Below are 288,358 nucleotides of genomic sequence, written 5' to 3'. Positions count from 1 at the left end.
CCTGCACTTCGCTGCAATTTTCTAATGCTGCAGCTTCTCTGTATACTACATCATCATCCGCGAAAAGCCGCATGGAACTTCCGACAATATCTACTAGGTCATTTATACATAATGTGAAAAGCAATGGTCCGATAACACTCCCCTGTGGCACGCCAGAGGTTACTTTAACGTCTGTAGACGTCTCTCCATTGATAACAACATGCTGTGTTCTGTTTGCTAAAAACTCTTCAATCCAGCCACACAGCTGGTCTGATATTCCGTAGGCTCTTACTTTGCTTATCAGGCGACAGTGCGGAACTGTATCGAACGCCTTCCGGAAGTCAAGGAAAATGGCATCTACCTGGGAGCATGTATCTAATATTTTCTGGGTCTCATGGACACACAAAGCGAGTTGGGTCTCACACGATCGCTGTTTCCGGAATCCATGTTGATTCCTACTGAGTAGATTCTGGGTTTCCGGAAATGACATGATACGGGAGCAAGAAACATGTTCTAAAATTCTACAACAGATCGATGTCAGAGATATAGGCCTATAGTTTTGCGAATCTGATCGACGACCCTTCTTGAAAACTGAGACTACCTGTGCTCTTTTCCAATCATTTGGAACCTTCGGTTCCTCTAGAGACTTGCGGTACACGGCTGTTGGAAGGGGAGCAAGTTCTTTCGCGTACTCTGTGTAGCGCCCCCGGGTTTCCGGGTACGATTCCCGGCGGGATCAGGGATTTTCTCTGCCTCGTGATGACTGGGTGGTGTGTGTTGTCCTTAGGTTAGTTAGGTTTAAGTAGTTATGAGTTCTGGGAGACTGAAGACCATAGATGTTAAGTCCCATAGTGCTCAGAGCCATTTGAACCAACTCTGTGTAGAATCGAATTGGTATCCCGTCAGGTCCAGTGGACTTTCCTCTGTTGAGTGATTTTAGTTGCTTTTCTATTCCTTGGACACTTATTTCGATGTCAGCCAAACGGGGGTTTGTACCGTCATAACCACTAGGAGCCATGGTATAAAGCGCTGTCGCGTTCGGAGCGTGTGTCGGGGCAGAACAGACGGAGCATCGGTGCGACGTCGTGTCGCGTGGAGCGCTGCCGCCGCTTTGTTGTGCGGGGGCGGCAGATAGCGAGGGAGAGCGGGTGGGGGCGGGCCAGGTGCCCAGCCTCCGCGCCATCTGGCGGCCGACACCTCGCCCCACTCCGCCCCGCTCCAGGGCTCTGGCGTGCGATACTCTCCAACTCTCCGGACAGCCGGCACCACGCCGGACGTCCGCAGGCAAATGAGCCCGCCGCTCGTCCCCGTAATGCCGCAAATTATCCGTCGGCTCCTCTGCTGATTGCCGGTGCCGGACACGTCCGTTGCCAGCATCAGGCGCCCCCCGCAGGATGCGGAGGACAGTTCGGCCCCGCCTGCTGTCCACCTCCCATATGCCGTTTCCTACTAGGCCAGCCACCCGCTGAACTGGCTGTCTTACTTTCTATTTAGCGCGAAAACTGCCCGACCTGGCCACGTTCTTCTTGTGGTATTCAGTACGAAGACTGGTTCGATGCTGCTCTCCACACTACTCCACCTTGTTCATTAAATTACGCTACTGGCCAATAAAATTGCTACACCAAGAAGAAATGCAGATGATAAACGAGTATTCAACATGTGATTACACTTTCACGCAATTTGGGTGCTTAGATCCTGAGAAATCAGTACCCAGAACAACTACCTCTGGCCGTAATAACGGCCTTGATACGCCTGGGAATTGGGTCAAAAAGAGCTTGGATGACGTGTACAGGTACAGCTGCCCATACACCTTCTACACGATACCACAGTTCATCAACAGTAGTGACTGGCGTATTGTGACGAGCCAGTTGATCGGCCACCATTGACCAGACGTTCTCGATTGGTGAGAGATCTCGAGAATGTGCTGGCCAGGGCACCAGTCGAACATATTCTGTGTCCAGAAAGGCCAGTGCAGGACCTGCAACATGCGGTCGAGCATTATCCTGCTGAAAGGTAGGGTTTCGCAGGGATCGAATGAAGGGTAGAGCCACGGGTCGTAACACATCTGAAATGTAACGTCCACTGTTCAAAGTGCCGTCAATGCGAACAACAGGTGACCGAGATGTGTAACCAATGGCACCCCATACCACCACGCCGGGTCATACGCCAGTATGGCGATGACGAATACACATTTCCACTGTGCGTTCAACGCGATGTCGCCAAACACGGATGCGACCATCATGATGCTGTAAACAGAACCTGGATTCATCCGAAAAAACGTAGTTTTGCCATTCGTGAACCCAGGTTCGTCGTTGAGTACACCATCGCAGGTGCCCCTGTCCGTGACGCAGCGTGAAGGGTAACCGCAGCCATGGTCTCCGAAATGATAGTCCATGCTGCTACAAACGTCGTCGAACTGTTCGTGCAGATGGTTGTTGTCTTGCAAACGTCCCCATCTGTTGACTCAGGGATCGAGACGTGGCTGTACGATCCGTTACATCCATGCGGATAAGATGCCTGTCATCTCGACTGCTAGTGATACGAGGCCGTTGTGATCCAGCACGGCGTTCCTTATTACCCTCCTGAACCCACCGATTCCATACTCTGCTAACAGTCATTGGATCCCTACCAACCCGAGAACCAATGTCGCGATACTATAAACCGCAATCGCGATAGGCTACAATCCGACCTTTATCAAAGTCGGAAACGTGATGGCACGCATTTATCCTCATTACACGAGGCATCACAACAACGTTTCACCAGGCAACGCCGGTCAACTTCTGCTTGTGTATGAGAAATCGGTTGGAAGCTTTCCTCATGTCAGCTCGTTGTAGGTGTCGCCACCAGCACCAACCTTGTGTGAATGCTTTGAAAAGCTAATCATTTGCATATCACAGCATCTTTCTCCTGTCTGTTAAATTTCGCGTATGTAGCACGTCATCTTCGTGGTGTAGCAATTTTAATGGCCAGTACTGTACATTACTTTAATATTTGCTCCATAGATCATGAAGAGAACATTTCGTAAGGACGTGAAACGTGTCAGTTTAACATATGGTTTCTTTAGACGACGTAATTAATTTTGAAACTTGCTGGCAGATTAAAACTGTGTGCCCGACCGACACTCGAACTCGGGACCTTTGCCTTTCGCGGGCAAGTGCTCTACCATCTGAGCTACTGAAGCACGACTCACGCCCGGTACTCACAGCTTTACTTCTGTCAGTATCTCGTCTCCTACCTTCCAAACTTTACAGAAGCTCTCCTGCGAACCTTGCAGAACTAGCACTCCTGAAAGAAAGGATACTGCGGAGACATGGCTTAGTCACAGCCTGAGGGATGTTTCCAGAATGAGATTTTCACTCTGCTGCGGAGTGTGCGCTGATATGAAACTTGCTGGCAGATTAAAACTGTGTGCCCGACGGAGACTCGAACTCGGGACCTTTGCCTTTCGCGGGCAAGTGCTCTACCATCTGAGCCACCGAAGCACGACTCACGCCCGGTACTCACAGCTTTACTTCTGCCAGTATCTCGTCTCCTACCTTCCAAATTTTACAGAAGCTCTCCCGCGAACCTTGCAGAACTGTTCTACAAGCCTTATCGGACAGCAGCGGCAAGGCGAGGAAACTTACACCGCCGTTACATACACTAACCTCCAGGGCAGGTCACTGGGGCGTTAGCGACCACCAGGCAGGAAAAATATCGCTGGCTGAACTTAACAAAGAGTAACACACAGAATGCAGCAGTTAGTAACGAGAAGTCGAGGAGAGCTAATTAGATCCGCCTTCCCCAAGCACTCCGCTCGCTGCTCTTCGTCTCGGCGACACAGCGAGCAGCAACACGAACCCAAGTCACTGGAGAATCGCGGGACCTCACAATGGTGGAGTTTCACTGCCAGGATTAAAATCTAGTTGACGACTAGGTCGTGTACCCTCGCGACCACAGCCCTTCCATCCAGCATCGCATTCGTGCCGCCAGCGGTCCCGGCGTGTTCTGGCACTGCCTTGGACTTAGCTCCTCCTGCGCCCCCAACTTAACCGCTCACTCACACGACCCAGAAGAACAACGACGTCACCGCAAAGATAGGGGCACAGTTACTACATACCAATAACGCCGCTGCTGCCACTAGCGGTCAGGCAACACTTGTGAAACCAAGTGGCGCCAATCAACACAAGAAGAATACAAACAACCACGACCATGTCAACTAAACAATACAGTCTGGCCTCCAACAGAGGACGGAAACCTACAACAGCACAGACACGAGGCGCACCATGGTTCAATGATACCTTATGAAAGCAGTGAATGAAAACAGGCAGGCGAATGAAAACATGCATAGCATAATTTATTGATACGTTTATCACCAAAATTTGCATTAATCCTAATAGCGTAAGTAACTGAACTCAAATGTTTCAGCAAATCATCGATGTGTTTCTTCAAATTCAATTTCTCGTCAGTGCACACACCCAGAAATTTTGAACATTCTACCCTAGCAACAGACTTCTGTTCAAAGTCTATATTTATCAATGGTGTCATGCCTTTTGCTGTACAGAACTGTAATACTGTCTCTTCTCAAAAGTTGCTGAGAGTTCATTTGTGGAGAACCACTTAATAATTTTCTGAAAGAAATTTTTTACAATTTCCCCAGCTACTTCTTGTTTGTGGAATGTGAGTACTATAACTGTATCATCAGCATAAAGAACTAGCTTTGCATCTTCATAAATGTAGAGTGTCAAGTTATTAATATATGTTAAGAACAATAAAGGGCCTAAGTCTGAGCCCTGTGGCACTCTGTTCTTGATACCTCCCCACTTAGAGAACTCTGCTGATTTTTGCAGATTATCTGCGATCTTAATTTATACCTTCTGCATCCTTCCACTTAAATATGAATTTTGTAGACTGTCCCAATCATACCACAATACTTAACCTAATGTAGAAGTATTTCATGATTCACACAGTCAAAAACGTTTGAGGGATCATACAAAATCCCAATGGATGATATTCGGTTATTCAGAGCATTTAATATTTGATCAGTGAAAACATGTACAGTATATTCTGTTGAAAAGTCTTTCTGAAAACGAAATTGCCATTTTGTTGGTACTTCACTTTTAAAGATTTGTGAAGCTATTCTTGAATATATTACTTTTTCAAGAATTTTGCATAAATCTGACAGAAGTGAGATTGTGCAGTAGCTGTTAGCATCAAACCTATCCCATTTTTCATGCAATGGATTCACGTTTTCATATTTCAGTCTATCCAGAAATATGCCTTGTTTCCATGAGCTACTAGGTAGTCTATGTAGCTGCAAATCCTACTATCCTCTTCACCTCCCAACAACAAAAAAATGGTTCAAATGGCTCTGAGCACTATGGGACTCAACATCTTAGGTCATAAGTCCCCTAGAACTTAGAACTACTTAAACCTAACTAACCTAAGGACATCACACACACCCATGCCCGAGGCAGGATTCGAACCTGCGACCGTAGCAGTCCCGCGGTTCCGGACTGCAGCGCCAGAACCGCTAGACCACCGCGGCCGGCTCCCAACAACAACTGCAATCTACATCCTTCTGAATCTGCTTACCGTAACCGTGTTTTGGTCTCCCTCTACGATTTTTAACCCCCCCCCCCCTCTCCCACACTTCCTTTCAGTACTATATTGGTGATTCATTGATATCTTAGAATGCATCCTATCGACTGGTTCCGTGTCTCAGTCCAGTTGTGCCACAAATTTCTTTTCTCCCCAATTCTGTTCAGTATCTCATTATTAGTTACCCATTCAATCTTCAGTATTCTGTTGCACTTCATTTAAAAAGCTTCTATTCTGTTCTTGTCCAAACTGTTTATCATCATTCTCATACAAGGCTACGCTCCAAACAAATACTTTCAGAAAAGACCTTCTGGTGCTCAAATCTACACTGACGAGCCAAAACATTACTACCACCCGTTTAATAACTTGTTGGTCCATCTTTTGACAGCAATACGTCATCGACTGTGCGTATCATGGATTAGGCAGTTTTTTGGTATGTTTGTGGAGGTATGTCGCACTAGATGTCCACTCACAAGTCGCGTAATTTCCTTAAACAGCGGGCCGCTGATCTGTGTAAGCGATGATGGCGCCTGACAGCGACCCAAATGGTAACCATTGGATACACGTCAAGCGAATTTCGTAGCTAAGACATTAACGTGAGTACTCTATCGTGCTCGTCAAACGACTGTAGCGCGGTTCAGGCTTTGAGACATGGACAGTTATCCTGTTGGAAGATGACATCCCCGTCGGGGAAGACATCAAGTATGAAGGTTCGCAGGTGGTGCACAGCTGTCAGCGTGTCTTCAGTTAATCTGGCAGGTCCCATGCGAGCGCAGCAGAGTGTCCCCGCAGCGTAATACTGCTCCCACCAGCCTGAGCCTTTCGCGAACCGCAGGTCGCGTGGAGAACGCCGTTTATGGAGACAACCTTCGACCTGGTGTAGCAAAAACGTGAGTAATCCGACGAGGCGTCACGTTTGTATTGAGTCGCGGGCAAATCTCAACAACTCCGTAATAGACGATATTGTTGGGCCGACTGGTGAACACGTAGGGGTCGTCTGTTGCGGGAGCTCCGGTTCAACAATGTAATGTGACGGTGAGCTCCAAAACACTTAGGCATACACCAGCATTGTGCTCTTTCGACAGTGATGTCACAGACCGCCACCCATCCTGGCCTCCAAATCCCAAGTTCTATGAAGAGTCGTGGACGTCCATCCACTTATCGCCCAGAGGTAATTTCACTGTCGTTCTATCACTCTCCATAGACGCTGACTACGGTACCATGTGAATATTCCACCAGCTACGCCCTTTCGAGACATTAGTTCACAGTCTCTAGGGAATAATAATATCAAATTCGTTAGAGACGCTTATGTCAGTAGATTTCCCCATTTGTGGCCCATACCGTAGCTACAATGATTCCCCATCCGTCTTTGATCCACTTACTTACTTTCCGTACCGTGTCACGTTTCCGCAACGCCGCCAGGCGTCATCCAAAAAAAAAAAAAAAAAAAAAAAAAGTGTGCGAAATCGTATTGGACTTAACTGCTAAGGTCATCAGTCCCTAAGCTTACACACTACTTAACCGAAATTATCCTAAGGACAAACACACACACCCATGCCCGAGGGAGAACTCGAACCCCCGCCGGGACCAGGCGCAAAGGCGTCATCCAACCGCGTAGTGGGCAATGGTCATAATGTTTTGGGCAATCACTGTATATTTCTCTTCAGAAACACTTTTCTTGCCGTTGCTAGTCTACATCTTATATCCCCTCTACTTCCACCATCATCAGTAATATTGCTCCCCAAATCAAATATTTTCAGTGTCTCGTTTTGTAATCTAATTCCCTCAGCATAACGTGATTTCATTCGACTACATTCCATTATCCTTTTTGATGTTCATCTAACGTCTTCCTTTCAAGACACTGTCCAATCCATTCAGCTGCTCTTCCAAGTCATTTGCTTTCTCTGACAGAATTACAAGATTGGGCTGTAGCTGTTAGAATCAGACATATCCCCTTTTTTATGCAATGGTTTAACATTAGCATATTTCATTCTATCGAGAAAAATGCCTTGTTTCCGTGAGCAATTACTTATATGCCTGAGAATCCTACTATCCTCTTCATCTCTCGGTAACTACTGCAACCTACATCCATCTGAACCTGCTTACCGTATCCAGATCTTCGTCTGCCTCTACAATTTTTATCCCCCACACTTTCCTTCAGTTTTAAATTATACTTAGTAATACTAATCAATATTACATTTTCGTGTCCCTTAACTATCTGATAATTTCTTTATCTCGTCATTAATTGTTTTAAATCTCTTCATCATTTCGTATTACTGTGAAATCTGTGTCTATCTTCCCTACGACAACGTGTTCACTACACCGTTCATAACACCTTACCCGCACTCCTATTTTCTTATTCATTATTAAACCTACTCCTGCATTACCCCTATCTGATTTTTTATTTATAGCCCTATATTTGCCTGAAAGAAGTGCTGTTCCTTCTGCCAACAGACTTCGCTAATTCTCACTGTATCTAACTTTAACCTATCCGTTTCCCGTTTTAAATTTTTTAATCTACTTGCCCGATTAAGGGATCTAACGTTCCACGCTCCGGTTCGTGTAACGCCAGTTTTGTTTCTCTTGCTGACGTCATCCTCCTGAGCAATCCCCTCCCGTAGATCGGAATCTGGGACTATTTTACCTCCGGAGTATCTACATCTACATCCATACTCCGCAAGCCACCTGACGGTGTGGGGCGGAGGGTACCTTGAGTACCTCTATCGGTTCTCCCTTCTATTCCAGTCTCGTATTGTTCGTGGAAAGAAGGAATGTCGGTATGCCTCTGTGTGGGCTCTAATCTCTCTGATTTTATCCTCATGGTCTCTTCGCGAGATATACGTAGGAGGGAGAAATATACTGCTTGACTCTTCGGTGAAGGTATGTTCTCGAAACTTCAACAAAAGCCCGTACCGAGCTACGGTGCGTCTCTCCTGCAGAGTCTTCCACTGGAGTTTATCTATTATCTCCGTAACACTTTCGCGATTACTAAATGAGCCTGTAACGAAACGCGCTGCTCTCCGTTGGATCTTCTCTATCTCTTCTATCAACCCTATCTGGTACGGATCCGACACTGCTGAGCAGTATTCAAGCAGCGGGCTAACAAGCGTACTGTAACCTACTTCCTTTGTTTTCGGATTGCATATCCCCAGGATTCTTCCAATGAATCTCAGTCTGGCATCTGCTTTACCGACGATCAACTGTATATGATCATTCCATTTTAAATCACTCCTAATGTGTAATCCCAGATAATTTATGGCATTAACTGCTTCCAGTTGCTGACCTGCTATATTGTAGTTAAATGACAAGGGATCTTTTTTTCTATGTATTCGCAGCACATTACACTTGTCTACATTGAGATTCAATTGGCATTCCCTGCACCATTCGTCAATTCGCTGCAGAACCTCCTGCATTTCAGTACAATTTTCCATTGTTACAACCTCTCGATATACCACAGCATCATCCGCAAAAAGCCTCAGTGAACTTCCGATGTCATCCAGGTCATTTATGTATATTGTGAATAGCAACGGTCCTGCGACACTCCCCTGCGGCACACCTGATATCACTCTTACTTGGGAAGACTTTTCTCCATTGAGAATGACATGCTGCATTCTGTTATCTAGGAACTCTTCAATCCAATCACACAATCGGTCTGATAGTCCATATGCTCTTACTTTGTTCATTAAACGACTGTGGGGAACTTTATCGAACGCCTTGCGGAAGTCAAGAGACAAGGCATCTGCCTGTGAACCCCTGTCTATGGCCCTCTGAGTCTTGTGGACGAATAGCGCGAGCTGGGTTTCACACGACCGTCTTTTTCGAAACCCATGCTGATTCCTACAGAGTAGAATTCTAGTCCCCAGAAAAGTCATTATACTCGAACATAATACGTGTTCCAAGATTCTACAACTGATCGACGTTAGAGATACAGGTATATAGTTCTGCACATCTGTTCGACGTCCCTTCTTGAAAAGTGGGATGACCTGTGCCCTTTTCCAATCCTTCGGAACGCTACGCTCATCTAGAGACCTACGGTACACCGCTGCAAGAAGGGGGGCACGTTCCTTCGCTTACTCTGTGTAAAATCGAACTGGTATCCCTTCAGGTCCAGCGGCCTTTCCTCTTTTGAGTGGTTTTTATTGATTCTCTATCCCTCTGTCGTCTATTTCGATATCTACCATTTTGTCATCTGTGCGACAATCTAGAGAAGGATTTACAGTGCAGTCTTCCTCTGTGAAACAGCTTTGGAAAAAGACATTTAGTATTTCGGCCTTTAGTCTGTTATCCTCTGTTTCAGTACCATTTTGGTCACAGAGTGTCTGGACATTTTGTTTTGATCCACATACCGCTTTGACATAAGACCAAAATTTCTTAGGATTTTCTGCCAAGTCAGTACATAGGACTTCACTCTCCAATTCTTTGTCCCTGCCACCCGTTATGAACGTTTGAGTCCCCCAGTCTATATCCGGCAAATTAAAATATCCACCCAGAACTATAACATGGTGGGGAAATCTACTCGAAGTATTTTCCAAATTGTCCTTCAGGTGCTCAGCCACAACAGCTGCTGAGCCAGGGGGCCTATAGAGACATCCAATTACCATGTCTGAGCCTGGTTTAACCATGACCTTCACCCAAACTGTTTCACATTTCGGATCTCTGTCAATTTCCTTCGATACTATTGCACTTCTTATCGCTATAAACACGCCTCCCCCTTCACTGTTCAGCCTGTCTCTGCGGTATACATTCCAATCTGAGTTTAGGATTTCATTACTGTTTACGTCTTCTTTCAGCCAACTTTCTGTCCCTGGTACTATGTGGGCATTGTGACCGTTTATTAATGTGAGCATTTCTGGGACCTTTCTATAGACGCTCCTGCAGTTTACTGGTAGCACATTAATGTTGTTATTCCCTGTTGCATTTTGCCTACTCCTACCTTGCCGCGTCTCAGAAGGGGTCTTGTCGGGCCTAGGGAGGGAATTCTCTAACCTAAAAAACCCACATGTGCACTCCACACGTACTTCGCTACCCTTGTAGCCGCTTCCTGCGTGTAGTGCACGTCTGACCTATTCAGGGAGACCCTACATTTCTCCATCCGATAGCCGAGGTCGAGAAATTTGCACCCCAGATCTCCGCAGAATCATCTGAGCCTCTGCTTTAAGCCTTCTACTCAGCTCCAAATCAGAGGACCGCGATCGATTCTGGGAACGATACTACAAATAGTTAGCTCAGATTCCACCCCGCGAGCGAGGCTTTCCGCCTCCACCAACTCCGCCAACCGCCTGTATGAACTGAGGATGACCTCTGAACCCAGACGGCAGGAGTCACTGATGCCGACATGAGCAAAAATTTGCAGTCGGGTGCTCTCTATCGCCGCCGGCAGGGCCTCATCCACATCTCGGATGAGACCCCCCGGCAAGCAGACAGAGTGAACACTGGCCTTCTTCCCCGACCTCTAGTCGGCCGGAGTGGCCGTGCGGTTCTAGGCGCTACAGTCTGAAGCCGCGTGACGGCTACGGTCGCAGGTTCGAGTTCTGCCTCGGGCATGGATGTTTGTGTTGTCCTTAGGTTAGTTAGGTTTAATTAGTTCTAAGTTGTAGGGGACTGATGACCACAGCAGTTAAGTCCCATAGTGCTCAGAGCCATTTGAATCCCGACCTCTCCGCTATTTCCCTAAGGGGCTCCATCACCCGCCTAACGTTGGAGCTCCCAATAACTAAGAAACCCCTCCCCCCGTGTGCCTGCTCGGACCTATGTCCACTCACAGGCAGAGCGGGCGATGCCACACGGCCAGCCTCCACATTGACCCTCCGCCTCGTGCGCCGCGAACGCCGCTGAACCCGCCACTCCCCTTGGGGAGAGGGTGACCCAATCGCGCCCGGTACCCGCGAAGATGTCTCGACAGCAGGGACAGTGGGTGAAGCATGTAACACCTGGGGTGTACCATGCGACGCACCAGACTCCCCACTGCCGCTACACTCCGAGGCAGCAGCCTGAAGACGGCTGACCGCGGCCATCAACACGCTCAGCTGTTCGCGAACAGTGGCCAGCTCCTCCTGCGTCCGTACACAGCAGTCACACATCCTATCCATCCTAAGGAATCAATTTACCGAACAGAGTTAATCAACTTTTAACTAGACTGCTAATTCACTAAAGGCGGCTGTTTATTGACTAAACTGCGGTTGCTAGCCACTTCTTGTAGAAAACAATGAAAATAGCACTACCTGTCTCTGGACTGTATTGAAAACAAACACTAGCACTACTGGCACTATGGTTGACTAAATGGACTCTCTCTGACTGTATTCAAAACAAACACGAAATCTGTGGAACACTATTACTAGCACTCGACAATTAAAGCTTCCTAAAAACTAAAACACACGGAAGGAGAAGTGACAAGTAAGAAAAATACAGTTAATACTTAAATTAACGTAGCTCGCTGCACAGCGTATTTTACCCGAGGGGATGCCATCATCACGTAACCATACAATAGAACTGCAACCCATCGGGAAGAATTATAGCAGTGGTTTCCCCTTGCTTTCAGCTATTCGCAGTACCAGCACAGCAAGGCTGATTTGGTTGACGTTACAACAAGGCCAAATCAGTCGATCATCCAGATTGATGCAACTACTTCGGGAACCATATCTTTGTATGGCCTCTCAACAGGTATCCTTCCGTTGTGGTTGCACCTACGGTACAGCAGTCTATATCACTGAGCTACCACCAACGACAAGGTCCATGGTTCATGGGGAGAGGGAGTATTAGCCATATACAAGTTCAATAAATGAACTATTAATTATCATTTTAAAAAAATCAACATGTGACCATGAAGCTTGGTAATGGCTTAATCCTTTTGTGCAAGTTTACCCATCAATGCGACATGATATTCTCAACAACGGGTGACTTACTTGCTACCTCAGTTATAGTTGTCTGAATTTTGGATGTTGAGGGAACGTTACAGCTCGAAAATCACCTCCTCATCATTCTACAAATCTTTCAGTTTTGTTTATAGATAACTCATCTGCTACCGGTCACGAATTTCTTTATTTTATTTTTCGCATGGCGCGTTTCAGGAAATAATTGCCATTTTCAAGTGCGTTTTTTTGTCTTTCTTATGCCATTTGTATGTGATGTTGTCGATGTGCAACTGTTTTGTTTATGTAAAATGTTTTCGATGTTTAAAAGTGTACAACAAGTTGTGTTTGATGTTTAATGTGTATGAGACTCTTCACAAATGGATTATAATAAAACTTAAAGTTAACGAAATGAAGCAGACCTATTGTTTTCACAGTCGTAGGCTTTCAGAACCATTTATAATGCATCAAATCAGATTAGAAATGTTTATTACCTCGCTGGGTACCACGTAAAGACAGCAATGGAGGATGAGGCAAAAATTAATAACCCAGACAAGTAATACTTCATAATCTTGTGTGCTGAATGAGCTGCGTTATAGTCGCGGAGCAGAAACACTTCCAAAAAAATGGTTCAAATGGCTCTGAGCACTATGGGACTTAACATCTGTGGTCATCAGTCCCCTAGAACTTAGAAATACTTAAACCTAACTAACCTAAGGACATCACACACATCCATGCCCGAGGCAGGATTCGAACCTGCGACCGTAGCAGTCGCGCGGTTCCGGACTGAGCGCCTAGAACCGCTAGACCACCGCGGCCGGCAGAAACACTTCCCCTCTTTCCCGCGTACCTTCGTCAGGAGATTTCCGTAGAACGCTTCTGAGATGCTTTCTTTCTTTCGAGCGTTGTACACGGTCTAGTCCCCTTAATGTGACCTCCTGTGAAATGCCTGAACAACCCTTTCTGCAGCGCGGACCACTGCGAGACGTAAAGGAAGAGAGTCAGTGAAGTTCTGAAAGGAAGTGACAGCGATCTGGAGCCATGTCGACTCCAATGCTGTGACCAGCTGCGATAGATTGCTCGGTTGGGGAGCCACGGTGCCAATAACCTGATCTCTTTCGATTCGGGGAGTTTGGTAAACTCATCCTGGTGCTCTTTGAACCACGTACACACACTACGAGCCATCTGACACGTTGTACTGTCCTGCTGGTGGCTGCCATCGTGCTGAGGAAAAACAAATTGCATGTAAGGATGGACTTTACCCCCAAGGAAAGATGCATACTCGCATTGACCCATTGTACCGTCCAGAATGACGAGATTACCCATGGAATAGCAAGGAAACATTCTCCAGACCATAACGATCCCTCCTCCGGCCTAAAAATTTCCGATGTTAGTTGCAAGAGTACTCACTTTCATACTTTTCATGACGTACATGCCAACGGCCAACTGTCCGCTGCGGTGTTGTTGTTGTTGTTGTTGTGGTCTTCAGTCCTGAGACTGGTTTGATGCAGCTCTCCATGCTACTCTATCCTATGCAAGCTTCTTAATCTCCTCGTACTTACTGCAACCTACATCCTTCTGAATCTGCTTAGTGTATCATCTCTTGGTCTCCCTCTACGATTTTTACCCTCCACGCTGCCCTCCAATGTTAAATTTGTGATCCCTTGATGCCTCAGAACATGTCCTACCAACGGGTCCCTTCTTCTTGCCACAAACTCCTCTTCTCCCCAATTCTGTTCAATACCTCCTCATTAGTTATGTGATCTACCCATCTAACATTCAGCGTTCTTCTGTAGCACCACATTTCGAAAGCTTCTATTCTCTTCTTGTCCAAACTATTTATCGTCCATGTTTTCGCTTCCATACATGGCTACACTCCATACAAATACTTTCAGAAACGACTTCCTGACAAATCTATACTCGATGTTAACAAATTTCTCTTCTTCAGAAACGCTTTCCTTGCCATTGCCAGTCTACATTTTATATCCTCTCTTCCTCGACCATCACCAGTTATTTTGCTCGCCAAATAGCAAAACTCCTTTACTACTTCAAGTGTCTCATTTCCTAATCTAATACCCTCAGCATCACCCGATTTAATTCGACTACATTCCATTATCCTCGTTTTGCTTTTGTTGATGTTAATCTTATATCCTCCTTTCAAGACACTGTCCATTCCGTTCAACTGCTCTTCCAAGTCCTTCGCTGTCTCTGACAGAATTACAATGTCATCGGCGAACCTCAAAGTTTTTATTTCTTCTCCCTGGATTTTAATACCTACTCCGAATTTTTCTTTTGTTTCCTTTACTGCTTGCTCAGTATACAGATTGAATAACATCGGGGAGAGGCTACAACCCTGTCTCAATCCCTTTCCAACCACTGCTTCTCTTTCGTGTCCCTCGACTCTTATAACTGCCATCTGGTTTCTGTACAAATTGTAAATAGCGTTTCGCTCTCTGTATTTTACCCCTGCCACCTTTAGAATTCGAAAGAGAGTTTTCCAGTCAACATTGTCAAAAGCTTTCTCTAAGTCTACAAATGCTAGAAACGTAGGTTTGCTTTCCCTTAAGCTATTTTCTAAGATAAGTCGTAGGGTCATTATTGCTTCACGTGTTCCAACATTTCTACGGAATCCAAACTGATCTTTCCCGCGGTCCGCTTCTGCCAGTTTTTCCATTCGTCTGTAAAGAATTCGCGTTAGTATTTTGCAGCCGTGGCTTATTAAACTGATTATTCGGTAATTTTCACATCTGTCAACACCTGCTTTCTTTGGGATTGGAATTATTATATTCTTCTTGAATTCTGAGGGTATTTCGCCTGTCTCATACATCTTGCTCACCAGATGGTAGAGTTTTGTCTGGACTGGCTCTCCCAAGGCCGTCAGCAGTTCTAATGGAATGTTGTCTACTCCCGGGGCTTTGTTTCGACTCAGGTCTTTCAGTGCTCTGTTGAACTCTTTACGCAGTATCATATCTCCCATTTCATCTTCATCTACATCCCCTTCCATTTCCATAATATTGTCCTCAAGTACATCGCCCTTGTATAGACCCTCTATATACTCCTTCCACCTTTGTGCTTTCCCTTCTTTGCTTAGAACTGGGTTTCCATCTGAGCTCTTGATATCCATAGAAGTGGTTCTCTTTTCTCCAAAGGTCTCTTTAATTTTCCTGTAGGCAGTATCCATCTTACCCGTAGTGAGATAAGCCTCTACATCCTTACATTTGTCCTCTAGCCATCCCTGCTTAGCCATTTTGCACTTCCTGTCGATCTCATTTTTGAGACGTTTGTATTCCTTTTTGCCTCCTTCATTTACTGCATTTTTTTATATTTTCTCCTTTCATCAATCAAATTCAATATTTCTTCTATTACCCAAGGATTTCTACTAGCCCTCGTCTTTTTACCTACTTGATCCTGTGCTACCTTCACTACTTCATCCCTCAAAGCTACCCATTCTTCTTTTACAGTACTTCTTTCCCCCATTCCTGTCAACTGTTCCTTTATGCTTTCCCTGAAACTGTGTACGACCTCTGGTTCTTTCAGTTTATTCAGGTCCCATCTCCTTAAATTCCCACCTTTTTTTAGTTTCTTCAGTTTTAATCTACAGTTCATAACCAATAGATTGTGGTGAGTCTACATCTGCCCCTGGAAATGTCTTACAATTTAAAACCTGGTTCCTAAATCTCTGTCTTAGCATTATATAATCTATATGATACCTTCTAGTATGTCCAGCATTCTTCCATGTATACAACCTTCTTTTATGGTTTTTGAACGCTGCGGTATTGTGTGCAAATTCCAGGCTTCATCGCCAATGAACAGCACTCAACATGTGTGCCTGGACCAAGCGCTTGCTGCGGAGGCCCATAGCAGTAACTGTTGGCAGCCCTTTGGTCCACCTGGACGGTCTGTTCCACCTCTCCGCGGCCGTCGTTGGCCCGTGGTGCATCACAGCCGCCTCGGCGCCGATTTTGGACAAGGCTGTTTTGCCATGCACGATATGCTTCAACAACGGTGACTCGTGAACAGTCTACGAACTTAGCCACCCTTGGCCCGACAGCTAATGATCATGCCCCTTTGAACGTCTGATAAATCGCTCCGTTGCCGCATTACTACAATGACAGTACTGTGTCCTTTTTTCACCCGACACGCTTCGTATACCCTCCACTGCTAGTGCCGCTACCTGCTGTCTGTCAGTGGTTATTGCACATTGACGTCGAACATAGGGGGTGGTCCCATTAATGCGACTGCACCGTGTATCTTAGCACTGGACCATGACAGTCCCAAAAACCATTCGGATGCATCTTGGCCAATGACGATTCGATCTTCGTCTCAAAAAATGGCTCTGAGCACTATGGGACTAAACTTCTGAGGTCATCAGTCCCCTACAACTTAGAACTACTTAAACCTAACTAACCTAAGGACATCACACACATCCATGCCCGAGGCAGGATTCGAACCTGCGACCCTAGCGGTCGCGCGGTTCCAGACTGTAGCGCCTAGAACCGCTCGGCCAGATCTTCGTCTCAATCTGCAGTGATAAATCCACACGTTTCCATTGCTTGCTTTGGTCCTCGGTCTCGGGTTCATAGTGATAGGGCCACTAGCACTCGTCCGAGGTCACTTTGTAACTACATATGTCATCTGGAGCGACCTGAGACTGCTGCAACATTGACGCTCCAGCGGTCCGTGCCTTTTGAATGGGTATGAGCTGTCGCATGTAACGGAACCTATTAAAGGCTTTATTATAACGAAGTATGCGATACCCTCCTGCATGGAACGGAGACCTGAACGATTAACATGAACCACATTTAAAAAAATTACAAGCTCTAGAGGTGGACTTTTGGAGCAGATCGGCAAGAATCTCCAGGAAATATAAGATAAGAAACACCGAAATAATAAGGAGAATGGAAATAAAAGAAAGAATTTATGACGTAATGGACAGGAAGAAATTACAGTGGTACAAGCATGTACGACGAATGGAGAAAACCAGAATACCAAAATTGATATTGGAGTGGGAACCGGAGGGGCGAAGAAGAAGAAGAGGACGACCTATGACCACCTGGTTCCAAGATGTTCAGCACACAATGAGGAGAATGGGCGCAGAGGAAGAGGACACACAAGATCGAAACATCTGGAGGAATATTTTGAAAATATAGTTTAAGAACGTTTATTGTTTGTATTGTATTTTCCAAGTAAATTAAGTTGGAGATAAGCCTCTGTAATGAGAAAAAGCTCAAAATAATAATAATAATAATAATAATAATGCGATACCCTGCTAATGCAGCCAGTTTAACTAGCAATTATGATAATAGAAAAGTAATTGTGTATGTTAGCAATGATTGCATAACATGTCTACCTAAACAGTCAACCCATTAAAATATAATTAATAGCTGACCCACACGAAAGTTAACATCACTTGAACACTGATGCAGCAGATGTCATTATGTAAAAACAGTATATTCAACTGAAATAATTAATATGAAATTCGAATAATATTGGTCGACTTACGTATTTTGGATCTCCTTAAATAAGAACTACCCAGTGAAACCTATTTATTCACTAGGACTGTTTTCACTCACCATTCACGTAAACACATCTATTTTAAACGAGAACCACTGTAATTTTTAATAATCCACGTTATTTACTTATGTATGCAAATGAGAGAAGTCAATAGATATACCTTCGAAAAACGGCCTTTTTGCAACAAAAATTGTTCTGACAAGTTGACAAATCTGTCTGTCATTTTAATGACCTGTTAAATTATGTCAGTTGATGTAAATTAATAACTTTTTTGCACAAATTACGATAACAGATGGATACCTGACTTATAAACCCACATCTCTTCTTAGCAGTTCTTTGACGAGGTTATAAATACAAACAGCAAGAAGCCTCGTCAGCTCAGTCTTGATAGAACTTTTGTAAAGTGTGTATGTTATTGTCTTATGTGGAAAAACAATGCAAAGATTTTGTAAAAGAAGTGTTAATCTGTACAGTGACAACGTCTTTGGGTGGTCAGCGGAATTAAGATGGCTACCATGCCAATAAATAGTTGAAGTTCAGTTATGCTGTCGTTCATTATTTATCAAAAAGCACATCAACAACACGGGACCTCATATTTTTACCCCTAGACGAATAAATATAGAGCCAGCATTAACATCAAGATACAGCGGTGAACCAGCCAGCAGCAGCAGCAGCAACTACAATACAATTTAATGGCGCCAACCCAATTCTCTACATCAAGTGCTAGCAAGCTTCGTATATTGGAGTGATATAGTGCGAATATAGGAATATCAACGATTGGGCGACCATTATACGCGGAACTTAACTGCTGGTGACGTTTGTCACGTTCAAAATCTCGTGCAAGACGGTGAAAACTGTTCCATGACTGATTCTCGCTTTTTGCACTATCGCCACAACTGCGATACTCCGATCTTCAACTGCCAGGGCGTCCACTTTTCTTGCGATTCCCGAGTTATTCGAGGAGGGGTGCTCTGCTACTTCGTTCTTCGTCATTCCAATCGATTTGTTGAGACTGGAAGTGCCTTCGCCACTTGACCGCTGTTTCGTGCGGTAGTGCACTATTGCCGTTGACTTTCATCAACTCAGCATGGATTTTTGCAACGTTATTCCCTTTCAAACGAGAAGAACGAATTATTGCACGATACTTCGCTTGATCAACGGGCTAAGTCACTTTCGTTTGCTCCGTCAAGTTGAATTCTATGATACTGTGGCGGGGGAATTCAGCGTGTACCAACACTGCAACTATGTACACGGAAACAAACAAAAAATTAATTACGTGATGTTATTTTTTCAAAATGATGATTTAAACTTAATGACTATCCCTGGTACTGTCATTTTGATCTGCCATCGAGGACGATGTTCACAGACGAACAACGTCTTTTTCATTTCGGAAATAGTGGAGACTATATTTGTTTTGTATTTCAAGACCCAGTATTGTCGCCTGGAATCTTAGTAGTAGCCGACGAAACCGCCGATTCACGCGAAGCTGTTCATTAGTAGTGTGGGAGAAAAACGCCAGAATTGGCTTGTCTGTCGTTGATGGGTTGAACCCGAAGGGGTTTTCGCAGCAGTCACCAACCACCCACTTTTGGCCTATTTACTATTTAATTAAGCTTTTCCCGAAGAAAGCGCATCATTTCAGACATTTTAAATTACTCTTCGGCAATTTCCAATAAATATTGAAATACTTCTGTGTTGTAAGTCAGCTCAGAAATGGCTAGAAAAACGTGACCGAAGAGACAGATCAGATCGTTCGCAGCGCGCTCCCCTCCCCACGTCCTGACAACTGGAGATGGACACTTTATTTGCACACAACGCAGATGAGAAGTGTTGCTCTGATTACTAAAGTGTGCCGCGCGGGGTAGCCGTGTGGTCTTAGGGCGCTTTGCCACGGTGCCACGGTTAGCGCGGCTCCCCCCATTGGTGTGTGTGTTGTCCTTAGCGTAAGTTAGTTTAAGTTAGATTAAGTCGTGTGTAAGCCTAGGGACCGATGACCTCAGCAGTATCGTCCCATAGAAATTTACCTCAAATTTCCAAATTTTCCAAATTAGTAAAGTGGGTAGGTCCGCGGTTAGCAGTGTTCTGTGACATCTTCAAACAATTGGGTTTTGCTGGATTCAGGCGAGAGGAGAGGACGTTCTACAATACGAGGGCGTGGCGGAAAGACTTTTGGACTATAGTGAACAAATACAATTGTGTTGATAGGACAATACTTCATACTAAAGTCGTATTCATCTCTTCGCAATTACATCTCAAACGTCTCGTTTGAAGATCCATGTTTAACTGAAATGTTTGCGCTTGTATTACCGCATAGCTTCACACGCGTCAGTTATCGCTGTTAATTCTGATGCTCCATGAATACTTTGGAAGTTACCCTTATGCTCAGTACATGTTTTCTGAGAATCCATGCGTACGAAACAAAATTTTGCGGGAGCCTGTGACTAAAATATAACTTTTGTGCTGTCTCCAGGTTTTGTGGCCTATCGTGTTATTCTTCAGCTCATTGTATTCACATCTGTTAATAACGGACTGCCCAGGGTCTGAATGTTCTTCTGTTCTCGCTTGGTCTTCCCCTGCAAGTGTCCTTCCAAAACGGTTTTTAGAATTACTTCTGCTTTCGGAGAACATGCTCAGTCTAGTTTATTTTTCTACTTTCAGGTACAACCCGTTATGTTTTTCTCCTCTCACTCTCCTCAGCAATCCGGCTTTCCTCACATTGTCTACCCAGTTTATTATTTCCACTCTCCGTCATGTTCACATTTTAAAGCCTGTAAATACTTGTTGTCGTTGCTCTTCCTTGGTCAGGTTTCACTGCCATACAGTAGAAACTCCAGACAGAATACGTCAGCAACCGTTTCCCAAATTCTGATTCCTTGCCACTACACAGAATTCTTATCGTATTTAACAATGCTGCACGAAATACATAGACTGTGTTCTTGCATGCCGTCTGCTAATTATTACTTTTGTGCATGGCCCTGAACATAGGTTAAAACCCAAGATGGTTATGAATAACGACATTTCCACAAAAATTAAAATTTGAATACTCCCACAGACTTGGTGCATCTACGTGATTACTCTGCAGTTCACACTGAAGTGTTGGGAGAGGGTTTCACAGAGCCACTTTCAGCCTATTTCTCTATCGTCGCCCTCCAGAATAGCACGTGCTGAAAATGAACACCTGCACGTTTGCTAAGAGCTCTGACGGATATTCCCCCTTTGTAAGTAGAAATCAACAACTAGTTTCACATTCTGAGGAGGAAAATGGTGGCTAAAATTTCGGAAACAGATCGCGGGGTAACGAAAAACGATATTACGGCCCTTCTTTGGACTTTTTAGATATGCTTCGTCAATTCTACCTGGTAAGGATCCCATACCGCGCAGCAGTACCCCCAGACAGAATGGGCAAACGTAGTGTAGGCAGCCTCTTTAGTAAATCTTTCATACCTTCTAAATGTACTACCAATAAAACGCAGTCTTTGGATCACCTTCTGCTCAACATTTTCTATGTGATCGCTCCAGTTTAGATTGCTCGTAACTATTTTCCTTTGGAATTCAGCCGAGTCGACAATCAAACGTCCAAAATTCATCGTGGACCCGAATTTTGACGGAAGTTTTTTATTACTAATACTGGGGAACTAAAACTTTTTATTGTTCGAAGTCAATTACCATTTCGCGCACCATGCAGATACGTTGTTTAAATAATTTGCAATCCTTTTAGATGTTCTGGTGGTCTTACTGCGTGGTGAACGATAGCGTCAACTGCAAACAACCGAAGAGGACTAGTCAGATTGTCCCCCAAATCATTTACATACATTCAGGATCAAACGTCCCCTTTAAACAATTATATAAGACTGTGCTTAACCTGACACACAATATTTTCAGCGCAACGCAATCTGACTTTCAAAAATCCCTACAAAAGAATGGCCCTGACTAACATTAACCTATACGTTTCACAAATCACTTACCTCACCAAAAATCTTCGTTACTCGAACTACTGCAAAACAGCGAGCGCCACTACTGCCAGCTAAATAAAAGATTCAAACCACGGAAGGCAGTAACTACTGATAAGCATAGTTAGGAAATGAAAGATTTTAGTAGAGAACAAACAATGTATTTACCTTAATAGTGTTGAAAAATCATAATATACATAACAGATCATGACATCCAGTCTTACAAATTTCCAAACTCCGCCATCTCACTCCCCACATCCACCAACTGCGCAACGCTACGCGCTGTTCACATCCAGCTGCCGCTGCCCAACACTACAATGGCAGACAACAATGCAAACTAGCCACAGATTGCACACAGCACAGCCAGTGATCTTCACACCCAGTGATTTTCACACCCAGTGATTTTCATAAAGAACGCTATGTAACGTTGCCAATAAGAAAACATAAACAGCCTACTTATATAGCCCCCATGCTCCTCACAAAAAATTTTACAAATTGTTTTGGCCCACACTTATTGATACAATGTTGGTCAAAAGCTAAAATTTTCTCACGGTCCATAAAGACAGACCTGATCATTCATCACAGTAACATTGCAGTGTTTTTCTCAAAGTCTGAGCAGTAAAAGAAAATGAACACGGAAGTAATGGATTTCCATGCAGCCTTGAAGTAGAAGTGTTGTCCTTCCAACGAAAAGACAGAGCTGACTCTTGACATGCTGACAGATAATGGGCCACAACAGAGCAAACCCACAGCAGAGTCATTCGACGTTTTGAAGAATATTGGTAGGTAGGTCATCAAAGAGCAGACCCACTGTAGTCCTGGTAGAGAGTATGGTATTGGTGAGTCATCAAAGGTGCAGACCCAGTGCAGTCCTTGTAGAGATTGTGGTGTTGGTGGGCCACCAGAGGTGCAGACCCACTGTAGTCCTTGTAGAAATAATGGTATTGGTGAGTCAGCAAAGGTGCAGACCCACTGTAGTCCTTGTAGAAATAATGGCATTGGTGAGTCAGCAAAGGTGTAGACCCATTGTAGTCCTTGTAGAAATAATGGTATTGGTGGGTCATCAAAGATGCAGACCCACTGTGGTCCTTGTAGAGACAGCCAGCAGCCATCTGTTGCGACTGTGCAGGTGCACAATCACCATCGAAGAGTCTTGCGGTCAATATAGCAAGTCCATAAATCACCACTTGTGTACTCACAAAGTTCTTTTCTAATTGTCCTTAGAACCAGCAATGCTGTTAACCAGTCCCTTGCTGAAGTAGTAACACATGTGCAAACATTATCAGTCCCTACTTCTCACTTATTGTCCATATACTATGACCAACAGAAACGTGTGCAGTGAAATGGAACTTACAAGTTAACAATATGATGAACTGGTGTCAATCACAATTTCATAACATAAGAATACAATAACAAAGGTACAAAATACATCAATAAAGAACATAACAATACAGATAACATTTGTAGTAACACAGGCTTTACAAAAGAATAGAAATAGACATATACATCAGTGTTACAGGAATTATGACATAAGTAAATATATGAAAGATCAGAATAACTTTTGAAACATCAACTTCACACATGAACATTAAAACAGTACAGAATAAATAATGTCTAAACATCTTTACAAAGTAAATAACATATTATCAGAAAAATTCTACAACATAACTCTTATTAGCTTATCACATAAAGACAGGAAAAAGACAAATACACAAGGATACATAAACACATAGCGGAATAATACAAAAGGAAAGACAGGGTTCATTTTCAGGGCAACATTTGGTACTGCAGTCCAACCCAAAACTTCATTCCATAGATCTTTCGTCTTATTTCAACATTTGTTTCCACCAAAAAAATCCTATCCAAGCATGCTTTCTGTATTTATATGTTCACATATTTCTTACCTCATTATTTATTTTCCATTATCTTACCTCATCATTTATTTCCAAGAAAATCCTACCTAAACCTGTTGCCCCTAAACCCTACTTTTTTGTTCATATCCTCTTTCAAAATCCTTTTTGGCCAAACCATTTTCTTATAGCTTCTCAATGCGTTTCTTCCAATTCATCACAACTCGTTCTCTTATATAGCCTACCCCATCTTAAGCTAACTTAAATCTACTGAGCTCAGATGCTAAACTAAGGGACGAGGCAATGCAGCAGCACAAAACAATTTATACAAACAGCAATGACAAAAAAATGCAAATTGGCAAAGCAAGCAGCAGTAAATGTAATAACTTATATCTAAACATGACAAAACTCAAGCAGAAAAAATATTACACCAAAAACAACAATGCAGATAAGGGAAATGTATAATCACATCTTAATGTCTATCTAATTAAAGTGGTGCACCACAACTATTTCTACAAAAGAAATTACCAAGTACTTGAAAACAAAATTATGTACACAGTTACTGTTATTAGTCCCTTCTTATTGTTCTTTCCATCCCAAGAGCTCCTTTTTCGAAGAATGTGGATCATAAAATAATTATTTAATAGATCTGTTGACAGAAAGTGTTCACATTAGCAAATGCATGTAATTTTATTTTATAAAACCAATGCTGCAATACAGCTGGAAACCAGATATCAAATGAAATAAGCAATTACGCAAACCAAAGCATAAAAATATCATTCAATAGTAATGTGACATTTCATAAGTTAGTAGAAATTCTTTCGACTCTCGTAGAAAGACGCTTGTCATAATCAAGTGTGCAGATGTAAGTATCTTTCCAAGTAATGACCGTGTCGTATTTGCGATGCTTTCTACAAAGGAATGTCAATAGCGAGGATAATGGCCCTTTTTTTTCTCTCCACCTAATGGCTTTCTTTTGTCAGACGGCTACCTCTCAGCTGGGCGCCCAAAACCATTACGTCAAGGTCACTTACCTTTCTTACTGAAATATTTACGACAGCAGTTTTCGCTACAGTGGCAGTCTCATATAAAAAATTTCACAGGTCGAAAATTTGCATTACAAATGTGTAGAAACAAAATCATGTAAATATAACAGTGTCCAAAAAATTTTCGCCAGCATTGTGATACATTAATGCATATACACACATTTCATAACTCTTAAAGTACGATTCTTGGTTTCCAACATCCTTTTCATAAATCAGAGTCCCTAATCATTACTCATTATTCCTTGCTTTATTACACACATACATATTCGTAGACACTTCTTCAATATTTCATCATAATAACTACATAGCAGAATCAGATTCCTCATATAGCATCAGCTTATTGATCATAAACATACCGCAACAGCATAATGCACATAATCATCGCAATAATAACATCATAACACCTCAGTCAATTCTCAAAATCGTCGTAGCTTTCTCCAATAATTTCAAAACCTAAAAAAAATTCTCTGCTCATGTCAAAAGTGTCATCTGCCTCAAACGTACTTTAAAAATCATGATCGCATACCAAATACATCATTCAAAGCTCTCATAGTATCACAATGGTTCCGAAAAAATATGAACAGTTCACAAAGTACAGACAAAATACAATTTCGTAAGTGTGAAGTTATCCAACTGTGTAATTGCGTAAACATGAGTCACTGATGTAGTAAAATAAATGTTTGTCTCTCTGTCAAATAATCAGATAGCTGTGTAATTCTGTGTTAGAGAAATATGGTACTGATGTGTAAAGTTGTATAAGCAAATACCATATTAGCTAGGGCTCCTTGTGCTTGCCAAACACATGGTACACAAAGTAAGCATGTACCCCACTGAGGATTAATGTAATTATACCCTCAGGTGTTACAGATTACAGCAGTGGAATGAAATGTATCACGGAAAACCTTTGTATCATTGTATTTCAAATTTCTTTAAAAATAAATGATTTAAGTGCAAAATTAATCACTCAAATACGTGTCCTGTAGCGCTAAATGTGCGTCTTGTTGCAACATAATCTCTGTGGAAGTGTCGTAGTTATCGTCCTCCGAAAGCTAAGTTCTGCAGAAGTCAATGTACTTACCTCATGATAAACCAAAGTGAAATGCTTTGCGTATAGATATCTTAGTTATTACGCTTATTGCCGTGATGAAGAAAGTACTGTGCTGTAACGTATTGCCGGCCGCGGTGGTCTAGCGGTTCTAGGCGCTCAGTCCGGAACCGCGGGACTGCTACGGTCGCAGGTTCAAATCCTGTCTCGGGCATGGATGTGTGTGATGTCCTTAGGTTAGTTAGGTTTAAGTAGTTCTAAGTTCTAGGGGACTGATGACCACAGATGTTAAGTCCCATAGTGCTCAGAGCCGTTTTGTAACGTATTGTTGTGGTACGGAAAATGCTGTCTCATTGTAGCTATACCACAAAAGTTACTACTAAAACATGTTTTACTTTCCAGAATAATTCAGAAAAACTGTGCAGATATAAAGCAGAAACACCGCAAAAGCAACATTGTAAATTGTCACTCATTAGTAGCGTCGTGATAAAATCGTGTAGCTGTCAAAGAAACCAAATACTAAGCCATCTTTAATCTCACAAAGTACTTTAAATCCAGAATGTATTTTCAAGTAAACCAAAATGTTGCATTAAAATCTCATTAGCAGTGCTGGTAAATGTTCTAAGTGTGTGAGCCTTATAGTCGTTACGTAATCGTGTAACTAACAAGCAAGAATGTACAAATAACAACATTGTCTCGTCTGTTCACTATAACAATGCATTCATAATTTCTGTTGAAATAAGTTCTCTTGGTTCTTGACTGGATATTTAACTTCAAACATTGTTGCATATTAACAGATTCTAAGTCTGACAAAGCCTACTAGCAATGTAAAGTGAAACGTTATATGGCAAAGACAAAGTTAAAAAGCAGATTATCTTTCAATAAACGGTTTTACATGTGAAATGTGGTGTAAACCTTTACTCTTCCTAGTACGCAGAGTTTCAACTTCAACGCAATTATCATGTGGTATACGTTGGATTCTGTAAGGTCCATTGTAAACTAGAAAGAATTTGTGACTCAAGTGTTTCTTCTTATGTGACAATGAATGAGCTTTAATGAGAACTTTCTGACCAATATATAATTTATTTGCATTTGCTTTACCGTGTAGTTTTCTCCTTTTGTCTGCTGCAGATTTTATATTTTTAATAGCCAAATCAATTATGTCTTTGTGTCGAAGTTTACGTGTATTCGGGAAAGGTACAAGCTCTCTGATTCTGCTCGGTGGTTCTTCATTCTTCAGTACAAGAGTAGGTGGTAAAGCAGTGGAGTCATGAGGCATTTCATTCAGCACGTTTTGAAATAACTCTAAATATCTGTCCCAATGCTGATGCCTTCTGTGACAATAAAGTCTGCAAAGCTTATTGATTTCTTTCATAATCCGTTCAGACGGGTTACAATGTGGTGAGTACAATGAAATAAAAACAGGTTTGATTTTATGATTCCGAAGCATCCGTGACCAAACAGCAGATCTGAATTGCGGTCCGTTATCTGAAATGACTTTACTAACGTGTCCAACTTCACGTAAGAAATTTTTAACAAAGGCGTTGGATACAGACCGTCAAGTGGCTTTACGTAACGGTGTGAAAGAAACAAATTTTGAAGTAAGTTCAACAGCGACTAGAACGTACGAAAATCCATTAGATGTTCTGACAAGCGGTCCCAAGAGATCAACAGCAGCAAATTCTTTTAATTTAGAAGGAATGATAGGAAACAGCGGAGCACGATGGGAGATAGTAGATGGTTTCGCCTTTTGACAAAGTTTACAAATAGACAAGACGCTTCGAATTCTCTTTTCCATATTGTTAAAATAACAAGTCGTTCGAAGAATATGATAACATTTTCGTGGGCCAAAATGTGCATAGCTGAAATGAATGTACCAAATGAGTTTATTAACAAAATCGTCAGGAATGCAAAGTACCCATAGCTTGTCATCAACAGTGCAGCGTTTGAACAGTATGTTGTTTCTAACCAGATAATAATGCCGAATCTGTGTGTGTGTCTTTTCATGCCATTTGCTCTTGATCTCTTTCCAAATCGGATCTTTATCTTGTTCATGAGCAATGTCCTTTAAAGATGTGGTGATGAAGTTTTCAAAGGCGACTTTCTTAATGTAAAGAATACTGAAATTTTTTTCGAGGTTGCCTTCTGTGTTACTTTTCTCAAGCCCAGCCGGTGCGCGTGACAGTGCGTCCGCAACAATGTTCTTCTTGCCGGGAATGTAGACTACTGTGAAGTGGAATTCTTGCAGAAACAATGCCCAACGTTTTAACCTGTCATGATTTAATTTTGAAGACATAAGAAATTGTAATGCACGATGATCACTGTATACTTTTACGTGCTTACCAGAAAGAAAGAAACGGAATTTGTTAAATGCCCAAACGATAGCTAAAGCTTCTAATTCAGTAACGGAATAATTTTTTTCAGATTTTGTTAGCACTCGGCTAGCAAAAGCAATGGTTTTCTGAATGGTAGTGTCATTTTCTATGGCTTCTTGAAATAAATGGGCACCAAGACCGACTTTAGAAGAATCCGTGCTAAGGCAGAAATCTTGTGACAGATCTGGATGAGCTAGTATTGGCGCGTTAAGTAGCGATTCTTTCAAAGAATTGAATTCCAACTGTGCTTGTTCGTCCCAGTTCCAAATAGTATTTTTTCCAGTGAGAGAACAAAGTCTTGGTGTAACAAGAATTCGCATATTCAGAAAACGACGGTAAAAATTTACGAGACCTAGAAAACTGCGGACTTTTTTTTTGTGGATGGAACTGGAATGGCTCTGATTGCTTCTAACTTTTCAGGATCCGGCTGAATGTCTTCAGAAGAAATAATATGTCCCATAAACCTCACCTTTGACCTACCGAATTCAGACTTTTCCAAGTTAACTGTAATTCCAGATTCTGCAAAAATACGTAACACACTGTTAAGGATGCGATTATGTTGTTCCCATGAAGCTTCTGCTATTAGAATATCGTCCACGTATAAGGTGATGTGACGTTTTAAGAACTCGGGTAATATGGAATTTAGCCCACGAATGAATGCTGCTGAAGAAATGTTAAAACCAAAAGGAAGTTTCCGAAACTGATAACAAACGCCGAAACAAAGGAAAGCTGTGTATTTTCTACATTCTGGATGAAGTTCGATCTGATAAAAGCTGGATCTGAGATCAATGGAAGACAACACTTTTACACCATTAAAATTTTGAAGAAGTTCTTCCAACGTTTGCGGCCTGTCTGTTTCAGGAATAATGATAGTATTGATTTGTCTCGAATCTAAGACAAGCCTGATCGATCCATTTTTCTTCTCAACCACATGTAATGGATTGTTGTATGAGCTTACTGCAGGCTCAATAATGCCCTCGTCAAGCATAGATTGTATTTCTGTTCTAATACGGTCCCTATAATGTGCTGGAATTACGTATGGTCTAACACAAAATTTAGTATGCTCACGAACACGAAATTGGTATTGAAATCCCTTGATTGTTCCTGTTTTGTGAGTAAAAACTGTGGAATGTGCTTGTAAAATCTCAAAAAGATCCTGCCTATCAGTGTCATTACAATTCTCAATTGTTTGAATTTTATTCTGAATTAACTCATTAATTTCAAATATGCCGTCGATATCAGCCCTGTCAGTACTTGCAGAGTGATTGTTAGTGTCTAGTTCCGTTGAAAATTCCGAACAGTTGTCTAACAGGAGTTAAAGCCGATTAATTTCCTCGTCATGGTTTGAGAGCCAATCTTCAAATCTCAAAGCTATTGACTTACCTTCCTTCTCTAAACTTATTTCAACATCGTGAAAGTTTAAGATTGCTTTGTATTCATTCAAAAAGTCTACTCCCAATATAATTTCCGTCGACAATAATGGAACAATAAGAAAATTCATAGAGAAACTGTGGCTTTGGCAAAAGAATTCTAAATTGGTTTGTTGGCGTACATCTACACTTTATCCAAAGATTGCACCTTGTAATTTAATCTTACGTAACGGAAGTGTGGGGCAATCGTTCGATATGTTGCATTTTCTAAAAGCTGTTTCACTAATTACTGAAATGGGACTGCCAGAGTCAAGTACTGCCGTAAATTTTACGTCATTTACAGTAATGTGAATCACAGGATATGCAATGTTGTTATTTTTTACGTCGTGTTCCTGGAGTAAGATGTCCCTAATGTCTTCCATTTTTGCGTAATTACTAGCTACGGCAGCTGCGTCATCCGTTTCATAAGTACGTTTTTTGGCTGCCAGCGGTATGAGTCATTGCCTATTGTGTCTTTGTTGGCGCGCGTCGTTATTGGGATTTGGAGACCTAACTTCTACAAATTCACCTTGTCGAGAGGGCTCTGCTCTGTTTGAATCCCGCCAGTTCTGATGCAGTTCAGGTCTGTCGTTACGATCATATCGTCTGTCGTCATGTCGGTAGATTCCATAGTTTCTTTCTTGTCGGTCACGTGGTGGAGAATTTCTCCCTGAATCGTAACTGCGCGCTGGACCGTTGCATCTGAAGTTATTCTGTCTCCCTTGATAATAATTATTTTGGTTCCCATATTGCCTGTTTCTCTGATTGTCTCTGTGATAGTCATTACTGGGGAGAGGTGATCTTTCCCTGTAATTATTACTACTCTGCCAACGGTTGTCATACGGGTGGTGTCTGTTTCGGTCACGATTTACGTTGAAAGAATAGCCTTGTCGTATATTATTTCTGTCATCGCGGAATTGTGACGGATGTGATCTGTAATTGTTGTGCTCCTGTTTTCGCGTTCCCCGATTGTCAGTGTCAATTTCCAGTTCTTGTAACAGTCCCTGAAAAGCTTCAATGTCTTCTTTGCAACGTCCTGCTAAAATAATATGTCGTAAATGTTCAGGCAGTTTGATTAAGCAAATGCTGATGAGTTCTGAGGGGCTGTATGGGTTTGACAGGTACTGATTCTTGTGCAACATGTCTTCAAAATATTTCACAAGACTGGAAAATTCAGATTGTTCGAAATGTTTCATCATTATGATGCTATGTTTTACTCGGTCTTGTGTAGCTTGAGACCAATATGCTGAAAGGAAGGCATGATAAAAATCTCCTTCATTGTGGCAATCGTGAATGACCGATTGCATTCTTACAGCTGGTTCATTCTCCAAGTAGCCACACATAAATTCTAACCTGTGCTCCAACGACCAGTTGGGAGGAAAACAATGAGAGAATTGATGGAGCCACGCTTGTGGATGAATGTCGTTGGCAAGAATTCTTAAACGTTTTGAATTTACGTGTAGTAATGAACAGCTTATAGTCAAAATCATCGTGTCGGCGAGTAGCATATCGGTCACTGTTACGTCGTGTCGGCGGTTCCACCTCAAAATTCGGTGCACCTTGCCAATTTCTTTCATAATTTCCGAAATGCCCTGTGTTATTATTTTGCGGCTTTTCCGTATTTCTAAGTTGCTCTTCCCGTGTTGGAACGCGAGTGTCCTCTGAAATATGAAATTTTTGTATTACTTGTGCCAACTGATCTTGTACTTCCCGGATTTCTCTTTTGTGTTGCGTATTAATTTGATTCTGATTTTGTTTGAATTTCTTAATTTGTTCATACTCTTCTGTGTCAGTGATGGCTACAGGCCTTGTGTTATTCAGATCATCATATACCTTTGCAGATAAGTTAGTGAACTGATCCGAAAGTTCGGCTACTTTCTCCGATAGTGTACTTATTTCCTCAGTGTGTTTTTCTGAACCAAGTTTCAGAGTGTCCATTTGTGTTGAAATCGTATCTACTGTGTCCTTTAAGTTTTCTTGAGTTTTTGCAAGTTGCGTAACCAAATCGATAGATGCAACTGAGTCAATTTTAGCTTGCAAGGTGTCGTGATTTTCATGAACAATAGTTTGCAGTTCTTTTATGGCTGCTTCGTGATTCTGTAATGCATTTTCATGACGCGAAAAAATAGGTTGGAAGTGCTCACAAATTTGTGATTTTACTTCATTAAGGACTTTTTGTCATTTCGATTCGATGTTATGTAACTCAGTAGTTAAATCTTCACGTGTTTGTTCAAGCGTGATGTCTAACTTTTGAAGATTTTGTTCCATTGTGTCTAACTTTTGAAGATTTTGTTCCATTGTGTCTAACTTTTTAAGATTTTGTTCCACTGTGTCTAACTTTTGAAGATTTTGTTCCATTGTCTCTAACTGTTGCTGTGTTTGTCTCTGGTGTTGTTCCATTGTGTCTAACTGTTGCTGTGTTTGTCTGTGGTGTTGTTGCATTGTGTCTAACTTTTGAAGCCTTTGTCCCATTTGTCTCTGATTTTGTTCCATTTGTTGCATTAATTGCAATAATAATGTATTAGTGTCTGGAATCTGTTTCTCTGTGCTTTTTTGCAGTGCATTTTCACCGGCAACATTCACATTTTGACAAGCAGAAAATGTGTCTTGACTCATTTGAGAAAACGGTGAGGACCCAAAACATGAGTCTACAGTATTTGCAATATTGTGTTCCGTCATTCCTGATTCCTGAGGCGAGCTGTTGCCGACCGATCGATCGATAATGCTTCCCTGTTCACTACCTGTTTCACTGTCTACACCATTATTTGACGCCCGCTCCTTTTCCCTGTGCACAGTTACCAAATTACTACTTTGAATGTCTGTTAATTCATTACACAGCGGTGCTGGTAAGCTATGCTCGTCGTCACTATTATTTCTCAGTTTACTTTGAAACCTAGTGTTACGTTTTTCACACGCCATTATTGTCACAATATTTCACACGATAACACAGAAAAGCACAATTTGAAGAGCAAAAATAAGAGAACACATTAACATAGCACTGAAAATAATATGTAGTTAATTGCAAGCGCAGCTGAGAAATACTTGGTGCAAATCTACATGCATGCCACAACTGTTTTACTGTACAACAGTGAAAGACTGCAACTACAAAAGAGATTCTCTCTACAATTACGCGCTAGCAATAAACAAAAGCTACACTAATTACACAAACTACAAGAAAAAAATCAGAAGATTCCAGTGAGGTATCCTCGGTTAAGGGTCGACATATGTAACGTCCCCTTTGAACAATTATATAAGACTGTGCTTAACCTGACACACAATATTTTCAGCGCAACGCAATCTGACTTTCAAAAATCCCTACAAAAGAATGGCCCTGACTAACATTAACCTATACCTTTCACAAAACACTTACCTCACCAAAAATCTTCGTTACTCGAACTACTGCAAAACAGTGAGCGCCACTACTGCCAGCTAAATAAAAGGTTCAAACTATGGAAGGCACTAACTACTGATAGGCATAGTTAGGAAATGAAAGATTTTAGTAGAGAACAAACAATGTATTTACCTTAATAGTGTTGAAAAATCATTATATACATAACAGATCATGACATCCAGTCTTACAAATTTCCAAACTCCGCCATCTCTCTCCCCACATCCACCAACTGCGCAACGCTACGCGCTGTTCACATCCAGCTGCCGCTGCCCAACACTACAATGGCAGACAACAATGCAAACTAGCCACAGACTGCACACAGCACAGCCAGTGATTTTCACACCCAGTGATTTTCACACCCAGTGATTTTCACACCCAGTGATTTTCATACAGAGCGCTATGTAACGTTGCCAATAAGAAAACATAAACAGCCTACTTACAAGGACAGCAGACAGATTATAGTGCTTTCTTGGGAAACCTCAGATACTGTAGAACTTTGCTTTCTAAATGAATGTGGATTGTTTCTGGGGCAACACAAAGGTACTGAAAAGCAGTACTCGAGACATAATGCGACAAACCAAATCCAGTTATTGTATCAAGTCGTCATTCTGTCAGTTAATGTTTTCCTACGTTTATTCCTAGAAGATGAAGAAGAAGGAGGAGGAGGATCAGAGTTTAACGTCCCGTCGACAGCGAGGTCGATAGTGACGGAGCACAATTTCGGATTGCGAAAGGGTGAGGTAGGAAACCGGCCGTGCCCTTTCTTCAAAGAAACCGAACCTCGCGCTATTACAGTCTTTGTCCGCCCCTACCATTTTCCCCCTCCACTAGTCCTTCAGCCGCCACCGTGCCCGAAGCCGCTAAGGCACGGCTATGCCGTGGCACTCGACTGGGAGACAAGCCGTTTCGAATCGTGGTGGTTTTCACTGCCAGTATTTCGCCGACAAGAGGAAGAGAGGTGGTGTCGTAAATTTCACGATCACCAGTCTTTGCGTTAATCTTCTGTATTCAATTCCAAACCTCTCCGCCGGCCAGAGTGTCAGAGCGGTTATAGGCCCTTCAGTCTGGAACCGCGCGGCTGTTACGGTCGCTGCTTCGAATCCGGCCTCGGGCATGGATGTGTTTGATGTCCTTAGGTTAGTTAGGTTTAAGTAGTTCTAAGTTCTAGGGGACTGATGACCTCAGATGTTAAGTGCCATAGTGCTCAGAGCCATTTGAACCATTTTGAAGCAAACCTCTCCGCAGTGTTTCGTGAAGCGAGGGCATGTGACACTGTCGATGATGGCCGACCGTCAGATGGTGCCATTAGGTTCGGCTGCTCCGTTGATGATATTCAGGAGTAGTTCCCTTCATCCAGAACAACACAAATGCAACAGTACACCGAACAAACGCCCATCACAACCGTCCACTCGGCACCTATACACTCTGACACTTCGTGGCAGGCCGAGGGAAGGCAATGCCTTGCATCTGCCCGCTGAGTAGGGGCTACTTTAATTTTGACTAATCCTTCGGGTGCAAAGTGAAATATTCCTAACAGATGTCTCTTTGACCTGTCCCTTCTTCTACTAAGTATCTTCCTTAGACATCCTTCCCCAAGTGTTCTTGTTAATATTTAATCTGTCCACTCAATTTTCAACCTTCTTCGATAGCACCACGTATCATATGCTTCCATTTCTTAGTTCCGTATAGTGTTGTGTTGCAAACGTACATTTTTAGTTTCTTCTTCCTCAATTTACCACCCTTATTTGATTCCATTCGAGTTGTTTTATTAAAGAAAATTCTTTTCACCTGTGTCCACCTATTTCTGATAGTTTCGTTGCTTCGGCCATTTTATGTAATTTTTCTTCCCATATAGCAGAATTCTTGCACTACTGTCTGCTCCCCAGTTTTGTTATAAAGCAAGTCGATGTTCTCCTTGCACTACGCGCAATCACTTTCATATTTGGTTCGTTTATTGTTAATCCATATTCTGCATTATGTATGCTGTTCATTCCTCTCGTTATTTCTCTCTCGTTCTCACTTTCGGCCGGAGGGACGATGTTGTCTGCAGACCTTACCAGAGATATCTGTCCCCTTGCAATGTTTATTCCTTTTCCGATGTCTGCTTTCACTTACTTCAATTCTTCTTTAACGTTCAGGTAGAACAACAGCGGTGGTAAGCTGCAAGACTGACTTACGACCTTAATACTAACTTCTCCTTTTTGGTCTTATTGCTGAAATGTCTTAAATTATTCATCTCTCTTTGTACTTCAGCCTCACTCTTCTAAGGAAAGTGAGCACCTCCTCAGACTGTCGATGACGTTCTCTAGCTCTACAATTGCTAAGGAGATATCCTCCTATATCTTTGTTCATCCTTCCAATACTAAGGGCAATGTCGGAATTGCTTCTCTTATACGTCCACTGTACCTGAAACCAAGTCTGGCCTTGCGCTTCCTTATAACAAAATATTGACTTGTGTGAAACTGTTTTGCTTTCCTTTATTTTATAATTTTGACGCAGTAAATGGATATGCAAATAGTGGGATCAAACAAGGCATCCAGCACAGAATGAACACAAAACCTTCAGAAAGCGTACAAACTCACACGTTCGCACTACAAGAAAAGAAACATATTAAGGCAGGCCAAACTCAGGCGCTACAATACAGTTATATTACCATGGCACTCTACGCATCAGAAACAACCTCACTCGGAGCATTAATTATCACAGAGACAGGAAAAACACAACGTAAAATCCTCGGAAAAATGTTTGGAGCAATACACAGAGAAACAGAGATGTTACATGGGTGAAGGGACCAACCAAAAAATTATACGAACATACAAAGAAACATACAGACAGGGCCAGAAAATGACGACTACAATTCTGTGGACACATACATAGAATGAATAGCAACAAACTCACAGGTTTTTTGATGTAGTGCTGCATTTATTTTAAAAAAGAAAGAAAAAATCTGTAGACAAAGAAATAGACATAAACCAAACAGGAATCAATAAGGGAATAATATATGAAAAGTTCAGGAACAGACTTACGAACACAAAATTTGAAGTGAGGAAGAAAAGAGGGGAAATACGTAGAAAAGAAAGGAAAGACGATCACAGTCAAATACTGAAGAGATTCTGAGAAGAGAAAAAAAGGTTAAGGAAACGAGAAAAAATTGAATAATCATGTAACACTCAAGTTCAAACCTGTCTTAAGGCAAAAACTTGTAATAATAAGAATAATAATAATAAATGGATAACGGTGGTTAAATGGAAACTTCCAGTTTATGCTTTACCATGACTGTTACTAATGTCAATAGAAATTAAAAGTTTACTGTTGATAGTCACGATTTATTTTATCAAGTACCATCAACTACCATCGTTTAAGTTGATGACAATCAATTTCTTATTTTCTTCTGCTACAAGACATTGTTACCAGTAATTCCAAAGTAGTTCGCTCAGAAACTCGTAGTGGAAATAAAATAAATTATGACTAGTGACAGTAAACCTGTAGTTTCAACCGAGAGCTCTGATTTCGATAGAAATTACGGTCTTTAGACAAATGACCTGTGATTAATAGCATTCCTGATGCTTTAGGATGGCCTGTTGTTTGAATGAAAATAGTAGTGTTTAAATAAGGAAGTCACATACAGATATTGTGCAGAATCATAACTCAGGAATAGGGGAGAAGCTTTATTTACTGTTATAGCGTGGTTCAAATGCAGATGTGAGCATAATTAGTTAGTTCATGTACTTATATAACACATTCTTTGTGGCATTCTTTCCGGGTCATTTTCTGTGTTATCGCAAATCCCACTGCCTGTCTCCCCATTTCCTTTACGATATAACTGGTGGAAATTAAACAGAAATGTTATCTCCGATGCCACGGCGCCCATTAGCGTCCTTGTAATTACAGAGATCATTTCTAGTCGCCTGTAGCGCCTGCTGGAAAGTCCGCCCCTTGCAGGTTGGTTGTTGCTCAGAATCCGGACGTGAATTGTCGCCGTCGTTTCGGCCGCACTTTCTTCGCCCTCCTCAGAGTCCTTAATTGCGGGGCAGCGGGCCGCATCTGCCGGCCGAGACATCTGGCTCGCCAACTCGATCGCGTTCCCTCTTTGTGCGACCTCCATACCAGAGACGTTAATTATCCTCACTGGGCGGCTGACCCGATAGTCGCATCTTTGCAGCTCTCTCATCTCTTCCGAATCACAATTAGGGCACGTTCCACTTCTTTTCGCAATTAAGCCGGTAATTAATTATAACATTTACCAGTTTTATGTAGCTGCGTATCGCGCCTCCTCCCGTTTTTTTCATAGGCAGGTGAGCTGTCTGTCCCGTTAATGATAGCTCCCGCTAATGAACTGTTTCAGACGGAGAGCCTTGTTTGAGGGGTAACAAATATGGCCGCTATATCTTCCGCCGGAACCGGTCGAGATGAGATGACGTTATTTATTGGTGTTTATAGCTGCGAGCCACGTTGAATTCCCTCCCAACTCCGGCCGCTTTTAGCAACCTGTCCTTTATGGTAATTCCTGTAACAACTGCCACGTTTTTATGACCTCTACCGAAATGCGAGCAGTGTTATGGCATCCCTATCTTCCTAAACTAACCATTAATTTAATGTCTTGTTCTGCAGAAGCAATTAGCTAGCCGTAATGAGCACAAAACTGTCCGTAAAACCAACGCTTGTCACCTCGGTGCTGATGCAATCTCAGCTCTCCTTGACAGGGGTAGTCGCCTGCGAAGTTGAAGAGGACTGACAACTACAGCTCATAATTTCATATCCTTTCCAACTCATCGACTGGAAATACTTCCTTTCTTATGGTTTTGCATTGATGGGTATATTTCTGGAGCATGAATATGAAAATTGTAATAAAGAATCGAAGATACAGCTTTGATCGTACTGAGCAACAGGTAAAGCTAACCACTGGTTAAAGTTTTAGAAAATAGTAAACTTCGTCGTTTAGCGTTGTTGCATGTGCATCAGGTGGCTGTACGACACATATGTGTCCTACTCAGGCTTGCAAAGCTCTGCCGATTACCATCAGGACATAAGCATAAATTCTAAAGTATAGTAGAAAGTAACAGTAAATTATAAACATTTCATATTGAAAACTATGGGGTGATTTACCTTTATTTGAATTACTTCTTTATTAAGGTTCTGCAGTGTGGTATAGTCCAATGACTGGACTGCCGTGCCACCCCAAAGTCGGCAAAGCACGTTAGTACCGTTTACATTAGCGGTCTCGCTCCCATCCACAAAGGTGAATGGGAGAGGGTGAAGAACACATGCCTCTCTCTCAGCACGCCAGCACACTCGCACGGACGTCAATATAGAGCCAAGCATGGAAGCGCTCATCCCAGGTCGTGACCTCAGCTGAAATGCCTCTGAGCACTATGGGACTTAACATCTATCGTCATCAGTCCCCTAGAACTTAGAACTACTTAAACCTAACTAACCTAAGGACATCACACAACACCCAGTCATCACGAGGCAGAGAAAATCCCTGACCCCGCCGGGAATCGAACCCGGGAACCCGGGCGTGGGAAGCGAGAACGCTACCGCACGACCACGAGCTGCGGACACCTCAGCTGAAACAGTCAACATCATCGAGTAGGACTAAAAAGTTGTTCAAGTCCAAGATGGAAATGTACTTTTGTAAACGTCGAACATTGTAATTCAAGAGAACAGTTCATTAATTAGTGCATCAAGTGACGCTCTAATAGTCAGTGAAAGCTGTAAATTACCTAGTATTCTTGTGACAAAACACTGTACCAATTTAAGCAAAACTACTTGCCACGCATGCTATAAAGCGAACTAATATTTAACATGTTATAGATCAACTGAGCCATCTCCCGAAGCAACCAAAGAACCCACAGTTATGGCCGGACAATTGTAGTTTCGTCTGGTCGTAACATGTAACTGTTTCCCTTATGGATGCTCCGAGAATTGTAAATTTGAGCAAGTACTTCAGGTGACAAAAACTTGTTTTTACTACATTTAACGAGAAGATGATTCTGCCTTGCACATACATCCTAAAAATATATACGAACCGAAGATAAGGAAAACGAAGGACAAAATGTGAAGCTACACGACACTGAGAACTTCGTTCCCCTGCATAGACTGTATCTGATAGATGCTGTGACGCAGCAGCTACACAAATAAACAACGTGCGTCTGATACAGAACAAATGCGACAACTCAGTTCAAGGTGCAGAATGTCAGAAGTACTAAGACAGAAGATGCGATCATTCCTATCTTTAGTACTAAGACTACCTCGAATTGCCGGCCGCGGTGGTCTAGCGGTTCTAGGCGCTCAGTCCGGAACCGCGAGACTGCTACGGTCGCAGGTTCGCATCCTGCCTCGGGCATGGATGTGTGTGATGTCCTTAGGTTAGTTAGGTTTAAGTAGTTCTAAGTTCTAGGGGACTGATGACCACAGATGTTAAGTCCCATAGTGCTCAGAGCCATTTGAACCATTTGAACTACCTCGAATTATGGCAGACGCAGCCCGCTAGTTCAAGTACTGCCAGCATTAACTTTATTAGATCATAGTCAGTATCATTTACTCAAATTGGCACTTCACTCACTCAAATCATTTTAACACTACTTTTCGTATTAAAGTAATTATTTCTTAGGAAACTATGATGCAAAAAAGATACTGTATGTGCGATACTCTGGTCCGTTGTAAGAGAGGGCCTTTTGGCCCGCCGGCCGCTGTGGCCGAGCAGTTCTAGGCGCTTCAGTCCGGAACCGCTCTGCTGCTACGGTCGCAGGTTCGAATCCTGTCTCGGTCTTGAATGTGTATGATGTCTCTAGGTTAGATAGGTTTAAGTAGTTCTAAGTCTTGGGGATTGATGACCTCAGATGTTCAGTCCCACAGTGCTTAGAGCCATTTGATCCATTTTGAACCTTATGGCCCTAATAATATCAGGCTGAATAGATAAATAAATAAATTACCTTCACAAGTTAACGATGGGTTGCATTGCCTTTCTTTGCTTATATTTCCTGACTCTATTCCCTCATATAGAGACACAAGTAAGTTTTGGTACAGGATATGATGTACCTGATGTCCATAAAGCCCCGCCATGATTTGAAAAATCAATAACTTGGAAATTATTAGAGGCACTGGTTTGTTGTAAAACTTCTAGCAGCTCTCAAAACTTTTTTACCTTTGTTCTTTGCTGCAGATCTGACTTGGATAGCATCAAAATTGCGACAGAACAGGAGAAGGCACAATGTGTCGTCCGGTATGCAGAACCCAAATCTGTGACAACCTGTCTGCGGAATGATCGACGCTTGTATAGGAGGTAATAGCCAGCAAAAACGAGAATAAAGACCTTTCTCGCAGTAGACGTCCCTCGGTGTTTCAAGCACGTGTTGATAGTGCGCAAACTGCATTTTACTGCAGCCTTCCGAAGTCAATATGTCGAGTATCGCACGAATTGCGGGAAGCAAGATCAACGCTGTACATAAGCGGCTACGCCTTTTTTCGTACAAACATTGCAGCCAAGCGATCGTCCTCTGAGGTACGTATTCGCACGTGCCACGCTGGCTTCCACAGACGAACACAGACAATGACTATCTGAAAGAATGCCTATTTTCAGATGAAGCAACGGTCCACATTTCTCGATATGCGAATATGCACATCATTAGGATTTGGGGCTCCGAAAACAAAAGTTCGATTTTACTTCGCAGAGAAAACCATAAAGGGAAATTATATAAAACAACAAGTTTACTGTTACCAGTTACTGTTTATTTATGTCGACGACCCGTTTCAAAGCTTTAAACATCCATCATCAGGTGGATTTATATTGTTAGTATGACATGTGTTTGTGTGAGTGTATTGGTTACGATTTTTTGGAGGAACTTGTGGCACTGTCTAGTGGAGAAACAAAACACTATTGCAGAACGTGGTTTTGGGTTTCTTACGACAAAAAACTAAACGTATATCTAACGGAAAAAATAAAATAAGTAAAATAGAGTACCTTCAGTGGTCAAATGTTCCTTTCACTGTCGTAACACGTCGCATGTATACTGTCTTACTTTGTAAACAAATACGGCGTCTGGAAACTATTGCGTGCAATGATCATATGCCAGAAGAGAAACATTACCACAAAGTACAAAGAATATGCATCATAACAACATTAAGTTTCAAAGGATTTTGGAGATTTTTGTTTTGAAGTGTTGAGTATATGCGTTGGATAAATATTTCAGGTGGTATACAAATCCGATTTTGTCAGATTTTTGTAGCTTAAACTTAATATAATCAGGTGACATGTTGCAAACTTTAAATATAATAATTATGTTGGCTGCAATGATAAAACTATATAAAAATGACAATTTTGGTTGGGGTTCACAGATAGGAATGAAAGGCGGGAGGCAGAGGGAGAGAAAAGGAAAGAGAATGTGAGAGGGAGGGAGAGGTTGGAAGGAGAGATTGGATGAGAGCAAACTTTCCAAAGTAGGAGGTTCTTAAGATTATATCTGTTACATGTAATAACTACCTAAAGGTTAATGCTTTAAAGTATGCAGACAGATGTACAATTTTTGCCGTTACTAGATGTACATGGTTTCAACCTGACAGGGGGTACAAGCTGTTGGTGTGGTCGTCTATTTGTAAATGATGCCAATCCCTCGTACATTTGGGGCATATCATGGCAACATGACTAAATATTTACGGTAAATATTAAGGTGTGTGTCCACGCGCGCGCGCGTATGTGTGTGTATATGTATGGGTATGTGTAAGTGTATGTGTGTGTGTGTGTGTGTGTGTGTGTGTGTGTGTGTGTGTACACATTGCAAATTTAATAACATAGGCAGCTGCTGAAAACAGATATGATACTACTGTAAATAGTTCCTGCCACTACAGATCAAAGAGCTACAGCCGTCTATCATCTTCCAGCATGATGGTGCACACCACATTGGAGTTTGAACATGCTGAGTATGCTCAATGGCATATTTCCTGAGGGGTGGATGGGTCGTAATAGTACCATCTCATCGCCTCCGTGCTCACCGTATCACACCATTAAACATATTTTTTGTGGGGTTACGTTAAGGATCACATGTACACAACACCAATCAGTGACACTGCTACGCTTCGGTCACGAATCAAGGAAGCAACAGCAACAGTTCCCAAGTTATTTTTTGAAAAGGTAGGGGGGGGGGGGGCTTTAGGGACACATTGTAACTCTTAAGTCATGTGCTCACTTTTTAAGTGACTGTAACTGAGTTTTATATAACCCTAATCCTCGATACCACAACCTTCGTTCATGTTGCAGGACGGTAACACAAAGACATTGGTATACAAAATGTTTGTATAGTACTACCTATATAAAGCACTGCTTGTTATTAGTGTTGTTGTGGTCTTCAGTCCGAAGACTGCTTTGATGCAGCACTTCATGCTACTCTAACAGTGCAAGCCTCTTCATCTTCGAATAGCTACTGCAATCTACATCTTTCTGAATCTGTTTACTTTACTCACCTCTTGGTCTTGGTCTCTCTGTACGATTTTTACTCCCCCACACTTCCCTCCAGTACTGAATTGGTGATCGCTTGACGTATCAGAGTCTTTCCTATCAGTCGATTCCTTCATTGTGTGAAGTTGTGCCTCAAATTTCTTGGTCCCCTATTCTATTCACTACCTCCTCATTAGTTACGTGATCTACGCCTCTAATCTTCAACAGTATTCTGTAGCATCACATTCAAGAGCTTCTATTCTATAATTGTCCAAACTTTTTACCGTCCACGTTTCACTTCCATACATGGCTACACTCGAGACAAATACCTTCAGGAAAGACTTCCTAACACTTGAGTCTATATTGGACGTTAACAGATTTCTCTTCTTCAGGTATGTTTTGGTTGCCGTTGGCAGTCTACATTTTATAGGCTCTCTACTTTGGCCATCATCAGTTACTTTGCTTGAATGGATAAGAACGTTGAACTGAAGACTCTCCACATGGCGGCAACGCACGTGCTCCAACCAACCAAAGAAACACGAACTCACGAAATGAATTTAAACTGAAACACGGAAAAAGTAATCTACGTCTACATCCACACCTACATACATACTCAGCAAGCCACTGTAAGGTGCGTGGCGGAGGGCACCGTTTACCACTAGCAAACAGAGTGAGGGAAAAACGACTGTGTGTATGCCTCCGTATGAGCCCTAATTTCTCGTTTCTTGTCTTCGTGGTCCTAACGCGCAATGTGGACTACTGGCCATTAAAATTGCTACACCAAGAAGAAATGCAGATGATAAACGGGTATTTATTGGACAAATATATTATTCTAGAACTGACATGTGATTACATTTTCACGCTATTTGGGTGCATAGATCCTGAGAAACCAGTACCCAGAACAGCCACATCTGACCGTAATGACGGCCTTGATACGCCTGGGCATTGAGTCAAACAGAGCTTGGATGGCGTGTACAGGTACAGCTGCCCATGCAGCTTCGACACGATACCACAGTTCATCAAGAGTAGTCACTGGCGTATTGTGACGAGCTAGTGGTTCGGCCACCATTGACCAGACGTTTTCAATTGATGAGAGATCTGTAGAATGTGCTGGCCAGGGCAACAGTCGAACATTTTCTGTATCCAGAAAGACCCGTACAGGACCTACAACATGCGGTCGTGCATTATCCTGCTGAAATGTAGGGTTTCGCAGGGATCGAATGAAGGGTAGAATCACGGGTCGTAACACATCGGAAATGTAACGTCCACTGTTCAAAGTGCCGTCAATGCGAACAAGAGGTGACCGAGACGTGTCACCCTATACCATCACGCCGAGTGATAAGCCAGTATGCCGATGACGAATACACGCTTCCAATGTGCGTTCACCGCGATGTCGCCAAACACGGATGCGACCATCATGAAGCTGTAAACAGAAACTGGATTCATCCGAAAAATGACTTTTGCCATTCGTGCACCCAGGTTCGTCGTTGAGTACACCATCGCAGGCGCTCCTGTCTGTGATGCAGCGTCAAGGGTAGCTGCAGCCATGGTCTCCGAGTTAATAGTCCATGCTGCTGCAAAAGTCGTCGAACTGCTCGTGCAGATGGTTGTTGTCTTGCAAACGTGTCCATCTGTTGACTCAGGGGTTGATACGTGGCTGCACGATCGGTTACAGCCACGCGGATAAGATGCCTACCATCTCGACTGCTAGTGATACAAGGAAGTTGGGATCCAGCACGGCGTTCCGTATTACCCTCCTGAACCCACCGATTCCATATTCTGCTATCAGTCATTGGATCTCGACCAACGCGAGCAGCAATGTCGCGATACGATAAACCGCAATCGCGATAGGCTTTTATCAAAGTCGGAAACGTGATGGTACGAATTTCTCCTCCTTACACGAGGCATCACAACAACGTTTCACCAGGCAACGCCGGTCAACTGCTGTTTGTGTATGAGAAACCGGTTGGAAACTTTCCTCATGTCAGCACGTTGTAGGTGTCGCCACCGACGCCAACCTTATGTGAATGCTCTGAAAAGCTAATACTTTGCATATCACAGCATCTTCTTCCTATCGGTTAAATGTCGCGTCTGTAGCACGTCATCTTCGTGTTGTAGCAATTTTAATGGCCAGTAGTGTATGTTAGCAGCAGCAGAATCGTTGGCACTCAGCTTCAAATGCCGGTTCTGTAAATTTTCACAGCAGTGTTTCTCGAAAAGAACGTCGTCTACCCTCTAGGGACTCCCATTTGAGTTCCTGAAGCATCGCCGTAACACTGACGTGTTGCTCGAACCTACCATTAACAAATATATCAGCCCGTCTCAGAATTGCTTCGATGTCTTTCTTCAGTCCGACATGGTGCGGATCCCAAACACTCGAGCAGTACTCAAGAATAGGACGCACCAGCATCCTATATGTTGTTGTTGTTGTTGTGGTCTTCAGTCCTGAGACTGGTTTGATGCAGCTTTCCTTGCTACTCTATCCAGTGCAAGCTTCTTCATCTCCCAGTACCTACTGCAACCTACATCCTTCTTAATCTGCTTAGTGTATTCGTCTCTTGGTCTCCCTCTACGATTTTTACCCTCCACACTGCCCTCCAATACTAAACTGGTGATCCCTTGATGCCTCAGAACACTTTTCCATCAACCGATCCCTTCTTCTAGTCAAGTTGTGCCACAAACTTCTCCTCTCCCCAATCCTATTCAACACTTCCTCATTAGTTATGTGATCTACCCATCTAATCTTCAGCATTCTTCTGTAGCACCACATTTCGAAAGATTCTACTCTCTTCTTGTCCAAATTATTTATCGTCCATGTTTCATTTCCATACATGGCTACACTCCATACAAATACTTTCAGAAACGACTTCCTCACACTTAAATCTACACTCGATGTTAACAAATTTCTCTTCTTCAGAAATGCTTTCCTTGCCTTTGCCAGTTTACATTTTATATCCTCTCTACTTCGACCTTCATCAGTTATTTTGCTCCCCAAATAGCAAAACTCCTTTACTACTTTAAGTGTCTCATTTCCTAATCTAATTCCGTCAGCATCACCTGACTTAATTCGACTACATTCCATTATACTCGTTTTGCTTTTGTTGATATTCATCTTGTATCCTCCTTTCAAGACACTATCCATTCCGTTCAACTGCTCTTCCAAGTCCTTTGCTGTCTCTGACAGAACTACAATGTCAACAGCGAACCTCAAAGTTTTTATTTCTTCTCCATGGATTTTAATACCTACTCCAAATTTTTCTATTGTTTCCTTCACTGCTTGCTCAATATACAGATTGAATAACATTGGGGAGAGGCTACATCCCTGTCTCACTCCCTTCCCAACCACTGCTTCCCTTTCATGTCCCTCCACTCTTATAACTGCCATCTGGTTTCTGTACAAATTGCAAATAGCTTTTCGATCCCTGTATTTTACCCCTGCCACCTTCAGAAATTGAAAGAGCGTATTCCAGTCAACAATGTCAAAAGCTTTCTCTAAGTCTACAACTGCTAGAAACGTAGGTTTGCCATCCCTTAATCTAGCTTTCAAGATAAGTCTTAGGGTCAGTATTGTCTCACGTGTTCCAACATTTCTACGGAATCCAAACTGATCTTCCCCGAGGTCGGCTACTAAAAGTTTTTCCATTCGTCTGTAAAGAATTCGCGTTAGTATTTTGCATCCGTGACTTATTAAACTGATAGTTCGGTAATTTTCACATCCGTCAGCACCTGCTTTCTTTGGGATTGGAATAATTATATTCTTCTTGAAGTCTGAGGGTATTTAGCCTGTCTCATACATCTTGCTCACCAGATGGTAGAGTTTTGTCATGCCTGGCTCTCCCAAGGCCATCAGTAGTTCTAATGGAATGTTGTCTACTCCCGGGGCCTTGTTTCGACTCAGGTCTTTCAGTGCTCTGTTGAACTCTTCACGCTGTATCATATCTCCCATTTCATCTTCATCTACATCCCCTTTCGTTTCCAAAATGTTGTCCTCAAGTACATCGCCCTTGTATAGACCCTCTATATACTCCTTCCATCTTTCTGCTTTCCTTTCTTTGCTTAGAACTGGGTTTCCATCTGAGCTCTTGATATTCATACAAGTGGTTCTCTTCTCTCCAAAGGTCTCTTTAATTTTCCTGTAGGCTGTATCTATCTGACCCCTTGTGAAATATGCCTCTACATCCTTACATTTGTCCTCTAGTCATCCCTGCTTAGCCATTTTGCACTTCCTGTCGATCTCATTTTTGAGACGTTTGTATTCCTTTCTGCCTGCTTCATTTATTGCATTTTTATATTTTCTCCTTTCATCAGTTAAATTCAATATTTCTTCTGTTACCCAAGGATTTCTACTAGCCCTCGTATTTTTACCTACTTGATTCTCTGCTGCCTTCAATATTTCATCCCTCAAAGCTGCTCATTCTTCTTCTACTGTATTTCTTTCCCTCATTTCTGTCAATTGTGCCCTTATGCTCTCCCTGAAACTCTGTACAACCTCTGGTTCTTTCAGTTTATGCAGGTCCCATCTTCTTAAATTTCCACGTTTTTGCATTTTCTTCAGTTTTAATCTACAGCTCATAACCAAAAGATTGTGGTCAGAGTCCACATCTGCCCCTGGAAATGTCTTACAATTTAAATCCTGGTTCCTAAATCTCTGTCTTACCATTATATAATCTATCCGAAACCTGTCAGTATCTCCAGGTTTCTTCCATGTATACAGTCTTCTTTTATCATTCTTGAACCAAGTGTTAGCTATGATTAAGTTGTGCTCTGCGCAGAATTCTGCCAGGCGGCTTCCTCTTTCGTTTCTTACCCCCAATCCACATTCACCTACTGCGTTTCCTTCTCTCCCTTTTCCTACTGACGAATTCCAATCACCCATGACTATTAAATTATCGTCTCCCTTCACTATTTGAATAATTTCTTTTATTTCATCATACATTTCTTCAATTTCTTCGTCATCTGCAGAGCCAGTTGGCATATAAACTTGTACTACTGTGGTAGGCGTGGGCTTCGTATCTATCATAATGCGTTCACTATGCTGTTTGTAGTAGCTTACCCGCATTCCTGTTTTCCTCTTCATTATTAAACCTACTCCTGCATTACCCCTGTTTGATTTTCTGTTTATAACTCTGTAGTCACCTGACCAGAAGTCTTGTTCCTCCTGCCACCGAACTTCACTAATTCCCACTATATCTGACTTTAACCTATCCATTTCCCTTTTTAAATTTTCTAACCTACCTGCCCGATTAAGGGATCTGACATTCCACGCTCCGATCCGTAGAACGCCAGTTTTCTTTCTTCTGATAACGACATCCGCTTGAGTAGTCCCCGCCCTGAGATCCGAATGGGGGACTATTTTACCTCCGGAATATTTTACCCAAGAGGACGCCATCATCATTTAACCATACAGTAAAGCTAGATGCGGTCTCCTTTACAGGTGGTCCACTCTTTCCTTAAATTTTTCCAATACACTGAAGGCGACCACAGTTCTCAAATGCTCGTTCCATCTCATATCGCTTTGGAACGTTACGCCCAGATACTTGAAAGACTTGACTGTGTCAAGCAGACACTAGTAACACAGTACCCGAACAGGCTTGATCTTCCTACTCATTAACATCACCTTACATAGTTTCCACAGCTACCATGTTAGGGCTAGCTACCATTCGTCGCACCAACTGGAAATTTTGTCTATGTCGTCTTGTACCTTCCTACAGTAACTCAACTTTGGCACCATGCCGTGCACCACGGCTTCATCAGCAAACAACCGAAGACTGCTGCCCACAATGGCCGCCAAATTATTTGTGTATACAGAAAACAAGAGCCGTCCTATCACACTTCCCTGGGGCACTCCTGACGGCACACACACAAAACCCACTCACACATATAATGACTGAAGTTGACTGAGACATAGGTTTGTCAAACCACACTCCCACCGACGAATAGCGGTAGGATAAAAAAAGAGCATTAAAAAACTTTAGTATTAATAACCATAGCCATACTCCATAACTGAAGTAGATACTGCAGTATGTATATACTTCCAAGAAACGTATTAGCATCTCAAACTCAATCAGATCCTTATACTTTCCAACGACGTATCTTACATTATAAGAGATGACCAGAGCAGACAACTTCATCTTCCGACGACCCAGCGAACAGTGACGTTCCACACTGAGGGACGCAAGTCCTCACGTATTAGCGGAAATGGACAGAGAGAATAGGTTCCGGCTACCTGTATCAGCTCTACGATAGTTGCTGAGCACTGTCCTCTAATATATCTTTGGCACAGCAGAAGCTACTTAATCTCTAAACGGAAGTTGGCTAAACTGCCACTGCCACTCAAAGAATTATTGTACAGGAAGTGCAGTACATGGAAGTGTCACACACAGACATTCACACACACGCTCTAGCAGACGAGACAAGGAAAGAGGAAGGGAAACAAAGAAATATAGCAAATGTTCAAATGTGTGTGAATTCCTAAGGGACCAAACTGTGGAGGTCATCGGTCCCTAGGCTTACACACTAGTTAAACTAACTTATGCTACGAACAACACACACACCCATGCTCGAGGGAGGACTCCAACCTCTGGCGGGAGGGACCGCACAATCCGTGACACGGCGGCTCAAACCGCACGGTCACTCCGCGTGGCAGGAAATACGAGGGCAGTTCAATAAGTAATGCAACACATTTTTTTTCTCGGCCAATTTTGGTTGAAAAAACCAGAAATTTCTTGTGGAATATTTTCAAACATTCCCGCTTCGTCTCGTATAGTTTCATTGACTTCCGACAGGTGGCAGCGCTGTACGGAGCTGTTAAAATGGCGTCTGTAACGGATGTGCGTTGCAAACAATGGGCAGTGATCGAGTTTCTTTTGGCGGAAAACCAGGGCATCTCAGATATTCATAGGCGCTTGCAGAGTGTCTACGGTGATCTGGCAGTGGACAAAAGCATGGTGAGTCGTTGGGCAAAGCGTGTGTCATCATCGCCGCAAGGTCAAGCAAGACTGTCTGATCTCCCGCGTGCGGGCCGGCCGTGCACAGCTGTGACTCCTGCAATGGCGGAGCGTGCGAACACACTCGTTCGAGATGATCGACGGATCACCATCAAACAACTCAGTGCTCAACTTGACATCTCTGTTGGTAGTGCTGTCACAATTGTTCACCAGTTGGGATATTCAAAGGTTTGTTCCCGCTGGGTCCCTCGTTGTCTAACCGAACACCATAAAGAGCAAAGGAGAACCATCTGTGCGGAATTGCTTGCTCGTCATGTGGCTGAGGGTGACAATTTCTTGTCAAAGATTGTTACAGGCGATGAAACATGGGTTCATCACTTCGAACCTGAAACAAAACGGCAATCAATGGAGTGGCGCCACACCCACTCCCCTACCAAGAAAAAGTTTAAAGCCATACCCTCAGCCGGTAAAGTCATGGTTACAGTCTTCTGGGACGCTGAAGGGGTTATTCTGTCCGATGTCATTCCCCATGGTCAAACGATCAACTCTGAAGTGTATTGTGCTACTCTTCAGAAATTGAAGAAACGACTTCAGCGTGCTCGTAGGCACAAAAATCTGAACGAACTTCTCCTTCTTCATGACAACGCAAGACCTCACACAAGTCTTCGCACCCGAGAGGAGCTCACAAAACTTCAGTGGACTGTTCTTCCTCATGCATCCTACAGCCCCGATCTCGCACCGTCGGATTTCCATATGTTTGGCCCAATGAAGGACGCAATCCGTGGGAGGCACTACGCGGATGATGAAGAAGTTATTGATGCAGTACGACGTTGGCTCCGACATCGACCAGTGGAATGGTACCGTGCAGGCATACAGGCCCTCATTTCAAGGTGGCGTAAGGCCGTAGCATTGAATGGAGATTACGTTGAAAAATAGTGTTGTGTAGCTAAAAGATTGGGGAATAACCTGGTGTATTTCAATGCTAAATAAAACAACCCCTGTTTCAGAAAAAAATGTGTTGCATTACTTATTGAACTACCCTCGTATAACACGAAATCGTAATAAACAAAATAGAAAGCAAAGACTGGATTATATATACAGTAAGTCTACCTATAGATGTATGACGCTTAAATTGCGAAATGACGATATTTGCCCATTAAAATGTCGCTGTGGCTGTCTCATGAAAACTATGCTTCTCCCCTGAATCGAAAGCACAGGTGTACCGACAAAAGAGGTGCAAATAAGTGTAGAAACAAACGCTGAAGGCACAAGTGAATATAGGAACACAAACTATTTAACATTTATTCACGAATCAAATCATATAGGAACATTAATTGCGAACAGTAATGATCATTAACGGTATGTTGATACTGTTTCTGAAGGCCGAAGGCTGCTCAATGGGGCCATCACACACTGAGAGGTTTCAACATTACACCCACCAGATATTGCCACGATATAAACTCCCAGCTACTATTCAGCAAACCGATCGAAATGGCGTAGTGTTTAAGACAGGTGTTTGACATTCAAGAGGACACCCGTTCAAATCCCTGCCAGGTCGTCCAATTATTCGCGCTTTCCATGATTCCCCTACATCAGTTAAGGCAAATGCTGGAACCGTTTCGTAGAAAAGGACACGGCGGAAGTCCTTCCCCTATATCAGGTTGTGTTCCGTCCCGTACGACCTCATCGTTGACGGGAACTTAAATCCTAGTCCTGTCTTCGTTTCCAGCACTAGGGAGATGAGGCTCTTAATAGCCAGGTCCATAGGCTTTTGCAGCTCCATGTTAGAGGGATTTTCATTTCTTTTTTTAAAGTTATTTGTGGTCCCTCGACAAGTTCTACAAAGCCAGCTTCCAGTACGTGATATGTTACAAGTTGAAAGTGTATCCAATAAAACACACACGCTACAGTTCATAGTGTATTTGTCAGTTATGTTATTTTTAATCTTGCCTACTCATAGTGTCACGGACGTATATAAAAGGGGGGGGGGGGTCCAGGGGGTCCGGACCCCTCCCCACCCTTCCTTAGTTTACACAAAAAACGCCAATATTTGAAGACTACCCGCTTTTGAAACCCCGTGCCACAAAGTAGTCGCGCACTGCGCTTGGTTGACGTAGTGACAAGCCATGGAGGAATGAGGCTTCAAAAAATAGCAGTGCCCTGCGGCGGGGTGTCTACCTCCACCCTCACTATGTGTGCAACGGAAGTGAGTGCAATCTTGCCAACCGTAGCGGAATTCCACTACGCCTATTGGAGTTTTCTGGCCTTCGTGGCGTAGCGGCGGAATTCTGAAATTGTTAAAAATGTAGCGGAATTCAACTTTCTTTGGAGAAATGTAAAACCCTCGTAAATTTTCACTGCCAAGTACAAAACATGTAATATATGCACGGGAATGCAGATACCGAACAGTCTTTCTCCATGATGACAGACATTAAAACTAAAAGACTACTCGCAGAAACGTTAAGAGACTTGTTGAAAGTGTGACTAGACATCCAAAACAAGAACCGTTATTGATCATTATTATATTTCGTACACAATTACGGAGGAACATTCCGTAAGTTTGAAAAACATATCAATTATTATCTGAGAACTGAAGGTGATCAAAATATTGCTGCATCAACAAATTCATGCCTTTCACTGTGGTTTTAATAAACGTTGAAACGTTTCACACATACAAAGCTAAAAAAAAAAAAACCTTGTAAATTAAGTCCTTACGCCTTAGCCAGTTCAGATTCCATATAAAGAGGAAAATTACCTGTCGCATCAAACTACAATTACTATATTAACAGCAACTATTTGTATGAAGCACGATATTCAGGTCCATCTCTGGACGCTGTCGTCCTAGCTGTCGCTGATCATTAAATGCCCCACTTGGAAAGATTTGGAATATATTTGTTTATAGCTTAAATTATTTATTTAGCCTGTATATCGTCAGGAATTATGTAGACTATATCATAAATTACATTTGAAACTGTAGTGGAATTTGGATGTGCTCGTAGCGGAATTAACTTATTTTTGGCACTGAACGGAACCAATCCAGTGTGTTCTGTCGCTTTCCCTTGGGCAGTCACAATTAGAGTGACAAAGTTTCGGGCGTCGTGTATTAATCCAGTTTAAACTGTGCGTGCGTGTGTTTAGTTGTTAAAAGAGTAGTGTTTGGAAAAAAAGGCTGTGAAACGGACAAGACAGAAATCCCTTCTGTTTTTTTTTTCTAAAAAAGAGACACAGAATTCTGATGCACTTGTTTCGAAAGAGAGTGGCATGTCACCACGTGATGCGGAATCCCAGCATGAAGAAGCGGCACCATCCCGGAAAACTGAGGATGAAGCAAAGAAGGGTGAGTCTCCTATTTACCATTATAAGAAGGGTTATATGATTTTGAGTCGCAGTTTTGTAAAAAATAAAGAAGAACCTTCTAGTTTAACATTTAATTACAAGTGAACAAATGGGCCTATCGCAACATACGTTACACCAATTTTTTCTAGTTTAATTCTGCGGGAGGCTATTATATGAGACAATTTGGTTATAATGTTTAATAACTATTTTCTATTTCTATTTATAGTAACAATTGCCTGGGTTATGGGCGTTTTCCCTAGGAACTACTCTCTTCAAAACTCTTGAAACGTGTTAGTCTGATGTTAATGAAATTTCATGTGGTTACAGGCACATGTATTGGCAGTGTAAATCTCAACTTACAGAATTATTCAATCACTTATTGAACGTTTCTTATAATTTTTCTAAAATAAGTTTTCCATGGACAATATAAACATAGAAAGCATGTGATTGTTTTGGAGCTCTCTTTTTGTGGTACCTGATCTTGAAACTACGATCACTGAGACTGTACAGTGTGATATAATTTTATGAAGTTTAATACTGAATAATGGTCGTAAGTTTGTCCATGTTAAAGCAGCTTTTTTTTGGCAGCAAAAGTGGTGATTGTTCATTGGCTGAAAAGTAAATGTGACAAACAGTGGCGGATAAAAAAATTTTGCACCCCTGGCGGTGCAACTAGATTGTGAAGAAATTATTAGTAAGTTAGCAGCAAGACGTAAAATGCTAAATATAATACTTTAAATTAAAGTAATTAATGTTTATTTTTAAATTAAGTTACAGCAAAATGCCAAAGTGTCACAATTTAAATACAGACTAATATAATAATATTATTACTTAATATAAATAATTAATAGTGATATTCAAAAATATATAATTACCTCCAATGTTAGCTTACAATTAGTTGCTTTTTCATTAATAAATACCTCAACAGCTACAATACATATTTTTTATATAAGACGCTTGGATCAATTAGTGTTTCTCTACAGTTTTACCCACATGTAATTAGGATGCTAACGTATTTGTGTTTTTTTTAATTTCTGCTTGATTGACTCTATTGGCGTTAACAGCAAAACCTTTTTATGTGGTCGGCGAAGGCAGGTTTACCTTCCCAAATGATAGTGTTGGACCCTCCCCCCCCCCTCCCCCCATGCAAAAGCTGTAGGTACGTTACTGCGTCTGTGTAGAGACGGTGCAAGTCACAGGGCTTGCCGACGTCGCCGGCTTGATTGGGCTGTCGATGTCAGCGTGGGAGCAGATGACGCGGCCGTGGCTGCAGCTGCAGCTGCCGCTGTCTGCTGGCTGCTGGGCTGATTGCAGGCGCCGGGGCAGATGTTGCGCCGCAGCTGCGGCTGCGGACACACTTCCCAGTCATCCCGTCTCACACCCACCGCTGCTCTGCCGCAACGGACCACCCGCTCGCTGCAAACTTCCGCTTCCTCCAGCCCTTTTCGCCAACGCTGCGTGACAGGGAAGACTGCACGGTTTCAGCGCTATTCCTTCTCGGGCAGAAACTGTACCGTTATGTTGAGACAGTGTTCATCACAAACGATCAGCTGATGGTCAGCGGACGAGCAGCTTACTAGGGACACATTCTTTTTCTCCAGAGACACATGTCTTATACGCACGACGTCTGACACAAATCGAACAAGAGTGATACCACATTTTTTTTTTTTTTTTTTTTTTATTTTTTATTTTATTTTTTTTTTTTTTTTTGAGTCGTCAGTCCTTTGTTTGGATGCTGCCCGCCACGAATTCCTCTCTTGTCTTCTTCTCAGAGTAGCACTTGCAACCTACGTCATCAATTATTTGACGGATTTATTTCAACCACTGTCTTTCTCTACAGTGTTTACCGTCTACAGCTTCCTTTAGTACCGTGGAAGTCATTCCATGGTCTCTTTAAAAGGTGCCCTACCATCCTTTCCTTTTTTCTTGTCAGTGTTTTCCATATATTCCTCTCCTCGCCGATTCTGCCAGAACCGTCTCATACCTTATTCTACCAGTGCATCTAATTTTTCAAATTCTTCTCTAGCACCACATCTCAAATCCTTCTATTCTTTTCTGTTCCGGTTTTCCCACGGTCCATGTTTCGCTACCATAAAATGCTGTGCTCCAAGCGCATATTCTCAGAAATTTCTTCCACAATTTAAAAGCACTCCGTCTTCAGGCCACAAGTCACCCATCGCGACCATCCGACCGCCGTGTCATCCTCACTAAGGATGTGGTTAGAAGGGGCGTGTGGTCAGCACACCGCTCTCCCGGTCGTTATGATTGTTTTCTTTGAGCGGAACCGCCACTATTCGATCGAGTAGCTCCTCAATTGGCATCACGAGGCTGAGTGCACCCCGAGAAATGGCAACAGCGCATGGCGGCCTGGGTGACCCATCCACGTGCCGGACACGCCCGACAGCGCTTAACTTCGGTGATCTCACGGGAACCGGTGTATCCACTGCGGCAAGGCCGTTACCTTTCCACAAATTAAGGACTACCTTTAATATTAGTAGATTTCTCTTGGCCAGGAATGCCCTTTTTCCAGCTCTAGTCTGCTTCTTATGTTCTCTTTGCCCCATTCGTCATGGGTTATTCTCCTGCCTAGGTGACAGAATTCATTAACTTCATCTACTTCGTGACCCCCAGTTATGATGATAAGTTTCTCGCTGTTCTCATTTCTGCTACTTCTCATTACTTTCGCCTTTCTTCGATTTACTCTTAATCCATATTCTGAACTCATTACACTATTCATGCCATTCAAGACATCCTGCAGTTCTTCTTCAGTTTCACTGAGGATAGCAATTACCATTGATATCTTTTCACCTTGAATTTTAATTCCCCTCTTCAACCTTTCTTTCATTTCCGTCATTGCTTCTTCGAAGTATAGTTTGAACACTAGCGACGGAAGACTACATCTCTGTCTTACATTCTCGTTAATCCGAGCACTTCGTTCTTGGTCTTCCACTCTTATTGTTCCCTCCTGGTTATTGTATATATTGTATATTATCCTTCTTTCCCTACAGATTACCACTGATTTTCTCAGAATCTCGAACTTCTTGCGCCATTTGTCATTGTCGAACGCTTTCTCTAAGTCGACAAATCCTGTGAAATTGTCTTGCTTCCATTATCAACCCCAATGTCAGAAATGTCTCTTTGGTGCTTGTACTTTTCCTAAAGCCAAATTGTTAGTCACCTAACAGATGCTCAAACTTATTTTCCATTCTTCTGTATATTATTCTGGTCATCAACTTGAACGCATGGGATGTAAAGGCCGGTAATCGATAATTCGAGCACTTGTCGGTTATTGCAATCTTTCGAATTGTGTGGATGATGTTGCTGCTGTAGTCAGATGGTACACCGATAGTCTCATATATTCCATACACCAACGTGAATAGTCGTTTTGTTGCCACTTCCCCAATGATTTAAAAATTCTGATGGAATGTTATCTATCCCTCCTGCCCTATTTGATCTTAAGTCTTCCAAAGACCCCTGTTTCTACTTCTGTCACGTCATCAGACGAGACCTCGCTCCCTTTACGTCTGCTGCGTAGTGGTTACTATTTGCAAATATTCAGGAGTTCTTCTAGACGTGAAAAGGAAGATCATAGAACATGTAAAACCTGTTATTCAGACAGCGGCTAAAATTATGCATAAGACTGCCCGTGTTGGCACTGCTGAGTATAAATTGCAGTTGTAAGTGATGCAGTCGTACCACGAAGCCTTCTTAAACGCCTTTGTGGGCTTCGCTGCCACCGTGTAGGAGCATCGCTTTCGACTAGGCAGCTACAAAACAATATTGCGACGAATTCAGCGGAACATACTTCTGAGGCTCACCGGTGCTTCCTCGCCGGCCGGCGTGCCCAAGCGGTTCTAGGCGCTTTAGTCTGGAACCGCGAGACTGCTACGGCTGCAGGTTCGAGTCCTGCCTCGGGCATGGATGTGTGTGATGTCCTTAGGTTAGTTAGGCTTAAGTACACTAGTGGTCATTAAAATTGCTATACCAAGAAGAAATGCAAATGATAAACGGGAATTCATTGGACAAATATATTATAGCAGAACTGACATGTGATTACATTTTCACGCAATTTGGGTGAATAGATTCTGAGAAATCAGTACCCAGAACAACACATCTGGCCGTAATAACGGCCTTGATACGCCTGGGCATTGAGTCAAACAGAGCTTGGATGGCGTGTACAGGTACAGCTACGCATGCAGCTTCCACACGATACCACAGTTCATCAAGAGTAGTGACTGGCGTATTGTGATGAGCCAGTTGCTCGGCCACCATTGACCAGACGTTTTCAATTGGTGAGAGATCTGGAGAACGTGCTGACCAGGGCAGCAGTCGAACATTTTCTGTATCCAGAAAGGCCCGTACAGGACCTGCAACATGCGGTCGTGCATTATCCGCTGAAATGTAGGGTTTCACAGTGATCGAATGAAGGGTAGAGCCACGGGTCGTAACACATCTGAAATGTAACGTCCACTGTTCAAAGTGCCGTCAATGCGAACAAGAGGTGACCGAGACGTGTAACCAATGGCACCCCATACCATCACACCGGGTGATACGCCAGTATGGCGATGACGAATACACGCTTCCAATGTGCGTTCACCGCGATGTCGCCAAACACGGATGCGACCATCATGATGCTGTAAACAGAACCTGGATTCATCCGAGAAAATGACGTTTTGCCATTCGTGCACCTAGGTTCGTCGTTGAGTGCACCATCGCAGGTGCTCCTGTCTGTGATGCAGCGTCAAGAGTAACCGCAGCCATGGTCTCCGAGCTGATAGCCCATGCTGCTGCAAACGTCATCGAACTGTTCGTGCAGATGGTTGTTGTATTGCAAACGTCGGCATCAGTTGACTCAGGGATCGAGATGTGGCTGCACGATCCGTTACTGTCATTTCGACTGCTAGTGATACGAGGCCTTTGGGATCCAGCACGGCGTTCCTTATTACCCTCCTGAACCCACCGATTCCATACTCTGCTAACAGTCATTGGACCTCTACCAACCCGAGAACCAATGTCGCGATACTATAAACCGCAATCGCGATAGGCTACAATCCGACCTTTATCAAAGTCGGAAACGTGATAGTACGCATTTCTGCTCCTTACACGAGGCATCACAACAACGTTTCACCAGGCAACGCCGGTCAACTGCTGGTTGTGTATGAGAAATCGGTTGGAAACTTTCCTCATGTCAGCACGTTGTAGGTGTCGCCACCGGTGCCAACCTTGTGCAAACGCTCTAAAAAGCTAATCATTTGCATATCACACCATCTTCTTCCTGTCGGTTAAATTTCGCATCTGTAGCACGTCATTTCCGTGGTGTAGCAATTTTAATGGCCAGTAGTATACATTCTCAGGCATTTCTCTCTGAAATTAAGCCCTGTGTTTGAGACTACTAGGCTTCTCTTGAGCAGGAATGCCCTTTTTGCCACTGCTAGTCTGATTTTGATGTCATCCTTGCTCGTCTGTCATTGGTTATGTTGCTGTATAGGTAGTAGAATTGCTCAACTTCATCTACTTCGTGATCATCAATCCTGATGTTCAGTTTGTCACTGTTCTCATTCCGATAATTCGCATTACTTTCGTGTTTCGTCAATTTACTGTCACTCCATATTCTGAACTCATTAGACTGTTCATTTTATTCAGCAGACCATGTAATTTTTCTTCACTTGCACTCAAGATAGCAACATCAGCGAGTCGTAACATTGGTATCCCTTCACTTTGAATTTTAATTCCACAACTGAACCTCTCTTTTATTTCCATCATTGGTTCTTAGATGTACAGATTGAATAGTAGGGGCGAAATACTACATCCCTGTCTACACCCTTTTTAATCTGAGCACTTCGTTCTTGATCGTCCACTTTTATTACTCCCTCTTGTCACTTGTTCATCTTGTATATTACCCATCTCTCCCTATAGTGGGTACGTGGGCATCAGACCAAAAACCAAAGTCAGGGTGTCCAGCTCACTGACCTTCGTCGCTAATTCGCCAGGGGGGATTAGATGCAGAACCGCTGCGTCGGATTTTGAGGTGCTTTCGTATGCTTCTTGAAACAGGACAACGTATTACTAAAGAAAATGCCTCCTCTAGATCTCGACAGATACAAATGTTAATAGAATTAGTCAAGTAATAAAATTAAGTGCGCGCTTACGTACTATCGTATCCCGACAAATTTGTTTCGATATCTTGAATCGTTCGAAAATAAAAGGAATGTTACGTTTAGGCGAATTACCCTGTTAATTTGCTGCTTGGCTATTCTAGATGACTGCTGGAAAGTCTGAGGAGCTGTGGTTTATGGTAGTTAACGTCACTGAACTTATATTAGGAACCAGTGGTAGGTAGTAGCGTTCTGCACAAATGAGGTCTAAATACTTCTCCAGTGAGGGGTAGACTTCACTGTCGACAAACAGTGCTCGGAAGTTGTAAGAAATTTACGCTGTTTGCTGAGTACCGGACGGCGACGACAGAAAGTTTTCGTTTACGTCAGCGTTCTGGCAGGCGTTTGTGAATAGACCAGAAGAGCGCTGTTTGTTTGAGGACTTCACTGTCGACTGCATTACTCTTACCACCTTAACAGTCAGTGACGGCAAACGGAATTTGTAAACTGGCGACATCCTAGGACTGCAGAAAGAAATTACCTTTAGTAGTACACCAAAGGAGTAGACCAGAAAGTTACCCGTAACGGCTTACTCACCTCGACGGTGTATTTCCGCACGAGCAATGCGAGCAGTTTAAGAGGGTCTTAGTTGCCAACAGAAATTTTATTTGCTGCGCAGCTGCAGATCTGGATATTGTGTATTCACCTGCAAACGTTTCTCGAAAGACGTGGCGTAGTGATGAAAGTATTGAGTGGACAAATTCTAAGCGCTGTGTGGAATTTTTGCTCTGCGCTTGCCACGATATTCCTAAATTACGTCAGGCGAAGGCTAGAGAAAGTCCACGGATAATTTTTTGTCCCCCGTCCTTAATTATCTGTGGTTAGAAAACGTCTGACCAAGTTGCATTTGTCGGAACTTCAGATTCCTACTTTCTTTTCTTGAAAGCGGTTTTCATTACTTAAAAGATATCACGAATAAAATACTAAATCAGACACAAGTTGATTACTTATGTGTATACAATTATGTTTATCTTGGAATGTGACTGTGACCTGAATGCCTTTTTTGTGTGTGGCTCCACACTAGGCAATGTCCGACATCGAGTTGATTAGATTTGCTGTGCGTGATCTGGGTAATGCTGGGGAAGCAAGTAGTTGGGAGATGTCTGTTTTTCGTTTGTATTTGTTTGTCCCTAGGATTAATATATGTTTTATTACCAGTGGTCTAGGGTACCGATGTTCACCAAAGCTCTTATTCTGCCGGCAGAAGATGTTGCTCAAAAGTTGTCGATTTCAATGTTCTTACCTTTCACTCTCGCATCGTAGATGCTTGCTATCACCTCTTCGCGTACGGTAAGTATGAAATTCTCGTTACGAATTCAGGATGTGTCCGTCTACTGGCCAGGTGGATTTTAAATATTTTTACAGACTGATAAACAGAGGTAGGAGACGAGATGCTGGCAGAAGTAAAGCTGTGAGTACCGGGCGTGAGTCGTGCTTCGGTAGCTCAGATGGTAGAGCACTTGCCCGCGAAAGGCAAAGGTCCCGAGTTCGAGTCTCGGTCGGGCACACAGTTTTAATCTGCCAGGAAGTTTCGAGGTAAAGGAGGATGATCGTTATTAACACCAACAATCAATTCATTCTTCCTTTCTTGCCGTAACACTTGTACTCTCCCTAGAATTAAAGTCTGATGTTAGTTCGCCACCTGTCTTGCTTTACCAATTTGCCAAGCCTACGACGTCCGAAATTTGTAATGAGGGGTGGCTGCCAAACCCCAAGGCGTCTAGACGTGTTTTGTCACCACAGCACTTCTCGAACACACTACAAGTCGTGCAGTTCTGGAAATGCTCGTGCCGAGCCTCCGGGCCGTCACAATCTGCCATCGTTCAAACTCAGATACATTGCCCACCTCCCTCAGCCTACACGCGGAAAGCACGCTCACTGGTATTACATGTACTATGCGTGTGTCTGAATAGCAGTCATTCCTCGCCATGTGACGCTGCTGTCGCCTGGCCAGGTTTATATCGATAGTAGGTCGGTGGTCATAATGTTCTGTTCTGGTTGATCAGAGCATTTCACATAGATCTGAACATGTTCTATGTTACAGTTTTCTGGTTATTTTGAGATAAAAACAACTTTTTGGCTTCCAACCTTCTTTCTGTTTTAACAGTTTTCGGTTGCACTCACAATTCCTTCACAAACGGTGGAGTGTGTATTTTTTACTTTTTCTAGATATTTACCGGCAGCTATTGAACGCACTGGGTGTGACCGGCTGCAGATAGTAGCACATGTCGGAACGAATGACGCCTGCCGCTTGGGTTCTGAGGCCATCCTTGGTTCCTTCCGGCGGCTGGCTGATTTAGTGAAGACAACCAGCATCGCACGCGGAGTGCAAGCTGAGCTTAATATCTGCAGCATAGTGCCCAGAGTCGATCGCGGTCCTCTGGTTTGGAGCCGTGTGGAGGGTCTAAACCAGAGACTCAGACAACTCTGCGACTATAATGGTTGCAAATTCATCGACCTCCGTTATTGGGTGGAGAACTGTAGGGCCCCCCTAGACAGGTCAGGCGTGCACTACACACCGGAAGCAGCTACTAGGGTAGCAGAGTACGTGTGGCGTGCACACGGGGGTTTTTTAGGTTAGAGGGACCCCCCCCCCCCCTTGGGCGAAACGATAAAATACCTGACGGCTTACCAGAGAGGACATTATCATCGTTGATAAAGAACGTCCGTCCTCAGAGACCAAAAACAGGAAAAGTTAACGTAATATTGGTAAACTGCAGGAGTGTCCAGGGCAAGGTTCCTGAATTAGTATCTCTTATTGAAGGAAATAGTGCGCATATAGTATTAGGAACGGAAAGTTGGTTAAAACCGGAAGTGAACAGTAACGAAATCCTAGACACAGAATGGAATATATACCGCAAGGATAGGATAAACGCCAATGGTGGAGGAGTAGTTATAGCAGTAAAGAATTCAATAATATCCAGTGAAGTTATTAGCGAATGCGAATGTGAAATAATCTGGGTTAAGTTAAGTATCAATGGTGGGTCAGATATGATAGTCGGATGCTTCTATAGACCACCTGCATCAGCAACCGTAGTAGTTGAGCGCCTCAGAGAGAACCTGCAGAACGTCGTGAAGAAGTTTCGTGATCATACTATTGTAATAGGGGGAGACTTCAATCTACCAGGTATAGAATGGGATAGTCACACAATCAGAACTGGAGCCAGGGACAGAGACTCTTGTGACATTATCCTGACTGCCTTGTCCGAGAATTACTTCGAGCAGATAGTTAGAGAACCAACTCGTGAAGCTAACGTTTTAGACCTCATAGCAACAAATAGACCGGAACTTTTCGACTCCGTGAATGTAGGAGAGGGTATCAGTGATCATAAGTCAGGGGTTGCATCAATGACTACAAGTGTAATAAGAAATGCCAAGAAAGGAAGGAAAATATATTTGCTTAACAAGAGTGGTAGGGCACAAATCGCAGAATATCTGAGTGACCACCATCAAACGTTCATTTCTGAGGAAGAGGATGTGGAACAAAAATGGAAAAAATTCAGAAACATCGTCCAGTACGCCTTAGATAAGTTCGTACCGACTAAGGTCCAAAGCGAGGGGAAAGATCCACTGTGGTATAACAATCATGTACGAAAGGTACTACGGAAACAAAGAAAGCTTCATCATAGGTTTAAGAGTAGTCGAATCATAGCTGGTAAGGAAAAGCTGAACGAAGCGAAAAAGAGCGTAAAGAGAGCAATGAGAGAAGCATTCAACGAATTCGAACATAAAACATTGGCAAACAATCTAAACAAGAACCCTAAAAAGTTTTGGTCATATGTAAAATCGGTAAGCGGATCTAAATCCCCTATTCAGTCACTCGTTGACCACGATGGCACCGAAACAGAGGACGACCGAAGAAAGGCAGAAATACTGAATTCAGTGTTCCGAAACTGTTTCACTGCGGAAAATCGTAACACGGTCCCTGACTTCAGCCGTCGCACGGACGCCAAAATGGAAAATATTGAAATAAACGATATCGGAATTGAAAAACAACTGCTATCACTTAGTAGCGGAAAAGCATCCGGACCAGACGAGATACCCTTAAGATTCTACAGTGATTATGCTAAAGAACTTGCCCCCTTTCTATCAGCAATTTATCGTAGATCGCTGGAAGAACGTAAAGTACCTAGCGACTGGAAGAAAGCGCAGGTCGTTCCCATTTTCAAGAAGGGTCATAAATCAGATGCGAATAATTATAGGCCTATTTCGCTTACGTCAATCTGTTGTAGAATAATGGAACATGTTTTGTGTTCTCGTATTATGACGTTCTTAGATAATACAAATCTCCTTCATCATAACCAACATGGATTCCGCAGACAGAGATCATGTGAAACTCAGCTCGCCCTATTTGCCCAAGAAATTCACAGTGCCGTAGACACTGGCGAGCAGATTGATGCCGTATTCCTGGACTTCAGGAAGGCATTTGATACGGTTCCGCACTTACGTTTAGTGAAAAAAATACGAGCTTACGGAATATCGGACCAGGTTTGTGATTGGATTCAGGATTTCCTAGAAGAAAGAACACAACATGTCATTCTTAACGGTTCAAAATCTGCAGATGTAGAGGTAATTTCGGGAGTACCGCAGGGAAGCGTGATAGGACCTTTATTGTTTACAATATACATAAATGACTTAGTTGACAACATCGGTAGCTCCGTGAGGCTATTTGCAGATGACACGGTTGTCTACAAGAAAGTAGCAACATCAGAAGACTCGTACGTACTCCAGGAGGACCTGCAGAGGATTAATGCATGGTGCGACAGCTGGCAGCTTTCCCTAAACGTAGATAAATGTAATATAATGCGCATACATAGGGGCAGAAATCCATTCCAGTACGATTATGCCATAGGTGGTAAATCATTGGAAGCGGTAACGACCGTAAAATACTTAGGAGTTACTATCCGGAGCGATCTGAAGTGGAATGATCACATAAAACAAATAGTGGGAAAAGCAGGCGCCAGGTTGAGATTCATAGGAAGAATTCTAAGAAAATGTGACTCATCGACGAAAGAAGTAGCTTACAAAACGCTTGTTCGTCCGATTCTTGAGTATTGCTCATCAGTATGGGACCCTTACCAGGTTGGATTAATAGAAGAGATAGACATGATCCAGCGAAAAGCAGCGCGATTCGTCATGGGGACATTTAGTCAGCGCGAGAGCGTTACGGAGATGCTGAACAAGCTCCAGTGGCGGACACTTCAAGAAAGGCGTTACGCAATACGGAGAGGTTTATTATCGAAATTACGAGAGAGCACATTCCGGGAAGAGATGGGCAACATATTACTACCGCCCACATATATCTCGCGTAATGATCACAACGAAAAGATCCGAGAAATTAGAGCAAATACGGAGACTTACAAGCAGTCGTTCTTCCCACGCACAATTCGTGAATGGAACAGGGAAGGGGGGATCAGATAGTGGTACAATAAGTACCCTCCGTCACACACCGGAAGGTGGCTCGCGGAGTATAGATGTAGATGTATATTCCAATACATATGTGTCCTGTTTTCACCACTGAATATTTCAAAACGTCTGTGTTTTTGGGTGTTTGCTGTGGTAATGTTGCCAACTACTTTAGAGCGTTCCTCTGTTGCCTTCGAATGTGTAATGGTGCCTGTATGCAGCTCAAGTTAATGTGTGTTTTTATGTTATTGTTATTGCTAGCGTGTGCGCTCCTTGTGTGTGTGTGTGTGTGTGTGTGTGTGTGTGTGTGCGCGCGCGCGCGTTTTGATTAGTGCGGGGGGGGGGGGGGGGGAGAAGCTTTTTCATCTACATCGTGACCCGTATTTTGTAGAGTCTGTATGATGAATTCGCTCCGAATAATGCCCAATTCATATTTTTCTCTCCTTGGGTCAGTTTCTGCCGGCAGGGCTCACCAATTCTGTACTTTCGGCCTTCAGAATGAAGAGCATCGGCCGCTGTCGCTTGTGGTCGACTATCTGTCACGCACCGCGAAGACTTGTCGTTAATAACTTGACAGTTTGCCAAATCTACATTTACACTATACGGACTCCACCAAAGACATACGTTTTTCATATTAGGTGCATTGTGCTGCCATCGACTGCCAGGTATTCCATATCAGCGACATCAGTGATAGACATCGTGATAGAGCAGAATGGGGCGCTCCGCGGAATTCACGGACTTCGAACGTGGTCAGGTGACTGGGTGTCACTTGTGTCACACATCTGTACGCGAGATTTCGATACCCCTAAACATCCCTAGGCCCACTGTTTCTGATGTTATAGTGAAGTGGAAACGTGAAAGGACACATACAGCACAAAAACGTACACGCCGACTTCGTCTGTTGACTAACAGAGACCGCCGACAGTTGAAGAGGGTCGTAATGTGTAATAGGCAGACATCTATCCAGACCATCACATAGGAACTCCAAACTGCATTAGGTTCCACTGCAAGTACTATGACAGTCAGACGGGAGGTGAGAAAACTTGGATTTCATGCTCGAGATGTTGCTCGTACGCCACACATCGGGCCGGTAAATGCCAACCGATGCCTCGCTTGGGGTAAGGAGCGTAAACAGTGGACGAAAGAACAGTGTGAAAACGTTGCGTGGAGTGACGAATCACGGTACACAATGTGGCGTTCCGATGGCAGGGTGTGGGTATGGCGAATGCCCCGTGAACGTTATCTGCCAGCGTGTGTAATGATGTTTTAAGCACCTTTCTGCTTTTCACTGTTCAAGAACAATCCGGGGATGGCGACTGCATCTTTCAAAACGATCGAGCACCTGTTAATAATGCACGGTATGTGGCGGAGTGGTTAAACGACATTAACATCCCTGTAATGGACTGGCCTGCACAGTCCTGACCTGAATCCTACAGAACACCTTTGGGAAGTTTTGGAACGCCGACTTCGTGCCAGGCCGCACCGACCGACATCGATACCTCTCCTCAGTGCAGCACTCCGTGAAGAATGGGCTGCCATTCCCCAAGAAACCTTCCAGCAACTCATTGAACGTATACCTTGAAAGGTCTCTGTTGGATTCCTTTCATGTTTAATTTCTTAAATCTGTTGTCATTTACAGCATAAATTCCTCTTCTAAATTTACTGTGGCGTTTCTGACTATCTGGGAGGAGACCGAGTAGTGGAACGTGTTACTTTTACACATAAACAAGAACGATCTGTCACACTACTACACTTTAAAACACAGTTTATATGTAATTCATGTCACATAGTCTCATACGGAAGCTACATCCGCTTTCTTTTATATACTGTATATGATAAGATACTGTCATCCCCCTTCCCTTCTGTGTGAGAGGATGAATGAGCAAATGTATTTCTAGTTGCATGCTTGAGGGTAGCAGACAAGCCTCTCTGCTAGAGAACAGTAGGACCAACGTCGGAACAGGTAGCTATGCTTTCTAAAAGCAAAGAGGTTTCTATCCTTAGTATAGTCCTGTCCGTCCGTTGTCATGTTGGTATAGGAAGCTGCCCCTCTGGCCACTTCCGTTTGTATTTGTGTGCCACCCCTCAGGAAGGGACCAGGCAGTCGGTCCGTGGCGAGCGTCTGAAGTGGTAAGATCTCCGGCTAAGCGCGTGTCTGCTGAGTCCGTAGGACAATGGATTTCTTAAGTTCAGCCTAACTGAAAATTTAATCACCTTTATTTCAGGGTTAGCTCTAAAATATCTAATGTTATCTTAAATTGCAGCGCAGTGTAATTCTCGTGTGAAGTTCAGAATATATTCCGGTAGTTGCTTTGTCACTACTTTGAGAGTAAAGTGGAACCACGTGTTGATCAGTAACTCTAACTAAGTTCATCAATCTTAAATGCGAATGTGCGTGAGATTATAACGTCTCGTCTTGACAATATTTTTCAATATAGCAACTTTTCTTTATGTTCAACCCACGTGGGGTGTACTTTGTGAGACCACTACCACGTGCTTATATAATTGTTTGACCCATCAGGTTAATAGTAAGACGTTAGTAACCAGTTCGAGGTTTTTCTTTTGTAAATTGCTTTTCGATCTAATTTATTTCAATTATCAAAATTATTGTGGAGTTATACGCTTTGTGTAAACCAAGTTGACCACGTGAAGCATGTAGTGTAATCATCAAAGTAGCCCTCAGCTATTCTTTTTGGGAAGATTTCACAGAGAGTTTGTATGAATTTAGTATACCAGTGTGTGGTAATTACATGACGGACAGGATTGTGCTACGAAGGTAATTTCTTTGGGTGAAAATTGAATCCGTTGGTTGTGGTTAATTTCCTCTTGCCTATGTTTCAACGTTCTTTGTGTGTTGCATGCAGTCTCCCAATCTTGGCTCCATATTTGATGTGTTCCGTAAGATTACAATCTCACATTTTCTCAATCCTAAATAAGACACCAGTTTAGTTAGGAATCAAGTTTAATATACTGAAATTTCAATGACGAATGTTAAAACAAATTTCCAAATATAAACTGATTTATTTCTTTTTTTTTAAATTCTCTTTTTTATATATATATCACCGGTTGTCGTATGACTATTAAAAGATTATAATTAATGTTAGTCTGGTTGGGAATTTGGTAAGCTAGACTAGATACCTGGTGAAACAGTTGCTCAGTAATGCAAGGTTAACTTCCCCAGACAGCTCACAGTTTTTTAAGCTGCTCTTATTGACTATCAGTACCGCTTTCATAGAAAAATAAAGTAACAACGTTACAACCTGCGAGAATGGAAGCTGTCATCAAGGCTAACATCCCAGGTAGAAATGAAATTTGTCCCCTCCTGAAAGTAAATGTTCGTCATTAGATTCCCTCCCGCTGCCGTTGTGATATCTATAGTTACTATGTGGCTCTGAGCACTATGGGACTCAACTGCTGCGGTCATAAGTCCCCTAGAACTTAGAACTACTTAAACCTAACTAACCTAAGGACATCACACACATCCATGCCCGAGGCAGGATTCGAACCCGCGACCGTAGCGGTCGTGCGGTTCCAGACTGTAGCGCCTTTAACCGCTCGGTCACTCCGGCCGGCTGGTTACTATGTGCTCATCGTATTGTTGCATATTTGCTCCTGCAAAGTCCTAGCGTAATATAACTATGGCTGCCATCGGCTTCTTCACTGTTAATATTGCCTGAGCTATAGATGACGCCTGTAGTATTTTCCCGATCTTTGTCTATGGTTCCTGTGTGCACAATATATATATCCCTAAATTTTCATCTATCTTCCAGATCTCAGTCATCATAAGGGAGAACCTAATGGCATTAATTTGTCCGACATTCATCTCTGGAGTTCTACAGCCTGTTACGGATGTCTAACACGAATGTCATTCCGCGGAAATCACTGGGCATTGTTAAAACTACTCTTCTACGGAGTTTTTCCTCACCAATACTACACCAGAAGAGCACTCTCAAATTGTTCATATGTTTGACTGTACAGATACTGTGATAAATCGTATAAGGTTATACTACGTTTTGGGTAACACATCTTTGGAAGACTGAATAAAAATGACCGCGTTTACACTTTTCTTTACTGGAATAAACGTCTGGAACTGTCTGTGTTTTTTAAGAGATTCTCTTTCTAACAAAATGGTGGAAGAGATTACTACTATATTCTCCGTCAGCATACATGTTTTCGAAGTAATATGGACTGCAGACATCATTAGTCCTAACTGCATTAGCTGTACCATTTCATACTTGTTCCTTAACATCATTCCATACTCCTTCCATAGTACCTAGACGAGTACTAAGGTAAGACTGTACACTGTCTTGCCACTGAGGCAGTTCTTGTGTCAGTGTCTGCTGTATTTGTCCGAATTCGTTCTTGATTGAGGGTACTGAAGTGTGTTGCTCTGTACATACTTCAGAATTGGATTACTGTATCGCCTTTTTTTAACTCTGATTCTCTAGTCGAGTCAATGAGATTTTAGATTTGTGATTCATGCTTTACACGTTACTGTTAGTAGAAGACCCGGTGGAAGTTAATGCCAATGTTGAAGACGCTAGGTACATGATTCAGAAGTTTCAGAAAATGATATAAAGGCGAGGAGCTTGAAATAAATTTAGCAAAGATGGAGTAATTGAAGGTAGTGTCTGATGTAAGAGACTTCAGTATTAACGAAGCATTGTTCAGACTTGAGAAAAATTGATACCTTTTTGGATATGCATCGGGTTGTGGAAAGGATGTAGAACACCGAACGAACCAGGGGCAGAGGATCCAACAATTAAAAGATATTTAGTGGAGCAAATTCATGAGATATGTATTAATTAAATGACTCCATACCTCCTGCAATTGTTTGTGTTATAATTTAACTTTGTTGTTGTCGAAGGCATCCCCCAGTTGCGTTCCCGTAAGTAATTTCAACGATTTTAGTTTATTTTCGCACTGTTGCACAATTTCAATGCACATCTTCAAGTATCCTATTAACAAGTGTTTTACAGAAAAGAAGGTTGTATACATGGAAGAATCCTGGAGATACTAAAAGGTGACAGATAGATTATATAATGGTAAGACAGAGATTTAGGAACCAGGATTTAAATTGTAGGACATTTCCAGGGGCAGATGTGGACTCTGACCACAATCTATTGGTTATGAACTGTAGATTAAAACTGAAGAAATTGCAAAAAGGTGGGAATTTAAGGAGATGGGACCTAGATAAACTGACTAAACCAGAGTTTGTACAGAGTTTCAGAGAGAACATATGGGAACAATTGACAGGAATGGGGGAAATAAATACAGTAGAAGACGAATGGGTAGCTCTGAGGGATGAAGTAGTGAAGGCAGCAGAGGATCAAGTAGGTAAAAAGACGAGGGCTAGTAGAAATCCTTGGGTAACAGAAGAAATATTGAATTTAATTGATGAAAGGAGAAAATATAAAAATGCAGTAAATGAAGCAGGCAAAAAGGAATACAAACGTCTCAAAAATGAGATCGACAGGAAGTGCAAAATGGCTAAGCAGGCATGGCTAGAGGACAAATGTATGGATGTGGAGGCTTATCTCACTAGGGGTAAGATAGATACAGCCTAAAGGAAAATTAAAGAGACCTTTGGAGACCTTTGGTGAGAGCCACTTGTATGAATATCAAGAGCTCAGGTGGAAACCCAGTTCTAAGCAAAGAGGGGAAAGCAGAAAGGTGGAAGGAGTATATAGAGCGTCTACACAAGGGCGATGTACTTGAGGACAATATTATGGAAATGGAAGAGGATGTAGATGAAGATGAAATGGGAGATATGATACTGCGTGAAGAGTTTGACAGAGCACTGAAAGACCTGAGTCGCAACAAGGCCCCGGGAGTAGACAACATTCCATTAGAACTACTGACGGCCTTGGGAGAGCCAGTCCTGACAAAACTCTACCATCTGGTAAGCAAGATGTACGAGACAGGCGAAATACCCTCAGACTTCAAGAAGAATATAATAATTCCAATCCCAAAGAAAGCACGTGTTGACAGATGTGAAAATTACCGAACTATCAGTTTAATAAGTCACAGCTGCAAATTACTAACACGAATTATTTACAGACGAATGGAAAAACTGGTAGAAGCCGACCTCGGGGAAGATCAGTTTGGATTCCGTAGAAATGTTGGAACACGTGAGGCAATACTAACCTTACGACTTATCTTAGAAGAAAGATTAAGGAAAGGCAAACCTACGTTTCTAGCATTTGTAGACTTAGAGAAAGCTTTTGACAATGTTGACTGGAATACTCTCTTTCAAATTCTGAAGGTGGCAGGGGTAAAATACAGGGAGCGAAAGGTTATTTACAATTTGTACAGAAACCAGATGGCAGTTATAAGAGTCGAGGGGCATGAAAGGGAAGCAGTGGTTGGGAAGGGAGTGAGACAGGGATGTAGCCTCTCCCCGATGTTATTCAATCTGTATATTGAGCAAGGAGTAAAGGAAACAAAAGAAAAATTTGGAGTAGGTCTTAAAATCCATGGAGAAGAAATAAAAACTTTGAGGTTCGCTGTTGACATTGTAATTCTGTCAGAGACAGCGAAGGACTTGGAAGAGCAGTTGAATGGAATGGACAGTGTCTTGAAAGGAGGATATAAGATGAACATCAACAAAAGCGAAACGAGTATAATGGAATGTAGTCGAATTAAGTCGGGTGATGCTGAGGGAATTAGATTAGGAAATGAGACACTTAAAGTAGTAAAGGAGTTTTGCTATTTGGGGAGCAAAATAACTGATGATAGTCGAAGTAGAGAGGATATAAAATGTAGACTGGCAATGGGAAGGAAAGCGTTTCTGAAGAAGAGAAATTTGTTAACATCGAGTATAGATTTAAGCGTCAGGAAGCCGTTTCTGAAAGTATTTGTATGGAGTGTAGCCATGTATGGAAGTGAAACATGGACGATAAATAGTTTGGACAAGAAGAGAATAGAAGCTTTCGAAATGTAGTGCTACAGAAGAACGTTGAAGATTAGGTGGTTAGATCACGTAACTAATGAGGAGGTATTGAATAGGATTGGGGAGAAGAGAAGTTTGTGGCACAACTTGACTAGAAGAAGGGATCGGTTGGTAGGACATGTCCTGAGGCATCAGAGGATCACAAATTTAGAATTGGAGGGCAGCGTGGAGGGTAAAAATTGTAGAGGGAGACCAAGCGATGAATACACTAAGCAGATTCAGAAGGATGTAGGTTGCAGTAGGTACTGGGAGATGAAGGAGCTTGCACAGGATAGACTAGCATGGAGAGCTGCATCAAACCAGTCTCAGGACTGAAGACCACAACAACAACAACAACATGTCTGATGTTCGCTGGATAGTTTTTAGCTTAAGTTGAAAACAGTGACTAAACTGTATATAAATAACGTTATGTGGAATAACGTCTTACATAAGTTCGTTGGCTTTTTGGTGATCTGTAATCAGAGACGGCAAATATTGCTATGGTTCTGTGTTGTATATGAAGCACGGTACTTTGCGTAGTACTTCTAAGAGTATGATGGAAACGTTACAGATAAGACCACTGGAATGGTAGCATGTCATAAGGTTCAATTAAAATCGTGTCAAATAATAGCACAACACATAATCACACTCAAGGGAATTAGACTGCGTGTACCAGAAGTATGAGACTTAACCAAAAAACAAGAAAGATAATTACAAAATCTGAAGATGAATGTGGTGAAGAGGCTGCAGAGTCTGATGGATGGAAGAGGCGCCAAATACAAAGAAAGAATGAAGATGACGTCCATTATAGGCAAGATAGAGCAACATCGGCTAATATGGTGTAGACGTTTTAATTGGACCCCTTGTCTAAGACAAAGACGAGGAAGATCCTTCCCATTCATCCATTTTCGTGTATTTATTAACTTCTTTTCGTTTAATTTGATGTGGTTGTCTATGTTCTTCATATATTCTTTGTTATAATTGTTATTTCTTTTATTCGGTTTCTGTATCACTTTCCATGTGTAATACCTCTTCAGGTAGTCTTGTCAAGTAGTAAATTTATTTTATTGGGATCATTAATTTAATGTAAACTGCCATATAGGTACCGTTTTTTGAGTTAAACGTTTTTCCTGGTTTGCTCCTTTTCTATTTATTTATTATTCCACTTTTTACCTTATAAACTGCATCGCCTCCGCACTGTCAAAGTCGGCATTTACTGCACGTTTGTCCTTCATTCTATATGAGTAACATCTCTTCCAGCGTTTACAAATATTTTACCTTATTTGATAGCAATAGCCAGTTAAAGGCTTATGATGCCCGTGTAAACTGAAAACCGGTTAATCGGATAAATTAGTAATTTTGATCATACGCAATGTAGTGCTTTTCATTTATGATTACCATGTGCATGATGTATATGAGACACCTTCTGGTAGAAATATGGTCAGCTTAGGAGATCCCCGCAGAATGGAAAAAGGCAACTGTATGCCCGATTTTTGAAAAGGAGATGTCAAGAATTTGTATAATTTCCGAGGGATCTCGGTGCTGGAGATAGGATATAAGGATGACACCATTCTGATACCGATGCGACTAAAATCATTGCTAGGATGAATTGTAGGCACGTATCAGTGTGGATTTACCCTGAGGCGCTCAACCACCGACCATGTCTTCACATTGAGACAAATGATGGAGAAGCTTTATGAATTCGATAAAGATCTACAACTTACATTCATTGACTTCCGGCAGGCATACAACATAATCGGTCTCTTTATGAAATAGACAGGTCAAAAAACGTATTGGTAATAGTGGAAATGACCCTTGTGGATTCATGTATTTCATACTGTGACGTGAAATGGACACTTGAATTGATTGATTTCAAACGTCGAACAGCACTTGGTCCAGTAACACTGGGAAAGCAAATGTCCAAAAATCGGGGAAGGTCCAAAAACGACCAAGATTCTCCTCTTTCAACTCCAACAGAGAAGAAAGGCAGAATTTTCGGTGCCAAACGGCTTATGTTTCCACAATACAGGATCTCAATGGCCAACAATTGTCAGCTCAAGAGGCAGATGTGAACTTTGCTCATCTACAAAGGTGAAATCTAGACCCCGCTCAAAGTGTTCAGAGAGTAATATTTTGTTGTGTGTTAAGAAATAAAGAAATGTTTTTATAAGAATCGCCAGAAGCAGTAATCCAAGCTGTATGATCCTCTTGGGACTTCTCAGTCTGTAATGGACTTGGCCTGTATAGTGCTGTCAGGACTTACAGGTTCTCTGAATACTGTATTCATTTTAATGACTTTGTATCATTTTTGAAATAAAATAATTTGTTGTTATTCCAATAATAGTTTATTAAGTATTAAAGTAAAAAAAAATTGATCCCTGATTTTATACTTTTTAAAATTACGGTATATAGAGGTGTTAAGAAGGCAAATACTGAGAGAATGATTGCAAGGAGAAGACTACAATGGGCGGGACATGTTCTCAGAGCAGAGGATATTCTCCCTAAGAAAGTATTAGAACGTCAGCCAAATGGTAGACATTCAAGAGGTCACCTGCGAGCAAGATGGAAAGACAGTTAACTTTAGTGGCCCTGGAAGAAGCAAATACAACAGCCACCATTAAGTATGTAATCAATTGTTGTGATGTTACAGTTATTCTACTTGGTCATGACTGGTGATGTGGATGTTTTGATCATTTCGATATGTTTCATGTTTATGTATTTGTATGTTTTGTCTGCAGGATGTGTAAGACAGGCGAAATACCTTTAGGCTTCAAGAAGAATATAATAATTCCAATCCCAAAGAAAGCAGGTGTTGACAGGTGTGAAAATTATCGACCTATCAGTTTAATAAGTCATGGCTGCAAAATACTAACACAAATCCTTTACAGGTGAATGGAAAGACTGCTAGAAGCCAACCTCGGGGAAGATCAGTTTGGATTCCACAGAAATGTTGGAACACATGAGGCAGTACTGGCACTACAACCCATCTTAGAAGATAGATTAAGAAAAGTCAAAGTTATGTTTCTTGCATTTGTAGACTTAAAGAAAGATTTTGAGAATGTGTATGGTGGATTGGTCTCCTGACCTGTAGTTCTTGCATCTTCAATCCTCACAATCGTATTCTGCACATCAAGACGCTTCATTCGAACCCAAACTCGATAAGGTAGAGTAAATTTTGTATGAATTAATGTAAGCAATATGCAAATCTAATAAGTAAATTACAAGTGCTCACCGAGGTTGAAAAAGTCGAGGCTGGCGTACACAACATGACGGCCGCAGGAATTTTCATTCTAAATAGGCAACCAGCCTTCAGAGGGGTGAGTCGACACACGTACTTCGGCTGGAGCGACCGCCCAGAGAGAGGACAGCTTTTGCCAGAGCGAAGAGATAACGACCACCATGTTCGACTTAAAAGCAAATTCCGCTACATTGTGTGGGAGCGCCCAGAAGACGCATTTTTTGATGGACAGACTGCGTAGTTACGGAATTCTCAGAGGATAGTATACGCCTAATGGACATGCTACATATTTCCGCATTGGTCGACTGAAACGAAACGTCATTATCCCGTTTAAAAGAGCAATGCTGATTGGCGGAATATTTCTGACGCAAGGAGCCAGAGGAGTGAGAGAAGACAGCTCTTGGAGCGGGAACACGTAACGAGAGTGGGTGTGCTCGTACGTGTACGCTAAGAGCGTCTGTCCTCAGTACTTCACTGGGAGAGCACCTCTGTCGTTAGCGAATCGGAGCGATACTGTATATTGAGTTGCTCGCGATTAAGCGTTGTTCACTTTGTTGGCCGCCAATCTTATTGTGCGGTGTGAACACGGACAGAGTACTAGTTAAACGCCGGCAAGAGAATATTGAGTTGCATCGTGGTGGACTGGTTATCTGACCAGTGTACAACGCCAATAGTTAGACTAGGGGTGGATAGGAGTCATTGACTTCATCAGGGCGTAGGGAGAGTTTGATTGGCGAAGGTCAATCCAGATAGATAGAGACAGTTGTGTTCTTTGTCAGCAGCGAGCGATGCAGGCAGCAGTCGCCGCAGCTCACGGTATTGTGCGCTACAGTGCACGTGAGCCCCATCTTTCCTCCCTAACAGTACACTCCATTACATATCTCAAGCGACAGCCTTGACCATAACTAAGTTATTCAAGTTGTGTAGGTGCGGCTTTCAGCCAGTCTGCCGAGTAAATAACATTCTTAAAGAAAAGAGAGAAAAGAACCTTTCCATACTTTGTAAAATAATAGCATTCCTATCCATAAGAGGCAATCTACTGTTCTGAAAAGAACCTGGAAATTTATTAATTTATAAGAAAAAGTTTCTCTTGATTTCTCAGAATTTTTTTGTAATAAATAATATTTTTCGTTCGTTTAATGTTTTTCTTACACTAACTAAGAATACTCCAGTACCCAAGTATTCCACTAGTTACGAAAGAATATAGAATATTTTTGGATCTTTTCCTTACAGCAGGCGACTCCGGAAGATATTTGTTGCTGAATGTTTTTCAAGCAGTTCTTGTTGGTACATTAGGAGTGTCTGTCTGACTTCTGTAATAGTGTGAGGTGGAAATTGTTTCTGGCAGGAGCCAAAGGGTACTTTTTGAATCAATCCATTGCACAATTTGACAAAATAAAACCCACACACTCACAGATGTTGACTGGAATACTCTCTTTCAAATTCTGAAGGTGGCAGGGGTAAAATACAGGGAGTGAAAGGCTACTTACAATTTGTACACAAACCAGATAGCAGTTATGAGTCGAGGGGTATGAAAGGGAAGCAGTGGTTGGGAAGGGAGTGAGACAGGATTGTAGCCCATCACCAATGTTATTCAATCTGTATATTGAGCAAGCAGTAAACGAAACAAAAGAAAAATTTGGAGGAGGAATTAAAATCCATGGTGAAGAAATAAAAACTTTAAGGTTGGCCGATGACATTGTAATTCTGTCAGAGACAGCAAAGGACCTGAAAGAGTAGTTGAACGGAATGGACAGTATGTTGAAAGGAGAATATAAGATGAACATTAACAAAAGCACAACGAGGATAATGGCATGTAGTAGAAATAACTCAGGTGATGTTGAAGGGATTAGGTTAGGAAATGAGACACTTAAAGTAGTAGATGAGTTTTGCTATTTGGGGAGCAAAATAACATGATGGGCGAAGTAGAGCGGATACAAAATGTAGACTGGCGATGGTAAGGAAACCATTTCCGAAGAAGTGAAATTTGTTAACATCGAATGTAGATTTAAATATCAGGAAGCCTTTTCTGGAAGTATTTGTATGGAGTGTAGCCATGTATGGAAGTGGACAATAAATAGTTTAGACAAGAAGAGAATAGAAGCCTTCGAAATGTGGTGCTACAGAAGAACGCTGAAGATTAGATGAGTAGACCACGTAACTAATGAAGAGGTACTGAATCGAACTGGGGGGGGGGGGGGGGGGGGGAAGAGGAATTTGTGGCACAACTTGAGCAGAAGAAGGGACTGGTTGATAGAAGGTGTTCTGGGACATCAACGGATTGCCAATTTAGTATTGGAGGGCAGTGTGGAGGATAAAAATCGTAGAGGGAGACCAAGAGATGAGTACACTAAGCAGATTCAGAAGGATGCAGGTTGCCATAGTTACTTGGAAATGGAGAAGCTTGTACAGGGTAGCATGGAGGGTTGCATCAAACCAGTCTCTGGAATGAAGACTAGAACAACCTGTCATGGGCCTAAATGACCTGTTCAAGTGGTATAAATGGTGATGTTGATGATTATGATGATGGTGTACATGATGCTGAATACGGAAAACACCCGAAAATATCTTTATGCCTAATGTGAAATATTTTATTATGCATGATTGAAAACTGACTGTGACTAGAGGCGTAATTTACGAGTGGTTTTGTCTGGTGAGACAGAAGGTAGGAATGAGGTGATAAGGCAGCGAGTGGTTGGTGGGTCAGCACCGCGCCAGCTGAGACAGCAGACGGCTCGCGCCGCAGACAGGACAGGAAGACAGCATTTGCCCCACTCCACGGCTGCCCCATCTGTCCAGCGGCCTTCTCTCACTCCCTGCTACTCTGACGCTCACACTTCAACCGCTGCCTACTTCATCAAACTGGGTATATCTGCAATTGGTGGGGAGGGGTGGGGGTGGGAGACGCTCAAAAGAATGGAAAATATGACACAGGAAGTGGTCAGAGTGTCCACAATGGGAAGCATTTCATGTGATGCAACTGTGACAGGGTGGTCTGTCAAAAACTGCCCACGACACCTAGTTCCTGTCAGATTGCCTTCCACTAATCCCCTCTATTCATATACAGTTAAGTAACCACAACATCTACTATAAACGATCTTTAGTTTTAATGGAGTTCTTATGAAGTACGAGGTGCATTCAAGTTCTAAGGCCTCCGATTTTTTTTCTAATTAACTACTCACCCGAAATCGATGAAACTGGCGTTACTTCTCGACGTAATCGCCCTGCAGACGTACATATTTTTCACAACGCTGACGCCATGATTCCATGGCAGCGGCGAGGGCTTCTTTAGGAGTCTGTTTTGACCACTGGAAAATCGCTGAGGCAATAGCAGCACAGCTGGTGAATGTGCGGCCACGGAGAGTGTCTTTCATTGTTGGAAAAAGCCAAAAGTCACTAGGAGCCAGGTCAGGTGAGTAGGGAGCATGAGGAATCACTTCAAAGTTGTTATCACGAAGAAACTGTTGCGTAACGTTAGCTCGATGTGCGGGTACGTTGTCTTGGTGAAGCAGCACACGCGCAGCCCTTCCCGGAGTTTTTGTTGCAGTGCAAGAAGGAATTTGTTCTTCAAAACGTTTTCGTAGGATGCACCTGTTACCATAGTGCCCTTTGGAACGCAATGGGTAGGATTACGCCCTCGCTGTCCCACAACATGGACATCATCATTTTTTCAGCACTGTCGGTTACCCGAAATTTTTTTGGTGGTGGTGAATCTGTGTGCTTCCATTGAGCTGACTGGCGCTTTGTTTCTGGATTGAAAAATAGCATCCACGTCTCATCCATTGTCATAACCGACGAAAAGAAAGTCCCATTCATGCTGTCGTTGCGCGTCAACATTGCTTGGCAACATGCCACACGGGCAGCCATGTGGTCGTCTGTCAGCATTCGTGGCACCCACCTGGATGACACTTTTCGCATTTTCAGGTCGTCATGTAGGATTGTGTGCACAGAACCCACAGAAATGCCAACTCTGGAGGCGATCTGTTCAACAATAATTCAGCGATCCCCCAAAACAATTCTCTCCACTTTCTCGATCATGTCGTCAGACCGGCTTGTGCGAGCCCGAGGTTGTTTCGGTTTGTTGTCACACGATGTTCTGCCTTCATTAAACTGTCGCACCCACGAACGCACTTTCGACACATCCGTAACTCCATCACCACATGTCTCCTTCAACTGTCGATGAGTTTCAATTGGTTTCACACCACACAAATTCAGAAAACGAATGATTGCACGCTGTTCAAGTAAGGAAAACGTCGCCATTTTAAGTATTTAAAACAGTTCTCATTCTCGCCGCTGGCGGTAAAATTCCATCTGCCGTACGGTGCTGCCATCTCTGGGACGTATTGACAATGAACGCGGCCTCATTTTAAAACAATGCGCATGTTTCTATCTCTTTCCAGTCTGGAGAAAAAAAATCTGAGGCCTTAGAACTTGAATGCACCTCGTATTGAACCTGCTAATGGCAACAGTTGTTATAACATGGGAACTGGGAACCATATTTGGTCTAATGGTCCAGCGACGTCACAGTAAACATTCAGCAATTGTGCGTTGTACGGGGGAGGATACATCTGTCACCAGAGCATGCCACATTTCCTTATCACCATCACGTTGTAAGTAGGCTGTTCAGGTTTTTATGCTGGTAACGCCACGTAGCGCTCTGTATGAAAATCACTGACTGTGCTGTGTGCAGTCTGTGGCTGCTGGACTCATTGTTGGAATATTCGCTTGTGTAGTGTTGGGCAGTTGGATGTGAACAGCGCGTAGCATTGTGCACTTGGAGGTGAGCCGCCAGTAGTGGTGGATGTGGAGAGAGAGATGCCAGAGTTCTGAACGTCCGATCTGGACGTGTGTCCGTCAGAAAAATGAAATTTGTTTAATTGGATGTCGCAGAAGACTTTTGAACGCTGTTAAGGTAAATGCATTGTTTGTCCTCTATCAAAATCTTTCATTTGCTGATTATGCCTATCAGTAGTTAGTGCCTTCAGTAGTTAGAATCTTTTAATCTTTTATTTAGCTGGCAGTATTGGTGCTCGCTGTATTGCAGTAGTTCGAGTAACGAAGATTTTTGTGAGGTAAGTGATTCATGAAAGTTATAGGTTATTGTTAGTCAGGGCCATTCTTTTGTAGGGATTATTGAAAGTCAGATTGCGTTGCGCTAAAAATATTGTGTGTCAGTTTAGTGATGATCAGAATAAGAAAAGAGAAAACTCTTTGAGTACGTTGAGTTTTACTCAGCTGTCTTTGTATCAAATAACGTAGAAGTTTACCAGCACAGTAATTTATAATTTTTCTAAGGGGACGTTTCAACTTTCCACTCGCGAATTGTACGATGTGGAAGAATGAGTGTTGCAAGCTCGAATTTCTATGGTATTGCAGTGTCATCGAATTTTCGTGACGTATCCGTGAGAGAACGCGATTGTTGATTAGCGTTTCTTCCTATGTGCGTTCTCGTAGTTTTATTAATAAGCATCATACTCATGCATATCGTCTCTCTTGCAGTGTGTATCATGTAGTCGGTCAAGCCTCTAAAGGTAAATAATCCAAAAAACATACGAGGAAACGCACACATCTACAACTACGTAACTGCTCTGTATTCACACATAAGATGTTGGCAGAGGAGTTCATCGAATCACTTTCACTTCATTTCTCTGCCGTTCCACTCTCGAACAGCGCTCGGGAAAAACGAACACTTAAATCTTGCCGTGCGAGCTCCGATTTCTGTTATTTTATTGCAATGATTGATACGTGGGACTTAGGGAAGGCAGGAAAAGGTGTGGATGGGGCCTAATGAGATACCATTGGCTGCAAAGTAAACACGTACACTTTGTTTAATAATTTAATTTTTTAAAAACAATCATTTAAAAAAATTGACTGTACCACAAGCTACACTGATGGTTGAAGGCCTTATTAAGAAAGAATTCAAATTATATGTCGGCTGAAGGCCACCAACAATACTTCAGAACAATTAACCGCTGAAGGCCTGAATTACAAATGAGGAAGACAATTACACGTTGAAAATACCAAAATCATTTTTTTAAACAATTATTAAAAAAAATTGATTGCAACACAAGCTACACTGACGGCTGAAGGCTTTATTAACAAGAATTTCTAATTATTTCTCGGCTGAAGGCCACAAGCAATACGAATAATTTAAACAAAACATTATTTTTAAACAACTGACAGAATCAAACCAAATAAAGAAGGGAGTGATCCACAGACAGTGCTCGAAGGATCAACCTGGGAAAGTCTCTCAAACGTAAGTAAGGTGAGACAGGCAGCCCAGTGTTATACTCACTTAGGGATGGTAACTCAAACCAGTCACAGTTTAAACGCAAGACAATCTCGCAAAATCTACCTAACGTCCGATGCCCAATAGAACGATGGAATAACCCAAGCTAGGCAGACGGGCGGACTACACTCTTCACATCGTTAAACGACAAACATTATACAAGAGAACATGTGCAAACGCAAGAGTAATCACAAAAAGGTGCCTCCACGAATACAGTACGCAGACAGCGTTAAAATGACTGCTCATTCAAAACCACACTACAAACACACGGATCGGCGAAAACAATACCACAAACAACCCAAACAATATTAAACCAGTCACTGTGGAGCAACAGGACGAATTACAAGTGGACACAAACACAGAGGAGCCAGAAACGGCCGGTAAACCAAATACGCATCGTCCGCTGAGACGACCGACCGAACGACCAACCAACGGTCGTTCCTGCTCAAGTCAAGAAATCATCCACTGACAACTTATTGCCATGAGGTCACTTCACGGACGGAGACACGCACACAAGAGAAGGTTGCATTACTGGAATATAACGATCCATTCAACTTAAAGCTCGCTGATTCCGGTCCTTGACGTGGTCGTGCATTCTCAGGACCACATCCTTCCGTCGGGCAGTGCATGTATGTCGCCAGCGGTCGGGCGAGTAATGGCTGCGCGGACCGCACTGCTGCTCCGTCCCCCAACAGAACTATCGAGACACCCGAACCGGAAAACACTTCACGTCCTTCCAAAGATAGTATGGTACTAGATATCGATAAACGCTGCTGCTGCCACTCGCGGACAGACAACGCTAGCAAACGTAGTGCCGCCAGAAAACACAACCTGCCAACGGCACCAACGCGAGCCTCACACGGCTCAATGATCATTTCTTCCTTTGTAGGTAGGTGTCAATAAAATATTATCGCATTCCGAGCAGAATGTTAGAGACTGATATTTCGAGAAAAGATCTCGCCGCCTCGGAAAACGTCTTTGCTTTATTGACTGTCACCTCAGTCCACGTATCATATCCGTGACACTTTCTCCTCTATTTCACGATAATACAAAACGAGTTGACCTTAGAACTTTTTCGATGTCCTCGGTCAACCCTGTCTGGTAAGGATCCCTTCCTACACAGCAATACTATAGTAGACGGCGGAGAAGCGTAGGACAGGCGTGGTATATCTGTAGCATCGACTAAAGTGTTCTTGCCAATAAAGCTTAGTATTTGGTTCGCCTTCCCCACAACATTATCTGCATTATTTGTGTCACAGTTCCAATTTAAGTTGTTCGTAATTGTAATTCTTATATATTTAGCTGAATTGACAGCCTTTAGATTCGTGTGATTTATCGTGTAACAGAAATTTAACGGATTCCTTTCAGTATTCATGTGCATGACTCCACACTTTTCATTATTTAGGGTCAATTGCCACTTTGCAATTGGTTTTCATCTTCCGGTAACTTTACTAGGCGGTAACTGACAGTATCATCCGCAATAAATCTAAGATTGCTGCTCAGATTGTCTCCCAAATTATTTATGAAGGTGAGGAACAGCAGACGGCCTATAATACTTCTTTTATCCTCTTTGAATCTCTTCTCTCCAGTTTCACAATTGCAACTGGTTTGTGATCCTCAGAGCCGAACAATACTCATCACTAGACCGAACTTGTGTTTTGTGAGCCACGTCAATTGTGGATGAACTCCATTTCCCTAGAACTCTTCTTGTGAATCAGTCTGGCCTCAGGTATTCCTATAACTTATTTTATTTCGTTGTATCGGGCGCCATACGATGGGTTTACACACAGTGATAAGAATTGTAGTAGAAGCTGTTTGATTTTGTGAGTGAACTACAACTATACAACACCATACATGACTGAGGTCGTTATTAAATTGTTTCATTACAGAACGAGATTTCAAAATAGTACGGCACTGTGCACAACCAATAATTATTTTTAATCTGTACATAGCGGAGGGACTGAAAACAGTGAGAGAACGATTGGAGACGGTTGTAATAACACATGGCAATAGAATAGATATGTTGATGATATAGCAGTTTCAGCTGAAAATGAAGAAGACGCCGAAGCCGTGCTAAATAGAACAGATAAAATTACGGGAAAAGAATATAACAGGAAAATGTACGAATGTAAAAAAAAAAAAAAATAATAATAATATGTAGTGGTTTGTGGCAAAGGACATCAATCAAAAGCTCGTGTGCGTGACGTGCTACTGCAACAAGTTGACTCATGTAGTCATTGGGGAAGATAGATCACTAGAGATGGAAGAAGAAAAGGAGTAGTATGAAGCAGAACAGCCTTCAGTATAAAAAAAATGTGCCTTCAACAAAATCAAGATATTAAGCTCAAAAATTAACAGCCTACATTACAGGTCAGGGAAATATTTCTGGAAACATGTGTTTGGATTGGGCATTCTATGGTTATGAAAGCTAGATTCTGGTTACAGAAGAAAGGAAAAAATTGAATTCTTTCGAGATTTCGTGTTAAAGGCGCAACCTAAGAAATGAATTAGACTGGTAAGATCACGAATGATGAAGTCTTCAAAAAGTGGGAAAGAACAGTAGAAGAGTAGTTTATGGGACATTATTGTAAAAAAGATATATAGAGAGAGATCACATTATTGGTCACCCACGACGGGCTCCTAAAAACAATAATAGGGCATAAATTAATGGAAAAAGAACTAGAGGAAGACTGAAGTACATAGCTCAAATTATGAAAACTTTCGGTTGTAACTTGTACACAGTAATAAATAAGGCAGAAAGACGTGAGAAGCTTAGATCTGCTGCGACCAGATTCCTGCTAACTAACCCTCAGATTAAGAACTGAAGAAGGAGACCTAGAAATCACCAACAAATAAAATAGGCTAGATTTTAAGGTGTTTGGAATAATGGGAACATCAAAGGAAAACTTATGCTTTATAGGTTACGTTAGGCATCTCTTGACACTACTGATTCAAGCAATTTGGTGGGATCACTAACATATCATATAAACCCGTCTTTGATTATTATCAAAACGTCTTCGGTCCTGGGTTCGATCCCCGCCACTGCCTAAATTTTGATACATAATCAGTATTGGTGGCCGAAGACTTCCGGCATAAGAAGTCAGCCTCATTCTGCCAACGGCCTTGTCAAAGAGGGCGGAGAAGCGGATAGAGGTTCAGGGCACTCTCTTGTCCTAGGGGTGGGAAAATTGCCCCTAAAGGCGAAAGAATCAGCAATGATCAACGACATGAGGATGCAGAAGGCAATGGAAACCACTGCATTAAAGACACGTAACGTGTATCCAAAGGACATGTGGCCTGTAATTGAAGAAGTGTCATGATGATCTCTCCATTGGCAAAAGATTCCGGAATAGTCCCCCATTCGGATCTACGGGAGGGGACTGCCAAGGGGGAGGTTACCATGAGAAAAAGATTGAATAATCAACGAAAGGATAACGTTCTATGAGTCGGGGCGTGGAATGTCAGAAGCCTGAACGTAGTAGGGAAACTAGAAAATCTGAAAAGGGAAATGCAAAGGCTCAATATAGATATAGTAGGGGTCAGTGAAGTGAAGTGGAAGGAAGACAAGGATTTCTGGTCAGATGAGTATCGGGTAATATCAACAGCAGCAGAAAATGGTATAACAGGTGTAGGGTTCGTTATGAATAGGAAGGTAGGGTAGAGGGTGTGTTACTGTGAACAGTTCAGTGACCAGGTTGTTCTAATCAGAATCGACAGCAGACCAACACCGACAGCGATAGTTCAGGTATACATGCCGACGTCGCAAGCTGAAAATGAACAGATAGAGAAAGTGTATGAGGATATTGAAAGGGTAATGCACTATGTAAAGGGGGACGAAAACCTAATAGTCATGGGCGACTGGAATGCAGTTGTAGGGGAAGGAGTAGAAGAAAAGGTTATAGGAGAATATGGGCTTGGGACAAGGAATGAAAGAGGAGAAAGACTAATTGAGTACTGTAACAAGTATCAGCTAGTAATAGCGAATACCCTGTTCAAGAATCACAAGAGGAGGAGGTATACTTGCAAAAGGCCGGGAGATACGGGAAGATTTCAATTAGATTACATCATGGTCAGACAGAGATTCCGAAATCAGATTCTGGATTGTAAGGCGTACCCAGGAGCAGATATAGACTCAGATCACAATATAGTAGTGATGAAGAGTAGGCTGAAGTTCAAGACATTAGTCAGGAAGAATCAATACGCAAAGAAGTGGAATACGGAAGTACTATGGAATGACGAGATACGTTTGAAGTTCTCTAACGCTACAGATACAGAAATAGCGCAGTAGGCAGTACAGTTGAAGAGGAATGGACATCTCTAAAAAGGGCCATCACAGAAGTTGGGAAGGAAAACATAGGTACAAAGAAGGTAGCTGCGAAGAAACCATGGGTAACAGAAGAAATACTTCAGTTGATTGATGAAAGGAGGAAGTACAAACATGTTCCGGGAAAATCAGGAATGCAGAAATACAAGTCGCTGAGAAATGAAATAAATAGGAAGTGCAGGGAAGCTAAGACGAAATGGCTGCAGGAAAAATGTGAAGACATCGAAAAAGATATGATTGTCGGAAGGACAGACTCTGCATACAGGAAAGTCAAAACAACCTTTGGTGACATTAAAAGCAACGGTAGTAACATTAAGAGTGCAACGGGAATTCCACTGTTAAATGTAGAGGAGAGACCAGATAGGTGGAAAGAATACATTGAAAGCCTCTATGAGGGTGAAGATTTGTCTGATGTGATAGAAGAAGAAACAGGAGTCGATTTAGAAGAGATAGGGGATCCAATATTAGAATCGGAATTTAAAAGAGCTTTGGAGGACTTACGGTCATATAAAGCAAAAGGGATAGATAACATTCCATCAGAATTTCTAAAATCATTGGGGGAAGTGGCAACAAAACGACTATTCACGTTGGTGTGTAGAATATATGAGTCTGGCGATATACCATCTGACTTTCGGAAAAGCATCATCCACACAATTCCGCAGACGGCAAGAGCTGACAAGTGCGAGAATTATCGCACAATCAGCTTAACAGCTTATGCATCGAAGCTGCTTACAATAATAATATACAGAAGAATGGAAAAGAAAATTGAGAATGCGCTAGGTGACGATCAGTTTGGCTTTAGGAAGAGTAAAGGGACGAGAGAGGCAATTCTGACGTTACGGCTAATAATGGAAGCAAGGCTAAAGAAAAATCAAGACACTTTCATAGGATTTGTCGACCTGGAAAAAGCGTTCGACAATATAAAATGGTGCAAGCTGTTCCAGATTCTTAAAAAAGTAGGGGTAAGCTATAGGGAGAGACGGGTCATATACAATATGTACGACAACCAAGAGGGAATAATAAGAGTGGACGATCAAGAACGAAGTGCTCGTATTAAGAAGGGTGTAAGAATGGCTGTATCCTTTCGCCACTACTCTTCAAACTGTACATCGAGGAAGCAATGATGGAAATAAAAGAAAGGTTCAGGAGTGGAATTAAAATACAAGGTGAAAGGATATCAATGATACGATTCGCTGATGACATTGCTATCCTGAGTGAAAGCGAAGAGGAATTAAATGATCTGCTGAACGGAATGAACAGTCTAATGAGGACAAAGTATGGTTTGAGAGTAAATCGGAGAAAAACGAAGGTAATGCGAAGTAGTAGAAATGAGAACAGCGCGAAACTTAACATCAGGGTTGATGGTCTCGAAGTCAATGAAGTTAAGGAATTCTGCTACCTAGGCAGTAAAATAACCAATGACGGACGGAGCAAGGAGGACATCAAAAGCAGACTCGCTATGGCAAAAAAGGCATTTCTGGCCAAGAGAAGTCTACTAATATCAAATACCGGCCTTAATTTGAGGATGAAATTTCTGAGGATGTACGTCTGGAGTACAGCATTGTATGGTAGTGAAACATGGAGTGTGGGAAAACCGGAACAGAAGAGACTCGAAGCATTTGAGATGTGGTGCTACAGACGAATGTGGAAAATTAGGTGGACTGATAAGGTATGGAATGAGGAGGTTCTACGCAGAATGGGAGAGGAAAGGAATATGTGGAGAACACTGATAAGGAGAAGGGACAGGATGATAGGACATCTGCTAAGACATGAGGGAATGACTTCCATGGTACTAGATGGAGCTGTAGAGGGCAAAAACTGTAGAGGATGACAGATTGGAATACGTCAAGCAAATAATTGAGGACGTAGGTTGCAAGTGCTACCCTGAGATGAATAGGTTAGCACAGGAAAGGAATTCGTGGCGGGCCGCATCAAACCAGTCAGTAGACTGATGACGTAAAAAAAAAAAAAATACCAAATATTTAATTTTTTAATTATGTGCAACACTAATTATGTTGCATCATTTGGCGTACACTTATGAAGTTCATTTGTTGCCTGACTGAGGTCTCTGTTTACAAATGAACACATGCAGATATCCCTTTTTGCCGAATGAAACAAGTTTACTGTTACCAGATACTGTTAATTTATTTACGCGCCGCGCGGAATTAGCCGAGCGGTCAGGCGCTGTAGTCAAAGACTGTGCGGCTGGTCCCGGCGGAGGTTCAAGTCCTCCCTCGGGCATGGGGGTGTGTGTTGGTCCTTAGGATAATTTAGGTTAAGTAGTGTGTAAGCTTAGAGACTGATGACCTCAGCAGTTATGTCCCATAAGATTTCACACACATTTGAACATTTTTTTTTTATTTACGCAATCCCTTTAGAAGGTTTAAATCTCCACCATCAGTGGATTTTATGTGAATTAATACGTCACACATGTGTTGTGTTACGACTTTGGAATAACCTGTGGCACTGAACAGTGCAGAAAAAGGTCTTTGTGCAAAAGATGAACGAAAATATAAAGGTGAAAGCGAATCAAATAAAACAAAAACACTTCAGCGATCTCAGGCTACTTTTCTTGTCGTGCATCACATTACATACGGCATTATACTTTGTAAACACTGAGAGAAGAGAAGGTGGCGTCTAGAAACTAAGAAGTGTAGAAAACGAACACTGTTTCGAAGTGGAGGACGAGGAGGAAATTAGTGTTTAACGTCCCGTCGACAACGAGGTCGGAGCACAAGCTCGGATTAGGGAAGGATAGGGAAGGAAGTCGGTCGTGCCCTATCGAAGGAACCATCCCGGCATTTGCCTGAAGCGATTTAGGGAAATCACGGAAAACCTAAATCAGGGTGGCCGGACGCGGGTTTGAACCGTCGTCCTCCCGAATACGAGTCCAGTGTGCTAACCAATGCGCCACCTCGCTCGGTTCCGAAGTGGAAAAAGCATTTAGCAAAAACAAAAACACTGTTCCAGAAACAGTCTCAAACAATGGGTAGATCTTTGATTGCTTAGATGTATAGAAATGTAAGTGTAAATATCTGTAGTGGCCCCGGATTCTTTCTTGTAAATTTGTAACTTATTACTTAGTGTACATTTAAGTAATCGGAGTGACGTTGATTTGTGATTTTCATCTTTGCATAATTTTTACTACTCTGCCACAATTTAGTTCCACTTGTGTCTTTGGCCGTTCCACTTGTTTCTTTAGCCGTTGAGTCGGTGGCGGAGAGAGGTGGTGAAACGGGGGGGGGGGGGGGGGGGCGAAATGGGGAGATTGAGTAGTCTCGTGTGATGGGACGTTTTCGTGACACTGCAATGATAAATGAATATCCTGAAGGCCTTTCCTGGAGGATACGCTGGCAGTTCACGAATTCCTCGCGGAACTTCTGTGAAACCTGAGTGCTTTCCTCTCACAGGTATGAGAGAGACTCAGTTTCGCTATCAGCCTCTTGCCTGTACTGCGTGCACGGTTTTTCCCAATATCCATTCTGCCTAACTGCTCTGTGACCGTTGCGTGACCGGCAAACCGAGCAGCGCCAAGCCACCAGGGGGAATGACTCTTAAAGGAAGCGGCGGAAAGACAGCAGAAGTGAGAGGTGCCGTTTAGACGAGAATGAGGGGAGATGGTAACTTGGAGAGGAGGCAGCCGGTCCCAGGATCGGGGAAGCAACCAGCTGAGAGAGGAAAGCGCATTAGTCTCGTCTGGCAGTCGCGTGCCAGCCGTCTGCGAGAAGGATGGGTGGAGAGGGGTAATGTAACAGCAGCAGCCGCGGCGGATGGTGTGGAGGGGAGAGGGGAAGATGGAAAAAATGAGAGAGAGCGAGAAGGAGGAGTGGTGAGGAGAGGAAGAGGGGGGGGGGGGGGGACGCTCGTTTATCTGGCGCGTGCGGGACGCAACATCTGCGGCCCACACCTGCCGGCCGGCGGCCAGCCTCCCCCTCGAAATTGATAGGAATTTAAACAGCAGATGCTGCGCTTTTTTATCGCTGCCGGCCAGGCAATCATCAAGCTATTCGGTAAAAAAAAGCGAAAGGAACACAGAGGTGGAGAGGAGAGAAGCGGACTGGGAAGAAGGTACGGGAGAAGGTGTAGTGCGGTCGTACGTACAAGACGGCAGGGCGCCTCGGAGGTGTCGGTTGGCGAAGATGGGGAACGGTGGGGCCACCCGCTGATGGCCAAGTGTCTGCGACCCTCAACGTGGGCCTCGTCAGCGACGATGGATGGCAGCCGGGAGGGACCCTGAGACCAGTGGATTCTCTGACTCGTTGCCCTACAGTTTCAGTTCAAAAGCTTGTAATATTTCTGGCTCATTCAGCCATCATATTAGGCTCCAGGAAGCTATTTCCAGGGCAATGGAGATGCAAGAAGCATAGAGATGACGCAATGTGGGATGAGGTACCGGTGACAGATGTTAGATTCGGTACCATTCCCGTGAGAAGACCGCCTGCATAATGCTGCTGCTCTGTGATTGGCTGCTGTGTTCGGCGGTAGGGCGCCAAAACGTTAAACTTTAGTTGCTATTTGTGGTGTGCATACTGTAAGACCTTCCGTACACACACGATCAGATTATTTGACTTGTCGCTCTAATGAAGTAGGCGAGTGTCAGCAATATGTCTCGTGGTCTTATCGTGGCTTGTTTATCTTCTGCTGTTAGGTCAGACGATAGAAATGCCACTTGCACGCTTAGAGTAGCAGATTGACGGTGACCAACTTTAAACAGAACTTGATTAATTTTCAAACACATTTATTAAAATAATAACAAGCATAAAAATAACTTAACTTGCTTCTGGATGCTATTTACAATTGACAATCTGAAGTTCCTTTGGTCTTGGTACGTTATCTTATTCTCTTATCTTATTCTTATTCTCACATATCTCTGATACTTGACAAAGTGTCTATTCATTTCTCTTCATGGCTATGTACTGGAGTATATAATCTTATTAGGCGCAGACTGAAACTTGACTATAGACTGGTACAGACAAATGCAGACTGGCGCAAACTAATGCAGACTAATGCAGACTGATGCAGACTGATCGGAGGTCTGTACACTCGTTATAATACCTCGCACATTCAGGTATCACTGCGCGAGTGTGACCCGCGAGGAGAAAAGGTTCTACGTTAGCAGCAATCTCATTGGCTGCGTTACATATTAATACGCGGATCGGCGGAAGCAGAATTAGGTCCGTCTCTAAGACAGCGCCATCTCGTAGTGCGGAGACGGAAGAGCGCTGCGCCTGCGCTGTTGTGCTTAGAGGGGCGCGCTCTATTGGGAAAGTTGTGTACGCGCTGACTACGCGGAACTATGTACACAACACTATTATTAATTAAAACTGTCATCCAAATTACTTCATTTTTTAAATAAACATCTCTCAACAGCCAGTTCTCAATCAGTCATTTCAAAATTATTAAAATCAAAGTATTACTAAGACTGACGATATTACTGCCGATGCACTTTGGTGGCGTTCGGGTCACGCCTTGCTGGCTTGGCGCGCGAAGTGTCTTGGGCAGTCCGGCTCTCCAATTCTGACTGTTCCAGTAGACAGACATGTTATCTGTTATAGCAGTATTTGTTTCATGCAATTTTATTTACTACAGTTCCGACCGTCGCTAGGTACAGACATGTTGTCTGTAATAGTAGTATTTGATTCATGTAATTTTATTGTCCAGTTCTGACGGTTCCTGTAGACAGTTACGTTGTCTGTGGCACGATGTATTTCATGTTATTTTAGCCAGATACAATGACTGTGGAATGATATGTTCAATACGTTGTGATCAAGAATAGTTTCTCGTGTCTATATCAATAAAAACGCGAGTGGCATCCCAAATGAGTTATAGTTTATTCGTAGCAGCAGTTCCTTGCGAAGTTAATTTCAGCCTCAAGAAAAAGAATCCACGACCTGCGTGCTGTTTTCTGCGCTGGGGACACCATCATCATCATCATCATCATGAAGACAGCAGGTTAGTGAAGCGTACAAGAACTTATGTATTCCACACAGGGCAGTGGAAACAACTAGGCACCTCACGCGTACTGCATGCACAGTACAAATGTGCTCAGTGACACGTCATCTGCAGTAATGCAGAGGAGGTAAAGAAGGATGAAAGTATTAATACTATCTGACTTTTATTCCTTTTTTCTTGCCGTAAGCTGACAAGGGAAATTTCCTATCACACCCCTCAGATTCGGTGGTAAGATGGCCCAGTGGATAGCCTATTAAAAACTGAAGACAGATCAAGCATGAAAACAGGAAGAAAGTGTACTGAACTGTAAAAAAAAAGAAAAAAATAGTAAACGATCCAAGAATAAGAAGAGCAATATAGGGCAGGCTGAAACAGTAACAGCGTCGTGGTTACGTGGTCACGATGTTGTACATGTTGTACAAACTCTCCCTCCCTTTTTTCCACAACATTCTGAACTGTTCGTCCAGTCTTTGAAATGTTTGTACTCTTTTTGTAGTCTTGGCAGTTGTCACACCATACATTGGTTATACACTGAAAGCCAAACAAACTGGTACAGGCATGCCTACTCAAACACAGGAAAACGGGCAAAATACGGCGCTGCGGTCGACAACGCCTACATAAAACAACAAGCGTCTGGCGCAGTTGTTAGATCGGTTACTACAGCTACAATCGCAAGTTATCAAGATTTAATTCTGTTTCAACGTGGTGTTATTTTCGGCGCACGAGCGATGGGACACAGCATCATCGAGGCAGCGACGAAGTGGGGATTTCCCCGTACGACCATTTCACGAGTCTACCGCGGATATCAGGAATCCGGTAAAGCATCAAATCTCCGACTTTGCTGCGGCCGGAAAAAAGATCCTGCACGAACAGGACCAACGACGACTGAAGAGAATTGTTCAACGTGACAGAAGAGAAACACTTCCGCAAACTGCTGCAGATTTCGATTCTGGGCCATCAATAAGTGTCAGCGTGCAGATCATTCAACAAAACATCATCGATATGGGCTTCGGGAGGCGAAGCCCCACTCGTGCATCCTTGACGATTGCACGATACAAAGCATTACGTCTCGCCTGGGCCCCTCGACACCGACATTGGACTATCGATGACTGGAAACATGTTGCCTGACCTAACGAGCCTCGTTTCAAATTGTATGGAGAGGATGGACGTGTACGGGCATGGAGACAACATCATGAATCTAGACTGTTCAAGCTGGGGAAAGCTCTGTTATGGTGTGGAACGTGTGTTGTTGGAGTGGTATGGGACCCCCGATACGTCTCGATTCGACTCTGACAGGTCACACGTACGTAAGCATCCTGTCTGATCACTTACATCCGTTCATGTCCATTGTGCATTCCGATGGACTTTGGCAATTCCAGCAGGCCAATGTGACACCCCTAACGTCCAGAATTGCTACAAAGTGGCTCTTCTGAGTTTAAACACTTCCGCTGGCCACCAAACTTCCCAGACATGAACATTATTGATCATATCTGGGATGCCTTGCAACGTGCTGTTCAGAAGAGTACTCCACCCCCTGTACTCTTACGGATTTATGGACATCCATGCAGGATTCATTGTGCCAATTCCCTCTAGCACTACTTCAGACATTAGTCGAGTCCATACCACATCGTGCTGCGGCATTTCTGTGTGCTCGCGGGGGCCCTACATGGTATTAGCCAGGTGTACCTGTTTCTTCAGTGTAGAATATGAGTGACGTGGTATGTAAATGTGATTAATAGTGACAGCAGGCGAGATACCACATAGACGTCTCACAGAAATGAAAACAACAAGTGAACGGGTGTGAAGTATGTTACAACAAAGGAATCCAAGAGTCAAAATTTCCAAAACGGAACGCAACTTTAAAAACGTCAAGAACTTGTATTTTGACAGAACACAGAAAACTGCGTGATTGTGCAGCTGTTGCGTCCATTTGCTGCAGTTTGTGTGGCAAATTATTATATTTTCATCTCTTCCTCGGCAGTGAACACGTTCACTTTCTTACGAACACTTAAATCGGGCAAGGAGACATATCTCACTCACTTACCAGGCGTACAAATTAGGTGCGTCGATATGAGATTCCAATGGTATGACACACGTACTGTCAGTAATGCCGCATATGACACACCAGACGTGTTTTCCGGTGGAGGATTCGGTTGACTTGTCGCCTTGTCATCAAACGTAGGCGGTTCCCGTTCGAAAGCGACTTCCTTTCGGCTGCTAATAGAGTAGTTGTGCAGAATCAACTGTCATTGTAGATCCCTACCTTACGCCTCGCTGTTGCAAACGGACGTTACACCACAACACGGACACAAATTTGAATACAGCGAGAAAAAAAAAAAAAAGAAATTTGGCTCGAAGGAGGTGTGAGCACGGCTCGCCTGATAGGCAATCCAACACCACGACCACTTAACCGCCACTCCATTACTACTCCAAACTCCTCTATATTACAATTCATATTCTTGAACCGTTCACTATTTCTATTTTGCTCTTTCTTTACAGTTCAGTACACCTTCTTCCTGTTTTCAAATAATGGTTGAAATGGCTCTGAGCACTATGGGAAATAACTTCTGAGGTCATCAGTCCCCTAGAACTACTTAAACCTAACCAACCTAAGGACATCACACACATCCATGCCCGAGGCAGGATTCGAACCTGTGACCGTAGCGGTCGCGCGGTTCCAGACTGTAGCGCCTAGAACTGCTCTGCCACCCCGGCCGGCTCCTGTTTTCATGCTTGATCTGTGTTCAGTTCTTGACGGACTCCATTGCGCCCTCTCACCGCTAAATCTGAGGGGGCTGAGATCAAAGAAATATAGTGAAGCCTCCTGGTAAAAAGTCTTTTTGATTACACGTCTTTACTTTATAACACAGTAACCAGTCACGTGGACAGGTGCTCTGAACGGAGGACTTGTTTAGTGAACATGTCAACACTAAAAAGAAACTACATTTTCACATAAAGCCTGCAGAAACCGTACTGTACGTGGTGGAGGGTACCTCATTAGTCGACCGTACGATTACTTTTACGAGGAGAGGGGGAGTAAGCCTTAATGCGTTGAAGGTTGTAATGTACATAAGCCAGAAATTTATATATAAAACAAGTAATGGCAACTGCTGACAGTTAGTAATAGGTAGTGCCGTATTTTATAATTTTTAGATGACATCAAAGTCTAACATTTCCGTTGTACACCATGCGTTTTTTTTTAGAAAACTTATCTATGGCTATGTTGTGACTGCCATAACGGTTCTATTACACTTTCTTGGGAACACCTGATGGGTCTCTAGTTTCTATTGAAAAATTTTTGTGAACTTCCTAATTTTTTTCTGTGTTCTGACTGTTGCTGTATATGCCTCGTTGATAGCGTGTTCTATAAAATTTCTATAAAACAATGCCAGTTCTAACTACGCTATAGGATCAAAAATATCCTTGCAACCCTGCATAAGGCAGAATTGACCACTAAATGTCACGACAAGCAGACCCACCAACGTAGAGGAGACGGGAAGTATGGTGCTCCCAGTACAGAAGCGGTAACAGTGACTTCGAATGTGGACTAGTCACTGGACGTTATCTTAATAACAAACACGTCAGGGCCGACTACTGGCGACTGTGAAGTGGAAACGCGAAGGAACAACCACAGCTTAACTAAAAACCAGGCATATATTACGTGCTGACGGGCAGGATCCTTCGAGCATTGCGGAGGCTAGTTGTAAAAAATCACATCGCGGAAGGAATCACTTGTTAGTTACAGATTGCTACTACAAGTCCAGCCACCACAATTACCGTGTGTAGCGATTTAAAAAGAATGGGTCGGGCCCCTAATCATAACCCACACATTTCTGTAGTCAGTACTAAGCAACATTTTCGGTTGTCCAAAAAGTGACGCCATTGGACAATGGGTGACTGGAAACAAGTGATTTGGAGTGGTGAAACACACTATACCCTGCCGCAATTCGATGGAAGGGTTTCAGTTTGTCGAATGGTTAAAGAACGTTACTTGCCATAACGTGTACTGCCAACAGTGGACTTCGTAGAAGGTGGTGTTATACTTTTAAATGTTAAGTCATCAGTCTTCTGAGGAGCTGATGCAGCCTGCACGAAGTCCCCTCCTGTGCCAATCTTTTCGTCTCATACTAAGATATCCATCCTACGTCCTCAATTATTTGCTGGATGTATTCCGATATTTGTCTTCCTCTACGGTTTTTGCCATAAACAGCTCCCTCTAGTGCTATGAAAATTATTCCGTGATGTCTTAACGGATGTCCTACCAACCTATTCTTTCTTGTTGTCTCTGTTTTCGATACACTTCTTTCCTCGCCGGTTCTCCGGAAAACCTCCATATTCCTTACCTTATCAATCAATCTAATTTTAGATATTCTTCTGTAGCACCACATCTCAATGCTTGTTCTTTTCCAGTTTTCCCACAGTCGTGTTTCACTACGATACAATGCTCCACTCCAAAGGTGCATAAAGGCCTATGTTTGATACTATTAGTCTGATTTTTATGTCCTCCTTAGTCCAGCCATCATGGGTTATTTTGCTGCCTAGCTAGCAGAATTCCGTAATATGAAGACAGTAACTGTTCTCGAAAGAACAGAAACCATTGATGACCATGCAGCTCCTCTAGAATAAATGATAATTAATCGAAACCCCCAGCTGCAGACAGGTGTTGTTGACATACCTCAATGGGGACAACTGAAAGTGTGTGCCCCGACCGGGTCTCGAACCAGGGATTTCCTGCTTACATGGCAGACCCTCTGTCCATCTGAGCCACCGAGGACACAAATGAACAGCGCGACTTCAGGGACTTATCACTTGCAAGCTTTCCCTGCGACCTCGGTGGCTCAGATGGATAGAGCGTCTGCCATGTAAGTAGGAGATCCCGGGTTCGAGTCCCGGTCAGGGCACACATTTTCAGCTGTCCCTATTGAGGTATATCAACAACACCAGTCTACAGCTGAGGGTTTAGAGTAATTATCATTTAGAATTCCTTAACTCTGCCTACTTCGTGATCCCTAATTATGATCTTAAGTGTCTTGCTGTTCTCATTTCAGCTACTTCTCGTTGCTTTCGTTTTCTTCGATTTACCCTCAGTCCATATTCTGTACTCGTTAAACTTTTCATTTCATTCATTAAATCCTGTAACTCTCCTTGACTTTCACCTAGGATAGCAATGTCATCATTGATATCCTTAATCCTTTCATCTTAACTTTTAATCCAACTATACTATGGGATTTTTTTTTCATGATTAGGCTGTGGTATCCTGATTGCGCTCAGGAAAACGTTATATGCATAAGGACATGAAGACATTTTACACCATTGCGTATTGCGTACGGTGGGGGAAAAGTTCGGACACGATGACTGCATCAGCGTGGCAGTGCACCTCGTCATCTTTGAGACAATGATTTGTGGACAATTATATTCCTGAAATGGACTGGCCTGCCCAGAGTTCCGACCTCAACACAATGGAATAACTCTGGGATGAGTTAGAGCATCGACTTCGCTCCAGACATCAGCATCCAGCATCACTAGCTTCTGTGATTTCGGCTCCTGAGGAGAAAATTTGGAAATTTGTGGTGAGGTCTTATGGGACCAAACTGCTGAGGTAATCGGTTCCTAAGCTTATGCACTACTTAATCTAACTTAAACTAACTTACGCTATGGACAAAACACACACTAATGCCTGAGGGAGGACTCAAACTCCGACGGAGGGAGCCGCACGGACCGTGACAAGGCGTCCTAGACCGCGCGGTTACCCCGCGCGGATTCCTGAGGAGAGCTGCCATTCCTCCACAGACATTAAGACACTACCTTGATTGTCTCCAGCAGATTTAAAGCCGTTATAAAGGGTGGACACACCCAAAACTGACGTCCAATAATAGGTGTCGGGAGACTGTTAATGAGATAGTATATCCAGAATGAGATTTTCACTCTGCAGGAGAGTGTGCGCTGATATGAAACTTCCTGGCAGATAGTATATGTTATATAGAAATGATACTTCATTACTAATGCAAACAATAAAAATGTGATTTGAAGGACGCTATAGGACGTAGAAGAGTAGACAAAATAAGGAGTGAACACGTCTGCCACGTAATGAGTATTTATCCTATCAGTGACTAAATTATTAACAATCGTGAACAGTGGGGTCGGCATCATAGTTGAATGGAGTATTATCGATTATCAAAGGTAGTGGCTTTGTGCAAACCTTAGGAAAGGAGGAAGTCCGAATGAGAGAGAAAGGCTGGGACGAATCAAAGGCTTAGTTTTCGAAAGAACAAGAAGATTATTAATTGAACTTTTATTTTACCATAGGTCCAGAGTATGTATGTCAGCTCTGAAATGACAAACCAAATAAAAAAGGTCAGCTCTGAATTGGCAAGCCAAATAAAAAGGGGGAGTGATGAAGTACGCACTGAAATGGGACGTAAAATTCAAAACCTTAGTGTCGAGATTCAGTCGATAAAACATGAAATGAAGGAAGTGAAAAATGAGGTACTGATGCTCCGAACAAAACTAGAACGAGAGATTGTGGAGGTCAGAAGAACCGCAAACCAGGCACTGTTACTAGCAAGGGGGGCAAAGCGGATTGCTCTTGCAACATTAGAGAAGACAGAAAACACGACAAAGATAGGTAGAGGTGCATTAATGAAGTTGTAGATGTTCATGAAACAAGTAGAAATAACGCAGCTGCAAAAGACAAAAATTGCACCAAATAAGGTACTGACCGTGGGGCTCTCCCAATTTAAACAAAACACAGAAAGTGAAATTAAGCGATTATCTCAAGAAGTCAGGTCGCAACCTAGTCAAAAATCACATCTCAGAAAAGAAATAGAAGGCGACTGGGAAACAACAGAAACCGAAAGAACCAGTTCAAACTTAGACGATATTAGAATGTTCTCGAATGTAAGAGTTGCTAGTCAACTGAAAGGGTAACTGCAGAGCAACGAAATATCGCTAGAGATATGGCCCCCGCGTCTACACAGGGCACAACTGGGGCGCAAATTGCGAATATGGAGGACAGCAATGAGATATTTCACATGCATAATTGTTACCCAATAATGCGCAACACGGAACATTTTTCCGGTGATGAAAACGTGACAGGGAGTAGAAGAGAGTATGCCCAAGGTAGCGGTAGTGAGAAAGTGGTACGCCGAGCGGGAAGAATCTTTAATGAAATTTTCGATTTTAAGCATTTTATCTCTGTACGAAAATTCCAGTGTTACAAAGATGAGGGTAATGGAGGCACTAAGTAATGGCGCATCATGGGGCGACAATACAGGAACTCGTCAATGGTCTGACCAAGGATGGAGTGGAATGAATAACAACAGGAATCGGGAACAATCAATTGAGATTAGACCACCTAACCCTGGGAGAGAAAAGAAAAACGACATACACTCCTGGAAATTGAAATAAGATCACCGTGAATTCATTGTCCCAGGAAGGGGAAACTTTATTGACACATTCCTGGGGTCAGATACATCACATGATCACACTGACACAACCACAGGCACATAGACACAGGCAACAGATCATGCACAATGTCGGCACTAGTACAGTGTATATCCACCTTTCGCAGCAATGCAGGCTGCTATTCTCCCATGGAGACGATCGTAGAGATGCTGGATGTAGTCCTGTGGAACGGCTTGCCATGCCATTTCCACCTGGCGCCTCAGTTGGACCAGCGTTCGTGCTGGACGTGCAGACTGCGTGAGACGACGCTTCATCCAGTCCCAAACATGCTCAATGGGGGACAGATCCGGAGATCTTGCTGGCCAGGGTAGTTGACTTACACCTTCTAGAGCACGTTGGGTGGCACGGGATACATGCGGACGTGCATTGTCCTGTTGGAACAGCAAGTTCCCTTGCCGGTCTAGGAATGGTAGAACGATGGGTTCGATGACGGTTTGGATGTACCGTGCACTATTCAGTGTCCCCTCGACGATCACCAGTGGTGTACGGCCAGTGTAGGAGATCGCTCCCCACACCATGATGCCGGGTGTTGGCCCTGTGTGCCCCGGTCGTATGCAGTCCTGATTGTGGCGCTCACCTGCACGGCGCCAAACACGCATACGACCATCATTGGCACCAAGGCAGAAGCGACTCTCATCGCTGAAGACGACACGTCTCCATTCGTCCCTCCATTCACGCCTGTCGCGACACCACTGGAGGCGGGCTGCACGATGTTGGGGCGTGAGCGGAAGACGGCCTAACGGTGTGCGGGACCGTAGCCCAGCTTCATGGAGACGGTTGCGAATGGTCCTCGCCGATACCCCAGGAGCAACAGTGTCCCTAGTTTGCTGGGAAGTGGCGGTGCGGTCCCCTACGGCACTGCGTAGGATCCTACGGTCTTGGCGTGCATCGGTGCGTCGCTGCGGTCCGGTCCCAGGTCGACGGGCACGTGCACCTTCCGCCGACCACTGGCGACAACATCGATGTACTGTGGAGACCTCACGCCCCACGTGTTGAGCAATTCGGCGGTACGTCCACCCGGCCTCCCGCATGCCCACTATACGCCCTCGCTCAAAGTCCGTCAACTGCACATACGGTTCACGTCCACGCTGTCGCGGCATGCTACCAGTGTTAAAGACTGCGATGGAGCTCCGTATGCCACGGCAAACTGGCTGACACTGACGGCGGCGGTGCACAAATGCTGCGCAGCTAGCGCCATTCGACGGCCAACACCGCGGTTCCTGGTGTGTCCGCGGTGCCGTGCGTGTGATCATTGCTTGTACAGCCCTCTCGCAGTGTCCGGAGCAAGTATGGTGGGTCTGACACACCGGTGTCAATGTGTTCCTTTTTCCATTTCCAGGAGTGTAGAAAAAGTAGGAAGAATTAAAATGAGCTTATATGGCGAAAATAAGCATATTGTGTATAGTTAGCAATTAAGTTAAGTTATTGCAATGAAGGGATATGTAGATTTATCAATATTTTCTGTGCTATTATCATGTTAAAAGATGTGCTAAAGTGCATAAAAGGGGCAGGAGGTTGAGGGTGAGAAAATTAGGGTATCTTCCTTTGTGTAGGCTATAACTATGTGCACAGCAAGCTGAGCATACAATTTGAATGTTTTGGAGTTTAAGATGTGCTATCTGTCCATGAAGGAATAAAGAAAAAATGAGAAACGTGTGGTACTGCAAAAAATGTTGTTAAGGTATGTGAATAGGTAAGTTAGTTATCCAATTGATGTGGAATGTATTCGCAGAGAACGTCAGCATTTTGAAAAAAATTTAGAACTACTTCATGAAATGAGTGTCTATTTTCTATGTTCAGCAATGGGATCACGAATGAGTGACTTGCTAGTAGTGGTTTGTGGTGATATACAGGTGTGTCGTCCAAGTATGATTTGTCTCCATTCTGAGAAACAAGGGTTACTAGGTGGCCTGCTCCACGTGGCTGTGCGAGAGTGCACTGTTATTTGTATATGGAAGTGTTGTATTTATGTGTGTTCAGAGAAATGGAAAAATTGTGTACAGGGTGGCCAGTTCTGTGTAAAACCGTATGATCTCACCGAAATATTGTTTGAGTATTATAGCGACATGAAATGGAAGTAATAAGGGGATATAGATGCGTAAAAATTAATAAAGGAAGTAAGAAATGCCATATGTTCAAAGCACATGACACCGATGATAATACATAAGGGCATGGCAGTAATGTTGATGAGCAGTGATTTTATAAAAGGCACTAAAATCTGTATATTTGCAGGTACCTCTACTAAAATAAAATATAACTTTATTAACATAAAAGGAAGAGTTAACGACAAAAAAAGGTAATAGTAGCAGCTCCGGAACAAGGACAGTGACAGAGAAGGTATTACTGAGTAAAAACATGAAAGAAGATACGTGACAGTTGATTAAAGAAGCTATCAGTAATTTTGTACTAAACTTGCTATGTAGTTTATAATTATCCACAGGAAGCAAGCCAAAGCATGAAATGAAGAAGAGGCCCGTCTAATCATTCATTTGTGTATGTTTGTGCAGACGTGCGCTTTCTAGCTCACAGATATTCACGATGACATCCATGATGAAACAAAGACCCATGAGATCAGACCATCTTGTGATACTAAAGAACAGTGTAGTACTTGGAATTGGGTTGTAGTTAGACTAGTATAAACATCCTACTGGCCAGTAGTTTAACAAGTAGTTCAACAACAAGTATTTGCAATTATTGACATTGGGATCTGGTGATGATCATAATTCTACTGTTATGTGTATTTTTTTCATAGGTATACAGGTGCTGACAGATATTTAACAATTAACTTACATAGGTTGATGGGTATGTTCTTTTATAATAAACTTAAACTTTGTACATGAAATTTTGATCAGAATAATAAGAGTAAATAAGTGAGCATCTTCGCTGATTGTACAACTAGAACAATAATAAATGTAAAGAAAAATGACCTCACTGGTGAGTGCATCTTATATATATATATATATATATATATATATATATATATATATATATATATATATATCAGAAACATCTCAATAACTTCATGTTATGTATTGTATAGTATTTGTGTAAAGCGGAAACTAATTGTATGTAGTAGTGGATACAGGTTTCACAAAAAGAAATTTTTGTGAGACACACTGGAAGCAACAACGGGATGCGATTGGAAGGGGAGGCTAACGGCACAGCTGCAGAGAAAAGTGGATGCAAGGGATGCTGTCGCAGATGTGGGCAAACAGAAGGCTTATTCAAATCCTGGTTCCAGGAGACCTCAGGAGGCCGGCGATGACAGAGCAGGTAGCGTGGCAATCTGCAGCAGCCCTGCTGGGTAGAGCCTAGATGGGTGTTTAAACAGCCACAAATGACTTGTCTTCACTGTTGTACTATGCGGTGGAGACGAGATAAACAAATTGCACACATTATACAGTCATTTTGTCCTACAGCACAACTGCTAATAGCTGTACGGAACTGTTAACTCTATTTGCTTTTCCTTCTGCTGTTATCTGCCAGACAGGATGATAAACATCATAATCTGTAGCAGTCACTCACCTGGCACTGACTTCTGAGGAATCTGGGTCACACATAACGACTCAAGTTCCATGTATAATGTCATCAAACAGGTAAGCTAGCTGTTTACAATTAGCTATATCCTTATCCAAAATAAAATATTTATATCAAGAGGAAGAAGCGACATGTAGAACAGAAGAGTAGGAACACAAACATAGTAAAAAGAAGAAACACAAAGAACTGAAGACTAGATACCATTAACCTTCTCTTAGCCAACGCAGAAGAATTTTTGGTGACCTATATAGATCCTACCTGACTGTACCTCTCTCATAGTGTGTGCAAATTCTTTGAAAACTTAGCTGTTTCAAAACATACACCCACTTATGTTGTTGTATATTCTGAGGATCCTTCTACATAATCAACTCTGTGAGAGACTTGTAACCTGATGAGATCAACAATCGGCTGAGGGTCCAAAGACTGACTTGCAAAGCCACCATGACCAATCTCAGACAAGTTGTTGAACCGCTCTTCACTTCCTAAACTTCACAAAAACTGTAGCTTCCATCCCCGTACACAAATGAACATGAAAGTGTGTTGCAAAATCCGAAACAGTGTGTGACTCTTGATTTAAAAGAGTGTATAATTTGATGAATACTGAACAGTTACACCCACAAACTAACAGTTTTCAATATATTTATCATTTTTTTAAACATCTTGTACTTAATTTTCAGGGTAATCTTAAAAAAATATTTGTGTATATATTCATATAAATTATTATTTGTCATTCTCTTTGATAATGATGCTATGTGCTACAAAGTTTTTAAATATTTGCATATTTATTTACGTAAACTTATTGCTTGTCACTTAATTTGATAATAATGATATGGGTTTTAATGTGTTTCATATATTACATTTTATACACTATGAGCAAGAACATTAGCTAAAATTGGTGGTCGATCTATACTCTTATTACAAATATTAGTTGTCACAGTAAATGTAAATGCAATTTGTCAAATAACGCTTTATAACATAAGATTTTTGAAACATTTAAAGAGTATACACATTACGGAAAGACTAGACTTGGACAATCAGTTTGTGGAATGATGCTTTTTTTTTTTAATGCAAGCCAAGAGCAAAAATATGACCACGTAAAATATATGCAGGATGTTTCACAGAATTTTGTATAATTGTATAATGATCAATAGATAACCTCTAGATTGATTAATGTATCTGATTGTTTTGTATATTAATGGCTACTTGAAGCACATGTAATTTATTGGACAACTACCTTGAAAAGATTAGGATACATTAATATTTCTTGCCTCAACCTATGTCTTAGGGATGGATGAATGACAGAGAGCATGGGCCTCAAGTCTAAAGAAGGATGGGGACTGCCATTTTTGAAAGGGCATATAAAAGAATTTTGTAATATTAGTTAAATTCCTTTTGATAACATGGATTATTATATGTGTTATTGTGTATGGCGTCCGTATTTTATGAACCTTACATAAGCCTGATCCATAATGAGAGTACAATACATTATGAGATACTCAGAAAATAATAACTATATTCTATCAACAAAAAGGCAATTGCAGTTAATCTCAGGTACCGAAAACTGACAATACAATATCTACCAATATATGGACTGGCATGGACAAACAAGTTAACGTGAAATGCATTTTGGAGACGAACCGAGCAGGTGGTTAATGATATCATGAAACTCCCATTTAGCAAGAGAAAAGCGAGCTTCAGCACAGAAAGGGATAAGGCCAGAACAAAACATTATTCCTTTTAACGTAAATAAGGCTGGGAATGAGGGTAAATGGCTGCACGTCATTGACAGGGCTACGCTGCGACCCAGTAAGAAAAATAAAAATGTATTCACCTCTAACGGGACTGTGTTTGGCTTAAGCCATACTTGGCGACACAGACGCGACACGGTCGGAAGATCCCCTTTATATAAAAGCTTTTTGAGACCTAAAATTTCTACCTCCCTCGTCTCGCGGCGGACTGCACAAGTGTGCGGAAGTAAGTGGAGGCATTGAGAGTTTGCTTTCTGAGAAGCGAGGACTATACACTTAGCGTATCGTGGCGACAGATAACAAAGCGGTAGTTAATTATTCCTGCGGGAATTTCTGTTGGCAAAGAAATTGTGCACGTCGCTCCAACCTATGACGAGTGTGCAATAGCCATTATTTCTACTAGGGAAAGATTAACGTTCTACGGAACGCAGGAAAGTTGCGACTGAGTGAATTCAGTCAAGGCCAGAGTAGGGAATTAGCGTTCCAGATCCAGCACAGAGACAACGCCGTTGGTAAAGCACTATCGCGCATTAGGCCACAGTAAATGTTGAGTCCAGATTTTGCTCACTCCAACTAGCGTACGCTTTGACCATTGAATATTAAAAGCTAGGATGCTAACCTACCCTCACATTGAGTGCATGAGACTTTTTTCATTGGTTCAAAAAGTAAATTTACTCTCCGCCAACACAGCGCATTGACCAGCTAAAACAACGTAGGTTTAAATGAGCTGATGAGGATTTTTAATAATCATTCTTTCCTGTGATAAAAATTTTTCATGTGTAGAGATAACGATTTTAATAATCGTCATTTCAATATGTCCAAAAGTTAAATATTTTGTTATTGAGTGTCAAAAGTAATTGAATATGATTATTGTTTATCAAAGTTGATAAATTATATGTAGAATAAAAAAGGGAATAGCTGTTTTTGCCTTTCTGGAATAGACTCCAAACTTTCACTTTATTAATTCAAGCATTCTAGGTACGTGACAGCAGCATTTCTAGTGATTATTGTTAGTATCTGCACCCGATATTAGCTGCCTTACAAGGCCAGCGTCATATTTATTTAGAATGTCTGTCTGATACGCTTAGCTTGAGAACAGTTCAAATGTTTTGTCCATTTGCGCGCTAAGTGGTAAGGTAAGTTTACACACATTAGTACACTCAACGTGCAGACACAAAGGCCGGACGTACGACAATTGTATATTCCAACTGTTATATCTCGAAAAATTGTTCCAAACATAAGGAGCAGACAGATTTATGGACAGTCAAGCAGGATTCGTTGTGTCAGTTCCCTCCAGCACTACTTCATACCACGTCGTGTTGCGGCATTTCTACGTGCTCGCGGGGGCCCTACATGGTATTAGCCAGGTGTACCTGTTTCTTTGGCTCTTCAGTGTAGTAGCAGTGGTGTAGCATCTTGGACAATTATTAAAGAGACAAAGTTAAAGAAATTCTTTTCATTTATTTTAATAATACGCAGCTGTTTGTACCATTGTTTCTTTCTGTGTAAAATCTGATTAATTTGATGGGAAAAGAAATCATTTCATGCTGTTTATTATCGCTGAGTTAGTTGCAGGTTACGTTATGTTGTCATTCATTGAAAGAGAGTGTAACATTTCCATTGATAATAAATAAATTTTTGCCTGCACATTGAAATTAAGTCACGGTATGTATATTTATGACGCATTTAGTCGCGCTCAGAATATATGTGGCGTTCCCAAAAACAATAAGCAAAATTTGAACTTCTACGTTACATTACCATCGCTGTAGGTTGCGACTGACACTCACCATAAAAGAGAAATAACTAATGTCGGAATATTATTAACAGTGTAACATGTTGTTTAATTTAGCCCGACGTGTATAAGCAATCAGTAAACTAACTCAGTTCTCAGGGTAGTTACGTAATCGTCTATAATTAATTGTCCTTTTCTTATTTATCCAACACTAGCCACTAGGCTCGTGAGAAGTCGTGTGCTTATTGCACCAGAGAATATTTGCCAAGTCTGTACGATGTAAACTGCTGTAGTACGTAACTTAATGTCGTGGTTTCGTCTCGATTCCCGAATATAAGATAACAAGAGTACCATCTACAAATAAAATCCTATAATGGAAATGGAATTCTATAACCAGAACTTTTCTGCCTGGATTGTTATCTCGTTATATAAAGAAAACCTGTAAGTAAAATTGTTAAATTGTTAGTAGCTGCCTCCGGTCTCGTGGGATCTGAAACAAAGTTAGTTGTCCTAACCGACGGCACGTCTCGTAGATGAGCTAAAAGAAAGATGTTAAAGATTTTTCTAAGATGGCGCTTCACAAATAAAATTCTTTGTTAAGGCCCATATCTACTTAAAGCAGTCTAGGTATCAGATTAACAATAGATTGACCACATACAAAAATACTTTTGACAAAATAACCATTGTATTTTTCGGGTTTTAAGTACAACTTAGATTACACTGGGCAACAACCAAAAAAACGTCATAGGTTTCTCAGCTGATTTAGACTAATTTTGGTGTTCTGAGTCCGAATATCACATTGATTTTGCTCTATCAGGTCAACTTTTTGAGATACAGCCATAGGCCTACATGACCATTTTTCCCTGAAATGTAAGCCTTTTTATAGGCTTCAATATGCTAATATTAGGGGTTTTAAGGGGATTCTTCAGGACATATGAAAACAAAAGAAGCCTTTAAGATTGTAACAGTTAATCATTCCAATAGATGCCTTTTTTTCTTACTATAGTATAAAATTTATTCTAATTTTTATTGTCTGACAGTCAACTGCATATTTCTATTACTATTTCAGATTGATATGGCTTCTGCGCGACGTTCATGCATGAATAATCCAGACGTTTTCTGCTACATCTGCGGAGAATACACGCTTTCAGTGGACAGGAAGAACATCACTGGATTTGTGAAGAAGGCCTACCAGGCTTACTTTCAAGTCAAGGTGGGTGACCAAGATAAGCCCTGGGCACCGCACACGGTCTGCAAGAAGTGCGTGGAATACCTCCGGCGGTGGACGAAGGGCACGAAAACTTCACTGAAGTTTGGGATTCCGATGGTTTGGAGAGAGTCCTTTGACCATGCATCGGATTGTTACTTCTGCGCCATCAATACTACTGGCATCAACCGGAAGAATCGGCACAGCCTCCAGTACCCCGACCTTCCATCTGCCCGCCGTCCAGTTGCTCACTGCGAAGAAATTCCTGTACCAGCGTTCACAGAGCTTCCTAACATCGACGACGAGGCCACCACTGCAGACGAGGGAGGATATATAGCAGACGAGGAGTATGAAGCACAAGATGGTCGGCAGCTCTTTTCACAATGTGAGCTTAATGATCTTGTTCGGGATCTCAGCTTGTTGAAGACTTCATCCGAGCTGTTGGCCTCCAGGCTCAAAGAGAAAAATCTACTTGGCGAGGACGCGCGTATCACTTTCTTTCGTAGAAGGCATGAGGACTACATGGGCTACTTCTGCCAGGAGGAAGACCTAGTGTACTGCCGAGATGTCGCCGGTCTTCTTGTTAAACTCGGGGCTCCTACATACGATCCGAGAGATTGGCGACTCTTTATTGACAGCTGCAAGCGCTCTTTGAAGTGTGTGCTCCGCCACAACGGGAACGAGTTCGCCTCAATCCCTCTTGCTCACTCCACAACTCTCGTAGAGAAATATGAAGCAGTGAAGTACGTGCTCGACAAAATCCAATATGAGCAGCACCAATGGATCATCTGCGTCGACTTCAAGATGGTGAACTTTCTACTTGGTCAGCAGTCCGGGTTCACGAAATACCCATGCTTTGTATGTATGTGGGACAGTCGAGACAGAGCCCAGCACTATGTAAAGAAAGTGTGGCCGCCACGAGAGCAGTTAGTACCTGGTGCGAGAAACATCATAAACGAACCTCTTGTTGACCGGGAGAAGATATTGATCCCACCGCTACACATGAAGCTTGGGTTAATGAAACAGTTCACGCGTGCTCTGGACAAGGATGGGAGGTGCTTCCACTACCTGTGCCGAGCCTTTCCGCGACTGACCATTGAGAAGCTGAAGGCCGGAATTTTCGATGGGCCACAGATACGGCAGCTCATAAAGGACACAGAGTTCGAAAACTCCATGAACACGTTAGAGTGCGCCGCGTGGAAATCGTTTGTGCAGGTGGTGAACAACTTCCTGGGGAACACGAAGGCAGCAAACCACGCCAGCATGATAGAGGCCTTTCAAAAGCATGGAGAAGTTTCCTGAAAACCTTGGGGCGATGAGCGACGAGCAGGGAGAAAGGTTCCATCAGGACATGCGCCAAATGGAGGAGGAGGTGGGACGCAGTCATGATGGCGGACTACTGCTGGATGCTGAAGAGAGACAACCCAGCAGCTGCTCACAAACGGGAATCGAAGAAACGCCGATTCATGCCGTGAACTCTGAACTTTTGTGTCACGTAACGCTCATTGTTATACTAATATTATGATAAATATGCTTATTTACTTTGATGGAGTAAATAAAAACTTAATGAATTTGCATATGTTGACTTTTATTTCTTGAAGAAAACGGAAAAAATCTTCCGGGGTTTCTCAGCAGATGATACAAAGAAATTTGTTTTTTTACGAGAAATCGATTTTTAAAAATTTCTGTAGCAAAAAATCCTGACCTCATAGAACAAAACCAAGGTCATTTTCGGACTCAGGGCATCAAAATTAGTCTAATTCAGCGGGAAAACCCTAGACTTTTTAAAAAAAATCTTTTTTTGTTGCCCAGTGTTATCAGCTGGTACAGCAAGATGAGCTTTACACAAGAACGTCCTCTTAGGCCCTAATCCAAGCAGATAAGTTAAGCGAATGACAAAGGAAAGATATTTCATGCATAGAAGCAAGAGTCCATGGAATAACATGTCCATTGTAGTTCTATCTCTTCTTCTTTGGCGTACTTGTCGATTGTTTATAAAATTTATCGTAACATTTAGTTTACATTTTCTTTAAGCCCAAGTCCACCCAGGAGAAACAGTACAACCTGTGCGAGTATTTCAAACCCCGCGTAGCTATCTGCACTGACTTATGTGAAACAACTAAAATTAATTCCACAACACAACAACTACGCAGAAAGGAGGTAACGGTACAAGCAGTAGTTAATAATTTGATTAAAAAATAAAGCATACAAATGACAGTTTTGGATAGCATTGTCTTTCACAAGCAATAAAAGTACACAGGAGGCGGGATTCAAAAACGTGGTAGTACTTCTGACCTATCGGAAGGAAGGCTTTGATTTCTAATAAGAAAAGAAGGGTACTGGCTCGTGAACACAAAGTGAAATCTTGAAAAGACTGTCAGTTTTCTAAATTGTGTAGCTCAAAGAGTAAGAGTTGTAAGTCCAAGTAATGCTTACAGTCTTTTAGCACATCTTTTGGGATCAACTTGATGCATGAACCATAGCTTTTGGCCTCACAGTTTTTCCTGAATCATATTTTGTGTTGCAAGTGAAATAAAGCATGTTAATTATTTATGTACAACATAGAAGCTTGATTTTTTTTCTGGAAGTACTTTATACTATTATGTTTAAAGGAGACTGCCATAAATTATGGTTATTTTTGAATAATGATTCACAAAAATTTCATTGATTAACTAATAATTTTTCTTTAACAAGAGTTTTTAGTTTTCAATTTTAAATCACGAGAATAAGCTACTTCTTAGTTAAGAATTAGATTTAAAAATTCGGGTAAAAGCTTGTTTCTCTACCCACCATGGATAACAGTAATGCATCACAGGTCCGTGTTCACCTCGTTTCTGGTGTTTTTCCCTCCCTTTTCTTTTTGATACTACTTCTTCTTATTCTTGCTTCTTAAGTGGTTTCAGACACTGATTTTTCTGCTTTGAAGAGTCTCCTGTGGTCTGCGACAGTAAAAGTCCTTTGCATATTTTGTCGACCAGGCATTCTCTTGGATACCATAACCATAAACCTTGACACTGCACCATCAATGAAACATAAAAAAGCATCCAGCGCACCTATTTTCAAAATATTTGGTCCTGCCAGAACAGTTTTTGGCGTCTGTTCCTATTTATAGTTGTTAAAACTCTCATTTGGGTTTTCAGTCCTACCATGTAATTATATCTCTAATAATCTTGTGTCACTAAGACATTAGAAACTAAAAACTCATAAGAAACGTGAGAACAAAATTCTGTTTTTAGCACAGCTGTCTTCTTGACGTAGGGGCGCCGACATGTGTGTAGATACTTCTAAATTTCTCTGATTTTGAAACTTTCTTAGCTACAACTACCTCGAAGTAAACTTTTTGTTGTTCATAAAATTATTAAAGAATCGATTTTTGACGCTTATTCACGCACTAGTCCGATTAAGGAAAAAAAAAGATACCACGATATTTATGGAAGACGATACTGATGAAGGGCAGTAGAAAGAACATTTGCTCACGGCGAAATGTCAAAATTGAAGATAGAACGAAATAAAGCAAAATTGTAGAATCTAAGAAGCAAAATTGTGCCATAAGACTGAAGCGAAGGAGGCATTTACAAGAAAGCAGAAAATCAGCCTCAATCAAAATCTAAATCAGATAATTATTTTACCATTCTTCATGTCAATAGCTTCCAAAAGAATGAGTTTCAGAATTATCGAGGACCGTGGTATCGAAGTTGGCCAGGTATGTCAATACGAACACAAGATAGTAAGAGACACAGGACAGGTACCAAGCCACATGACACAACTACTCGAGAAAAACCATCAGCAAGACGTGGTGAAGAAGCGCGCTCGGTATTCGTATTGTGCAGGATGATGAATCTGTGGTACAGATCCCCACACCGGAGCTACATACACGGCATGGCACAGACGAGCACGGCACGCCTTCCGGAGCCGCTGTCCGCCTCCACAGCCGCCGCCCGCCCCCGCACCACAGCTGGCTGGTGCGTGCCCTGCGTGCTGAGGCCGGCAGCAGCCGAACACAGCGCGCTGTTGTGGAATCTTCCGGTCCTACTTACCGCCAACATGGGAGACGTGACGTCACTACCAGCAGTGGGCGGCCAGCTGCTGGGCGACGTGACGTCACTACCAGCAGTGGGCGGCCAGCTCCTTTCTGCGTCTACTGTGCGTCTGTGGTCCACAAAACAGCAGTACGATGAGCAGCGAGTAGAGAGGGTGCCAGCGTCATTCTATGCTTCTCTTTTATTGTTGTTGAGGTCTTCAATACGGAGACTGCTTCGCTGCAGCTATCAACCCTATCCTGTGCAAGTCTCTTCATCTCTGCACAACTACTGTAACTGGTATCCATCTGAAGCTGCTTACTGAAGTTGTTGTTGTTGTTGTTGTTGTTGTGGTCTTCAGTCCTGAGACTGGTTTGATGCAACTCTCCATGCTACTCTATCCTGTGCAAGAATCTCCAAGTAACGACTGCAACCTACATCCTTCTGAATCTGCTTAGTGTATTCAACTCTTGGTGTCCCTCTACGATTTTTACCCCCACGCTGCCCTCAAATACTGAATTGGTGATCCCTTGATGCCTCAGAACATGTCCTACCAACTGATCCCTTCTTCTAGTCAAGGTGTGCTACAAATTTCTCTTCTCCCCAATTCTGTTCAATGCCTCCTCATTAGTTATGTGATCTACCCATCTAATCTTCAGCATTCTTCTGTTGCACCACATTTCGAATGCTTCTATTCTCTTCTTGTCCAAACTATTTATCGTCCATGTTTCACTTCCATACATGGCTACAGTCCATACAAATACTTTCAGAAACGACTTCCTGACACTTAAATCTATACTCGATGTTAACAAATTTCTCTTCCTCAGAAACGCTTTACTTGCCAGTCTACATTTTATATCCTCTCTACCTCTCCCCAAATAACAAAACTCCTTTACTACTTTAAGCATCTCATTTCCTAATCTAATTCCCTCAGCATCACCCGATTTATTCGACTGCATTCCACTCCCCTCATTTTGCTTTTGTTGATGTTCGTCTTATATCCTCCTTTCAAGACACTCTCCATTCGGTTCAGCTGCTCTTCCAGGTCCTTTGCTATCTCTGACAGAATTACGATGTTATCGGCGAACCTCAAAGTTTTATTTCTTCTCCATGGATTTTAATTCCTACTCCGAATTTTTCGTTTGTTTCCTTTACTGCTTGCTCAATACACAGATTGAATGACATCAGGGAGAGGCTACAACCCTGTCTCACTCCCTTCCCAACCACTGCTTCCCTTTCATGCCCCTCTACTCTTATAACTGCCATCTGGTTTCTGTACAAATTGTAAATAACCTTTCGGTCCCTTTATTTTACCCCTGCCACCTTCAGAATTTCAAGGAGAGCATTCCAGTCAACATTGTCAAAAGCTTTCTCTAAGTCTACAAATGCTAGAAACGTAGGTTTGCCTTTCCTTAAACTATTTTCTAAGATAAATCGTAGGGTAAGTATTGGCTAATATGTTCCAACATTTCTACGGAATCCAAACTGATCTCCCACGAGGTCGGCTTCTACCAGTTTTTCCATTCGTCTGTAAAGAATTCGTGTTAGTATTTTGCAGCCGTGAGTTATTAAACTGGTAGTTCGGTAATTTCCACATCTGTCAACACCTGCTTTTTTTGGGATTGGAATTATTATATTATTCTTGAAGTCTGAGAGTATTTCGCCTGTCTCATACATCGTGCTCACCAGATGGTAGAGTTTTGTCAGGGGTGGCTCTCGCATGTAGTTCTAATGGCATGTTGTCTACTCCCGGGGCCTTGCTTCGGCTTAGGACTTTCAGTGCTCTGTCAAACTCTTCACGCAGTATGTTAAGCTTTTGATAATACAGCTACTATTTTTCACTCCTACACTTCTTTTCATTACTAAATTGGCCATTTCTTGATGCTTCGGCATGAGTCCTATCAACCGATCCCATCTTTTAGTCATGTTGCGCCATAAATTTCTTTTTTTCCCAGTTCCACTCAGTATTTCCTCATTAGTTACTCAATCTACCCATCTAACCTTCAAGATTAACTTTTAGCACCACATTCGAAAAGCTTCCATTCTCTTCTGGTCTGTGTTGTTTGTCGTCAAAGTTTCACTGTCGAACAAGACTTCATTCCCTATAGGGTTGTTATAAACCTTTGTTGTGTACTAATCTCATAATGTTGTATACTACAACCCGTAAAGTTTTTACAGTTTCTTTTCTACATGCATTGCAAATGCTAAATATGACTGCCATGCGTCACTTGACACACATCTATCTTCGCATACACACCAAGATATCAGTGGTGATGTTTAAGAAGGCAGCTCGCATACGCTGCTTCATTCCCGACGAGGGCACGGCGCAGTCGGGGGCGTGAGGCGGACACCAGATGTCGCGCGGGCTGCCAAGCCGTGGAGACCGCCAACCACGTACTACAGGCTTGCTTCAGGACGCACGGGTCCCGAGTTAAACGACATGACGCGATCGTGTGCTCTGTCGCTCGTGGACTCGTGCAGAGGGGCTTCAATGTCTCGGTGGAGGCCCACCTCCGAACACCTGAGGGAATGCGCAAGCCTGACGTGGTGGCGGTTAAAGACGGCATCGCCCGCGTGATCGACGCCCAGGTAGTCGGAGACCATCTCCGACTCGACTGGTGTCACTCCCAGAAGGCGGCCTACTACGACACGCCATCCATCCGGCGTGCCATCTCCAACCTGCACCGAGACGTCGAGGAGGTTACTGTGTCCACCGCAACATTGAATTGGAGGGGCGCATGGTCTCCAGCGTCGGCGAGGGACCTCTCTGCACTAGGATTTCGACCCCGAGAACTGGCGGTACTAAGCACGAGAGTACTGCAGAGCTGCTGCACAAGCTGTCGCATCTTCGAGCATATGACGGCGCCAAGGCTGATGGAACGAGCCGGCGTCGGATAGGCTGCTGGATATCTCTTCGCCTTGACTCCTGGGGCCTGTCAACAGGAGGAATAACCGTCTTTGTTCTTCTTTGTCTTTTCTTTATATTTGTGTTTCCTTCTTTTTCTTACATACATTAGTTTTTTCTCTCATGGTGTTCGCCCTGTAAGTCCCCACTTCGGTGGTGGACATTGGCGACTTACATAGCACCTACTTACCATGTGCCATGTTGATTGATTTACTGATGTATGTGTTATTCATTTTATGAATAAAGACGGCTGAAATAGACAAGGGACGTAAACTTGATCTTTAACAATCGGGACCGACCGACCACTGTGTCATCCTCTGCCAAGGGCATCCCCTGTCAATTGGCACAGCGACGCTGACTGTGCACCGTCAGAGTCCTCCCTCCATGGAAAACTCCTCGGCAGTACCTGGAGTTCTCCGCATAGTAACCAAACCACTGAGCAACGGAGGCACACTCTTTGACCTACACCCACACGAAAACGTCGCATGGGGTGTCAGGGCTAGCGAACGTTACCGGCAGGGTAAGAACAAGTGATAACCGTCCGTCCAGCAACCGATCGATATATCTGGTAGTTGTCAGTTTAAAAACGCTCTGACCTGTCAGTGGAAATGAATTGGTGCCACATCCTGCTGCAGTATGAAATCCTTCTTGTGATCAGTCAACTGGGGTAAGAGCCATTGTGTAAGAATTTCCAGGTACAACAGCCATGGCACTGTCTGTTGCCCGGGGTCCTTAACGTAAACAACCCGTGTTCGAACACAGTTGCCGCAGGTAGGATACTTCCTGCATTTCGTCCGAAGATGGTGCCGGACTGTGTACAACATACACTGTCCCTCATATCTCTCCTCGACCTTTACGCTCTTGTCTGAACAACATGGTAGAAACACCTGTTCCCATCAGAGCAAAATCTTTTCTCTCCCACTCCATCGTTCAGCCACTTTCCTTCTCAGTAGCAGGAACACGATTCCGAAGTAACCTCCCTCATTACATGAGGGAACTTAATAGCATCTCCAACGTAAGCAAACAGTTAATAACATATCTACACAAGCAACAATAATGACTGCCATTATCCTCGTACGCACTCGTTACCCATGTACATCCTTCTTCCCAACCAGATCATCTTCATCTCCTAGTATTCTTAGATGGTGCAGTCTCCTCAAACTTCCTTTCTCTAAAACTCGCTATATCAAAAAACATCCGTGTTGTACGTCTATAAATTCTTTTTGTATCAACCACTGCCTTTATTACTATTGTTAGTATTATTATTACTTTTACTGTTATCATTATTAGTTGTAACAGCAGCATCAATAGTAGAAGTGCTGACAATGTTAACTTTATTAGTCACAGTCAGTATTATTTTCTCATATTATCACCATAGACACTCAAATCATTTTAATACTATTTGTGATATAAAATTGTTATTTCTTAGATCACTATGATGTAACACACACTACACGCGTTGAAACATAGTCCAATGTAAGAGAGGAACTGATCACCCTACTGAGATCAGGTTAAATAAATAAATAAAAAAATATGTTACCCATAGTCATGTATTTCTCAGCTTTCCATTTATTCTGTAGCCATTCCTGCTTTGCCATTTTGTATTTTTCCTATAATCTCAAGTATATTAAATACCTCCAAACTGAAAGAAGAATGTAATAACACCCGCATTTTTTTCCAAAAAAGGGCAGGTACTGACATATTTAAATATTACCGAACCATCAGTTTAATAAGACCTGATTGCAAAAAGAAAAAGCCTTTCATGGTTCCGTCCCCTGAATTTCCTAGCTTTCTGCATACCGTAAGCAATAAATTACGCTCAGAGTCCACCTGCCCCTGGGGGTCTTTTACAAGATAAAATCGTGTTCACAAATCACTATCTTACCTTCCAGTGTCTTCAGACCTCTTCCATGTGTAGAAACTCTTTCATCATTCTTAAACCAAGAATGATTAAATCGAATTCTGTGCTCTGCTTTCATTCCTTTCCTGGAGTCCGTGTTCTTCTAATACTTTTTCTTCCCTTCCTCTTCATTAAATTGTCATCTCTCTCTGAATGAACTCAGTAGTTTATTTTATCTAGTCATATCTCCTTCCATTTTTCAATCGTCCGTAGAACTGGTAACATGTAAACTTGTAGTAGTGTGGTACAAGTCGTATTGTAGTTGGGAAGACTTGAATGTTTCCATAGACGTGGCTATCATGGTGGTAATACAGAAATACTGAAATTTTTTGAGCCTGATGATACAGCATCTTTCAATGTTAAGTTTTTTTTAATCAAATGAAGAACACAGACGAACACTAACTTCTGTGTCATATTACTTTATTTATTAATGTTCGGCTGATATTTCTAATTTAAAGTAGATATGACAGTTTACTTTGTTGGTGCAGAAAAGAAATGTCTCCCATCTATTTAAATTTTATCATTTAGTTATTTATTGGTGTGGCTATGGGTATAAAGCCATTGATAAAAACAAGACCACCAGCAGAATAATTCAGTTATAATCACAAATGCTGTATGTATTTAGTGCTAATAGTTATGGAGAAGAGTTAACTTCCATGCAGCTATCAGTGGAGATGATACAAGGTCTTTCTCTCTCAAGATAATCAGAGGATTACTAAGTAAATGAAGACATCTAATCAGTCTACTGAGAGACCTCTTACGAGTAAATACCCCTTAATTTGATTAAAATGTTAGCAGAAAATTAAAATTTATACAGCTCACAATTTCATGTCAAGAGACTTGGAATACTAGAAAATGTGCTTGTCGATAGTGGGCAGTACTAAAGTGAAATCTACGTTGACAGGTATGTGTGTCAAAGAAGAGTGACATCAAATGCTCATCGTCTGTAGTTGGCAGCCAGATCACAATGTGTCGGTCATTGAGATGCAGGCGTGTGAACAGACTTCAGCAGAAGATGACTCCGTAATGGGATCTCCCCACTGACCGAGCCTGATAGTCAGCTCCGGTCTACCTACTGGAAACTTTCTATGTTTCCACCAACCATCTTCCATTGGAAGTAACATTCCTTTAAAGATTTTTATGCCTTCGGCTACCTGGAATGGATAACCGTGCTTTGTTAATCGAGTTACCGGAAAAACAGAGCCTACAGTTCAGTTAAGGCAGCGGGCTTAATGAACAATTAAAATGTGTCTATGTTCAGTATACGTGAATTCCTGTGTTATCTCCTCGACATGGCTGCAGTGCCACAGAGCTCCGCCGTTGTATGAGTGACGTGTGTGTTCTGGATACGCTCTTGTAATGGAAAGTCCGGATCCTTGGCCTCGAATTGTCTTTGTTGTTTTCTGCTCCTAGCTTTCAAAATATCCTTCTCTTATGTTCAAATCTGTTACATCTACATCACATCTGTTCCTCGAAGCCAATTGCCGTTTGCAGAACAAATTTTAAATTTGTAGTTCGATAAGTCAGTTGGTACAACACTTGCAGGCGAAAGGCGAAGGTCTCCAGTTCGAATTCCGGTACGGTATACAGTTTTACTCTGCCAGTTTGTGGTGGAGGATTCTTCGTGTAACAATACCATTTCCCCCTCCCCCTTTCCCCAGTTACTGTTATCTTCGCTTATGGCGAAAAGGAAGAGTTAATTTCTTAGATGTTTTTCCCGTCTTGCTAATTTCACTAACTTGTTGTTGTTGTTGAGTCCTTCATTCCGAAGACTCGAAGACTAGTTTAAAGCAGCTCTTAAAGCTGCTCTATCCTGAGCAGACCTCTTCATCTCCGAGCAACTACAGCAACCTACAAACCTACATCCTTCTGAATCTGCTTTCTGTATAAATCTCTTTGCCTCCCTCTACAATTTTATCCCCCCCGCCCCCACTTCCCTCCAGCAGTAAATTGGTGATCCCTTGATGTCGCGTAGTACGTCCTACCAACCAGTCAGGTTGTGCCATAAATTTCTTTGCTCCCCATTTCTGTTCAGTACTTCCTCTTTAATTACATAATCTACCCACGTAATCTTCAGCACCCTTCTGCAGCAGCACATCTCAAAAACTTCTGTCTATATCTAGTGCTAGATAGCCTGTATAATACAGGAATTTGTTTATTGTTTGACTTTGTCTGGAACGCACGCTCTCGAAACGTTAGCAGTAAGCGTCTCTGTAGTGCAGGATGTCTTTCTTGCAGTGTCTGTTACCGGAGTTTGACATGTACATTATAATAAAAAATAAAATAAAAAGAAAGACGCCACGAAGGAATTAGTCGAATGAGACGCAAATCGGTAGATGTGATGTATACGTACAGACAATCAAATGATTACAATTTCAGAAATAGTGGATGATTTATTTAAGCTAAAGAGCTTCACAAATTGTTCCACCGCTGGCCCTTAGGCAAGCAGTTATTCTACTTGGCACTGACTGGTAGAGTTGTTGGATATCCTCCTGAGAGATTTTTTTTTTTGAGTCACCAGTGTTCTGACAGGTTTGATGCTGTCCGCCACGAATTACTCTCCTGTGCGAACTTCTTCATCTCAGAATAGCACTTGTAAGTCCTCAGTTATTTGCTGGATGTATTCCAATCTCCGTCTTCCTCTACTGTTTTTGCCCTCTATAGTTCCCACTAATTCCATGAAACTTATTCCGTTATGTCTTCACAGATATCCTGCCATCCTGTTCCTTCTTCTTATCACTATTTTCCTTACAATCCTTTCCTTCCCTATTCTACAGATAACCTCCATATTCCTTACCTTAACAGCCCACCTAATTTTCAATATTCTTCTGTAGCACCACATGCGTCGATTTTCTTCTTTTCCGGTTTTCCTGTAGTCCATGTTTCACTAACATACAGTGCGCCACTCCAAACGCACATTCTCAGAAATTTACTTCTCAAATTAGAGTCTATGATTGAGACTAGCAGACTTCTCCTGGCCATCATTGCCCTTTTTTGCAGTGCTGGTCTGCTATTATGTTCTCTTTACTCCGTCCACCACCTAGACAGCAGAAATCCTTAACTTCGTCTACTTCGTGATACCTAACTCTGATGGTAAGTATCTCGCTGTTCACATTTCTGCTACGTCTTATGGCTTTCGCCTTTCTTCAGTTTATTCTCAATCCATGTTCTGCACCCATTAGACTATTCATTCCACTGAACACATACTATAATTATTCTTCACTTTCACTGAGGATGGCAGTGTCATCAAAGAAACTTATCATTGATATTCTTTCACCCTGAATTTTAATGCGGCTCTTGAACCTTTCTTTTATTTCCATGATTGCTTCTTCGATGTATAGTTTGAACAGAGGGGGCGAAAGGCTACACCGATTTTAATCTGAGCATTTTGTTCTTGGTCATCCACTCTGATGCTTTCCTCTTATCTTTGTGTATATTGTATGTCATCTATCTTCCCATATAGCTTATCACTATTTTTCTCATTATTTCGAACATCTTGCTCCATTCTTCTCTGTCGAACGATTTTTCCAGGTCGACAAATTATATCGTCCCAGTCCCTTCGGACACATACCCCTTTTAAAGATTGTTGCAATTTCCAGTGATTGATCATCAACAGTGTAATAAAGCAATAATGTTTCTGCCTACGCTTGTGTAATGGTTCAAATGGCTCTGAGCACTATGGGACTTAACATCTGAGGTCATCAGCCCCTTAGAACTTAGCACTACTTAAAGCTAACGAACCGAAGGACATTACACACATCCATGCCCGAGGCAGGATTCGAACCTGCAACCGTAGCGGCCGCGGGGTTCCAGACCGAAGCGCCTAGAACCGCTCGGTCACAGTGGCCGGCGCTTGTGTAATGGGTTACATTTAATTACGTTGAGTTGGAACTGCCAGTCCATGTATATAGTAACCGAAGATTCTCAGCAAGTCTTTCTGCATTTCCCTACAGTTTTCTGGCGTTGTGGCTTTTCTTATGTATAACAGCATCATCTACGAACAGTCCACGCAGTCTGTGACGTTATCCACCAGATCACACATCCTCTGAGGTGACAAAAGTCATGGGAGAGTGATATGCACGCGTACAGATGGCGGTAGTATCGGGTACACAAAGTATAAAAGGGCAGTGCATTGGAGGAGCTGTTATTTGTACTCAGGTAATATGTGTGAAACGGTTTCCTACGTGATTTTGGCCGTACGACAGGCCAGGCCAGTCCATGTATATAGTAACCGAAGATTCTCAGCAAGTCTTTCTGCATTTCCCTACAGTTTTCTGGCGTTGTGGCTTTTATTATGTATAACAGCATCATCTACGAACAGTCCACGCAGTCTGTGACGTTATCCACCAGATCACACATCCTCTGAGGTGACAAAAGTCATGGGAGAGTGATATGCACGCGTACAGATGGCGGTAGTATCGGGTACACAAAGTATAAAAGGGCAGTGCATTGGAGGAGCTGTTATTTGTACTCAGGTAATATGTGTGAAACGGTTTCCTACGTGATTTTGGCCGTACGACAGGCATTAATAAACTCTGAACGTGGAATGGTAGTTGAAGCTAGACACATGGGACATTCCATTTCGGAAATAATTGGGGAATTCAGTACACCGAGATCCACAGTATCAAGAGTGTGTCGAGAATACCAACGGACAATGCAGTGGCCGACTGCCTTCAAATAATAACCGAGTGCAGGGGCGTTTGTTTATAGTCGTTAGTACTAAGAGACAAGCAACACTGCGTAAAATGATTGCAGAAATCAATGCTGGACGTACGTCGAACGTATCCTTTAGGACAGTGCAGTGAAATTTGGCGTTAATGGGCTGTGGCAGCAGACGAGCGACGCGAGTGCCTTTGCTAACAGCACCACATCGCTTGCAGCGCCTCTCCTGGGCTCGTGGCCGTATCGATTGGATCCAAGACAACTGGAAGACAGTGGCCTACTCATACGAGTCCAGATTTCAGTTGTTAAGACCTGATAATAGGGTTCAAGTGCGGCGCAGACCCCATGAAGCCATGGAACCAAGCTATCAAAAAGGTACTTTGCAAGCTGGTGGTGGCTCTAATGCTCTAATTGGTGTGGGCTGTGTTTACGTGGAAATGATTGGGTCCTCTGATCCGACTGAACCGATAACTGACTGCAGAAGGTTATGTTTGGCTGGCTGGGGACCATCAGCACCCATTCATGGACTTGATGTTCCCAAACAACGATGCAGAGCAGGCATTGCCGTCCGTGGTGGTCACATACATTATGAAGAAACGTGTCCAGCAACGTCCAGGGGACCATTATTAATCGCCGTGACTTCAGTATAATTACAGTATTTGAATGACAGTGTCATTTCTGTTCGTCACACTGTGTGTTTCATCCAGTTACCTTCTTTACTATTCCGTAGTAGTTCTTTCTATGTATGGTCCAAGATTCATCGAGCTACGAAAGTGACACGTCATACGAAAATTACTTTCGTCCATACGTCTTGCACACCAGTATGCCTTGTTGTGCTCAATTTGTAGATTTGATGATAAATAGGATAAATGAAACCTCCTTACGTCTTTTGTGTAAAAACTGCATACAATGTTAAACGATAATTCAGATAAGGAATTGAATACCGCGTTAATTTGGATGCGTCTAACCGAAACTGACTGCCGTGCTAGATACACGACATATAATAAAGCGGCTCCACTCGTATACACTATGTGATCAAAAGTATCCGGACACTCCCAAAAAAATACGTTTTCCATATTAGGTGCATTGTGCAGCTACCCACTGCCAGTTACTCCATATCAGCGACATCAGTAGTCATTAGAGATCGTGAGAGAGCAGAATGGGGCGCTCCACAGAACTCACGGACTTCGAATGTGGTCAGGTAATTGGGTGTCACTTGTGTCATACGTTTTTACGCGAGATTTCCACACTCCAAAACATCCCTAGGTCCACTGTTTCAGATGTGATAGTGAAGGGACACGTACAGCACAAAAACGTACGGGCCGACCTCGCCTGTTGACTGACAGAGACCGCCGACAGTTGAAGAGGGTCGTAATGTGTAATAGGCAGACATGTATCCAGACCATCACACAGGAATTCCAAACTGCATCAGTATCCACTGCAAGTACCATGACAGTTAGGCGGTAGTTGAAAAAACTTGGATTTCATGGTCGAGCGGCTGCTCGTAAGCCACACATCACGCCGGTAAATGCCAAACGACGCTTCGCTTGGTGAAAGGAGCGTAAACAGTGGACGACTGAGCAGTGGAAAAACGTTGTACGGAGTGACGAATCACCGATCCGATGGCAGGGTGTGGGTACGTCGAATGCCCAGTGAACGTCATCTGCCGGCGTGTGTAGTGGCAACAGTAAAATTCGGAGGCCGCGGTGTTATGATGTAGTCGTGTTTTTCAGGGAGTGGGCTTGGACTCCTTGTTGCTTTGCGTGGCACTATCACAGCACAGGTCTACATTGATGTTTTAAACACCTTCTTGCTTCCCACTGTTGAATTCGGGGATGGCGACTGCATCTTTCAACACGATTGAGCTCCTGTTCATAATGCACGACCTGTGGCGGAGCCGTTACACGACAATAACATCCTTTTAATGGATTGGTCTGCACAGAGTCCTGACCTGAAACCTATAGAAAACTTTTCGGATGTTTTGAAACTCCGACTTCATGCCAGTCTTCACCGACTAACATCGATACCTCTCCTCAGTGTAGCATTCCGTGAAGAATGGGCTGCCATTCCCCAACAAACTTTCCAGCACCTGATTGAACGTATGCCTGCGAGAGTGGGAGCTGTCATCAAGGCTAAGGATGGGCCAACACCATATTGAATTCCAGCAGTACCGATGGAGAGCGCCACGAACTTGTAAGTCATTTTCAGCCAGGTGTTCGAACACTTCTGATCACATAGTGTATCTTAAGTTGCCAATGATCAGGACCACATACTGTGAAGAGGGAAAAATGCGTATCTGTTTAGGTTTACAGGGTTTAAGGAGGCTTCAGCTAAAGTCGCGTGATTAATAGCGAACCATGTTCGCGCTCCACGCTACTTACGTCAAGGTTATGTGTGTGTGTGTGTGTGTGTGTGTGTGTGTGTGTGTGTGTGTGTGCGTGTGTGTGTTTTTGTGCTTGTTTCTTTAGATTGATAAAATGCATAACCTGGGTTTCGAATATAAATAAAACAAATTTCTGCGTCACTGACTAATTTATTGTATTTAAATAATTTTCACAATTTATATTTCCAATGCACGGTGATTTATGTAATCTCTTCCATTCATTTCCCAATAACTTCACCCTACAATAGATATGTATGATTTGTTATTATCTCTTTTATATCTATGAACTTAAATATAATAACTGAATTGTGCACATTTACTGTGTTGTTGCAACCCGCAACAGTTCTTAAAAAAATTGTTCAAATGGCTCTAAGCACTATGGGACTTAACATCTGAGGTCATCAGTCCCCTAGACTTAGAACTACTTAAACCTAACTAACCTAAGGACATCACACACATCCCCATCCGAGGCAGGATTCGAACCTGCGACCAAAGCAGCAGCGCAGTTCCGGACTGAAGCGCCTAGAACCGCGCGGCCACAGCGGCCGGCATAGTTCTTAAAATACAGCGAAAAGATATTTGTGTACGTAGCCATTTAATATAATAATCAAATTGCGATGAAGAGTGACGAATAACGAAGTTCCGACAATTGTACCTTACAATATACTCATTGTAAGCAAGAATATCTGTAACATGTGTAACTTCTTTGAAGTGACAGTGTAAACATAATATACAGTGGAGAACACATGCAACAAGTAGCACTATGCAGCCTTTATTCGACTTTACTTTCCTTGTAAGGACACTTTACTTTCACAAATTCATGTTTCATACCTTTAATAGTGCCTTTTCTAAAAACACAATTTTATAACCAGCGCGGTGTGACCAGCCTTGCGCTTCGTCCGCTGCTGTGGAAAGGAGTCGGTGCTTTTTACCTGCATCAGCTATTTAATTAAACACCTGAGGATGATGGTGTGATTCATCGAAACGTGTAGTGGCAAAGTAAACAAGTGACTGGCGCAGGAAACTGTTTTATTTCCCTTGGTCAATAGTTGCAGTCCTCATAGTGCCATCGTTTATGGACGAAATATTCTATGTTCAAAATTTTCGGACTAGCTGAGATCGGCTGCTATTTTTGTAATACTGCAAAGTAAATTTGTTGTAAATGCAGTTATTCTTGATATTTTGTGATTATTGTTGGGATCATGTGAGCTTCCTGTTTAAACTGGAAATACGTTGAATATATGACAGTCGGAATTGCAACTACATAATATGCTTTCAGCGTTCACCAACAATCCGCAGTAAACATCGACATGTTCTAAGACAGCGCCCCATCGTGTCTATATGTGTTACGACAAGGACATCACAGGCAAGTACCTAATTGACGGTGCCAAAGGACATCAGTTAACAGCACTACAGGTAATGCGTGAAACACTTGCGAGTATAGAGGCCACTTTCAGAGTGCTTCCCTTAAAACTGTTGGTGAAGTCCAGATAGACTTTGAAACGATCAGCGCAGTTACTAACATATGGCTGCAAACACAAATAATAGTAATGTAATCCGCGTACATTCACGGAAGTATCCAATGCAATACAGCTGCGCAATCGCCAAACGATCACCGGTAACAGCCATTACCTTCAAATATTCGGGAGTGTCACTCTGGAGTGACGAGGTGAATGTCACCTTTAGGAAGACAGTTTCCAGATACAGATTTACTGGAAGAGTTCTAAAGCAGTGTAATTCAAGCACGAAAAAAGTAGCTTGCAAAACAATCGTTCGGCGAATATTTGGGTATAGCTCGTTGCTGTTGGATATTTGTCCAGTAGGGTTAATTAAAAAAGAATGAGAAGATCGAAAGAAGTGCTGAGTGCTGTGTTCAGTCAGCGTCAAAATGTTATGGAAATGCTGGACAAACTTCAGTGCGAGACACTGCAAAAAGATTTACTCTCAAGTGTCTGATGTCGACGTTCAGACGGAGTCAGGAAACACATGGCGTCTTCCAGTTCATCTCTCTTAACGACCACAAGAGTACAATAGGGGAAATAAGTATGCTAGAGGACTATCGGCAAACTTTCTTCCGAAAATGGAATACGACAAGGACGAAATGATTCTGGTATACTGTAGATGGAAGAATGCAATTGTAATACCAATACACAAGAAGGGGGACAAGAGAGATGCAAACAACTACAGAGGAATATGGCTGCTAGAGGTCGGATACAAGGTGCTGTCAAAACTATTGCTCAAGAGAGTAGGAGAACAGGTAGAAAGTACAGTTGGCGACTACCAAGCGGGATTCAGGAAGGGAAGAGGTTGTGTAGAACAGATATTTATCCTGAAGCAACTGATAGAACATAGGGCCTTAAAAAACAAAAAGACAGTAATAACCTTCGTGGACTTCACAAAGGTATATGACTCCATCGACAGACAGACTCTTGTTAGGATCCTGAAGAACAGAGGACTTGATGGAACTACGCAAGAACTCATAAAAGGAATTCTGACAGACACAAAAGCAAGGGTGAGATTCAGAGGAGCACTGTCAGAAGAATTTGAGATCAAGACTGGTGTTAAACAGGGTGATGGATTGTCACCATTGTTGTTCAATATAGCACTGGACGAAGTGATCAGGCAGTGGAGAGCAATAAACAAGGAAATGCGAATACCAAAGACACATGTGGGGGACAAAAAGGACAACAGGGCTCAAGTGGACTGCCTAGCCTTTGCACATGACATAGCAATAGTGAGACGGAAGAAGACGCAAAGACACAACTCGACAAATTAAGTAAGATAGCCAGACAGGTGGGACTGAGGATCGCTTATAACAAGACAAAGACATTAAACACCACTGCAAACTGGGAAACACCGGAAGGCACTGTGCAAATGGTGAACAAATTTAAATACCTGGGAGAATTTGTAGCAGGAAGGAACAGGAGCAAGGAGGAAATAACAGAGAGGATAAAGAAAATGAGGTCAGCCTTCTGCATGACGAGAGAGGTATACAATAAAAAGAATATATCCACAGAGGCAAAGATAAGCCACTACAAGGCAACAGTGAGGAATGAAGTATTATATGCTGCTGAGACGATGACACTAGGAAGAAATGGGGCAGAGAAACTAGAGAAAGAAGAGAGGAAAATACTGAGAAAAATACTAGGTCCCAAAAGAGGTGGAGAGAGGTGGATGCGAAGACCTAGGGAAGAATTGTACCGGAACATGAGAACAATATCCGGGGAAATCAGACTCAAAAGGGCAAGGTTTGCTGGGCATGTAGTTAGGATGAGAATGGACAAAATGACGAAGAGAGTGTGGGAAACAACAGGGAGGAGAAGGGGAAAGACAGTAACCTAGTGGATTGTTGAACTTCGGAAGAACTGGTTGGAATTGGGGATCAAAGTCGAAGGAAAGGTAAATTGAAGGAACAAATATACACCGACAAATATACCGGAGATCAATGACAGAGAAGAATACAGGAAAAGATTAGAATGTCACCAGTGGAGGCGCCAGGAGAAACGGAAACTGAAGATCTCGGAAGAAGAGCGGGAGAGGAGAAGAGAAAGAATGAAGAGGTTCTGGGAGAAGAAGAGGAAAATGCAGTCCACGAAGGTGCTACCCGTGGTCCTACAGAGGCCGTAACGCAAGAAGAAGAAGAAGTAGTCTACACGTAACCTCTGACATATACCCTATGGTTTGCCGAGTACAGACATAGTTGTAGACGATGTGAGCAGTTACGTAAAACTATGCCTAGACATTTTAATGAACTGTACACAGAAGTTTTAGGAGCCTGAATAACTCCACAATGAATTCATTAAACTGTCGAGCGAGATCATGTGGAAAACGCATCAACTCCATGGTGTCCCGTGAGCCGTAATCGATTAAAACATTGTAACATAGTGCTACGTTCCACAAGACGTCTATGTGATCTACAAATCACCATCGCCTTATCACTTTGTTCTTCGAAGTGCAACGAAATTACCAACATCCAGACACACCAGTCTCTTACAATCTTTTCTAGCGAAAGAGTGTTAATAGCGGATCAGACGCAGTCGACTAGAGAAGACTACGCACCAATATGAAAAGAACGCGTGACGGCTGAAACTAGTAATCTCTTGTTGAAATTATACTGAGTTTTCAGAAATTCCTGTTACAAGCTTCTACAACCTGCAGAGGGAAGTGAATAAGCAATATTTTGAGTAGGAACCCTTGTCTGAGAACGTCATTCAACGACACTACAGAGCGTCCAAGTTAGAGGTGCTAGCGCCTGTATGTATGTATATGGTGATTCCTGAAGATATTATAAACTTCCAAGGACGGTGCAGACAGATAAATATGTTAATTTGAGGTAAGAGCCCCTGGTTCAGAAACGAAAGAGTGGAAAGTTACAAGTGAAAATCTTTCTAATATCTGTGAGAGTGAAATACGTGTGCCAGTGCTGTTGTTGCTAATAATGTAGGATATGCAGCTTCATGGGCTCTTAAATCCATACCTGAGGAGCTATGAGCACTTTTTCATTTTGGTAGTGTAAGACACATCTCCTCTTTCCCTTTTGCGTTGATTCACACGTATTTTGCGGTCGAAAACGACAGTTTGCAATGTGAAGAGCAACAGGAAGACATTCTTGATAACCTTTGACACTGATACACCTTCGGACTTTTTAGCCCTCTTCTGAGGACAAAGTTGTGTTGCATCTCCATTAAACATAATTTGACAACCCCCCCCCCCCCCCCCCCCACTCTCTGTTTCATATCACTTCTAGCTCAGCACCTTCTCTTCTAATTAACACTCCATCACACTGCTATATACTTATGTCCACTCATCATGGTTTCCCTATCCCCTACAGCAACAAAAAAAATCCCTTCATCGCTATTTCTTCTCTACTCTTACACAGTACATAAATACACAGGGACATAATTAAATAGAATTACACACATACAAAATCTAATTTAAAAAAAATGTTGTAGGTCAATGACAAAGTAGTGGAAGGGTTATGTTGGCAACGCTACAAAACACAAACCACAACACATACTTGAAGTACAAACACAAGCAGAATACAGTAGTGTGCATGAAAGTGCGTTGTGAAAAACATAAGAAATGCGTAGTGCTGCGGAACATCTAAAAATTAGACCAAAATTATCAGTGTCTAGCGCAGGAAAACAACGATGTGCTAGCAGACGGCATTTCCCGATGTAAGCGATAAATCAACAGAAAATCACCGTAAGTACAAACCTGTTTATTCTTAACGAACTGTTTTTCGATCTAAAAGCGATTCAAAAATGTAAATAACTTAATTACAGATGCTTTACCTCAATAAAGCGAAACGCTTCTGGCGAAGAAAATCACGCGTTTTTGTAGCTGCAACGACAGAACAAAAATAACCTCAAGAATGATCTGTCACCTTTGTTGTCACGCTCTGGCTAGGACCCCTAGGGACGATTCAACACCATTCGACGAAATTTGAACGTGATGATAAAGGGTGCTTCTGCTTTTGCATCCCTCCTGTTTTGTGTTGTCCTGTAATGTGATTATGGAGGGACGAACATTGACACTTCAGTACATATAAGACCCCCAGTTCGGAAAAATCATCGGTGTCACCCACCCACCTTCGTTGAGCACCTTAACAATGTGCCTATACAGACAGGACACATGACAAGAGTCCAAGCGCCTGCAGGCAGGCTACACTCCTGCTCTTGCGCCTGGTAGTAGGCTATTTAGAAATGGAGGATGCTGAAGACGTTTCCAGTCTGCAAGTGCTTAGGACTTCTTCACGGGTTCTGTCTGTACAGACACATTCTTAAAATTCTCAGTAAATACGGGCAGGCGCCACCGAGACTTTTGCCGAACTGGGGGTCTTAGAGGAACTTTCACCACTTAATTCGGTCTTGTGTCAGTGTTAGACTTACCATGTTAATGCCACAGGAGGACACAAAATAGGAGGGATGAAACAGCATCAGCACCCTTTTGCTGCTTTCTATCACGTTCAAAAGATTTTGAGCGGTCCCTGTGGTTCCAGCCTGTACACGAGAGCAAACGTTGCGGTCACTCTGTGCTCCAAACGAGTGCAATGTTCCCGGAATATTTCCCTCGGCCACTCGCAAGAGAACTGCTTGGTTTCAATGCTGGGTGTCGTGGTTCTGATCTCCAGTGCAGACGCCAAAAAACCAGGGGTGAAATGTGTATAAGAGATGTGCACTATTACAGAGGTAGGTTGTACGCAACTTTGAGCCGAGCTTCAAACTTGCACGTCGCAGTAGGTGAGAATTATGGAGCTTCGAAAAAGGATGCATTAAGTCGGTTGCGCAGTGTACGACTATGTGGAGCCGCGTGGCTAGGGCCTCCCGTCGGGTAGGCCGTTCGCCTGTTTGATGACAAAAAAATATTATTATGTAAAAAATGAATGTATGAAAATGGGGAAGAAATGGCTTTAAATATTTTTGTTATTTACTCTTTCAGTAGGAACATTGTTGTAGAACCCCTCATTTACGTGTGGTAATAAAAATTAATTTAGACAGAATTAAGCACATTTAAAATTACGTGAACCTTAGCAACCCTCTCCTGCTGATAAATTCAAACTAACTGATTAATAACATTTATGACTTTGAAAATTATTTAAATTAAATTTTTTTTACGTATTTCGGCATTGGCACACATTTTCTAAATGCAGTGGTTTTTTAAATATTTACTGAATTCTTTCCCGGCGTTAGCTATGGAACACAAGACTGTCTCTGTTAGCATAAAATGGTTAAATATTGCCAAGCCGACCTGAACGTTTAATTATCATTGACAAAACACACTTCACTATACGTTTAAGTTATTTGCTTTAGAAATTGAAAGAACCAACAAATTAACAACGTCAACGTTAATTATCCGCCTATGAATGCACAAATGTAAAACCAGTAAAAAAATTCAGTCAGCCTCAGGATCGCTGTAAAAGAAAAATATTTCGTAATTCACTGCTAATTTTACCTGCTCCCGATTTACGGGTTTGGTTAATTTTATAGCGGAACAATTTTTTTAATGTGCCGCCGCTGCAAATCGTTCGGTCACGGCACAGCCCAGCAACACCAACGATAATCGCTAAAAGTGCTGAAAATTCGTTATAGAAATATTATAGATGATATGGGGAAGCTAATTTACATTAGTAATACACAATTTTGATAAATTATAATGTATTTAGACCATAACAATAATTAAAATTACATACCTTTATAATTTCTCCTCTAATGGCGGCTAAAGATAGATACAGACAAAAGAAGTCTACTCATTCATATAATGCTACGTCACAGGTTCCTCTCTCTCTCAGCTCTCGAGGAAGACTATAAAGAATGCACATTATGTAGTGCTTTTTATAGTATTGCTGATAATGAATATCTCTTTGTAATCTTACAACATTATTTTCCTCTGTGGCTATATTTTACATTTTTTCATCACAGATATTACCATATTTCGTAATTACAATATGAGTATAGAAATATTACAATCATAAATACATCGAGAATATTATTACAGAAAATATTACAATAATAACCAACGTCCTTTACACAAAATTAAATAATATTTTTTGTTAAACAATTACAGTACATACGAATTGCTTTTTTGTTGGTATGAACTGTACGTAGTGTTCTCATTACCGTACACGCTCCTAACAGGCGTGCCACAGTTGTTGTTAAGCATTTGCAAATGTGCGCGCTCGAGTTCAGCAATTCTGTGTGTCATTTCATTTTATTAATAGTGTGTGTGCTGCCAGGGAACGTTACACCTGGTGCAAGTCTGTCGAGTTGACGCCACTGCGGCGACTTGCGTGTCGATGGGGATGAAATGATGATGATGATTAGGACAACACAACACCCAGTCCCTGAGCGGAGAAAATCTCCGTCTCAGCCGGGAATCGAACCCGGGCCGTTAGGTATGACATTCCGTCGGGCTGACCACGCAGCTACCAGGGGCGGATTAACACTATGTAAGCTAGTGCGATATAATGTGGGAAGAGTTCGAGTTGAATTCTGGTTGATCATTGTTCCCGGAAATCGTGCTACTTTCCATGGAGAAGGTTACTTGGTTCCAGGTAAGTCATAAGCTTTCGGCTTAGAAAATGTTATAGGATTTTTCTACAAGTAAATGTGATTGATAAAGGACAATAGTTCTGATGGTCAGATTTGCTTTTTTTGTTAGACGAGTATTGTCAGTACTCTTATAAAATCACGGGGAAGATTTTTCATAGGATCTATGGCAAAATACGGTCAAGAGTGGAAGTAATCCAATATAAGCCTATATAAAGATTCTGTGTAGAGATGTCAGAATCAGTTATACGGGGCAGCAGCGATGTCTGAACACATTTTGATCCATCCCCGACCATTTTCCGGTTGATGAAACGCAGGATCTCAAGCGGATTCGTTCGCCAAGTGGACAGAATTGTCTGCGAGCGCTTAGCACCAGCGAGCTTATTCGCTAGCGTAACACCGTTTGGCTTCCTTACCACGTCTGCGCCAGCCGTGACTTTACTACCGACGACTATCTGTGAGATAGGGCACTCTACTTGCAAATCCAATTCCCGAGGCGGGGGTAACCGCTGCGGTGAAGATTCCGCGGAAGGTCTCCTGGCCTGGTATTGGGTTGCCAGAACAATGACAAGTTCGACTCGGGGGACAAGCACCTTCGTAATGACGGGCAACCGGGATTTGTTTTTCCCCATCGGCGCTTTTAAGGTTCTATTAGGCTCCTCTCGCACGTCTGGAAACAAACGAATTCGGGTGCCGGCGGCATACTGATTACGTACTGGATACAGGAACCTACGTTTGAGTAGCTAAAACGTTCTGAGTATTCTTCAGCGTATGATGCGCTCTCCAAGTAACTGCCGCTTGCGCACACGTTTCTGCCTAGTGTCATCCAAGTGATTCGTTAGAAGAGGGTTTAGTATCGAGAGGAAACAGGACATCTCAGTCATTTCTCTTCGAAGAAGAGCGGTTTCTATTGCGACAGACCTGTACAGCAGTAACTCATCGTCCCTGGAACAGAAAGGTGTGAGAGGACTGCGAAACTAGAAGGGAAGTTCCTCGAGCTGTACGGACACACCCAACACCGACGATTTCCCCTCATCAGAAAATCAGTACTGTACTCTGTTCGATTACCTTATTTTGTGCTAGGTTCACTGACTCGCAGTATTCGTTGAAGGACAATAGTTTCGTCTTTGGCTGTTACGATGGACATTCAGTAATTAAGGAGACAAATTGACGTGAAAAAAATTGTGTATTTTTTCAAAATGAGACTCTTACTACTTCTCAAAATAAATCTCACCAATGTTACTACACTTACCCCAACAATCAACGAGCCTTTTCTTTTTGCCTAATGCAAAGAGCTCTTTGTCATGTTGTTTGAGCCACTTTTCCACAAAGTCCTTGACCGCCTCGTTGTTCTTGAATGTAATGTCGCCTTGAGTGAGCGACAGAGCCTAATCTGGACTGTATGGAGGACGAAGCAGTATCAATTCAATGGTTTCTTGGGCTGTGTGAGGCCGGGCATTTTCGTGTTGCAATGTCACGCGTTTCCTTTGAGTTCCGCGACTTTTTTCTCTCGTTATTGGATTTGCTTTGTTCATCAACATACCTGAGTAGTAGGCACTATTTATTGTACGCTGACCTTCCAAATAATCACAAAAGACGACGTCTTGGGCATCCCAAAAGACGGTTAACATGACTTTTCCCACTAACACTTGCGTTCTGAATTTGTTTCGCACGGGTGAGATGGTGTGATTCCATTCCATGCGTTGTATTTTGGACTCCGGTTAAAAATGGTGAACCGAAGTTTCTCCACGCGTTGCGATTTTGTTTCGAAAAGAATCATCTTCACTTTCATAGTGTTCTTTCAGGTCTGAACACATTTTGAGTCAAGTTTACTTGTGTTGTTGCATAAGCTGTTTCGGGACCCACCTTGCACCTGTTTTGCTGTCCTTGAGCTTGTTACAGATAACGTTATGAACTGTGACAACCATTACTGCAAGTGTTTACGCAATACGTTCAACTGCGTCAAGTCAGTTTTCACGAATAATGTCGTCATTGCGGGTCCCAAGCAGAAGTTGACACTTCAAGTTGCCGACCGTGACGTTGCTTTTCAATCACTGAGGTCCTGCCGTTTTTAACCCACTTACAAAAATTTCTGCGGTTCATACAACTTTCACCATAGTGTAAACTCATCCAAGAAAATATTTTATCAGGATTTTCACCTGTAGAAAGCATAAAACGTATCACTGAACGTTTTCAACTAGTGTTAAACTTCAAGTCATCGTTAAATGCAGTACTCAGGTTAAAACAAAATAATTTTTATTCGCCAGTTGTTCTCGGCCCATCCCAGCGATGCCAGACTGAAGTAATGACAGTACGGAATTACTCCTACAAACAGTTTCATTTCTACGTCAATTTGTCTCTTTAATTGCTGAATGTTTCTCGTAGAACAGTAGATTGCATGGATTGTGTCTCATATGAAACTGTTTTAACTGTTTTATGATAACTAGTTTGGCTTAGTAAAGGAAAATACATCAACGTAGCAGTTCCGACGTTACGGTTTATAATAGAAGACCTAACAAAAAGAGCAAGACACCTTCGTAGCCTTTGGATACCTAGAAAAAGCGTTCGACTATATAAAGCGGTGCAAATATATGTATTCGCTACAGGGAAGAACGAGAAATTGTAAAATTTTCATCAAGCAAGGGGGAACAATAACACTGAAATATAAAGAGAGAAGTGTTTGGATAGAAAAGAGCGTAATGCAGGAATTTACAAGGACGGCAATGGCAGGTATGACGCAGGGACACAGCCAGGTGATGTTCGTATTAATTTGCAACATCGCTTTCGACAACCAGTTGGTTCAATTGGGACAGCCAAGGCCTACGGCACTCCTCCATTATCAGTTTTTGCTTGTTACGCACTCGCAGGAAATTCACTAAAATTGTCATCGACCACATGGAAAAAAACATGGGATTTTAATCATGGAAAGGAATAAACTGGCTTTAGAAGTAAATTTACTTCTTTGGACAATTTGAAAGTCGAGAAATAAATTATAAATACTAAATAATGAGCACGAATTAGTGTTTTGCTTGGCTTTCATATATCTTCAAGAGGATTTGGTTCATTTTCAACATGGTGAGAAACAGCTACATTTCCCGTTAGCCTTAATTCACGACAGTGAAAAATTTAGAATTGAAAGAGGAATCAGTAAAAGAGATTCTGTGTCGCCAAAGCTATTCTCAGCATGTCAAGAGGAAGTTTACGGGCCCTGAAATAAAACAGAGGAGGTATACTTCTTAATAGAACTCATTTGACCACATTTGTTTTTTCGGATGGCACTGTGAAGTTTACGTCTATTGCAACAAATGGAGGAACCTAACAGAGAAAGTTTGAAGGTAAATGCTACGACATGCGCATGTTGCAGCACAGCTCCTTAATTTTGCGGCCGAATTAAACTATCTGATCACAAATATCTGGACACCTGTTAGTGGAAATGAGATGGGGGCACTTTCAGTGAGGTGTGTGAACGTCTGTGGCAGAGTGACAACCATTCTTCCTCAGGAGTCCAAGCCAGAGGAGGTAGTGACATTGGATGCTGAGGTTTGGAGTGAAGACAACATTATAACTGGTCCCAAAGGTGTTCCACTGAGTTCGTGTCGGGATTCTGATCAGGCTAGCCTGTTATCTACAAAGCATTGCCTCACAGCTGTTGCATTCTTGTGTTGGTAGAAATAAGCATTATCTCCGAATTGTTCCTCTATTACATGTAGTACACAATGCTGTAACATGTATTCACACACATAAAAGCTTGTACCACTTCTGCCCCCTTCAGCTCTCTTCTCTCTCCACATCACCCTCTCAACCCCCCCCTCTCCTTTTTCCTATACACCCCCCCCCCACCGCCAACTCCTTTTCCACACCCTTTCAAGTACCAGCATCACTTATTATTTCAAGTTAACCATCAACCTCTCATCCCAGACATCATATGCCAAGATCAGCCAATGGAAGGAGCAAGAAATTAGCTGTCATAATACTCTCAATACCAATAATCTTAAATGTAACTGAAATATAATGTAAAAAAAAAAATCTAGTTTTTTATATACCTGTTAAAATTGCACAGTTAATTTATAAATAAACATTTTACTAGTTTAAGCTAATTTACATTTATTTTCTATGTAATAAAGACAAATCTCTTGTCAGTGTGTGTGATGACTAATAATGCCTCTGGTCAACTTGAAATCTTTGATACTGTAGTTATATTGCAATCTTTGGCTTGTTTATAATGTGTAAATCCTGTATTCGTATCTGTGGCTAAGTGTGTTCAGCGATGTTTACGAAAAACAAGATATATGGTTCCAACAGTGCCTCATAAAAGTAATATACATCTAGTGAAAGTTTTAACTTGTGAAATTGTGAAAAACAAGACACAATGGTTTCAAAATACGTCCTAAAAGAGATATATATATACCTGCAGAAAGATTTATTTGTAAGTAACACCTCAAAACGTAAATTAAACTGTAAATATTTCGTGTAACTGTACCACATGTAGTGATTATTTGCTCTTATACGTTAAACATAAATTATGCTGTAAATATTTCGTGTTACTGTACCACATGTAGCGATTATTTGTTCTCGTTTCTGTCTAGCCACAGATACTCAACCACCCACACAATGGGTACAAAAAAGCACTAAATGTATATACCATCTGATGATGAGTTGCTAGGCAGCTCGAAACCGGTCATGGTTAAATAAAATACATCTACATAAAAGGCGACTGGTTGCAGTAATTTCTGAAAACCTTTTCACACTACAGTCGCAGTGTTCCACATCCACAATGGATAAAAGTCTTATTTTGCTACCTAGCCAGGTAAAAGGAACAATGAACAAATACAGGAAGTGCAAAGTGAAACTAATGAAAACTATTCTTGCCATCAAATTTAATAAGCAATGTATCTTAGAGAATGTAACTCCTAATTACATAAGAGTTGTAGTTAAAGACCAGAGTGAATCTGCACAAGCAGCCAAGAGAAAATGTGAAATTGTATGGATCAAAAATGAAATTAGATCACATTACAAACGAAAAGACTTGTTAAACAGGGACATCTACATGCTGCACTTAGAGTTAAGCAACTATCTCACTCTAAGCCAAATCACGAATTTCTTAGATCTAACCCAACTAAATGTGAATAAAGAGATGTTGAAAATTGCACATAAACAAAAAGAAAAGCTCTCACTCCTGATTGCCAAAAAATCCCCCATTCCACCAAATGAATGCCCTCCCGTGCAACATAAATTCTTTGAGAGAGTAGTTAACACAACAAGCATTAATTTCAATAGCACAGAATTAAATTTGTTAAATAAGGGACTTAAACATAATATTGCCACAAAACTTGATTACAACAGTGTTAAAGACCTAATAACTAACACCAAAATAGCATGTATAGCATCAAAACTAGATCAGAATGATCAAAATGCTCTAGCCCATGATGCAAACAAAATAATAAAGAAAACCATAGATGCACAAAGGCTCCACAGTAATAAACATGATGAATCTGCAACACTGAAACAAATTAACAAAAAGCTAACAAACAGTAGTGCCCTTGTTGTTAAATCTGACAAAGGCAGCACAGCCGTGATAATGTACGAGTCTGATTACATTAAGAAAACCCTAGAATTTTTCAAGAATAATAACATAACTGAGTTGAAATCTGACCCCACTCCCAAATACCAAGCTAAAATAAAAGACATGTTAAAAAATTGTAACTTTCTGCTGACATCCATTGAAGCCAAACAATGTGTTATAATGAACCCTACAGCACCAAAGCTTAGATCACAACCTAAAATTCATAAAGATGGACACCCGATACGCCCGATTGTGAATTCCATAAATAGCCCAGGGTACAAAGTGACTAAAAAACTGCATGAAATACTCAAGAAATATTATACATTCCCAACCAATTATTCCATAAAAAACACCTATGATTTGATTGACAGTATCAGAGAAATTTCCATTCCCAATGCAGCTAACTTTGCATCCCTTGATATTATCAACCTGTACACAAACATACCTATAATAGACACACTTCGAATAATAAAAAATAACTTATTACAACATAAAAAGTTAAGTGACATGGAAATCTGTGAGCTGATGGATTTACTTGAATTAGCGCTGTCCCACAATTACTTCACCTTCAACAACAAAATATATATTCAACATGATGGTCTAGCAATGGGCAGTAGTCTAGCTGGCCTTCTTGCTGACATCTACATTAATGATCTCGAAATTAAATTCTTTAAAGCAAACCCAATAGAAACAGACAAAATCATTTATTATAAACGATATGTTGATGACACCCTGTTGTTATATGATGGGACAGCCACTGAAATTGAGGCCTTAGCTGGTAAACTTAATAATGTTCACCCCAAAATACAGTTCACAGTAGAACACCAAACCCAAAAAGGCATCTATTTTCTTGACCTAAACATAACACATCACAACAACAAACATAAATTTCAGATATATAGGAAACCCACCACTTCAGATGTCATAATAAACAATACATCATGCCACCCAAATCAGCATAAACTAGCTTTTTTCAAATCAGCACTTAACCGTATCAACAAGATTCAAGCTGATCCTACTGCAAAAATTAATGAAATCAATATATTAAAAACAATAGCATCAAACAATGCTTATGACCCAAGCATAATTGAAAAATTAGATAAAAACATTATATCTAACAAAGCAAAACCAGCAAGCCAGACCTCAGTAGCAGAAGAAACCAAATTCGTTTGTATGCCGTTTCTCGGCAATATCTCATACAAACTTGCTAAGCTATTCAAACCACATAATGTCAAAATAAGTTTTCACACTAACAACAAAATACAGAACAAAATAGTCCACAACACCAAAAGAGCCAGCACACCCTACCAAAAATCTGGTATATATAAATTAAGATGTGACAGCTGCTCCTGCTACTACATAGGGCAAACAGGTAGAAATTTTGAGATCCGATACAAAGAGCACACTGATGCACTTCGCCTAAACAACTTAAATAGATCCACTTTTGCTACCCATCTAGCAGATAATAAACATTCCATAACAGACATTAAAACTAACCTTCAAATCCTACACACTGTAGACAAGGGATTCAAGATGGATCTCCTCGAACAATTAGAGATTTTTACCCACAAACATAATTCCCCACATACCATTTTAAATGAGCAGACAGAATTGGCGAATAACTCCTTCTTTCAGAATTTTAAGGATTCTTTGAACTTAAAAAACTAAACAGTCATTCAGAAACAAAATGCCCCCCCCCCCCCCCACACACACACATAAAAGCTTGTACCACTTCTGCCCCCTTCAGCTCTCTTCTCTCTCCACATCACCCTCTCAACCCCCCCTCTCCTTTTTCCTATACACCCCCCCCCCCCCACCGCCAACTCCTTTTCCACACCCTTTCAAGTACCAGCATCACTTATTATTTCAAGTTAACCATCAACCTCTCATCCCAGACATCATATGCCAAGATCAGCCAATGGAAGGAGCAAGAAATTAGCTGTCATAATACTCTCAATACCAATAATCTTAAATGTAACTGAAATATAATGTAAAAAAAAAAAATCTAGTTTTTTATATACCTGTTAAAATTGCACAGTTAATTTATAAATAAACATTTTACTAGTTTAAGCTAATTTACATTTATTTTCTATGTAATAAAGACAAATCTCTTGTCAGTGTGTGTGATGACTAATAATGCCTCTGGTCAACTTGAAATCTTTGATACTGTAGTTATATTGCAATCTTTGGCTTGTTTATAATGTGTAAATCCTGTATTCGTATCTGTGGCTAAGTGTGTTCAGCGATGTTTACGAAAAACAAGATATATGGTTCCAACAGTGCCTCATAAAAGTAATATACATCTAGTGAAAGTTTTAACTTGTGAAATTGTGAAAAACAAGACACAATGGTTTCAAAATACGTCCTAAAAGAGATATATATATACCTGCAGAAAGATTTATCTGTAAGTAACACCTCAAAACGTAAATTAAACTGTAAATATTTCGTGTAACTGTACCACATGTAGTGATTATTTGCTCTTATACGTTAAACATAAATTATGCTGTAAATATTTCGTGTTACTGTACCACATGTAGCGATTATTTGTTCTCGTTTCTGTCTAGCCACAGATACTCAACCACCCACACAATGGGTACAAAAAAGCACTAAATGTATATACCATCTGATGATGAGTTGCTAGGCAGCTCGAAACCGGTCATGGTTAAATAAAATACATCTACATAAAAGGCGACTGGTTGCAGTAATTTCTGAAAACCTTTTCACACTACAGTCGCAGTGTTCCACATCCACAATGGATAAAAGTCTTCTTCTGCAATTAACGTTTCCTTAAGCACTATAAAATGACCACACACCAACTACGAAAAAATAACCCAAACCATAAGACGACCTCTTGCAAACTTCACTGTTGGTATACACATGAGCCAAACAACCCTTCCATAGGACTGTCATAGGGTTGTAAGGTGGCTATAATTTCGCACCTTACAAACATTCATTCACATACTTTGCCGTAAAATACAACCACAATTAGATATCATTTGATAGGTTGTACATCGTATATATGAATATTTAAAGGAGACAGACATTGTCACGTACGCCTTGTAAATAAATGTTAACGCTTATTTCCTGAAAGGTGACGGAGAGTCTTTATTATAAAAACGGCGTAATGAATGATTGCCTATACTAGTAGAGGCTGGAACGCCAATGGAGATGAAACGGCAAGCAGAACTCAAGCTCTGGGTGGTCCTGATTAACCACATGAAGTAGATAGACGGATGTCGTGGCACCTGAGCTCTGGAGCACAATAGGGTGACGGACGGCCGCTATTGCAGTAGGGCCGGAAGGCAAGCGGTGGAGAGACGTGGTCTTCCGTTGTGAGCTCCCACGTGTGACGGTCGCTCGATATCAGCTTTGTTGGTACAGACGGACTTGCTGTCTTTGCTCTCAGGAGAGTTTATAGTTAGAACAGTTAGGCACTGTACTGTTGCGAACGTATACGATTCTGGACATCACATCCGGGTTGGAATTCCTCGATGATTATTGAGTCATGTTTGATATGTACCAGGAACTTTCTCCCCATAAGATACGGGGAAGCCTGAAGGCTGACTGGTTGCTCGAATCCGGCAACGCAGTCCTTGCGATTCACGTAAACTTTTAGAAAACGGAAATGGATGTCAATGAACAACACAGCCAGAATACTCGATCGTACTCCACGCTGAGGTTCATCATAGCACATCAGACAAATTCCCTGATTCGTAAATAAGAAGCTGCATTTTATAGCAGAGACAGTAAGTCACCGATAAATGATTTCAGCAAAGATTTTCAGGTTTTTTTGGCAGATATATTTTGCAGCGCTGGTATTTGCTGGATTACAGGAGCTAACGACATTCGCATTTGTCTGATTTTGAAGACAGAGATTCAACATCAGGTGGGCGATGAAGACATTGAATATCTTTCTGCGGAAATAGATATCTAGTCACAATTAACGAAAATTATTAATTCAGTTTCATCTGTTTCGCGTACGATAGACTATAAACATAAATGCCAAATGGACCAGCAGCCTTTATAAACACTCAACTAAGTTTGTTTAACTTGGCAGCCAGCATTCAGTTATATAAATATTAATCATACAATGTAGGCTTTCACGGCCGGTGTTGTCTTCAATTGAAACTTCCGGGCTGAGAGGCCGTGGTCGATGAATAAAATTTCCACCTAACGTTTCGTCTCAATCTGCGGGAGACATCTTCTGAGGCCGTCCGGCTACTGCCACTAAGGCTCCAAGTACTCTCGCATTTATAGAGCGCATAGAGGACATCACCATTCGTCACGTGTTGCTGACAGTATGCCTATCTTTGGAAGGCGTCATCATTCTCGATTGAGAGTAATCGATTGTCATTCTGCTGGCGCAACATTGACATCCATATTGTGTCTAACTTTAAAACTTCCTCTTTTCTGTTAAATTTGTTATGGTGTTTGTGAATCTCTATTGCTTCTCTATACATGCGCGCATGATGATGGGATGTTCGTGCTAGAACGCTTGTCTCATTAAACTTAATTTCGTGGTTCCCATCTCGAAAAACATGCTCAGCTACGGCCGATTTTTCGATGTGTTCTAAGCGACAATTTCTTTCATGTTCGGCTAAGGGGGTGTTTACACTTCTTTTTGTTGTTCGAATATATACTTGTCCACAACTGCGTGGAATTTTGTATACCCTAGGTCTTGCTAGGGGGTGTCGGGCGTCATTACAGTTCTTAAATATTCCTTAATCTTCTTGGTGGGTCTGAAGATTATTTCGATCCCATACTTGGCCAGAACTTCCCCGATACTGTCGGTGACTTTATTAATGAACGGTAGGAAAACTTTTCCAGTAAGCGACCGTTGTTGCTCTGGAATTCTGGCTTGTTTTCTTCTTTGATGGAGGGCTCGATCAATTTCCTTGCTGATATCTCCGTTTTTCATGAAGGCTGACAGTAAGTGATTTAGTTCATCTTTTAAGTAAGCCGGCTCGCAGATTTTGTTGGCTTTGTCCACCAAGGTTTTCATGAGACCTCTTTTTTGCCTAGAATGATGGTTTGATTCCTTGTGGAGGTATCGATCCGTGTGAGTGTTCTTTCTATATACCTTGTGGGCCAGCGTCCCATCCAGCCGATTAATTACCGACACATCCAGGAAACAGTTGACGGTTGCTCTCTTTCTCCATCGTAAACTGTATCTTCGGGTTAATACTGTTCAGGTGCACCAAGAAGACATCCAACTCTTCTTCAGTATGAGTCCACACTACAAATATGTCATCAACATAGCGGTACCATTTAGCTGGCTTTTTACTGGCAGTCTGCAGCGCTCGCTGTTCGAAGATCTCCATAAATAAATTGGCAATAGCTGGTCTGAGAGGGCTTCCCATCGCCAACCCGTCGATCTGTTCGTAAACTCGTTGTTGTACTGGAAATAAGTTGTCGTCAGGCAGTGTTTAAATAAAGCCACTATGTCAGTAGGAAAAATATCTGCTATATATGAAATAGCTTCGTTTACAGGCACCATAGTAAACAATAACACTACATCGAAGCTCACAAGAATATCACTTGAGCTGACGTTAATCTCCCTCAGTTTTTCAATAAAATGCTCCGAGTTTTTAATGTAACTGTCCGTTCTGCCAATGTTAGGTTGCAGCAAGCACGCGAGATATCTGGCCACCTCTTGTGTTGGAGATTCTATGGCATAGATATTGTTTGTATATTCTTGTTAGCTATAGTACAGTTGCAAGTTTTTAGCCAAAAAGTGTGAGGAAGAATTGGTTACGCCTCAGCTATTTCCCTGAACATTTTTTGAACATCAGCTCGTCGGAAAAATTTCATATATCATACTTTATACGTCTGTATACGGATGTATATTATCTCCTTAAGCTGTCTTCTCCGACTGCAGGTTCCATACCTCAACTTGTTCAGTGCAGCATCCTCTATGTACTGTCGACTGAAATCAATAATGATGGGTAGCAGTCTTATTAGCGATATGAACAGAGAAAGAGACGTGTCATGAAATTTATTGTCCACATTTTTCCTGAAACTAAAGTCGTTATTTATTCTGCTGCACCCTCTATGTTATTTTACTCCTGTTCGGGGAGAACAAGGTAATCAGTGATTTAGAATTTTTGTAACGAAACCTCTACGTGTGGTGAGGATTCAGCGGGTTTCACGCTTTGTATTCAAGTCTATCTCCTCTCCCAGCTTCCAGAACTGCTCATTCCCACGAAATATGCTACGCGATTTTTCCCTGAAGTTGTTTCCTCGCAGCTAGATGCGAAGATATTGAGGAAAGGCGCAGCTGCCGGGACTGCAGATGCTTCTGTGTGGAGTCATCGCCGCCGCAGAGTCCCTGCCCGCGATCCTCGGACTTCTCTGCACCACGGACCGCAGGCTAATGGCGCAACGCGGCAGGAATGCAGACTCCGAGGAAAGGATGATGCAATCCTGCATCTCTCTCTTTCAGCGCCGTCTCCCAGAATCGTTTTCATGTCTCTTTGACAGTTTTTCTGTTTTCGGTTGTTGTTTTTTTAGTCAAATAAGCATGTCTGTTCTTTGTCGGCACCATTCATGTTGTTTGACTCTATCCTGTGTCACTTCCTGCCATTCCCTAACACTTTCTTCCCTACACATTTACAACACCCAGCAGCATCCCAAGCTATACAGGGTGGTCCATTGATTGTGACCGGGCCAAATATCTCGCGAAATAAGCGTCAAACGAAAAAAACTACAAAGAACGAAACTTGTCTAGCTTGAAGTGGGAAACCAGATGGCGCTATGGTTGGCCCGTTAGATAGCGCTGCCATGGGTCAAACGGATATCAACTGCGTTTTTTTAAATAGGAACCCCCATTTCTTATTACATATTCGAGTAGTACGTAAAGAAATATGAATGTTTTAGTTGGATCACTTTACGCCTTGTGATAGATGGCGCTGTAACAGTCACAAACGTGGTATCACGCAACATTCTGTCAGTGCGGACGGTATTTGCTTCGTGATACATTACCCGTGATAAATTGGACCGTTTACCAATTGCGAAAAAGGTCGATATCGTGTTGATGTATGGCTACTGTGATCAAAATGCCCAACGGGCGTGTTCTATGTATGCTGCTCGGTATCCTGGACGACATCATCCAAGTGTCCGGACCGTTCGCCGGATAGTTACGTTATTTAAGGAAACAGGAAGTTTCAGCCGCATGTGAAACGTCAACCACGACCTGCAACAAATGATGATGCCCAAGTAGGTGTTTTAGTTGCTGTCAAGGCTAATCCGCACATCAGTAGCAGACAAATTGCGCGACAATCGGGAATCTCAAAACCATCGGTGTTGAGAATGCTACATGAACATCGATTGCACCCTCACCATATTTCTATGCACCAGGAATTGCCTGGCGACGACACTGAACGTCGTGTACAATTCTGCCACTAGGCACAAGAGAAATTACTGGACTATGACAGATTTTTTGCACAGGTTCTATTTAGCGACGAAGCGTCATTCACCAGCAGCGGTAACGTAAACTGGCATAATATGCACTATTGGACAACGGAAAATCCACGATGGCAACGACAAGTGGAACATCAGCGACCTTGACAAACTGCCTATTGGCTTCTGTCTCGGGTTCTTCGACCGACTTTCATCTAATGATTTTTCTGACGTTTCGCCAGCACGAGTGGCTGGCTGGCATTGTCAAAGCTTCACCACCGACAGTGGAGGGTGAAGCTTTGACAATGCCAGCCACTCGTGCTGGCGAAACGTCAGAAAAACCATTAGATGAACGTCGGCCGAAGAACCCGAGACAGAATAGGCAGTTTGTCAACAAGTGGCCACGAAAGCCTTAACAATTTTGTATCAGCAGCCTTGGCGGGTTAATGTATGGTGCGGCATTATGATGTATCACTGAATGACAGAATGGCGATGTACTGCCAACACGATGGATGTCCGGCACATAGCTCGCGTGCGGTTGAAGCGGTATTGAAAAGCATATTTCATGACAGGTGGCTTGGTCGTCGAAGCACCATACCGCGGCCCGCACGTTCACCGGATCTGACGTCCCCGTATTTCTTTCTGCGGGGGAAGTTGAAGGATATTTGCCATCGTGATCTACCGACAACGCCTGACAACATGCGTCAGCGCATTGTCAATGCATGTACGAACATTACGCAAGGCGAACTACTCGCCGTTGAGAGGAATGTCGTTACACGTATTGCCAAATGCATTGAGGTTGACGGACATCATTTTGAGCATTTATTGCATTAATGTGGTAAATACAGGTAATCACGCTGTAACAGCATGCGTTCTCAGAAATGATAAGTTCGCAAAGGTACGTGTATCACATTGGAACAACAGAAATAAAATGTTCAAACGTACCTACGTTCTGCATTTTGATTTAAAAAACCTACCTGTTACCAACTGCTCGTCTAAAATAGTGAGCCATGTGTTTGTGATTATTACAGCGTCATCTATCACAAAGCGAAAAAAGTGGTCCAACTAAAACATTCATATTTCTTTACGTACTAAACGAATAAAATGGAGGTTCCTATTTTAAAAAACGCAGTTGATATCCGTTTGACCTATGGCAGCGCCATCTAGCAGGTCAACCATAGCGCCATCTGGTTCCCCCCATCAAGCTAGACAAGTTTCGTTCTTTGCAGTTTTTTCGTCTGACGCTTATTTCGTGAGATATTTGTCCCGGTCACGATCAACGGACCACGCTGTATACTGATCTGCCAGAACATTACGACAACCGACCCACTACCGATATAAAACCGTCCAGGAGATAGCAGCGTCACCTGGCGAGGAATGACTGCTAGTCAGACACACACACATTGCATGTAGTAACAGTAGCGCGGTATCCGTGTGTAGAATGGGGAAGACGTGTGATTTATCTGGGTTTGACGAAGGGCAGATTGTGATGGCCCACAGGCTCGGGACTAGCATTTCGGAAACGGCACGACTTGACAGGTGTTAGAGAAGTGGTGTGGAGAGTTTCTTCAACAGACAGCGAAACCAAGGTGAAACACCGTCCAGACGTTGTGGGGTTGGGCGTCCACCCATTACAGGCATCAGACCTTGTAGGATGGGAAGACTGGTAGATTAGATTAGATTAGATTAGATTAATACTAGTTCCATGGATCATGAATACGATATTTCGTAATGATGTGGAACGAGTCGAATTTTCCAATACATGACATAATTAGGTTAATTTAACAACATACTTAAGTTAATATAACAACTTTATTTTTTTGTGTTTTTTGTTTTTCTTTATTTTTTATTTTTTTTATTTTTTTATTTTTTTTGTATTTTTGTTTTTTTTTCTTTTTTTTCTTAATTTATATCTAAAAATTCCTCTATGGAGTAGAAGGAGTTGTCATTCAGAAATTCTTTTAATTTCTTCTTAAATACTTGTTGGTTATCTGTCAGACTTTTGATACTATTTGGTAAGTGACCAAAGACTTTAGTGCCAGTATAATTCACCCCTTTCTGTGCCAAAGTTAGATTTAATCTTGACTAGTGAAGATCGTCCTTTCTCCTAGTATTGTAGTTATGCACACTGCTATTACTTTTGAATTGGGTTTGATTGTTAATAACAAATTTCATAAGAGAGTATATACACTGAGAAGCTACTGTGAATATCCCTAGACCCTTAAATAAATGTCTGCAGGATGATCTTGGGTGGACCAGCTATTATTCTGATTACACGCTTTTGTGCAATAAATACTTTATTCCTCAGTGATGAATTACCCCAAAATATGATGCCATATGAAAGCAATGAGTGAAAATAGGCGTAGTAAGCTAATTTACTAAGATGTTTATCACCAAAATTTGCAATGACCCTTATTGCATAAGTAGCTGAACTCAAACGTTTCAGCAGATCATCAATGTGTTTCTTCCAATTTAATCTCTCATCAATGGACATACCTAAAAATTTGGAATATTCTACCTTAGCTATATGCTTCTGATTAAGGTCTATATTTATTAATGGCGTCATACCATTCACTGTACGGAACTGTATGTACTGTGTCTTATCAAAATTCAGTGAGAGTCCGTTTACAAGGAACCACATAGTAATTTTCTGAAAGACAGTATTGACAATTTCATCAGTTAATTCTTGTTTCTCAGGTGTGATTACTATACTTGTATCATCAGCAAAGAGAACTAACTTTGCCTCTTCATGAATATAGAACGGCAAGTCATTAATATATAATAAGAACAACAAAGGACTCAAGACTGGCCCTTGTGGAACCCCATTCTTGATAGTTCCCCAGTTTGAGGAATGTGCTGATCTTTGCATGTTACGAGAACTACTTATTTCAACTTTCTGCACTCTTCCAGTTAGGTACGAATTAAACCATTTGTGCACTGTCCCACTCATGCCACAATACTTGAGCTTGTCTAGCAGAATTTCATGATTTACACAATCAAAAGCCTTTGAGAGATCACAAAAAATTCCAATGGGTGGTGTTCGGTTATTCAGATCATTCAAAATTTGACTGGTGAAAGCATATATGGCATTTTCTGTTGAAAAACCTTTCTGGAAACCAAACTGACATTTTGTTAGTACTTCATTTTTACAGATATGTGAAGCTACTCTTGAATACATTACTAGGACACGACAAGCGGCGAAGTGCGGCGGAACTAACATCAGACTTCAATGGTGGGCAGAGTACTAGCATGTCTGAACACACAGTGCACCGAACACTCCTAACCATGGGCCTCCGCAGCGGACGACCAATGCACGTGCCATTGTTAACACAACGACATCGGCAAATACGACTGAAACGGGCACGTGACCATCGGCACTGGGTGATGGGGCAGCGACGTAGCGTTGCATGGTCTGATGAATCCCAATCCCTTCTTCATAACGCTGATGGGAGGGCGCGAATCCGTCGTTTTCCAGGCGAACAGCTCCTTGACACCTGTACTGCGGGACGGAGACAATCTGAAGGTGACTCCATTAGGTTCTGGGGATCATTCACGTGGGCATCCATGGGTCGAGTGGAGCTCGTGCAAGGTGCCATGACTGTCGAGGAGTATGGTACACTGGTTGCATAGCACGTACCCCCCTTCATGACGATCATCTTTCCCGATGGCAGTGGCATTTTTCAATAAGGTCAGGAGTGGTTCGAGGAACACAGTGCCAAGTTCCAGTTGATGTGCTGGCACCCCAGTTCACCATATCTGAACCCGATCGAACATAGATGGGTTATTCCTCGGAATTTATTGTCACTTGTGTGTGCGAACTCCCTCCAGCGACCTGTGAAGGCCTCATTGCTTCCACGCCACGGCGCATCGCCGCTGTTATCCGTACCAGTGGTGAACATACCGAATATTAGGCAGGTGGCCATAATGTTCTGACTGAACAGTTTGTGTTTTACATACTCTAATCGTTTACTGTTCCATTAGCTTGTGACTTCCATCGGTGACAGCATCAAGTTAACTTTGTCTGGACACATAGCAACACAGCCCCTTTTCCTTTCAAGCTCCATAGACTTTCTGTCTCTTATTCGCTTACTAATTCACAGCCGTTGCATTGCAGAAAGTTACCATTCTCCCATTATACAGCTAGGCGGAAATGAAAACGAAGCAAATAAACAGAGGAGGCGCATTTATATTTGGAGCCTCCTTCTTGCGTGTCGCTGTTTGCTATAATTTACTTTCTCTCCTATCTCTACGTATGTGATGCGCAGAAGTAGGGACCAATTACAATAACGCCCGTATGTTGTAAGATCCGGCACAATATTCTTAACTCGAACACTGTTATGTATCTCAAAGAAAAGAATGTCCTTTCGGTGAACCAGCTTGCTGTCACTCGTGTGAAACGCAGTTCACTTCCTACACACACGATACGTTGCAAACGGTAGGTGCAGGTGAAGGGATGGATTCCGGTTTCCTCGATTTCCGAAAGTACGTTACATTATGTTGGCTAGTAATCAAGTATCCCCAGTATATTTACAAATACGCCATTACCTCAAAGTAATTTTGACTGAAAGAACAACTACCTTCTTACCTGAAGGTATAATATCAATAGAAGCAGAAGCGATGCTGCCATTTATCCAAGATATATTGACAATAATACGATCATGGTGGACACGGTTCCCGGTGGAATTAGACATCAAGAAACAGAAGGAACACTATCTTCACGATTGTGAGGATAATATTGATGATATGATATGTGTGATGATTGTCACTTCCCCCCAGTGACTTTAGAAAGTTCAACCTTGTTGACCAAGCAATTCATCTGATGGTAAGTCAGACTAATTCTAGGTTCTTTAAACTCTCGAAATCGGCATCGGTTTCTTCTACTACTGCGTCAACAGACATACCTCGCCCTTGCAAAGGTCTCAATGTATTCTTTCAGGCAACCGCTCTCTCCTCTGCGATCAAAAGTGGAGTTCATTAATGTTAACGCTTTGCTTTCAGTTAGAAAGTTAGTCTGACTTTCCTGTACGACGAATCTATCCTTCCTATGAACATTTTTCCTGAAGCCATTTGGCTGTAGCTTCCTTGAACTCTATGGTGATTATATTTCTAAGTGACATATTGCTTTATTCCTTCTTTTCCTGTACCTTTTCTTCCTTCTACCATCGATAATTGAAGTAAAATCACTGCAAGTTTCTTTGCTGTTACATTCGTTGTACCCAATTTGTTTTCTCAACTTCTGCGACTAATCTTTCTTGGATGTTCCTACGTCTCTGACTGAAATACCTACTATAACTTTCAGTATTAGATTATCTGCTGCCTAAGAGAATTACAGGTGCAGTTTCTGGTTCATAATTACCTCAGTATCCCGTATGAAAACATAAAAACGATATTCAGAGACCTTAATTGAGATCTTTGGTATAAAAACGTTTTTATCACGAAGCCCACTTGGGTAATTTGAGGCAACTGTTATTCGAGAATGATTATGCGAAACTTTTACTATCACTATTGTCTAATTCGCATAGCCGTATCTCGAAAAAGTTAAGAGAGAGAGCAATTTCTATGCAACACCACATCTGAAAAGAGACCTATTTTTTCCTCATCTGTACCGTTTATCGTCCGCATTTCGCTTCCGTACAAGAGTAAACATGAGACAAATGCTCTCACAAGATTCCAAACATCCATATTTGTATTAGGTTTTAGCAAATTTCTTTATTTTTTGAAATAGTTATCTTGTTATTGCCAATCGACATTTTGTGTCGTCTCCAGTTGTACCACCGCCAGTTACTTTTCTGCACTTCATTTTCTATTCTAATTTACTCAGCTTCGCCTGATTTAATTCTAGTCTCTTTCCGAGACGCTGTCCATCCGTTCAGCTGAACTGCCACTAATCCACTGCCGTTTCCAACAGAATTACAGCGTCATCGGCACAATTTATAGTTATATGGGGTGATTCAAAAAGAATACCACAACTTTAGGAATTTAAAACTCTGCAACGACAAAAGGCAGAGCTAAGCACTATCTGTCGGCGAATTAAGGGAACTATAAAGTTTCATTTAGTTGTACATTTGTTCGCTTGAGGCGCCGTTGACTAGACGTCAGCGTCAGTTGATGCTAAGATGGCGACCGCTCAACAGAAAGCTTTTTGTGTTATTGAGTACGGCAGAAGTGAATCGACGACAGTTGTTCAGCGTGCATTTCGAACGAAGTATGGTGTTAAACCTCCTGATAGGTGGTGTATTAAACGTTGGTATAAACAGTTTACAGAGAATGGGTGTTTGTGCAAAGGGAAAAGTTCCGGACAGCCGAGAACGAGTGATGAAAATGTAGCACGCATCCAGCAAGCATTTGTTCACAGCCCAGGAAAATCGACTCGCAGAGCTAGCAGAGAGCTGCAAATTCCACAATCAACTGTATGGAAAGTCCTACGAAAAAGGTTAGTTATGAAACCTTATCCGTAACTACCTGAACGTCAACTACCCGAGGCGATGGATCGGCCGCCAGGCAGCCCGTGACAGAGCACTTCATCACTGGCCTCCAAGAAGCCCTGATGTTACCCCCTGCGATTTTTTCTTATGGGGGTATATTAAGGATATGGTGTTTCGGCCACCTCTCCCAGCCACCATTGATGATTTGAAACGAGAAATAACAGCAGCTATCCAAACTGTTACGCCTGATATGCTACAGAGAGTGTGGAACGAGTTGAAGTATCGGGTTGATATTGCTCGAGTGTCTGGATGGGGCCATATTGAACATCTCTAAACTTGTTTTTGAGTGAAAAAAAACCTTTTTAAATACTCTTTGTAATGATGTATAACAGAAGGTTATATTATGTTTCTTTCTTTTTAAAGTTGTGGTATTCTTCTTGAATCACCCTGTATTTCACTTCTGTCAACGTTAATTTCCTTCTAAATTTTCTCTTTGGTTTCAATTACTATTTGCTTCGTATACACACTCTGTAAAGTGGCGAGTATAAAGACTGTTTCAAAAATATTTTAACAATAACTGAATTTTATCCATAGTGGATGTTGTCGAACTCCGTGACTGTTCCTTTATAGGGTGTAGCAAAATATCCGCGACCAGTCACAATAAAAGGTTATTTATTTGTCACTCGACCGGTTTCGGACTTGCGCCCATCCTCAGGTGTTTATGCATTCAAGTACATATTTATACTGTTGGAATCACTGTATGAATACAAAAAAATTATTTGCTGGTGATTACGCAGATACAAGTGGGACTATTGTAAGTGGTAAGGCAGCATTTGACGAAAATATATCTGTACTTATATAAAGATGAAGGACCATTATTACAGTTATGCTGTGGTGATAGTTTTGCCACTTAGTTACACATTTATTGTCATTTTCACTTCCATATGAAGCTATACTTGGTGAAATTGAAACATGGACGTGAAAATGATAATAAGTGTGTAACTAAGTGGCAAAACTATCACCACAGCATAACTGTAATAATGGTGCTTCATCTTTATGTAAGTACAGATATATTTTCGTCAAATGCAGCCTTACCACTTACAATTGTCCCAGTTGTATTTTTGTAGTCACCAGCAAATATTTTTTTTGTATTTATACAGTGATCTCCAACAGTATAAACATGTACATCAATGTATAAACACCTGAGGATAGGCGCAATCCCGAAACCGGTCGTGTGACAAATAAATAACCTTTTATTGTGACTGGTCGCGGATATTTTGCTACACCCTATATTTTAACAAGCTGGGGACCGGTTACTCAAACCAAACAAGAAAAATCTAGTAAACATGGGCTCTAAAATGCATGTCTTAAGAACCATAAGCATTTGTTCATCCTCGATACTGTGAAACACATCTCTTCTACTGCAAGCTCTTTGCTTTCCATATTTTGGAGCAGCTAGTATGGACCAAAAGAAGAAAATAAAAACAAAAACAAGAAAATGTGCAATAGGCATCTGCTCTAAAATGTATACCTTAATGGATAGAGCACTTGTTTATCGTGGTTACTGTGAAACACAACGCTTCTATTGAACAAGTTCAAAAATGGCTCTGAGCCCTATGGGACTTAACTGCTGTGTTCATCAGTCCCTTAGAACTTAGAACTACTTAAACCTAACTGCATTAAAGACAAGTAACGTGTATCCACAGGACATGTGGCCCGTAATTGAAGAAGTATCATGATGATCTCTCCATTGGCAAAAGATTCCGGAATAGTCCCCCATTCGGATCTCCGGGAGAGGACTGCCAAGGGGGAGGTTACCATGAGAAAAAGATTGAATAATCAACGAAAGGATAACGTTCTATGAGTCGGGGCGTGGAATGTCAGAAGCTTTAACGTCGTAGGGAAACTAGAAAATCTGAAAAGGGAAATGCAAAGGCTCAATCTAGATATAGTAGGGGTCAGTGAAGTGAAGTGGAAGGAAGACAAGGATTTCTGGTCAGATGAGTATCGGGTAATATCAACAGCAGCAGAAAATGGTATAACAGGTGTAGGATTCGTTATGAATAGGAAGGTAGGGCAGAGGGTGTGTTACTGTGAACAGTTCAGTGGCCGGGTTGTTCTAATCAGAATCGGCAGCAGACCAACACTGACAACGATAGTTCAGGTATACATGCCGATGTCGCAAGCTGAAGATGAACAGATAGAGAAAGTGTATGAGGATATTGAAAGGGTAATGCAGTATGTAAAGGGGGACGAAAATCTAATAGTCATGGGCGACTGGAATGCAGTTGTAGGGGAAGGAGTAGAAGAAAAGGTTACATGAGAATATGGGCTTGGGACAATGAATGAAAGAGGAGAAAGACTAATTGAGTTCTGTAACAAGTTTCAGCTAGTAATAGCGAATACCCTGTTCAAGAATCATAAGAGGAGGAGGTATACTTGGAAAAGGCCGGGAGATACGGGAAGATTTCAATTAGATTACATCATGGTCAGACAGAGATTCCGAAATCAGATACTGGATTGTAAGGCGTACCCAGGAGCAGATATAGACTCAGATCACAATATAGTAGTGATGAAGAGTAGGCTGAAGTTCAAGACATTAGTCAGGAAGAATCAATACGCAAAGAAATGGGATACGGAAGTTTTAAGGAATGACGAGATACGTTTGAAGTTCTCTAACGCTATAGATACAGCAATAAGGAATAGCGCAGTAGGCAGTACAGTTGAAGAGGAATGGACATCTCTAAAAAGGGCCATCACAGAAGTTGGGAAGGAAAACATAGGTACAAAGAAGGTAGCTGCGAAGAAACCATGGGTAACAGAAGAAATACTTCAGTTGATTGATGAAAGGATGAAGTACAAACATGTTCCGGGAAAATCAGGAATACAGAAATACAAGTCGCTGAGGAATGAAACAAATAGGAAGTGCAGGGAAGCTAAGACGAAATGGTTGCAGGAAAAATGTGAAGACATCGAAAAAGATATGATTGTCGGAAGGGCAGACTCAGCATACAGGAAAGTCAAAACAACCTTTGGTGACATTAAAAGCAACGGTGGTAACATTAAGAGTGCAACGGGAATTCCACTGTTAAATGCAGAGGAGAGAGCAGATGGGTGGAAAGAATACATTGAAAGCCTCTATGAGGGTGAAGATTTGTCTGATGTGATAGATGAAGAAACAGGAGTCGATTTAGAAGAGATAGGGGATCCAGTATTACAATCGGAATTTAAAAGAGCTTTGGAGGACTTACGGTCAAATAAGGCAGAAGGGATAGATAACATTCCATCAGAATTTCTAAAATCATTGGGGGAAGTGGCAACAAAACGACTATTCACGTTGGTGTGTAGAATATATGAGTCTGGCGACATACCATCTGACTTTCGGAAAAGCTTCATCCACACAATTCCTATGACGGCAAGAGCTGACAAGTGCGAGAATTATCGCACAATCAGCTTAACAGCTCATGCATCGAAGCTGCTTACAAGAATAATATACAGAAGAATGGAAAAGAAAATTGAGAATGCGCTAGGTGACGATCAGTTTGGCTTTAGGAAAAGTAAAGGGACGAGAGAGGCAATTCTGACGTTACGGCTAATAATGGAAGCAAGGCTAAAGAAAAATCAAGACACTTTCATAGGATTTGTCGACCTGGAAAAAGCGTTCGACAATATAAAATGGTGCAAGCTGTTCGAGATTCTGAAAAAAGTAGGGGTAAGCTATAGGGAGAGACGGGTCATATACAATGTGTACAACAACAAGAGGGAATAATAAGAGTGGACGATCAAGAACGAAGTGCTCGTATTAAGAAGGGTGTAAGACAAGGCTGTAACCTTTCGCCCCTACTCTTCAATCTGTACATCGAGGAAGCAATGATGGAAATAAAAGAAAGGTTCAGGAGTGGAATTAAAATACAAGGTGAAAGGATATCAATGATACGATTCGCTGATGACATTGCTATCCTGAGTGAAAGTGAAGAAGAATTAAATGATCTGCTGAACGGAATGAACAGTCTAATGAGTACACAGTATGGTTTGAGAGTAAATCGGAGAAAGACGAAGGTAATGAGAAGCAGTAGAAATGAGAACAGCGAGAAACTTAACATCAGGATTGATGGTCACGAAGTCAATGAAGTTAAGGAATTCTGCTACCTAGTCAGTAAAATAACCAATGACGGACGGAACAAGAAGGACATCAAACGCAGACTCGCAATGGCAAAAAAGGCATTTCTGGCCAAGAGAAGTCTACTAATATCAAATACCGGCCTTAATTTGAGGAAGAAATTTCTGAGGATGTACGTCTGGAGTACAGCATTGTATGGTAGTGAAACATGGACTGTGGGAAAACCGGAACATAAGAGAATCGAAGCATTTGAGATGTGGTGCTATAGACGAATGTTGAAAATTAGGTGGACTGATAAGGTAAGGAATGAGGAGGTTCTACACAGAATCGGAGAGGATAGGAATATGTGGAAAACACTGATTAGGAGAAGGGACAGGATGATAGGACATCTGCTAAGACATGAGGGAATGACTTCCATGGTACTAGAGGGAGCTGTAGAGGGCAGAAACTGTGGAGGAAGACAGAGATTGGAATACGTCAAGCAAATAATTGAGGACGTAGGTTGCAAGTGGTACTCTGAGATGAAGAGGTTGGCACAGGAAAGGAATTCGTGGCGGGCCGCATCAAACCAGTCAGTAGACTGATGACATCATCATCATCATCATCATCATCATCATCATTTAAGACTGATTATGCCTTTCAGCGTTCAGTCTGGAGCATAGCCCCCCTTATAAAATTCCTCCATCATCCCCTATTCAGTGCTAACATTGGTGCCTCTTCTGATGTTAAACCTATTACTTCAAAATCATTCTTAACCGAATCCAGGTACCTTCTCCTCGGTCTGCCCCGACTCCTCCTACCCTCTACTGCTGAACCCATGAGTCTCTTGGGTAACCTTGCTTCTCCCATGCGTGTAACGTGACCCCACCATCTAAGCCTGTTTGCCCTGACTGCTACATCTATAGAGTTCATTCCCAGTTTTTCTTTGATTTCCTCATTGTGGACACCCTCCTGCCATTGTTCCCATCTACTAGTACCTGCAATCATCCTAGCTACTTTCATATCCGTAACCTCAACCTTATTGATAAGGTAACCTGAATCCACCCAGCTTTCGCTCCCATACAACAAAGTTGGTCGAAAGATTGAACGGTGCACAGATAACTTAGTCTCGGTACTGACTTCCTTCTTGCAGAAGAGAGTAGATCGTAGCTGAGTGCTCACTGCATTAGCCTTGCTACACCTCGCTTCCAGTTCTTTCACTATGTTGCCATCCTGTGAGAATATGCATCCTAAGTACTTGAAACCGTCCACCTGTTCTAACTTTGTTCCTCCTATTTGGCACTCAATCCGTTTATATTTCTTTCCCACTGACATTACTTTCGTTTTGGAGATGCTAATCTTCATACCATAGTCCTTACATTTCTGATCTAGCTCTGAAATATTACTTTGCAAACTTTCAATCGAATCTGCCATCACAACTAAGTCATCCACATATGCAAGACTGCTTATTTTGAGTTCACATATCTTAATCTCACCCAGCCAGTCTATTGTTTTCAACATATGATCCATAAATAATATGAACAACAGTGGAGACAGGTTGCAGCCTTGTCTTACCCCTGAAACTACTCTGAACCATGAACTCAGTTTACCGTCAACTCTAACTGCTGCCTGACTATCCATGTAAAGACCTTTAATTGCTTGCAAAAGTTTGCCTCCTATTCCATAATCTCGTAGAACAGACAATAACTTCCTCCTAGGAACCCGGTCATATGCCTTTTCTAGATCTATAAAGCATAGATACAATTCCCTGTTCCACTCATAACACTTCTCCATTATTTGTCGTAAGCTAAAGATCTGGTCCTGACAACCTCTAAGAGGCCTAAACCCACACTGATTTTCATCCAATTGCTCCTCAACTAATACTCGCACTTTCCTTTCAACAATACCTGAGAAGATTTTACACACAACGCTGATTAAAGAGATACCTCTGTAGTTGTTACAATCTTTTCTGTTTCCATGTTTAAAGATTGGTGTGATTACTGCTTTTGTCCAGTCTGATGGAACCTGTCCCGACTCCCAGGCCATTTCAATTATCCTGTGTAGCCATTTAAGACCTGACATTCCACTGTGCTTGATGAGTTCCGACTTAATTTCATCCACCCCAGCTGCTTTATTGCACTGCAATCTATTGACCATTTTCTCCACTTCCTCAAACGTGATCCTATTGCCATCATCATTCCTATCCCATTCTACCTCGAAATCTTTCAACAATACCTGAGAAGATTTTACACACAACGCTGATTAAAGAGATACCTCTGTAGTTGTTACAATCTTTTCTGTTTCCATGTTTAAAGATTGGTGTGATTACTGCTTTTGTCCAGTCTGATGGAACCTGTCCCGACTCCCAGGCCATTTCAATTATCCTGTGTAGCCATTTAAGACCTGACATTCCACTGTGCTTGATGAGTTCCGACTTAATTTCATCCACCCCAGCTGCTTTATTGCACTGCAATCTATTGACCATTTTCTCCACTTCCTCAAACGTGATCCTATTGCCATCATCATTCCTATCCCATTCTACCTCGAAATCTGAAACATTACTGATCGTATTTTCACCTACATTGAGCAACTCTTCAAAATATTCCCTGATGACAAAAAAAAAAAACCTAACTAACCTAAGGACATCACACACATCCATGCCCGAGGCAGGATTCGAACCTGCGACCGTAGCGGTCACGCGATTCCAGACTGGAGCGCCTAGAACCGCACGGCCACTCCGGCCGGCTATTGAACAATTGCTCACAGGTCTTAAGGTACGCATTTCAGGGTTCACTATACATATTGTTTTGGTGTAAGCAACCTTTCCCAAAGTTTGTAGACGTATTTTTAAAACACGCTGTACAAAGCTGCCTCACTCCTTTCTCGGTTACTACCGCCCTTCCATGTTCAAATGTGTGTGAAATCTTATGGGACTTAATTGCTAAGGTCATCAGTCCCTAAGCTTACACACTACTTAACCTAAATTATCCTAAGGACAAATACACACACCCATGCCCGAGGGAGGACTCGAACCTCCGACAGGACCAGCTGCACAGTCCATGACTGCAGCGCCTAAGACCGCTCGGCTAATCCCTAGCGGCTCCCTTCCATGTCCTTCGATCCTTATTAGCCTTCCTGTAGTATCATTTATTAACGTGGCCCTCTGTTTTCTGTTGTTGACTTCCCACTGACCCTCACAGGTAAGTTTGATGACGAGGCGAGCAGACGGAAAGGGAGAGTGGGTGTGCTCGAGCAGAGGTGCAGGCCGCCGAGAAAGTGAGCCCAGCGAGCGAGCGAGAGCACTAACGAGCTGGCACAGAGCGGGCAGTCAGTCTGGCCGAGGGAGGCCGCGGAAGGCGACACTTTGCGGGGGCGGATTCGGCCTTGGCGCGCGCCGACTCGCCAATTCGCGGGCCTCTGCCGCCTTTGTCGCACCTTCTGCAGGTAGAAAGACAGACGCACAGCCGCGCTGCGGGCGTCACAGGCCCGGCCTGTGTGAGCCGCCGACCGTTACCGCACAGCCTGGCGCAACGCGCCGCTCTCGTCTCGCAGTATTCGCTCAAGGTCAGGCGGCACAACACAAACAGTACCTGTGTGGTCTTGCGTCTTCCCGAGCCAGCCAGCGTGACAAACCGGAGTGGACCGCGTTGCTTGTTTGCTGCTAGGTCAAGGCTAAATTTCTCAGCATGTCACACACACACACACACACACACACACACACTGCGTAATAAATATCCTCGGAGTAGTGAAGCAACTCAAATCACTTAATAAATGACTGTATACCAATAATCACTTAATAAAAGACTGTATACCAATTAGGTTCCTTTCCGAGTGTGCTGATGCATTAGCTCCATACTTAACAATCATATACAACGGTTCGCTCGACGAAAGATCCGTACCCAAAGACTGGAAAGTTGCACAGGGCACACCTATATTCAAGAAACGTAGTAGGAGTAATCCACTAAATTACAGGCCCATATCGTTAATGTCGATATGCAGCAGGATTTCAGAGCATGTATTGCGTTCGAACATTATGAATTACCTCGAAGGAAACGGTCTATTGACACACAGTCAACATGGCTTTAGAAAACATCGTTCCTGTGAAACGCAACTAGCTCTTTATTCACATGAAGTGCTGAGTGCTATTGAGAAGGGATTTCAGATCGATTCCGTATTTATGGATTTCCGGAAGGCTTTTCACACTGTACCACACAAGCTGCTCGTAGTGAAATTGAGTGCTTATGGAATACCGTCTCAGTTATGTGACTGGGCCGGCCGGTGTGGCCAAGCGGTTAAAGGCGCTACAGTCTGGAACCGCGTGACCGCTACGGTCGCAGGTTCGAATCCTGCCTTGGGCATGGATGTGTGTGACGTCCTTAGGTTAGTTAGGTTTAAGTAGTTCTAAGTTCTAGGGGACTGATGACCTTAGAAGTTAAGTCCCATAGTGCTCAGAGCCATTTGAACCATTTATGTGACTGGATTTGCGATTTCCTGTCAGAGAGGTCACAGTTCGTAGTAATTGACGGAAAGTCATCGAGTAAAACGCAAGTGATTTCAGGCGTTCTCCAAGGTAGTGTTACAGGCCTTTTTTCTGTTTCTTATCTATGTAAACGATGTGGGAGACAATCTGAGCAGCCGCATTCGGTTGTTTGCAGATGACACTGTCGTTTATCTACTAATAAAGTCATCAGAAGATCAAAACAAACTGCAAAACGATTTAGAAAAAATATCTGAATGCTGCGAAAAATAGCAGTTGACCCTAAATAACGAAAAGTATGAGGTCATCCACATGAGTGCTATAAGGAACTCGTTAAACTTCGGTTACACAATAAATCAGTCTAATCTAAAAGCGGTAAATTCAACTAAATACCTAAGTATTACAATTACGAACAACTTAAATTGAACAGAGTGTAAGTAGGCTGTTTAGGTTTTCTTATTGGTAACGCCACGTAGCGCTCTGTATGAAAATCACTGGCTGTGTTGTGTGCAGTCTGTGGCTAGTTTGCATTGTTGTCTGCCATTGTAGTGTTGGGCAGTTGGCTGTTAACAGCACGTAGCGTTGCGCAGTTGGAGGTGAGCCACCAGCACTGGTGGATGTGGGGAGAGAGATGGCAGAATTTTAAGAGCGGACGAACTGGACGTGTGTCCGCCAGAAAGAATAAATTTATAATACTGGATATCATGAACTGATATATATATGATGACTTTTGAACATTATTAAGGTAAATACATTGTTTGTTCTCTATCAAAATCTTTCATTTGCTTAGTATGCCTATCAGTAGTTTGAATCTTTTATTTAGCTGGCAGTAGTGGCGCTCGCTGTATTGCAGTAGCTTGAGTAACGAAGATTTTTGTGGAGTAAGTGATTTGTGAATGGTATAGTTTAATGTTAGTCAGGGCCATTCTTTTGTAGGGATTATTGAAAGTCAGATTGCGTTGCGCTAAAAATATTGTGTGTCATTTTAGTGTTGATCAGAATAGGTAAAGAGCGAAATGCGAAATGTCTGAGTACGTTCAGTTCTGCTCAACTGTTTGAAAATCAAATAATGTAGGGGCTTACCAGCACAGTATTTCATTAATTTTTCTAAGGGGACGATGCAAGAGCACAAAGAAAGTGTTGTGGAGAAGGCTAACTAAAGGCTGCGTTTTATTGGCAGGACACTTAGAATATGTAATAGACCTACTAAGGAGACTGCCTACACTACGCTTGTCCGTCCTTTTTAGAATACTGCTGCGCGGTGTGGGATCCTTACCAGACAGGACTGACGGAGTACATCGAAAAAGTTCAAAGAAAGGCAGCACGTTTTGTGTTATCGCGAAATATGGGAGAGAGTGTCACAGAAATGATGCAGGATTTGGGCTCGAAATCATTAAAAGAAAGACGTTTTTCGTTGCGACGAAATTCCAATCACCAACTTTCTCCTCCGAATGCGAAAATATTTTGTTGACACCGACCTACATAGGGAGAAACGATCACCATGTTATAATATGGGAAATCAGAGCTCGTATGGAAAGATATAGGTGTTGTTTCTTTCCGCACGCTGTACGAGATTGGAATAATAGAGAATTGTGAAGGTGGTTGGATGAACCCTCTGCCAGGTACTTAAATGTGATTTACAGAGTATCTATGTAGTTGTAGATGTAGATGTAGACACAAAAGGCTCAAGTACTAAACGTCTTTTTCCAAAGATGTTCCATACAGAAAGTTCGCACTGTAGTCCTCCTTTAAATCGTCTAATGAACGACAAAGTGACCAAGGGATAGGAAAGCAACGTGGCACACAGACACACACTGAAACAAGGTTGACGCATAAAAGGCCGAAATACTAAACGTCTTTTTCCATGGCAGTTTTACAGAGAAAACTTGCACTGGAATCTTTTAGATTAGATTAGATTCAGTTTGCGTTCCATGTACCAAAAAATGAGATGATTCTACTGGGTGTGGAAGATGTCAGAAAGTGTAAAGAAACTGGTATACCTGCCTAATACCGTGTAGGATCGCCTCGAGCAGGCAGAAGTGCCGCAAAGTGACGTGGCATGGACTCCAGTAATGTCTGGAGGGAAATGACACCATGAATCCTCTAGGGCTGCCCATAAATCCGTAAGAGTACGACGGGCTGGTGATCTCTTCTCAACAGCACGTTGCAAGGGATCCAAAACATGTCCATTATAATTATCCGGGCTGTTATGCCGTGGTCGGTTGATGAATTCTGTGTCAATATCCAACGTTTCGTCCCCGTCTGCGGAGGACATCTTCAGGAGGGTCTGTAGCTCGATGGAAGGTCCAACACACCCATTGGCTCGCTACTGACTGCCGCTAAATTCCGTGTCCGCGCGCTCCCGCGCCGAGACATGACGTCACGTGTTTTGAAAACGTCAGTGCAATTGGCCGCTATCCGCTGCAGTCGATCGTCATGGCCATCACCCGGTAGTGGACGGGTGGTACAAATCTTCTTCAACACCGGCATCCATATACCGTTTAATTTCATGCTCTCCTCCTTTCGACTGAAATTATTTGGGTGTTTGGCGATTTCAATTGCCTCCCTGTAGAGCCTTTCGTAATATCCGCTTGTGGCCGCTAGTACTTGCGTCTCCTCGAAACGAATATGGTGGTTACCTGGCTGGAAAGCATGCTCCGCAACAGCTGATCGTTCCGTTTGAAGAGCACAAGGCAATTGTAGAAGAGGAGAAACGGAGCATGCTTTCCAGCCGGGTAACCACCATATTCGTTTCGAGGAGACGCTGGTACTAGCGGCCACAAGCGGATATTACGAAAGGCTCTACAGGGAGGCAATTGAAATCGCCAAACACCCTAATAATTTCAATCGAAAGAAGAAGAGCGCGAAATTAAACAGTATATGGCTGCCGGAGTTGAAGAAGATTTGTACCACCCGTCCACTACTGAGTATGGCAACGACGATCGACGGCAGCGGACAGCGGCCAATTGCACTGACGTTTTCAAAACTCGTGACGTCGCGCCTCGACGCGGGAGCGCGCGGACACGGAATTTAGCGACAGTCAGTAGCGAGCCAATGGGTGTGTTTTACCTTCCATCGAGCTACAGACCCCCTTGAAGATGTCCTCCGCAGACGGAGACGAAACGTTGGGTATTGACACATAATTCATCAACCGACCACGGCATAACAGCCCGGATAATTATAATGGACATGACATTTCCGCCCGTGAAAGTCTACATTTTAGTATCCCAAACATGCTCATAATGTTTATGTCTGGGGAGTTTGTGGCCAGCGGAAGTGTTTAAACTCAGAAGAGTGTTGCTGCTCTGTAACAATTCTGGTCATATTGGGTGTCCAGCGTCCTGGTGGAGTTGCCTAAGTCCTTCGGAATGGACGCAAGTGATTTGACAGGACGCTTACTTATGTGTCACCTGTCAGAGTGTATCTAGACGTATCAGGGGACCCACATCACTCCACCTGCACACGCCCCACATCATTACAGAACCTCCACCAGCTTCAACAGCCCCCTGCTGACATGCATGTTCCATGGATTCATAAGGTTGTCTCCTTACCCATACACGTCCATGCACATTGTACAACTTGAAACGAGACTCGTTCGAGCAGGCAACATGTTTCCAGTCAACAGTCCAATGTCGGTGTTGACAGGCCCAAGCGAGGCGTAAAGCTTTGTGTCATGTGTCAACAAGGGCGCACGCACGAGTGGGCCTTCGGCTCCGAAAGCCCTTGTCGATGATGTTTCGTTGAATCATTCGCACGCTGACACTTGTTGATGACCCAACAATGAAATATGCAGCAATTTGCGGAAGGGTTGCACTTCTGTCACGTTGACTGATTCTCTTCAGTCATCGTTGGTCCCGTTGTTGCAGGACTTTTTCTGGCCGCAGCGATGTCGGAAATTTCAAGTTTTACCGTATTCCTGATATTCACGATACAGTCGTGAAATGGTCGTACGGGAAAATCCCCACTGCATCGCTACCTCGGAGATGCTGTGTCCCATTGCTCGTGCGCCGACTATAACACCATGTTCAAACTCACTTAAATCTCGATAACCTGCCACCGTAGCAGCAGTAACCGATCTAACAACTGTGCCAGACACTTGTTGTGTTATATAGGAGTTGCCGACCGCAACGCTGTGTTCTGCCTGTTTACAAGTCTCTGTATTGGAATACGCATGCTTATACTAGTTTCTTTGGCGCTTCATTGTAATACTCAGTGCCTTGATAGTTCGTCAGAAGATCGTCAAAATAGGTTAATACATTGCAATAAACTGGGACTGCTAATATTTGCAGAATTAATACAGTGTCAGAATGAAACATAGTTATGCACTTTTAATAAATTTGTCATACACAAAATACCTAATCTTGACTGTTGTGACCAAGTGTTGTCAAAACTGAAATCTAACAGACATTTTTACGTAAGCTGATCTAGCAGTTCCGGTTAAGATATTTATCTATAGAGTAGAAGGAGTTGCCTATCAATATGTCTTTCAAAAACTGGTTAAACTGTGATTTCTCTGAAACCAGGTTTTTAATGGTAGCTGGCAATTTGTTGAAAACGGCGTTTCTGAATACTGGATCCCTTTTTGGACCAAAGTAAGTGATTTTAGGCCTTTATGTAGACAGTTCTTATTCCTAGTATTGATCTACCAAGGGGAGGGCACGACGTTGGGATCACAGATTTACTTGAAAGTTTGTACTTCTTAAATACGCCGTTTCCGCACCTGGTAGCTGAGTAGTCAGAGCGACGGAATGTCATACCTAACGTCCCGGGTTCTATTCCCGGCTGGGTGTTGTGTTGTCCTTATCATCATCATTTCATCCCCATCGACACGCAAGTCGCCGAAGTGGCGTCAACTCGGAAGGCTTGCACCAGGCGAACGATCTACCCGACGGCAGGCCCTAGCCACACGGCATTTCTATTTCCAATACGCCGTTAAAACAACATAATGTGCAATTAGTAAGGTGCGCTACTCTGGCAATCCCGAGAAGAAAGCAAGAGGAGTTTTACGCGTCTGTTATGTAACTGATGTGTCTGTGCTAAGGTGCCGGCTGTAGGAAGTCATTGTGGTCGAACGGAAGCCGACACGTTAGCTCAGCGTGTTCGTCAGAGAGTTAGCTGCCCTCTGTAATAATAAACTGAGTGAATGGATCAACGATTAATTTGAACGGGTGTCGTGGGACGTCCGACCCTAACAAATGCAACGAACAGTAACGAACAAAATGAAATATAAAAACGGTTAACGTTAACGCAACGATAAGAGGTCGAGGACGAGACGACTGATCGAATCTCGCTAAGAGTTATTTTTTAATATATATTTTTTTGCATCATTGGTCACATTATTTAATTTATATGACATTTGAGAGGTAATATAATGAAAAACACGAGCTTGAAACATCCCCTTTGAACAATTAATGAATTAATATGCTGATAAACCTCTACATTATTTGATTTTCAAACAGCTGAGCAAAACTGAACGTACTGAGACATTACACTCTTTACTTATAATGATCAATACTAAATTGACACACAATATTTTTAGCGCAACGCAATCTGACTTTTAATAATCCTTACAAAAGAATGGCCCTGACTAACAATAACCTATACCTTTCATGAATCACTTACATCACAAAAATCTACGTTACTCGAACTACTGCAATACAGCGAGCGCCACTACAGACAGCTCAGGCGCTAACTACTGATAGGCATAGTCAGCAAATGAAAAATTTTGATAGAGAATAAACAATGTATTTACCTTAATAATGTTCAAAAGTCGTAATATATATATATATATATATATATATATATATATATATATATATATATATATATATATATTAGTTCATGATATCCAGTATTACAAATTTACTCTTTCTGGCGGACACACGTTCAGATCGTCCGCTCTTAAAATTCTGCCATCTCTCTCCCTACATGCACCACTGCTGGCGGCTCACCTCCAACTGCGCAACGCTACGCGCTGTTCACATCCAACAATGCCAACCAGCCACAGACTGCAAACAGCACAGTCAGTGATTTTCATACGTGGCGTTATCAACATAAAAACCTAAACAGCCAACTTACAAGCTTCTTTATGACGTTGCAATGAATTTCATAAGTTGTTACACTATTCACTATTTGTAATTAAATTTTCAAGGACGAGGAACAGGCTTGGAAAGTTCAAGTCAAACCTCGATAAATAATGACGCGAATGACATTATTCACAATCAGTAATATAGTAAGTCACAATGTACCAGACCACAAGAGTGATGTACAATTCCTTGTCGAATGTGCTCTCAACATCACACGATGCAGGATAGTATTTGTCATACATACATGGAAAACATAAACCGAAACTTCATGCAAATACTTCACGAAAATACATGCGATATTTTTTTTCTTTCGTTATCTCTCAGATTTCATGTAACTTAAATAATACGACTAGTGATGAAAAAATAAATTAATAAGCTTGTTTTAATGGCCTACTAAAGGTGTACAAAGTTTTAAGTACGCGTGATTCCAACATCATGGCCTGCCCTTGTATGTATTGAGCTACTGGTTGGAAATAGAGATATATTACTTGCAACAAATTTCATTAAGGAGTAGATATGCTGAGAAGCAGTGGTTAGAATACAAAGTTTCTTGAACAGGTTTCTACAAGTTCTTGAATTTACACCATAAATGACTCTTAGTTCACACTTTTGCACGCTAAAAACTTTGCTCACTTAGATGAGTTACTCCACAATATAATCCCATATGACAACAGAATGAAACTAAGCAAAGTATGAAACTTTTTTATATTTATATCTTCTACATCTGACATCATTCTCACGGCAGATACAGACTTGTTTAGGCGCTTAAGCTATTCTGTGGTATGCCCTTCCCATCTGAATTTGTTATCGAGTTGCAGTCCCAGCCGGTCGGTGTGGCCGAGCGCTTCTAGGCGCGTCAGTCTGGAACCGCGCGACCGCTACGGTCGCAGGTTCGAATCCTGCCTCGGGCATGGATGTGTGTGGTGTCCTTAGGTTAGTTAGGTTTAATTGGTTCTAAGTTCTAGGCGACTGATGACCTCAGAAGTTAAGTCGCATAGTGCTCAGAGCCATTTGAACCTTTTTTTTTTTTTTTTTTTTTGTAATCCCAGAAATTTAACACTGTCAACCTCTTCGATCTGTATGTATTCGTAAGGTGGAAGGAAATCTCTTACAGATTCTCAACTGTATATAGTGGGTCTTTTCAAAGTTTAATGTCAGTGAAGTAGCTTTAAAGTCTCTCCTTTAAATCGTCACCTGAACGACAAAGTGACCAAGGGATCGAAAAGCAACTGACGTCGCTCGGCAGAGGGAAGGCCAATGGACATGACGGGATACCTTTTCGATTCTACACACAATATGTGAAAGAACTCATCGCTCTTCTAGCGGTAGCGTACCATGAGGAGTGAAGCGTTCCTGATGACTGGAAAAAAAAAGGCCAGGTGAGGGTAGGACTGGTGCATTGAGGGTTCCGTACAAACTTGATTATGTGCACAGACAGTTCATCCATCCCGGAATCGAGGATATTGAGAATATTTGCCTGTTATGGACATTAAAGCCCGTCTCACACGGAGCAAGATTCGCTGCAAGTTTCCTTGCTGGCTCGCGCGGCGGCTACCTTGCGGGCTCCGTCGTCTGCTAGCGGGCTACCTTGCTGGGAACCTTGTAAGATTTCCAGGATAGGTCCGGTGCTATTTTTCTTGTAAGGTTCCCTGCGTGCTACATGCGTTGGCCAATTGTGAGACGTTTCGTTTGTGGCGTCAGACGCGGAAAGCTTGGGCGGGAAGCCTTGGTTGATAGCCGCTTTTCTGCTGTTGTGAGGTGCGATAGGAAGTTCTTATAATTATTAAATACTGGCACCGCAGTGGTCGAAGGAAGCGATTGAAGCATTGATATGTACTTATAGGGAAGAACAGTGAAAAGCGCAAACTATTCTAATAAACACTTGCGTGCAGAGGCACTCGAAAGGGTTGCAAGTGCCGCGTGTCTTGTTCGACCATATACGACGAGCAAGTAGTGCTATAGCAAAATGCACAGTTTACGTCCTCAGTTTAAAATGGAGTACGCCAAAGTAAAATCATCGAAAAGCAGTGGCACTGGGATGAACGACGTAAGTACAAAACTATGAATTTTGTGTTGAATGTAGAAACCTACTACTTGCAAAAATCAGAAACATTTAAGACTATTTCCTAGAAATATCACACTGAATATTCACCCTATTTTTGAAAGCACATAATCTTGAATGGTAATGGATTACGATGTAGCTTTCTTTTGAATCAGAGGCGAAACCATACAAAGCAGTTCTTCAAATACCAATACATCCATTCCTATAAAATTTGCTAAGGATGTACGATCTTCTATCCTATAAAATAAAGTCGTATATAACAGTCACTATTGGTATATTTATTAAGTCAAACAGTAATGAAATGGTGATACTTTTCAAACAAAAGTAGGTGTTATGCGAACTAACCTCAACTCTTTATGAAGCATGGAGAGCACACCTTTTCCAGCGTTTCTCCTCTTAATCCAGTTTTTCGTCCATTCTTTCTTTCTTCTTCTCTTATTAGCGTGCATTTCTGCATCGTTTAGCACCAAAACAGCTAATAACGCCAGTTTGCTCTGAACATCTGTACCTGAAGCAGCCATCTTCGTTCGATACAACATGCAGCCGATCACAACACAACTAGCTACCGATCTTGCACCGTGGGAGAGCTCCGGCATGGAAGATAGTCGGCTCCTTTCCCTGCAAGCCGGCAGGCATGCACGCCATCTCGCAACCTTGCGGCGAACCTTGCTCCGTGTGAGACGGGCTTAAGACTGTTAAGACACCGGTATCGGTCCCAGGAATTCCAAGACTTTCGAGCATGTTTTAATTTCAAGTTTGAATTCGGCAGCAAATGTCAAAATAAATATTTTTTGTGTGAGGTAATTACAAATTAACAACTAGTTTGTATTGTGAAACCTTGCTTCTTGCCAAATTCCATGGACCTAGGTCAGCGGGAAGTACTCTATAAGTTGTGTTGAGTGAGTTTTCGATTATCGAAATACACTCCTGGAAACTGAAATAAGAACACCGTGAATTCATTGTCCCAGGAAGGGGAAACTTTATTGATACATTCCTGGGATCAGATACATCACATGAACACACTGACAGAACCACAGGCACATAGACACAGGCAACAGAGCATGCACAATGTCGGCACTAGTACAGTGTATATCCACCTTTCGCAGCAATGCAGGCTGCTATTCTCCCATGGAGACGATCGTAGAGATGCTGGATGTAGTCCTGTGGAACGGCTTGCCATGCCATTTCCACCTGGCGCCTCAGTTGGACCAGCGTTCGTGCTGGACGTGCAGACCGCGTGAGACGACGCTTCATCCAGTCCCAAACATGCTCAATGGGGGACAGATCCGGAGATCTTGCTGGCCAGGGTAGTTGACTTACACCTTCTAGAGCACGTTGGGTGGCACGGGATACATGCGGACGTGCATTGTCCTGTTGGAACAGCAAGTTCCCTTGCCGGTCTAGGAATGGTAGAACGATGGGTTCGATGACGGTTTGGATGTACCGTGCACTATTCAGTGTCCCCTCGACGATCACCAGTGGTGTACGGCCAGTGTAGGAGATCGCTCCCCACACCATGATGCCGGGTGTTGGCCCTGTGTGCCTCGGTCGTATGCAGTCCTGATTGTGGCGCTCACCTGCACGGCGCCAAACACGCATACGACCATCATTGGCACCAAGGCAGAAGCGACTCTGATCGCTGAAGACGACACGTCTCCATTCGTCCCTCCATTGACGCCTGTCGCGACACCACTGGAGGCGGGCTGCACGATGTTGGGGCGTGAGCGGAAGACGGCCTAACGGTGTGCGGGACCGTAGCCCGGCTTCATGGAGACGGTTGCGAATGGTCCTCGCCGATACCCCAGGAGCAACAGTGTCCCTAATTTGCTGGGAAGTGGCGGTGCGGTCCCCTACGGCACTGCGTAGGATCCTACGGTCTTGGCGTGCATCCGTGCGTCGCTGCGGTCCGGTCCCAGGTCGACGGGCACGTGCACCTTCCGCCGACCACTGGCGACAACATCGATGTACTGCGGAGACCTCACGCCCCACGTGTTGAGCAATTCGGCGGTACGTCCACCCGGCCTCCCGCATGCCCACTATACGCCCTCGCTCAAAGTCCGTCAACTGCACATACGGTTCACGTCCACGCTGTCGCGGCATGCTACCAGTGTCAAAGACTGCGATGGAGCTCCGTATGCCACGGCAAACTGGCTGACACTGACGGCGGCGGTGCACAAATGCTGCGCAGCTAGCGCCATTCGACGGCCAACACCGCGGTTCCTGGTGTGTCCGCTGTGCCGTGCGTGTGATCATTGCTTGTACAGCCCTCTCGCAGTGTCCGGAGCAAGTATGGTGGGTCTGACACACCGGTGTCAATGTGTTCTTTTTTCCATTTCCAGGAGTGTATATGGCATAAACAGCTGTATCCTTTGACGGCATTCGCTTAGAAATTTAAAATTATTGTGCCGTCAAGGGACCGTATGTGACATAAATTTCATCGTCATACGGCAAACTGTTCCAGAGGAAAAGGGTCTTAACAGACGGACCGACAAACAGACAGACGGGTAAAAATGGCAAAAATTATTTTTTCCTATTATATAATTACAAATATCTGATTTTTTCCGTTTACTTGTACTGTCGAACATTGCTTCTTGCCAAATTTCATGCATCTAGGTCAACGGGGAGTACTCTGCAAATTTTGATGAGTGGGTTTTCGTGTGTGGAAATATGTGACGTAAACGGCCGTATCTTATGACTGAATTGTCTTAGAAGCTCAAAAGATTTACACCTCCAAGAGACCATGAACCTTAATATGTGACATAAAATTCAACTTGATACGCGTACGCGTTCCTGAGAGAAATGATGCTGAATAGTAGAGCAGACTGACAAACAGACGGTACAACAAAGTCGTCCCATCCTAAGGGTACCGTTTTTACGGACTGAGTCACGGGAGTCTAAAAGCAGACGTCATTTCCGTTTTGAAGAAAGGTCATCGAACAGACGCACAAAAGTACAGGCCTATATCTCTGACATCACTCGGTTGTAGAACTTTGGAACATTTTTTATGCCCACGTATAGTGAAATTTCTAGAGATCGAAAAATCTCCTCTGCGGAACTCAACAAGGATTTCGGAAACAACTATCGTGTGAAATCCAGCTCGCTTTGTTCGTTCACAATAGCTGGAAAGCAGTAGATATAGGTATCCAGATAGGTGCCCTGTTCCTCGACCTCCGGAAGGCGTTAGATACAGTTTCGCATTGCCGCAATTACGAGCTTACAGAATATGGGACCCGCTGTGTGACTGAACTGAAGAGTTTCTAGAAAAGAGAACACAGCACGTCATGCTGAACGGAGAGAACTCTTCAGACATAGAAGCAACTTCGGGCGTGCCGCAAACCACTAGGTTTCACCACATATATAAGTGACCTAGTAAACAGCGTCGGATGTTTCGCGGCTAATGCTGTTATTACATAGAGAAGCCGCATCACTAGAAAACTGTGGCGAATTGGCGAATTAGAGGAAGACCAGCAGAGGGTCGACGCTTGGTGCGCGCAGTAGCAATTGACCCTCAACACAAACAAATGTAACGTACTTCGAATACATAGACAGAAAGAGCCTTGTTGTGTGTTTACACGACTGCAGGAAAGTCACTGGAAGCAGTTATTTCCATGAGTATCGAGTGAAATGGAAATGTAGTTCATCAGCACAGGAAGTAGCTTACAAAACCTTCGTTCGACCAGTATCTGAAAACTGCTCGTCAGTCTGGGATTTGTACCAGATGGGACTGATAGATGAAAAACAGAAGATCCAAAGAAGAGCGGCGTGTTTCGCTACAGGTTCATATGGCAAGCGCCAAAGCGTCACAAGCCAAGTGGCAGACGCTGCAGGAGATGCGTTCTGCATCACGGTATGGTCAACAGTTAAAATTCCGAGAGAGTACGTTACTGTAATAGTACACCAATATAATGCTTCCTCCTATGTATGATGCAGATAAAATGAGAGAGATTTGACTCCTTCTTCACGTGAGCCATACGCGATTGGAACAGGAAAAGGGTAAAGTGACAGAGGTACACGAAGTACCCTCCGCTACACACCGGAAGATGGCTTGCAGAGTATTGATGTAGACCTATGAATTCCATGAAAATTTTTACACTAATGAACCAAAGCATTATGACCACCTGCTTAATAGCTTGTTTGTCCGTCTTTGGAACGAAAAACGTCACTGATTCTGTGTATGAGAAATCCGACAGATTGTTGGTAGTTTTGTGGAGGTATGTGGTATTAGATGTCTATGCGCAGGTCATGTAATTCGCGTAAGTAACAGGCAGCTGATTCGCGTACGCTGTGATGGCACTCGATAGAAACCCTAATGGGTTCTACAGGATTTCCACCAGGCGAATTTGGTCGCCGAGACATCAATGTGAGTTCACTACAATGTGGCTCAGACCACTGCGGCAAGCTTCTGGTTCCAAAACACGGACAGTTATACTGGTGGAAGCTGTCAACGTGTCTTCGATTATTACTACACGTCCCATGCAAGGGCAGAAGAATATCTCCGATACCATAATACTGCTGTCAACACCCTGTGTACGTGGCGCGCTGCACGTTTCGAGCCGCCGTTCAAATCGATGACGGCGTTCGCCTAGACGACCATGGTTCTAGTGCAGCAAAAATGTGATTCATTGATCGGCGGTCGATTCCCGATGGTTCCATGCTCACTGCAATCGTAACTGACGATATCGTTGGGTCAACATGTGAATATCTAGGGATGGTCTGCTGCGGATCTCCATATACGGTGAACGGTGTGGTCCGAAAGATTTGTGCGTGCACCAGCATCGTGCTCTCTCGACAGAGATGCCACAGATCACCATCTGTCCTAATTTACAGAACACACAAGTCTCCGAACCTCACGTTCTATTAAGAGTCGTGGGTGGCCAACCACTTAGCACCTAGCGGTAGTTTAGCTACCCTTCTATCTCTTTCCATAGAAGCTCACGACAGTACCACGTCAACATTCGACCAGCTTCGTCGATTCCGAGATATTCGTTCACAGGCTCTCCGTAAGTATAATCCGCCCTTTACAAAAGTCGTTTATCTCAATGGATTTCCCCATCGCGTCCGTGTCTGCCCAGCGTGGCCGATGAACGGCAGTTAGCATGGCACATCAGGCGCCTTATGAGGAGGACCATAGCAACAACGTTCGCTGAACGGACGAACAGGAGACACTTGGTAGCCCCTTGATTCACCTGGGCGGTCAACTGCTCGACAGTTGTGGTATTCAGTCCGAAAGTGGTATGATGAAGCTCTCCACGTTACTCTATCCTGTGCAATCCTCCTCATTTCCCAACAACTACTGCAACCCACAAACTTCTGAATCTGCTTACTGTATTCATCTCTGGGTCTCCCTATACGATTTTTAACCCCCCCCCCCTCCTCCCACACAAACAATTCCCTCCAGTAGTAAATTGGTGATCCCTTGATGTCTCAGAATGTGTCCTATCAATCGACATCTTCTTTTAATAAAGTTGTGCCACAAATTTCTTGTCTCCCCAGTCCTATTTAGTACCTCCTCATTAGTTACTTGATCTACCCACCTAATCTTGTATACCAAAGCATTTCAAATGCTGCTATTCTCTTCTTGTCTATGTTTATCGCCCATGTTTCACTTCCATACTTGGCTACGCTCCCGACAAGTACCTTCAGAAAACACTTCCTAAACCTTAAGTCTATATTAACAAAGTTCCCTTCTTCAGAAACTCTTTTTTACCACTGACATTCTACATTTTATATCCTCTCTACTTCGACCATTGTGAGTTATTTTGCTACGCAAATAACAAAATTCATCTACTGCTTTAAGTGTATCATTTTCTAATCTAAAACCTTCAGCATCACCTGATGTAATTCGACTATATTCCATTATCCTTATTTTGCTTTTTTTGATGTTGAGAGGTCTCTGTTGGATTCGTTTCATGTTAATTTCTGAAATCTGTTGTCATTTACAGCATAAATTCCTCTCCTAAATTTACTGTGATGTTTCTGACTATCTGGGAGGAGACTGAGTAGTGGAACGTGTTACTTTTACACATAAACAAGAACGATCTGTCACACTATTACACTTTAAAACACAGTTTATATGTAATTCATGTCACACAGTCTCATACGGAACCTACATCCGCTTTCTTTTAAATACTGTATATGATAAGATACTGTCATCCCCCTTCCCTTCTGTGTGAAAGAGTGAATGAGCAAATGTATTTCTAGTTGCATGTGTGATGGTAGCAGACAAGCCTGTCTGCTAGAGAACAGTAGGACCAACGTCGGAACAGGTAGCTACGCTTTCTAAAAGCAGAGAGGTTTCTATTCTTAGTATGGTCCTGTACGTCCCTTATCATGTTGGTATAGGAAGCTGCCTCTCTGGTCACTTCCGTTTGTATTTGTGAGGCACCCTCAGGAAGGGACCACGCCAGTCAGTCCGCGGCGAGCGTCTGAAGTGGTAAGATCTCCGGCTAAGCGCGCCTCTGCTAAGTCCGTAGGACAATGGATTTCTTAAGTTCAGCCTAACTGAAAATTTAATCACCTTTATTTCAGGTTTAGCTCTAAAATATCTAATGTTATCTTAAATTGCAACGCAGTGTATTTCGAGTCTGAAGTTCAGAATATCTTCCAGTAGTTGCTTTGTCATCTTAAATGCGAATGTGCGTGAGATTATTACGTCTCGTCTTGACAGTATTTTTCAATATAGCAACTTTTCTTTATGTTCAACCCACGTGGGGTGTACTTTGTGAGACCAGTACCACGTGCTTATACAATTGTTTGACCCATTAGGTTAATAGTAAGACGTTAGTAAGCAATTAGAGATTTTTCTTTTGTAAATTGCTTTTCGATCTAATTTATTTTAATTATCAAAATTATTGTGGAGTTACACTCTTTGTGTAAACCAAGTTGACCACGTGAAACATGTGGTGTAATCATCAAAGTAGCCCTCAGCTATTCTTTTCGGGAAGATTTCACAGAGAGTTTGTATGAATTTAGTACACCAGTGTGTGGTAATTACATGACGGACATGATTGCGCTACGAACGTAACTTCTTTGGGTGAAAATTGAATTGGTTGGTTGTGGCTAATTTCCTCTTGCATATGTTTCAACGTTCTTCGTGTGTTATTTTATGAATGCAGTGTTGTATGCAGTCTCCCAATCTTGGCTCCATATTTGATGTGTTCCGTAAGATTACAATTTCACATTTTCACAATCCTAAATAAGGCACCAGTTTAGTTAGGAATCAAGTTTAATATACTGAAATTTCAATGATCATGTTAAAATAAATTTCCAAATATAAACTGATTTATTTCTTTTTATTTAAATTCTCTTATATATATATATATATATATATATATATATATATATATATATATATATCACCGGTTGTCGTATGACTATTAAAAGATTATAATTAATGTTACTCTGGTTGGGAATTTGGTAAGCTAGACTGGATACGTGGTGAAACAGTTGCGCAGTAATGCAAGGTTAACTTCCTCAGATAGCTCACAGCTTTTAACCCACTTTTATGTGCTTGAATAGTAGCACCGCTTGCAGAACAAATCAATGCAACAACATTACACATGGCGACCCTGTTCTGTGATTCCGCTAGTCTCTGGAATCTCTGAAACGTTAGATTGCGAGCGTTGTATAATCTTAATTTTTTTTTCCTGCAGCGCTCAAACAACTTCTGCGTTGTTTCTGAGCAGACTTTCAAATGATTCACGGCGTTGTTGAGCGGCGTTGTGTTGTTTGCCTTGTTTTGTTTTCTATATTTGTGTGTTTTATATGTGTGTGTGTTTTTTTTTCTCGCTTGCAATTTGCACTGTTTCGATCAAAGATAAAAATTTGTTTTGCGTGTGAAAAAGTGCGTACTAGGTTGGGTACCTTTCGTGTAACTGTCGTAATTTTTGGGGGATACATTTATTCTGATTAGTGTGTTGCGTACCGGGTATAAATTGAACTAATGCAGACACGTAACCAAGCTAAAAGTAGGCGGTACAATAACTTAAGCATCATGGACCAAGGGGATAATTTGATTTCGAATATTAACGCGTCGGACGGTTCCGCAAATGCATTGGGGAATACTTCAGAGGAAATGCAAAACAGGACGAACGGGCTCACATCAGAGCCAGAAATTAATTTGCCTCCAACTAACCAAACTGATTTGGCAGAACTCATGAAAGCCCTAATGCAACAAAATAAAGAAAACGCAGAGAAATCTGTTAAATCGATCCGAGAGCTAGGCGATCAAATGACGCAAAAATCTGAAAAATCGTTCCAGGAACAAAAAGAAACATCTGAAAAATCGATCCGTGAGCTAGGCGAACAAATGACAGAGAAATCTGAAAAATTGATCCGTGAGCTAGGCGAACAAATAGACGAAAAAGTAATCCAGCAGACAAATAAAGTCGACAGGTCGATGCAGAGAGTGTCTGATGATATCTCACAAAGAATAAACAATCTGGCAAGTGAAATAAAAAGTGATATTATGAAAGAATTAGGCCGTACATTTGAGCAAATCGATGACCGTCTGCAAGCCTTAGAACAGGGCAAGCGGAGTCGCGATGCGGAATCTAAAGAGAGCGAAGAACAGCTACTTAGGAATTTCCAAGCGCTGAGAGAAGAATGCCAAAAGGAACACCAGCAGGTACTCTCGAGGGTCCAGGAGGCGGAAACGCATTGTCCCGCGTCCGTTAGCAACACAGTAGCGGACAACAGTCAAGCGATTCGCGCACTGGAACAGCAAGTAGAACAATTGAAGCAGACTGGGGCGGAGGACAACAGACAAATACATGATAAGATTGTGGCATTAGCGGACATCGTAGGCACGATGAAGGTGATGGAAAGCGAGAACAATACCACACCGGTAGCGGCCGCAGAGACCGAAGAAGTGCGTTCGCTTCTTAGATTTCAGAAGGGACAGTTCGAAGTGAACAGGCGGCACAAAGCTGTAACAGGCGAATTACAAGAACGCGTGGCGCATCTGGAAAACCGCATGGCGTGTGATTACGAACTCGCCAATAGCACTAAAAATAGCCATACGAACAGTGCAGAGAGGGACTCCAGCCACGAGGGAGATTTTGACGACAGGGAAGAATGTATTTTGAGGGGCAGACATGAGAAAAATAGAAACATTCAAGGGCCTCGCTGGGAGAAAATGCGGTGAGAAAGTTTGAGATATTTCGAAATTCGCAAAAAGGAATATATCCGCGAGCATGGCTCGAGCAATTTGAGTTCTGTCTTCCCCCGACTGGGCAAGTTCACATAAGAAAGAATATATGTGTGGCTATTTGGAAGGCGAACCGGCGATTCGCATGAGGTCGGCAGCGCGTCACTGCAACTCCACTCGGGAGTTTCGACAAGCCTTTCTGTCCGCCTATTGGTCGGAAGCGGCACAAGATAGGGTCAAGCATGGCATAATTATGCTGCCAAATGTGAACCAGTCTGGTTTCGGCAGCCCAGCACGCCTATTCGACGACATGCTGCAGGCACATCAATTTCTATACGACTCATACGGGCCTGCGGAACTAATTAGGATATGCATTATCAAATTGCCGATGCACTTACGCCACGTCATTCTTGCGTGACGATGCAAAGAGGACGTGGAAGCGTTTAAGACACTTCTCCAAGAGTTGGAATACAATACAGGAGAATGCCCGCCTAATCAAACACAAAGTTATTACGGGGCACAGCAGCGCGACCGGAGTCGTGGCCGTAGTACTAATCAACGGCGTGACTGGTCGTCGCGACGCGAACGGAACAATAATCGGGACCGGCCGTATAGAAACTCGGGTAACAGTCGCGAACACAGGTGGAACAACGGAAATGATCGAGGACGGGGACAAGATCGTGAACGCAACAGGTACGGCAACCAGAATCGATACTACGATGAACACGGTGGGAATAGGATTGTAAGCGGAGCACCACATGATATTGGAATTCGGCCGGCCAACCCTAGACATAATCCACCAAATGGAAATGAACAAAATCGGCAATGACAAATGATCAGTGCAGAAGGCGCCCAATCGCAACAAATGAGCGACATGGCAAATGAGTACATAGGGTATATACAGAGGACAGTGAGGAGTGGAGAGGACGGTGAGGAGAAAGAATTGATTAGTTTACATTTGTGACATATGCATTTTGAATAATATGTTGGTAAAAATAATGATAAAGATGTTTCTATGTGATTGATTGATGTTCGTGTTTTTTTTTTCTTTCCTTGTGCAATTAGGATTGTATAATCTACTTTTTAGATACTATCCATTCCATTCAACTGCTCTTCCAAGTTCTTTGCTGTCTTTGACAGAATTACAATGTCGTTGGCAGGTTTTGTTTCTTCTCCCTGAACTTTAACTCCTACTCCAAATTTTTCTTTGCTTTCCTTTACTGCTTATTTAATGTACAGACGGAATGAACTCGGGGATAGGACACAACGCTGCCTCATTCCCCTGTAAACCACTGCTTCCCTTTCGCGCCTCTCGACTTTTATAACTACCATTTGCTTGCTGTAGAAATTATAAATAGCCTTTCGCTCCCTGTATTTTGCCCCTGCTACCTTCAGAAGTATAGGAGTCTTACTGTTAACACGCACGTGCTAAAGAAGCGCCTCTAAGATGGAAAGGTGCGTCGGTCCCAGAACGAATCCGAACGAGGTATTAATGATGATGGTCGATTTTTCTGGCCAGTAAGGATGTGGTTTTTAGGTGGTTTCACCACATCCCACCAGGTGAATACCAGCCTAGTACGCAAGTCCCGCCTCAGTTATACGATTCGCGAACATTTAGAAAACTTTCACTTAGATCCACATGAATAAGACCACACTTATACTGGTGGGGTATGCGCCGATGCGAGACAAAGCCACAAGAATAAGAAGGAGAAGAATACTACAGATCATATTGATTTCTAAATATTTATATACACAACTCTCTCATCCTCCATTCTCTACCTTTGTGATGATTTTCAGTTACTTACTTTGTATTGTTTAACATCTTCTCTGGTCTACTACATTCGATACAGTACAAAGAATAGTTTAAAATGGTCTCTAGCAGATCACTGGCATTGTTTCAGGTACTAGAGCCCCAAGAGGCCGAGAGAAAATGTGCAGAAATTAGAGCAACAAATATGGATTCTGTTGTGATAATAATGGCTACATTAAGCCCTTATGTAGTGGTCACTGTGTAAGCCTCCAGAAGAGTGCATATATTTTGTATCCCGCCTGGAAGGCGGCGCGTTGGTAGGAGCAGGAGCAGGAAAAATACGTCGGTACTGCAGTGAGTAAAAGTGGTTGACTGATGCAAGAAGAATACATAACTTTGTACAGATGCGAAGTCTTAGACCCGTAGAGCAAAGCTGTAGCGAAGTTTCCTGGCTGGCTGCACCTGATGAAATGAGACGAATCTGTAGCGGAGCTCGTAGAGCTGCACAGCACCAGCTAGAGGGCGCTGTCGTCGGTGTCTCGTGGTAGTGCCAACCTTTGAAACTATGCCCTGGCATCGTTGCTATCGATACCACAACATAGTTCCTATAAATTATTTTCTTTTTCACTTAAAAATGTTTGTTATGCTACCTTACAATATGTAGATTCAAAATGTACAAGCTGTAAGTCTTTATCAGGAACCATCGTTTAGTGAAAATTCAATTTCCCTTAGAGTGGGCACTTTGCCCCAGCTTCGTTGCTTTACTTCTTCATCATAAAAAGGCAAAAGATAAAGCCTGTAACACTCAACCCGTAAGCGGGCTTTTGGCCTGATTGCAGCTAGAGAGCAGCCATTCGGTCACGCTGATGGAAAATGTGATCAGGACTCAGGACCATAAGATGGGCCAGCCAACCTGAACACCTGTTTTCACAAAATCATTATTTATGCTAGCTTCCTTTTAATGACCAAACTCGAAAGATTCACATATAATCTACTTGATCTTTATTCTTGCTGCTCCCCAAGGCCCCACAGTGCATCACGAAGTACGCAATACATACATGATAAATTTGTGTTAAGTATTTGCTAGCGTGTTTTCCAGCCATTTATTACTGTCCCAGTGCCTGCATATAGAGGATGACAGTTATTGTACTATATGAAGGAAAAAAACATAAAGTAGTTACAAATTATGACGTTCACGCACCTTATTCACCATGTAAATGTGGCTACAGATATTCGGAATTACTTTACGACATGTTCGATATGCCTGCCATGACTGGCGATAATGTGGCGCAGAGGAATAGAGAAATTCTGCATGACCCGCTGAAGTGTCGGAATATCGATGCTGTCGATGCCCTTCCGAATGGTTGTGTTCAGCTCAACAATGGCTTTGGGGTTATTGCTGTACGCCTTGTCTTTAACAGAGCTCTACAAAAAGGAGTTGCATGTGTTCAGATCCGGATAATATGGCGGCCAATCGTGGCCTCTGAGTACCCCAGAGCCAGAATGCGGTCCCCAAAGTACTCTTCCAGGACGCCACTCTCCTACTTCTCTGGGGTCGAGCTCTGTCTTACATGAACCACGTCCTGCCGAAATAAGGAAATTTGGATAATGAGGATGAAATCATCTTCCAAAACCTTCACGTACCGTTCGGTAGTGACCGAACCACCAAGGACTGCCGCACAGATTATTCCGCGACTGGAAATTGCACAACAGACAGTCACCCGTTGCGGATTCTCAGTCCCACAAATGCGCCAATTTTGCATATTGACGAACCCATGCAAACCATCCAAATGAAAGAGAGCCTGGTCGTTAAACCAAACCATAAAGCACATACTAATTCCCATCATGCCCCGAGGTCAGTCGTGCATTTGGAACGTCCTAACGCAAACCGTTCAGAAGTTATGACGATTTCATTTCATATAGTTCAATAATTGTCACCCTGTGTACATAAGAATAGGTTTCTTTCCGTATTTCCTCCTCATTTCGTGCACATAATGCAAGTCAAGTGGAAACTAAGTACCGCAGTTTGTATTAATACAAGTAATTGTGAGAACGCATACATATTTAGGAGTTTGTGGTCTTTACGCAATTATTTTCTAACCAGGGAACACGTGCGAAACTTTATAGCTTTAAGTAATGACAGTATTTGGAATATTGTAGTTGTTGGGATAAGGGCAGTTGTGGAAATGAAGAGAAAAATCTTTAAAAATGAACCGAACAACTTGAAATAACAATCATGAATTTACGATACATCTTTGTATATACATTTCAATGTATTAAAAATATGTTTTGCGCTCGGAATGTGTCCCGGCTTTTACGACGGGCAGAGATGAGGAACTGTCAATAGGGCCACGTAACCTATAACTTTAACACTTCACACATTTTCAGCCACAGAATGCACGTCAGGCCGTAGACGCAGTAGGTAAATCACTGTTCGAGACGACAATGAAGAATATGTTTGTCGATTTGAAAAACATATTCGTTTAGATAAGTCGATTTGTTCGACGGCCAGAGATAATGGATTACCGCAGCGGTCAGGGGTATTATGTGTGACAATGCTTCATACAAATTATCTAGTTAATAAGTACTTTAAGAGAAATAAAATGATATTTGTAATAACTAATATGAAAAGGGTGTTTCTTAATCGTGATTAATAAGTTAGCCTCGTAAAATACAAGTATGAAGCTAGGCATTCATGAGCCTATGCGAATGTTAGTTAAATGTCTCTTTTATGTGAAGATTTTCCAAATATAGTAAGTTCTAGCGCAAAATCGGTATGCACTGTCGGAAGCCTGTTAAAGAAACCCCTCTAACAATACCTCATTCATTACTGCGCGATGTGTCGAGAAAAAGAGATGTTGACTTGAGAAACAATATATATGATTTGTGATGATCAGTGATTTTTGTGTCGAAGTGCTGACATGTGGAGACTGAGACAAGCCATGTACGAGTTGCACTGGTCGCTCGATGGTCAACTGTAAGTTACACATCTGCCAGGAGTGTACAGTGTGAATGTAAATGCAGTCGGATGAAACGGCCCTGGACGTTGGCGGCTGCAGCCAGCTGTAGTTGTCCAGCGCAGTGCATTCCCTGGAGCCTCTAGACTAGCAGGAAGCTGAGTCAGTGTGCGGCGATCTGATGGAGATCTGCTCTCTCACAAAAGGCCGCGGTGACGTCACGGCCAAGAACATGCATTTGTCAGCGCAACATTCTATCACACGAGGGAAAACACAGGTTGTGCGTCGCTGAATTGCAGCTGAGTGGAGGCGTATGCATTTACATAGCGCGTGCGGTTTCCAGTAAACTGTTTCGTTAGCGAAAGGGTTGACCGAATCGAGGTGACACTAAGCTTTTTTCAAAGATACACTGAAAGAGTTACAGGTACCACGGCGCGTTCCTGTGAAGACGCACTGGAAATCTGAGCCGCTCAGTCGTGGTCATATCCGCAGACACCGCAAGCCGTTCCATTCGGATAACTCCTGCCTCCAGGAGCAGCGAGTTGTCGAGGCGGGTGTGGCGTGTCCGTGCATTACCATCCTCAGAGTCGTACCCACTGTCTAAATGTTAACTGTAAGGCTCAACGATAAGGGTACTATCCCTATAGTGCATAGCCTCAGACTGCCCTTGATAGTGGTGAGGTGCCCCTAACATGACACAGGGCCAAAACACGACACATGTATGTCCCCGCTAAACCCGTGGGAGTGCATGCCTGAGTTATACAATTGATACCGAGCCCCCCTACACACTTCTATGAGGGTCGATAGACTAACTACAACTACATGACTACTCCTTAGTTCATATTTAAATACTCTGCAGAGGGTTCATGCAACTACTATCAGACTGTCTCTCTACCGTCCCACTCATGTGAGAGAAACGGACGTATGAATCTTTCCGTGTCAGCTCTCATTTCCCTTATTTTGTTACGATGCTCGTTTTTCCCTATGTATGTAGGAATCAACAAAATATTTTCGTATTAGGAGGAGAAGATTGAAATTTTGTGAAACGGTCTCGTCGAAAAGAAAAAAAGCCTTTGCGTCATTAGTTTCCATCCCAAATCGCGTATCATATCCGTGGCAATCTATCCACTGTTTCACAATAATAGAAAACGAACTGCCCTTATTTGAAGTTTTTCGATGTCCTTTGTCAATCCTATCGAGAAAGGATCCCATACCGCCCAGCAGTAGTCCAGAAGAGGACGGACAAGCGGATCGTAGGCACTCTCTTTACTAGACCTGTGACATCTGTTACACCAGGAAAACGCATACTTTGATTCATCATCCTCACAAATTGCGCATGTGACAGTTCCAGTTTAAGTTGTTCGTAATTGTATCACTACGTGTTTAGTTGCATCTACAACGTTAATATTTCAGTGATTTATCGTGTATCAGAAATTTAACAGATTCTTTTCAGTACTCATGTAGAGGACACCACAGTTTCTATTGTTTACATTCGATTGCAACTTTTCGCTTCTTACTGATATCTTACTTAAAACATTTTGCAATTTCTTTTGATCTTCTAGTGATTTTACTACACCATATATGACAGCATCATCTGCAAAAAATTTAAGAAAACTGCCCAGATTGTCTCCTAAATCGTTTATACAGATTAGGAACTTCAGGTGGCCCATAACATTTCCTCGGGGAGCGCCAGGTATCACTTCTGTTTCACAAGATGACGTTTCGTCAGTTACTACGAACTGTGGCCTGTCTGAGAGAAGCTCAGGGGTCCATTCTCTAAACTGAAACGATGCTCGATAGACATTCTATCTGATTGGAGGCCGCAGGTGAGGAATCGTTTCAATAGCCTTCCAAAAATCTAGAAACTCGAGATCCCCTGCCAATAGTATTCATTGTTTCGTGTGGCAATAGTTTGTGGTCTTGTGGAGCTTGCTGACTCTCGAACACAGGACCGCGGGTTCGATTCTCAACTGGGCTCGGGACTGTGTGTGTGAGTGTGTGAGTGTGTGTGTGTGTGTGTGTGTGTGTGTGTGTGTGAGACAGAGACAGACAGACAGACAGACATACAGACAGTGCGTGTTTTGTCCCCATCGCCATCGACTCGCAAGCCGCCGAAGTTGTGTCAAGTAAAAAGAATTGCAACAGGTGGCAGCAATCACCCGAAAGGAGATTCCCGGCGAAAAATGCCATACGCACATTTCATTACTTTGTGTGAATAATTATCAAACTGTGTATCACAAGAATGGTATTTTTTGTCTGTGCTGTTTTTCTGTCAATAGGTCGTTTTCTTCGAGCTATTTCATAACGTTGGAACGCAATATGTGTCCTACTGCAAATCGAAGTCAATGATATTGGTCTGTAATTCAGTGAATCACTCCTATATCCTTTCTTGTGTGCTGGTGCGACCTGAGTAACGTTCTAGTCTTTTAATTACGAAGATTCCGTTGGGCGAGCGGTTGTATATGATTACTACAAATGGAACTATTACGTCACCATACTCCAAAAGGACGCTCATTGGTACACAGTATGGACTGGAAGACTTGCTTTTAAAACTGACTTAAGTTGCTTCACTACAGCGAGCTTATCTGCTTGTAAATTACTAGTTTTTGTAGCTGTTCTTGATTCGAATTCTGGAATATTTATTGCGTCCTCTTTGGCGAAGGATTTTCGAGAAACCGTCTTTACTAACTCCAGTTTAGTAGCGCTGTCATCGATAACATCGCCATTGCTATCGCAACAGTGAGCATATTGACTGTGTCTGGTTGCGGGTGTACACGGTCATTCAAAAAGAAGGAACAGATTTGAGTTGTTTATTATAGACAAACCATGGAAAACAGAAACACGCTATGTATATCACTCGATAGAGGAAGGTTCAAAGTTTTATGTTCGCACAGACACTGTACCGTACACACAACATGAGAACCATGCGTCGGTCGAGAAATATCGAAACAGTAGTCCATCTCATTCCACACACAAATGAACATATCCTTGTTTACCGAATCGTCAGCTTCAACAGTTCGGTTTGTCAACTATTGAGAAGTAGCTCCGACGGGATGGACAAAGGCTCTGTCTTTTACTCACCCCCACAGAGAAATGTCGCAATGTGTGAGGCCTGGTGACCTGGGAGGCCAAGAGCAATGAACAAGGTCTCGTTATCCACATCTCTACATCTTCTTGTCCATCGTTGTGAGATGGTGTTGTCAAGGTAACGCCGCACCTCAAGGTGAAAGGGGGGGGGGGGGCGTTACACGTAAAAATGAAATCATTGGAATCTTTGTGAACTTCAGGACACAATCAGCTTTGCTGCATGTCAGTGGCTCCGTGTGAACGCATCTCGGATACGCTCGACATTTTCATCAGACTTGCGTAGTCGGCCACGGCTCTTCCGGTCGCATATGCAAACAACTTACAAGAATTTTGTATGTCAGTCATAAATATGCTTGTGCAGCGGTGGCTGCTTTATAAATCGACGTCGGAATGTACGTCGCGCTTCAACAATGGATTGACTTCTTCTTTTTTCAATCAACCGGTACCTTACGTACTACCGCAATCTGGATTTTCTGCCAGATTTCACGTTCGACAACTCCTACAAGTATCATTGATCTTACTGGTGTTGTCGGCAGCAGACGACTACTATGTGGCAGATCTTCAGCTGTTTGTGTTTTATGACAATGCTTGAATGTTCATAGTTGTTCTGTATATAAAACTGCCTATTCCTTCTGCTAGTTACTTTATTAATCCCATACGCGTTTCGCCTTCTCCTGTTCTAAGACATCATCAGTGGATCTATAACGATACAGTTTCGTTAGTTTTAGATTATTAAACGGTTCACTTCGCGATTTTTTTGTAAAAAAAGTAATTACTTACGATTTGCTGATTTGTGTTTTCTCACATCTGGTCTGGAGGTTGCACTACCACTTTTATCACTGCCATATAATCACATCTTTGTGTTCTCGCCTTCTACACACTGTTCACCATGTTTCTCACTCTTTTTCACTCGACACAACTATTTCGTCGTACACTGTTTTTAACAACGTGAATGTTGCGACTCCATTATGTGTTTCATCTTCTTTGGTATGTTTACCTATTCGAGACTACCTTCTAGTTTTGATGTTTGTACCTTATACCGTGTGTGTCTGTGTGTGTGTGTGAGGAAGAGAGAGAGGGGGATAGAGCCGGCGAGGTTTTTTTTTTTTTTGGGGGGGGGGGGGTATACTAGTGTTTGCGAGTGGTTGAAAACTTTGGTGACAGCTGATTTGACTTTTCATTTCAATATTCTGTGGAGGGGTTCATGGATCAGTGAGTGTAAAGATGTTGGATTCTATTAATATTATATTGGACAGTATTATTATATTAATATTTTTACGAACGTTATTCTATTATTTTATCTATTAGTGTAAATATGAATTGAAACTTCCTGGTAGATTAAAACTGTGTGCCCGACCGAGACTCGAGCTCGGGACCTTTGCCTTTTGCGGGCAAGTGCTCTACCATCTGAGCTACCGAAGCACGACTCACGGCCGGTACTCACAGCTTTATTTCTGCCAGTATCTCGTCTCCTACCTTCCAAACTTTACAGAAGCTCTCCTGAGAACCTTGCAGTAAAGTTTGGAAGGTAGGAGACGAGATACTGGCAGAAGTAAAGCTGTGAGTACCGGGCCTGAGTCGTGCTTCGGTAGCTCAGATGGTAGAGCACTTGCCCGCGAAAGGCAAAGGTCCCGAGTTCGAGTCTCGGTCGGTCACACAGTTTTAATCTGCCAGGAAGTTTCATATCAGCGCACACTCCGCTGCAGAGTGAAAATCTCATTCTGGAAATAATGAATTGCTTGGCATGTGTACTTGGTCATTCAATACGATTTTCCCCTCTGCTTTGGTTTTCTGTATGTGGTAATAAATGTTCTAATGACATCATTGTGGTGTACGCCAATTGGACGGGTAGCGTCCCGTGCTGACAACAATTCTTGCCGTGCAGTGACAACGGAGGCACGCTTGCAGCAACCTTCGCGACACGTTGCCAGACGAACAGTTTCACACAGTCTGCGTCGTCCCCTTCACGACTCTTAGCAGTGCGCTCTGCTGAACGTACTGGGTCTGCAAGTTTTTTTACCTCAGTTTCACAAATTGCTGTACAGATCGATTTCCTATAGTCCGGAGAGTGTTCTGCATCTCCACGGCGAATATTTCACAGTGCAACGGAGTATTCGCTGTTATGAAACCTTCAGCCATATTGAAACTGTGGCGGACGCGAGACTTGCAACACGGCAACTTTCCTTTCGCGGGCAAATGCCCTTACTGACTGATCCTGTCCTCCGGGTTCGACTTCCACACGTCTACGCAGTTTTAATTTGCCAGAAACATACAGTAATGGCCAATTAAAATTGCTACACCACGGAGATGACGTGCTACAGACGCGAAATTTAACCGACAGGAAGAAGATGCTGTGATATGCAAATGATTAGCTTTTCAGAGCATTCACACAAGGTTGGCGCAGGTGGCGACACCTACAACATGCTGACATCAGGAAAGTTTCCAACCGATTTCTCATACACAAACAGCAGTTGATCGGCGTTGCCTGGTGAAACGTTGTTGTGATGCCTCGTGTAAGGAGGAGAAATGCGTACCATCACGTTTCCGACTTTGATAAAGGTCGGATTGTAGCCTATCGCGATTGCGGTTTATCGTATCGCGGCATTGCTGCTCGCGTTGGTCGAGATCCAATGACTGTTAGCAGAATATGGAATCGGTGGGTTCAGGAGGGTAATACGGAACGCCGTGCTGGATCCCAACGGCCTCGTATCACTAGCAGTCGAGATGACAGGCATCTTATGTCCATGGCTGTAACGGATCGTGAAGCCACGTCTCGATCCCTGAGTCAACAGATGTGGACGTTTGCAAGACAACAACCATCTGCACCAACAGTTCGACGACGTTTGCAGCAGCATGGATTATCAGCTCGGAGACCATGGCTGCGGTTACCCTTGACGTTGCATCACAGACAGGAGCGCCTGCGATGGAGTACTCAACGACGAACGTGGGTGCACGAATGGCAAAACGTCATCTTTTCGGATGAATCCAGGTTCTGTTTACAGCATCATGATGGTCGCATCCGTGTTTGGCAACATCGTGGTGAACGCCTATTGGAAGCGTGTATTCGTCATCGCCATACTGGCGTATCACCTGACGTGATGGTATGGGGTGCCACTGGTTACACGTCTCGCTCACCTCTTGTTCGCACTGACGGCACTTTGAACAGTGGACGTTACATTTCAGATGTGTTACGACCCGAGACTCTACCCTTCATTCGATCCCTGCGAAACCCTACATTTCAGCAGGATAATGCACGACCGCATGTTGCAGGTCCTGCACGGGGCTTTCTGGATACAGAAAATGTTCGTCTGCTGCCCTGGCCAGCACATTCTCCAGATGTCACACCAACTGAAAACGTCTGGTCAATGGTGGCCGAGAAACTGGATCGTCACAATACGCCAGTCACTACTCTGCATGGCTGCTGTACCTGTACACGCCATCAAGCTCTGTTTGACTCAATGACCAGGCGTATCAAGGCTGTTATTACGGCCAGAGGTGTTTGTTCTGGGTACTGATTTCCCAGGATCTATGCACCCAGTTTGCGTGAAAATGTAATCACATGTCAGTTTAGTATAATATATTTGTCCAATGAATACCCGTATATCATCTGCATTTCTTCTTGGTGTAGCTATTTTAATGGCCAGTAGTGTACTTCCAAATTTCCTCGTCCACTTGGAGACTTGTTATTGCGACCTAAAGAATGTGCGGTTTTATTCAGTCCACAAACGACTGAGACAGGTTCACTTTGTAGCAACGGCGGCAATGTGGTAGAACGGGAAAATAAGCCGCGGCCAGTGCGTAGTTGGTGAAGGAGAGCACGCGAGCGTCATCAGTGCAGAGCTAGTGGGGCGGACACGACGGCGAAGCTGCGCTGACGACAGTTCGCGTCTGTTGCGCCCGAGAGCTAACGTGAGACGCGCGCCCCATTAGCAGGGAGGGGAGACACTTCCACCTCCGAGACGTCCCGACTGCGTTGTGTCACAGTCTTCCTAATGCGAGGTCACGCCGCCGCCTTCTGTATCTCCTGCATGCTCGTGGCGACCTTAGCAGGCTCGTGTCTCTCCAGAGTACATCATTCTACATCTATCTACGTCTACATCCATACTCCGTAAGCCACCTGACGGTGTGTGGCGGAGGGTACCTTGAGTACTTCTATCGGTTCTCCCTTCTATTCCAGTCTCGTATTGTGCGAGGAAAGAAAGACTGTCGGTATGCCTCTGTGTGGACTCTAATCTCTCTGATTTTATCCTCATGGTCTCTTCGCGAGATATACGTAGGAGGGAGCAATATACTGGTTGACTTCTCGGTGAAGGTATGTTCCCGAAACTTTAACAAAAGCCCTGGACTCGCATTCGGGAGGACGACGGTTCAATCACGCGTCCGGCCATCCTGATTTAGGTTTTCCGTGATTTCCCTAAATCACTCCAGGCAAGTGGTTCCTCTGAAAGGGCACGGCCGACTTCCTTCCCCAACCTTCCCTAATCCGATGAGACCGATGACCTCGCTGTCTGGTCTCCTACCCCAGAAACAACAACAACACAACAAAAGCCCGTACCGAGCTACTGAGCGTCTCTCCCACATAGTCTTCCACTGGAGTTTATATATCATCTCCGCAACGCTTTCGCGATTACTAAATGATCCTGTAACGAAGCGTTCTGTTCTCCGTTGGATCTTCTCTATCTCTTCTGTCAACCCCATCTGCTACGGATCCCACACTGCTGAGCAGTATTCAAGCAGTGGGCGAACAAGGGTACTGTAACCTACTTCCTTTGTTTTCGGATTCAGTAAGATTTGGCCATCTGAGGAGACACGAGAGGGCACAGTTTCAGTACATACTGTGGATAGGTTCCTGCCAGTTACCTAGAACCACGTGATTGATGAAATTCACCAATCATAACATTAAGAGTACCATGAGTTGTTTAAAAATCCAGTTACAAAAAATTTTACTTTGAAAGTTCATTTACGATCTTTCATCATTCTAACACTTTTTCTGGGAACTTCCTCTCCCTCCGTTTCTTTATGATTCACTCAGATACAATGCTGTTTTCCAAACGTTATAAATTTCTTCCTGTCCGCAGCTCGTGGTCGTGCGGTTGCGTTCTCGCTTCCCACGGCCGGGTTCCCGTGTTCGATTCCAGGCAGGGTAAGGGATTTTCTCTGCCTCGTGATGACTGTGTGTAGTGTGATGTCCTTAGGTTAGTTAGGTTTAGGTAGTTCTAAGTTCTAGGGGACTGATGACCGTAGATGTTAAGTCCCATAGTGCTCAGAGCCATTTGAACCATTTTTGAAATTTCTTCCTCAAATCAAGGTCGATGTTTCCTATCAATACCTTCCTTTGTTCAGGGACACTCTTTTTGCCCGTACCAGCCGCGCGTGGTAGCCGCATGGTCTCAGGCGCCTTGTACGGTTCGCGCGGAGGTTCGAGTCCACCCAGGGACATGAGTGTGTGTGCAGCCCTTAGCGTAAGTTAGATTAAGTAGTTTGTAAGCCTGGGCACCGATGACCTCAACAGTTTCGTCCCATGGGAACATACCGCATATTTCCAATTTGGCCCGTACCAGTCCTGTTTTTACACTACTGGCCATTAAAATTGCTACACCAAGAAGAAATGCAGATGATAAACGAGTATTCACTGGACAAATATATTATACTAGAACTGACATGTGATTACATTTTCACACAATTTGGGTGCATATTTCCTGAGAAAACAGTACCCAGAACAACCACCCCCAGCCGCAATAACGGCCTTGATACTCCTGGGCATTGAGTCAAACAGAGCTTGGATGGCGTGTACAGGTACAGCTGCCATGCAGCTTCAACACGATACCACAGTTCATCAAGAGTAGTTACTGGCTTATTGTGACGATCCAGTTGCTCGGCCACCATTGACTAGTCGTTTTCAATTGGTGAGAGATCTGGAGAATTTGTTGGCCAGGGCAGCAGTTGAAAATTTTCTGTATCCAGAAACGCCCGCACAGGACCTGAAACGTGCGGTCGTGCATTATCCCGCTGAAATGTAGAGTTTCGCAGAGATCGAATGAAGGGTAGAAACACGGGTCGTAACACATCTGAAATGTAATGTCCACTGTTTAAAGTGACGTCAGAGCGAACAAGAGGTGACCGAGACGTGTAACCAATGGCATCCCATACCATCACGCCGGGTGACACGCCAGTATGGCGATGACGAATACACACTTCCAATAGGCGCCAGTATGGCGATGTCGCCAAACACGGATGCGACCATCATCATGCTGTAAACAGAACCTGGATTCATCCGAAAAGATGACGTTTTGCCATTCGTGCACCCACGTTCGTCGTTGAGTACACCTTCGCAGGCGCTCCTGTCTGTGATGCAGCGTCAAGGGTAATCGCAGCCGTGGTCCCCGAGCTGATATTCCGTGCAGCTGCAAACGTCGTCGAACTGTTGGTGCAGATGGTTGTTGTCTTGCAAACGTCCCCATCTGTTCACTCAGGGATCGAGACGTGGCTGCACGATCCGTTACAGCCATGCGGATAAGATGCCTATCATCTCGACTGCTAGTGATACGAAGCCATTGGGATCCAGCACGGCGTTCCGTATTACCCTCCTGAACCCACCGACTCCATATTCTGATAGCAGTCATTGGATCTAGACCAACGCGAGCAGCAATGTCGCGATACGATAAACCGCAATCGCGATCGGCCACAATCCGACCTTTACTAGAGTCGGAAACGTGATGGTATGCATTTCTGCTCCTTACACGAGGCATCACAACAACGTTTCACCAGGCAACGCCGGTCAACTGCTGTTTGTGTATGAGAAATCGGTTGGAAACTTTCCTGATGTCAGCACGTTGCAAGTGTCGCCACCGGCGCCAACCTTGTGTGAATGCTCTGAAAAGCTAATCATTTGCATATCACAGCATCTTCTTCCTATCGGTTAAATTTCGCGTCTGTAGCACATCATCTTCGTGGTGTAGCAATTTTAATGGCCAGTAGTGCAATTATGCTGGACCGAAGCAGGAATATTCCACGAAATCCCACAGCAAATTCCGCATTTTTTCAACTGAAACTGACCGAGAGCTTGATTATTCAACGCGCCTCGTAAATCGCCATCCTTAAATCTGAGGGTCAAAACGTTCCGAAGATCTCTTCTGTAACGCTTCTGTTTTGACTTGCTGGTACTTCTAAGGAATACAGTCATGCAATGATGGCCAGCGTTTCTCATATTCATTCAGCCACTGATACACCATCGAACCACTTCACTTTCCAAAGAACCGGAACGATCTGCACCACGTATCTGAAAGCATGTGAGACGTTACTGAGGGATCTGCTGCGCAGCTCGGAACAAACGTATGATCGCTGAACAGGAAACATTGACTGTAAGTACTCAGTTCAGTGTCCATTAGGCAGCACAGTTAGTCTTTCCAGTTCTTTATCATCTTCAGGGTAAGAATTGTCGTAATCAATTTCGCTTTAACTTTCTACGCCACCTAAACGTATTATTATTTTGTCTGTTTCATCGTTGAAAGGGATTTCCTGCTGCATGTATTCTCGCTCAATTTTTTTAACGTGTTCGCACAAAGGAATACAATCTTCCTTAGTCACTGAATTGAATTTCTCCTAGCATGATCTTACGCTGTAGAGAACGTTCTTAGAAGCTATCCAACCTTCCACAATAGACCGAATATTCCCTATTCGATTTAATTCCGGTTGGCAAGGAGGAAGGCGTAAGGCAAATGTGATCAGCAATTCGTAGAATCTTGTCAACGAATACTCGACATTCCTTGGCTTGGTTCTTCGAATAACCTCACGTAGGACAGGTTTCAGCGTGTTATCCGAGAACGGTATACGGTCCTTTGTTTGCCACTTGCTGATATCGTCTTTAGTAGAATTAGACGATGGCGCTTTGCTTATTGTAACTTTGTGATATGGAGCATTGCCGAGAATCAGTACGGAGTTAAATGTTAGATTGGGAAATCCTTTCTATCAACCACTTTTCATGAGCAGTCACCCGAGATTGACTATTCAGTTTCCTGCTTTTTGATTTTGAATTACTAATAAGTGTCATAATTTCATTCTGTAGTTATTGCAGACTAGTAACGCAAACAGGGAAAACACAAAGGACGATCGAGCTTCTATTGCACTCGGAATGGACACACGTGGTAAACTGAAGGCAACCAAATGTATTAGCACTGAAGAGTATCGCTCTGCGCATGCGCAGTGGCCTCTCCGCAGTGACACTGTAAAGGTCACGAGAGGACCGATGTGGCCCGGCGGTTCTAGGCGCTTCAGTCTGGAACCACGAGACCGCTACGGTCGCAGGTTCGAATCCTGCCTCGAGTATGGATGTGTGTGATGTCCTTAGGTCAGTTAGGATTAAGTAGTTCTAAGTTCTAGGGGACTGATGGCCTCCGATGTTAAGTCCCACAGTGCTCAGAGCATTTGAACCATTTGTAACGGTCACAAGGCTTTCAGATACATGGTGTCTTTGTAAAGGTACCTTCACACTGAAAACCAACTCCAACAAACTTGGTTGACAACTGTTTTCAACTCGCAGTTTTAGTTTTCAACTGTTCTCAACAGTTGTTTGAAGTCGCAAGTTTTGTCTCCAGTTTGTAGTTTATGGTCAGTGAGCAAAAACACGGCAGAGATGTGTGCCTAGCGCATGCGGATTTACCGTGTCGTCTGCTGAGTTTCTTTCTTCGTCTGCTGTTTCTTTCGACAATGGTAACTCACGAGTCGTCAACAGATCCAACAATTCAGCTTTTGTTAGAAACTGATATGAGGAAACCTCTGTAGGATCCTTCTGATGCTGCGTATAAAGGCACATAGAAAATGAAAGATTTGTTGAAAGAAGTTAAGGATAAAATTTATGTACTGCTTGTGGAGTGTGAAAGGAAATGGACAAATAAGAAAACAGTACGATGGTGAGCATTGTAAATTTGGTCAATGGGTCTGCGACAACTGAGATCTACGTTCCGAAATGGCTATTTTACGAGCATATGAAGCTTTTGGTAGGGGTGAACAAGCCATGGTGAAAAATATTTACAATCGTAAGTAAAATGTCATTGATCATCGTAACTGAAGCTGTAAGACTTTTGGTCGGATATTTTATAATTACAACTGTATTTTCAACGGAAATTTATTTATTTGTCTTGTCATATCATTTTGTGAACATCTGATTCGAAGTAGCTAACAAATTAATGGCTTACATTGTTAATAACTAAAGCGATAAGGGTTTTGTTAGGAAGTTTTTAATTACATTTGTCTTTTCACTCGATATTTATTTACTCATATTTGTGTTGCCATTTCACTTTACCAACATCCGGTACAAAGTAGGCTGCAAATTCATCGCATATATTCTTTGCTGTTCTTTTTTCTGAAGACATTTTTTTTTTTTTTGCGGAGGTATCCTTCAACTGGCTTCCGGAAACTGCTTGTTACTGGATCCCACGTCAAAACTGCCAGGTGTTGAGCAAACTATGGCACTTTCTCTATTTCTTCTAAGAAAACTGTGCAAAGACTCAGTTGTAAAAGTCATTAATGTTGCTTTTTCAGGACTTAGTGCACAGTTGTCCTAAGACAACGAAAAACTGCTTATAATGTTCCAAAAAAATTCTCCACAATTCTTGCAGCGTGAGATATTCGGTAATTAAACATTCTTTCCTGGCTGCCTATCTGTTGCCATCCTGCACGTGGTTTCATTATGTACTCTGAAAGAACAAAAGCATTTTCTCGCATCACAACAAATGGGAAGCCTTATCAGTCAGAATCCATTTCCATTGCTTTTCTGTAACAAAAAATGAAAACATCGAACGTGTGTTTACAAGAGTTTGAAACTGTTGTCAACAGTTATCAACAGTTGCAAGTTTGTCAAACTCACAAGTTATATGTTTTTGTTTGTTGGGGTTGGCTTTCGGTGTGAAGTTATCTTAAGGGAGGAGACAGGCGGGGAGCTTCATTTCGTGTGACAAGACAGCAGAACAGCTGACGCGTACGAGCGCTTCCTCATCACCTGACACCCGCCGCTACCTGCGGCACGCAGGTGTGGCAAGCGGCGTGACGTCAGCAGAGGCTGCTGCCGCGCTGACTGCGCCCATCCTTCGCTCGGCTGCGGAGACTGGGAGCAGCGGCAGCAGAAGCAGCAGCAGGCGCGCTCCGTCGCTGACTCACAGCAGGTGTCGCGTCAGCAGCTGACACGTGTGTGTGTATGTGTGTGTGTGTGTGTGTGTGTGTGTGTAGCTTGCCACTGACCTCGCACCTGAGTCGCGCTCACGTCGCGGATAAAAAGGAATCCTCCCAAGATACCAGAAAGGATCTTACACTCTTCCAGCGGGGTGTGCGCTGATGTGAAACTTCCTGACAGATTAAAACTGCTCACTGGACAAGGATTGGAACCAACGAGTAGGCAAAGTTCCTGGATTCAAGTCTGGGTCAGGCAACCTGTTTTAACGTGCCAGGAATTTTCACATGCGTAGATAGTATCAGGTACACTACTTGGCGCTCCCTGCGAATCACTGCCTGCCACATTTACGTAGTCACTCTGCAGTTGTCTCGCAAACGAGAGAGGTCGTATTTGGATTTGTAAGCCAAAAATTGCTGAATTTGTTTTCGAAATCGAGCCTGCCGATTTCGAACAAAAAATAGAGGCATATTTTTGCATGTGTTCTGTAATTTGTGTACATTGATGTACCTGTTCAGTTGTGTAAAGTGTCATCTAGTAGACAGAGATCGACCATCAGCGCACGATTATTTGGTGTGGTTCTCGAGACAGTTTAAAAACTGAAAATGACGACGAGGCGTCCACATTCAAACCAGAGACACCTTCGCCTGACGGAATAAGACCGTTATATTAAAATGCAATGTAGATAGAGACAAAGTATTTTTGTGTGGATAGCGAAAGTGAAGAAAATTACATGTTCTGCATCTATGGTCCAATTTTATTATGTATGCAGTTTAATTTTGGCCAAAAAACTTTATCTACAACAAATTTATCATTAATTCTGCTTTTTGGTTTCCATACATTGTGCCTACAAGCTGTTCAAAAAATGCTTCAACATAGCACAGAAAAAATGAATTTACGTCATTGTAAGAAATATTTTCTTGTGGATACAAATGTACAATGGTACCAGCTCTGAATTTTCTTCCATTTCATTTATTTAGCTTTTTAAAATTTAATTCCTACTTAATGTAACAGTTTGAAGACTGTGTTGGTAGTGCTTAAGTTTTGCTTAAACTTTTATACAAAGCTGTAATTCATTGTAATTCAGCACAATTAAAGATTTTTGTAAAAAAAGTATGGTCTACTGGTAACACGTGTGCCTGGAAGGCGAGTGGTCGATGGACGAAACCGTTCGCACCAAGGAATACCTCAGTCTGCCTTTAACGAATCTTTCGCCTCTCAGTGATGTGAAAAGTCAACAGGAAGTATACGTGGTTCGCGTTGCACGTTAAACAGTATGTCTCCTTTGTCCGATAGGTTTACTGCGTTGGGAGCTATAATCACAGGGTACCAAATTCTTAACGTAAAATGTAACACAAATACATATAAGTAAAACATCCTCATCGTTTCACAACACATTTTTACACTGTTACGTTTTTTTTCTTTTCTGGAAAACTTTGCATAAAAAACTCTGCGATAGATAAATTGAGTTGCACATATCACCCAACATGGAGGGATGCTCACTCAGTTTTCAGGGAAGCAAATGGGAAGGCGTGGTACAAAAACTAGAATCCATACATCATATTTATGGTCATTAAGTCAAACAGGTAATGCGTGTACCGTGTGAGGTGATAAGGTTGACTGGTGTGAGAAACGAATGAAGAGTGCAATACCTTTTATGTCATTGAACAACTTCACTGCAAGAATGTACGAACAAAACAGTGGTGTGTGCTAAGGATAAACGGAATGAGGTTGCTCTGTTTCAGGCGAGCTGGCCTCGAATTCTCTATCTGGTTATCTTGGTTTAGGTTTCCCGTGGCTTCCCTATTTAATTTCACACTAATGTCGGGATGGTTCCTGCAATAAGACCACGGCTGTTTACAAGCACCAACCTTGTCAAACTGTAGGGCCTATCTGGTAGATACCTGTAGGAATTATATTTCTTCCTTCTTCTCAGAAACTTTAATACCATGGCATACTCAATATCCTTATAAAAGTGATTCTCAGACGAATAAGGCTGCTACTGTTACTACCAATGATGCTACTAGGAACCTGCAGCCCAGTTACAAGCATACGGTGTCGGCGTCTTTCCTTCTACATCTCCACACTCTACAAACGCTGAGAAGTGCATGGTAGCGGGTACTTCCTAGTGTACCAGCTATTAGGGCTTCATCGCGTTCCGTTCTCGTACGTAGTGCGGAAAGGGAAAAATGACTAAACACCGCTGTGCACACCGTAATTCATCTAATTTTCTCCTCACGATCCCTGCGAGAGCGATACGTAGTGTGCTGTAGTACATTTCTAGAGTCAGCATTTAAAGCCGGCCGTGGTGGCCAAGCGGTTAAAGGCGCTACAGCCTGGAACCGCGCGGCCGCTACGGTCGCAGGTTCGAATCCTGCCTCGGGCATGGATGTGTGTGATGTCCTTAGGTTAGTTAGGTTTAAGTAGTTCTAAGTTCTAGGGGACTGATGACCTTAGAAGTTAAGTCCCATAGTGCTCAGAGCCATTTGAACCAATCAGCATTTAAAGCCGGTTCCAGAAACTTTATAAGTAGACTTTGTCGGCATAGCTTGCACTTATCTTCACGTGCCTGCCAGTTCAGTTCTTTCAGCATTTCTGTGACACACTTCCACAGGTTAAAGAAACCTGTTACCATTCGTGCTGCCCTTCTCTGCATATGTACAAAATCCTCTGTTAGCCCTGTGTGGTACGTGTCCCACACACTTGACGAAAGCCAGGGATAACAGTCACCGGTTGATGAATGAAGGGATAGTATCATGTAAACCAGAGAGAGCTCTATGGACGTCGGTTATTTAATATTGGCTCCTGTTATGACAGTACACGAGATTGGGCTCCTCTCACTTTACATTGGTCCAGGGGCCTGAAGATGGTGCAACGGGACACCAAAACTGGTTGCGTAAATAAACTAAATGCAAAAGAGGCGGCTGCGGGTATTTTTTGAGTCCAACTGTGTCTCTCTGACTGACTGTCATAAGATACTGCCTTTTCTGAAATGCATAGTTTCACATTTTTGTACAGTTGAAGCAAATTCTCAAACTTTTTTTTCACCGCTCTGAAATATTATCAAGATCTGACTGAATATTCGTGCAACTGTTTTCAGACAGTACTTCATTACAGATAACAACGTCATCTGCAAAAAGTCTATTAATATTGGTTCAAATGGCTCTGAGCACTATGGGACTCAACTGCTGTGGTCATTAGTCCCCTAGAACTTAGAACTACTTAAACCTAACTAACCTAAGGACATCACACACACCCATGCCCGAGGCAGGATTCGAACCTGCGACCGTAGCAGCAGCGGGGCTCCGGACTGGAGCGCCTAGAACCGCACGGCCACGGCGGCCGGCCTATTAATATTGCCTGCAGGTTCATTAATATGCAATATGAATAGCGAGATCGCAACAGACTTGCCTCGGGCACACCCGAAATTACCTCTACAGCTGTCGATGACCCTCTATCCGAGGTAATGTGCTGCGTCCTACCTACCAAAAAACCTTCATGTCAGCCAGAAATCTCACTTTATACCCCATACGATCGTACTTCCGATAATAAGCGTAGATATTATGGTGGTTTAATGCTTTCCGGAAAGAGAGAAATAGTGTATCGATCCGACTGCCTTGATCTATACATGAAATGTATCCACGGTTGCGAATATGGACAACCGTCATCTGTACAACGGGATGACGACGATGAAAATTTGTGCTGGGCTTGGACTCGAACCGGGATTTTCCGCTTATGGCAAGGGGTCACCCCACAATTTTTTTTATTTTTTACTTTTTTTTATTTTATTTTACAGCAGCGAGCGTAACAGGTTATCGACATCGCGAGGAAGAGGGAACGTCAGTTCGCAACACTCGGTGGTAATAATGATGCGTAGTTTCTCAGAGAAGAACATTTCAGTGTTCATTAATAATCGGAACTAAGAGTGGAGAATGTGTGGTTCAACATCTCATCGCAGCAACCCCCCCCCCCCCCCCCCCCAACTGTGGGATGGGTTAATAACAACACTACAAGGAAAATTAAAGAAAAACTGGCTGCATTTGAGATTGCCGACAACGGCAAAATGTCGTTCATTAACGAAGTGCCAAAAATCAAGGAGATTTTTCTCACCGTCGGCAAACAAATAGTTAATTGCGTCTCCACAAATCCACTTTACGGAGGTATTCTTCGTCTGTGGGAAATATCCGGAGTCCGGAAAGAGGAGCAGGTGAGGAGGTATCTGATGAGGCGTCGTACGGGTAATAAAGGCCAGCATCTGTCGCACGAAGAACCAGACACCTATCGCCGTTCCGCACACCAGACAATGCTTGTCCGTTTCCAGAGCGTCAGTGGCGACACGCACTGGCGTGTCTGCAAGGTGAATCCTGTGAAGGTTTGACCGGCATACTCGCTTCCCATTGAGCGTAAGGTACCATGCAGATAGGACATAAGTCGCCTGATCCCCTTAGGGCACGCCAGTCGAATTGGGGATACTTCCCCTGAGCCACATTCCGTGTCTCGTACTGCAGGAGAAAGCCGCAGATCTCCTTTGTGGATGTCGAGTGCGTCGGCAGTAGCACAGTATGGACGTAGCTCAGTTGGAGGAAGAAATGGAGGAAGTAAAAGAAAAGTGTTGGGACGCCTAAAAGTGGGATAGCGGCTGAGAGACAGTGTGATGCAAGGGCCTCTAGCAACAGGCTGTTGAGGCACGTGGGACAATGGTACCACAGCACAATTTGTGAGCTGACAGAAAGGGCTACCACTCTGGCAGCGACATGATAAAGACCTAAACCATTCTTGTACTGCAGGACGGCCGAGGTTCATACTGTATCTTGAAGAGCAAGCCGTGGCAAACGTACGAACGAAATGCCGCTAGCATGCGGCGGGCTAGAGATGGCGGAATGGAGAGTGTCTTTGCCATTTGGGTGATACGTGACGCCGAATATACATTACCATACTGTATCCGTTGCACAAGATCGAGGGCTCGTAAACGATTATCTAGGAGCCAAGAGCTCAATTGGAACAATAGGAGCCAGAATTTGAGGGCAATCATGCGCCACACGTCATCCGTGAAAGCGAATGCTAAACATCGGATAGTAGAAGCTATATGCAATGGAGCAATACTCTGCTCAGATGCCCCGCACCTATAGCCATAGCGTTCAATTTGCGGACGTTAATGCAGCTACCAGAAGCTTCTCCGTAGGTGGTGACTCATGACAAGGTCGTCCTGGCCTCAGCACCGCCAAGAAGAACAAGGACAAGATCGTTCACATAACCAGTGAAACAAAAGACATCACCACAGATAGGCGTTGGCAGAGGCCATAGAGCAACGGTTCCATGACAACGCATCAAGATGGGGGGAGTGGGACAGCCGTTGCAGAGTAGACGGGACGTTGCTCCACGAAGGATATGTGTTGCGATGTCGACGGTAGTGTCGGGGCACCCCACATTGCGGTCGTGATCGACCCGATCGAACGCCTGACGAAAAGAACATGCACACGACGAGCGTGAGCAAGAGCGATTATGTCTCGATAGCGACAGAGGACAGTGTGGACGTTACTGGCACCGCACAAACAGATTTGATCAGGGGAAACCACGTAGCGGATCGTCCGGTTAAGCCGTGCAGCCAACAGCCAAGTACAGATTTTCGTGTCGCTATTGAACAACGTCAAGGGTAGATAATCGCAAATCAGTGATGTACCCCGAGGCTTGAAAATGGGAATGAGGAGACCTTTGAGAAAACCGTCAGCGATCTGCACGATAGACGACATGAGTTGCCGACAAATTACTGACCACGTCGTCGCCAGTAAGGGACGATTCGTCCAATAAAACTCTAATGGAACTTGGTTGTAGAACCCGCATTGACACCATCATGGACTTGATCCTCCGTGAAGTTGGGAAGCAGATCCATCGTTGCACCCCAGGAACTGAGCCAAAGGAGAATCGGCATACCGTCTCAGTGTTGGCAGGTGGTGACGCTGTGCAGAGTACAGTGTAACATAATGTGCCTGGAGGGCAGAACGTTAATAACGATGCAGTGATCTTTTGGACATGCATGCACGTCCGAAGAAACGTTGCATTGTAATCGTGAACAACACAAGCACATTCATTATCGTATTTATTCGCCGACACCAGCAAGCGACTTTCAATTAAAATGTCTCCTCTGCATGGCAATATACATAATGGGTGTACGAGTGCAGTTTGTAGACACATGGTTAACATCATATGGAAGTTTGTGTCTAACCATGGAGTGCCCACAAATTGAGGAATTGTAAGACGACCGCTCCTGAGCATTGCCAGAAGTGAAGGAAGTAAAAGATGAAAATGCTAGGACTGGCCAGTGATTTAACCGTGACCTTTGACATCATAGTCTGGCACTTAACCTTTTGACCATTGATCCACTTTCTCTTTTATTTTAATGTAATTTTTGTTCTTATCTTATGAATTTACCTACCTAGTTCAACATAAAAGAAACAATGAAAAAGATAACAAAAGATGACCATACCAATTAGTAGTGATGTTTTTCGTTTGTCCATTAGTTACATATACACGTGGAGGCTCGCTATGGCTGGGTGTCACTGGGAAGCTGAATCTATGTAGAGGAATATCTCGCTCATCCAGCCGGTCATCTCCTTCCCAGATCTTGATGCTCTGTGTTGCTGAGTCTTGAGCCTGGCATGGACCCATCGTTTTGATTTCGCCATTAATGGCGTCCGGGCATATTTGTCATCTCTATCTTAAATAATGTAAAATTTATTCATATGAAAGTTACTTTTATCGGAAACTATTGTAAAAATTGGTGAAAATATGACTTGTAGGTTACACATTTATTGCCACTTTAACAGACAGTTTTCTGAAAATATTGATTACTTTGAAGATAATAATTATTTTTGTAAAAAGTGAACATCAAAATAAGAAACTGCCAAAATTTCTCTATAAGGCTCTAACTTCTTTGAGATTTTCAAAACAGGAAAACTTCAGTCTTAATGTATGCATAATACATTAGTGTATCCTGTAATTTTTAACAAATTTTAGCAAGTAGAAGCTGAGAAAAAGGGCAATTTATTCTTAAAAAATACAACTTACGGGTAACAGTGATTAAAGTTGCCAATACGTTCCAGCTACATAACGTGGGTTGTCTGCATCCTCTTCCATCTCATCTTGCATGTCCATTTCCCTGCTCGTCTGCTTCTCTTGCCCTTGTTCCAAAGTCTTTAATAGCTCTCTCTGGTGCCATAATTCTTTCTTTATCTAAATTTAACATTTGTTTCACTGTGAAAAGACTAACGGTTTGTAGCAGTCTTTTCAGGACATCACACCTTGCAATATTTCCTTCACTGAATGTTGCCACTGCATCAGAAACACCGAAATGCAGTGTACTAATTGCCACAAACACTGTCTTGGGAATTCTGGCCCAGATTACACTGTTATGGACTCGTTAGGATTCTGTGTGCGTCCATAAAGACATTTCTTCAGTAGTCTTACATCTGACAAACACCTGAAAGTTTCTTTCAAGATCTTCACTATGGCGAAAGGTATAGGCGGTTTCTGAATGAATTTCTCATCATTTTGCTATGCTCTGTTCTATTTGCTCCAATAATCACTTTCTGGAGGACATAGGCCATGATTGGGTTTATCGTCTGTTGAATAGAGGTGAAAAAAATCTGCCCATACAGCTTTTCTCGTGTTTCGTACGCAACTAACATTTTGTTTGATGGCCATGACGTAATAATTTTGGATTTTGTCTATTACAGATACTGAGTCTATTCTTAGCATCAAATACTCTGTCATTTTCAAAATTCTTTCCCTTGTATGCAATTTTCGGTCGCCACAGCCATGTAGCCAATCGCTTTTGCATATTACCTATGCACTCCAGTTTAGTAATGGCTACATTTTCTCTACATGGATTCTCTTCCTCACCTACTTTGAAAGCTTTTGAATCTCTATCTTCTAAATAACAAATTTAACATTCTTCAAATGCTCAGATTCTTAGAAGATGTTTGGAAAGGGGAAATTCCGTAGATTAAGGTCAATGAAAAAGTAAAAAGTGGAAAATTTCAACATTTCAAATGGCATGGAGCCGCTTGAACAGTTTGGTAGCCGGAGTGGTTGGTGATACAGAGGCGAACGATACAGGTTGTTACTCATAACTAGATAGATGATTTTAATTTAGTTGCTCACGAGTGTGTATGGTAAAGTTGATGACTGTTGGGAATGGAGGAGGACGGCCTGGTTTGTCTTCAGTCAGAAAGATTCCCAACAATTAGTAATAAAATGATATTTATTAAATATGAAAAAATATTCACCTTAAATGATGCTTCTTCCTGTGAAATGTCCAGTACAGTTAGATGTTTGAAATTATTACATGTGCTGTAAAATAATAAAGTCCTGTCACTGTGCCTCTGAGTGATACCTACGTAGAGTCCGTAGCTGGCCTACGATTCCAACGGAGCCTGAGTCCCGGAGACGACGGACGAACACTACAACTTGTAGACTCGGCAGTTAAGCGGAGATTGTATACGACTCGGCGAACTGAAGAGAACTTCCCATCGCAGTCAGTGCTCTGGTATTTAACGAGGTATCGACCAATTGCTATCCACACCTGTGATGACCATGTGTTGGTAGCTGTGGTCCCTGGCGCATCTCGATGCAGTTTACACTGCCAACCCATACAGCTGCTGCACTACGAGTGTTTCGAGGGTGGTTTATCGATTGTAGTGCGATACTCTCTGGAGTCGTGAGTATCGGCACCGAAATGACGATCGACCTTTACCCTTTCGTGGTTTTTACTAATTTTTTAGATTTTTTTAAGTTACCTCAGCTGTTATAGAGTCTGATTTGAGCCAGGATTAGAAATATGTTACTCAAAAATTTTTAACACATATCATTTCTCAAAAAAAAAAAAAAAAGAAAAAAGAAAAAAAGCGGAATACATATATCTCACTGATTATTTCTGGGATCGATTTTTCTCAGAATGAAATCACTACAACTTAATACAACACTTAAGAAGCGAGGCTTACTTGCACGATTATTTAACATTATTCAATGGGGTAATAAATTTGTCATTTTTGCCATTACATATACGTGTTGAATCCATTATCATTTCCGATAAAAATACATTTTGCAAGTTAGTGAATGTAGTTACTGTACATAAAATTTGTGAAAGCAATGTGAAATACAGAGTGGCACATTACAGAAAGAACAAACATATTTTGTCTGTTTTTCAGTCTCTTTTCTACGGTGAAACCTACACCGCCTCCTCGTCTTAAGTTCCTTTGGAATATTACTAACAACATGCACAAGCCTGACTTCCTCTGGCATGGTAGTGACACCACTTTTACTCGAACAGAAAGCAGCTGATGGACCTTCTTCACTCTGGATGAAAATCCGTTTATCAGCTGTCTTACCAATCTCATTTGAAATGACAGCTAGTCCGTTTTCCGTCTTGGGAGTTTAAATAGTATACGAGTTGACAATGTCTAAGTTAACAAAAAAATAAAACAGTCGGTACCACCATTTCAGTGACTGCATGCCGTTCATGTATCTTTCTCTCAGCTGGTCAAAATGACCTACTCCATCCATAGTACTATTATAAACATCTACTACTTCAGGACATGAAATGCTAATTGTTGATCCATCCTTTAGTTTTCTTCAGATGAACACATCGTTCGGATTATGTGCGGTGGAAAGGAGACAGACTGGTTTGCTATCCTGCCACTTAACAGCAGAAACACCAGATTTGGCGGCAAATGTGGGTTCTCCACGGCTTAGACGAGGTATTTTACTCGACAAAATTTCGGGTAGTCATTTTCTGTGACAGTACCACAGATATAAAGTCCTTTCATCTGAGTACTTTCATTAGTCTGAATGTTGTAAAGAAATTATCAAAAACAACAATTCTGTTGGATTAGAAAACAATGTTTACACAATTCCAACACAACTTTTACGCACATCTGACAGTCTTTGAATTCCTCTCCACTGGCATCAGATTTACCTGTGTATACTTCAAAATTGGAAATGAAACCCGTATCTGAACTAGCAAGGCACCAAATTTTGTAACCTCTTTTGATGGGTTTCATGAGCATATACTGTTTAGGATTTGATCTACCTTTGAATGCTACCATTGACTCATCAACAGCCAGCGAAGTAGAAGGGTGATAAACTTTCAAGCAGTTTTTGTTTAGTCCCGTTATAAATGGTCTCATTTTTTACAGCTTGTCATAACTTGATTCATGTTTTGCTGGCTGAAACAAATTATCATTCCAGTGAAGGTTCTCTATTATTTTCTTACAACGAATAACTGGCATAACATTGGATATTGCATTTTCATTTAGATACGTGTCTGAGCTCCAGTAACTGGCTGCTTCAGGTAACTGATGAATACCATTGCTATTACCATGCCCAGAAAACCTGTTAGTTCCTGAACTGTGAGGTCTTTCCATTGTGCACTATTCTGTTTCGCATTCAGATTTGTTTCAAAGCAGATCTGCTGCATCATAGAATCGTCAAATAACTTCTCAAAATACACAAATTCATTGTCTGTCAGAGTGAAGTAAATTTATCCCTTCAAATTGTGTTGCATCATCATCCCAGTCAGAATCTATAGATTCAGCAGTTTTATCATTTTGTTATTAATGCACTTCAGTGTCACTCGCAATGCAGGTGTTTTCAGATGTAATACATCGTCGGTACCTACCTATTCTATAAAAACTATCTGTCCACATTTCTAGTGAGATGCTTCTAGTAGACAGATGACCACAAAACGAAATGTTTTCGTAAACATCATAGCCATCAGCTTTAATTTCTGCATATTCTGGATTATCTGGCAGTGAAAATAAAAAGTCAGGATTTCGCTGTCTCACGGCTACTGTAATAAAAATGTAGGTAATTGTTGTAAATAACGTGCTGTGTATTATTAGCACAAAAATTTACAGAAAAAACTGCATTTCTTTGAAATATGAGTACTACAATATCGTAACATAAAGGAGCTGTAGGGTCACACGATGGCCACTGGGACACATGCCTCTCACTAACTGTAAATACACTGAAAAAAAAACTTCAGAAATAAGATGGGTTTTAGAAGGCGTAGTTATTGTTTGCAAATATCTAAGAAACATAAAATAGTAAAAATGCTTACTTTGGGCATTTTTAGTAGTAAGAAAACGACGAAAACCGTTTCGAGACACAAGAAACAATGGTTACGGCGCGAAAACTCACGCGGCAGTTCATTTAAACAGTCACAGCCTTCTACATAATGAGATTTCCAGTGCCTCGATTTTTTTCCAAGTTCAGAAGGGCTGCCAACAGATGCCAGCACTACGCGGAAGTATGCAACACGCCTCCCAGTGTTTTAAATGCTGTCCAAAATTAGTGGGACGTACACTATGTGATCAAAGGTATCCGGACGCCCCCAAAAACATACGTTTTTCATATTAGGTGCATTGTGGTGCCACCTACTGCCAGGTACTTCATATCAGCGATTTCAGAATTCTAATAGACACCATGGGAGCGCAGAATGGGGCGCCCCGCGGAACTCACGGACTTCGAACGTGGTCAGGTGATTGGGTGTCACTTGTGTCATACGTCTGTGCACGAGATTTCCACACCCCTAAACATTCCTAGTGTTATGATGACTTCGAACGAGTCGTCGCCAACGTTGACTGGTGGCCAATGCTAAATAGAAACAATCTTGACTGCATACATATAATTATAAACAGATAGCTATTGAGGCCTTACTTACTAAACACCTTGTTAGAGGTTGCTTCCTACCAGCCGAATGCTATGCTACTTTACTACTTGACGTCCCGAGCAAGAGTGGACGAGAGCTCGTTAGAAACTTGATACAAGCCGCGGAGCAGATCCAACAATACTAATACGGACCGCTGTCGATAACCGCAACCCCTAACATGTGTGGTATCGAACGTTGATACCACACCTAGATCCACTGTTTCCGATGTGATAGTGAAGTGGAAACGTGAAGGAACACGTACAGCATAAAAGCTTACAGGCCGATCTCGTATGTTGGTCTGACAGAGCCCGCCGACAGTTCAGGAGGGTCATAATGTGTAATAGGCAGACATGTCTCCAGACCATCACATAGAAATTCCAAACAGCATCAGGATCCACTGCAAGTACTATGACAGTTAGGCGGAAGGTGAGAAAAGTTGGATTTCATGGTTGAGCGGCTGCTCGTGCGCCACACATCACGCCGGTAAATGCCAAACGACGCCTCGCTTGGTGTAAGGAGCGTAAACACTGGACGATTGAACGGTACACGACGTGGGGATCCAATGGCAGGGTTTGGGTATGACGAATGCCCGGTGAACGTCATCTGTCAGCGTGAGTAGGCCAACACTAAGATTCGGAGGCGGTGGTGTTACGGTGTGGTCGTGTTCTTCATGGAGGGGGCTTGCACCCCTTGTTGTTTTGCGGTGCATTATCACAGCACAGGCCTACTTTGATGTTTGAAGCATCTTCTTGGTTCCCACTATTTAAGATAAATTCGGGGATGGCGACTGCATCTTTCAACACAGTCGAGCACCTGTTCGTAATGCACGGCCTGTGGCGGACATTAACATGGTTACACGACATTAACATCCCTGTAATGGACTGGCCTGTACAGTCCTGACCTGATTCCTATAGAACACCTTTAGGATGTTTTGGAACGCCAACTTCATGCCAGCCCTCACCGACCGACATCGATACTTCTACTCCGTGCAGCATTCCGTGAATAATGGGCTGCCATTCCCCAACAAACCTTACAACACCTGAAACTTCCTGGCAGATTAAAACTATGTGCCGGACCGAGACTCGAACTCGGGACCTTTGCCTTTCGCGGGCATGTGTTCTACCAACTGAGCTACCCAAGCACGACTCACGCCCCGTCCTCATAGCTTTACTTCTGCCAGTATCTCGTCTCCCACCTTCCAAACTTTACAGAAGCTCTCCTGCGAACCTTGCCGAACTAGCACTCCTGAAAGAATGGATATTGCGGAGACATGGCTTAGCCACAGCCTATGGGATGATTCCAGAATGAGATTTTCGCTCTGCAGCGCAGTGTGCGCTGATATGAAACTTCCTGGCAGATTAAAACTGGGCGCCCGCGAAAGGCATAGGTCCCGAGTTCGAGTCTCGGTCCGGCACACAGTTTTAATCTGCCAGGAAGTTTCATTTCAGCGCACACTCCGCTGCAGAGTGAAAATCTCATTCTGGCTTACAACACCTGTTTGAACGTATGCCTGCGAGAGTGGAAGCTGCCATCCAGGCTAAGTGTGGGCCAACACCATACTGAATTCCAGCACTACCGAAGGGGGGCGCCACGAACTTGTTAGTCACTTTCAGCCAGGTGTCCGAATGCTTTTGATCACATAGTGTATGTGTCCCAACAACCACCTTAGGCTTAACCTGTCTCATCAGCTGATGACAGTTTTTGTGACAGGGACGTGCGAAGTTTGTCATCGAGAGCAGAGCTTCCTTGCGGGCACCAAGGTGAGCTTGTCCGGCAAATTGCGACGCTTGTTGGCGATACAGCAGACCGGTTCCCGCCTGTTATAGCCACGTCTGACCGCCCGGCGCCTCTGCTGTCCGCTCCCAGCAGCTGCGCAAAGCTCCTGCTGAGTTCCCCTTCCAAGTCAACCGGCATTAACTGAGCCGTGTTCACCTGCTAGCTGCTCACTTCGCTTCATGTTGTTTAGGATCATTTCCTAAAGTCACTGCTTTAAGCTCTTCAAGGGTACAGATATTGATCCCATACTGGAACGATCGAATGGACGCCTACGCTCCTTCGCTACGCCGCAGCGGCATCGTTGATGCGGATGCCCCATCGATCTAGATTGGCGCCTGGAGATCGTTTGGCATGAAGTACTGAGCCAGTCGAGCATGAGCAGGACTGTACGGCAGGTCCAGGGTGTTCGTGCTCCGCGCATCGTGCGTCAGAAAGTGAATTAGTTTTCTGATATTACGGAATATTGTCAGTTGAGCCGGAGTACGCATACAGGGCGGATCCCCAGTGCCTGCGATTCTCACGATCGCTCATAAGAGTGAAAGATTTCGCTGATAGTCACACCGGAGTTAAAAAGCGAACAGTGCACGTATGTGTGTTTATACTATAATACACTACTGGCCATTAAAATTGCTACACCAAGAAGAAATGCAGATGATAAACACGTATTCATTGGACAAATATATTATACTAGAACTGACATGTGATTACATTTTCACGCCATTTGGGTGCATAGATCCTGAGAAATCAGTACCCAGAACAACCACCTCTGGCCGTAATAACGACCTTGATACGCCTTGGCGTTGAGTCAAACAGAGCTTGGATGGCGTGCACAGGTACAGCTGCCCATGCAGCTTCAACACGATACCACAGTTCATCAAGAGATGTGACTGGCGTATTGTGACGAGCCAGTTCCTCGGCCCCCACAGACCAGACGTTTTCAATTGGTGAGACACCCGGAGAATGTGCTGGCCAGGGCAGCAGTCGAACATTTTCTGCATCCAGAAAGGCTTCTAGAGGATCTTCAACATGCGGTCGTGCATTATCCTGCTGAAATGTAGGGTTTTGCAGGGAACGAACGAAGGGTAGAGCCACGGGTCGTAACATATCTGAAATGTAAAGTCCACTGTTCAAAGTGCCGTCAGTGCGAACAAGAGGCGACCGAGACGTGTAACCAATGGTACCCCATACCATCACGCCGGTTTATACGCCAGTATGGCGATGACGAATACACGCTTCCAATGTGCGATCACCGCGATGTCTCTAAACACGGATGGACCATCTTGATGCTGTAAGCAGAAGATGGATTCATCCGAAAAAATGACGTTTTGCCATTCGTGCACCCAGGTTCCTCGTTGAGTACACCATCGCAGGCGCTCCTGTCTTTGATGCAGCGTCAAGGGTAACCGCAGCCATGGTCTCTGAGCTGATAGTCCATGCTGCTGCAAACGTCGCCCAACAGTTCGTCCAGGTGGTTGTTGTCTTGGAAACGTCTCCATCTGTTGACTCAGGGATCGAGACGTGGCTGCACGATCCGTTACAGCCATGCGGATAAGATGCCTATCATCTCGACTGCTAGTGATACGAGGCCGTTGGGATCCAGCACGGCGTTCCGTATTAACCTCCTGAACCCACCGATTTCATGTCCTGCTAACAGTCGCTGGATCTCGACCAACGCGAGCAGCAATGTCGCAACACGCTAAACCGCAATCGCGATGGGCTACAATCCGACAAGTCGGAAACGTGGTGGTACGCCTTTCTCCTGCTTATACGAGGCATCAAAACAACGTTTCACCAGGCTGTTTGTGTATGAGAAATCGGTTGGTAACTTTCCTCATGTCAGCACGTTGTAGGTGTCGCCACCGGCGCCAACCTTGTGTGAAGGCTCTGAAAAGCTAATCATGTGCATATCACAGCATCTTCTTCCTGTCTGTAACACGTCATCTTCGTGGCGTAGCAATTTTAATGGCCAGTAGTGTACAAGAAGCTATGTTCTCTTTTCGCATGACACTAGTATTGTAATCAATCCAAGCATGCACACGGCAAGAGAAGCAATGCTAAAAAATCTTCTTAAATCTATTATTGACAGGTTCTCTGTGAATTTCAAAAAGGTGCAGCATAATCAGTTCCGTACATTTGTAGATAAGCCATCTACAACAGTTAAGTATAACACATGCCGTGGAGATAATAAATAAGGTGGAAACTTCAAAAATTTTAGGTTCCGTACTAACGATAATGTAAACCGGAAAAAGCACATTTTGCAACTACTAAAACAATTTAAGTTCAGCCACATTTGCACTTAGAATCATTGCAAATCTTGGGGAGGCAGTAACTTGACATATTTTTCATGTTTTCATTCAATACTGTCATATGGAGTAACGTTCTGGAGTAACTCATCTTTTAAAAGGGAAGTGTTAACAGCTCAACAGTGTGGTATAAGAATAACATGTGGTGTTCGCTCACGATCATTTTGTAGAAATCTGTTTAAGGATTTAGCATTTTAACTACTGCTTCACAATATATTTATCCCCTCATGAAGTTTGTTGTAAATAATCTACCGCAGCTCAAAAAGAACAGTTATGTACATAATTACAATACCAGAACAAAAATGACATTCATTACTCCACATTAAGGTTGGCTTTAGCACAAAAAGGGATGCACAATCCCGCAACCAACATCTTGTATCACTTGTTCAGTGACAGAAGATGTCTGACAGGCAGCAAAGAAAAATATGAAAACAAACAGTAACATGGCTTGTTGCACATCATTACAAATATCGTACAACTCGAACATGAGACTAATTGACTACGTATGAGAATAATGTATTGCTATCTTTTTCATAGAACCACTAAGTAACGAGGTGACTCGGTGTTATTTCATGCAGTACGCTGCAGGACCAATCAGTGCCAACACGGATTTGATAGTATTACCAGGGATGTTTGATTATTGGCACTCTCTTCATGCTGACTTGCAGCCATTAGATAACCCCTGCGATTATGTCCTTTCCTAGGCTTTTCCATGCATTACGGTCTTGATGAATTCTTTCAGGTTGCTTGTGCATGATTTCTACTGTCAAGTAGCTGCTCAATCTTTGCTTATCGCTTAGGTTCCTAGAATCAATTTCCTATTGGCCTAGCTATTGCTGCCTAGCCTAACTTCACCTCATTTTCATCACAGCCTTCTTCAGATTGTGCATAGAAAGAACCATTGGAGAAATGGTCCTAGCAGAGCAAAAAAGAGGCCAATATGCTCCTGTTCATAAGGCTCTGAAAACTCAGGTACGGCCTGCCGCATTCTACCTTCCCCAATACCTTTTCCAGAAAATTTTGGCATCCGCTCACTTTTTAACATGCAGCTCACCTTTCACTCCCTGGCTTTAACTCGTTTACAGCTACTAGTCCATCGCTGTAGTCGGTCATACCCATTCACTCCAACTTGTCCTTCCTCACTCACTCATTCAGCCCTGTCAAAATGAGGCTGGAGACCCGTACTTAGAACTGCTTTATAAGTGAAGCAGCGCTGAGAATTGATCTGGGTCGACCATTGAGCGTTTACCATCATATCTTCGGAGCAATACCTCATTTAATTTGTTCCACTTCCCGCATATCGTGGATTCCGACTGCAGATGCCATTGGTCTGAAGAAGAGAAAATTGTTGACATGGAGTGGAGATTTAAGTGTCAGGAAGTCGTTTCTGAAAGTATTTGTATGGAGTGGCACAACTTGACTCGAAGAAGGGATCGGTTGGTAGGACATGTTCTGAGGCATCAAGGGATCACCAATTTAGTACTGGAGGGCAGTGCAGAGGGTAAAGCTCGTAGAGGGAGACCAAGAGATGAATACACTAAGCAGATTCAGAAGGATGTAGGCTGCAGTAAGTACTGGGAGATGAAGAAGCTTGCAGAGGATAGAGTAGCAAGGAGAGCTGCATCAAACCAGTCTCTGGATTGAAGACCACAACAACAACAAGTCTTGCTGATAACGGACCCTCTCTTAGTGTTTTTAAGCTTGACTCCCGGAACGCGCATGAAATTTAAAATGGCCAGAGAAGACTAACAATATTCTTTACAAACTCCTAGTCCTTCAATAATTCAGACATCTTAACAAAGTCTCCATATTCAGAGGTTGTCTTCGAACTCCTTTCCTTCTGTTGAATTACGGAGTTATAGTTTTCAGGCAACTGTATGAGAGTTGTTGAAGTAAAAGAGATGTCTGTCTGTTGTTCTCGGTGCTCTGGCAGCCTGTCCTACACCCATCCGCGCTCGACAAAACGTTTCGTCCGTTCTGTCATCACGTGTAATGACATTGATCAAGGTTAGCTTATCGGTTTCTATCTGTAAGAGTAATGTCCGCGCACACCTGATTGCGTGTGGCTGACTAGCGCCAGTTAAAACAAGTAAGACAGGTATTGGTGCCGTGAATCATAGTCCATGGGCGAGTTTCAAGGCTATTATTACTCATCCTGTTCGGCGCTTTGTGTCTCGTCGGTACTCGTGACTTAAGAACGGAATCTGAACTTGTTGTTGCAGTCAACCTAGAGACTGGTTTAATCCAGTTCTCCACGCTGGTCATCTTCAACAAACGTTCGTGCCGTAACATTGGCGATAAGTTACAAATGTTTCACCATGGGAAGGGAGAAGAGAAGATGAATATTCTAGACGAGATCGAAAATCAGCCTGGTTCACTAATGAATGAAGAAACGTATGTACAAAACGGAAGGTACTTCGATAATTTATTCGCATTCCGTTTCCAGCTAGTCAAAATAAAAGTAGCAACCCCATTCGTAGTTTCTTTGTATGTTTCGTCCATTGTCTGAACGAAACGTTTAAATTTTTAGATAGAGAGAACGCAGCATGTTATCTTGGATGGAGAGTCACTGACACGTATAGAAGTATCTTCCGGTGTACTCCAGGGAAATGTATTGGGTCTTTACCTGTTCATGATGTTAATTAATGATCTTGGAGACAATATTAATAGTGACATCAGACTTTTCGCAGATGATGCAGTTATCTACAACGAAGTACGATCTGAATGAAGCTGTACAAATAGCCAGTCAGACATTGATAAGACTTCAACTGGTGCAATGATTGGCACAGCCTATTTTAAATGTTCAAAAATGTAAAACTGTGCACTCTACTAAACGAAAAAAACATAGTACCCTATGAGTATAATATTAGTGACTTACAGTTGGAATCTAAACTCATACAAATGCTTGGGTGTAACACGTAGTACGGACACGAAGTGGAGCGATCACAAAGGCTCAAAAATGTTGAAATGTGTGTGAAATGTCATGGGATTTAACTGCTAAGGTCATCAGTCCCTAAGCTTACACACTACTTAACCTAAATTATCCTAAGGACAAACACACACACCCATTCCCGAGGGAGGACTCGAACCTCCGCCGGGATCAGCCGCACAGTCCATGATTGCAGCGCCTTAGACCGTTCGGCCACACAAGCTCAGTCGTGGGTAGAGAAAGTAGCAGACTTCGGTTTTTACGGGGAATACGAGGGAAATGGAATGTCTAGAAAGGAGATTGCTTACAAATCACTCGTTCGACCCATCCTACTATACTGATCAAGTGTAGATATGGGATCCGTACCAAATGTGGCTACCAGGGGATACTGAACATTAATAGAGACGTACGGTGTGAATGGTCACAGATTTGTTGAGCGGTGGGAGAGTGTCGCAGAGATGATGAAAGAACGGAACTGGTAAACTCTTGAAGATAAAACGCAATTTTACCGAGAAAGTCTACAGACGAATTTTCAAAATTATGACTCTTGGAATATACGAAAACCTCGTGTCCCAAAGTGATCGTGAGGATAACATTATGAGGGTGAGTCAAATGGAATCCTTAAATTTGCAATAACAAATCGAAATTTCGCGCCGTTATCCTGTAAGCTGCTAAGTGTGCTACAAACAGTGTGCAGAATGGCCTCTAGGTGCCAGCTTAGTGCAGATGCGCACATACCGTCGCAGTATCAGTATAAAGATGGCCGCCCAACATGCGACTTGCACCAGGGAAGAACAGCGTTCTGTTATTCATTTTTTGCGTAGTGAAGGTGTGACAATTATTGAAATTCATCGACGTATGAAGGTTCAGTACGGTGATGCATGTTTGTCACAGCAGTAAATCTACGAATGGAGTAGGAAGTTCGCAAATCGTGTGGCTTCAGTGGAAGCTGCTCCTCGTCCAGGTCAGGCACAACGAGTTGTGACTCCACAGAACATTGCAGCAGTTGAAGCATAGTGAAGGAAAACCGCCGAGTGACACTGAATGACATTCAGCATGTTTACAGATTAGTCATGGGTCAGCGGACCACGTTGTGCATGATGTGCTCCAGTTTCACAAAGTGTCTGCAAGATGGGTGCCACGCCAGCTGACTCCTGAAATGAGAGAACGACGTGTCGATGCTTGTGAAGAACTTCTTCGGCGCTTTGAACGAGAAGGTGATGGCTTCCTTGCAAGAATCGTTACTGTGGACGAAACCTGGGTTCACTTTCATTAACCGGAAATGAAGACAGCGAGCAAGGAATGGCGCCATTCCTCATCACCAAAACCAAAGAAGTTTCGAACTGAACCATCAGCAGGGAAGGTTGCGCTGACTCTCTTTTGGGACGAAAAAGGCGTCATTTTGGAGCATTACATGCCTAGAGGGACCACTGTCACCAGATCTCCTAAAAAATCATCTGCGGCCTGCAATCAAATCAGAGCGACGTGGATTGCTATCAGCAGGTGTCCCTTTGCAACATGACAATGCAAGGCCCCACACTGCCCGTACAACAGTTGCAATAATCACAGACCTGCATTTTGAGTGTCTTCCTCATCCACCATACTCACCAGATCTTGCCCCAAGTGATTTCCGTATGTTTGGAGCACTCAAATACGCAATGGGAGGAAAGAAGTTCCGTTCTGATGAAGAGGTACGCCACGCGGTGCATGAGTGGTTGCGCGGACTACCAAAAGAATTTTTTCTAAAGGAATTTATGCACTTTGTAAGCGCTGGAGGACTTGCATTGAGCGTGGGGGGGGGGGGTATGTTGAAAAGTGATACAGCTTTGTACCACTTCTGCACAATAAATAATATTTAAAAAATATTTAAGGTTTTCACTTGACTCATTCTCGTAGTTACAGCACTTTTGTCCCGCTCCCCATACATGAATAGATCGGGAAAAGCCCTAATAACTGGTACAGTGGGACGGACCCTCTGCAGTGCACCTGAAAGTGAATCCCAGAGTATAGATGTAGACATAATTCCCCACTTCCATAAGTTTTTAATGTATACTATTATCTTTCCATTACGTTTTATTTTGGCATCCAGCATGAATACCTAAAATCTTTTGTTTGTTATCAGCTTTATTCTTTGACCAACGTTACATGACTGAACATTTTTCCTGTCTCAAGTACGCAGAATACCTGTCGGACCATCAAGAGCACCACAGTTTGTAGTAAGTACGTTGACTACAGGGTGTTACAAAAAGGTACGGCCAAACTTCCAGGAAACATTCCTCACACACAAATAAAGAAAAGATGTTATGTGGACATGTGTCCGGAAACGCTAAATTTCCATGTTAGAGCTCATTTTAGTTTCCTCAGTATGTACTGTACTTCCTCGATTCACCGCCAGTTGGCCCAATTGAAGGAAGTTAATGTTGACTTCGGTGCTTGTGCTGACATGCGACTCATTGCTCTACAGTACTAGCATCAAGCACATCAGTACTTAGCATCAACAGGTTAGTGTTCATCACGAACATGGTTTTGCAGTCAGTGCAATGTTTACAAATGCGGACTTGGCAGATGCCCATTTGATGTATGGATTAGCACGGGGCAATAGCTGTGGCGCGGTACGTTTGTATCGAGACAGATTTCCAGAACGAAGGTGTCCCGACAGGAAGACGTTCGAAGCAATTGATCGGCGTCTTAGGGTGCACGGCACATTCCAGCCTATGACTCGCGACTGGGGAAGACCTAGAACGACGAGGACGCCTGCAATGGACGAGGCAATTCTTCGTGCAGTTGACGATAACCCTAATGTCAGCGTCAGAGAAGTTGCTGCTGTACAAGGTAACGTTGACCACGTCACTGTATGGAGAGTGCTACGGGAGAACCAGTTGTTTCCGTACCGTGTACAGCGTGTGCAGGCACTATCAGCAACTGATTGGCATCCACGGGTACACTTCTGCGAATGGTTCATCCTACAATGTGTCAATCCTCATTTCAGTGCAAATGTTCTCTTTACGGATAAGGCTTCATTCCAACGTGATCAAATTGTAAATTTTCACAATCAACATGTGTGGGCTGACGAGAATCCGCACGCAATTGTGCAATCACGTCATCAACACAGATTTTCTGTGAACGTTTGGGCAGGCATTGTTGGTGATGTCTTGGTTGGGCCCCATGTTCTTACACCTACGCTCAATGGAGCACGTTATCATGATTTCATACGGGATACTCTACCTGTGCTGCTAGAACATGTGCCTTTACAAGTACGACACAACATAAGGTTCATGCACGATGGAGCTCCTGCACAATTCAGTCGAAGTGTTCGTACGCTTCTCAACAACAGATTCGGTGACCGATGGATTGGTAGAGGCGGACCAATTCTATGGCCTCCACGCTCTCCTGACCTCAACCCTCTTGACTTTCATTTATGGGGGCATTTGAAAGCTCTTCTCTACGCAAACCCGGTACCAAATGTAGAGACTCTTCGTGCTCGTATTGTGGACGGCAGTGATACAATACGCCATTCTCCAGGGCTGCATCAGCGCATCAGGGACTCCATGCGACGGAGGGTGGATGCATGTATCCTCGCTGTGTGCCAGGAATGTTTCCTGAAAGTTTGGCCGTACCTTTTTGTAACACCCTGTATACTCCAAAACGTCCCTAGTCACTGCTGTACGAAGTTGCAACAGACAGACTGAAATTACGTACCTTCTGGATCCTGTTACTATTGCTGGAGACCATATAATATATCGGATCTCAAATACCATACCTTTTTCGCTAACATACTGGGAGGACTGTTAATGACCTTTAGACATAACGTGGCTGAGAACAAGGTGTGAGCGTCGTATTAGACGCCGAAAAAATGCTAACTACAGCAGTTCATGGAGTGTAATCATAAACACTTGTCAGGAACAATCAACGCCAGGCTTAAAAATCCCGTGCGCGGTGTTTTGGGAGAGAGCATGTATTGCTCCTGAAAGAGAGTCTGTAGCTCAATGCACCGTCGACGCCACCACTTGTTGTGCACACTTCATTAATTGCGGTGCGTACTCCAAATCTAGTAAAGCGACTCCGTCAACACTTTGTGCCTGAGTGAGACATCCATCTGTACGGAGCGTACTATTCATTACGTGCCCATTATCCCTAAGGCATTTATACTCATATTTCATACAGTACTTTGTTTCAGTGAGAATTTCTTAGTAAAAATACAATAATACGCACACAGTACATAATGTACTTTTATTCAGTCCTGGTAAAAAAATGAACGCTTACGAAAGCATTGCAAGATGGAGTATTGCAGTAAAATTTTTTTTAATTTGACGTCTTAAATAAACTTTGTTGCTGGAGAAGCATGCTTTCTGTGCTATACATAGTTTGGCCTAGCTATGTATTTTTAAATTTCGTTCACAAAGACTGTTCCAGAATTCTGGTGTTGGTTCCGCGCATATAATTTTTCATTGTAAAACCAATGCTTTGTAGTTTCCTTTTTCTGCTGCTGTTACTGAAGATTTGAGATAACCAGTTTAAAGCTGCTTGTGACGATACTAGATATTTGCCTTAGCAATAAAGGAGGTAGTTAATATCGCTTCTGTAATAGAAACGGGTAAATACACTGAAGTGGTAAATATGCCCGGATGGCTGCGCGCACTAGCGCGGTAGTTCCGTGACACGGGGAGGCTCTCCGGTCCCGAATCGAATCCGTCTGCAGGGTTAACGATGAGAGCTGATGGGCCAGTCAGCCCATTGTGTGGGCTTTAGGCGATTTCCCACATACTGCTAGGTCAATACCAGTTTGGTAAGCCGGCCACTGTGACCGAGCGTTTCTACGCGCTTCAGTCCGGAACCGCGCTGCTGCTACGGTCGCAGTTTCGAATCCTGCCTCGGGCATGGATGTGTGTGATGTCCTTAGGTTAGTTAGGTTTAAGCAGTTCTAAGTCTAGGGGATTGATGACCTCAGTGTTAAGTCCTATAGTGCTCAGCCATTTGAACCATTTGAACCAGTTTGGTATTCATGTCCCGTTACACTATCCAGCTCTACCTAAGCGTCAGACCTGAAGATGTAAACACTGCAATCGCTCAGATAAATGATGATCTGTCTTTAATAGTGACACGGGTGAAAAACTTGGGGCTTAAATTAAATGCAAAAAGACGCAAGTCATCTTAATAGCCTATCAGAAATTAATAAGTTCAGATTTCCGCGAACGGCTACCTCCTATTCTGCTCGACGGTACTCTAATACCATATCAGAAAACAGTTAAGAACTTGGATGTAACTTTGGATGAGCATCTCAACTGGGCGGAGAATACAGTCGCAGTGTGCCGGAAGACGTCTGCTTGTCTCTATGTTCTCGTAAAGTTTCGGAACATATTTCCACAGGACTTGAAACGCCAGCTCGTGCAAGCACTCGTTCTACCGAACTTCCACTATTGTGATGTAGTTCAATATGGCATGAGTAGTGAAAACAAAAGACCGCTAGAACTAACCATGAATGCCTGTGTGCGTTACACCTGCAACATTCGCCGATACGATCATGTTAGTGCTTCATATCCGAGCTAGGGTGGCTGCGGCGGGACAAATTGCGTGACTACCACACTTTATGTCTACTTCACCGACTCCATGTCGCGCAAGCACCCCAGTACCTTGCTTCAGAGATTAAAAACCTGTCATGCCATCATAATCGAAACACGAGGTCACTTATTTGGTATCCTGTGCCTATTCACAAAACAAAAACTTTTGCAAACTCCTTTTCAGTTGCCGCTGTCCGCCTCTGGAACAAATTGCCGCTTACCTTGCGCAAAATTCAATTCCCTGCTGCTTTTAAGAAGAAGTTGAAGCATTTGCTACTATCATCCTTATAACGTTCTCCTCAAAATGAATGTACAAGGCCAATCCTCTCATCTGTCAAATAGCAAAGCTAGCGTCTCCTATCTTGCTCCTGAGATGTCTTCCTCTTCACCTATCTCTATTAGCCACGCAATCTTCTTTTCCTTTATAATTCCTTAATTATGTTTCATCATGTCTCTATTCTTCTCCTCCCTTCACCATCAGTCTCCCTCATACTCCTTGCTGCTAGCACTCCTATCTAAAATCTGTCTCTTTATGTATTTTTCCAGGTGTGCCTTTGTAATTGTTTATTTTACTTTTTGTACTAGATGTAGTTTAACATGCCTACTAAAACATATGAACGTAAAATAAGCAGAATGGTTCAAATGGCTCTGAGCACTATGGGACTCAACTGCTGAGGTTATTAGTCCCCTAGAACTTAGAACTAGTTAAACCTAACTAACCTAAGGACATCACAAACATCCATGCCCGAGGCAGGATTCGAACCTGCGACCGTAGCGGTCTTGCGGTCCCAGACTGCAGCGCCTTTAACCGCACGGCCACTTCGGCCGGCTAAGTAGAATGCCTGGATAGATGTAAGAGAGGGCCTGATGGCCCTAATCTTGCAAGGTTAAATAAATAAATGAATAAATAAATAAATATTTGGAAAACGTTCAAACACCTTCACGTGGGATAACTGTATAACACTAAACGCAGAGAGATGGGACACAGAAATTCCGTCACGTAGCTGAATGGTCTATGAGCAGCAGGGCAGTTGCCCCAAAATGGATGCCGCAGGCAAGCTTGCCGTACTTTTCCTGAGGAGAGCTTCTAATAGAAGTGCCAGCGAGACACCCTTGACTTACTAGCACTAGGAAAGCCCAGTATATGCACGATCTCGAAAATGACGCGTGACATGCGTAGCGCACCGCTCGACACAGCGATGAAATCCGGTATCGCTGCTCTTGTCCTTGCTGCGCTTTGTCTGTTACGCAGACGGCCAGTGCAAAGTCAGACAACATCCCAGTCACGAGCAGGCCCAGCTACCCGATTCCCTGTGTCTGTAGTAGTACCCTCTCTCTAAAACAGCAGCTATCAATATCGCTCGGAAATGTGTTATTGGCCTTGGATGCTGTATGTTATCCCTGAAGGGTACTTCAGCCTTTGCTTATGTTATTTCGTATTTCCCTATTTCAGGAACAAATTACTTCTGGGATCACTATGGAGAGTGCGTATCAGACAGTGAGAGACAGTGAGATGTGGTAGAAGAGTCCCTGAAGAAACTGTCTATGTTGTATGGTGCCAGTTGAGCATTTACCATAGCCCTGAGATGCTACGAGATCTGAACCGGGTGATCTATATAGGGGACAGATAACTCCCCATGATTTCATGTTGTTGTTGTTGTTGTTGAGGTCTTCAGTCCTGAGACTGGTTTGATGCAGCCCTCCATGCTACTCTATCCTGCGCCAGCTCCTTCATCTTCCAGTACCTACTGCAACCTACATCCTTCTGAATCTGCTTGGTGTATTCATCTCTTGGTCTCCCTTTACGATTTTTATCTTCCACGTTGCCCTCCAATGCTAAATTGGTGATCCCTTGATGCCTCAGAATATGCCTTACCAACCGATCCCTTCTTCTAGTCAAGTTGTGCCACAAACTCCTCTTTTCCCCAATTCTATTCTATACCTACTCATTAGTAATGTGATCTACCCAGCTAATCTTCAGCATTCTTCTGTATCACCACATTTCGAAAGCTTCTATTCTCTTCTTGTCTAAACTATTTAGCGTCCACATTTCACTTCCATACGTGGCTACACTCCATACAAATACTTTCAGAAACGACTTACTGACACTTAAATCTATACTCGATGTTGACAAATTTCTCTTCTTCAGAAGCATTTTCCTTGCCATTGCCAGTCTACATTTTATATCCTCTCTACTTCGACCATCATGAGTTATTTTGCTCCCCAAATAGCAAAACTCATTTACTACTTTAAGTGTCTCATTTCCCAATCTAGTTCCCTCAGCATCACCCGACTTAATTCGACTACATTCCATTATCCTCGTTTTGCTTTTGTTGATGTCCACCTTATACCCTCCTTTCAAGGCACTGTCCATTCCGTTCAACTGCTCTTCCAAGTCCTTTGCTGTCTCTGACAGAATTACAATGTCATCGGCGAACCTCAAAGTTTTTATTTCTTCTCCCTGGGTTTTATGACCTACTCCAAATTTTTCTTTTGTTTCCTTTACTGCTTGCTCAATGTACAGATTGAATAACATCGGGGATAGGCTACAGCCCTGTCTCACTCACTTCCCAACCACTGCTTCCCTTTCATGTCCCTCGACTCTTGTAATTGCCATCTGGTTTCTGTACAAATTGTAAATAGCCTTTCGCGCCCTGTATTTTACCCCTGCCACCTTCAGAATTTGAAACAGAGTATTCATTCAACATTGTCAAAAGCTTTCTCTCAGTCTACAAATGCTAGAAACGAAGGTTTGCCTTTTCTCAATCCAGCTTCTAAGATAAGCCGTAAGATCAGTATGGCCTCACGTATTCCTACATTTCTACGGAATCCAAACTGATCTTCCCTGAGGTCGGCTTCTACCAGTTTTTCCATTCGTCTGTAAAGAATTCGCGTTAGTATTTTGTAGCCGTGACTTATTAAACTGATAGTTCGGTAATTTTCCCATCTGGCAATGCTTTCTTTGGGAAAGATCATGTAAAATGAAAAATCAAAATCGGACAACGGATTGCTAAATATCTGAATTAAACAGGGTTGTCCCAATTAAGCATGAAATATGGGAACCACAACAAAAATAGATATATTAATAAAGGTTTCCATCAAACTACTAATTAAACTAAAGGTCACTATAACAATCCGATTTATTGCTACATGTGTTAATATGATTCTCGCCACTGAATGACTAGAAGAGGGAAAAAGAGTAGAAAGACCTTAGCACAGGTGGGTGGGTTAGAGATAGAAATGATACCAAAACTGTCCACAAAAATCGCCAACGATTGCGGAATAAGTTGGTAGCCAAAAGAAAAGATCGAGAGAAGTACGTACAAGCAACCAGTTCTCTAGCCTAAGTGCATACTGAGTGCAACTAGATGTCTGTATGATCAGAAAAGCGAAACTTTGGCGTCAAGCAAATAGCTTTGGGTCCTCTCATCACAATGTTTGAGAATGCTGCCCGTGATTTGCAGTCTGCTGATACTCAGTTGCAAAGGATGGCTGCAGTAGTGGATGAGAATTCTAGCCCTCGTCATCTGCAATCAGCTCTAAAGTGAAGACAGTTCGCTCTGGAGTATTAAAGTGAATTCATCTACCCTGGGCATCTAGGATGAAGAGGTGTACTATCATAATCTGAGACGATGTGTCTTCCCCTTGTAATGGCTCTTTATTTACGTGACCATTACGGCCCTCCAACCCCAGTTCTCTATACCAGTAATATCGAGCTACTTTTCTGCGAAGTAACAGACATATTTTTGTGACAATATTCACATTTGGTTTTATTAATGTACAGGTACTCCGATGTATCGATATATTACAGTGATATGGTTCTTGTGTGTATTCATTTCTGTGAGACTGCCATAATCTTTGACTTACTTGTAACCGTTTTGGCGCGAATGCGCACAAAGCAGTCTTTGTTTCACTTTGCAGAAGTTAAGTTGTTATTTCGCTTTGTAAAAGAACAGTCAAGTCTTGTGTTTGGTTGAAGCGGAAATTAAATATATGAAGATTGATACAAAACTGTTTTCTTGATTATGTGACAATTAAGAAGAAGTATATGTGAATTTACAAGAAGTTTAATAAAAATGTGGATCGTGAACACCAAGTCAAAAATTATATCTACCATACCATTGTTACGATCTGGGATTGTTTGATCATTAAGAATTACCTGAAAAATGCATTTGTTAGGTCTTCAAATATTGCTAAAATACAGATCTGGACCTTCTAGCAGTCAAAGTGGAATCACCCTAAAATCAACAAGATGAGCCATAACAACTTCGACGAAATCTACGAGGGAATCCATTCAAGATAAGTGCCAAAATTAATAACTTTTTTTTTACAGTGACTTCATTATTTCCATTCTGACGATACCATCCACAGTCAACAACTTTGTTGTTGCCCGATAAAGCGAACATATGCTGCGTGAGCTACATTATTAATCTGATTGCTTTGCAAGTGGTGGTATTGTTAGACCCTCCTCCACAAAATTTAGTTGCTTCTGCCGACGCCAGAATCTTAGTAGTTAACTGCAGTATACTTTCTCAGCTCTGATTAATGAAAAGTTAGTAGCTATTGGAACAGCCTCCCTTTCCCTAAATAAACTGCTGCGGTCCGGCTCAGTTCTCTCTTAGAGTGGGGCAGTGGACTGAAATTCTCTCCCACTATATGTGTGTTTTTATGTTTCATCCAAGAGACATGGCTGCACGTCTGCAGTCACAGGTCTCCAACACCTACACGAAATTAAATGTCATGAGCCAACCATGGATTTCATTATAAAGTTGAAACATCTTCACCTGTTGCCTATCCCGACTCCCAGACGGGTTTTTGTTTTCCCTTCACAGATTTTATCCTTTCTAAAAGGAATCCTTTAAACTCCTCACACACTGAAGGTTTACAACGTGCTACGTACTCTTGGTATGCAACACCCGCAGCGACTGTCGAAAAACAGTTCTCGGTATACATCTGACTGAATCTTGGCTTTAGAAGAAGCACTTGGTTCTGTGCACCATGCCCCCCCCCCCCCCCCCCCCCCCCAAGACCCTTGCGCGCCCTCACAGCTGGAAAGCCATCCAAAATTCCAGAAGGCACACGTCATAGTACGATATTAAAATAAACAGCACTATTTAGATTTGCAATCATTGATGCTAAACTGTTTGCATACATTCGTGCAACATTAATCATTCAAATGGACTGGGTATCTTAATATGAATAGTGATTTATTAATAAGGTTACACAGCGGTTTTGGAAAAACTGTACAGAAATAAGGTGAAGAACGTTAATTCGTAAAATTAAGCATTGGGACTTCCTAATGTGCGACGCGTACTTGTATATACTGAAATTACATAGTGCCGCCCGAAATTACATAGTGTGGCCCTTCTCCCTCAGGTACGGGTGTGTGTCTTGTTCTTAGCATAAGTTAGTTTAAGTAGTGTGTAAGTCTAGGGATCGATGACCTCAGCAGTTTGGTCCCATAGGAATTCACCTATCTGAAATTACAGCACTGAGCATTAAAACTGCAACACGGTGAAGGTGGGAAGTAGCAGCTCTCCATGATATTCTGTGCAAGGGTCTTCATCTCTGCGTAACTACAGCAACCTGTGTCCTTTTACTCTTCTTATAATAGGCAATCTTTGCTCTCCTTCCATTACCTAATTAATTATTCTACCATCCCAATCATCCCTCAGGATGTATTCTATCCTTAGGTATCTTCATTTATTGAAGCTGTACCACAAATTTCTTTTCATCCCAATTCGATTCAGTACCTTCTCACCAGTTACCTGATCTACCGATCTAATGTTTAGCAATCTTCTGAAGCTCCACATTTCAAGGGCTTCTGTTCCACGTTTTTCATACGATGCTATATCAAGGCAAATACCTTCAGAAAATAGTCTGTAACACTTAATTTTACATTCACCTAGAGACCAGCCCCAGCTTCGCATGGGTATCACTAAGTATCTACAGCTAGACAGCTTGTCTGTTGTTGTGGTAATAAAATATAAATGCCAACATTCTTCGTCAATCAGTTAATCTATTTGTGGAAACCGTATCAAAATCCCTACAATAGTTTCTGAGATTAGCCTTCCCATACAAACAGAAATATTCAGAGGGGGATATTAATTTAGTAATGTGTTCTGATGTATTGGTATTAACAGGATCATTATAATTGAGCACACGAATGATTAGGATTTCGAGGCAACTACACAAAGCAGAGTAGGATTAACGCCCTCTACATTCTCTATGTAAGGAACGGTTACGCAGCTGGCATCGCACTGTGAATGTTCTTTGCTTGTACACTCAAGCGCCAAAGAAACTGGTATAGCCATGCGTATTTAAATATAGAGATACGTAAACAGGCACAATACGGCGCTGCTATCGGCAACGCCTTTATAAGAGAACAATGTCTGTTAGATTGGTCACTGGTGCTAGAATGACAGGTTATCAAGATTCAAGTGAGTCGGAACGTGGTGCTCGCGAACGATGGTACATGGCATCTTCGAGGTAGCGATGAAGTGGGGATTTTCCCGTGGACCATTTCACAAGTGTACCGTGAATATCAGGAATCCGGTAAAACATTAAATATGCGACATCGCTGTGGCCGGGAAATGATCCTGCATGAACGGGACCAACGACGACTGAAGAAAATCGTTCAGCGTGACAGAAGTGCGACCCTTGCGCAAACTGCTGCAGATTTCAATGCTGGGCCGTCAGCAATTGTCATCCAACGAAACTTCATCGATAGGGGCTTTCGGAGCCGAAGGTCCACACGTGTACACTTGATGACTGCACGACACAAAGCTTTACGCCTCGTCTGGGCCCGTCAAAACCGACATTGGACTACTGATGACTGGAAACATGTTACCTGCTCGGAAAAGTCTCGTTTCAAAGCCGGCCGATGTGGCCGAGCGGTTCTAGGCGCTTCAGTCCGGAACCGCACAGCTGCTACGGTCGCAGTTTGGAGTCCTGCCTCGGGCATGGATGTGTGTGATGGCCTTAGGTTAGTTAGGTTTAAGTAGTTCTAAGTCTAGAGGACTGAAGACCTCAGATGTTAAGTCCCATAGTGTTCAGAGCCATTTGAATCTCGTTTCAAACTGTATCGAGCGGATGGACCTGTACGGGTATGGAGACACGCTGCTGCACTTCTGCGTGCTCGCGGGGCCCCTACGCGATAATGGGCAGGTATACCAGTTTCTTTGGCTCTTCAGTGTAGAAAGACCGTGTTATACCTCATTTAAGAAGGAGAGCGGTGTATAACGAGTCCGCACCATCAGGATCATAGCTCACCAGCCCGCATCGTCAGGATCGTAGCTCATCGTAATGTAAGTAGGCTGTTTATGTTTTTATGTTGGTAACACCACGTAACACTCTTTATGAAAATCACTGACTGTGCTGTGTGCAGTCTGTGGCTGGTTGGCATTGTTAGAATATTCGCTATTGTCGTGTTGGTCAGTTTGCTGTGAACAGGGCGTAGCGTTGTGCAGTTGGAGGTGAGTCGGCAGCAATGGTGGATGTGGAGAGAGAGATGGCAGAGTTTTGAGAGCGGATGATCTGGACGTGTGTCTGTCAGAAAAAGTAAATTTGCAAGACAGGATGTCATGAACATATATATATATATATATATATATATATATATATATATTTTATGTGCGATTGGACCCATACGGATCACGCAAAGCTTTTCCGATTCAATTTCTTAACTCTCCAAACTTCTCTCATTCTTTCCCCATGAATTCTCTTTCTTTTCTCTGTCCATTTTGTCCCCTGTCTGTTGCAAACTTCATTCTCGGGTTGTACTTTCCGACTATTGATTTTTTGCCTGTATACTTTTCTGTTTATAACTTCTGAAGAATTTATTTGTGCATTTGCTAGATCTGTTTTGGTTTCTTGTATCCAGGGTATGGTTTTCAATTTTTCAATGTATATTAAAATTTTGTGGGAGAGTCTGGGTGTTGGGAGTCTGTGGATATGACCGTAAAATTTTAGTCTTCTTTTCCGGATGTCTGCGGCGAGGTTAGATAATTTTTCTGTAGTTTTCCGAGACTGTAACCTGTATCCATCTTCCGTTCTTTTTGGGCCAAGAATCTTTCTGATAATTTTGCGTTCCTCTTTCAGGATGCCTTCCAGGTCGCCTTTTCTATGGAGTGTGAGTGTTTCGCTGGCATATAGTGCCTCGGGCTTGATTACTGTATTGTAGTGTCGTATTTTTGAGTGAATGCAGAGACACTTTTTATTGTAGATGTTGTGGGTTTTCCAGTATGCTCTTTACAGTTTTTGCAGTCGAACTTTTTGTGCAGTTTTCTCTCCCCCTGTGGGTTCTAGGACCTCGCCTAAGTATTTAAAGAATGGAACTCTCTCAATTTGTCCATATTTTGTAGTCAGTTTTTGAGCTTCAAATTTTGAGCAGATGAATTTGGTTTTTTGGAAGGAAATTTGTAGCCCAACTTTTTCGGCGCATTCTTTGAGAATGTCTATCTGTTTAATTGCTGTGGTCTCGTTTTCTGCTAGGATGGCCACGTCATCTGCAAATGCCAAGCATGAAATTTTAATACCATCTTTAGATCTTCCTAGTTGTATAGGCTTCCAGTAATTTTGATTCTTCAGTTCTTTTTCCCATTCTCGGATGACTTTGTCTAAGACAAGGTTGAAGAGGAGTGGAGACAAGCCGTCACCTTGTCTGACGCCGGTTTTGATCAGGAAGGGCTCTGATATTTCACCCAGGAATTTTATCTTAGAAGTTGTGTTTATGAGCGTTTCTTTGATAAGGTTTGGGGTTTTCGGATCGAGTCCTAGCTCCTCAAGTATAATAAAGAGAGATTGCCTATCGATTGAATCATAAGCCTTTGCGAAATCAACAAAGGAACAAATGATCGGACTGTTTCTGACTGCTTTGTATTTTAGTGTTGTCTTCAAATTGAAAATTTGTTCTGCACAGGATCGGTGAGGGCGAAAGCCAGCTTGGTATTCACCAATACTGTGTTCGAGTTGTTCTTGTGTTCGTTGAAGAAGACAAGCTGAGAGGATTTTATAAGTGACTTGGAGAAGGGAGATTCCTCGATAGTTGTTTATATCTGCCATGTCTCCCTTTTTATGCAGTGGATGAATTAGGGCGCATTTCCAATCTTCTGGTAGTTTTTCTGTCTGCCAAATGTCTGTGATGATTTGAGTGAGTTCTTTGAGGGAATTTGGTCCAAGATTTTTAAGTAGTTCTGCAGTGATATTATATTCTCCGGATGCCTTGTTGTTTTTCAGTCTATGAATATGTCTTTGGATCTCCTCTAGTGTAGGTGGTGGGGATTCTGGATTTGTGTAGATAGCAGTTTCTTGAGGGAATCTTGAAGAAGGTTCAGGGCAATTGAGGAGTCCGGAAAAGTATCTTGCCAGCTCCTCACAATTTTCCCGATTTGTGAGCGCTAGTTTTCCATCTGGTTTTCTGAAGCATAGATTTCGTGAGCCGTATCCATTGATTCTCCCAGCAAAGGTCTTATAGAAGTCTCGTACATTATAGTTACGGAAATTTTCTTCAATAGACTCACACTGTTCCTTGAGGTACTTCCTCTTGACTTGTCTGATTGTTTTTGCCACTTGTCTTCTGGTGTTGTGGAAGTGATCTAGATTTTCTGGGGATTTTTTACTGTTATACTTCAGAAAGGCTTTCTTTCTTTCTTCCAGCGCTTTTTCACATCCAGAGTCCCACCAGGGGTGTTTTGTATTCTTTTTCAATGGGATCAGTTCTTTTGCCTTATTTGTAATTTTTGTTCGAAATTTTTCCCAAGAGTCAGCTGGTTCCTTTTCCCACTCCTCCTTCAGATTGGTTTCTTTGATTGTTCGTGTGTCAAATTTCATCATGTGTGTTTTCTTCGGATAGAATTTTTTTTGGGGTGAATTTCACTTTAATGCGTGTTATATATATAATGACTTTTGAACACTATTAAGGTAAATACATTGTTTGTTATCCATCAAAATCTTTCATGTGCTGTTTCCCTATCAGTAGTTAGTGCCTTCAGTAGTTAGAATCTTTTATTTAGTTGGCAGTATTGGCGCACGCTGTATTGCAGTAGTTCGAGTATCGAAGATTTTTGTGAAGTAAGTGATTCGTGAAAGGTATAGGTTATTGTTAGTCACGGCCATTCTTTTGTAGGGATTATTGAAAGTCAGATTGCATTGCGCTAAAAATATTGTGTGACAGATTAGTGATGATCAGAATAAATAAAGAGAGAAATGTCTGAGTACGTTCAGTTTTGCTCAGCCGTTTTAAAATCAAATAGCGTAAGAAGTTTACCAACACTGTCATTCTTAGTTTTTCTAAGGGGATGTTTCAGTAACTGCATACGTCGTTCCGAGATGTTATTGCTCCCATTGTCATAACACAGTCATGCGAATATGAAACGACGAGTTCAGGTCACATATTCGTCTTACTATGCTGAGAGTGTATAACAAAATTTGGTTATTTGGTAGACTTCCTGAGTTGTAATGGCAGCTCGAGAACCCTGCCAGGGTGCACACTCATTGTACTCTCAGCTTGCACCATCGGAGAAGCCGGCCACAGCATCTCAGACGCGAAATCGATACGTGACTTGGCGAGGAACTCGAGTACGTAGAGCAAGATGGTCATTCCAGAATGAGATTTACACTCTGTAGCGGAGTGTGCGCTGATATGAAACTTCTTGGCAGATTAAAACTGTGTGCCGGACCGAGACTCGAACTCGGGACGTTTGTCTTTCGCGGGCAAGTACTCTACCAACTGAGCTACCCAAGCACGACTCACGCCCCGTCCTCACAGCTTTACTCCTGCCAGTACTTCGTCTCCTACCTTCCAAACCTTACCGCTGCAGAGTGAAAATCTCATTCTGGAAACATCCCCCAGGCTGTGGTTAAGCCATGTCTCCGGAATATCCTTTCTTTCAGGAGTGCTAGTTCTGCAAGGTTCGCAGGAGAGCTTCTGTAAAGTTTGGAAGGTAGGAGACGAGGTACTGGCAGAAGTAAAGCTGTGAGGACAGCGCATGAGTCGTGCTTGGGTAGCTCAGTTGGTTTGCTAGAGCACTTGGCCGCGACGGATGATTCTGGCCCAGTTCCATTATATACGATACTTCTCTCTTGAACTCAATTATCTACGCCTCACCTTACCAAGACAGCTTTTACTCAAGACAAAGGCAGTATACAATGTCCTCCAATTAGGTCGTCCACCTAATCCGATTGAACAAAAGTTCCCAAAAGTTGACTGGCGTCATGTATGGCGCGCGGTGTTCGCCTGTTATCTTGACACGAATGTTCAATCTGTCTGGTACCTAACTGTCAATGGTAAGCAAATCAACCAATTTCGCCTTCATCGTATCCACCTCGCCCAATCACCTCTATGTTCCACGTGTGGAGTGCCAGACAATGACGAACATCGGTTTGTTTGCGGACCGGCAGTGGAGGTTTGGCACTTGATTTGTCGTATTGTGGCTTATCTAATGCGGGACATTCCGGATCGGATTACTCCCCTTTCATTATTATTTCCGGAACGTGACTATTTTCCTCGGACAAAAACCAGTGCTGTGAATTGGATTCACTACCTATTTGGACAAACTGTAGACTCTGTACTCGATTTTTGGTCATACCTCAATGACCGTCGTTATGTCGTTGTCCGTCACCCAAAATACAGACAATTTTTCTCGAACTTCCTTGGGAGCGCTTTCCACGACCCGCCTCGCAGCTGGAATGTGTTAAGCCAAGAGAGAAGAGGGTTTCCTGTTTAAACCAATGAACATTTCTGAACAATTGAACGGAACACATCAATTTCGATAAGACGTGACTAAACATATTACCAGCGGGGCGCAGAAGGCCTCTGATCAATTACACAAAACATAATAATAAAATAAAAAAAATAAAAAATAAAAATAAAATTAAGAAAAAGGAAGATTTTGTTTTGTTTGTAAGGATAGCCCTAACCTTGATTTCCCATATTTCCCCTGGTATATAGGTAGCTCTCTGGCGTAGGTTTACTCAGGAGCCAACGCCTGAAGTGGATCAGATTTTTTTGTTATAGGATGAAAAGTGGCGGTGGCATTTAGTTTTTTTTTGTAGTTCCATTTTCCTAAAGAGATTTCTAAAAATTTAAAAAAAAGAAAAAATCAAAAAAGCGTAAAAAAATAAACAAAAAAGTTGGTAGAGCACTTGCCCGCGAACGGCTAAGGTCCCGAGTTCGAGTCTCGGTCCGGCACACAGTTTTAATCTGCCAGGAAGTTTCAAGATGGTCATTTTTCTTTTCCCTTCGGAAAAACTGTTGAATGGACGATGTGCGGAGTACCCGTTCGGCGAGTGTGCCGGCTGGACACGGCTTCGGGCCGCACCCCGGGCCTGGGTGAGTGACGCGGCCGACGCATTAGCTTGCCGGCAGGGCCCGCGGCGGCCGGCGCGGCCTACCAATGTCGTGGGCGGACGGCGGAGGAGGGCAGGCTGGCAGCGCCGGCACGCGACCCGCGCATTCCCGCCACGCGCCAGGACAAGCAGCCGGGCCGCACAGTGGAGCGGGCCAAGCCGCGCGCCCGGACAGCTGGGACGGGCCGGGCGTTACTCAGCGGCGTGCGGGAACTCGGCGGCCTCTCCTCGGCCGGCGATTATTCACCGCCCGGAAGCGGTGCCTCCGCTCGTGAATGCCGCCCGGTCACCAGCTCCTCATTGTACTCTGAGGGCAGCAACTCGACGTGGTGTGGACTAAAAAAGTCCCCTGCAGAAACACTGAACCATGCTGCCTCTACAGTGTGGTCCATTGATCGTAACCGGGCCAAATATCTCATGAAATAATCGTCAAACGAAAAAAACTACAAAGAACGAAACTTGTCTAGCTTGAAGGGGGAAACCAGATGGCGCTATAGTTGGCCCGCTAGATGGTGCTACCATAGGCCAAAAGGATATTAACTGCGTTGTGTTAAATAGGAACCCCCATTTTTTATTACATATTCGTGTAATAGCTGTTGTGTACATAGTTCTGCATAGTCAGTGCGTACACAACTTTCCCACTAGAGCGCGCCCTGCTAAGCACAACAGCGCAGGCGCAGCGCTCGTCCGTCCCCACACTACGAGATGGCGCTGCCTTAGAGACGGACCAAATTTGCTTCCACCGATCCGCGTATTAATATGTAACGCAGCCAATGAGATTGCTGCTAATGTAGAACATTTTCTCCTCGCGCAGTGATACCTGAACGCGCAAGGTATTATAACGAGTGTACAGACCTCTGATTACTCAGTCTGCATTTGTCTGCATTAGTCTGTACGAGTCTGCAATAGTCTGTACAAGTCTATAGTCAAGTTTCAGTCTGCGCCTAGTAAGATTATCACATTCCTGTACATAGCCATGAAGATAAATGTATAGACACTTTGTCAAGTATCAGAGATATGTGACAATAAGATTAACGTACCAAGCCCAAAGGAACTTCAGATTGTCAATTGTAAACAGCACCCAGAATCAAGTTATGTAATGTCTATGCTTTTTATTATTTTAATAAATGTGTGTGAAAAGTAATCAAGTTCTGTTTAAAGTTGGTCACCGTCAATCTGCTACTCTAAGTGTGCAAGTCGGATTTCTATCGTATGACCTAACGGCAGAAGATAAACACGCCAAGATAAGATCACGAGACATAGTGCTGACACTCGCCTACTTCGTAAGAGCGACAAGTCAAATAATCTGATGTTGTGTGTACCGAAGATCTTACAGTACGCACACGACAATATGTAAAGATATATGAATGTTTTAGTTGGTCCACTTTTTTCGCTTTGTGATAGATGGCGCTGTAATAGTCACAAACATATGGCTCACAGTTTTAGACGAACAGTTGCTAACAGGTAGGTTTCTTAAATGAAAATACACAACATAGGTACGTTTGAACATTTTATTTCTGTTGTTCCAATGTGATACATGTCAACTTATCATTTCTGAGAACGCATCGTGTTACAGCGTGATTACCTGTAAATAACACATTAATGCAATAAATGCTCAAAATGATGTCTGTCAACCACAATGCATTTGGCAATACGTGTAACGACATTCCTCTCAACAGCGAGTAGTTCGCCTTCGGTAATGTTCGCACATGCATCGACAGTGCCCTGACGCATGTTGTCAGGCGTTGTCGTTGCATCACGATAGCAAATATCCTTCAACTTTCCCCACAGCAAGAAATCCGGGGACGTCAGATCCGGTGAACGTGCGGGCCATGCTATGGTGCTTCGACGACCAATCCACCTGTCATGAAATATGCTATTCAGTACCGCTTCAACCGCACGCGAGTTATGTGCCGGACATCCATGATGTTGGAAGTACATCGCCATTCTGTCATGCAGTGAAACATCTTCTACTAACATCGGTAGAACATTAAGTACGAAATCACCACACTTTGCACCATTTAGATTGCCATCGATAAAATGGGGGCCAATAATTCTTCCTACCATAATGCCGCACCATACATTAACCCGTCAACGTCGCTGATGTTCCACTTGTCGCAGCCATCGTGGGTTTTCCGTTGCCCAATAGTGCATATTATGCCGGTTTACGTTACCGATGTTGGTGAATGACGTTTCGTCGCTAAATAGAGTACGTTCAAAAAATCTGTCATCGTCCCGTAATTTCTCTTGTGCCCAGTGGCAGAACTGTACACGACGTTCAAAGTCGTCGCCATGCAATTCGTGGTGCATAGAAATATGGTACGGGTGCAATCGATGTTGATGTAGCATTCTCAACACCGACGTCTTTGAGATTCCCGATTCTCGCGCAGTTTGTCTGCTACTGATGTGCGGATTAGCCGCGACAGCAGCTAAAACACCTACTTGGGCATCATCATTTGTTGCAGGTCGTTGTTGACGTTTCACATGTGATTGAACACTTCCTGTTTCCTTAAATAACTAACTATCCGGCGAACCGTCCAGACACTTGGATGATGTCGTCCAGTATACCGAGTAGCATACATAGCACACGCCCGTTGGGCATTTTGATCACAATGGCCATACATTAACACGATATCGACCTTTTCCGCAATTGGTAAACGATCCATTCTTACACGGGTAATGTATCACGAAGAAAATAGCGTCCGCACTGGCGGAATGTTACGTGATACCACGTACATATACGTTTGTGACTATTAAAGCGCCTTCTATCACAAAGCGAAAAAAGTGGTTCAACTAAAACATTCATATTTCTTTACGTACTACACGAATATGTAATAAAAAATCGGGGTTCCTATTTAAAAAAACTCAGTAGATATCCGTTTGACCTATGGCAGCGCCATCTAGCAGGCCATCCATAGCCTCATCTGGTTTCCCCTTTCAAGCTAGAAGAGTTTCGTTCTTTGTAGTTTTTTCGTTTGACACTTATTTCGTGAGATATTTGGCCCGGTCACTATCAATGGACCACCCTGTATAGGCATCCATAATTGCGAAAGTATTGCCAGTGCAGGATTTTGTGCACCACCTGACCTCCTGATTGTGTCTCATGTGTATGATGAGATTCATGTAGGGCGATCTGGATGGCCAAATCGCTCGTTCGAATGATCCAGAACGTTCCTCAAACCAGTCGCGAAAAATTGTGGCCCTCTGACATGGTGTCATCCACAAAAATTCCTTCGCTGTTTCGGAACATGAAGCCCACGAATAGTTGCTGAGCCCTGCTGTGGTTCGCGTCGGTGCTTTTTGTAGGTTTCCGTCCTCTGTTGCAGCACAGACAGTATCATTTACTTGACATGGTTGCGGTTGTTTGCCTTTTTCTCGTGTTGACTGGCGCCACTTGGTTTCACAAGCGTTGCCTGTCCGATAGTGGCCGGCCGGGGTGGCCGAGCGGTTCTAGGCGCTTCAGTCCGGAACCGCGCTGCTGCTATGGTCGCACGTTCGAATCCTGCCTCGGGCATGGATGTGTGTGATGTCCTTAGGTTAGTTAGGTTTAAGTAGTTGTAAGTTCTTGGGGACTGATGACCTCAGAAGTTGTCCCATACTGCTCAGAGCCATTTGAACCATTTGTTCGCTAGTGGCAGCAGCGGCTGTTATCGATAGGTAGTAACTGTGGCCCTATCTTTGGGGCGACGCCGTTGTTCTTCCGGGTCTTCTCAGTGTGCGGTTCGGTTGGAGACTCAGGAGGAGCCAGGTCCATGCAGTGCGAGAACACACCGGGACCGTTGGCGGCGTGCATGGACTGCTGGATCGAAGTGCTGTGGTCACGAGGGTGCACGACCTCGTCATAAACCGGATCCTGCAAGCTCTAAGTTGAGTCCATTTGGATTCAAGTAGAGAAACCTCCCCCACTGCGAGGCCTTGCGAATCACCAGTGACTTGGGTTCGTGTTGCTACTCATAGTGTTGCCGAAGTGTAGAGCAGTGACTGCAGTGCTTGGGGAAGGCGGATCTGATTAGCTTTCCTGGACTTCTAGTTACTATATATTGCGTTCAGTTTCTTACTGTTTGTTACGTTCAACTAGCGGTATTTTTCCTGCCTCGTGGCCGCTAACGCCCCAGTTACTTGCCCTGGGGGTTAGTGTACGTAACGGCAGTGTACGTTTCCTCGCCTGCCCCCATCCACCATGGACCTTGCCGTTGGTGGGGAGGCTTGCGTGCCTCAACGATACAGATAGCCGTACCGTAGGTGCAACCACAACGGAGGGGTATCTATTGAGAGACCAGACAAACGTGTGGTTCCTGAAGAGGGGCAGCAGCCTTTTCAGTAGTTGCAAGGGCAACAGTCTGGATGATTGACTGATCTGGCCTCGTAAGATTAACCAAAACGGCCTTGCTGTGCTGGGACTACGAACGATTGAAAGCAAGGGGAAACTACAGCCGTAATTTTTCCCGAGGACCTGCAGCTTTACTGTATGATTACATGATGATGGAATTCTCTTGGGTAAAATATTCCAGAGATAAAATAGTCCCCCATTCGGATCTCCGGGCGGGGACTACTCAGGAGGACTTCGTTATCAGGAAAAAGGAAACTGGCGTTCCACGGATCGGAGCGTGGAATGTCAGATGCCTTAATCGCGCAGGTAGGTTAGAAAATTTAAAAAGGGAAATGGATAGGTTAAAGTTAGATATAGTGGGAACTAGTGAAGTTCGGTGGCAGGAGGAACAAGACTTTTGGTCAGGTGAAATCAAATAGGGGCAATGCAGGAGTAGGTTTAATAACGAATGGTTCAAAATGGCTCTGAGCACTATGGGACTCAACTTCTGAGGTCATTAGTCCCCTAGAACTTAGAACTAGTTAAACCTAACTAACCTAAGGACATCACAAACATCCATCCCCGAGGCAGGATTCGAACCTGCGACCGTAGCGGTCTTGCGGTTCCAGACTGCAGCGCCTTTAACCGCACGGCCACTTCGGCCGGCTAATAACGAATAAAAAAATAGGAGTGCGGGAAAGCTACTACAAACAGCATAGTGAACGCATTATTGTGGCCAAGATAGACACGAAGCCCACGCCTACTACAGTAGTACAAGTTTATATGCCAGATGATGAAGAAATTGATGAAATGTATGATGAGATAAAAGAAATTATTCAGGTAGTGAAGGGAGACGAAAATTTAATAGTCATGAGTGACTGGAATTCGGTAGTAGGAAAAGGGAGAGAAGGAAACGTAGTAGGAGAATAAGGATTAGGGCTAAGAAATGAAAGAGGGAGCCGCCTGGTAGAATTTTGCACAGAGCTTAACTTAATCATAGCTAACACTTGGTTCAAGAATCATGAAAGAAGGTTGTATACATGGAAGAACCCTGGAGATACTACAAGGTTTCAGATAGATTATATAATGGTAAGACAGAGATTTAGGAACCAGGTTTTAAATTGTAAGACATTTCCAGGGGCAGATCTGGACTCTGACCACAATCTATTGGTTATGAACTGTAGATTAAAACTGAAGAAACTGCAAAAAGGTGGGAATTTAAGGAGATGGGACCTGAATAAACTAAAAGAACCAGAGGTTGTACATAGTTTCAGGGAGAGCATAAGGAAACAATTGACAGAAATGGGGGAAAGGAATACAGTAGAAGAAGAATGGGTAGCTTTGAGGGATAAAATAGTGAAGGCAGCAGAGGATCAAGTAAGTAAAAAGACGAGAGCTAATAGAAATCCTTGGGTAACAGAAGAGATACTGAATTTAATTGATGAAAGGAGAAAATATGAAAATGCAGTAAATGAAGCAGGCAAAAAGGAATACAAACATCTCAAAAATGAGATCGATAGGAAGTGCAAAATGGCTAAGCAGGGATGGCTAGAGGACAAATTTAAGGATGTAGGGGCTTATCTGACGAGGGGTAAGATAGAGATACTGCATACAGGAAAATTACAGAGACCTTTGGAGGAAAGAGAACCACTTGCATGAATATCAAGAGCTTCGATGGAAACCCAGTTCTAAGCAAAGAAGGGAAAGCAGAAAGGTGGAAGGAGTATATAAAGGGTCTATACAAGGGCGATACTCTTGAGGACAATATTATGGAAATGGAAGAGGATATAGATGAAGAAGAAATGGGAGATATGATACTGCGTGAAGAGTTTGACAGAGCACTGAAAGACCTAAGTCGAAACAAGACCCCGGGAGTAGACAACATTCCATTAGAACTGCTGACAGCCTTGGGAGAGCCGGTCCTGACAAAACTGTACCATCTGGTGAGCAAGATGTATGAGACAGGCGAAATACCCTCAGACTTCAAGAATACTATAATAATTCCAATCCCAAAGAAAGCAGGCGTTGACAGATGTGAAAATTACCGAACTATCAGTTTAATAAGTCACAGCTGCAAAATACTAACGCGAATTCTTTACAGACGAATGGAAAAACTGGTAGAAGTCGACCTCGGGGAAGATCAGTTTGGATTCCGTAGACATATTGGAACACGCGAGGCAACACTGACCCTACGACTTATCTTAGAAGAAAGATTAAGGAAAGGCAAACCTACGTTTCTAGCATTTGTAGACTTAGAGAAAGCTTTTGACAATGTTGACTGGAATACTCTCTTTCAAATCCTGGAGGTGGCAGGGGTAAAATACAGGGAGCGAAAGGCTATTTACAGTTTGTACAGAAACCAAATGGCAGTTATTAGAGTCGAGGGGCATGAAAGGGAAGCAGTGGATGGGAAGGGAGTGAGACAGGGTTGTAGCCTCTCCCCGATGTTATTCAATCTATATATTGACAAGCAGTAAAGGAAACAAAAGAAAAGTTCAGAGTAGGCATTAAAATCCATGGAGAAGAAATAAAACTTTGAGGTTCGCCGATGACATTGTAATTCTGTCAGAGACAGCAAAGGACTTGGAAGAGCTGTTGAACGGAATGGACAGTGCCTTGAAAGGAGGGTATAAGATGAACATCAACAAAAGCAAATCGAGGGTAATCGAATGTAGTCGAATTAAGTCGGGTGATGCTGAGGGAATTAGGTTAGGGAATGCGGCACGTAAAGTAGTAAAGGAGTTTTGCTATTTGGGGAGCAAAATAACTGGTGATGGTCGAAGTAGAGAGGATATAAAATGTAGACTGGCAATGGCAAGGAAAGCGTTTCTGAAGAAGAGAAATTTGTTAGCATCGAGTATTGATTTAAGTGTGTGGAAGTCGTTTCCGAAAGTATTTGCTATAAGTGTAGCCATGTATGGAAGTGAAACATGGATGATAAATAGTTTAGACAAGAAGAGAATAGAAGCTTTCGAAATGTGGTGCTACAGAAGAATGCTGAAGATTAGATGGGTAGATCACATAACTAATGAGGAGGTTTTGAATAGAATTGGGGAGAAAATCAGTTTGTGGCACAACTTGACTAGAAGTAGGGATCGGTTGGTAGGACATGTTCTGAGGCATCAAGGGATCACCAATTTAGTACTGGAGGGCAGCGTGGAGGGTAAAAATCGTAGAGGGAGACCAAAAGATGAATACACCAAGCAGATTCAGAAGGATGTAGGCTGCAGTAGGTACTGGGAGATGAAGAAGCTTGCACGGGATAGGTTAGCATGTAGAGCTGCATCAAACCAGTCTCAGGACTGAAGACCACAACAACAACATACCAACATCGGCACGCAACGCAACAGTCGCCGACTCCATAACAGCACTTTTACCGAATCGAAAGATCAGTCCGCTGCAAGGCAGTTATGTTTGGCCGCTACAGTCAGTGACGTAAGTAGGGTGCGTCAGCCGGGACACGTCCCCTGGGAGCCGTTTCAATGCGGACGCGATTTTGCAACGGGCAGACAACAAATGAAGAAGGACATCTACATCTACAGCTACATGACTACTCTGCAATTTATATTTCATTGCTTGGTAGAGCGACTTTCAGACTACTTTTCAACCTTTCCACTACTGGATAGCACTGGGTGTTGTGTGATGTCCTTAGGTTAGTTAGGTTTAAGTAGTTCTAAGTTCTAGGGGACTGATGACCATAGATGTTAAGTCCCATAGTGCTAAGAGCCATTTGAATTTTGGACACGTCGTGGTCGTCTGCTGCTGTGGCCCATGGTCAGCAAATTGGGTTAAACGGCGTACTCCGAAACATTCACGGAGCAGCCAAGTCTCTGACTTCCAGGTTTTGCGATGAGGCATAGAAGTCTACCACTTAGTCACACCATCCTTCAACCATATTCCACAGACGCTCTCGAGTTGTACGGGAACAGCCGATCAGCTTGGCCATTTGAGATAGGCTCATTCCCAGGCGCCAGGTAATAACAATCTGCTCTTTGTCAAAGACCCTTATATCAATTTCCACATTTATGGACCGTATCGTTGCTAGAATCATTCCCAATTCGCGTCTGCTCCACATACGTACGTTCCTTGGCGCGTCAAGACCCTTCGACACCAATAGTCTTGCAATTGGGAGTGTTCATATTGATTTGGATCATCAGTGAACATATAGTCTAAAATATTTCTGTGACTATAACGATTTCTACAGTTATTTGCAGCAGGCCTGTGAAGAAAACTGAGAGAGAATTGTATTAAAAATATGCGTAAGAGGATATAACCTCTGTGGGTTGTTAAACTACCAGACCACTGAAAGTAGTCTTGGTCCAAGCCTGTGCCATAATATGAGCGGCGTTCAATAAGTAATGCAAGCAAGGTAGTTTTCTTCAGGATTCTGGTACAGCATATTATTCTCCATTCTCTTGGCAACAAAACCCTATTTCTCAACATAACCTGCACTCAGTACGACGGCCTTGCACCACCTTACTAGGGTGGTCTGTGTGCCTACATGGTACCACTCCACTGGTCGACGACAGAGTCAACATCTTGCTGCATCAATAGCTTCCCCATCATCCAGGTACTGCTTCCTGTGGAGTGTATCTTTCATCAGGCCACGCAAATGGAAGTCGGAAGGTGCAAAATATAGGCATACACCTTTTGAGTACCCCAGCTAGTGGACGAGTATGTCAGCACTAGCAGGAGAGTCAGTCGATCACCTTGAATGTGGCTACACGTTCGAACATTACAGAAGTAACAGCTGTGTGGGGCCAGCTGGCACGCTAGGCATCGAACAGATTTGCGCAACATTGTTATGTTTATGACAGACATGTCGCCCAACGACTCACCTTGCTTTTGTTCACTGTCACGTTGTAAGGTGGCAAGAACTATGCCCCTTACATGAAGTCATTAAAGATCACGTAACTCACGTTGAGCAAACAGTAGGGCTGAACAAAAATGACTGACAAGGCACAATGCATCTTGTAGAGGGTATAGTATTGGAATAATTAATGTCGGGTGATGGTTTTAAAGTAATTCACATGACATGAAAACTTTGTGGAAACGCATCTATTTACTGGAGGCTAGTTTATCCCAGGGAAGTATTCAGAACTGACCGTGGCCGGCTGGGGAGCGGTGAAGGGAAGTAACAATAGGCAGCTTAGGGCAGCTCAAGCTCTGAGAAAGCTGTAACGGTGCGCGGCCTCCAGGTGCTTTAAGATGAGTGATAGTGAGTGGGTGGTTGATCCCATGCTGGTGTACTGGGAAGCAGATGGAGAACTTGTACGCCTGTTGATAAATGTCTGTTGTCCCGTTTTCAGTGAAACATGCAAGTAATCCACGCAAAGCTATGGTGGAGCGGTCAACAGAGGCCAAAATATGCGTGTTCATGACTATAGCAACTTCACGCTGAATTCACGCTCTGAAGCAAATCAGGTGAAGAGCGACAGAATGAATTACACTGGCTTCCGATGGGAATATAGGACCAAGGAATTTGAAGTACTCTCCTGGGAGTCAGAATTCCGGAAAAATTGGTGTTTTGTGCAGACCCTAACCGTGATGGGTGGTCTGGGAGGAGCTAAATAGCAGAAGTTGAGAGGAAGGGAAATTTTGTGGGAATTTGTTCATTTCCCAGAGCAGGCATTGGTCGGCACTGGGAAGCAATGCAAAATTACCGCGACTTGCGCTGCAATTGGCGTAAGTGATTTTGCTGGAGGGGAAACCGAGGCAAAGAGTAGACTGGGAGAAGTCTCCTTGGGGGTCTTCCGTTCCCAGCTTGCCTAGAGTGCGGACGTGGCATTCTTTACTCAGCTTGCCTGAGAGGGAGTGAGCATCTCTGCAGTTTAGGACTCAACAAATGCAACGATTGAGCTTGGAGATAGAAAGTTTTCGTTCAGCTATGTACTGAGCAAGATAGCTAGGAGTGAACAGACAAGCGCAGCCTTGTAGCACCACAAGGTGGGCCGACGTCAGCAGAACGACGACGCCCCGCCACGCTGAATTTGGTGATATTGCGCCTGCTCAGGTTTGAGTTAGGACACTGATTAATTTACTGGATCATGTCAGCAAAGTTTCCACGAGGGTTTCATGGGCCGTGTATTGTAGAATTCTTCTCGCACTTCGTATTACTCCTGGGTCACTCGATATGAATTACTTTTGATTTATCATGCTTTACTCCACGTAAACGCAAATTATTACCACTGCCTGTTAGGAGAGTCATATAATGTGATGATTGAAGCTCGTGAGCTAAAATAAATTTGTGCTAATCGACTGCATCTGTTTTCAATCAAGTAGTTAAAATCCCAAGTCACTTTCTTAATTTTATGTTCAACATTTGCATGTGGTGTTCAATAGCTGAATATAACATCAATGTGCACCCCTTTTTAATTAAAAGGGATCAATTCTGAATCAATTAATGTCAACACTGCCACCGCAGTTCAATCAGGAGTCACAGGGCCTTATTACGTTCTTTGCGTTATCCGATATTGCGGCAGTTTTGCACTCTCTGTTGATCTGGTAGTCAATTAGCTGGGGTGAACACACACCAAAACCAGATAAGTGACGGGCGGGGTGTAACAACATCTCTGTAGACATTCTGCAAGCACCTGCGATGTTCTGGTTTTCGACAAAAAGAATGCCAGCTCTCTACTTGGAACGCACCTCCGTTACAGACATCAGTTTGAAGGCAACGTATAGCGCTGCCACCCGTCATGAAACTGTACGTCAGACATCTTGCCCAACGATTCACCTTGCTTTTTTTCACTGTCACGTCTCCATAGACATCCTGCAAGCACCTGCGATGTTCTGGTTTTCGGCCAAAAGAATCGTAGCTCTCTTCTTGGAACGGACCACCATTACAAACGTCATTTTGCAAGCATCTTATCGCGCCGCCACCTGTCATAAACTGCAGGGACTGAGGCGGGAATATTCCACCATGTCCCACAGCAAATTCCGTATGTTTTAACCGAAACTGCCCTAGAAAAAGATGTGTTGCATTACTTATTGAATACCCTTCGCATGTTCGGTGTCACCGTCTGTATGAGGTTCCTGCCAGTAGAATGAATTAAGTACTTCGGTCGGAATGACCACCTCCCTACCATTAGTCATGTATTTCAAAATTCAACTTGCGTTTATCTCACTTGATATCCTGAATGTCATGGCTCAAGGCAAGCCGATGGAAACACTGACTTCTGAACAAAATTGACTAAGCACTACACAAATGCATATTAACGAAATCGCATGGATTATAAAACGAAGTTTGTAACTGGACTGAGGATATCGCGGTAAAGAGGACGGAACATGCTGCTTTGGAGGTGAGAAACTTCGACGGATGTAGGAGTAACTTCAGGTGTGCTGCCGGGAAAAGTGTTGAGGACCTTGCTATTCATGTTGTCTGTTAATGACCTGGCAGACAGTATGAATGGTAACTTCAGACTGATCTGTATTTGCACGCAGACAGCTGCCACCACCCTTCACAGAGGAATGGAGTACTTAAAACTAGTACATAGGGCGCGCACTATCTCTGACGCAGTGGGTCTACCCCAGGAATTGGAACATCCGAGAACTGCAGTTCGAAAAATGGGTACTCAGAGTGGCAGATTCAACGTGCTCTCCGCCCAACCACTACAGCACAACCTGTGGAGATGGATGAAATCACGAGGGAGGAGGTAGGCACTGCGTTTATTCCATGTACAGGCGCACTCTGGGGGAAAATCGCCCACATTTTGAAGAAACACCGGGTCGGAACTGTGTTTTGTCCTCCGAATAAAACTCGTGTACTGGTGGGGAGCTCCGAAGATGACCTCGGTTTGAGGAAGGCCGGCGTGTACCAGATTCCGTGTCAACGTGGCAAGTCGTATATTGGTCAGACGATGCGTACCGTCGAGGATCGATGCCGTGAACACCAGAGGCACACTCGACTGCTGTATCCGAGCAAGTCGGCGGTCGCTGAACATTGTTCGTCGGAAAATCACGCTATGGAGTATGAACGCACGAGGATTCTGGTACAGACGTCGAGATACTGGGACAGAGTTGTTAGAGAGGCCATCGAAATTCGCACCAATGACGACCTCATAAACCGTGACTGTGGCTATAATCTTAGCAAGGCTTGGGAACCAGCGATTGGGTTAATCAAGAGTAAATCGAGCAAACGTATAGTTGTGACGACCACGGCGGACAGAGCCATCACACCGACGTCATCTCAGACGCCGTCGCAATCTGTTCCACCGCGCGACCGTGGCGCGGACAGCGGAGGGAGCGCGCCGCGGGCGGAGGGTATTTAAATCGGCCGCCGCTGCGACCGAACCCAGTTCCCTCTGAGCAGCCATAGCGTACGGATCTCCGTGCCGGCACGTTCACAGGAGCTCAGTCCGTCAGTTCACCTGATGATGTCGACATGTGTGATCGCCGAAATATTGTGTCCGTTGGACACTGTAGACCTGCAGTACACCCGTGAATATTTTGATATCAAAGTTATTCAAAGTTTCACAACTTGCTTTAGATATTCAGAAATACAAAAGTGTGCATTTTATAAGGAAAAACATTTTGTGGCTATATGAAATGGAATAATCACATAGCCTCAATACTAGGTAGAGCAGGAGGCAGATTTCTGTTCTAGTATAGGAATGCAGTGAGTATACAACCGAAATTTCTTCCAAATACTCATGCGATTCATCCTACACCAGTTTTGGAAACTAATATTGCCATCGTCACTGTTGTCCAATGGAAGAAAAAGTTGTATCAATAATGAAAAGTATAAAAATATAGATTTTTTTCCAATAACATTTCCTTCCGTCTTGAAGTAAATGTATCGATGTTTATAAAATGACTTTTATCTTAATAATAGGAATATTTATATATGTGTTTGGGGAGAGAGAGAGAGAGAGAGAGAGAGAGAGAGAGAGAGAGAGAGAGAGAGAGACTGATTTCTGATTGAGATTTTTACTTTAAGTCTTAACTGGTACCTGAATTTTGGTTACTGCCTCCTTGAATGATCAGCTTCTGCACCAGTTGGTGACGTATTACAATTTGGAAGAAGTTATTATTCGTTAAGGTTTAAAATACGACTCAGTTGCTTGGCCGTATTGCGGATAGCTTTGAGCCCAAGTTTTCGTAGCTTTTCATACCTAAGGGACCACTGTTGTAAGTAAATAAGATCAAACAGCAATCTGCTTTTCGTAAGAAAAGGAGATTGCTTGGCACACAGACTTCCTTCAAACTACACGTCCTGCTACATCAAAACTGGTCAGTGGAGTTCAGCACCATACTACTGTACAAGAATATAATCCAATTACTGTAACTAAGACATTATGAGAGGTTGTTACTTATAGAGAATGCATTTCTTTTCCTGTATTTTAGTGAACTTTGTACAGTTACAATTTTGTCGATTGATAAACGGCGACGACAATGAAGTTCACCTCCTTTTCGAAAAACAAGATATTTCTATTCTTCACTTCCAGAAAATTTGTATACGTAAATGTTTGGCAACTCTTTCACATACTGTGCTCGGTTTTATCACTAACATATCAACAAAACAAAAAAATGTTCAAATGTGTGTGAAATCTTATGGGACGTAACTGCTAAGGTCATCAGTCCCTAAGCTTACACACTACTTAACCTAAATTATCCTAAGGACAAACACACACACACCCATGCTCGAGGGAGGACTCGAACCTCCGCCGGGACCAGCAGACTAAAATATCAATTTTTATTAAATGCGACAATTCGTTCTGAGCGACGGCCTCTTTCCACAAGATACAGATTAACAGTCCTCTTTCTTTTTTAATAAATCAATTGTATTTTTTTTAGAGTCCATACTCAAAGATTCACAACTACTATCGTTGCGGGGGTTGCGCTAAAGAATTTCTTGCTGTCCAACTGGGCTTCACTTCAAGTACTTTTTGAATAAAATTTACATTTACGGTATTTACATACATTACTGAGCTTCTCAGAATAAAATCAGACACAAATTGGTTTAAAAAAGGGGGCAGTGAGGCTCACATGCCATGTTCTAAAATAAAGTTCACCGATGGCACATTGTGACACATTTTACAACAAATATAAGTACTGTGTATTTCATTGTATAACAGCGTTAAGGAAAATATAAGTTTCCAGAACCGCCTACGAATAAAGTTGGTATAAAAAAATTGTAGCTATTCGGTGGATCTTCTTCCCCTACAATGTGGACCATAGAGCTGCAGGCCCAGTCCAAGAATCCGCCACGAGGAATTACATCAGAGTCACAGGTTTGTTTGGTTCACGGAAGAGGTTCCGAAAAAAATGCTGAAAGCTTTTTAACTGCCAGACGCAAGAATTGTTCCACGAAAGCTAACTTACAAGGTTCTAAGAAGCCGTATTAATCGATGAATCTAGAAATATGTCGCACCCGCTACGTAAAAGCTCCCGTCGCGACTGTGAAGGCAAGATCACACTAATTACAACGCTCGCATAGGCGTCTAAACGGTCATTCCACCCATACCCCATACGCCAACGGAGAAGGAAGAAATAGTGATACGTGGTACAATGGGAAGTACCCTCTGCCATGCACTTAACAGTGTTATGTTCAGTCGGACTCAACGCTCGTGTAACTGCTCACTTACACGAGCGTCAAGGGTCTACGGAACTCATCTAGCAGAATCAATCAACCGTTCTGGAGTCTGAAGATGACTTTCATAGAGTCGAAACCGGTCACTCACTCCAATAAAAAATATTTTAAGAACATTGCGATCAAGACTGTTTTAAATTTTAATTTTAATCGTCGCACACCGTTTGAGGGGCGATAACAAAATGGGTTATCGAGCGCTTATTAATTATTTTTTTTTGCGTTTTAAGGGCGACGACGCTGTAACAGTCCTTGCTGAGGTAATAGTAGTGCACGATAACGGAGCATCGTCATATTACACAGTCGTTACGTGACGCAGACTCTACGCGTATGGTCAAACGGGGGCGACCTGTTGATCAAAGGCCCGCGTATCACAATAGAGGCGATAGCGGAAGAAGCTAAAACCACTTGTGAATCAGTTTTCAACATCCTGCGCGCCATTTTGATGACAAACGTCACCGTCAACTGTTTTTTTTTTCGACTGGTCTTACCCATTCAAATAACTCGCCTAACCGAGGCAACATTAGTAATGTTACAAACGCGGTGTAATATATACAGTCATGACTAGAGTTGCGGTCTTCCAAAACTGCGGTTCGGAATGTATGAGAGAAAAAAATGGTAGCCGACGTCGATAGTTTTACAGCTCTAGTCACTACACTATGGTGAAGAAGTTTGACAGTTGGAACGACGCTAGCGCTCCAAGCGGTGAAAAAGCAGTCACATGCCTTGTAAGGATAATCTACATCTACATCTAAATCCATATTCCGCAGGCCACCAGACGGTGTGTGGCGGAGGGTACTTTGAGTACCTCTATCGGTTCTCCCTTCTATTCCAGTCTCGTATTGTTCGTGGAAAGAAAGATTGTCGGTATGCCTCGGTGTGGGCTCTAATCTCTCTGATTTTATCCTCATGGTCTCTTCGCGAGATATACGTAGGAGGGAGCAATACACTGCTTGACTCCTCGGTGAAGGTGTGTTCTCGAAACTTCAACAAAACTCCGTACCGAGCTACTGAGTGTCTCTCTTGCAGAGTCTTCATCTCCGTAACGCTTTCGCGATTACTAAATGATCCTGTAACAAAGCGCGCTGCTCTCCGTTGGATCTTCTCTATCTCTTCTACCAACCCTGTATGGTACGGATCCCACACCGGTGAGCAGTATTCAAGCAGTGGGCGAACGAGTGTACTGTAACCTACTTCCTTTGTTTTCGGACTGCATTTCCTTAGCATTCTTCCAATGAATCTCAGTCTGGCATCTGCTTTACCGACGATTAATTTTATATGGTCATTCCATTTTAAATCACTCCTAATGCGTACTCCCAGATAATTTATGGAATTAACTGCTTCCAGTTACTGACCTGCTATATTGTAGCTAAATGATAGAGGATCTTTCTTTCTATGTATTCGCAGCACATTACACTTGTCTACATTGAGGTTCAATTGCCGTTCCCTGCACCATGCGTCAGTTCGTTGCAGATCCTCCTGCATTTCACTACAATTTTCCATTATCACAACCTCTCGATATACTACAACATCATCTTCAAAAAGCCTCCGTGAGCTGATGTTATCCACAAGGTCATTTATAGATACGGTCCTACGACACTCACCTGCGGCACACCTGAAATCACTCTTACTTCGGAAGACTTCTCTCCATTGAGAATGACATGCTGCGTTCTGTTATCTAGGAACTTTTCAATCCAATCACACAATTGGTCTGGTAGTCCATATGCTCTTACTTTGTTCGTTAAACGACTGTTGGGAACCGTATCAAACGCCTTGCGGAAGTCAAGAAACGCAGCATCTACCTGGGAACCCATGTCTATGGCCTTCTGAGTCTTGAGGGAGAATAGCGCGTGCTGAGTTTCACACGATCGTCTTTTTCGAAACCCATGCTGATTCCTACAGCTTTTGATTATTTTTCTATTTAATTAACTAAATATTTGTTACATTTTTGCGCCCCTTACCTAGTGGCAAGAATTATCATCAAATAAATGTAAAAAATAATCAGATCTTACTGATTGAATGGCGTAAGTTAAAATTTATTCTTGAAGAGATATCTTCGAATATAAATATGTTTGCAGCTTCAGTCGAATTTCTAATACGCGAATATTTTTAAGTGTGATTACTTTTGTAAGTAGGCTGTTTATGTTTTCTCTATGTAAGTAGGCTGTTTATGTTTTCTTATTGGCAATGTTACGTAGCGCTCAATATGAAAATCACTGGCTGTGCTGTGTGCAGTCTGTGGTTGCTTTGCATTGTTGTAATTCTCACCATTGTAGTGTTAGGCAGCTGGATGTGAACAGCGCGTAGCGTTGCGCAGTTGGAGGTGAGCCGCCAGCAGTGGTGGATGTGGGGAGAGAGATGGCGGAGATTTGTAATTTGTCATGAACTGATATATATATTATGACTTGTGATGATATTAAGGTAAATACATTGTTTGTTCTCTATTAATATCTTTCATTTGCTAACTATCCCTATCAGTAGTTAGTGCCTTCCATAGTTTGAATCTTTTATTTAGCTGGCAGTAGTGGCGCTCGCTGTATTGCAGTAGCTTGAGCAGCGAAGATTTTTGTGAGGTAAGTGATTTGTGAAAGGTATAGTTTAATGTTAGTCAGGGCCATTCTTTTGCAGGGATCTTTGATAGTCAGATTGCGTTGCGCTAAAAATATTGTGTGTCAGTATAAGCACAGTCTCATATATAAATTGTTTAAAGGGGACGTTTCATATGTCGACCCTTAGCCTAGGATACCTCACTGGAATCTTCTGATTTTTTCTTGTAGTTTGTGTAATTAGTGTAGATTTTGTTTATTGCTAGCGCGTTATTGTAGAGAAAATCTCCTTTGTAGTTGCAGTCTTTCATTGTTGTACAGTAAAACAGTTGTGGCATGCATATAGATTTGCACCAAGTATTTCGCAGCTGTAATTAACTAGATATTATTTTCAGTGTTATGTTAATGTGTTCTCTTATTTTTGCTCTTCAAATTGTGTTTTTCTGTGTTGTCGTGTGAAATACTGTGACAATAATGGCGTGTGAAAAACGTAATACTAGGCTCCAAAGTAAACTGAGAAATGACAGTGAAAATGAAAGTAGTGTGTTAGCGCCACCGAGTAATGAATTTACTAATGTTCAAAGTAGTAATTTGGTAACTGTGCACAGGGAAATGGAGCGGGCGTCAAACAATGGCGTGGACAGTGAAACAATTAGTGAAGAGGGAAGCATTATCGATCGATCGGTCGGCAATAGCTCGCCTCAGGAAGCCGAAATGACACGACACGATCTCGCAAATACTGTAGATTCAGGTTTTGGATCCTCACCGTTTTCTCAAATAAGTCAAGACACATTTTCTGCTTGTCAAAATGTGAATGTTTCCGGTGTAAATTCACTGCCGAAAAGCACTGAGGAACATGTTTCAGACACCAGTGCATTGTTATTACAATTAATGCAACAAATGGGACAAAAGCTTGAAAAGTTAGACACAATGGAACAAAATCTTAAAAAGTTAGACTCATTGGAGCAAACTCTTGAACGAACACGTGAGGATTTAACTGCTGAGTTACATCACATTGAATCGAAATGTCAAAAAGTCTGTAATGACGTAAAAACACAAATTTGTGAGCATTTCCAACCTATTTTTTTGCGTCATGAAAATGCACTACAGAATCACGAAGCAGCCATAAAAGAACTGCAAACTATTGTTCATGAAAATCATGAGACCTTGCAAGCAAAATTTGACTCAGTTGCATCTACCGCTAAGGTTATGCAACTTGCAAAAACTCAGGAAAACTTAAAGGTCACAGTAGACACGATTGCAACACAAATGGACACTCTGAAACTTGGTTCAGAAAAACATAGAGAGGAAATGATTTCACTATCGGATAAAGTAGCCGAACTTTCGGATCAATTCACTAACTTATCTACAAAGGTAGATGATGATCTGAATGACACAACACCTGTAGCCTTCATGGACACTGAAGAGTATGAACAAATTAGAAAATTCAAACAAAATCAAAATCAAATCAATACACAGTACAAAAGAGAAATCCGGGAAGTGCAAGATCAGTTGGCACAAGTAGTACAAGAATTACGTGTTTCAGAGGACACTCGCGCCCCAATACGGGAAGAGGGACATACAAATACGGAACAGACACAAAATAACAACACAGGGCACTTCGGAAATTGTGAAAGAAGTTGGCAAGGTACGCCGAATTTTGAGATGGAACCGCCGAAACGACGTAACAATGACCGACATGCGACTTGCCGACATGATGATTTTGACAATAAGCTGTTCATTACTACACGTAAATTCAAAACATTTAAGAATTCTGGCAACGACATTCATCCACAAGCATGGCTCCATCAATTCTCTCATTGTTTTCCTCCCAACTGGTCGTTAGAACACAGATTAGAATTCATGTGTGGCTATTTAGAGAATGAACCAGCTGTAAGAATGCGATCGGTCATTCACGATTGCCACAGTGAAGGAGAATTTTACCATGCCTTCCTCTCAGCATATTGGTCTCAAGCCACACAAGACCGGGTAAAACATAACATCATAATGATGAAACATTTCGAACAATCTGAATTTTCCAGTCTTGTCAAATATTTTGAAGACATGTTGCACAAGAATCAGTACCTGTCAAACCCATACAGCCCCTCAGAACTCATCCGCATTTGCTTAATCAAACTGCCCGAACATTTGAGACATATTATTTTAGCAGGACGTTGCAAAGACGACATTGAAGCTTTTCAGGGACTGTTACAAGAATTAGAAATTGACACTGACAATCGCGGAACGCGAAACCAGGAACACAACAATTACAGGTCACATCCGTCGCAAATCCGCGATGAAAGAAGTAATAACTGGACACGACAAGGCTATTCTCACAACACAAATCGTGACCAAAATAGACACCACCCGTATGACAACCGTTGGCAGAGTAGTAATAACTACAGGGAAAGATCACCTCTCCGTGGTAATGACTATCACAGAGACAATCAGAGAAACAGACAATATGGGAACCAAAATAAATATTATCAGGGGAGACAGAATAACTTTAGACGCAACGGTCCAGCGCGCAGTTTCGATTCAGGGAGAAATTCTCCACCACGTGACCGACAAGAAAGAAACTATGGCATCTACCGACATGACGACAGACGATATGATCGTAACGACAGACCAGAATTGCATCAGAACTGGCGGGATTCTAACAGAGCTGGGCCCTCTCGTCACGGTGAATTTGTAGAAGTTAGGTCTCCAAACCCCAATAACGACGCGCGCCAACAAAGGGACAGACAATGACTCACACCGCATGCAGCAGGCAGCCGCGTGCGCCCGCTAGCTCCGAGAAAAATAACATGAGACGTTAACCATGAGAAAATTTTTAGCACTCCTCCCCGACGTATACCACATGATAATTCCGTTGAAGTTGAAAGTCTGCGTACTAGGAAGAGTAAAGGATTGCACCACACTTCACATGTAAAACCGCTTACTGAGAGATAATCTGCTTTTTAACTTTGTCTTTGCCATAAAACGTTTCACTTCACGTTACTAGTATGCTTAAGAAACTGTTAACATACAACAATGTTTGAAGTACAATATCCAATCAAGAACCAAGAGAACTTATTGAAACAGAACTTACGAATGCATTGTTATAGTGAACAGACGACACAGTGTTGTATTTATACATTCCTCCTTGTTAGTTGCACGATTACATAACAAATATACGGCTTACATACTTAGAACATATACCAGCACTGCTAATGAAATTTTCATGCAACATTTTGGTTTGCTTGAGAGTGGATCCTGGATTTGAGGTGCTTTCTGTGAAATGCCAGATGACACAGTGGTTAGTTTATGTGACAGCTACACGATTTTATCACGACGCTGCTAATGCGTGACAATTTACAATCTTGCTTTTGCGGTGTTTCTGTTTTATATCTGCAAAGTTTTTTCTGAATTCTTCTATAAAGTAAAACATGTTTCAGTAGTAACTTTTGTGGTACAGCAACAATGAGATTGTCTTTTCCGTAGCACAACAATACGTTACAGCACAGTACTTTCTTCATCACGGCAATAAGCGTAATAACTAAGATATCTATACATAAAGCATTTCACTTTTGTTTATTATGAGGTAAGTACATTGACTTCTGCAGAACTTGGCTTTCGGAGGACGATAAGTACGACACTTCCACAGAATTATCTTACAGCAAGACGCACATTTAGCGCTACAGGACACGCATTTGAGAGATTTTGTACTTAAGCCATTTATTTTTCAAGATTTTTGAATTACAAAGAAAGTTTTCCGTGATATATTTCATTCTATTCCTGTAATCTGTAACACCTGAGGGTATAATTACATTAATCCTCAGGGGGGTACACGTCTACTTTGTGTACCATGTGTGTGGCAACCACAAGGAACCCTAGCTAATATGGTATTTGCTTATACAACTTTACACATCGGTACCATATTTCTCTAACACACAAATTACACAGCTATCTGGTCATGTAACTGAGAGAGACAAACATTTATTTTACTATATCAGTGACACATGTTTACGCAATTATACAGTTGGATAACTTCACACTTATGAAACTGTATTTTGTCTGTACTTTGTAAACTGTTCATATTTTTCGGAACCATTGTGATACTATGAGAGCTTTGAATGATGTATTTGGTATGGATTCATGATTTTTAAAGTACGTTTGAGGCAGATGATACTTTTGACATGAGCAGAGAATTTTTTTAGGTTTTGATATTATTGCAGAAAGCTACGACGTTTTTGAGATTTGACTGAGGTGTTATGATGTTATTATTACGACGACGATGTGTATTATGCTGTTGAGGTATGTTTATGATCAATAAGATGATGATACCGTATATGAGGAATTTGATTATGCTACATGTTTCTCAGGATGAAATATTGAAGAAGTGTCGACGAATATGTATGTGTATAATAAGGTAAGGAATAATGAATAGTGGTTAGGGACTCTGATTTATGAAAAGGATGTTGGAAACCAAGAAACGTACTTTAAGAGTTATGAAATGTGTGTGTATATGCGTGAATGTATTACAATGCAGACGAAAATTTTTTTGGACACTGTTATATCAATAGTATTTTGTTTCTACAGATTTGTAACGCAAATTCTTGACCTGTGAAATATTTTTATATCAGACTGTCACTTTAGCGGTAAATATTTCTGTAAGAAAGTTAAGTGACCACCTGCACGTAATGCGTCGTGGGCACCCAGCTGTGTCAGACGCCTGGAGAAAAAGCCATTATTGCGAGCCCTTTTCAGCGGCACAGGTAGAAAAAAAAAGAAAGGGAAGGCCATTGTACGCGCTACTGACATCTCCTTGTTGAAAGCATACTGTGGAGCTCGCAATTTATGATATTTACTGAAATGCCTAATGAAACGATGAGAAACATTTCACAGCTATTGTCTTGCTAGTTAAGAAAAATGCCATATGGCTTGCTTTATGTATTTATTTACACATTTTGTTTAATATCAAGTTTCTAGCTGCACTGCAGCAATGGTTAAAATAAAATTTAATATATGTACTAATATAAATATTTTATGCCTACAGATCCAGTAAATAATTTTATGATCCATCCAAAACAAATGAGGGAGCACAAAAAGAAATTTCCCTTCACAGGAATTGCATAAATAATTTTTTTACGATTTGGTAACTTATCTACTAGCGTAAGTTTTTGTGATGCATCACTCTAATGTTAAGATGTGACATAGGTATTAGACATGGCCATTTTAGTGTAATATTTTTTCTGCTTGCGCTATGTCATGTTTAGGTATAAGTTGCTGCTGTTTGCCAGGCATAGTGTTATTGAATTTGACTTTTGCTAATTTATACTGTAGCTTGCTTTGCAATTTTCCATTTTTTTCATTGCTGTTTATAATAATTGTTTTACGTGCTGCTGCATTGCCTCGTCCCTTAGTTTAGCATCTGAGCTCAGTAGATTTAAGTTAGCTTAAGAGGGGGTAGACTATATGAGAAACTGACTATGGAGAATAGGTAAAGAATGCATTGCGAAGTTAGATAAAAAGGATTTGGGCCCAAATGAGTATTGTACAATCAGAAATAATTATTTTGAAAGAAATATGAACAGAATACAGAAAGCATGCTTGGATAAGATTTTTTTGGTGGAAGCAAAGGTTGAAATAAGACGAAAGATCTATGGAATGAAGTTTTGGGATGGACTGCAGTACCAAATTTTACACTGAAAACGAACCCTGTCCTTTCCTTTTGTGTTATCCCACTATGTGTTTGTGTACCCTTGAGTATTTGTTTTCTTCCTGTCTCTGTGTACTGTTTCATAGAATTTTTTTTTCTCTTCTAATACTAAGCTATATTCACTATGAGGAGGAATACTGTTATCCTCAAATATAAGTTGCATTAATAATATGTTATTTTCTTTGTAAAGTTGTTTACAATTCTGTTCTGTTTCAATGTTCATGTGTGAAATTAATGTTTCGTAAACTATTCTCATTATTTTATGTATGTACTTATGTCACTATTTTTGTAACACTGATGTATATGTTTATTTCTATTCTTTTGTAACGCCTGTTTTACTACAAATGTTATCTGTATTGTTATGTTTTTAATGATGTATTTTGTACCTTTGTTATTGTATTCTTATGTTATAAAATTGTAATTGTCACCAGTTCATGATATTATTAACTTGTTAGTTACATTTCACTGCACACGTTTCTGTTGGTCATAGTATATGGACAATATGTGAGAAGTTGGGACTGTTAGTGTTTGCACGTGTGTTACTAATTCAGCAAGGGACTGGATAACAGCATTGCTTGTTCTAAGGACAATTTTAAAAACTTTGTGAGTGCACAAGTGGTGGTTTATGGACTTGCTATATTCTCCGCAAGACTCTTCGATGGTGAATGTGCACCTGCACAATCGCAACAGATGGCTGCTGGTCATCTCTACAAGGACTACAGTGGGTCTGCACCTCTGGTGGCCCACCAGTACCATTATCTCTACAAGGACTACAGTGGGTCTGCATCTATGATGACCCACCATGCCATTATTTCTACAAGGACTGCAGTGGGTCTGCACCTCTGGTGGCCCACCAATACCAATACTCTCTACCAGGACTGCAGTGGGTCTGCTCTGTGATGACCTACCTACCAGTATTCGTCAGAACTTCGAATGACTCTGCTGTGGGTTTGCTCTGTTGTGGCCCATTACTTGTCTGCATGTCGAGAGTCAGCACTGTCTTTCCGTTGGAAGGACAACACTACTTCTTCAAGACTGCATGGAAATCCACTACTTCCGTGTGCATTTTCTTTTACTGCTCAGACTTTGAGAAAAACACTGCTGTTCTACTGTAATGAATGATCAGGACTATCTTTATGGACTGTGAGAAAATTTTAGCTTTTGACCAACATTGTATCAATAAGTGTGTGCATTTGATTTCTTTGTTATTGTAATTATGAAAAATTTTATCAAATCATTATTGGCCACTGCCCAAAAAAATTTTGTAAAATTTTTTGTGGGGAGCATGGGGGCTATGTAAGTAGGCTGTTTATGTTTTCTCTATGTAAGTAGGCTGTTTATGTTTTCTTATTGGCAATGTTACGTAGCGCTCAATATGAAAATCACTGGCTGTGCTGTGTGCAGTCTGTGGTTGCTTTGCATTGTTGTAATTCTCACCATTGTAGTGTTAGGCAGCTGGATGTGAACAGCGCGTAGCGTTGCGCAGTTGGAGGTGAGCCGCCAGCAGTGGTGGATGTGGGGAGAGAGATGGCGGAGATTTGTAATTTGTCATGAACTGATATATATATTATGACTTGTGATGATATTAAGGTAAATACATTGTTTGTTCTCTATTAATATCTTTCATTTGCTAACTATCCCTATCAGTAGTTAGTGCCTTCCATAGTTTGAATCTTTTATTTAGCTGGCAGTAGTGGCGCTCGCTGTATTGCAGTAGCTTGAGCAGCGAAGATTTTTGTGAGGTAAGTGATTTGTGAAAGGTATAGTTTAATGTTAGTCAGGGCCATTCTTTTGCAGGGATCTTTGATAGTCAGATTGCGTTGCGCTAAAAATATTGTGTGTCAGTATAAGCACAGTCTCATATATAAATTGTTTAAAGGGGACGTTTCACTTTCGCCACAAAAGCGAATGTGTTGAAGGTTCTTGCCGTTTGTGGCTCAATGTAGCAACAACTATAGAACTGGTTTTGTTCTCGGTTGGGAAAAGTTCTATTGCCTTTGCCGTTTTGTTACCAAGTCTATGTGGTTTTCACTTCAGCTACAGGTATGGTGGTTATTTGGACGTTAAGTAAATTACGTATTACGTTCCGAACACGTGTCCTGTGTTCGACATTCACTTATTTGGCAGAAAATGTAGCGAACAGAACTCCGCTTTGTTCGGAAGATACATGACGTATTCCTGCAAAAGATCAGCTCGCCTGCTGTTCACTAGCATTTTTTTGTTATTAAAGGAAAACGACATTATTCAGTAAATATCTCTACGTTACAAGAGAACTGTAGATAAACTGTTCTGCAACGTACCATTTCACACTTCCCAGGGTATTTAGGAAACTAAAAACGCCAAATGTGGTGTCATTTTTTTAGTCATTGTCGATTTTTATGGCACTACATACGCTCCCTACTCTAAAAACCACGTTATATCAGTATAAACGTTAATATTCGCACTCATCCGATATTGTATTCAGAAGTGCCGCTCGCTCGTCGCTTGGCGCGCTGCTGTAGCAGTGTGCAACAAAAACGAGACAGAGTGTTTCGACTGTTGCGCTAGGCTGTGTTACAGCTGCGTCAGCGCAATGCAGCTGACTCCTTTAGACACCTAATGTCCGAGAAAGTGTGCTGTGTGTATCATTGTGACCCTGAGACATAGGAACAAAACAAGCACTGCTAATATGTGGATTCACTACAGCCGACGAAGACGCATCCATCATCGGGCAAAGTACCGCTGCGTGTTTTCTGGCACTCCACTGGCGTGATGCTAACAAATTATTCTCGAAAAAAAAACACTGCTGCACACTGCCAAAGTATGCCGACAAGTTTAACGGAGGCTGGGAGGTTGTCAAGACGAACTAGTGAGAGAAGCAGAGCAAGTCGATGTCTTTTCTGCACGAAAATCCCCCAGACCATTCTGTACAGGACGTAGCCAGACGTGCTGCTTCTTTGAATTACTAAATTTCTTAATGCCTCCGTATTCAGCTGACATGTCATCAGATGGCTTGTTCCTCTTTACTCGGATTAAGGGAGTCATTGTGCGGCCGATGTTTCAGGAATAACGAAGGGGCGATCTCAGAGATGAAACCTTTCCTGAACACCTAAAATGTAGACTTCCCACAACCCTCTGCTACGTTATCCACTGTTGGGAAAAATGAGCCGAATTGAACTATGAATAGGTAGAGAAAAACTTGAATCGTCATTAGGATTCATGGTCACAGCTAATGATTTGACTCGTCAGTATACAAGGCGCGTTTTTTAAGTAAATACCGTTTTGAAATGAAAAAAAGACATGCTAAGATATCTCAATAATTTTATTTTTACATGAAAGCCTGTACCTTAATCTACTTTTCTACACAATTTCCGTCAATATTGAGGCACTTGTCATAACATTGTACCAGTTTTTGAATACCCTCCTCATAGAAATCTGCCGCCTGACTTCTTAACCACTGCATCACCACTGTTTTGACTTCGTCATCGTCTTGAAGACGCTGACTGCCCAGGTGTTTCTTCAAATGCAGGGCGCAAGATCGGGGGTGTACGGAGGATGATCTAGAGTTTCCCCTCGAAATGATCTGTTGAGATCTTTGGTCTGATTCGCCACATGTGGATGGGCATTATCTTGCAGCAGAACGATGCCCTTACTCAACTTGCCACGTCTTTTGTTCTGAATTGAACGGCGCAGATTGTGCAATGTCTTACAGTAAGCTGCTGCATTGATTGTCTCATTAAGAGGCTGAAATTCCACAAGAAATACTCCTTTTCTGTCCCAGAAAACTGTGCACATGACTTTCCAGACAGAAATTGTTTGCTTAAACTTCAAAAAATGGGTTCAAATGGCTCTGAGCACTATGGGACTTAACATCTATGGTCATCAGTCCCCTAGAACTTAGAACTACTTAAACCTAACTAACCTAAGGACAGCACACAACACCCAGCCATCACGAGGCAGAGAAAATCCCTGACCCCGCCGGGAATCGAACCCGGGAACCCGGGCGTGTGAAGCGAGAACGCTACCGCACGACCACGAGATGCGGGCCTTAAACTTCACTTTTCTAGGTGAACCTGAATGCCGCCATTCCATGGACTGTTGCTTTGATTCTGGTGTGACGTAGGCCACCCATATTTCATCACCCGTAACAATTTGGCTTAAGAAATCATCACCGTCGTTGTGGTACCGCTCAGGGAAAGTCAATGCACTGTCTAAACGTTTGGTTTTGTGCACATCCGTCAACATTTTCGGTACCCAACGTGCGCACAATTTTCGGTAATTCAAGTGCTCGGTCACAATGCCATACAAAACACTACGACAGACATTAGGAAAGTCATCCCACAAGGAGGAAATCGTAAAGCGTCTGTTTTCTCTCACCTTATTGTCCACTTCCTGCACCAAACTTTCATGAACGACCGTAGGACACCTACTCCGTTGTTCATCACGCACATTTGTGCGGCCATCTTTAAATGCTCTCACCCACTTTCTTACCATTCAATCACTCATAATGTTTTTTCCATAAACTGCACAGATCTCATGATGAATATCGATCGCTTTTAGGCCTTTAACACTAAGAAATCTTATAACAGTCTGTACTTCACAGTCGGCGGGACTCACGATTATCGGAGGCATCTTAAACACTCAGCACACAAAGTAAATAAGGAAGAATCAGACTGTAATGGCGTCAGTGTGTAGACAACAGATGTAGGTACCCAGTGCACATGCGCAGAAAGCCGACCGCAGCGCTGCAGCAGCGGTGTGGCAAAACGGTACTTAAAAAACACGCCTCATATTTAAAAGCTTGAGAGGACGAGTTTTGTGAGCACCAGTTATCCCATTTGGAGATTCTTTGGGACAATTTTTTTAGTTAGTTATCTCATTTCCATTATTCTTTTCTTGAAATGATGTGGAACTAGTCAATTTATAGGATGTGTGTACATGATTAGAGTTATCATTAATGATCACATTACTTTCTAGTACTACTCGCGTAACTTCGCATAAATACTAGTCTTTTTTTATGCAGGATACCAATTTTTAAATAGAAATTCGTCCATGGAATAGAAGCAGTTGTTGGAACCCGCTTTGCTACGTGTCAGACATTTTACATTATTGGCCAAATGATCAATATTTTTTGTTGCTGCATATTGAACTCCTCTTGAGCCACTGACAACTTTGATAATGAGCAATAAAGATAAATCTTTCCTTTAGTGTTCTAGAGGTGGTCATCACGATTCTTCACAAATTATTGACGACGAATTTCATTAGTGGGTACATATATTGTGATGACGCAGTTAAAAATCCTAAATCCTTGGAGAGGTACCAACAAGACGACCGCGGGTGCACATTAATTATTATTCTTACTGCTCGTTTTCATGCAAGCAGTACTCCCTTTCTAGATGATGAGTTACCCTGGACACTTATCCTGTAAGGTATTATTCAATGGAAATATGCATAATATGCGAAGAGGTTGATTCATTTGTTTACATGACTAGCAATAACACGAAGAGCAGAAGCAGCTGAACATAATTGTTTGATAACCTCAGTAGTATGTTTTCATCAACATGCACACCCAGAAATTTTTAGCTATCTATCCTATTTACTGACTCTTGTACATATTCTACATTGGTTCTTCGTGTGACTATTTGTGTAGAGAACAGAATGTAATGCATTTTCTCAAAATTTCGTTTTCAGGGAACCACTTAACAATTATTTGAAAAACACCATCAAGAATCTGTTCTGTTGCTTTCTCTCTAATAGGTTATACTGTATTACAACACTACCATCGTCTGAAAAAAATACCAATTCCACTTGTTGCAGCATTAGAAAATTGCAGCGAAATTCAGGAAGATCTGCAGCGGATAAGCATTTGCTGCAGGGAGTGGCAACTGACCCTTAACATAGACAAATGTAATGCATTACGAATACATAGAAAAAAGGATCCTTTATTGTATGATTATATGATAGTGGAACAGACACTGGTAACAGTTACTTCAGTAAAATATCTGGGAGCATGCGTACGGAAGGATTTGAAGTGGAATGATTATACAAAATTAATTGTTGGTAATGCGGGCGCCAGGTGGAGATTCATTGGGAGAGTCCTTAGAAAATGTAGTCCATCAGCAAAGGCGGTGGCTTACAAAACACTCGTTCGACCTATACTTGAGTATTGCTCATCAGTGTGGGATCCGTACCAGGGTGGGTAGACAGAGGAGAGAGAGAAGATCCAAAGAAGAGCGGCACGTTTCGTTACAGGGTTATTTGGTAAGCGTGATAGCGTTACGGAGATGTTTAGCAAACTCAAGTGGCACACTCTGCAAGAGAGGTGCTCTGCATCGCGGTGTAGCTTGCTGTCCAGGTTTCGAGAGGGTGCGTTTCTGGATGAGGTATCGAATATAGTGCTTCCCCCTTCTTATACCTCCCGAGGAGATCACGAATGTAAAATTAGAGAGATTCGAGCGCCCACGGAGGGTTTCCGGCAGTCTTTCTTCCCGCAAACCATTCGCGACTGGAACAGGAAAGGGAGGTAATGACAGTGGCACGTAAAGTGCCCTCCGCCACACACCGTTGGGTGGCTTGCGGAGTATAAATGTAGATGTAGATGTTGAATGTTAAGAGGAACATCATTCGTATATACATTGTGTAAAGGGCATAAGTGCAAATATTTCTATTGCTGACTGTTCAAATGGTTCAAATGGCTCTGAGCACTATGGGACTCAACTGCTGAGGTCATTAGTCCCCTAGAACTTAGAACTAGTTAAACCTAACTAACCTAAGGACATCACAAACATCCATGCCCGAGGCAGGATTCGAACCTGCGACCGTAGCGGTCTTGTGGTTCCAGACTGCAGCGCCTTTAACCGCACGGCCACTTCGGCCGGCTTGCTGACTGTATTGAACAACGTTACATCAGCAGTTACATCATACACAGACTAATAATTATAGCTATTACGACTTGTATGTTCTTAGACTGGTTACTACTTCCGAGAACATGTGGTAAGATAAAGCCATTAATGCTTATTTTCCCCAGAGCACCAGGTCAGGTGTTTAGGTGTGGAGGCGTGGACACAAAACAGTTAGTCTACAATGACATGTGAAGCCCACTCAGTGATGCAGTTATGGCTGTGCGGAAAACATCAAATCGTAAAGTTTATGACGTGTTTGTGGAAAGACTGTTCGACACAGAGAAAAACAACTAACACGCTGGTGTGTTTACGTATTAAGGTACCACACATAAAATACGTGCGGTTACATCCTGTATAAGCATTAGGACTGGATCCAAAATTGAACACTGTATGACTTCCTCTGTCATTTCTCCCTTTACTAAAATTTTGAACCCTTTCGTGTTCTACCTTACAGACAATTCTGCCTTGGGGTGCGATATGAGTTGAGAGAAGCAAGAAGCGGTATCCGTAGCATTCCCAAGGTAGACCCTTCCTGTCCCCTGGGTTATTGTAGCTCGCCTTTGTCGGCGGCTGACATATCAGCATACAGAGATCACAGTGCATACACAATGTTGGGCTTCGACTCTGCTAGGCTGGCTAAAGGATTACAAACTTTGCAGTGACGGCAGGTATTCCTGCAGTACCATTAAAATGGAAATAATATTGCAAGATTGCCTGCCAGAGAAGTGCTATTGGTGGCAGAGAGGGAATGACCAATGAGAATGTTCGCTTTTGAGTCAAAAGCCAATCTCCCGTGCGTCAGGCTACACTGGCTGAAAGCCTTGAATATTTAAATAAGTTTGAGAGAAGCTTTCGGCCCTAGTTATTGACAGGCGAACGGCAGCCCCTCTGGGCACAAAAGGCTAACCGCGGTCCCTGTGTGACAGGGGAGGAGGTGTTTGACGGCGCTGCTGGTTTCTGACGTCGGGAACTTGGTGGACAATGACTGCAGACAAACTTCTTCTTGCAGTGCTGAAAACTTATAGAAATTTGCAAGTACTTTCGGGTGCACTGACATGGAATTTTTATCAGATTTTCTGGTGCTGCAAGTGAGGGATGGGACAAGGATTTTGCGGACGTGATAGGTAGGCAGATGGCACGAATCAGATTCAATAGCTATTAGGTAACTGGAACTTGTATTGACGGAAGGGGCGGACTTGGTGAATCCTAAATATACAAATGAAATTGTGTGGTTTCAGAGACCTTTCCAAGTCTCAAATGTTTAGACTGTAGCGATGAATGAAAATTTGTACCATGGCGTGCGTTCGAATCCCAGCCTTGATACAAATTTTTATTCGTCCCTGTAGTCTGCATATACACTCTAATTAAAGGTAAGGTAAACGGTATTTTTTACCGTGCTTAAAATTTAATTATAGCCAGTGTAAGTGGACCACTAATTTCAAGTTAAGTATTTTGCAACAACAGTGAGATCTTACATGCTCCATGGATCTAAGGTAATAACAAATATTGATTGAAAGAAAGCTAAAGGGACGTATTCGGAAACTTTTCACAGCTGAAACACGATTATGAGTGCACTACTTTAGTTTGTATTAAAAACGGTTGATTTCATCCTATTGTAACAGGCTGGTCTATAAGCTCGTAGCGTTTTAGTTTTGGATATTAGTATACCAGTTGTTATGGGTTTATTTACCGACTGTCATTTCTTATTTGTAATTCATTGCTGTTATGTTGTTGCTGTTGTGGTCTTCATTCCTGAGACTGGTTTGATGCTGCCTTCCATGCTACTCTATCCTGTGCAAGCTTCTTCATCTCCCAGTATCTACTGCAACCTACATCCTTCTGAATTTGTTTAGTGTATTCTTCTCTTGGTCTCCCTCTAAGATTTTTACCCTCCACGCTGCCCTCCAATACTAAATTGGTGATCCCTTGATGCCTCAGAACATGCCCTACCAACCGATTTCTTCTTCTAGTCAAGTTGTGCCGCAAACCTCTCTTCTCCCCAAGCCTATTCAATACCTCCTCATTAGTTATGTAATCTACCCATCTAATCTTCAGCATTCTTCTGTAACACCACATTTCGAAAGCTTCTATTCTCTTCTTGTCCAAACTATTTATCGTCCATGTTTCACTTCCATACATGGCTACACTCCATACTAATACTTTCAGAAACGACTCCCTGACGCTTAAATCTATACTCGATGTTAACAAATTTCTCTTCTTCAGAAACGCTTTCCTTGCCATTGCCAGTCTACATTTTATATCCTCTCTACTTCGACCATCATCAGTTATTTTGCTCCCCAAATAGCAAAACTTCTTTACTACTTTAAGTGTCTCATTTCCTAATCTAATTCCCTCAGTTTCACCCGACTTAATTCGACTACACTCCATTATCCTCCCCAAATAGCAAAACTTCTTTACTACTTTAAGTGTCTCATTTCCTAATCTAATTCCCTCAGTTTCACCCGACTTAATTCGACTACATTCCATTATCCTCGTTTTGCTTTTGTTGATGTTCATCTTATATCCTCCTTTCAAGACACTGTCCATTTCGTTCAACTGATCTTCCAAGTCCTTTGCTGTCTCTGACAGAATTACAAAGTCATCGGCGAAACTCAACGTTTTTATTTCTTCTCCATGGATTTTAATACCTACTCCGACTTTTTCTTTTGTACCCTTTACTGCTTGCTCAACATACAGATAACATCGGGGAGAGGCTACAACCCTGTCTCACTCCCTAACCACTGCTTCCCTTTCACGCCCCTCGTCTCTTATAACTGCCATCTGGTTCCTGTACAAATTGTAAATAGCCTTTCGCTCCCTGTATTTTATCCCTGCTACCTTCAGAATTTGAAAGAGAGTATTCCAGTCAACATTGTCAAAAGCTTTCTCTAAGTCTATAAATGCTAGAAATGTAGGTTTGCCTTTCCTTAATCTATTTTCTAAGATCTGTCGTAGGGTCAGCATTGCCTCACGTGTTCCAATATTTCTACGGAATCCAAACTGATCTTCCCCGAGGTCGGCTTCTACTAGTTTTTCAATTCGTCTGTATAGAATTCAGGTTAGTATTTTGCAGCCGTGACTTATTGAAGTGATAGTTCGGTAATTTTCAGATCTGTGAACACCTGCTTTCTTTGGTATTGGAATTACTATATTCTTCTTGAAGTCTTTCTCATACATTTTGCTCTCCAGATGGTAGAGTTTCGTCAGGACTGGCTGTCCCAGGGCTGTCAGTAGTTCTAATGGAATGCTGTCTACTCCCGGGGCCTTGTTTCGACTCAGGTCTTTCAGTGTTCTGTCAAACTCGTCACGCAGTATCATATCTCCCATTTTATCTTCATCTACATCCTCTTCAATTTCCATAATATTGTCCTCAAGCACATTGCTCTTGTATAGACCATTGTTGTTGTATGAGCTTACATATTTCATTTAGTCGTTTGGAGAGAGTGAGTGGATCTGTGGACGCTAGAAAACGGAGTGCCATGTGGAAAAATTGGAGTATATCTGGCATATTCTTCTGTTTGAGTTCATTAGAAGGGCGACGGCAGTGGAGGCAGTCAGAAACTTTTGCATCGTGTGTGGGGATAATGCCACTGGACAGAGCACGAAAAGAAAACTTTTTTCTAGTTTTAAGCAGGACCGCTTTGACTGTAGTAACTCTTCACGTTCAGGAACACCTTCGGGGTTTCACGAAGATCGTTTAAACGTGTTAATCCGCAATGATCCAAATCAGTGTACTCGAGAAGTGGCAAATGTGATGAACTATGATCATTTCACCATCGAGCGACAGTTGCAGTGCAATGGGGAAGGTTCAAAAATCGGGTGTACCTGATACTCTAAGCCAAAGTCACAAAAATCAGCGGATGGCCACACCTGCATTTCTACTTGTTCACCATCAATTGACTCGTGAACAACACCAACCATTCGCACCCTGTATCGTTACTGGTGACGAGAAACGTCTTAGTAAGCGCAAGAAATAAACAGCTCAAATCAACATCTATATAATAGTGCAACACTATAAAAGTTTGTCCTAAGATCACAGTGAGAAAGAAGTTCATGGAGACATAGACCACACTGAAGCATAACATCTGAAGAACTTGAAGATGCCCTAATCAGACTAAAAAAATAATAAGGCAACTAGTAGAGAGAAATTTAATTTAGAATTCTCCAAATACGATCGTTACTTCTTAGAATGTAGACTCTTACATTCAATGAACATGTGCGGGAAACGACAATGCATTAAGAATGGGGCGGGACTAAAATTACTACTTCTTGAAGAAAGGAAATCGGTCTGTTACAGACGAGTTTAGGGGTAATAGCCTGCAGAATATCAGGTATAAAATATAAGCAAGAATCATGGCTACAAGATTTTAAAAGATAATTTAATGTTTATTAATAGACGAACAAAATGGTTCCCACAAAGGTTACGCACCGATGGATGCACGCTTAACTGTGCAACGGCTGACAGAAGGAAGAAGCAATTTTAATCTAGAAACATATATTGCACTGAGTCATTACACTAAGGAATTTGACAGGATGAAGCACAGCAAGCTGTGGAAATTGGTTGAAAGTGAGCGTCTTCCATAACAGGTGATGTACGATTTCAAAGCCTATACAAATAAACTTACATTCTCTCAGGCTTTTCAAACGAATAGATCATAAGGCCCATTATTCCCAATCAAGACGCTAGGCGAGGCATCTGCTTGACCTAGTCTTATTCATCCTGTGCTTAGACGATACACTAATGCAATAGAAAAAACATATCTCCAGCAAGTATTCAAATTCAACATCATTAATACCCTGCTATTTGATGATGATCAAGCTGTTGTCTCCCTCCTTGAGAATAACATACAGAAACCTGTGAGTCTGCTGCATTTCATAACCAGACATACAACTGTCATACACCAAAAACTTCAACTACAGTTATGGCTTTAAGAGAAAAAGAATTAGGACACAAAAAAATATTTTATATAAAAGTAGGTAATATAAAAATGGGTCTTCTGCTTACGATACTGTAATTCACATTGACGTGCTGTTCATAGCCAAGTATTTTATATCTTACATAGGCGCATAACGAATTGAGATCTGTCAAATTAAAAGAAAAAAAAGCTTTGAGATCAATACCAGAATAAACGTTTATTTCAACAGAAGTATTGCGATCGCTACATCCCGATGACGATGTTACCATTTCAATCAATATCACATCTGTATACAACCGAGACATCGACAGAACGATAATTTCTCACGAATGCGCGATACAGACAGAAGAATACTATCGAAAACTTAGCGCACAGATACCGAGATCAAACTCTACAAGACAATGACAGTCCCAACTCTTCGCTATGACAGCGAAGTACATTTTCCGAAGTAAAACCACAGAAAAGAAATTTTTGAGAGAAATTGAAGGTTGGAGAAGATTAGTTCCATCTGCAACGAAGAAATCAGGCCAGAGTTAAAGATATTCCCAACTCTAGAAAAATCTATGACTACAGGCGAATACGGCTCAACGATATGCTTCGAATGGACAATGATTTGTTAAGAAAAAAGGTACTGAATATCGTCTAGACTGTCAAAAGATGTTTAGAGCACCAAGTAAGGTGTGGACAGGTGGACCGGTTTCACCTGTAAGCTGAACCCATGAAGTGAATGATGTCAGATTCAGAATAAATATTTCACCCTGCCCCGGAGTATGCACTCTTTTGAAACTTCCTGCCAGATTATAACTGTTTCCTGGACCCCTCTCATGGGAAATTTAGTTATCTAGCATCTGACTTCATAGCTTCACTTCTGCCAGTACAACCCTCCTACTTCCCACACAGTTTCAATCGGTCAGAATGTTTCAAATAGGTGCTCACTGTACTGCATGGTGACAGACTTATTCTGGAAACAGTCCCCTAGTCTGTGTCTAAACCATTTCTTTGCATCATCCATTCTCCCTGAAGTGCTAGTCTAGGAAGCTTCTGTGGATATTTGGAGTTAGGAGAGCCGCTGGCATAAGTCAATGTGGACTGGATAGCTTTGTAGGCAAGTGCTTTACTTGCGAAATGCAAAGATCGGGAATAATGACGGTGATGAAGACGATGAAAATCACAATTTTGCAAAAATTGTTTTCAGTCACGAGTTACTGAAAAACTGACATTACAACAGATCGGCTATTATTTATAAAACACTATGTGGCGTAGAAATACATGCTGAATAGCGGTTCATGAAAGAAGAACGCTGATCCTAACATTAATACGTCCTCGTTAATGGTGCAGCTACCACTTATATTGAGTTGTAGATTTATCTTGGATTTATAGACAGGTGCACTTACTTTTATTCTGTGATTTGTAACTGAAAACTACCCGAAAAAGCCTAGAGCGATTCATTACGGTACAACATTGTATGTTAAGCCAATTTTTAATCATAAAGAGTGATGTGCTACGTTTTAAGATCTGCAGTATTAAGTCTACAAACATAACTAACTTCGGAAGTAGCTTTGGTCAGAGAATATTGTAACTTTAGGTATGATTTCGTACACGAGCAAACACATTAGTCGAGCATATAGCTAATGCTGCACTGCGCCAGTGCATCAGTGAATGTAAAAGCGTTTATGCCATGCGTATAAAGTGGTAAAAAGGAGCCGAAAATTATAGAACAGAGTAAGGTGCCCCTGTCTCCTAATTAGGCGTAAATACGTAACTCAGGAAAATTAACACGTAAGCGATTATTTTATTTTGAAAAGGGCAGCTGCAACACGCGAAAGGCACTCGATAAAAACGTTATACTGACCAAGACATAAATGTGTAACTGTAACTGAAGATATGTGGACTCCTGAAACGTTTTTGTCATAAATAACACTGAACAAGAAGTGGCTAGTCGCTATATTTCTTCAAGTGGCTGTGATGCTTATCTCGTGCACCTGCGACGGCACGCGATGTCATTGGGATATATTCATTGCGCAAACCATTCTTCACTGAAAGAATCCACCAAGGAAATCGGAAGATGACGTCCCTCATTACTCTCTAATGACCTGCGTCATGGTAAGAGTTCTGTTTTCGGATTTTTCCGTCTTTCGTGATTATAAGTTCCTGTCTTTCATTTCGTGACTGTGCTTAGAAATACTGAAATTCGGACGCCAGCAGTAACACATAAAACTACTCCAATACTTGGGACAGAAGTACGAGAAATAACATTGACAACGGAAAGATCTCCGACCATGACGCATTTGTACAAAAACTATCTATCTAGATCGCATTTTATTTCTTCAAATGGATAACGCGTTGCGGTAGTGTGCAACTATCAGTTCTCTCTGATCTCTCTGATTACATTTGACAGATGACAGAAGTACTAAATATGTATGATTCATGAAGAATGCATGAAGTGAGAGGAATTAAATATGTAACTGAAAAATCTGTAGTAAATTTAGAATTTTAATTCCAGTCTGAGACTTGGAATGATGTGTATTGTGCAGAAGTATCTGCAGATAAGGAACTTTTGCAACATATTCTTTGGATATTTAGTTTTAACATGCCCAGTTACTTTCAACACACCAATGTTCAAAACTGTGTAAGAGAGCTTTATGATTTAGAAGAGCAGCTTTGTGGTACGAGAGGTGTTGTAGTCCGCTGGCGAGCTTACAACTCCACAGTCGGGGGGAAAGTGGTATGGCTTCGTCAGTTTCACTTTCCGTAATCATCCTTGAGCTATTAATTAAAACGGTGACCTCTTGGCCCATCCTGACAAGAAATTTCCAAGTCAGCGTCAAAGGGAGGACAGGCTCATTGTATTTAAAAGAATGAAGGTGGCCGGGAAAAGCGGCATGTGTAATTAAGCACCTACCGCACCCGGCTGCCATTCTCTGGAGGGGCCGCATTGGTGACAAGTGACATCACTCAGTGGCAACAGCAGCAGCAGGTAGAAACGACGGTGAGATGCCTACCATCTCACCTGCCACACGCTCGCCTCTGCACCCAGGCTGCGTGAAATGTACCACTGATACCCACGGGAGCGTTTGTGTAAAAGTTGGGTGTTGTATCTTACTACGAGCATGATATACGCCTTTACCACTCGCAGTAGGAGAGAAGATCGTAACACAAATGTGTGACACATTTTTCCGTGCCAGCTACGATTTCTCTTATGTCATCAAGATAGTCATTCCCCCTAAGCAGGTGGAGCAAACAAAATACTGTGGCATTCTGAGAAGAAAATTGGTGATTAAAGTTTCATGAAAGTACACACATCAAAAAAGTTTTGCATCACCCCAGTTCCCAGAATTCCTGAAGATAGACGTTGGCTGTGGATATTGTATCACAGACACAGTCCCTTTGACTGTTCAGAGATGTCACTAAACAAGCCCAGCCGCGCGGGATTAGCCGAGCGGTCTTAGGCGCTGCAGTCGGACTGTGCGGCTGGTCCCGGCGGAGGTTCGAGTCCTCCCTCGGGCATGGGTGTGTGTGTTTGTCCTTAGGATAATTTAGGTTAAGTAGTGTGTAAGCTTAGGGACCCATAAGATTTCACACACAGTTGAACATTTTTTTTTGAAACCCGCCCAAAGACGTAAACAACCATGCATGAGCAGCGCCGATTAGACGGAGGGGGGTCCGATAGCCGATAAGTTCCACTCATTCCACTAGGAAGGAGGTACACGGCTCGTGTTGTCTGTAGTTCAACCATGCGTAGACGGTCAATACCGCGGTTCGATCGGGTCCGCATTGTTACTTTGTGCAGGGGAGAGCTCTCAACAAGGGAAGTGTCCAGGCGTCTGAGACTGAATCAAATCGATGTTTTTCGGACATGGAGGAGATACAGAGACTCAGGAACTGTCGACATGCCTCGCTTAGCCCGCCCAAGGGCTACTACTTCAGTGGATGACCGCTACCTACGGATTATGGCTCGGAGGAAACCTGACAGCAACGCCACCATGTTGAATAATGCTTTTCGTGCAGCCACAGGACGTCGTGTTACGACTCAAACTGTGCGCAATAGGCTGCATGATGCGCAACTTCACTCGCGACGTCCATGGCGAGGTCCATCTTTGCAACCACGACACCATGCAATTCGTTACAAATGGGCCCAACAACATGACGAATGGACCTCTCAGGATTGGCATCACGTTCTCTTCACTGATGAGTGTCGCATATGCCTTCAACCAGACAATCGTCGGAGACGTGTTTGGAGGCAACCCAGTCAGGCTGAACGCCTTAGACACACTGTCCAGCGAGTGCAGCAAGGTGGAGGTTCCCTGATGTTTTGGGGTGGCATTACGTGAGGCCGACGTACGCCGCTGGTGGTCATGCAAGGCGCGGTAACGGCTGTACGATACGTGAATGCCATCCTCCGACCGATAGCGCAAAGGTATCGGCAGCATATTAGCGAGGAGGTATTCATCTTCTTGGACGACAATTCGCGCCCCCATCGCGCACGTCTTGTGAATGGCTTCCTTCAGGATAACGACATCATTTACTTGTGGGCAACTGTGAAAGATAACGTCTATCGACGTAAGCCACGCACGCTGGAGGAGCTTCACCAGGAGATTACAGCGACATGTGCATCGATCTCCACTGTAACACTCACTGGCGTAGTTGCGGCGAGCGCAAGTCGTTCTGTTATGTGTACGGTGAACATTTTTGAACATTTAAACTAACCATGTGATAAACTGAAGGTTGTACAACATGTGTTTCAGTTATTAAATGTAAAATAAACACAAAAGTAATACTTTTCGTCCCTTAAATGTGTGCATATTTTTCTGTCGGACTCTGTTTATAGTAGTTTTTCCCTCTCTCTGCTTGCGGTTGGAACAGGAATGGAAATGGCTAATAGTGGTTCATGGCACCCTTCGCCATGCACCATATAGTGGCTTGTGGAGTATGCGTATAGATGTAGATTTTTCCTAGGTGTTTATACGATGTGACAAGCTGCAGAATTTGATTCCATCGGTTGTCGATATGAGCGTTACCTCACACGGACGTACGTCTAAACAGGGCTATCGATCAATAAACTAAGTGTAAATATTTTGTAGGTCGTTCTGCATCATGTTGCGATGTTTCAGCGATGATACTTTCCTGTAAATATCAACTCCATGTACTGTATATGTGGGAGGACATCAAAAAGTAAGTTACAAATTATTATGGCAGGCCAAGTAAGTTTTATTGAGTGGAGCACCGCACATCAAAGTGATGCACACATTTGACACTATTTTTCAACACAATCATCTTGTCCCTGTGAACAGCAGCATGAACGTTCTACCAATCGCTTAGATCCTCGCCGATAAAAATTCGCTCCTTTGTCATGGCGCCGATCAAGAACCGCTGTGTCAACATCCTCATCGCTGGAATATGTACGATTGCTGCGGATGAGTTTCTCGATTGCCTGGACACAGTCATATGTAGTAGATACCGACGGGCCACTTTGCCGATCAGCATCACTTACGTCTGTCCGACCTTGATAAAATTTGTGTCATCATTTCACTGGACGCGACATTGAATTTGGCCCATACACCGAAAGAATTACATCACGAATCTCTGTGCAGTTTAAGCTTTTTGCCCACGAGATTCACCGAACAAAATGGCGCAGTGGTTAGCACACTGGACTCGCATTCGGGAGGACGAAGGTTCAAGCCCGCGCCCGGCCATCCTGACTTAGGTTTCTAAAGTTTTCCCTAAATCGATTAAGTCAAATGCCAGGATGGTTCCTTCGAAAGGGTACGGCCGACTTCCTTCCCCATCCTTCCCTAATTCGGTGGGACCGATGACTTCGCTGTTTGGTCCCCTCCCCCAAACCAACCAAACAACCCACAACGAAACTTTGTCTCTAAGCCTGGCAGAAAATCCAAAGAGATTCTGGTCGTATGTGAAGGATGTTAGCGGCAAGAAACAATCAATGACTTCTCTGCGTGATAACAATGGTGATACTATCGAAGACAGTGCTGCCAAAGTAGATTTACTAAACACAGCCTTCCGAAATGCCTTCACAAAAGAAGACGAAGTAAATATTCCAGAATTCAAATCAAGAACAGCTGCCAGCATGAGTAACGTAGAAGTAAATATCCTCGGAGTAGTGAAGCAACTCAAATCACTTAATAAAAGCAAGTCTTCTGGTCCAGACTGTATAGCAATTAGGTTCCTTTCGGAGTATGCTGATGCATTAGCTCCATACCTAACAATCATATACAACCGTTCGCTGGACGAAAGATCCTTACCCAAAGACTGGAAAGTTGCACAGGTCACACTAATATTCAAGAAAGATTATAGAAGTAATCCACTAAATTACAGGCCCATATCGTTGACGTCGATATGCAGCAGGATTTTAAAACATATATTGTGTTCGAACATTATGAATTACCTCGAAGGAAACGGTCTATTGACACAAGGTCAACATGGATTTAGAAAACATCGTTCCTGTGAAACACAACTAGCTCTTTGTTCACATGAAGTGCTGAGTGCTATTGACAAAGGATTTCAGATCTGTTCTGCATTGCTGGATTCCCGTAAGGCTTTTGACATTGTACCACACAAGTGGCTCGTAGTAAAATTGCGTGCTTATGGAATATCGTCTCAGTTATGTGACTGGATTTGCGATTTCCTGTCAGTGAGGTCACAGTTCGTAGTAATTGACGGAAAGTCATCGAGTAAAGCAGAAGTGACTTCAGGCTTTCCCCAAGGTAGTGTTATAGGCCCTTTGCTGTTCGTTATCTATATAAACGATTTGGGAGACAATCTGAGCAGACGTCTTCGGTTGTTTGCAAATGACGCTGAGGTTTATCGTCTAATAAAGTCATCAGAAGATCAAAACAAACAGCAAAACGATTTAGAAAAAATATATGAATGCTGCAAAAAGTGGAAGTTGACGGTAAATAACGAAAAGTGTGAGGCCATTGACATGAGTGCTAAAAGGAACTCGTTAAACTTCGGTTTCACGATAAATCAGTCTAATCTAAAAGCCGTAAATTCAACTAAATACCTAGGTATTACAATTACGAACAACTTAAATTGGAAAGAATACATAGAAAATGTTGTGGGCAAGGCTAGCCAAAGTCTGCGTTTTATTGGCACGCTGTTGTTGTGCTGTTCAGTCCTGAGACTGGTTTGATGCAGCTCTCCATGCTACTTTATCCTGTGCAAGCTTCTTCATCCCCCAGTAACTACTGCAACCTACATCCTTCTGAATCTGTTTAGTGTGTTCATCTTTTGGTCTCCCCCTACGATTTTTACCCTCCACACTGCCCTCCAATACTAAATTGGTGATCCCTCGATGTCTCAAAGAACATGTCCTACCAACCGATCCCTTCTTCTAGTCAAGTTGTGCCACAAGCTCCTCTTCTCCCTAATTCTATTCAATACCTCCTCATTAGTTATGTGATCTACCCATCTAATCTTCAGCATTCTTCTGTAACACCACATTTCAAAAGCATCTATTCTCTTCTTGTCCAAACTATTTATCGTCCACCTTTCACTTCCATACATGGCTACTCTCCATACAAATACTTTCAGAAACGACTTCCTGACACTTAAATCTATACTCGATGTTAACAAATTTCAATTCTTCAGAAACGCTTTCCTTGCCATTGCCAGTCTACATTTTATGTCCTCTCTACTTCGACCATCATCAGTTATTTTGCTCCCCAAATAGCAAAACTCCTTTACTACTTTAAGTGTCTCATTTCCTAATCTAATACCCTCAACATCACCCGACTTAATTCGACTACATTCCATTATCCTCGTTTTGCTTTTGTTGATGTTCATATTATATCCTCCTTTCAAGACACTGTTCATTCCATTCAACTGCTCTTCCAAGTCCTTTGCTGTCTCTGACAGAATTACAATGTCATCGGCGAACCTCAAAGTTTTTATTTCTTCTCCATGGATTTTAATACCTACTCCGAATTTTTCTTTTGATTCCTTCACTGCTTGTTCAATATAGAGATTGAATAACATCGGGGAGAGGCTACAACCCTGTCTCACTTCCTTCCCAACCACTTCTTCCCTTTCATGTCCCTCGACTCTTATAACTGCCATCTGGTTTCTGTACAAACTGTAAATAGCTTTTCGCTCCCTGTATCTTACCCCTCCCACCTTCAGAATTTGAAAGAGAGTATTCGAGTCAACTTTGTCAAAAGCTTTCTCTAAGTCTACAAATGCTAGAAACGTAGGTTTGCCTTTCCTTAATCTAGCTTCTAAGATAAGTCGTAGGGTCAGTATTGCCTCCTGTGTTCCGATATTTCTACAGAATCCAAACTGATCTTCCCCGAGGTCGGCTGCTACTAGTTTTTCCATTCGTCTGTAAAGAATTCGCGTTAGTATTTTGCAGCCGCGACTTATTAAACTGATAGTTCGGTAATTTTCAGATCTGTCAACACCTGCTTTCTTTGGGATTGGAATTATTATATTCTTCTTGAGGTCTGAGGGTATTTCACCTGTCTCATATATCTTGCTCACCAGATGGTAGAGTTTTGTCAGGACTGGCTCTCCCAAGGCTGTCAGTAGTTCTAATGGAATGTTGTCTACTCCCGGGGCCTTGTTTCGACTCAGATCTTTCAGTGCTCTGTCAAACTCTTCACACAGTATCATATCTCCCATTTCATCTTCATTTACATCCTCTTCCATTTCCATAATATTCTCCTCAAGTACATCGCCCTTGTATAGACGCTCTATATACTCCTTCCACCTTTCTGCTTTCCCTTCTTTGCTGAGAACTGGGTTTCCATCGAAGCTCTTGATATTCATGGAAGTGGTTCTCCTTTCTCCAAAGGTCTCTTTAATTTTCCTGTAGGCAGTATCTATCTTACCCCTAGTGAGATAAGCCTCTACATCCTTACATTTGTCCTCTAGCCATCCCTGCTTAGCCATTTTGCACTTCCTGTCGATATCATTTTTGACACGTTTGTATTCCTTTTTGCCTGCTTCATTTACTGCATTTTTATATTTTCTCCTTTCATCAATTAAATCCAATATTTCTTTTGTTACCCAAGGGTTTCTAGTAGCCCTCGTCTTTTTACCTATTTGATCCTCTGCTGCCTTCACTATTTCATCCCTCAAAGCTACCCATTCTTCTTCTACTGTATTTCTTTCCCCCATTCCTGTCAATTGTTCCCTTATGCTCTCCTTGAAACTCTGAACAACCTCTGGTTCTTTCAGTTTATCCAGGTCCCATCTCCTTAAATTCCCACCTTTTTGCAGTTTCTTCAGTTTTAATCTACAGTTGATAACCAATAGATTGTGGTCAGAGTCCACATCTGCCCCTTTAAATATCTTACAATTTAAAACCTGGTTCTTAAAACTCTGTCTTACCATTATGTAATCTATCTGATACCTTCTAGTATCTCCAGGGTTCTTCCGTGTATACAACCTTCTTTTATGATTCTTGAACCAAGTGTTAGCTATGATTAAGTTGTGCTCTGTGCAAAATTCTTCCAGGCGGCTTCCTCTTTCATTTCTTCCCCCCAATCCATATTCACCTACTACGTTTCCTTCTCTCCCTTTTCCTATCACCGAATTCCAATCACCCATGGCTATTAAATTTTCGTCTCCCTTCACTATCTGAATAATTTCTTTTATTTCATCATACATTTCTTCAATTTCTTCGTCATCTGCAGAGCTAGTTGGCATATAAACTTGTACTACTGTGATAGGTGTGGGCTTCGTGTCTATCTTGGCCACAATAATGCGTTCACTATGCTGTTTGTAGTAGCTTACCCGCACTCCTATTTTTTTTGTTCATTATTAAACCTATTCCTGCATTACCCCTATTTCATTTTGTATTTATAACCCTGTATTCGCCTGACCAAAAGTCTTGTTCCTCCTGCCACCGAACTTCACTAATGCCCACTATAGCCGGCCGGTGCGGCCGAGAGGTTCTAGGCGCTGCAGTCTGGAACCGCGCGACCGCTACGGTCGCAGGTTCGAATCCTGCCTCGGGCATGGATGTGCGTCATGTCCGTAGGTTAGTTAGGTTTAAGTAGTTCTAAGTTCTAGGGGACTGATGACCTCAGATGTTAAGTCCCATAGTGCTCAGAGCCATTTGAACCATTTGAATACCCACTATATCTAACTTTAACCTCTCCATTTCCCTTTTTAAATTTTCTAACCTACCTGCCCGATTAAGGGATCTGACATTCCACGCTCCGATCCGTAGAATCCCAGTTTTCTTTCTCCTGATAACGACGTCCTCCTGAGTAGTCCCCGCCCGGAGATCCGAATGGGGGACTATTTTACCTCCGGAATATTTTACCCAAGAGGACGCCATCATCATTTAACCATACAGTAAAGCTACATGCCCTCGGGAAAAATTACGGCCGTAGTTTCCCCTTGCTTTCAGCCGTTCGCAGTACCAGCACAGCAAGGCTGTTTTGATTAATGTTACAAGGCCAGATCAGTCAATCAACCAGACTGTTGCCCCAGCAACTACTGAAAAGGCTGCTGCCCCTCTTCAGGAACCACACGTTTGTCTGGCCTCTCAACAGATACCCCTCCGTTGTGGTTGCACCTACGGTACAGCTATCTGTATCGCTGAGGCACGCAAGCCTCCCCACCAACGGCAAGGTCCATGGTTCATGGAGGGTTTATTGGCACGACGCTTAGAAAATGTAACAGACCTACTAAGGAGACTGCCTACACTACGTTTGTACGTCATCTATTAGAATACTGCTGCGCGGTGTGGGATCCTTACCAGATAGGACTGACGGAGTACATCGAAAATGTTCAAAGAAAGGCATCACGTTTTGTAATATCGCGAAATATGGGAGAGAGTGTCACAGAACTGAAACAGGATTTGGGCTGGAAATCATTAAAAGAAATTCGTTTTTCGTAGCGACGGAATCTTCTCACTAAATTCCAATCACCAACTTTTTTTGTTGACACCGACCTACATAGGGAGGAACGATCACCACGATAAAATAAGGGAAATCAGAGCTCGTACGGAAAAATATAGGTGTTCATTCTTTCCGCGCGCTATACGAGATTGGAATAATAGAGAATTTTGAAGGCGGTTCGATGAACCCTCTGCCAGGCACATAAAAGTGATTTTCAGGGTATCCATCTAGATGTAGATGTAGAAGATTCGTGCTGTCCCGCGTACTTTAGCTTTGGATTGTGTTTCCAGTTACCGCGCCGATTTACTCCCACACTGGGAAACAATTGTTACCCGTACCACGGCAGAAGTGAGGCTGCAGGAAAGCCGGAACATGCACTCTCTTATGACAAAGCGGCTCTCTTGTGAAGTAAAAACTGTGAGTGCTGCTGACACTATCTGATAAATCGTTTACAAATACATAACACATTGGCTGTTCTGCTACGCTTCCTTGCGGGACACCCGACGTAATTTCGTTTGTATTTAACAATCGCTGCTCACTGCAACCTACTAGGAACTACAGTCTGACGTGGGACTACGAACAACGGTTCAGCGTGGGACTTTTCACGCATACAAATCATCACGAGAGATGAAAGAAGCGATAAGTGAGAGAAGAGAACGTAGTACCGTCTCAGGGCTGAATAACGGGCATTTTCTGTATTATTTGACACCCAGTTACCCCAAGAGCCAGTTTTCCGCTTTGAGCACGTGTGTATGCGTGATGTGTGTCAGTGGCGGTACGTCAGTATACATTCTGGGTGTTTAAAATTTTTTAAATTCAGGTAAATATGAGACTGTGAAATTAACAGCACCTCCTGTATAACAGTTCTGCTTATCAACATATTTATACAGCTTCAGCCACTGGCAACAATAATAATGATAGCAATAAAAATAATAGCTTGTTTGAAAAAATAAAGAATTGTTTTTGTGGAATTCTGTTGTTTTGTAAGTAGTTAAGTAGAGTTTGTGGCAAGAACGACATAATATTTAAGCGTCCACTACTCTCTGTTTCGCATTTTCGTGTAAGTGGGAGTTTTCATGCTCTTTCTTTATCTTTCCGGTCTTAAGTATAAGATCCCTAATACATGTATTAGTAACGAATTAACTTCCAGGCTGAAGAACGTTCTTACACTGCACCTACACAACAAATTTTGCTTATTATACACTTCTTTGTTAAATGTTCGCTTGTAGTCACTCTTATCTGATTTCGTACATTTCCCAGACGACTGATCTGGTCTGGGGACCCCTAGTTCCTTGCGGCTAACTTTCCATGGCAATTTTCTTTACTGTTAACAGTTGAAACAGGTCTCGAAAATCAAACTGCCGTTTGCGTAAATGATTAAATTCAAGTAGTACTATCCACAAACAAGGTCACTTGACTAGAGTACAAATGAGGCGCTGAGAGCCATAAGAGCCAAACGCACAACGTCTTTGGCCCTACATTTAAGTGAATATCAGAGAAGCCACTGAGACAGCTTTTCGTGAATGTTCATATATACGTGCAATGTGGGCCTATAGTACAGATAAATCTGACGCACCATAAGTCCAACAGATGTCAGAAGCTTGAATAAATACTACAGTCTCACAATCGACGATGATGTGCTTTATTGCTCTCAGTGCCTCAAATGGATTACCGTATAATAAAATCCAAAACTCAGTATACTGTATTTCATTCAGAATCCCCAAAACAGGCTTTTCTATCAGTATAACATATACTGATGTCCGATCTAATTTTACTATATAGTGAGTGAATTGATATATCTGAGAAACGTGCCACCGTCTGTCGGTATTTATGCCAAGCTCATGGGGCTAAAAGACTGCTGCAGTGTGCTACCGCCTGATGGCACTGACGTTAATTTGTAGTTGAGTAGTAAGGGCTAGTTGAGCACGCCCTGAACCGCGCACGTTGTTTATCAAATCCATATGTATTGACCCATAAGGCAACTCGTCACAACAGTCGCGGATGCGCAAAAACTCCTTAAACTGTGCACAACTATAGGTGTTATCGCTACCCTGACGCCAAGGTTCACAGTGTCTACAGCAACAATGCAGCATAGCGCGGTAGATGTAGTGCAGTGTGATTCAGATTACCGCATCTGCATTACGCTTAACAATATTCAAAGAAATATAACCAAAATAGTCCGCAAGATACCAGATGTTCGGGTGTTGACGTGCTCTTGTGGTCTACACAGCAGCCGTCACTGGTGTGTGTTCCATTTTCGTGCCATGAGGTCTAGAGTACCGTAGACATTGTCGCCCAGGTTGATGTCGTGTTCCTCGACTTCAGGAAGGCATTCTACAGGGTGTTACAAAAAGGTACGGCCAAACTTCCTGGAAACATTCCTCACACACAAATAAAGAAAAGATGTTATGTGGACATGTGTCCGGAAACGCTTAATTTCCATGTTAGAGCTCATTTTAGTTTCGTCAGTAAGTACTGTACTTCCTCGACTCACCGCCAGTTGGCCCAATTGAAGGAAGGTAATGTTGACTGCGGTGCTTGTGTTGACATGCCACTCATTGCTCTACACTACTAGCATCAAGCACATCAGTATGTAGCATCAACAGGTTAGTGTTCATCACGAACGTGGTTTTGCAGTCAGTGCAATGTTTACAAATGCGGACTTGGCAGATGCCCATTTGATGTATGGATTAGCACGGGGCAATGGCCTTGGCGAGGTACGTTGGTATCGAGACAGATTTCCAGAACAAAGGTGTCCCGACAGGAAGACGTTCGAAGCAATTGATCGGCGTCTTAGGGTGCACGGCACATTCCAGCCTATGACTCGCGACTGGGGAAGACCTAGAACGACGAGGACACCTGCAATGGACTAGGCAATTCTTCGTGCAGTTGACGATAACCCTAATGTCAGCGTCAGAGAAGTTGCTGCTGTACAAGGTAACGTTGACCACGTCACTGTACGGAGAGTGCTACGGGAGAACCAGTTGTTTCCGTACCATTTACAGCGTGTGCAGGCACCATCAGCAGCTGATTGGCCTCCACGGGTACACTTCTGCGAATGGTTCATCCAACAATGTGTCAATCCTCATTTCAGTGCAAATGTTCTCTTTACGGATAAAGCTTCATTCCAACGTGATCAAATTGAGAATTTTCACAATCAACATGTGTGGGCTGACGAGAATCCGCACGCAATTGTGCAATCACGTCATCAACACAGATTTTCCGAGAACGTTTGGGCAGGCATTGTTGGTGATGTCTTGATTGGGATCCATATTCTTCCTCCTACCCTCAATGGAGCACGTTATCATGATTTCATACGGGATACTCTACCTGTGCTGCTAGAACATGTGCCTTTACAAGTACGACACAACATGTGCTTCATGCGCGATGGAGCTCCTGCACATTTCAGTCGAAGTGTTCGTACGCTTCTCAACAACAGTTTCGGTGACCGATGGATTGGTAGAGGCGGACCAATTCCATGGCCTCCACGCTCTCCTGACCTCAACCCTCTTGACTTACATTTATGGGGGCATTTGAAAGCTCTTGTCTACGCAACCCCGGTAACAAATGTAGAGACTCTTCTTGCTCGTATTGTGGACGGCTGTGATACAATACGCCATTCTCCAGGGCTGCATCAGCGCATCAGGGATTCCATGCGACGGAGGATGGATGCATGTATCCCCGCTAACGGAGGACATTTTGAACATTTCCTGTAACAAAGTGTTTAAGTCACGCTGGTACGTTCTGTTGCTGTGTGTTTCCAGTCCATGATTAATGTGATTTGAAGAGGAGTAATAAAATGAGCTCTAACATGGAAAGTAAGCGTTTCCGGACACATGTCCACATAACATATTTTCTTTCTTTGTGTGTGAGGAATGTTTCCTGAAAGTTTGGTTCAAATGGCTCTGAGCACTATGGGACATAACATCTTTAGTCAGCAGTCCCCTAGAACTTAGAACTACTTAAACCTAACTAACCTAAGGACATCACACACATCAATGCCCGAGGCAGGATTCGAACCTGCGACCGTAGCGGTCACGCGGTTCCAGACTGAAGCGCCTTTAACCGCTCGGCCACACCGGTCGGCCCTGAAAGTTTGGCCGTACCTTTTTTTAACACCCTGTATACAGCTCCGCACTGACGTCTAGTGAACTAAATACTAGCTTATCAATCGCGGGACCAGATTTGGGACTAGATTCGGGATTTCCTTGCAGATGGAAGATGGGCAAATGAAAAATTGCCTGGAAAATACTTTAGGCACCTTAAGATAGGCATGAACCATGAACCCTGGCCTTGCATCTGGTGGGGAGGCTTGCGTGTCTTACAGATACAGATAGCCGTACCGTAGGTGCAACCACAACGGAGGGGTATCTGTTGAGAGGCCAGACAAACGTGTGGTTCCTGAAGAGGGGCAGCAGCCTTTTCAGTAGTTGCAGGGGCAACAGTCTGCATGATTGACTGATCTGCCCTTGTAGCATTAACCAAAACGGCCTTGCTGTGCTGATACTGCGAACGGCTGAAAGCAAGTGGAAACTGCAGCCGTAATTTTTCCCGAGGGCATGCAGCTTTACTGTATGGTTAAATGATGATGGCATCCTTTTGGGTAAAATATTCTGGAGGTAAAATAGTCCCCCATTCGGCTCACCGGGCGGGGAATACTCAGGAAACGTCGGCATTAGGAAAAAGAAAATTGGTGTTCTACGGATTGGAGCGTGGAATGTCAGGTCCTTTAATCGGGTAGGTAGGTTAGAAAATTTAAAAAGGGAAATGGATAGGTTAAAGTTAGATATAGCGGGAATTAATGAAGTTCGGTGGCAGGAGGAGCAAGACTTCTGGTCAGGTGAATACGGGGTTATAAATACAAAATCAAATAGGGGTAATGCAGACATGTCCTAAGAATATATGATAGAGAAACGCTCTATTACATACTTGAGATGATTCGTGCTGGTGAACCTGAGAAGGAATTTTACAAACACACTGCTCAACTTCAAATAAATACAAAGACGGAACGTTCTATTACACACTCGAGATGATTCATAGTGTCACTGAACAGCAAGATTATATTCTGCACAAATTAAATAAATTCAGCAAAACAGACATACGGCCGTTAATCTTCACTATCTGTCATACAGCATACGTTCGAAAGTCAAACCTAGATTTTTGTTTAAGATACTTTGAACACCTAAGGCACTGAAAAGAGGAAGCATACAACACAATTGTAAACCACCTCTTATAATAGAATCACCACCCTACCGGCACAAGCAGTAATAATAATTCGTAGACAGCTAATGCCAACCTACCATACCGACAAAAGACCAAGTACAGTAACTTCAAGCATAAACACGCCACCCTTGTAACTTAAACTAATTATTTTTTGAGGTTATAATATAGTCTAAAGTTTCAGACAAAGATTTTGCCTACTTGTGATTTCCACTAAACCTGCGATTTCAGTCAATAGATTCCCAGCAAAGTATATCACGATTATGATATTTCTCATCCTCAGGATGTCACGAATTCCTTTTTTTGGTCTCAACTTACCAATTTCTGACAGTCCATATCCCTTGTGTGAGAACATCGGCCGACTGCACCGAAGAAAATAAATTGGTTTGAATTTCACCGACAGTCGTCCGAACAAAGTAAGAGCATATGGACTATCAGACCAATTGTGTGATTGGATTGAAGAGTTCCTAGATAACAGAACGCAGCATGTCATTCTCAATGGAGAGAAGTCTTCCGAAGTAAGAGTAATTTGAGGGGTGCCGCAGGGGGAGTGTCGTAGGACCGTTGCTGTTCACAATATATGTAAATGACGTTGTGGATAACATCGGAAGTTCACTGGGGCATTTTGCGGATGATACTGTAGTATATCGAGAAGTTGTAACAATGGAAAATTGTACTGAAATGCAGGAGGATCTGCAACGAATTGACGCATGGTGCAGGGAATGGCAATTGAATCTTAATGTAGACAAGTGTAATGTACTGCGAATACATAGAAAGAAAGATCCTGTATCATTTATCTAAAATATAGCAGGTCAGCAACTGGAAGCAGTTAATTCCATAAATTATCTAGGAGTACGCATTAGGAGTGATTTAAAATGGAATGACCATATAAAATTAATCGTCGGTAAAGCAGATGCCAGACTGACATTTGTTGGAAGAATCCTAAGGAAATGCAATCCGAAAACAAAGGAAGTAGGTTACAGTACACATGTTCGCTCACTGCTTGAATACTGCTCAGCAGTGTGGGATCCGCACCAGATAGGGTTGATAGAGGAGATAGAGAAGATCCAACGGAGAACAGCGCGCTTCGTTACAGGATCATTTAGTAATCGCGAAAGACTCTGCAAGAGAGACGCTCAGTAGCTCGGTACGGGTTTTGTTGAAGTTTCGAGAACACACCTTCACCGAGGAGTCAAGCAGTATATTGCTTCCTCTTACGTATATCTCGCGAAGAGACCATGAGGATAAAATCAGAGAGATTAGAGCCCACACAGAGGCATACCGACAATCTTTCTTTCGACAAACTGCCTATTGGCTTCTGTCACGGGTTCTTCGGCCGACGTTCATCTAATGCCGAAGAACCCGAGACAGAAGCCAATAGGCAGTTTGTCAACAAGTGGCCACGAAAGCCTTAACAATTTTGTAATAGGAGACTGGAATAGAAGGGAGAACCGATAGAGGGTGGCCGAGCGGTTCTAAGCGCTTCAGTGTGGAACCGCGCGACCGCTACGGTAGCAGGTTCGAATCCTGCCTCGGGCATGGATGTGTGTGATGTCCTTAGGCTAGTTAGGTTTAAGTAGTTCTAAGTTCTAGGGGACTGATGACCTCAGAAGTTTAAGTCCCATAGTGCTCAGAGCCATTTGAACAAAAGCTATTTGAACCGATAGAGGTACTCGAAGTACCCTCCGCCACACACCGTCGGGTGGCTTGCGGAGTATGGGTGCTGATGTAGATGTAGATGTAGAAGTCTGTAGCTACGGGTGATGAGCTCGGTCACGCTGCAGACGTTCCCGTAAAGGCGCACTGATCTGAAACCAACATATTACGTCCTCCCAAAAATGACCACAACGAGAAAATCGGAGAAATTAGACCTAATAGTAAGACATTTTCTTTGTTTTTTTTTTGGGGGGGGGGGGTAGGTGGGAGCGGAAGGGGCGGGAAAGAGAGATAATTTGCATCTCTTGGACACGGGGATTTCTGCGCTCAGCCCGGGACAGGTAAGTGGTTGCGCGGCGACCCGGGCATGGTGGCTGGTGGCTGGTGTCTGCGGGTGGCGACGGTTGGGCTGTTGTGGAGCAGACAGGTGGCGGATGTGGCGCCAGAAGTCATCTGGCGGTGCGGCGCGCGCTGCACCTGCCACGGCCAACGGCCCCCTGGCCGCCGGCCGCGCTGCCGACATCCGCCCGGCGGTGGGCGTCAAATCACTTGTTCGCCGTACGCACTCACCCGAGCGTACTAAACGTCCACCCTTTGTCTTCCCTCAAACGTGGTTCATGGGTCCGATCGGATACCGTCTCACTGGCATCCCTCTCCAGTGGACGGCGTCATACGAAATAGGCCTCTGGAGTGACGTTAGTGGCTAACATCACGAAAACAAAACCGAATTACGAGTGGGAAACATTATAAATGGTGTTCCACGTGGTTCAATTCTTGGCCCCACCTATTCATCACTTATTAAATTAGAATGGCCAACAAAAATTTTTTTAAAATTTTTTTTACTTTTATAGCTGATCTTTAAAGATTTTTATGAGCTGAACCCAAATCTAGCCTTAGTTTTTTGTATTACCCATAGTTTTCGAACAATATGCTTTTTTATTATATAGTATAAGACCTGCAGTGCAATAAAGCGACTGGGGTGGATGAAATTAAGTTGGAACTCATCAAATACAATGGAATGTCAAGTCTTAAAAGGCTACACAGGATAACTGAAAAGGCGTGGGAGTCGGGACAGGTTCCATCAGACTGGACGAAAGCAGTAATCACACCAATCCTTAAACTTGGATCAGAAAAGATTGCAATAACTACAGAGGTATCTCTTTAATCAGCGTTGTGGGTAAAATCTTCTGTGGTATTGTCGAAAGGAAAGTGCGAGTATTGGTTGAGGACAAATTGGATGAAAATCAGTGTGGGTTTAGGCCTCTTAGAGGTTGTCAGGACCAGATCTTTAGCTTAAGGCAAATAATGGAGAAGTGTTACGAGTGGAAAAGGGAATTGTATCTATGCTTTATAGATCTAAAAAAGGCATATGACCGTGTTCCTAGGGGGAGGTTATTGTCTGTTCTACGAGTTTATGGAATAGGAGGCAAATTTTGTAAGCAATTAAAGGTCTTTACATAGATAATCAGGCAGCAGTTAGAGTTGACAGTAAATTGAGTTCCTGGTTCAGAGTAGTTTCAGGGGTAAGACAAGGCTGCAGCCTGTCTCCACTGTTGTTCATATTATGTATGGATCATATGTTGAAACCAATAGACTGGCTGGGTGAGATTAAGATATGTGAACACAAAATAAGCAGTTTCGCATATGCGGATGACTTAGTTGTGATGGCAGATTCGATTGAAAGTTTGCAAAGTAGTATTTCAGAGCTATATCAGAAATGTAAGGACTATGGTATGAAGATTAGCATCTCCAAAACGAAAGTAATGTCAGTGGGAAAGAGATATAAACGGATTGAGTGTCAAATAGGAGGAACCAAGTTAGAACAGGTGGACGGTTTCAAGTACTTAGGATGCATATTCTCACAGGATGGCAACATAGTGAAAGAACTGGAAGCGAGGTGTAGCAAAGCTTATGCAGTGAGCGCTCAGCTACGATCTACTCTCTTCTGCAAGAAGGAAGTCAGTACCAAGACTAAGTTATCTGTGCACCGTTCAGTCTTTCGATCAACTTTGTTGTATGGGAGCGAAAGCTGGGTGGATTCAGGTTACCTTATCAATAAGGTTGAAGTCACGGATATGAAAGTAGCTAGGATGATTGCAGGTACTAGTAGATGGGAACAATGGGAGGAGGTTGTCCACAATGAGGAAATCAAAGAAAAACTGGGAATAAACTCTATAGATGTAGTAGTCAGGGCGAACCGGCTTGGATGGTAGGGTCATGTTACACGCATGGGAGAAGCACGGTTACCCAAGACACTCATGGGTTCAGCAGTAGAGGGTAGGAGGAGTCGGGGTAGACCAAGGAGAAGGTACGTGGATTCGGTTAAGAATGATTTTGAAGTAATAGGCTTAACATCAGAAGAAGCATCAATGTTAGCACTGAATAGGGGATCATGGAGGAATTTTATAAGGGGGACTATGCTCCAGACTGAACGCTGAAAGGCATAATCAGTCTTAAATGATGATGATGATGGTATAAGAATCCTATACTATACGGTAAATGGGGAAATTAATGAAACGCTTTGTTAGAACATAAGCATAGTTTGTGTTTGCAGTAAGCTAGTTAAAATAATGATACGTGTTAACAGAGGTTTCGCTTGTCAATTGGAATTGGTTTTTGTTCTCTTTCTCTTTTTTATTTGGAGCTTCTTGTGTAGCTATTTCTACGATGAGTCGCTTGCTGAACTCGGTGAAGCGATCAACAGTAGTCCCCCATCATGTTGGTGTTCCAGCGGCCTTGGTAGCGTTTTTCCGTCACTTTAATGTCCTGGTGAAAACGCTCTCCTTGCTCCTCACTAACATCTCCCACACTGTCCTGGAAGTAATCAAGGTGACTGTTCAAAAGTGAACTTTCAGGCTCATTAAACATCCTAAAGTTTTAAACTTCTTTAACATTGTAGTTATATTAGAAACATATTCTGGGTCTTTTTCATGTCCTAAGAACTTTGTAACGACTTGTTTGAATGATACCCATGCTTCTTTCTCATTTAAGGTCATTGTGGATTCAAAGTTAACATCAATTTTTTAATGTCAGGTCCGACAAAGACGTCTTCTTTTAGTTTAGCTTCTGAAAGGTGTGGAAACTTTTGGCAAAGATACTTAAAACATGGTCCATCCTCAGGCAAAGGCTTTACAAACTGTCTCATTAGGCGTAACTTTACTTGTAGAGGTGGCAGGAGTACGTTTTTTGGATCTACAAGGTTTTTGCGTAGATGTTCTTCTCACCAGGTTTTAAATACTCCCTCACAGGCCAGTTCTTTCTGCATCAGTGTTGATCCCTAGCCCAATTCCCCATTCACATAAGAAACGTGGAAATTTGGTAAAGACACTTTGCTGACCAAGGAGCGTGCATGTTACTTTTAGACCGCCACGTATCATCCAACCATGAGCAGAATAGCCTATTTTATTTAGCACTATTTCTTGGTTTTCATAGCTTTCTTTCATATGTACAAAATGTCCAACAGTTATAGATGCATACATGTTACCATTGTGTAGTAAAACAGCCTTTAAACTATATTTGGATGAATCAATAAACAGCCTCCAGGCTTCCTTTTTGTATTCAATGCCAAAGTCATTCATCAGACCGGGAATGTCTGAGCAGTACACTATGTCACCTTCTTGTTGAAAAAAACTCGGAAAATTGCTGCTCTCTCTTTCTGTATGTGTGTATGCTGGTTGCAACTGCCAATAAGTTCTTTTCTTTTAACCTAGAGCCAAGCAACTGAGCTTTTTGTTTCGTTAAGCCCAGATCCCTAACCAAATCGTTAAGCCCGGTGTGAGTAAAGAATTTGGGCTCTAGACTTTCTGAATTACAGTGGAATTCATCATCATCTTGTTCATCTACATCAGATCGTACATCACAAAATGCTTCTGTTGGAATAGAATTTAAATCATCTGGTGGTTGAGGAAACGGCAAATCTACACCAATGCCCTACTGGTTGGATGGCGGACAGAAGGTTTGGGTAGCTTATTACCTTCATGTTTTTCAAATTATAACCAGTAATATCAACACTGCTAAAGTAGCAATCATCGGAATGATTTCTTGGCTCCCTCCATATCATAGGAACAGCAAATCTAAAGGTTTTTTTTCTCCTTTTTGGACCATTTACTCAGATCGTCAATACACACATAACAAACCTTATGCGGCGCCCAAGATTTGTCTTGATCACCAAGTTTAGATCCAAAGTATGATAGATAAACCTTTTTCAGAAAGTCTGTAATGTTTCTTTGGTGTTTTTTAGTCACAAATTCACCGCAAATATAACAACAACTGTCAGCAGAGTTTTTACAACCACGATTAGACGTTGTCTTGAGCACATGTACAGGAAACGGGAAAGTGAGGTTAGGTTGACAGTAAACAAAACAACATATGTTAACACAAAAATAGAATCGACCTTTTTGTACCAGCAAATGTTTTTCAACAGTGCTACCGACGTCATCTACATTCATTACACCTCCTTTTTAAATTATTTTAACTACACAACAGCTGGTAAATTCTTTAAAAATTGGCTTAATTTAATGAATTTAACTTAAAATGTGAAGAAATAGTGGGTGATACAGTTTCTTATGTATCATATTTAGATTTCCCACCCTCAAAAAAAAAAAAAAAAAAAAAAAAAAAAAAAAAAAAAAAAAAAAAAAGAGAATAAGGCATTTTCAGCAAAAAAGTTTTTCCATCGTTGGCCTGCGTTATTTACCAAAGACAATATAGAGCTCTACAACACCTGTGATGTTTATTAATGTCAAAATTATACTGACTGCAATCACAGTCAGTAAGAGATGTGAGCTGGCTTAAACTGGTTCGCAGCAAGGAGTTACTTCTGTAAACACAGAGAGGTTCAAATGGTTCAAATTGTTCTGAGCACTATGCGACTTAACTTCTGAGGTCATCAGTCGCCTAGAACTTAGAACTAATTAAACCTAACTAACCTAAGGACATCACACACATCCATGTCCGAGGCAGGATTCGAACCTGCGACCATAGCGGTCGCTCGGTTCCAGACTGTAGCGCCTAGAATCGCACGGCCACTCCGGTCGGCCAAACACAGAGAGGCAACAACATTATTACACCGAGGTGATAAAAGTCATGGGATAGCCAAATACCCATATACACATGGCGGTCGTATCGCGTACTCGAGGGATAAAAGGGCAGTGAATAGGCTGTCATTCGTGCCCACGTGACTCATGTGAAGAGGTTCCCGAAATGGGACATTGGACATGGGATATTCCATTT

Source organism: Schistocerca americana, chromosome 6, assembly GCF_021461395.2.
Source record: "Schistocerca americana isolate TAMUIC-IGC-003095 chromosome 6, iqSchAmer2.1, whole genome shotgun sequence".
NCBI classification, from domain to species: Eukaryota; Metazoa; Arthropoda; class Insecta; order Orthoptera; family Acrididae; genus Schistocerca; species Schistocerca americana.
The sequence above is the reverse complement of the archived record's forward strand: the minus strand, read 5'-3'. Positions refer to the sequence as shown.